The sequence below is a fragment of the Eubalaena glacialis genome, chromosome 15, assembly GCF_028564815.1.
Source record: "Eubalaena glacialis isolate mEubGla1 chromosome 15, mEubGla1.1.hap2.+ XY, whole genome shotgun sequence".
Classification (NCBI taxonomy): Eukaryota; Metazoa; Chordata; class Mammalia; order Artiodactyla; family Balaenidae; genus Eubalaena; species Eubalaena glacialis.
The window spans coordinates 13,674,382-13,962,739 of record NC_083730.1 but is presented as its reverse complement, the minus strand read 5'-3'; the positions used below and the strand labels follow the sequence as shown (position 1 = coordinate 13,962,739).

At 39.9% G+C, this 288,358-nt stretch overlaps 1 protein-coding gene across 1 annotated transcript; it reads left to right on the top strand.

Annotated features, from left to right (window-relative positions):
- Window positions 1-48,530: 48,530 nt before the first annotated feature.
- PHLPP1 (PH domain and leucine rich repeat protein phosphatase 1) lies at window positions 48,531-260,637 on the top strand. Its single transcript, XM_061169910.1, has 17 exons — window positions 48,531-50,287; window positions 155,494-155,690; window positions 162,052-162,177; window positions 180,434-180,600; window positions 202,393-202,539; window positions 203,155-203,385; window positions 208,881-209,083; window positions 211,525-211,585; window positions 214,170-214,265; window positions 218,232-218,387; window positions 228,489-228,689; window positions 231,206-231,368; window positions 241,156-241,286; window positions 245,733-245,837; window positions 253,151-253,345; window positions 255,765-255,993; window positions 258,547-260,637. Exons 1-17 carry the CDS (start codon window positions 48,772-48,774, stop codon window positions 259,693-259,695), a joined length of 5,073 nt encoding a protein of 1,690 aa, XP_061025893.1. The 5' UTR covers window positions 48,531-48,771; the 3' UTR covers window positions 259,696-260,637.
- The last annotated feature ends 27,721 nt before the right edge of the window (window positions 260,638-288,358 follow it).

The window sequence follows — 288,358 nt, the reverse complement described above, 5'->3', positions numbered from 1 at the left end:
ACTGGCTTTGAAGTTGGAGAAAGGGACCATGAGCTAAAGATAAAGACTATATGTGGCCTCTAGATGCTGTAAAAGGCAAGAAAATGGCTTCTCCTCTAAAGACTCCAAAAGTCATGCAACCCCGTTGACACACTTTAGACTTCTGACCTCCAGAACTACAGGATAACAATTTTGTGTTATCTTAAGCCACTAAATTTGTGGTCATTTGTTACAGTAGCAATGGGAAACTAATACTTGCTCCAAATTGGAAACAGCCCAAAATGTCCATCATAGGCAAAACGGATAAATAAATGGTGGTATAGTCCTATGATGGGATTAAATTTCTATGATGGGATTTCTATACAGAAATTAAAATGATAGATTACAGCTTCATACAACAACATAATGAATTCTCACATGAGCTTAAGCAAACATGAGCTTGAGCAAAGAAGCCAGACACAAAGCGTACACACTGAACGATTCCATTTGTATGATGTTTAAAGCTTGTGCCCCCATGGCCTTCTTGGGTGTCCTGCAGATAGATGTTCAGCTGTTAAAGTAGGTTAAATCATATGGAAGCCTCACTGTGTCCTTCAGGAATTTGGCAGTGCTAGCCATGGGAATAAGATAATTTGAACAAGTATTATTAGGAAACTCTTGTTTACATTAGGTTCTTGGCTGCTTTGACAACATCTATATTCAGAGGCAGTCCTCCATAAAATTGAACAATGGGATAATAGGAGGAAAGGCATTCCCTTTGATTACCTTTCAGAGGTGAATAATGGACTAGGAAAGTTAACTGTTCTGCTTTCTTTCTAAATTGCCAAGCAGGAAGCAGGCTGGAGGGTGGGGTTGGCATGTCCCCACATAATAGGGGCCCTCTCAAGAAAGAATTTAAGGGAGTTTTGGCTGTTTTACAACACTTGAGTCCTAAGAATAATTCCTTAGGCTGCGGTAACAGAGGGCTTTGCAAATTAAGGGTCTTGAAGCAGATTCTCCCAAGAGGACAGCTGGGCACTGCTCTTGACTAGGGGTAGGCAGAAGCATGGCTTACCTGGCTGGGCACATTCTACCTGAGTCACCACATCTGAGGGGGACAAGGTGATTAAGGATCTGCATGTTTGGTCCCAAACTATTTTATAGAAAAGCAAGTTTGGAAAAAGAAAGTCACTGGGCAGTCAGTCTCTACTTTCTTGTCTCTTTCGTGCACAAGACTCTAGTAAAACCCGCACACTCAAGTGATACAGGGTTGGGTTCCCACCAAAGTCTCGCCCATTTAATACCACCTTCTGACAGCTGGGATGGCACTTACATACTCACCCCAAGAGGGCCCCCTCTCCTGCTGCCCATCTCTCTCTCCCAGGCCTGACTTATTCTGGATGGTTAAAGCTTCATCTTATGAATGGATAAAGAAGATGTGGCACATATATACAATGGAATATTACTCAGCCATAAAAAGAAACGAAATTGAGTTATTTGTAGTGAGGTGGATGGACCTAGAGACTGTCATACAGAGTGAAGTAAGTCAGAAAGAGAAAAACAAATACCATATGCTAACACATATATATGGAATCTTAAAAAAAAAAAAAGGTTCTGAAGAACCTAGGGGCAGGACAGGAATAAAGACGCAGACGTAGAGAATGGACTTGAGGACACAGGGAGGGGGATGGGTAAGCTGGGATGAAGTGAGAGAGTGGCATGGACATATATACACTACCAAATGTAAAACAGATAGCTGGTGGGAAGCAGCCACATTGCACGGGGAGATCAGCTCGGTGCTTTGTGACCACCTAGAGGGGTGGGATAGGGAGGGTGGGAGGGAGATGCAAGAGGGAGGAGATACGGGGATATATGTATGCATATAGCTGATTCACTTTGTTATACAGCAGAAACTAACGCACCATTGTAAAGCAATTTTACTCCAATAAAGATGTTAAAAAAAAAAACTTCATCTTAGTGCAGTGTTCTCTAAAGAAGAGTCCAGATGTTTTTCCTGGAGGTTCGTTCACTTTCTTCCCTATGTACGTAGTCATCTCGTAGAATGTCACGTTGTTCCACCTGGTTAGAGAAAGACTTCAGATTTACCTCTTTTTTAAGATTTGGTGGTGGTGGTTTCTACAATGCCGATCCTAGGCCAAACTGTGGTGTGATGTGAGCCACAGTTTTCTCTGGAGCTCCCCAGCCTGTCACTGGAGTCTCTCTCCCATATTTTGGGTCTTAAGATCTTTCCCAAACAAAATCCCTCTCAAGACAAACCCTGAAACCGCATCATACCAAATGTAAATGGCTGTCAACAACCCGCAGCTCAACTAGTTACCTCTAACATTTTGAAAGAGGTCAGTTTCTGAAAGCAAAGGAATCATGTGCCTCAGTATTTTAGGGACTAGCAAACAAGTGAGAGTTCATTGCTCAAAGAAGCTCTCCTGGTGCACCAAAAATCACATTAAATAAGCAAATTACAGTTTGTAATGTTCCCTGCTTCCCTATTTTAATATCTCAGAATAGGCAAATTGGGATTTAAAACAGTAACGACCACTGATTCATTCACTGCCTCAGTTCCAGCTTCTAGGCGTGATAAGGCTGCCCTCAGCCCTCAGTGTAGCAACAAGCAATTTATACACCACATCACCTAAACATCAGATCCTTCCTTATGAAGAAAAGTTATATTTATAACTGGAAATGATAATTTTATTCTTATTTAGTCCTCCAAAGGGCTGACCACAGAAAACTGAGCATTGCAAGCATTCGAAGGCTGTTTATTGGATGAATATCAGAATATTACCCACTAGTGGGCTGTCAGTTATTGCCTTGATGTCTGTCTCAACACTGTGTTAACATACGTCAGCTGAAATTTCATACATATTTATCTGAAGGGGGAAAGGATTTTGGGGGGAAAAAGATATCCACTATTTTTTACTAAAATTTTGAATTTTCTGAGGAAGCGCAAAAAAGTCTATTTACTTGGACTGACCTAAATTGCAACACTTTTAATACCAACTTGATATATTTGTGACCAGGCTTCCAAAATCATGTTCAACTTTATTCTTAAATTGACCTCTACATCAGCAATTTTTTCCAAGTTCTTATTTTTAGCCATATTATCTTTCTTTTTCTTGCTGTTTTGGAAATGTTAATGATAATTAATACCAATCAATATCTATTCGTTAAGCCCTAGTGCTTTATTTCTAGTTTTTAAAAGTCTTCGTGTATATTATTGATTTCACCTTCATACATATCTGTGAAATAGCAAGAGGAATGAAGAGCTGAATGTTTATCACGAAGAGGATGGCATAGTTCATAAGCTGCTCTTCCGAGAGACCTAGCTCGGAGGGCGGGTGGAAATGCGGTGAGAAATGTACGGATAGGGAGGAGTAATGTGGGGGAGAGAGCACGATGATGTTCTTTTCTCCACTGGAGACATTTTTAAAATTTGGATTTTTCCTTGTCAGTTGAATACCCATATGCTTTTTGAGCCAAATCTGATTTTAAAGGAAAATATTTAAGATATGGAACCATTACAGCACAAAGATTAGTGCTTTCTTGCATACCAAGCCTCTCTGAATTCTTGCCAATCTTGGAAAATCTGGTGGCTCTGAGTTTCTGTGGACTCTCAACACCCCTCTCTGGTATTTTGGACCTGGGTGAGTTACAATGGAAATATATCCATACATATGCAGAAATGTCAATATTCAAGGAAAAAATAACTATACAGTATTTTGGAAGTTGCCTGGGAACAGATGCCATAGGTTTGCACAAATTGAGCCTGATTTGGGCAGATCATGAGCGGATATGAGGAGCAGGTACTCCTCAGTTCATGTGTGGGGTGTGGCCCTCAGAAAGTCCTATCAGAGAACACTGGCTTGATGGACCATTTCCTGTATTGTTATGGGGCGTCCTGACAATGCATTTTACACATTTACAGCTTAAACTGGTAACATCCCTGAGGACAGCAATTTAGCTGTGGAATCAAGAACCACAGAAATGTTCATTCCCTTTCACAACATAGTCCCATTCACTCCTGAAAATTGATCTCAAGAAATATTTTGTTAATTTTGAAATATTTTTCCTTAAAGATTTTTTTTTTTGCAGTGGATCTATAAGGAAGGATGGGTGTGAAAATTAGGGACATATCATAAATTATTCAGTACTAGTTGAATAGCTTTATCAATTATAGCATATTATCCAGTAGAATTTTATGCTGCACAGTTGTAATTATGTAACACCATAGGAGAATGTTGATAATAAAATATTCATTGGGAACAACAGAATACAAAATTGTCTGTACCCTAAGATTATGTGTGTGTGTGTGTGTGTGTGTGTGTGTGTGTGTGTGTGTGTGTGTGTGTGTATATATATATAAATAAAACACCAGTATCTCAAGAACAGAGCCTGGAAGGGAATGTAGAAAATCAGAACAGATGTTAGAATTGAGGTGGGGGGCTTTTTTCTTTCAAAATCCCTTTTCGTGTTTTTTTTTTTTTTTTTTTGGCTGCACCGTGAGACTTGTGGGATCTTAGTTCCCCGACCAGGGCTTGAACCTGGGGCCACGGCACTGCAAGCACTGAGTGCTAACCACTGGATTGCCAGGGAATCCCCCTCTTTCGTGTTATTTTAATAGAGGTTTTATAATAAGTAAAAATATAAAAAGATAAAATGCAACATTCGAACTACTATGAGGAGAGTCAAAATAAGAAGGCAACAGTTTGTCAGGCTCAGAAGTTTTCGGCTCGAGTCACTTCTGTGACATGATTGACTATAATGCTGTTTAAGTGCCATTTGTCATACTGGGTTCTCCAAAGCAAGCGCGGAGAGGACGTGTTTAATTGTTTAGTGGATGTGCTGGAGGGGGAGGACTTAGCAGCGTCCCATGTGCTTTAATAAAGATAATAAAGATGTGCCTGTCAGCCTTTTTCTCACCAGACACACTGTATGCTAACGACCTTTCCCCTGCCTTGGAGTGGATCATAGTACCATTGTCCCCTTTCTAATCCTTTAGCTGTGAAGGAGTTCACATCATGTCACCCCCAAAATACACCGTTTTGGCATGTTGCTTGTTTTGAGTTAAAGGCATTTGAGAAACAGGTGGAAGGAAGAGCGCTCTGACCCTTCTTTTCATCCTGAAAGCAGGAGATAAAACTCCTGAGTGAAAGGTGCCCCTCTCTGTACCAGAGGAAGACATTCTTCTCACCAGCGATGCGGAATTGGGGCTGAGAATCTGTACAAACACACCTCACTAAACTAACCCTCATCTTCCTAGTTACTGCTCCACAAGTCACTACCCCAGCTCAAGCTCCTTTGTCCTGTCATTTCTCCACAAATTGATTGTTCTTTGTTGAAGATGCTATATATATAAGCTGGAATTCTAAGTTGCCGGTTTCTGTTTTGTTTTAATTTTATTTATTTGTATTTATTTATTTTTGGCTGCATTGGGTCTTCGTTGCTGCGCGTGGGCTTTCTCTAGTGTGGCGAGCGGGGACTTCTGTTCGTTGCGGTGCACGGGCTTCTCATTGCGGTGGCTTCTCTTGCTGCAGAGCACGGGCTCTAGGTGTATGGGCTCAGTAGTTGTGGCTTATGGACTCAGTAGTTGTGGCTCGCAGGCTCTGGAGTGCAGGCTCAGTACTTGCGGTGCACGGGCTTAGTTGCTCTGCGGCATGTGGAATCTTCCCGGACCAGGGCTCGAACCCGTGTCCCCTGCGTTGGCAGGCGGATTCTTAACCACTGCGCCACCAGGGAAGTCCCTAAGTTGCTGTTTTGAGTTACTTTTCCTTTAGGTCTCTCCCGTGTGATGTGTGCTGCACGTGTTAGTAAACTGCTCCTTCTCGTGTTAATCTTTTTGTTAGAGTTCCAGCAGAAAATCTAAGGTGGGTGGAGGTAAAGTTTTGCCTCCCCTACAACTGCAAAAATGAATCCTAGAGGAAATATTTCTTGGGGAACTAGGGGATGATAAATACCACGGGGAGCCAGGAAGCAGGTCCAACACATGACACAACATCAGTATGAATGACTAGGCTGCACTTTAGGTTACAGGGGGCAACGATGTGCTGTAGAGGAGAGGGAAAGAAGAGAGTATGAAGGAGGTGGTTTGGGGAACCTAAACCTTGAAGTTGGGACAGGACTTCAACAAAGGGAGATGCAGAGAACTTCCCAGGAGGAGAAAGCTCAGGCAAGATCCAAACCCTAGGGGAGTTCAGGGCGCGTCCCAGTCATGATTGGTTCTTAGGGACGAGACAACATATAACTGCTTTGGAAAGACGGGAGGGGCATCATCTTGTTCCCCTGTTCATTGTGTTTAGCACAATCTGACATGAAGTGTGTGTACTCAATAATTGATATTGAGAGAATGAATGAATGAAAACATGGACACAGGATGGATTGGAAAGGGTGGGAACAGGGAACCCTGGGAAGAGGGGCAAAGACTTGAACCAGGGCAGCGCGGCCGTGACAGAGACGAATGTCAAGGGTGTGCAGTAGGAGAACTGATAGGAGAGTGGGAAAATAGCTTCAAGGTTGAAAACCTGGGAAACTGGGAAAGTAGAAGAGAAGGGGCAGCTGGAGCTGTGGCTAAAATCACAGAAGCAGCCATGGTTATTTCCATTACAGAAACATAGGAATCCTCTCAATTCATAGCTCATAAAATAAAATTAAAGTGTGAGCACAAAAAAATTTATTACAAGGTACTATTTTTTTAACATCTTTATTGGAGTATAATTGCTTTACAATGGTGTGTTAGTTTCTGCTTTATAACAAAGTGAATCAGCTATACATATACATATATCCCCATATCTCCTCCCTCTTGTGTCTCCCTCCCACCCTCTCTATCCCACCCCTCTAGATGGTCACAAAGCACCGAGCTGATCTCCCTGTGCGATGCAGCTGCTTCCCACTAGCTATCTATTTTACATTTGGTAGTGTATATATGTGCATGCCACTCTCTCACTTCGTCCCAGTTTACCCTTCCCCCTCCCTGTGTCCTCAAGTCCATTCTCTACGTCTGCGTCTTTATTCCTGTCCTGCCCCTAGATTCTTCAGAACTGTTTTTATTTTAAGATTCCATATATATGTGTTAGCATATGGTATTTGTTTTTCTCTTTCTGACTTACTTCACTCTGTATGACAGACTCTAGGTCCATCCACCTCACTACAAATAACTCAATTTCATTTCTTTTTATGGCTGAGTAATATTCTATTGTATATATGAGCCACATCTTCTTTATCCATTCATCTGTCGATGGACACTTAGGTTGCTTCCGTGTCCTGGCTACTGTAAATAGAGCTGCAATGAACATTGTGGTACATGACTCTTTTTGAATTATGGTTTTCTCAGGGTATATGCCCAGTAGTGGGATTGCTGGGTCGTATGGTAGTTCTATTTTTAGTTTTTTTTTTGTTTTTTTTTTGTGCGAGGGCTTTCTCTACTTGCGGCAAGTGGGGGCCACTCTTCATCGAGGTGCATGGGCCTCTCACCATCGCGGCCTCTGTTGTTGGGGAGCACAGGCTCCAGACACGCAGGCTCAGTAATTGTGGCTCACGGGCCCAGTTGCTCCGCGGCATGTGGGATCTTCCCAGACCTGGGCTCGAACCCGTGTCCCCTGCATTGGCAGGCAGATTCTCAACCCCTGCGCCACCAGGGAAGCCCCTATTTTTAGTTTTTTAAGGAACCTCCATACTGTTCTCCATAGTGGCTCTACCAATTTACATTCCCACCAACAGTGCAAGAGGGTTCCCTTTTCTCCACACCCTCTCCAGCATTTATTGTTTGTAGATTTTTTGATGATGGCCATTCTGACTGGTGTGAGGTGATACCTCATTGTAGTTTACAAGGTACTATTATTGCCACATGGGACCAAGAGAAAATGAGAAGATGGGGGGAAAATACCCTCCAAGGTAAATTGCTAAAGTTGCTTAGGAATAGGGGGGAGGAATCATTTTATGGAAATGAAGGGATCTCAGGAGTCCCTGAACATTCATAAGTTATATTGAGACACAATTCATGCTGCCACCTGGTAGAGCTGTGCCTTTGTCCTCTTTGTCTGTTGTCATGGGCTACCAATCCTGGAGAGAAAACTAGCTCTGAAACAACTGATTAAATAAATTTAATTAACTTGGAAAACATAAATGGGGCCTCGTGGGACTTCTTTCTGTTTGGCCAGCCTGATACAGGCTTAAACTTGAGAACCACTGGGTTACAGTCTGGATAACTGTATTAGGGTTTTCCAGAGAAACAGAGCCAATAGGCTAGATATATACGTAAGAGGAGATTTATTACAGGATTGGCTCAGCGGTTATGGAGGCTGCTGTCCCACGACCTGCCATCTGCAAGCAGGAGAACCATGAAAGTCGGCAGTGTAACTCAGTCAGAGTCCAAAGACCTGATAATCAGGGGCTGATGTGAAGTCCTGATCTGAGTCCGAAAGCCCTAGAATCAGGATCGCCGATGTCTGAGGACAGGAGAGGATGGATGTCTCAGCTCAAGCAGAGAGAGAACAGATCTGCTCTTCCTCCACCTATTTGTTCTCTTTGGGCCCTCAGTGGATTAAATGATGCCCGTGCACACTGGGGAGGGCAATCTACTTTACTCAGTTCACCAATTCAAATGCTGATCTCTTCCAAAAAACACCCTAAACAGAAGCATCCAGAAATGTTTTATTAGCTATCTGAGCATCCCTTAGCCCAGTCAAGTTGACACATAAAGTTAACTGTCACAATAACTAAAACTGGTTTTTAGATTGAGCATCACAGATTGATTCCGTTCCCTTCTTTCGTTCATTCAATCACTGTTTCATTTCATCAATGTTTTTGGGGGTACTTGCCAGATATCACTATATCTGCTGGGATGATAAAGTAGTCAAGGTTTCTGCTCTTGGACAGAGTTGCAGATAAAATACAGGATACCCAGTTAAATTTGAATCTCAACAATGCAAACAATTTTTTTAGTATAATGTTGTTCCAAGTATTGCGTGAAACATCCTAAAAGTGATTCTTTGTTTTCTGAAATTTGAGTGTAACTGGGTACACCGTATTTTTATTTGCTAAACCTGGCACTGTTACTCCGTGGCACTTATATTCTTGTGGGGAATACAGACCAAAAAAAGTACACTTACTTAAAAAAGCAATGCTTTTCAGTGGTGATGTATGCAATTGAGAAATAAAAAGGTATAATACAGTGAAGAGTGGCATTGGATAGGCAGGTTAGAGCAACCCTCTCTGAGGACCTGGGAGCCAGTTATGTGTAGCTCTGAGGGGAGAAAACTCCAGACAAAAGGAACAATTTAGTGCAAAGTCCCTAAGGCAAGAAAGATCTTAATATGTTCTAGGAATTGGCCAGAAGTCGGCATGGATGAGCATAGTGAGGAAGAGAGGCAGGAGGTGGGGACGAAGAGGCAAACAGGAGCCCAGGCACTTAGGCCTTAGCAGGCCAGAGCAGAGAGTGACGTTTATTCTCTCACTGGAGCATTTTTAGCATAGAGGAGCCGCAAGACTGGCTTTGTGATTTTAGACGCTATCCTAGCTTCTGCAAGGAGAATGGTTTGCAGAAGGAGCAAGAGTGGGAAGCGGGAGGCGGGTCAGGAAGGGCTTGTTGAGGTCCAGGGAGGAGATGGTACCAGCTGGGACACAGGGTGGTAGTAATGAATATGGGAAGAAGTGGATAAATTCGGGTTAAGTTTTGGAGAGGAGTTGACAGGACTGGCTAATGGATGGCATGTGGTGGGTGGAGGGAAAGAGAAGCAACATGGGTGATGGTGCTTTTTACTGAGATGGAAAAAGACTGGGGTGGATAGGTTTTGGCCAGAGGAAATTGACTTTCTTTTTGGACAGGTTGCATTTAAGAAATCTATTAGATACGCAAGTTAGGAAATCAAGTACATGATTTCAGGGCTAGAGATATAAATCTGGGAACGATCAGCACACACATAGTTTTTAAACCATGGAACGAATTAATATTACCTAGGGGAGCATCTGTAGATAAACGTAAAGGACCAAACAGGGCACTCTGACACTTAGAGGTCAAACCAAGGAGAAGGAGCCATCAAGGGGGCTGAAATAGGGCAAAACCAGACAAGTAGGTACCTTAAAAGCCAAGGAGGAAAGTCCAAGAGCAGGTGGGAGTGGTCAGTTGTGCTTAAAAGTCAAATAGAATAAAGTCAGAAATGTGGTCATTGGATTTACAACATAGAGGTCATTGCAACATTTAGAAGAGCAATTTTGATGGAACAGTGAGGTCAGAATCCTGTTTGCAGTAGGTCACAGAAATGAATGAAGGTGAGTAAGTAGAGGCACCCATTATGAAGAACTCTTTGGAGAAGTTTTACCGTGAAAGGGAGAGAAGTAGGAATGATAGTTGGAGAAGGATTAAGGATCAAAGGGGAAAGATAAGCGATAGAAAATACTAAAACATATTTTATGTTGATGGGACTGATCTGATAGAAGGAGTGAAATTGATGCTACAAGAGAGAGAAGAGAAATTTGCAGGAGTGAAGTTCTTGAGGAAGAAGAGGGGATGAAATTAATAGCAGCAGGGAAGAAGATGCCCTTTGATGTGACCAAGGACAGTTTATCTGTGTAGTAAGAGAGAAGGCACAGAGTATAGATACAGATGCAGGTAGATTTGGAGATTTGGTTAGGGGACAATGAGGAAGTCCCAGGAGGAAGTTTTTTTTAAAATTAATTTATTTAATTTATTTATTTTTGGCTGCGTTGGGTCTTTGTTGCTGCGAGCGGGCTTTCTCTAGTTGTGGCGAGTAGGGGCTACTCTTTGTTGCGGTGTGCGTGCTTCTCATTGCAGTGGCTTCTCTTGTTGCGGAGCACGGGCTCTAGGCGTGTGGGCTTAAGTAGTTGTGGCACGCGGGCTCAGTAGTTGTGGCTCACGGGCTCTAGAGCACAGGTTCAGTGGTTGTGGCGCACGAGCTTAGTTGCTTCGCGGCATGTGGGATCTTCCCAGACCAGGGCTCAAACCCATGTCCCCTGCATTGGCAGGCAGATTCTTAACCACTGCGCCACCAAGGAAGTCCCAGGAGGAAGTATTTTTTATTTAACATCAGCTTCATCACAAAAATTGTGTGTGTGTATAATATTGTAGTTCTGTGTATATATATATTTGCAAATTATGTCAACTACCACTTCAGTTGAATCGAAGACTATCACAGCTTGGTTGGATGCAATTACAAATTATGTGTATGCCATGAATGATTTCAAATATATTTTTGCTCCATTCAGCTTCTTGTTTTAGAAACTGGGGTTTAAAAAAAAAATAACATGAAAACTGCCCTCTGAACAAAATTTTAAGTGTACAGTATTAACTATATGAACATTGTTGTAGAGCAACAAAACTTTGTATTGGATGCCTGAAATTTTTTACCGGTTAAATAACAACTCATTTCCCCCACCCCCAGTCCCTAGTAACCACTATTGTATTCTCTGCTTCTATGAGTTTGACTACTTTAGACACCTCATATAAGTGGAATCACACAGTATTTGTACTTCTGTGACTGGCTTATTTCGCTTAGCATAATATCTTCATGTTATACATATTGCAGGATCTCCGTCCTTTTTTAAGGCTGAATAATATTCCATTGTATGTATAGACCATATTTTGTTTATCCTTTCATCTGTCAATGGACATTTGAGTCGTTTCTACCTCTTGGCTATTGTGAATAATGCTGCAGTGAATATGGGAATGCAAATATCTCTTTGAGATCCTGTTTTCAATTCTTTTGGATAAATACTCAGAAGTGGGATTGCTGGATCATATAGTTGTTCTATTTTTAATCTTTTGAGGAACCTCCATACTGTTTCCACAGTGGCTGCACCAATTTGCATTTTCACCAACAGTGTACAAGTCTTCCAGTTTCTCCACATCCTTGTCAACACTGGTATTTTCTGTTTATTTTATAACGGCCATTCTAACAGGTATGAGTTGATATCTCATTGTGATTTTGATTGGCATTTTCCTGATGATTAGTGATGTTGAGCATCTTTTCATACACTTGTTGGCCATTTGCATGTTTTCTTTAGAGAAATGTCTATTCAGAGGCTTTGCCCATTTTTTAATCGTGTTGTTTGGTTTTTTTGCTATTGAGTTGTAGGAGTTCCTTATATATTTTGGATACTAACATCTTATCAGATATATGATTCACAAATATTTTCTCCCGTTCTGTGGGTTGCCTTTTCACTCTGTGGATTGTTTCCTTTGCTGCACAGAAACTTTTTAGTTTACCATAGTCCCACTTGCCTATTTTTGCTTTGTTGCCTGTGCTTTCGGTGTCATATCCAAGAAGTCATTGCCCAGCCCATTTGGCTTCTTAACAGTATTAAGGGTGAGTGTATTATTTTGCCCATGGTGCAGTGCTCCTCCAAAAATTATATTCACATTTTCCTGCAAAAACAATTCATTTTATTTTTAATGGTGACCTCTGAAACTGAATTTGCAATAGAATTAGCAGTAACATCAGACGTTTCATGTTTAATAGAATGAACTACAAAAACTTTACACTGATTCCATGAATTGTGCGAAACAATGACAGCAACCAAAAAATCTGTTATTGGTCTAAACTTTTCTTTTTGAGACATGGGATGCCATATCAAACCATTATCATTAACCATCTGCAAAGTTTTGTTGCTGCTAATAGAGCCAACGCTAACAGTGATTGCCTCATTTCTCATTTCTGCAAGAAAATTGAAATAAAAGGAAGCAAAATTAACTTAGGAGAATAGTTATTTGATATAAACAAAAAGTCATGCTTCACAGAGTGATGTAGATGACAGCTACACATGTCACATTGTTATTTGGGGGAATAACTACTTAAAATCACTTCTTAAATACTACTTTGACAGAGATGCTGATATTTCTTCAGCAGGTTTGTGTCTTCTGGTTTTTGTGTGGTCAGTGATAGGTCAGCAACGCCCATGGTGGATGGCAAATGTCACCAAACATTCTGACCAAGCCATTTAAAGGGCTCACTCCCCAGGTTACTATTGAGACCAGTGTTTCTTATTCTGGTTCCTATACGTTACCTGCTTGTTCTCTCTGAAAGCTTTTCAGATTTTAAAAAAAACTCTGGTGTCTTAAATTTTACAGTGTTATGGTTCACTGTAAGTGTTTTCCATTCTAGGTGCTCAGTGGAACCTTTAAATTTGGGAAGACATGTTTATTTCTGTAGTCGAGATTGCTAATTGCCTACCTAGTAAGTCTTTCCTTCTTTCTTACTAACAGAATATCTATGCATAGGATGGCAACATGCCTAATTAGAGTTTCCCAGCCACCCTTGTTGGTAGATGCAGTCTTGTGACACAGTTCTGTCCAGTGAGATGTAAGTTGGAATCATAGTTGGCATGAATGATTTTGCCCCTCTTCTTCCTGATAGAAACACGTTTGCAAGGCCCGAGAAGGGAAGAGTGTGGCAGAAGCTAACCAACTTCTCCAGGGCCACCTCATTGTACAGCTCCAGGGAGCACTGCTCACATTGTTATCTGTGGAATGATGGTTCCCTAGAGTCTGCAATGCAGTGACCCTGCAGGGAAGGCCGTGCACCAGTGTACTGTCTCAGGGGGTGGGGAGCACTGGCCTGTCTTCTGTGACTTCCAGGAGTCTTGCTCTTTTCAGTAAGGCTTTGTATTCTTCCCTCTACTAAGCTTCATGTCCCCCGGATCAGAATATCTCTGGTTCAGCCTCCTCAGAGAGCAAATCTGTCATCTGTTGGATGGCGGAGGAGCAATAGCCCTGGCTGTGGTGGCAAGGGGGAGGATCCGGGGGTCTAGCTCTTTCTTATGAGTGAACCCTCTTGTTTTCAGCCGTATCCCAAACCCTGGATTCAGAGATGTCTGATGCTTTCAGATCCTCAGCCTTTTGAGGATTCATCCTGGATTCCATTTATAGTTGGTTGGCTTCTCCAGGCATAGACACTTAGCAGGATGGAGAAAGCTGAAGGCAAATTAGATGCCTTATTATCTTCCAAAATTTTGTTGACTTCTTTATTTTTTTGCATTTCCTCTCCCATTCGCTTCCTCTTCTTTTATTCCTTTATGGCTATCTTAGTGGGTTTGGAGAGGGAGTAGAGATAAAGGTGTGCAGGGTTAACCTGAGGTTGACAGCTGCAGGTGAGAAGGCAAGCCTAGGTGAGTTCTTATCAGCGCCTATGCTGAGAAGCCTCAGGCTTTTAGTCCACACCCTAGCCATGTGGACTGAAAAAACGAATAGCAAGTTATAAAGAAAAACATTAATCTAATTCACAGTTTTATCTGGAGATGCCCAAGCCTAAAGAAACAAAAATCTAAAATAGTTACCAAGTTTCCTCTTGAATGACCAATAAAGCAGCTGCATATAGTTGCAATAATAAGAACAATTCACTCTCCTCAGCGCTGTGGGACTCCCAGCCCGCGGTCTTTCCGGGTCATTGTCTTTCCATTAGGACCCAACTTGCCTCGCACAGATGCTGCTGCTGGCGGTAAAGATGAAGCTGATGAGGATGAAAGCTGACACTTACACAGCGCTTAGTGTGTGCTCAGCGTGCTGAATATTTTAATCCTCACCACCATCCTCTCCTACAGTTACTATTATTATTCCCAACAGGGTAGGAAGGCACAGAGCAGTTAAGTAACTTGCACAAGTTCACGTAGCTAGAATAGTTCAAATAGAATAAAGGGTTAATATTTCAAATAGAATAGAATGATGCAAAGCCAGGATCTGAACCGAGGAGATCCTCCTCTAGAGGCTTTGCTTGTACAAATGCACTATAGATAAAAAAAATACTTGAATTTATGTATCACTTGACAACTTCAAAAGCAATTTCATTTGATTTCATTCGATCCCCGCGGTCGCATTGTACAGTCGAGAAAAGTGAAGCCCATATGACTCCAGATAGTACTAGTAAGGTAACTTAACTCTTTTACTTAGTGACACACTGATGTATGTTGTTTTTAAGATTTCCAGAGCACTGTAGCCCTAAGCTCAGCTCTTGCACTGGTTCATTTTGATGATCGTGAACATTCATTTACACAAAATTCCAAGAAGAGGCACTGTAAAGGCAGTATAACTACCCGAGTGCAAGTTATAGGTTGTTGGTTGAAGCCTCAGAAAGTATTTTCCCATAGAAATAACGTGAGTCACGGTAAGTAGGCGCATAGGCTAACCCACAAAGGCCAGAATGTTACTTCTGTGACCACTGTTACCGCAGCTCTCTAGGGCCTGGGCGGGAGGAGGAGGGCCCTGGTGGTGGCGGCAGCGCCCCGCACGGGAGGGATGAGGCGGGGACGGGCCAGTTATAATCTGAGTGCAAAGTGGGGCCACTGGGCATACTTTACACCTAATGGCCTCACTCAAACCCATGCCACTGATGCACAAGGGAATAAAATTTGCTTTTTTTTTTTGTGTAGCCAAAAAAATTTTTTTATTGACGTATAGTTAATTTACAACATTGTGTTAGTTTCTGGTGTACAGTAAAGTGATTCAGTTATACATATATATGTATATATAGATTCTTTTTCATTATAATTCATTATAAGATATTGAATATAGCTCCCCGTGCTATGCAGTAGGTCCTTATTGTCTATCTATTTTATATATATAAAATTTTCTATTTAATCAAAGATATTTCCAGGAACAACCCACACTCCCCATCTAGGGATACGGGAATCTACATTTCTGTGCTGAAAGAACCAAGGGTGGAGAGAGGTCAAATGACAGGCCAGCTGAGAGCCATTTGTAGAAGGAACACTAGGTCCAAATAAGGCTGATTTCCTGAAAGCATTCTGCTTCCTTCCCTCTAGTTGTTGGGCCCCTAGTTTTACTATTAACCTACAGACCTCGTATAATTAGAGGCTCTGTTGTTCCAGGGTGACATTAGGAGAATCTTATATTCTGAGCTAATGTAATCAGTCATGTTAATGGAAGACTTCTGTGTTTTACAGGCTTTCAAATTAGGGGTCTTTGGGGGATAACGCACTTGCCATCTTGACCCAGGATGAGAGCTGGGCATGATCATGCTTTAATTGATTTTTTTAAATAAATTTATTTATTTATTTTTGCCTGCATTGGGTCTTTGTTGCTGCCCGTGGGCTTTCTCTAGTTGCGGTGAGCGGGGGCTACTCTTCATTGCGGTGCGTGGGCTTCTCATTGCGATGGCTTCTCTTGTTGCGGAGCACGGGCTCTAGGCGCACGGACTCAGTAGTTGTGGCTCGCGGGCTCTAGAGTGCAGGCTCCGTAGTTGTGGCGCACGGGCTTGTTGCTCCGCGGCATGTGGGATCTTCTCGGACCAGGGCTCGAACCCATGTCCCCTGCATTGGCAGGCGGATTCTTAACCACTGTGCCACCAGGGAAGTCCTGCTTTAATTGATTAATTCTAATATTTATAAAGATAATAGTCACTCATTCATTCAGTTATTCATCTCCTCTCATTCTAAAAATTATGTGAGGTGAACAAACATGATGATGATGGTGATGATCTGAGTCCGTGGATTCCTTGAGTCTTCTGCAGTTGTGGAAGAGTAAACACTTCTGTGCAGGGGGCTGGTTTTTCCTATTGTCCGTGCTGGGAGATTGTTTTATTTTACTTTGTATTTTTTTCCTGAGAGAGATTAAATAGGTTTTACAACCCAAGCTAACTCCTGGCCACAGAGCATCCCCACTGTTTATTATCAGAGGGGATCTGATAAGAGATCAGCCATCTTAAATTCTAGAAGCTTTGTAATGACTAGCAGCAGCAGTCAACACAGCCTTCAGGGCCCTGCAGCTGTAATGTTGAGAGACTGTAGTACCTTCTAAAGTCTTAGAATAAGCAAAATCCACTTGAGAGATTTTTCTTATTTTGAGCTCAAGGAAAACCACAGAAAAACAGATGCACTTTGAATCATCTGTTCCTTGCTCAGGAGTCAAACTGAGGGCTCCATGGCCCCTCCCTCCAAGATGAGGATGCTTAGTGATGAGTCACCGTTGTGGTCCAGGCCAACCATCCATCCTCACAACACCACCACTGGTGACAGCTGATTGGCAGCCCAAAGGGAGACAAGTTCTCTTTTTATTTTCACTGAGAAAATTGAGGCCAAATTTTGCCACAAATTGTTTCCCTCTACTTCTTATCCTTCCAGAGTATATAAATGTTTACATCTAAAATCTATCCTGTCTTCTTTTTTGGTTCAAGGACAACTTTTCCATCTATGTTCTGACACTCTTTTCTTTCCCTCGACTTCCATGACATTTCCTGGTTTATGATTCCTGACATTTATCATGCTTTTTTCTCTTTCCATTGTTTTTTAAAAATTTTATTTTATTTATTTATTTATGGCTGTGTTGGGTCTTCGTTTCTATGCGAGGGCTTTCTCTAGTTGTGGCAAGCGGGGGCCACTCTTCATCGCGGCGCGCGGGCCTCTCACTATCGCGGCCTCTCTTGTTGCGGAGCACAGGCTCCAGACGCGCAGGCTCAGTAACTGTGGCTCACGGGCCCAGCTGCTCTGTGGCATGTGGGATCTTCCCAGACCAGGGCTCGAACCCGTGTCTCCTGCATTGGCAGGCAGACTCTCATCCACTGCACCACCAGGGAAGCCCTCTTTCCATTTTATAATCTTGAAGTCTTCCACTCCTTCCTTAAACTCCAGTGTCCCCCAAGGCTAAATCCTCCACCCTCAGCCCTTGTTACACTCTCTCTAGGTGACATCATTGTTTCAACATCTATGCACTGATAACTCCCAAGTCTGTTTCTCTAGCATTTTTGTTTCCCTCCGCAAGAAGAGGACTCAGATACCCTATTGCCTGTGAGATGGATAGATAGGTACACATCTCACATGCGCCAAAAGAGAACCGAAACTATTCCTCCCACATTCTTGATCACAGATGGTGTCACACTTGTCACTAGGTTAGAAACCTGTGTCATTTTAAGTCTTTCCTGCATTTCATCACCAACACCCAGATAATCATTCAGTTCTGCCCAGCCTCCTGGGTATTTGTCAGGTTTGCCCAGTTTCCTCCACCCTCATTGTCCCAATCCAGGCCTTCATCATTCTCTCTTGGACCACTGTGCCAGCATCCTCGCCAGTCTCTCTTGCTCAGTCTATTATTACCTAATTCCTTCCCTCAGCTGCCAAAGAGGTAATCTTTAAATGCAAATGTAATCACATCCTTCCTGCTTTCGGTTCTTCGGTGGCTGCCTGTCTCCTTCAGCTTCTTCATTGATCAGGTCCCTAAACACCTCATCTGTGGGCACCTCCTGCCTTTACGTTACAGCAACCCTAGACTGCAGCCATCCCACTGCCTTTGCCACGCCGTTCCTTGCCTCCGTGCCTTCCCTTCCTCTCCAACTCCATAGCTCCTACTTACATCATCCTTGATGCCTTTTTGGCCCCATCCTCAAGGTCCCTACCCTAAGCTCCTGGAACCACATGCTTGTGGTGGCACCCTTGCCCTGTTCTGTACTGGTCTGTCTCCGTGTCTTTCTCTTTGACTGGTTTGGAAGCTCCTTGTATACTCATCACTTGGCTCCATTCCTGCCATGTTGTTGATCCCCAAAGTTAATGGCATGAATGCATGAATAAATGACATACAGATTCCCCCCCCTTTCTGTGGGAAGGGATTGGGAAAAGAGAAATTAAAAGCGATAATTAGAAACAATTATGAGAAATGTCTCAAATAGAAAACATTACACTGCTAGTTAATCTGATGTTTTTTATCATGGAATTAAAAGTATTTTTAAGTGTAGCATTTGCCCTTTATGGAATCTAAATTGGGAGGGATTATCAGAGGTCATCTGTCCCAACCTCCAGTTCTTAAAGTACAATAATTTTTTTAGATGGTCATTTTTTTAAATGCCTTTAAAAATAGTTTCATATATCTTAAGCCATCATTGGACAGTGAGCTTTCCAATATCTGGACCTGCTAAACTAAAACTGTTGAACCCCTATACTAAAATAAGCTCAAAAGGAAGCACTGGACAAGGTTTGGCGTGGAGATGTGGTGTTGCCTAGTAATTTAGAGGCAGCATTTGCTGTAGGCTTGCCCCTGCTGCCTGACATTGTAGGAACCTTACTTTTAGAGGTACTGATATCTCTGTCACCAGGAGGGCATCAATTTTACTTGCCTTTCTCACTCCGGCTGTTTAATAGATCAGTTAATAATGATTTTAAAATGTTCAAGATTGGTAAATGTCTAACACGTTGGAAGGGCTTTTATTTCAATACATTATAAGGAGATGCAGAGGGTAGAGAGGATTTTATCATAAGCAGGATTTTATCATAAGTCCTGGCAGGAACAGATGGACCACTCCACTGGCGTAATTTGAGGAGAATTTAATTGAGGGACCATTTACAAAAGTGTAGGCAGGGTTTCTGGTTAACAATTCCAAGGTAGGAACAGTGGGCTGGCTTTCTACCCTGTGGCAGGCAGAATTCTACGATGACCTCCAATGAGTCACAACCTGGTCGAATCTCCTGACCTTGAATGTGGATGGACCCCGCGACTTGCTTCTAGCCAACAGAATACAGCGGAAGTGAAGAATGTCGCTCCTGTGGTTGAGTTACAGGGTGTGAGGCGCTGTCTGGCTGATGGAAGAAGAGGTTCTCCTGCTGGCCTGGAGGAAGTGGGCTGCCCTGTTGGGAAAGGGCCACGTAGCAGGGAAGTACCGGTGGCCTCTAAGTGTTAGGAGTGGCCCTTGGCTGACAGGCAGCAAGAAAGCAGGGACCTCCAGTCCCACAACTGCAAGAAACTAATTCTGCCAGTAACCACATGAACTTAGAAGTACCCCCCAAGCTCCAGAGGTTAACTGTCTGGCCCACGCCTAAGTTGTTGCCATGGGAGGCCCCGAGCAGAGGAGCCAGCCGAGCCAGACTCCTGACTCATAGGAACTGTGGTATAGACTGAATGTTCGTGCCCCCTCGTCCCCCAAATTCGTATGTTTAAGGCCTAACCCCCAACGTGATGGTATTAGAAGGTGGGGCCTTTTTGAGGTGAGTGGCTCATGAGGGTGGAGCTCTCATGAATGGATTAGTGCTCTTATAAAGGAGGCCCCACAGAGCTCCCTCGCCCCTTCCACCCTGTGAGGACGCAGTGAGAAGGTGGCCATCTGCATCTGGAAGAGGGCCCTCGGCAGAACCCAACCATGCTGGCACCATGATCTCAGACTTCTCAGCCTCCAGAACTGGGAGCAATAAATGTCTGTTGTTTGGACTTCCTTGGTGGTCCAGCGATTAAGACTCTGCACTTCCAATGCAGGGAGCGAGGGTTCGATCCCTGGTCCGGGAACTAAGATCCCACATGCCCCGTGGTGTGGCCAAAAAAAAAATTTCTGTTTTTAAGCCACCCGGTCTGTGGTACTTTGTTATAGCAGCCCAAATGGGCTAAGACAATGTGAACTAATAAATGCGTGTTGTTTTAAGCCACTACATTTGTGGTAATTTGTTACGCAGCACTAGATAACTATTGCATACCCCTAAGACCCCAGAGGCAAGGGGAAGGAGCAGTCACCCAAACCCCAAGAGAGGGCAGCCTGACCAGAGCTGTGGCCTTTGTAGGCACAGCCAACCAGTGGTGGCCTGAGAAGGAGGGAGCTGGGGGATGGGGCCCTAACCTCACATTTGCCCCCTGTGAGTGCTCCCATTAGCAAACCCAGCCAGAAGGCAGCAGGGTAGGGCCGACAATACAGTCCGATGGATCAGCTTCTTGGGACATAAAGCCCGGTGGAGAAGGGTGGACCAAAGAGTTAGAGGGGCAAATGGAATATATAGCTAGCACCAGGGGATTCTCAGACCAGCTATAAGAAAAAGAAGAGTTTTCCTTCATCTTGTTTCTTATATAAATGGACAGCAAAAAGCAAAACAAAACAGAAACAGCAAAAAAGCAGTGAGAGTTAAGGTTTTTGGTTCCATGGTAGAATTAGTAAATAAAAGTATGCTAAAAACTAAAATCACTTAAATCTTGATTTTAGGTGGGCTAATCAAAGCATTATCTTTACACAACTTGCTTACTATAATTACACTTTAGACCCTAGCATTGTTCAAGGTCTACAAAGAGACAATTCATGTAATAAGGCTAGTTATAAATCAGACAGCTCTGTAATTACTGGGTAAATGAGATGGTCTCTAGAGAACAGTTTCACTGTTATTTTTTTCCTAGTTATTCCTTAGAGGATACAATTTATTCACTGCTCTGATAAGAATGGATTTGTTTAAACACACTGTATCTTACTTTACAGCTGTAGAGTTGAGGACTTATATTAGTTTCCTAGGGCTATCATGACAAAGTACCAACAACTGAATGTCTTAAACAACAAAAATGTATTGTCTCACACTTCTGGACACCACAAGTCCAAGATCAAGGCATCGGCAGGGTTGGTTCCTTTAGAGGGCTGTGAGGGGGTGTCTGTTCCATGCCTCTCTCCTAGTTTCTGGGAGCCTCAGGCATTCCTTGGCTTGTAGGTGATGTTCTCTCTGTGTTCACATTGCTTTCTTCTATGTGTGTCTGTCTCTGTGTCTAAATTTCTGTTTTGTGTAAGGACAGTTATATAGGATTAGTGCCCACTCTGATGACCTCATCTTAACCTAATCATCCACAAAGACCCTATTTCCAAATAAGATCACCTTCACAGGTACTGGAGATTAGGATTTGAGTATCTTTGGAGAGGGGGTACATAATTCAACCCAGAAGTGGATCTAATACCAACCTACAGCTTAAAGCTAAAGTCATGTTCAAGATCATAGATTCGTGTCTTTCTGGTCTGTCCTACTCACTTTATCTGGGGAAATTGGGAAATATCCTTTCATGCAAACTGTTCTGGGAAAAGCTACTACATAAACGTTAAATAACTAAGATAGTAAATGTGATCGGGAGGTGGGTGAGGAGGCCCTATTTATATATTTGCATTCTTTTTTTTTTAGTACTTGCGGGGCCATAGTTAAAAGGGGAAATAACATATGACACTATGTGCTTTTCCTTTTAACAATGTTGGTTGCTGTGGAGGACACTTAACGTTTCTATTCATTGATCTCTGTTCCCTCTTTGTTGTTGTTCTAACGATAAGAACAGGGTATATAGGTTTTTTTCTAAGTGCAGTAAAATGGCACTTAGAAGAGATATCTATAATGAAGCAATTGGTTTAAAAAAAAAAGGGGGGAGACTAAACTGACCATTCTTAGAATGCTTTAAAGACCCCAAACACATCAGTCATTAATCCTTTCCCATCCTTTCTATTAGGCTGTGTGGTCCTGGTTGCTATAGGCTCTGAACAGAATGAGTTCTTTTTAGTCAGGCTTCTCTGCTGAAATAATATTCTGTAATTGCTCAGTCCTCTGTGGCCTGAGAAGAGACTCACCAGCGTCACATTTGGGAAGCTGTCTCACCTCGTCCAGATCTTCATCGTATCAGGCCAGTCAGCCGAGCAGGCAGTCAGTAGGCGCTCAGGTCTTTGCACGGAGCTGCTGTAGTGTGCTCATAGAGATTTTCCGGGGTGGCTTGGGAGTGGGGTAGGGGAAGGGGATTATTATTTTCTGAAAAATGTGTTTCTTTAGATCCAGTGCTTTTAAAAATGATATTTTTATTCAAATTAGCTGTAGCCAAAGGAAAGTACAGGGAAGCATTCATCAACGACAAGGCCTCCTGCTGGCCTCAAGCAAGTCTGTTTCTAAAGCAGGAGGCATAAAAATTGATCCAGCCTCGATGTGCCCAGTTACATTTACTAGGACATTATTAATTTGCTTAATGATGTACTGTCTACAATTCTTACACGCAGTCGCCAAAAAACAAAGATGCTGCAACTTCTAGTCTGCAACTGTGATTTCTGCTTCAGTTCAGGGAACATGGAAGAATAGCAGATCATAGGTGAGGACGTCTAATCAAGGTGCAGCCTCGCAATTCCTATTTAAGCAGCTTTCAACCTCTTTAAATTTATGCTACAATTAAATGTTCTCTGAATAAATTGATGTATCTGAATACATATATGTATGTGTGTGAACTTAATCATCTACTTTTCTATAAAACAAAACATATTGGTAGCTCACATTACCTACTGAAATAGCCTGGTGACATTGGTTTCAAGTAAATTCCTCCCCAAGTTTTTTTCCTAATACTTTCTGCTCTAAGTATATTTGGTTACTGGTGTCTAGTCCTCATCCAACAACAGATAACTATTAACAGCACCAACATAGAATGGGGGGAGGGAGTGCCGGCTCAGATGTGTAATTAGATGCACATCTAGCCTTTCCTGCACTCTGTTTCCAAACCCAAAGTCACGTGGTAAATAAACATGGGAGGTGAGATTCCAGCTAGCCGTCTTGCACTTCATCCATGCACTTGACCCCTGCACTCTAGTGGTCGTCGTGACTCCTTCTCGCCAGCCTTACTCACTCTGGATATTATTATTTTGCCCAATTTTTGCCAAGCTGTGGTGTGAGATGGCAAGAGAGTGGTGCAAAATGAGCTGTAAAAGCATTTTCTCTGTACCCTATCTCCAGGGGAAACACACTGCCTGGTAACTGATGACTAGGAAAGCTCCCAAATGTGACAGGGATGATAAGGGCTCGTGTCGCTTTCCACTGGAAATAGAGTTATAAGTAACCAACAAGCAAAATACTGAGGGATAGAAGTCCTCATCAAAAGGTGAAACTGGGAAGTAATTTCCCAGTTCCAATGCCCTCATGGGAAATGGATCACTTAAAAAAAATTTTTTTTTGCTATATTTCGTGAACATATTTTGTGCTTTGTATATTCCAGATAAAACCTCAAGATCATTACACATTGCAGTTTGGAGAAAGTCAATTTATACTCTTATCTTTGAATTTAAGAAGACAAAGAGAAATAACAGTTATATGAATAATGTGTAGTAAAATACAAAATGAGTGTTTACTCAGGATTAATGGAGCTAATATTTATTCCACGGATCAGCTATACACAAATTAACAAAAGGTATTTAGGTGAAAGGACTTGTGAATTTGTGTGGTTGATACAATGTTGTTGGTTGTGGAAAAGTTAATCTAATAAAAGAGTGCTTTCAGTGAGAGAGAGAGAGAGAGAGAGAGGCATGGCCACTATAATCAATATAAAAAGAACTGAGTTTGGTGTCTGCAAAGCTAGGCGATAATAACAAATTCCCAGAGAATAAACCTCCATACATATTCCAGTCGTTTTCTGGAACACAGACTCTATTATACTTGAAAGGATAGCTATTGCAATATATTACCTCGTAGATTTTAAAAGAGAGAAGTTGGCAATGTAATGAGCATCAGCATGGTGTGGTGAAAAGGTGATGGTTTTTAGAGGCAGACAGCCTAAAATCCCAAATCTGCTACTACTTAGCTAGTTGAACTTGGGCTCAGTGGAATCTTTCTGAGCCTCAGTTTCCTCTTCTGTAAAATGGGAACATTCATTCCTCACTCAGTCATTTAACCAACAGTTATTATGTGCCACCAACATGCCAGCCGCTGTTCTCGTCACAGCAATGAACAACAACAAAGGACTATAGATCCCAGTGGGAGAAGAGAAAGACAACAAATCCACCAGTAAATAAATATATAGTATGTCAGGTGGTGACATATTAGTTTCCTTGAGCTATCAAGTTTGGGTAACAAAGTATCACAAACTGAGCAGCTTAAAACAACAGAAACTTAATCTCTCACAGTTCTGGAAGCTGCAAGTCTGAAATCAATGTGTTGGCAGGTCCAGGAGGTTCTAAGGAAGAATCCTTTCTTGCCTCTTCCCAGTTCTGGTGGTTGCCTGCAATCCTCGGTATTCCTTGATGCACAGCTACATCATTCCCATTTCCCATCACTCACAGTCACATGGCCTTCCTGTGTGTATGTCTGTGTGTCCTCTTTTCTTATAAGGACCCCAGTCATACTGGATTCAGGGTTCCTTCTAATCCAGTATAACCTCATTTTAGCTATTGACATCTGCGAAGACCCTATTGCCAAATAAGGTCACGTTCTGGGTGGCCATGAATCTGGGGGACACTCTTCAACTCAGTACAAATGCTATGACGGGAAATAAAGCAGGGTGAGGGGTCAAGCATGAGGGAGGTGCTATTTATTAGGGAGGGTCCTGCAGCAAGTGAGGGAGGGAACCTTGTCTCTCCTCTGGGGGAAGAGCACCCAGATGGGGGGGCGGGGTGGACAGCACAGCAGCGCAGAGTCCAGAGGCAGAGCCTGTTTGGTGGCTTCGGGCCACAGTCAGGTGTTGCGTGGCTGGGCAGAATGGGGCAGCAGGAGGTGAGAAAGTTAGAGGGAGCCAGAGAGGCCACCAGAGCAGCAGCATGTGTAGCCTGGGAGACTGACAGGATTTTGGAGTGAGCCTTCCTCCCAGGAATTTTGCCAGGGTGAAGTGAGAAACTATTTGTTAAGCACTTAAGAGTACTCGGCTAAAAGCGGCCGGGGAAGTGTCACTTCTTTCCCACCCGGCTTTAAGAAATATCTCTTTCTGGGTTTGGTTTGACTGACTCCTTCAACTGAGAAGTTCTTTCCTACTTATCTAGTCACCTGATAAGGTATCTGACATTTTTTCCATTGCTGAGGGGACTGCATTTCAGGGCTTGTATCAGTTAAACTCCATCAAGTAACCTTTCATAAGGAGAATACCTGCTAAACCCAGGATACCTGCAGAGCAAGTTTATACCTGCAAAACCTGCAGAGCAAGGATAGCTACTTGGGTTGGAAATAAACCTCTTGTCCTATGTTCTGTCCTAACCCCTAGTCATCTCTGAAGACTCTCTACACACACTGGAGAGGAGCATGGCTAGATTCTAGAAAACTTCCTTATGTCTTTTACTTCCGAAGTGGCCTGATGATTGATCTAAGTCAATGGACCTTGAATGTTTACATATCATTTAAAACTGATCTTATCATTGTACTTTTTGTTTGAAAAACATTTTAATGAGTGAAAGGAGTGTACTATGATGTTAGGTATGAATATATTGCCCATAAATGAATCCTCATTCTATCCCTAGGATTGTTTATCAAGCATCATAAACATTTGCAAATTTCTAATTAATCTGTGTCAATTTCATCACTCCCTCATTTGTGTTCAAAGTATGTATTTTGGAGTGATGTTTCGCTGCGTTATGGGAGTTCCTATGATTTGTTTTGGAAAACAGGCATGTACAGTGGTATTAGGAGGCATTCTAATGCTCACTCCAGAAACTCTGACCCTGGGGACTCAGGAAGAACTGCTCTCCTTACCCCTACCCGCCAAGACTATTCATTTGGTTGACACCGCAGGGAGGAAACTGCTACATATACTGGCACAAAAATGTTTGCTAACCAGGCTGTTTGGGGTGTAGTTAATGGACTTGGGTAAGCTTTTTTGAGTTCTAAATTGAAACCATTCTCCTAACCATTTGTCCCTCTGATATGTCTGAGATGGAAATGTCTGGAAGGCAGCAGTAACTGGCACAAGCAGTTGGGAAAACTCAGTAGTAAAGTGTCATGGTAGGCTTCTGTGAAACACAGAACTAGACCTTCTGTTGTGTTGCATCTGTTTGGAGGGTGTGGAAGTGTGTACAGCAATCTCTACTAGAAAGAGGAAATCATTTGTGGAGCGATTAGGGAACATTTGCTACTAGTTACGCTTTTCGCCCCCAAGCCAAGCCCTGACTTCAACTCAGCAAAATGAAATAGTGAACTCTTTCACCACGTTTGCTTTCGTCCTAAGATGAGATTTAACATAACATTTGGTTATTTTGAAGGTAGCCTTTGACGCACCAACAAGGAAAAGCACTTTCATTTGATTAGTTTTCTTGTGCTTCCATCTTGTTTGGGATGTCATAACACCATAGCCTAGGACAGGCAGCCCATCACCGGGGAAGTGCAGCCAGAAGGAAGAGCCAAGCCATGAACTTCAGTTCAAATGCTCGTCTCTGACACAGACAATGCCATCCCTTGTGTGGGAAACAAAACAGGGACAGGGCTTTGTATGGGATTGCTAATGACAATATGCCCTAAGATTCACTTTCTTATTAATGCAGGGTTTATGTGACTGCCCCATGAAAGACAACTGTGTTCTTACTGAAAACAGGGTCACAGTCATTGTGTGGTGTCCTGGAAAAACACAAGATCCTTCCAAAACCCAAAACCCTTTTTTAATTTAAGGCTCATTAAAGGGTGTGAACGTAATCCTTAGATTAGAGTACCCTCTTTAGAACTTTTTCATTGTTAATTCCAATGGTCTGGGCCTCTTTGACCCCCTGAGCACTTGACCTTGATTAAACTGCCCCCCCCTTATTGAAACTCCTGTTTTCCTTGGTTTTCTTGGCTGCTCTTTCAATGGAGTCCCTTCCTCCACTGACAGTCTAAATGGCATTTATAAAATGTTTGTTTTCAAGGCCTCTTCTCTTTTTTTCTCAGAACCTATTTCCTATAGAGCTAATTTTCTTCCAGTCTAAATAATTATAAAATCTCTGTTCCAAACCTTGTCTTGCCTCCTGAGCTCTGATTGCCTGAATATCTTGCTTCTCCTGCAACTGCAACTTGATTTTAAATCCAACTTCCCCTCTTCCCTCCTTCCAGCAAAAAATATGGCCCTTCTGATTTTTAAAACTTAATTTTTGTTTTCATCAATGTTATACCTAATGAATCAAAGAGTTTTACCTTCATAACCTGGCAGTTCCCTGCTCCCCATTTCCTTCGCCCTAAAAGCAAATGCTTTCAATCCTTTTAGCTTTTTTTTTTCTTTTTTTGGCGGGAGGGTATTTCCTCCTTGTCACAAACAGCCTGTCTGTGTTGCTCCTTTTTGCATTTTTCCGTTTTAGGCATCATCTATCTCACCATCACCACACACGCTTGCACTCTCTGTCATGCGTCCTCCCCAAATACTTAAATCACAATTTTGGTTAGACCAACTTTCAACAGTTCTTTTGACTATGTACGTGCATACTGCTGAGTTAGGTAGTATTTTTAAGACTATTTTTCTTGTCTTGTAAAATGTCGCTTTAATCCCACCTTCAACTGGGCTTAGTGTCCCCTGTCCCAGAACTCTCTATTTTACCTGCTTTTTCCAGAGGATAAACTCTGAAGTGCAATCAGTTTCACAGAGGGAAGGCGAGGGTTACAGGAGATCTAACAATATCACTGCTTCCTAAAGGGATTGGCATTTAAAGTCCCACATCTACTCCATTCAAGAAGAGCCTGGGGTCATGTTCCTAGGTCTTTAGGAAGTTCTGCACTGCAAAGGAGGCTTCCTCTCAGCTTTCCCCTCTGCTGCCTCAGAATTCCGCTTCTTCGTTCTGCTAACTCAGTTACCACTCATGCTTCAGGTCTTCAGCTTCCAAAATTTTATTGCCATGCTTCTTCATTCTTTCTGTCTATCTATCTATCTCTCATTTTTTAAAGTCCGCTACCATTTTTTGTGAGATTTCTTGAGAGATCAGAGTTAAATGAGTATTTCAGTCTGCTTTCTTTAGCTAGAATTTGGTCTTGTTATTAATAGAAGTTGTATAGAAGATGACTTTATGAATGCTTTTTCTCAATAGTTTCTTCCTTATATTTGTCCTTTAACACATCTCTTTGGTCTTTTCCTGGTCTTTGCCCAGGTTCAGCACGGTGATAGCCAGTTTCTGCGGTGAAGGTACACATGGACAGTTGGACTGTTAGACAGTTGTCCTGCTAAATCGTGCTGCACACATTCAGTGTAAATGACATGTTTTTCTTGCACATCTGGACTACCTGGCCAGTTTACTGACTTTTGTGCTGTCTTCGAATGACTAGGACCTCATCATTCTTTGAGATGGGCCTTGAACAAACATTGCACTTCTGTGTTAGCAAATTGGAAAGAGAAGACGTAAAGACATATCTTCCTACTAATGGGTAAATGTGCATTGAAGTGCCTTTTATGGTTTTTACTGGATGAGAAGCCACAAGGGGACTGAACTTTATTGTTGGCCACAAGCAGGATGATTTCTGATTTTTTATTGGTGCACTTGGTCACCCAGCATGAAAAACTGAGTCAAGGGGGCTTCTCTGGTAGTGCACTGGATAGGAATCCACTTGCCAATGCAGGGGACATGGGTTCAATCCCTAGTCCAGGAAGATCCCACATGCCGCGGAGCAACTAAGCCTGTGCGCCACAACTACTGAGCCTGCGTGCCACAACTACTGAAGCCTGCATGCCCTAGAGCCCGTGCTTCACAACAAAGAGTAGCCCCTGCTCGCCACAGCTAGAGAAAGCCCAAGCGCAGCAACGAAGACCCAAAGCAGCCAAAAAAAAAAAAAAAAAAAAAAACTGAGTCAAGGGATCATAGACTTTTCTAGATGAGAAAGTGAAATCCAGAGAAAGAAACTACACAGCAAGTTAGCCGTATGCTCTGCTGGGACCCCTTTCCCTTGACATGACTAATTTCCCTTGTCCCCAAGGACCCAGATCAGCATCACCTCTTCTAGGAAGCCTTCCTCCACTGCCAGCCCACCCTTCTAGGTTGATGTAAGGATCTTTACCGATGCTCCCAGAACAACGTGTGCTTACCTCCATTGTTGAGGAGAACATCTTTTTCCTGGACAATATGGGTCAATTCTTTATTCTTTGGCTCCCTTCAGATTATAACAGTCCTTCTCCTAAAACATCCGTCTTTCAGGCAGTTGTATTACTACACAGTTGGCAAGGTTGCAGTACACTGTAATCACTTCGATTGAACTTGGATAGTTTTCAGGTCTCCGGAGCAATATATTTACATCTTAGTATGGGCTATTTCTACAAATGTCTACTTTCAATAATTCTTTCATTTCAGAGACTTTGTCCTCAAATTCTGTGAGTGGGAGCACCTAATCAGAACTGCCTGTATCCTGATGATGTTTGTCATTTATCTACCTCCCAGACTTGCTGGGAGAATTACGTGGTGATGTACATGAAAATGCTTTGTCAACAGGAATGTGCTATAAAGATACAAGGGATTGTTTTTGCGGCACGTCTATTCTTTGTTTATAGTCCAACCTGAAAAAAAGTTTGGATTAGAAAATGACCTTTAATCTGGGAAAAAATAATTTAATAGACCTTTAGATACATATTTAATACAAGCTGTCTTATGTGTATAAAAGTACAACGGTGGGACTTCCCTGGTGGTCCAGTGGTAAAGAATCCGCCTTCCAATGCAGGGGACGCGGGTTCGATCCCTGGTCAGGGAACTAAGATCCCTCACGCTTTGGGGCAACTAAGCCTGCGCACCTCAACTACTAAGCTCCCGCGCCTCAACTAGAGAGCCTGTGTGCCGCAAACTACAGAGCCCACACGCCCTGGAGCCTGCACGCCACAACTAGAGAGAGAAAACCCGCACGCCACAACTAGAGGGAAGCCTGCACACTGCAATGAAAGATCCTGCATGCCTCAACGAAGATCCCACGTGCCGCAACTAAGACCCGAGGCAGCCAAAAATTTAAAAAAATAAAGTACAATGGCTAGAGTTTTATCAGTTTTTCTTTCCTTCCATTTGTGTGTGTGTGTGTGTGTGTGTGTGTGTTTGTGATAGGCTTGAGATTTTTTCATTTGAAAGTGCCTCTCCCACCCCGCTACAATATTAACAAATAAATCAAGCTTGTTTGTGTTCAGTTCTATACAAAAATTATGATCATTTTGCAAGTGTAATTAATTTAAAATAGAACTGAAATAGACTGCAGACACCATAAAATACTATAAATTAATTTTTATTCTAGAAATTCTGTGTAGTTTCCTGAGTCTTTCAGTCATGGATTATGAGTCTCCAACCTTAAAAAAAATTTTAAATACATTAACCAAAGCTTGTTTTTTTTCCTCCCCTTATTTTTTTGGTATCACTAGTCACTATGAATCTTATCAATCAACTTTGGCTATAATAGTATTTATGTACTTATATTTGAGTAGGGAAAATACAGATATGAGCTTTCCCACTCTATTATCCTTCAGCGCCCTTTGCCTGATTTAAATCAACATGCATCAATTTCACAGTTAGGTTTCTATATTGAATACTTTTAAGTACCAGAAGCAAAGTAGGTGATAATTCTAGAAAATCTGTGTTAATATTAGTATCAACCTTCAGAATACAAAAAAGGTATGAGAAAATGTTCATTCTTCGAAATATTCTGGGGGCAAAAAAACCTCTATTGTCAGATTTTGGTTTTCCTATTTTTTAATTTAAAAACTGTATATATTATTATACATTCCAATTCAGTGGAATATTCTGCTCCTTTCTCCCTTCTTTCCTCCTTCCCTCCTGCCTTCGCTGCCTCCATCCTTCTTTGCATTTCCAGATTACGTGATTCTAAAGGAGAGAACAAATTCCAGTTTGAGAAGTTGATTTCTGATGAAGAGTTGAGTGCATCTACTTTTTTTTTTTTTAATAAATTTATTTATTTTATTTTATTATTTATTTTTGGCTGCATTGGGTCTTTGTTGCTGCGCGCGGGCTTTCTCTAGTTGCAGCGAGCAGGGGCCGCTCTTCGTTGCGGTGCACAGGCTTCTCATTGCAGTGGCTTCTCTTGTTGCAGAGCATGGGCTCTAGGCACACGGGCTCAGTAGTTGTGGCTTGCGGGCTCTAGAGCACAGGCTCAGTAGTTGTGGCACACGGGCTTAGTTGCTCCACGGTATGTGGGATCTTCCTGGACCAGGACTCGAACCCATGTCCCCTGCATTGGCAGGCGGATTCCTAACCACTGCGCCACCAGGGAAGCCCTGAGTGCATCTACTTTTTAAAAAGTTTTTTTGGCCGTGCAGCATGTGGGATCTTAGTTCCCCCACCAGGGATCAAACCCGCACCCCCTGCACTGGAAGCACGGAATCTTACCCACTGGACCGCCAGGGAAGTCCCGAGTGCATCTGCTGTTATGGGAGCAATGGTGGTTGGCAGGTGGGCATTTCTTCTTCCAAAGCCATTAGGTCCAAGAGGGGAAGGTCTATGTATGATGTGGCCATCACTGTATTCCTCGTACTTAGCAAAGTGCCTGGTACATACTAGATGCTCAGTCAGACTTTCTTGAATGAGTTAATCTGCATAACTGGACCATCACAATTTGGATCATAATACTGTATTGCCCAGAGTTAATAAGTACAACTCGGATTAAGTCCAGATCTGTACATTCACATGGAGCTCAAATGAGGAGACACAGGTTCTGGTCCATGTGCTTTTGCACAGAGCATTTATCTTACAAGGAAAATGCAGAAATTAAGACTCATGGGCAGAGTTCCAAGTAAATGCCATTCTGTTCCTCTTCCAGATTTTGCTGCCAGTTTTCACGTTGTCTTCATGTATTCACCCAGCTTTCTCCTTCCTGGGGCCCGCCTATCCTGCTAGCACTCCCTTGTCTCCTATCTTGCATGACCAGAGCCCAGAGTTTTATGTAATGAATGTGTTAAATAAATCCAATGTTCCTGTGTCTTAAACAAAGACAAAACCTTTTATTACAAGATTATGCATAAAGTACTATGAACTTAAACACCTTCAAGCCACAATCCAGACTGAGAAATAGAGTATTTATCAGTAGCCCAGAAGTCCCCTCCAGTCAGTGTGCAAGGCCAAGGTGAACTTCTGTTGTGACTTGTCAGATTAGTTTTGTTTATTCTTTTCTAAAAAATTGTGTTAAAATGTATATAACATAGGGACTTCCCTGGTGGCGCAGTGGTTAAGAATCCACCTGCCAGTGCAGGGGACATGGGTTCCATCCCTGGTCCAGGAAGATCCCACATGCCATAGAGCAACTAAGCCTGTGCACCACAACTACTGAGACTGTGCTCTAGAGCCCGCGAGCCACAACTACTGAGCCAGCGTGCTGCAAATACTGAAGCCTGCGTGCCGCAACTACTGAAGCCTGCGTGCCTGGAGCCCGTGCACCGCAACGAAGAGTAGCCGCCACTCGCCACAACTAGAGAAAGTCCGCATACAGCAACGAAGACCCAACGCAGCCAAAAAAAAAAGATAAATAAAATTTTAAAAATTACATAACATAGAATTTACTATCTTACCATTTTTAAGTGTTAAGTACATTCACATTACCATGCAACCAATCTCTAGAACTCTCTTCATCTTGCAAAACTCAAAACTCTGTACGCATTAAATAACAACTCCCCATTCCCCCCTGCCTGCCCCCAGCACTTGGCAACCACCACTCTACTTTGTATACATTTGACTATTCCAGGTACCTCGTATGAGCAGATTCATACCGTTTCTGTCTTCTGCGACTGGCTTATTTCACACTTTTGCCTATTCTTAAACTTGATTCGTATACAGGAGTCATATAATATGTGTTCTTTTGTGTCTTTTTCTGTTCAACATAATGTCTTTAAGATTGATCCCTGTTGTTGCCTGTTTCAGTAATGTGCTCTTTGTTACTTCCATGGTATAGTCATATGCCACAATTTATTACCCATTCTCCTGTTGACGGACGTTTGAGTTGTTTTCCAGTTTTTGGCTATTTATGAATGAAGATGCTATAAAAAAGATGCTATATTTTTGTACTTATATTTTGGTGGACATATTTACTCATTTCTCTTGGGGATCATACCTGGGAGAGGAATTTGGCATATGTTTGGCCATAATAGATATTGTCAAACAGTTTTCCAGAGTGGAATGTGGGAGAGTTCAAATTAATTTTGTGGTGTGGTACCTCATGCCTCGCCTGGGCCTGTCACAAGAGCCACCTCCATGGGGAACACAGCGGGGGGCTGGGACTTGGTCATTTTTCCCTGTTTCGGCTCCACTCTGTCTCCTGTACCCCCCTCCTCCAAAACTGCCCCCACTGGCACGTCCTCATTATGGGCCTGGGGAGTTCCACCTCCTATGCAAGAGAAGTGGTGTATCTGCGGGTTTTGCCAAATGGCTTGTCTGGAAAGAATCTGCGTGTGTCGGGAAGGGGAGCAGTAAGGCTAAAAGGGATCAATGAGGAGAAACAAGGGAAACAATTCTGGTTGTTCTGGGACCCTGGTTGGTGCCACGCTGCGGGGCTGGGGTTGGCCCTGGACGGGAGAGGATGAAGATAACTTACACTGTGGTCCTGTTTCCTCCCAGGCTCCAGAGGAACCAGTTCTGGAAGGTTTGCCCTTTGATTACAGTATTTATTTCATATTTAAACAAACGTATGACAAAAAAGCCCATCAAGAAACAAATATGCAGGACTTCCCTGATGGTCCAGTGGTTAGGACTCCGCCCTTCCACTGCAGGGGGCATGGGTTTGATCCCTGATGGGCGAACTAAGATCCCGCCTGCCGCAAGGTGCGACCAAAAAAAAACAAAATCAAAAAACACCCAAATACCCAACACTCCTGGGGTTTCTAAGAGTGACTGAAACGAAACAGTCTCACTTGACTTATTTGTCCTCAGAAAGTACAATGGTGGGGAAGGGCTGGAGGAGGGGGTGTGTCAGTGGGAAGCCTCTTTTTCCTGGGCTGCGTTTTTGAATCATGTTCAGTAACTTGACACTGTCACCTGGGTCCAGTTCTCTTTTTTTTAAAAATTAGTACTTGTTTTTAACAATACAAAGGAATGATGAGCAATTTTAAAAAAGAAACAATGGCAACAAATGAAAACCGAAAACACCCTCTCTCACCCATATACCCTAGGTCTAGAGGATAGTCCACCAAATTTTAACCCTAATCTTGGTGTCATAAAGCTGGGGTTTCTATCCTTACTTTGCCCCTTTCTAGCCCTGTGACCTTAGAAAAGATACTGAACCTTTCTGAGCTCTTCTTTACAATGAGAACCATATAGAACTCTAAAAGGGGTCGAAGAGATTGAATTAGAAAATATACATGCAAGGCCTGGCAGTGCCCTAACCTTAAACCTAAAAAAACAGAACACCAGGTTAAATTCAAATCTCAGATAAATAACGATTTTTTTCATAGAAGTATGTCCAAATATTGCAATTACTGGGTGTCCTGTATTTTATTTGCTAAATCTGGCCACCCCATCATGGCATGTTATAGGCACTTGGTAAATGTTTCCTCATTTCCACTTCCTCACAAGCTCATCTAAAAAGGACTTCAGATGCTGCCCAATTTAAGTGTTGCTAAACTGTGGTTGAAGGATGGGGAGATAAGGAAAGATGATTGTGGCAAAATCGGCTATAACCATATTTTTATTTCCACAAGTAGAATAGTACAAAAAGCATAAATACTGAGGGCCAGCATGGCGTCCTACCTGATCATTAATTCACTCTTTATAGAGGACTTAAATAATGGTTCTCCAAAACGATGCATTTTTATCTAGATATTTAAATTATGTTTATGGTGAATTTTTTCATGTTTACAGCATAGTTTTGAGTGAGAAAAGCAGGATAGAAAATTGTAATGACATTATGATCTCTACTTCATTAAAATACACAGAAAAAAACTACGAGGAAATATGTGGAAATTACTCTGGGTCATTGGATTTTTTTGCTCATCCTTGCATCTTTATGGTTTTCAATATTGACCAAACTTTCTATAATGAACTCATTACTCTTAGAATAAGTAAAATTTAAAGTTCTCTCTTAAATTACATTAGATTTTTAATTTATTAGTTGTTTTAAATTATAAATAAAATTTTAATGAATTAAGTGGTGGGAAACTTAACATAACTTTAAACTTTTAATTATTGACAAAACGTAGAAATTCAGATTGTAACAAAACCATACAGTTGATCTTTTTTTTTTTAAACATCTTTATTGAAGTATAATTGCTTTACAATGGTGTGTTAGTTTCTGCTTTATAACAAAGTGAATCAGTTATACATATACATATGTTCCCATATCTCTTCCCTCTTGCATCTCCCTCCCTCCCACCCTCCCTATCCCACCCCTCTAGGTGGTCACAAAGCACCGAGCTGATCTCCCTGTGCTATGTGGCTGCTTCCCACTAGCTATCTATTTTACATTTGGTAGTGTATATATGTCCATGACACTCTCTCACCCTGTCACATCTCACCCCTCCCCCTCCCCATATCCTCAAGTCCATTCTCTAGTAGGTCTGTGTCTTTATTCCCGTCTTGCCACTAGGTTCTTCATGACTAGGTTCTTCCTTAGATTCCATATATATGTGTTAGCATACTGTATTTCTTTTTCTCTTTCTGACTTCATACAGTTGATCTTAAAAAAAAAAAACCAAAACTTTGTTCTGAAGTATAACACAAACAGGAAAGTATATAAAACACAAATATAAGACAACCCATTTTTTAAAAACAGAGACCCAGGTACCCACCACCTAGGTCAATACACAGGACACTGTCAGCATCCCAGACGCCCCCTTCCCCTGCCATGTGCCCTATTCCCAGTCACAACCCACTCGCTTCCACCTAGTTGGTTTGTGTTAGTTATTTACTTTTCCTTTCATTTCAATTTTACCACTTAAATTGTATCCCTAAAACGTGTAGATTAGTTTGGCTTGTTTTTGAACTTGATATGAGTGGGATCATATGGTTAGTATTTTGCTTGTCTGGCTTCTTTCACTCAACATGCTTTTACGATTCATTCAGATCAGGAAACTTGCACAAGCCTCTTAGATAGCCTCATCCACCAAAGGGCAGACAGCAGAAGCAAGAAGAAGTACAATCCTGCAGCCTGTGGAACAAAAACCACATTCACAGAAAAAGAGACAAGATGAAAAGGCAGAGTGCTATGTACCAGATGAAGGAACAAGATAAAACCCCAGAAAAACAACTAAATGAAGTGGAGATAGGCATCCTTCCAGAAAAAGAATTCAGAATAATGATAGTGAAGATGATCCAGGGCCTCGGAAAAAGAATGGAGGCAAAGATCGAGAAGATGCAAGAAATGTTTAACAAATGTTTAATGTTAGAAGAATTAAAGAACAAACAAACAGAGATGAACAATGCAATAACTGAAATGAAAAATACACTAGAAGGAATCAACAGCAGAATAACTGAGGCAGAAGAACAGATAAGTGACCTGGAAGACAGAATGGTGGAATTCACTGCTGCGGAACAGAATAAAGAAAAAAGAATGAAAAGAAATGAAGACAGCTTAAGAGACCTCTGGGACAACATTAAACTCAACAACATTCGCATTATAAGGAGAAGAGAGAGAGAAAGGACCTGAGAAAATATTTGAAGAGATTATAGTCGAAAACTTCCCTAACATGGGAAAGGAAATAGCCACCCAAGTCCAAGAAGCACAGAGTCCCATACAGGAGAAACCCAAGGAGAAACACGCCGAGACACATAATAATCAAATTGGCAAAAATTAAAGACAAAGAAAAATTATTGAAAGCAACAAGGGAAAAATGACAAATAACATACAAGGGAACTCCCATAAGGTTAACAGCTGATTTCTCAGCAGAAACGCTACAAGCCAGAAGGGAGTGGCATGATATACTTAAAGTTTTGAAAGGGAAGAATCTACAACCAAGATTACTCTACCCAGCAAGGATCTCATTCAGATTCGATGGAGAAATCAAAAGCTTTACAGACAAGCAAAAGCTAAGAGAATTCAGCATCACCAAACCAGCTTTACAACAAATGCTAAAGGACCTTCTCTAAGTAGGAAACACAAGAGAAGAAAAGGACCTACAAAAACGAACCCAAAACAATTAAGAAAATGGTAATAGGAACATACATATCAATAATTACCTTAAACGTGAATGGATTAAATGCCCCAACCAAAAGACACAGGCTTGCTGAATGGATACAACAAGACCCATATATATGCTGTCTACAAGAGACCCACTTCAGGCCTAGGGACACATACAGACTGAAAGTGAGGGGATGGAAAAAGATATTCCATGCAAATGGAAATCAAAAGAAAGCTGGAGTAGCAATAATCATATCAGATAAAATAGACTTTAAAATAAAGAATGTTACAAGAGACAAGGAAGGACACTACATAATGGTCAAGGGATCAATCCAAGAAGAAGATATAACAATTATAAATATATATGCCCCCAACATAGGAGCACCTCAATACATAAGGCAAATGCTAACAGCTATAAAAGAGGAAATCGACAGTAACACAATAATAGTGGGGGACTTTAACACCTCACTTACACCAATGGACAGATCATCCAAAATGAAAATAAATAAGGAAACAGAAGCTTTAAATGACACAATAGACCAGATAGATTTAATTGATATTTATAGGACATTCCATCCAAAAACAGCAGATTACACTTTCTTCTCAAGTGCGCACGGAACATTCTCCAGGATAGGTCACATCTTAGGTCACAAATCAAGCCTCAGTAAATTTAAGAAAATTGAAACCATATCAAGCATCTTTTCTGACCACAACGCTATGAGATTAGAAATGAATTACAGGGAAAAAAACGTAAAAAACACAAAAACGTGGAGGCTAAACAATGCGTTACTAAATAACCAAGAGATCACTGAAGAAATCAAAGAGGAAATCAAAAAATACCTAGAGACAAATGATAATGAAAACATGACGATCCAAAACCCATGGGTTGCAGCAAAAGCACTTCTAAGAGGGAAGTTTATAGCTATACAAGCCTACCTCAAGAAACAAGAAAAATCTCAAATAAACAATCTAACCTTACACCTAAAGGAACTGGAGAAAGAAGAACAAACAAAACCCGAAGTTAGCAGAAGGAAAGAAATAAAGATCAGAGCAGAAACAAATGAAATAGAAACAAAGAAAACAATAGCAAAGATCAATAAAACTAAAAGCTTGTTCTTTGAGAAGATAAACAAAATTGATAAACCATTAGCCAGACTCATCAAGAAAAAGAGGGAGAGGACTCAAATCATTAAAATTAAAAATGAAAAAGGAGAAGTTACAACAGACACCACAGAAATACAAAGCATCCTAAGAGAGTACTACAAGCAACTCTATGCGAATAAAATGGACAACCTGGAAGAAATGGACAAATTCTTAGAAAGGTATAACCTTCCACGACTGAACCAGGAAGAAATAGAAAATATGAACAGACCAATCACAGGTAATGAAATTGAAACTGTGATTAAAAATCTTCCAACAAACAAAAGTCCAGGACCAGATGGCTTCACAGGTGAATTCTATCAAACATTTAGAGAAGAGCTAACACCCATCCTTCTCAAACTCTTCCAAAAAATTGCAGAGGAAGGAACACTCCCAAACTCATTCTATGGGGCCACCATCACCCTGATACCAAAACCAGACAAAGATACTACAAAAAAAGAAAATTACAGACCAATATCACTGATGAATATAGATGCAAAAATCATCAACAAAATACTAGCAAACAATCCAACAACACATTAAAAGGATCATACACCATGATCAAGTGGGATTTATCCCAGGGATGCAAAGATTCTTCAATATATGCAAATCAGTCAGTGTGATACACCATAACAAATTGAAGAAGAAAAACCATATGATTATCTCAATAGATGCAGAAAAAGCTTTTGGCAAAATTCAACACCCATTTATGATAAAAAAACTCTCCAGAAAGTGGGCATAGAGGGAAACTACCTCAACATAATAAAGGCCATATACGACAAACCCACAGCAAACATCATTCTCAATGGTGAAAAACTGAAAGCATTTCCTCTAAGATCAGGAACAAGACAAGGATGTCAACTCTCACCACTGTTATTCAAAATAGTTTTGGAAGTCCTAGCCATGGCAATCAGAGAAGAAAAAGAAATAAAAGGAATACAAATTGGAAAAGAAGAAGTAAAATTGTCACTGTTTGCAGATGACATGATACTATACATAGAGAATCCTAATGATGCCACCAGAAAACTACTAGAGCTAATCAATGAATATGGTAAAGTTGCAGGATACAAAATTAATGCACAGAAATCTCTTGCATTCCTATATACTAATGATGAAAAATCTGAAAGAGAAATTAAGGAAACACTTCCATTTACCACTGCAACAAAATGAATAAAATACCTAGGAATAAACCTACCTAGGGAGACAAAAGACCTGTATGCAGAAAACTATAAGACACTGATGAAAGAAATTGAAGATGATACCAACAGATGGAGAGATATACCATGTTCTTGGATTGGAAGAATCAATATTGTGAAAATGACTATACTGCCCAAAGCAATCTACAGATTCAATGCAATCCCCATCAAATTACCAATGGCATTTTTTACAGAACTAGAACAAAAAATCTTAAAATTTGTATGGAGACACAGAAGACCCCTAATAGCCAAAGCAGTCTTGAGGGAAAAGAGCAGAGCTGGAGGAATCAGACTCCCTGACTTCAGACTATACTACAAAGCTACAGTAATCAAGACAATATGGTACTGGCACAAAAACAGAAATATAGATCAATGGAACAAGTAAAAAGCCCAGAGATAAACCCACGCCCCTATGGTCAGCTAATCTATGACAAAGGAGGCAAGGATATACAATGGAGAAAAGACAGTCTGTTCAATAAGTGGTGCTGGGAAAACTGGACAGATACATGTAAAAGAATGAAATTAGAACACTCCCTGACACCATACACAAAAGTAAACTCAAAATGGATTAGAGACCTAAATGTAAGACCGGACACTATAAAACTCTTAGAGGAAAACATAGGAAGAACACTCTTTGACATAAATCACAGCAAGATCTTTTTTGATCCACCTCCTAGAGTAATGGAAATAAAAACAAAAATAAACAAATGGGATCTAATGAAACTTCAAAGCTTTTACACAGCAAATGAAACCATAAACAAGATGAAAAGACAACCCTCAGAATGGGAGAAAATATTTGCAAACGAATCAACAGACAAAGGATTAATCTCCAAAATTTACAAGCAGCTCATGCAGCTCAATATCAAAAAAGCAAACAACCCAATCCAAAAATGGGCAGAAGACCTAAATAGACATTTCTCCAAAGAAGACACACAGATGGCCAAGAAGCACATGAAAAGCTGCTCAACATCACTAATTATTAGAGAAATGCAAGTCAAAACTACAGTGAGGTATCACCTCACACCAGTTAGAATGGGCTTCATCAAAAAATCTACAAACAACAAATGCTGGAGAGGGTGTGGAGTAAGGGGAACCCTCTTGCACTGTTGGTGGGAATGTAAATTGATACAGCCACTGTGGAGAACAGTATGGATGTTCCTTAAAAAACTAAAAATAGAATTTCCATATGATCCAGCAATCCCACTACTGGGCATATACCCAGAGAAAACCATAATTCAAAAAGACACATGCAAAAAAAAATAGAAAAAAGACACATGCACCCCAATGTTCATTGCAGCACTATTTACAATAGCCAGGTCATGGAAACAACCTAAATGCCCATCGACAGACGAATGGATAAAGAAGTTGTGGTACATATATACAATGGAATATTACTCAGCCATAAAAAGGAACAAAATTGGGTCATTTGTTGAGACGTGGATGGATCTAGAGACTGTCATACAGAGTAAGTCAGAAAGAGAAAAACAAATATCGCATATTAACACATATATGTGGAACCTAGAAAAATGGTACAGATGAACCAGTTTGCAGGGCAGAAATTGAGACACAGATGTAGAGAACAAACGTATGGACACCAAGGGGGGAAAGCCGCGGTGGGCTGGGGGTGGTGGTGTGATGAATTGGGTGATTGGGATTGACATGTATACACTGATGTGTATAAAATTGATGACTAATAAGAACCTGCTGTATAAAAAAAAAATAAAATTCAAAAATTCAAAAAAAAGGATTCATTCATATCGCCTAGCACTGCAATAATTTTATTCATTGCTGTTGTAGTGTTGGTATTTCAATGTAGGACTGTGCTACCACTTATTTACCTGTTTTTCTGTTGATGGACATTAGGGCTGATCCCAGGCTTTGGCACTGTGAACTGTCGCTGCTATCAGCATCCTCGTCTGTGTCTCCTGGTGCACTGGGCGGATGTTCTAGCTTCTGTGAGCTGAACTTACTTTGTGCTAATGAGATTTCTACCCACCTGTGACCATAAAAGGGAAAACTGATAAAGACCCTGGAGTTTGGAAATCTGAAGCTGTGGATCTCGTTGTCGTGGATTGACTCCTGTTCATGACAAATTTATATTTCAAAGGACTGAAAACCCAGCAGTTTTCTTAAATGTCAGAATAATCCTGCTGTTATTTTAAATGCATTAAAAATTCTTTTAAATGGCAAGAGTCAGCATTAAGAGCCTTTTTATTTCAAATTAATATCATCTAAATGTGAAGGCCTCTGCTTTGTGACTAACAAAAACATTTGCCAATATTCCAATTTAGACAATTTTGCTTTCAGCCAAAAATCAGAAGTTTTTTGAGCTGGGAGAGATTTTTTAGAGACACTAGTTCAACTCCTTCATTTCATAAACCAGTAACTGAAGCCTCCTTGAAGGTCAAATGCCTTCCCAAGGTCATAGTTAGCTAGTTAGTATAGCACCAGGACCATAATGAGGACTTTCTGACTTCCAACCTTATATATTATTAAATTCCCCCAAATATTACATGAAGCCACCTTTCAAACTATGGAATGTGTAGAAGACTGAGAATGTTATTCTGCCATTGTCACCATCATGATATTTGACTATTAATATACCTAAGCATGATCCCCTCTGCCTGATTTTCCTGGCATCCCATTTTTACTAGAGGTATGGTAAGATTATACATATGCTATGGCACTGGTGCAGTGGTCATTTTTTGGGTAATATTTTGATCCATCTGGCAGCAGATGGTTGTAAATTATAAAATTCCTGAAAGTCACAGCTCTGTGTTTACCATAACCATCCATTACTGGATACAGAACAGAGGAGCACTAGAGATGGTACCTCTTTGCAAACTCTACCACTGTGATTCCCAAATGCCAAGTCTGAGATGTGGTACTAGCTTGAGATGGCATTTTTCTTGATCTGTGGTAAGGCGAGAAAAAAAAAACAAAACAGTAAAAAGCTTTTCATAAAATTAACTTTGTTCAATTTAAAGGGAACCTTTTATGCTGAGATTTGTCTTTCCTACTTTTTCTGCATTAAATGTATTTTTATGGTATTTATAGTTTAAAATGTTTTTGAGGGCAGTGCTTACAACTGTTTTATTCACTATCATACACTCAATTCCTAGCATAGTGCTTGACATAAAACAGAGACTCAAAAAATATTTAAGTGAGTGAGTAAAAAGTAAATAACCCTAGTTTGGACATCAATTTTTTCGGGGAGGCAGGACCGGGGGGAGGATTTTACTAATCCCTGAAATCTAGCAGTCTGATAAATTTCAGATTGTCACTCTTGAGTAGCGATACAAGACATCTAGTGTACTGGATGGAGTGTCCCCCCAAAATTGGCATCTACCTGGAACGTCAGAATATGACCTTATTTGGAAATAGGGTCTTTGCAGATGCAATCAAGTTAAGGTGAGATCATAATGGATTAGAGTGGGCCCTGACCCAAAGACTGGTATCCTTATACGAAGAGGGATATTTGGACACAGGGACACAGGGAGAAGGCCTTGTGATCTCAGACACCAGAGGGAAGAGATTGCAGTAATGCAGCTCCAAGGTAAGGAATGCTGGCAACTACCAGAAACTGGACCAGGCAAGAGAGGATCTCTCCACCCAACCCTCAGCCTTCAGAGGGAGCATGGTCCTGCCAACACCTTGATTTTGGACTTCAGCCTCCAGACTTTGAGAAAATAAATTTCTGTTGTTTGAGCCATCCAGTTTATGGTACTTTGTTATGGAAGCCCTAAGAAACAAATATATCTAGGAGTCCAGCCCAGTGGATTTGGTGGGAAATAGAGGGGAAAAGAGCAGGATTTCTAGGGGTTAAGTGTGTCTCCTACAATCTATTTTGGGGCAAAAAAGAGAATTCCCACGCTGATTCTTCAGGGTATAATTAATGACTATAAGTATAGGGGAGTCATCTGGAGGATACTTTTCTATTCTTAGTCATGGAAGATTCAGGGGGAAATGCTTTGGGATGATGTAGGAAGGATATTTGTTAGACATGAATCTTGATGGAAAGAGGTATTAGGCACTTGTTAGAACCCAAAATGGATTTCTAAAAGCTGGGCATAAATCAGTTTTTACAATTAATATATTTTAAATGTATTAATATTATGGGAGCCCAGTATTTAAAACAATTTTATGATGAATTCATATAAGAGAAAGAATAAAGAAATATTTATAGCCTAATATATAATTTATATACCTAGATTTTGTTTTGTTTTAAAATTAATTAATTAATTTTTATTTTTGGCTGCGTTGGGTCTTCTTTGCTGAGTGCGGGCTTTCTCTAGTTGCGGAGAGCAGGGGCTACTCTTTGTTGCAGTGGTGGGCTTCTCATTGTGGTGGCTTCTCTTGTTGCGGAGCACGGGCTCTAGGTGCGCGGGCTTCAGTAGTTGTGGCTCATGGGCTCAATAGCTGTGGCTCACGGGTTCTAGAGCACAGGCTCAGTAGTTGTGGCACACGGGCTTAGTTGCTGCACGGCATGTGGGATTTTCCTGGACCAGGGATCGAACCTGTGTTCCCTGCATTGGCAGGTGGATTCTTAACCACTGCACCACCAGGGAAGTCCCTAGCTAGATTTTCATATATCCCATTTGCCTGAAACAAGAACCATCTATACAAAAGAAGAAAGTAGGCCAATTTTAACTAAAGCTTAAAAAAAAAAAAGACAATGCCTATATGTAAGCTTTCTTAGGGCAAGTATTTTTGTCTATACTATTTACTGAGCGTAAATGGTGCCTGCATATAAAAGCTTAATAAATACTTGTTGAATGAATGTCCCAGGTAATATATATTGTTACTGGAAGTGGTGGGATTACATGGCCTCTGTTTTTTGGTCTAATACTTCATTGTTGTGATGACAAACACATCTCGTTTATTTCTGTGAGGCAGGATGTGAGGAATGAGAAGGAGACAAAGAATTACAGGATAAAAAAGTGTGCACTAAAATCTGAAAAGTTATTAAGCCATATCTATAAAATAGACTACCTAAAATGATAGTGGTAATCTAAGCTCTTGATAGAGTTCAGATGATAAGTTTGTGAGGGAGGGGTGAAGCCTTAGAGAGCTGAGAAGGTCTCCTCCTGTCAGTGAGCAGGGAACATATGAATTCTGTTTGGCCACCTGTGGCCCATTTAGTGCACTAGAGCACTAATTTGCTAAATGGGTCCCTCATAGTAAAAATTAATGAGTAAATAGTGAGCAATTTAGGGATGGTAAACCACTAGTAGCTCAAGGGATATAGAAATGTGAAACTATAATTATATTCCTTGTTCATAATGTACTAACTAAATGTATTACATTGTATATTGCATCTTTCTGAGTTTCTTTCTGGACACAGCTGAGCCCTTAACAATTCAGACTGAAACCAATCCTGCTATCAATTCATGCCTCCATTAAAATTCCAACTGCTTATATTAGAAAAAAAATTCCAAAGATGGTTTCTTTTATCTTGGATCTAAGGATGCAAACAGGATTAACCTAGATGCAAAACACAGCAAGTCAGTTATAAATCACACGGCATAAAATAAACTGTGGCAGTAAATTGAAAATTATGTTCTCTTTTTCTATACTTAGCTGTGAAAATATTTTAACAAGTTGGCATCAGGGTTTGCAACTTTTACATCTGTTGTTTCTTTTCGGGATTATCTTTTAGCATTTGAAGATGTGATTCTTTTAAAAGTGTGGCTAGTGAGAAATGTGGTATCAGATTGTACATTTGGAACATTTTAAAGGATGGGGGGCATTTGTGAGTTATGTGGTTTCAAGATAGTGGCCTATTCCCCACTCTACTTTTAAGTAGGAGAAGCTGCGATTTCATGGGTGTCTAGAAAACATTTGTCCTTAACTGAAATCCTTTTCTTATTCAGAGAAATTGTACAGCGTGGGTTGGCTGGGATGGTCTGGATGATGTTCCATGATACCAGCAAACTCCAAGTACAAGTTTCATTGCCCTTATTATTGTCTATTATTAAAACTCTGAGGTTCCAGTTGATCTGGTGTTCAGGGGACTATTTTTATGAACTCTCATTTCTTTCTCTCTCTCCTCTCACCCCCAAGTTTAGTAACTTTACTGAAGGTGTTTGGAGGTGGAACCAGGGATGGATCACACTGTGGATCCTTGGTTTTCTGCTCTCCCCTAAACTCTGATTTCTATTATTTTGGATACAATGGAATATGACATCTTTTAGATTATAGACACTATGCCTGAAATAGTTTCTCTGTGTAGAAATTATAATCTGCATTCTCCCCCCGCCCACAAAAAAAGGACCCACTGTTTTTTGAGTCTGGAATGTACTTCCTTTTTCTTCATGTTGAGATACTTGAACATAATTCATTATTCCCTTTCTCCTCCCAATTTAGTAATCCCTCATACCAAGTCTGGCAGGTGTGTATGAAGACTCTTCATCCCCTCCCCACTCCAATACTTTGGATACTGAATTCTCTGACCAATGCTTTTTCTTTAATTTTTCCCCCTTGGAGGAGGTTTTTTGGTTACAAATAACTTCAAGGGGTAAATACAGTTCCTAGAGGATGAAAAGGCAAGAGTCGTGGTGATTGTGTAAAACTAAACAACAAGACTCAGAGCTTATTGAGAACAGTGCTATGATTTCTTAGGATGCAAATGGACATGGGGCCAATGGTGACAGAATTTCTGATTAGAACAAACTTCCCTTGAGTTTGTTACATTAGCTAAATAAAAATAACTCTAGAGAGCAGATATATGAGAATTAATTTATATTTCTTAATATAGAAAAAATTAAAGAGGTTTATAGGAAATCAGCTAAGGAACTAAAAAATATAAAGAAATGTAAATAGTCTGTGCTTTAGTGCTGAAATTTAACATAGTCTTTGTTTTTTAACCTTACTAAAGTAAGGCTAAATTAAAATACTGTTCTTTTCATTTCTAGAATAGTTTGTGTTAGGTGCTACTCAAGGTACATAAGGATTAGGCAGCTGAAATTCATCTTCAAGATCATTACCTCTTTCTCTGCCTCTTTACTTTCTTTCAGAGACTTATCCTTCAGCAAGTACTCAGCTTCATTTGTTCCAGAAAATTTCATCCAAAGTGAGGTCTCCATTGTTGGACTCCCTAGACTAGGTCAGTTCTCTTGTTTTATTTTTGTTTCTTCCCATGGCACCTAGTATTTTCCCCTCCTCCACATCCCTCTCACTTGTTGAACCTCTTTCTTGCTAATCTATAAGCTCTGTGAAGACAAGGACAGTGTCTGATTTATTCAATTGCTGTAACAGAGTACCTGGCATAGAATATGTTTGTAATTATTTGTTAAATTAATTGACTTGACTATCTTATGTCTCTTGGGAGAACTTGCATTCTTCCTAATTTTAAAAATGTAACTTTGTGCTGTTGATTGAATTGAAATGGAATAAACATTTGTTTCATGAGACCAAGAGGTCATACTTCAAAAGAAAAATATAAAAAATCATTTTCAGGAATTTCAAGAATCAAGATAAATATATATTTTTTGGTCCTGTAACTTCCTCCATTCCTCTTCAATGAAACTGTGTAGATAACCCAAGTACAACTTTCCCTGCCCTTACTAGTTTCTGTTACATCAGCTACAAGTTCCAGTTTCTCTGTTTCTCTCTCCTTCCTCTTTCCTCAAACCCCCCACCCCCAATTCACCCCCAAGTTTAGTAACTTTATTGAAGTTAAGGCAGGCCCTGGATAGTATGAAGTTGAAAAAGTCTCAAATGTGAAAATCCAGATTTATAAAACAATGTGGGGGAATAGTAATTCAATTAAAAATTTACTAAATTCTTTAAAATAGTACGCTATTCTAATCTAGCCTACAGTATTGTTTCAACTGACAAGAAAGTGCAACTTTTCAGACCACGAATAACATTGTAGCCGTAGAATATAACTTTTTCTGAATGTTGAAAGAAAAAACAAGGGAAGGCGTTAAGAGAGAACATACAGGACCAGCCCATCTCATATCCCACTGTGTCTCCATTCCAGCGTTTCCTCTACTTTCCATCGCTTTCTGTGTCATTAAGTTACTTCAAACCTTAAGATCAACAGGGAAAAATGAGATCTCAGCCCTTTGCCTTTTTCCTTCTTAGATGTAGGAACTGGAGGATCGGGTCGGGGCTGCACGATTTCCACTAAGCTCGTTCAATGGGTGGTGGAGGTGAACACCAAAGGCTGGGGACCTTTGTACCGTTTAGAGTCCCTCAAAGCCCTCTCTTTCAATTAGCCGGGAAAACGAAAGTCTTCTGGGGAGCGGGAGCGGGCGGGCTAAGTACAAGTTTATGAACAAGAACATTCCCGGGCACGGAGTTCAACAGCAGAGGGCAGAATACCCACTGTCCGGGGCACACGGCTGGCTGCAAGGAGGGGCATAGTTTAAGGATCTCTGGGGCTTGTAGTTCACCACGTTTCCTTCGGACATGCTCGTCCGCGCACTGGAACTACAACTCCCAAGGTGCACCGCGCGCATCTGTCGTCTCTGCCTCTCCATCTCTGAGGCTCGCGCCGGAACCTCCCGGGAAACTGCCCCCCCCAGCCCCGCCCTCGTACGCCGTCCCGTTTGTTTACCCTGAAGCCCCGCCTCACCGGCGCCCTCCTGCTCTCCCCTCTTCTGCCTGGAATGCCGTCATGCAGGTGATGCATATTCATGAGGCCCGCCGAGGAGCTCCCGCCCTGCCCGCCTCCCGCCTTCCCGCTGCCGGCGCCTGATTAATATTCAATGAGCCCAGCTTCGCGGCGGGTTCGCCGGGGTGAGGCGGAGGAGGGGGCGGGGCCTGCGCTCCGCGCCCGCGACCCGGGCGGGGAAGGCGTGTGTGTGTGCGGGGGGGCGGTGGCGGCCAAGCGGGCGGGCGCGCGGGATGGAACACCGAGACACCGACGGAATGCTCCGAATTGCCACATAATCCCCTGGAACGGCCGTGCCGAACGCCATTGGCTTCTCGCTTCTCCCTTCTCCCCGCGCCGCCGCCGTCTCCCACCTTCGCCTCCCCGCCTCTCTCTCTGCCCGCTGTCTCCGGAGCTGGGGGGGAAGCGCGAAGCCCCACTGCAATGGAGCCCGCCGCCGCGGCTACGGCACAGCGACTCCCAGAGACCAGCAGGGAGGACCGAGCTCCGGCTCCGGCGGCGGCTGCAGCGGCGGCCGCGGCCGCGGCGGCTCTAGCGGCGGCAGTCGCGGGCGGCCGGAGCCCGGAGCCCGCGCTGACCCCGGCGGCCCCGAGCGGCGGGGCGCGGGAAGAGGCCCCCGGCGAGGCGCAGCTGGGGCCGCTGCCGGGCCGGCCGGGAGGCACGGGTCGCAGGAGGAGGCGCGGCGCCCCGCAGCCCACCGCTGGCGGGGCTGCCCCGGTGCCCGGGGCCGGCGGTGGCGCCAACTCCCTGCTGCTGAGGAGAGGGCGGCTGAAGAGGAATCTGTCCGCGGCCGCCACCGCCGCCGCCTCGTCGTCCTCGTCCTCATCGTCGTCCGCGGCTGCCGCCTCGCACTCCCCCGGCGCCACCGGCCTCTCCGCCTCCTGCTCGGCCTCGGCGTCGCTGTGCACCCGGAGCCTGGACAGGAAGACGCTGCTCCTGAAGCACCGGCAGATGCTGCAGCTGCAGCCGTCGGACCGGGACTGGGTGCGGCACCAGCTCGAGCGGGGCTGCGTGCACGTCTTCGACCGCCACATGGCCTCGACCTACCTGCGCCCGGTGCTCTGCACGCTGGACACCACGGCCGGCGAGGTGGCCGCCCGCCTGCTGCAGGTGGGCTACAAGGGCGGCGGCGTGGTAAAGGTGCTGGGCAAGGGGCACCCCGACGCCGGTCCCCGGCTCCCGCCCGCCGAGCCGCGGGACTCGGGGCCGCCACCCGGGAGGAGCGGACTGGCCGCCGTCGAGGGGCCGCAGCGCGCTCCTCCCGCCGACCTGCCGCTGCCCAGCGCCCCGGACGGGTGGGCGCTCTGCGCCTCCCGCGCCAGCCCCGCGCCCTCAGACTCCAGCCTGGGCGAGCCGGGCGCCCCGCGGCTCCTGGACGGCGCGGCCGCGGGCCCGGCCTCCGACACCGAGAGCTTCAGCCTGAGCCCCAGCGCCGAGAGCGTGTCGGACCGGCTGGACCCCTACAGCAGCGGCGGCGGCTGCTCGTCGTCGTCCGAGGAGCTGGAGGCTGACCCGGCCCCGGCCCGGACCCCGACGGGGGCTCTGGGACAGCCCCGCCTGCCCCGGCTTGGAGCGGGCGCCCGGCCGTCATCCCCGACGGCCTCCCCGCCTCCGCCGCAGCCGAAAGCCCAGAGGGGCGTCGAGGGCCCAGGCGGCGCCGCCCGCGATCGGCCTCGGGAGGAGAAGGCGGCGGCAGCAGCGGCCCTCGGCCGCCCCCCGTCGACCCAGGATGGGAACGGGGCGACCGCGGAGCAGGCGCCTCCACCGCCCACCCTGTACGTGCAGCTCCACGGTGAGACCACCCGGCGCCTGGAGGCGGACGAGAAGCCGTTGCAGATCCAAAATGACTACCTCTTCCACCTGGGCTTTGGGGAGTTGTGGAGGGTGCAGGAGGAAGGCATGGACTCGGAGATCGGCTGCCTCATCCGCTTCTATGCAGGTAAGGAGATCACCTGCACTTTGACGCGTGAGGAATAAGCACTTCCAGGTCCCGAGAAATGTTTGGCCACCCCGAGAGTCAGCGCGGGTCCTCGGGAGTTTCTGTTACTTCTCTACAGCTTTCAAGTACGATCTGTGTGATACTAAATTGAGCAGTTTTAAAATCCGCGAGCTTTTGTCATTCTTGGGGGCTCCGAGGTTGGGAAGCAAGCTGGGAGAGGTGGCAGGGCCACCAGGAAGCACAGGGAGCAGGCACTCCTGAAAGAAGCAGTGGTGTCTTTAACAGTGAAGGTGCTGCCTTCGGACGTCTGTTCACCGGTTTGTTGGGTTTGAGGCAGTTTGGGATTTCAGGTAAACATCACGTGCACGTGATACCTACAGAGGAAAATGACCTTGGGAAACGCGCTGGAGCACCCTCCCTCCGTCTGACTGTCCGCGGCTTGCCGTTCCAGCCCGGGAGCTCGCTCCGCATCAGCTGGCGCTGCTCGTTTGCCCGCTTAGTCCTCGATGGAACCCAGCAGCTGCGGTCCTCTTTAGCGATACTTTCCCTCAGCGCTTTTTGGCTCTATTTCAGTTTCCTCTGTAAGTTTGATTCTTGTGTCAAAAGTGGTTTTGCCTATTTCTTTCTCTCAGTTTCTTACTTCTAGCCTTTATAGCCAGAACTGACCATTGCGATGTGACTTGCAGTAGGGATATATAGGAATCACAATATGACTTGAGGGTGATCTAAAATCTTCCTCTTTTTTTTTTCATTTCTAGATTAAAGGTCTTAAAAGGAGAGTTAAATCTTCCCCAGATTTACTAAAGTACTAAATTATTTCCCCACCTAGGTTGTATGTGGTGGTGGAAAAGTAATCACACTTGTAATTTCATTCATCTGTAGCCATTCTTTCTAACTTAATATGTTTTTGGTCCAACTTGTGTCCCAGTAGCAGTTTAGTCGGTTTGAATGAAGAAATTACCCATTGAGATATGCAGGACTGGTAGCATTCCTGGTGAGATGTTCCTTTACGTTTAATTGAAGTTTTTCTGTAATTCAAGTGGATTTCTGATGGATTTTTGCCTCGTAAAGAAAACCATATCATAATACAATAGCATTTGTAGTATCTGAAGATAATATCCCAACCGGATGACAAGCCTTTAAAAGCTTATGGCCTAGAAAATAGGTGATTTTTTTTTTTTCATGTAGCAGCAACAACTATATTATTTTCTCCTGTGGCTCATGTAATTTGTAAAATACTGTTATTTTACAAAAGCAGTAAATGGTAATCACACTTGGAATGAGAATATTTTCTTAACATGAGAATGATAAATGCCCTTATAACCAACCAGTTACATTGAAGGAAATATATATAAAGCAAGGGATATGTTAAATAAGCAGTATTGAACATATTTCGTATGGAAAGAGCTCTGCATCCCTTCTTTTCCTCATGACTGAATTGTTGATCATGATAAATGTCCATGGGAAGGGTTTTAGGTGTCCTAGTCATGACATTTAAATCTTTGATTCCGCTTGATTGTCTTTTCATGTGTGTCTAAAATGTTCTAAGTGGATGATATATAGGTTTTTTAAAAAAAACTTATCTCAGTATAAAGGTGACAAATTATCTTTCTGGTAAATCGGAAATTTCTGGTGTGCTCATTTTAATCTTTTTTGTTTCGTTCTTTATGAAAAGCAGGAATTGTTGCTTCATTCTGAACTTATTTGCTTTATTTCTATATGCACAATATAAATACATATATACCTCTGTGAATATGCTTGTAAAAGTAACTAATTAAATGAGGAAGCCATACAGAGCATCCAACCTGTTCTTGAATATGAAGCTGGTATGCAGGTGTCCTAGAAGGAAGATGCCTGATTGTTATAAAGATATAACAGTCTTTATAAAGATATTATAAAGATGTTATAAAGATGTCTAATTGCTTATTTTATAGCAAGTTGAGCTTATTTTAAGCCTAAGAACATAGCAAACGTCTGTGTTGATATTCATTTGCCATAGAACAAAATTTACCATATAGTGAGTCCACTTGAACTTTTGCAAGGAAGTTTAGTTACGGATGAACAAAAGGGCCTTGTTATAAGGTGGTCTCACTCATCACGGGAACATTATCAGGACTTCACATGTAGCGCAGGTTTGCACCAAGCTGGAGGAGATTCCTAGAAGTTACCCCTGTGCTGAGGTGGAATGTAGGACACCCAACAGGAAGGTGGCATGTTTTGGTAGTAATTCTTTTCCATAAGAAGAAGAGAATTAACGTTTGTTTTATATGAGATCCTTTGAGGGGGTGTTTTCCACCACATTCGTTTTTATAATGTTACATATAACTTACTCTTAAATTTATTGCTGCGTATCTTTTTGTTTATCTGTGTATGTGGAGTTAAGGATAGACTAGGAAATTGCTTTTGAATATTTTCCTATATTTAAATTGAGCTCGTTATCTGTTGTTTATCTAGTTTATCTGTTTATCAGTTGCTTTTTTTTTGGAGGAGTTCTTGTCCAGTGGAGAACTTTCATTCTCTTGAGGTCACCTTTCAGTTAAATTTTAGTATTTATAACCTGGCCTAAGTTATTCTTAAAAGGCTTTGAAAGCCATTTGTGGTTGCTTTGAATATTTAAATATTTATTCAGGTAAAGTAAAATGGAAGTCTTTAATGAGCTAAAAGGCTTTGGACAAAAGGTACTATCTAATTACAGAGTTGTTGAGAAAAACTTAGTTTGAAAATTGTTGCTCCTCTGAAGCAACCATTCTCCTAGCTAACTTTAAATAAGAAAAAATTTAATTATGGCTCTATCTGAAGTAACTTGTGTGAAGTATTAAGTATATTAGGTACATTAACATTTAATTTTCCTTTAAGATCAGCCATCTTAAATTTTACCTGAGAGTAATTTTAGGTGAAAAAATATTCAAGAATTTAGGTTACTCGACATAGATTACGGACTTAAAAACGTTAATGAGATTATGTTTTGGACTCCCTGGGGGCGTCTGAGTCATTAATCAAGGGCAGTACTAAACTATATTTTTAATATTTTTGACTCTCTTCTCCTGCCTTTTAGCTTTAGTCATCTGGCTGTTTCAGTTTAAATTGTAATAGTGGGAAATGATGTTGACAGAATGGAGAGTACACCCACTGTGGCTCGTGAGTCTTGGACAAGATATTTTTACGTTTGACTTTTTGGGATTGCTCAGGAGAATGGACTCCTTACCCGCTCATATTTCTTCTCTTTTTCTCTTCTGGGATGATCAAACCTTACATGGTTTCCTACATGGAAACCAAGAAGGGGTGGTTCGGCATTAAGCTGTAATATTGACGAGAAGTCTCTTATTACTATAATTACAGCAGTATTGAGTAACGTGGTATGAACATGTGACACCAGTGTGTGCTTAAGCAGTCCTTTTAAGAACAAAGGGTTTAATTTTATTTTTGTTGCTTTTTGTATTTAAATTTTATACTTGTTTTTGATGTAAAGTGAGTGCTGTCTTGTCCTTCATAACTGTGGTTTGATAACGTCTATTAATATGTTGGGTTTATTATCTTCAAAAATCTTAAAGAGCTTTCACATAAATTATCTCATTTGTCCTTTCGGAAACATTATTAGGGAGGAGTCGGTGTCAATCCTCTTTTCAGATAAACTGATGCATAGTTTTGATTCTTGCTTGTGGTTTTTCAGTTCTTGGCAGAGCTGAGAAGAGAGAGCATGCATATTCTGTTTTACAATTCATATTACTTTCCATGAATCGATGTTGAATTTCATTTACACTTGAATTTTTCACTTGGTTAAAAGCATTCCGAAAATATGCTATTTTTGTTGGTAATCAGGTGATATTATCCTCTCGTCCAAAGTGGTATTCCTTGTGAAATGTGGTTGGTTCTATTTTTATCATGCTGCCTTTAACATAAAGAAGCAAGACTGGCAAATAAGTGGACAATACGGAAAGAGTACGAAAGTGTTCTAAATATTCTGGTTGCAAATAGTCGTACATGCATTTAAGTTGGCATGAAATAAAGCTCACCTAATGATTCTTTATTCTCTTACGCACGCCTTATTTGTTAAACTGTAAATCTTCATTGGGTATAGAGCATTAACACTTTATCTGAAAAGTGGATAACTTTTGAGGGTAGCGGTGTGACATTTCAGTTCCTTTAAAACATAGCTTTACTTGTAAAGTATCGAAAATAGCTATCATGAAAGGTTTGCATAAACCTTTCATCTTAAAGTAAACTTATTTGTACTTTAGTGATCAGTAATGCTCTATTGATGTCACCATGCTGTTCATTTTTTATAATTCATATGTTATATAGAGTTAGAGAGTGAGCTACTCTGCCTGATTTTCATAGTTATTCCTTAAATGGTGTGTTTTTTTATGCTCATTGAAATAATTATAGGGAGAGGAGATGAGTGTAAATGAGTTTATGAAGTTTCTGCTTGAAAGTTTTATCTTTTTGTGGCTATAAGATTGTTAAAACAGCCACCTTAAATGACTGGTTATCCCAAGATTCTTATTATTTTTTAAAGAGTAAGGTGTTTTTGTTGTTTTTGATTCTCTTTCTTTATAGAATGCTGAATTTGATTTCTTGGTAACATAACATTCATTGATGTTGTATATGATCCAAGGCTAGTATAATACTTGGCATTTTAGTTTAAACATTTGTTGAATTGAATTTGCGGAATTTTGTTAAGCAGCTGGTGGTGTGTGTCCTGAATCTTCAGCCTTCCTTCCTGTTAGGGTCCCCGGGGTTGTGTTAAACACACATACACACAGAGGCATTTCTCCCATGGCAGGAGGTTTTAGGTGTGCCACACACTGTTAATATCTTCTATTTCACGTGAGTGGAGCTCTATGTGGATTTTGAGAGAGTTCTCTCTCAAAGGTTTCTTAGAGTTAACAGGTGTTTTTTCCCCCCCTTTTCAAAGGCATCTCTTACCTAAACTTTAAGATGAATTTAATGAGACATCTGTCAAATGAGGCGTTTTAGATTTAATGATTTTGTTATGTGCCAGGGTTGAACACGGTTCAATCTATCTGGACAGGAGAAGGGTTTAATTGTACTGTGAAAGTCGAGAAAAGCCACTCAATAGAAAAGCTTTTCCTTTAAAGACGCCTGGCATTTTGAAAAAGAGAAAAAGATGTTATCAAAATGTCCAAAATAGTCTGGGAAAGTGAAAGCTTTTTTTAAAAGTCCCACTTTCTAAAACCCACTCCACCCCTTGATCGCAGGCATCTGGTACAACACTGGTAATGAGGGGTTTTGAATCTACTACCTTCATGTCCCTCTGCTTCTTGGGCAAACTCTTTAATACTTACCTTTGGTTTTCTAAAGATAGTATAATTAAAACAAAACAAAATCGACCATTTGGATTCTTTAGACATGTTAGGTATTTATAACCTAAGTCTCTGTGACGGGTTGTGTTTGGATTTGTTATGAAACTTTAACTCTAGGCTTTGGAAAATTTTGATAAACTGAAACTCAAGGGTCTGGAAAAAATCGACTTTAATGGTACTTTGATTAAAGAACATTAGGATATTTGGTTAACTATGAAATAGCAGCTCTTTCAAGTTGTGTGATAATTGTACTTTAGAATCAAGAAGAATAACAGTTACTGGGTTGCTGAAGTGTAATTACATGTTGATTTCGAGATGGAATGGTTTTGTTATATATATAATATATATGCCCAGTATTCCTTTTAGTATGTTAAGTGAAACAAAGCATAACCATCGCATAATGCCACATTCATGCTGAAATAATTGTTTCCCTGTTGTATTTTTACATTTGAGATTGCTTTAATAGGTTGTAAAATGTATTTAATGATACAGTGTCTTATTAAGGTACTAGTCCAATGACCTTTGAGTTTGGAACCTAGAAGTGCTCTTGGAAATGGAGTGAAATACTCTATTTGTAGGTTGTACATATTTTGTGAGTTTGTAAATGTCAATACTTTAGCAAAAAACAAAAAAAAATCCAGAATTTTTGACATGTATTTTCTCAAATGAAGCTTGCTAGAAGTAACTTAGTCTCATTTCCAGTTATGTGAAAGCATTCAGTTGAAGACTGAATAAAATTTGAAATAATTTGGTGTTGGACCATTTCAATTAATGAATGAAAAAATCTAATTCGAAATTTGAGATACTTTAAATTGGTTGATTTTGTTTTAGTTTTTTCCCCTGCATTCTTTTCAGGCAGGAAGAGTTTTGAATTTGTTGCTGTCTAGTACTACTGACTCGTACATCTGATGATGAAGAGCAGGTGGAGAGTGAATCTTTTCAGATGTCTGCCTTCGTTAATAATGTGTTAGAATGTTTGGCGCCTTCTTTGCAAATACGAGACGTGTTTTTAAATATAGCAAGAGAAAGTATGAACTGTATTTGTTTTCACTGTCTATTTAATAATTATCTGGATTTCACAATCAGTTCACTCCTGACACACGGTCCAAAGAGCGAAATTTTATGCATAGAACCAGTTTTTGACCTTTTTGTCATGTATGAGAAATATATTCCTAAGGAATTCTCTCTTTGTTCCTATCCATGTATTTTGAGAGCTTTTGGCTATACTTTAGCACTTGAAGGGGTGCTCCATCTTACGGTTTTTGAGTTTGGCTGATGTATCCTGGGGTTAGGTGAAAGTAACTTTGTTATGGTTTGTAATTTAAAGAAATGAGTCTGAGAGTTGGGAAAGTTGGTATGACTTTGGGCATTCATTTTAACTTATCCTGGGCTTTGATTTCCTCATCAGTAAAATGATGAGCTTGGAGTAGAGTATGTCTAAAATCTCTTCCAACTCTTAACATTCTGGGGCTTCATTAGAGAGCCTGTTCTTCAAATTAGAAGGACTAAATGTTGTAGTTGTTTTAAGTTCTGTACAACCTATCCATGGGTTTAAAAACAGCCAAATCCCCAGCTTTTTGTCATGGAGAAAGGAACAGGCTTGGACCTAATACACACAAGTCAGCCTAAGGTTGCCAGCCAAAGAAGAATACCTTTTTGGAGTAGATTAGGACTAATGATGGAATAGATAGTGTTTGATTACCCTCTCCCTGCCAGTTCTACTCTTCAAAGTAGAATTCAGCACACTAGAGATGAATTTAAAGAAATACATCCTTTTAAAAGTTGAAGTAAGATTCTGTTCTTAAGTTGACTTGTAAAGTAAGATACTTTTATAATCCAGTTTATAAACTTTACTGTAGTAATAACTCTGTATTTGAGGGATCCAAATATGGGAAACTTAATGGTTCATTAACTTTAATTCATGGTGAGCTGTGTGTGCCTATCTACTTGTGCCTAGAGTCAGTAGGAGAAAAAGCACATAAAAATTTTGTGTTATTTTTGATTAGATCATAGAGTTTAGGATTCTGTAGAGATCCTAATATCTGTATTTTTATAGATGAGGAAAGCAGGCCCTGTAGAGGTTGAGTGTCTGGTCCAAGATCGGTGATAAACTCAGTCTCAGAATTAGGAATAGCACCCAGGATTTTGATTATCTGTCTAGTGTTCTTTTTTTCCCCACACTGAATTTATATACTTACTATCTTTGGATTCTCCTTTATTTAGTATTCAAAATGAAAGTTTAAAAAATTGAGTGTGCTTCACACATTTGGTGCTTTCTCAATTACTTCAAGGTGTTTCTAGTTTCTTTTCATTCTAATCAGTGCTTATGAGAGGTTACATATCACTTTGACAGATTATGGGCGGGCTTCTAATGGAACAGTTGGATATTTTAATTGCAGAGAGGGAAATTAGATTTCATCAGTGATGTTACCCTTTGGGGGTTTTATGATAGAACTTTAAAGTTGACAGATGGTTGACTGAAAAGAGTTACAGTGCTAGAAAATCAGAAAATCAATGGTTATTTGTCCAGTCCTTTAAAGTTGAAATTGTTAGAAGAATGGAAATGTGGCAAACCACTGAATTTTAAAAAAATATTTGGAAGAAAAATTTAAGAATAGATCTTGAAAAAAAAATCCCATTCAGACATGTGTTCATTAAAAAGATTCAGTATTCATAATATTTTTTTTTTCATTTTTTTTCAAGAAAAACTTATCTTCTCACAATTAAATGCACTTAGCTTATTTAGGTACACATACACAGCCCTACTTTTATGTGATATAAATTGAAACAACTTAGTTCAGTAATCTTTGGGCTTTTGCTGTTTGCTGGTTTTGGAAGTCTTTATCATGAAATCTGCTTTGGATATCTTTGAGAGAGGGAGAGAAATGTCCTGCTCCTGTTAGCAAAAAGTTTGTGAATATTTGTAGGGGTGAGAGAGAGATTCCCTTTTATATTAGGTTCCATTTTAATTTAATCATTTACCTTAAGTAAAAGTTTTATATGGAAATTAATCTCTGGAATCAATTAATTCCTCAAAGATGACTGTTCGGTTTTTACTATGAGGAAGGGAACTTGTAAAGTGCAGAAGTACAAATGGGTAAAAATACATTGCATCTGGCATATGGAATATGTACTCTAGCTGCTGAAGCAGAAAAGAAATTCCTCTTGATGGTCTCTGAGACAGGTAGTATGGCTGGGGGTAGCTGATGTGCAGGTTTATGTAATAAATTGAATCTCTCCTTCTGGAAAGAAGTAAGCATCACTGTAGTTGGAGGAGACGCACTGTCTTCCTTACACACATCCCACACATGCGTACATGATACACTCACACATGCACGCACACATGTTCTCCACTGAGTGCTGAGGTAGGATGTAATGGGAGGTGGTAGCAGGTGGGTGGGGTAAACAGTCTTGGGGGGAAAAGTCTCAATTTCAAAAAAATTATAGTTCTTAATTACGTAGATCATTTTTTTTCACATTTTAATTGGTAACTTATTTCTCCCATGAATGGCCTGTTCATATCCCTTGCCCATTTTTTTGTTTGATATTTGCCTTTTTCCTACTGGCTTATAGATTTGTTTTGGGGGGGTATATCTAGGGAAACTAGCTTTGTTTTGTAAGTCACTATTTTCTTCATCCATTTGCACTTTTATGTCAGTCTTTTCCTCTAGGTATTCAGGGTTCTGTGTCATGCTTAGGAAGGCCTCCCCCTCAAGATTTAAAGAAATTTCCCATATTTTCCTGTGGTATATTATAGTTTTATTTGTATGTTAAAAATTTTAATCTATCTGTTGTTTAAGAAAGATAGGAACGGGGCTTCCCTGGTGGCGCAGTGGTTAAGAATCCGCCTGCCAATGCAGGGGACACGGGTTCCAGCCCTGGCCCAGGAAGATCCCACATGCCGCAGAGCAACTAAGCCCTTGCCACAACTACTGAGCCTGAGCTCTAGAGCCCGCGAGCCACAACTACTGAGCCCACGTGCCACAACTACTGAAGCCTGCACGCCTAAAGCCCGTTCTCCACAACAAGAGAAGCCACCACAATGAGAAGCCCGAGCACCACAACGAAGAGTAGACCCTGCTCGCCGCAACTGGAGAAAGCCCGTGTGCAGCAACGAAGACCCAATGCAGAAATAAATAAATAAATAAATAAATTTATTTAAAAAAAAAGAAAGACAGGAAGTAGGAAAGAACAGATTGTCCCCACACTTTTTATTCGATAATTGAATATTTCTTTAGTGACTTAAACTGTCACTTTTCCTCAGTTTATGCCTTTTTAAAAAAACTGATAGGCATTTATATCATCCTTACTATGTGCGAGGCACTGTTTTAAGTGCTTTATAAATATTAACTCATTTAATCCTCATAACAACCCTATGAGGCAGGTAATGTTACCACCCCAGGGTTACAGATAGGGAAACTGAGTTACAGAGCAGTTTAGTACCTTGTGTGGATTTGTCAAGCGAGCAAGGCACAGGCAGAGTGCAAGCCCCAGCATTTGCTGTCAGAGTTAACTAGTGCGTAATAGCTTGCTTTGCCGAATGTGGAAAACTTGTCCTTGATAACCTTCTGGGGCCAGTTTGGGCAGATCAGCATGTGGGAAGCATGGACTTCGAAGTACTTGAGGCTGGAACCTGCATTCTGGCTGTGCCCCTGAGCCCAGAGCTCTACCTCCCTGTTTCCTTCTCCGTGGAAATAGGCAGTACCTGTGAGCCACACAGGGTTGCTGAGAAGATCAAATGAGACGAGGGAAAGTGCTTAGGACAGCAGGACTCGGTGTAAACCAGGCCCTGGTCTTAGGATGCAGAGAGCACTGATGGAGGAACTAGGACCTAGATTTGACTGTGGGCTTCTTCTTTACTTGATGGGAAACCTATAATGAACCCTGTAATCTCTTTAAGCCTCATTTATTAGAGAGATTTAAAAAAATCCATCTCAGAGAACTTTGTGAGGTTCAGATTTGATGATATATGTGGAAGTGCTTTGTAAACTGTGAGATGTTATACAAATGTAGTGTGGTGGTGGTATTTTTAGCAATAGTAAATTGCCACAAATGTTAATTAGAGGTAATTAGGGCTCATTAAGGAAGATGGGATATGCTGCTGCTCAGTGACACTGGCAAACTATACACTTTCACTCATTCATTCAATCCAGGAATTACTATGAGTACCTACTATGTCAAAAGTACTTTTGATTCAAAGATGACTAATTTTAATTTTCTAGGATCCCTTGAAATACTTATAGCTCTGAGGGCATGTTTGTGGAAACAAGCGAGCCAACATTTAGAATACAAAAGTGGAAAATTTTCTAATAGAGGCAGTGGGGTCCACAGATGACTGTAGTAGCAGCAAAGGAGAGGCTCCTGACTCCACTGTGTGAATCCCTGGAAGGCCCTTGAGCCATCTTGAAGGACCAGAGGGAGCAGACTCTTGCCATAATTCTGCAATACTGAATTGTTTGAGGAGCAACCATAAATTACCAGTAGTTCAAAGACCAGTCAGACTGAGTTTAGGATTAGTAATTCCACCTTAATCCTTTAAGATTTACCAACCCTTTCTATCTAGGCCTTTTTATCCATTTGAATCATTGGGGCTTCATTTGGTATCATACTTTGTGAGGATCTAAGTTCTGGGTTAAGCAAATATTAATTTTGCTTTCTTGAAAAGAAAATGCAAATGTGCACATGCTCAAGGTTGCCCTGAAGCCTGGCAGGGGGCCTACAGTACACTTGAAGGATGTTCTCTTATTTCTTTTTGTGAAGCCCGTGAGGGTTTTGCTTTCCTCGGATTTATAATGTTTATGGGAAAGGCCGTGTTCATCTTCTGGAGGCAGATACTTTCTTTTACTTTAATGTCATGTAGACCAACCACATTAATGTAAAATTTGGAAGATGAGGAATTGGTCATAACCTGAGGGTATTCTTAATTTTTAAAAAATAAAATTCCATTTTTTTGGTATAAATTTATTTATTTTATTTATTTTTGGCTGCACTGGGTCTTCGTTGTTGCACGTGGGCTTTCTCTAGTTGCAAGGAGCGGGGGCTACTCTTCATTGCGGTGCGCGGGCTTCTCATTGCGGTGGCTTCTCTTGTTGCGGAGCACGGGCTCTAGGCTCGCAGGCTTCAGTGGTTGTGGCTCGCAGGCTTCAGTGGTTGTGGCTCGCAGGCTCAGTAGTTGTGGCTCGTGTGCTCTAGAGCGCAGGCTCAGTAGTTGCGGCGCACAGGCTTAGTTGCTCCATGGCATGTGGGATCTTCCTGGACCAGGGCTGGAACCCGTGTCCCCTGCATTGGCAGGCGGATTCTTAACCACTACACCACCAGGGAAGCCCCGAGGGTATTATTTTTAACTTTGCCCATCTACTGTCTGGATCTTCATTGGTGAAGGAATTTTTTTTAAAAACCTCTTGTGTGGACTGGGAGGAAACACAACTCTTAAGTGTTCATATAAGCAAAAATAACTATTTTATCCATGGCTGTAAAATCTGTACTACACTACTATGGTAAGTTAAGTCTTTACTAATGGCCTGTTACAAATTTCTTTTGTTTTAGGTGGAAGGTAAATGTCTCTGTGAAATATTGTCTCATGTAGTAATGTGAATGACAACACTGGAAAAGATCTTTATTTTGCTTTTTATGTTAGTTTTAAAAGTATGATAAACACCCTGTTTTTAAAAGAAGTTATGCAGATCCTGTCTGACTAAAATAAGTCATACTTCTAATTCCAATGAAAATACTTCTAATTCAGACTAATCAACATTCAGGTTAATTACCTGCCATTGTGTATTTTCCACTGTCATTTGCACCTTTCTGCCCTCTGTGACAAATTTTTACAGAGACCTCAGTTAACTCATTAGAGCAGTATCAACACCCGACAAGCTGATTTTCATGGGGGATATTAACAGAAATGTTAGCATCAATGTAACCATAAGGAGAATAGTTATTACCCCTTGTGATTATAAAGTAGATGCTAAAAATCCCTTGTAACTAAGTCGTAATAGAGACTTGGTGTTTTTAACCAAAATCTGAGTAGTATTGTCTCATTGATAAATACACAATGACAAAAATTCTATAAACAAGTGTCTTGGAACTGCTAAAGATAATGTCATTGTGAAGATACCACACAAAAGTCCATTTCTGAGAATAGGGATCATCTTGTAGTCAGTACATTTGGAATGCTTGTTTTATATCTTGAATTGGCTTGCAGCTGCTAATAGAGAATTGGGAGCCATCATTGCTTCCTGCTTCTATAGATGTTCATAAGATCTCCCACCCCACCCCCAACCAAACAAAACGGTTGATAGCCTCTTGGTTCTAAGAAACTGATAGATTAACGCAAGTGGTATTAACCTCTAGATAATACTGATGGATAAAGGGAAGTGGTGGTGTTCACTTATCTTGAAGTTACTATCATAAGCACAACTATATATACCCCCTTGCCCGGTATCTTCTTTATCTTTTAGAAACATTTGTAATACTGGAGTAGACTAAACCAGAGTTGTCGGTAGATAGTTACTACTTCAGAACCTGGTGAATGTGATAATTGAAGTATTACCTGCTAGGGAATAGCTTTGCCAAGCTTCACAGGTGAAAAATGGGTGACAACGTCATGGATATCTCAGGGAGAGCATAGAATCAAAGCACTGGAAAGGACCAGGGGCATCTAGTCCAGTTTCTTGCCTAGCGTAGTAATCTGTGCTTATCCAATCCTGATTGATGGTCATCTGGCTTCTGCTTGTTGACTGCTTGCTAGATACATTATTCCAGGACAACACTGAGTAGAGATCTTGCTCCTTGAAATGTGATCTGTGGACCAGCATCGTCAGCGTCTCTTGGGAGTGTGTGAGAAGTGCAGACTCTCAGGCCTCACTTCAGACTTACTGAATAATTGGCATTTTAACAAGATCCCTAGGTGATTCGTTTGCACAGTACAGTTTAAGGAGTGCCAGTGTTGGATGAATCGGGAGTGGGAGAAATTAGAATTGGAGGAGGGGAACCATTAGGAGCTTGCCTGGTTCAGTGAGATACTGAGGGCTAGAACTAGAGGAGTGGAGAGAGAAAAGGAGACAGATGTAGATGTTATCCTGGGACTCAGTAGCTAATATAGAAGCTCAAAGATGACAAGTTTGCACTTTGAGTGATGGGAGAATTGTGGGTCAGTTCATGAAAGTAGGAAGCAAGAGGTTGTGTGTGGGTATCGCTAATTAATTCGGTCAAGCTGGAGGACCAGGCACTCTAGTTAGGAGTTGGTGATGTGAGAATGAATGATGTGTCTCCTGCTCTTTTTACAAATATTTTGCAATTGAGGATGGATTTTGCTGAGGATGAGTTTGAAATGGTAATACACTTTAAGCTGACAGTAATCATTTGTTTAGCTGGTAAATGGACCTGACTCACCACCCAGCTTCCAGATCTCATTGGACCCTTTTGCCTTCTACTGTTTATCAAATAAACAATTACAATAAAACTTGAAATGCCTTAATGAAGGCATTTACAGAGTGCCAAGGGAACCCAGAAGTCTGACAAACCAGTTCTCCCTGGAATGCTCTGGAAAGGCTTCCTGAGAAGGACTCCCTGTGTGAATGGGGGACTAGCACTGCATGGAAAGGGCATGGCAGGAACTAAAGCATGAACGAAAGGGCAGGATGTGCGTAGGAAATGGGGGGGAACTGCAGTGGTGAGGTGTTAGGTGATGAGATTAAAAGTGGTAGGAGATGAGGCTAAAAAGGAGGTTGGGGCCAGTTGATGAAAGGCCTCACATGCTAAGGACTTGATTTGATAAGCAGTGGGAGCTACTGAGCATTTTAAAGTGGGGAGTGACATGATTAGATTTGTATTATGGGGCATTAACTGGCAGACAGCTGGAGGATGGACTGGAGAGAGACTAGAAACTTGGAGACCGCCTTAGTGGGGCATTTAGTAAACATTTAAAGCGCTCTGTTAGGAGCTGCAGATCCAAAGAAAGAATGGCCTTGCCTCAAGGAGTTCAGCCTAGTAGGAGAGAAAGAAATCATTGCAATATAGAGTCCCCTCCTTTGAGGTTTGTACAGTGTGGTTGTTTACCAAGTAGGGAGTTAATCAACTCTGCTGCAGGTGGGGTAGGTGGGAGATGGTTTAGAATATTAGAAAGAGCAGACCCAGCAGTAGGAGTGGATGGGATGGGCTTTTCTGGCAGGGGGACCAAGGGGCTACCTGGGGGCTAGATGGGGGAGATCTAGACTAGGTCAGCGCAGATGAAGAACTGCAGATGTGGGAATTGTTCAGAATGTAGATTCTTGGATCTTATCGAATGATTACATGCTGGGGGAGAAAGAGTACTTCAGGATTTATTATTCATTCCTGAAGTAATTTGAGTATGTCTTCCACATCAGGAAGTGTGTCACTGTAATCCTTGCCAGGGATATAGTGTGAACAAGAGCGACAGGGTTTTGTGTGTTAGGATGACTTGGAGGTTTCTAGTTTGGTTGACTCTAATCCCATCAACCAACATGCAGAATGTAGGAGCAGGAATTGGCTTTAGGGTGAGGGGGAGAGATGGTGAATTAGATTTTGGATGTGTTAAATTTAAGGTGCCTGAAAGACATTCAGGTATGTCTGAAGAACTCAGGGATTATCTATGTTTAGATAGTTGTTAAAGTCTTCGGATCGAATGAAATTGCTAGATTAAATGGGTTGAGTGAGGAGAGGGCTGAGGAAGCAACTCTGAGGACTGCCTGTATTTAAAAAGTGGTGGTAGTAGATTATGTTGAGTGAAAGAATTCAGGTATAAAAGAGAGACACTATATGACATTTATATGAAGGTCAGTTAACAGGCAAAACTAATTTTTGGTGACAGATCATAATAGTTGTTACCTTTCAGGGGGGTTATCGATGGGAAAGGCTTGAGCCATCTGCTGTTGATAATGTTCTTTGCATTTTTCTGGGTTTTGTTTTCCTGGGTATATGCATACACAAAAACTTATTGACTGTACCCTTATGGTTTATGTGCTTTACTAGATGTAAGTTATACCTCAGTAGAAAGAAGGGATGTGGTCCTGAAGGAAGAAACTTGAACATTGTTTTTTGTATCCTGAAGGGAAAGAGAGAGGGGAGAGGTTAAGGGTGATGGACGAATGGATGGGGGAAAGTAAACAAGGGAAAGTCCTGGAAGAAATAAGATGGGAGGAATCAGGAACACCCAGTGGAGTTAACCGTGGGCAGGAAGAGGGCCACCTGTTTCTCTGAGACTGTTAGGAAGGATGAGTAAAGATAAAGATTCATTTAACTGACATTCAGGAAGTTGGGCCTCGGTTTTGTTAGTGAGAAGGTAAGGAGAAGCCAAGTCTCAATATTTACTGTAATATGCTTTTTCTTGAGTGAATCAATCAGCTAATCATAGTTTATACCCTCTTTGGGGAATTTATGGCTGTGATTTCAGTCTACACTGAATTTTCTGTAGGGTGATCCTCTCTTAACTATGGTAACGCATCTGCATCTTACTGCATGGGAAGGGGAGGGGGGATGGTAAACAAGAACTGGAGGAAATGATTGCCAAACTCAGGTTTACAGGTTTGGCTGTGCTTGGCAGTGGGCAGGTTTGTTTTGATGGCACAGTTTGGGTTCCCTCCTCCCAATCTCTAAGTGTGTCTTTGGGGCAGGGGTTGGGGAGTGGGGTTGGGATGTGTAGGTGTGGAGACATGATGGTCAAAAACCTTCAGAAAAGTTGCAACTTTGACAAAGCTGGGATCATACCTTCTATTATGTCCTGTTTCCTTTCTGTTTAAAAATCACTTACGGAGTAATAAAACTCCTGAGATAGTTTTATTTTTTTTCTCATGGCCTACTACTGATACTTGCAGACATAAAACCTGGTTCTAAAGAATGTGCTTTCCATTCCTAGACTGTCAAATTGACTTGTGGCTTGAATCTGTTTATAAAGTGAGCATGAAGACATGATAAATTATAAGTTTAGATAGATATAAATCAGATTGTATAGGGGGCAATTATTCTTAAATAAGAAATACTGTTAAGAAACCATGTTAAACCTATCATTTTTCCTCTTGTTAGTTGTAATAAGTGTTGAATTTCTGTTTTGTGCTTAGTATGGGGCTAGATGCTGAGATTTCAAATTGTGGTTATTGAAACAAATGAAAAACACAGTTAGGTTGTTCTGAAGAATATAATTGCCCCAATATTTACTGAAGTATCTAGATCATCTGGTTATGTTATATTCCAGTTGCAAAGTTGGTTTCTGTAAATTTTTAATAAAGATGTTTTGGGGAATAAGATAAAAGTCTTGAGAAAGAAACATAATTTTTAACTCTTCATGTCAAATGTGGTGAATTGCCAAACAGCAAACTCCCTGAGGTAGGGAGCCCAGCATGTTTAAAGACCTAGAGGAGGGGCTCCTGTGAGTAAGTATAGTGTAGGGAGTGAGAGTGTCACGAGGGAGGGCTGGAGAAATAGTCAGGGTCAGATCGTGGGTGTGTGTGGTCTGGAGGCAAGTTCTGCCAAGTTCAGAGTGCTTTGGTCGTCATAGTTCCTCCCCAACCCCCCTCCCCCTTAAATACAAGACAGGTAGATATGCACTCTTGGTTGTGTCTGGCTGTAAGGGCCTTATAGGCCACAGTTAGTGTTTTGGAATGGATTTTAAGAATAATAGGAACCATTCCATTGAGTTATCAAACATCATTTAGATTTCTCTCTTTCAAGGACAGGTGCCATGACTTATCATTTTATAACTTCCTTTCATCTTATCAGTAAGAAGGATAAAGGCAGGGTAAAAGTAACCCTGTCTTTTTTATATTTGCTAAGCCTTCTATTCTGGACACCTAAACAGCCACTTCTCTGTTCTTCCTGTGTACACTCCCCACATGTGCTTTCTTCATCTTTCTAACTTTCCCTGGCCACCCAGGGCTACACAGTCTCTGCACTGGGAACCCAAGATGCTCCCAAATCACATGGGGCCATGGTCTGATAACAAAGGCATAGCCGTTTTTTTTTTTTTTTTTTAACTCGTCTCACATTAATTTTTACAGAAAGCTTTATTTTACCCTCTTTTTGTTCCACCCGACCCACTCGTTTTCCCTTTCTTAGAAAAGAAAAATTAGTATCTCTCAGTGAGTGAGTATATAAACATTCCCTGTTGTACACTCTAACTTCCCCCAACTCATCCCAGCAGTTAAGCTGTGCTAAACATCAGGCATGTTTGATTGGGGAAATTAAAAAACACCAATTCAGTGTGTTCTCTTGGCTCTTTAGCAACCGACTTTCATTTTAATGAAAATGGGATACAGTGTTACAATTTTTATATCCTGTTAGGGATACATTCAGTGAGATTATACCTGCTTAGGATTTCTTTTTCATACACTTTTTATCCATAAACAAGAGAGGTCCCGGGGTCATTTGTGCACAAAGTCAATTATTTTTCAATTAAGGGCAGGTTAATTAGTTTCTCTATAGTTATTATTGAAGCTATTATTCTGTGTTCTCCCTTTTCCCTCTCTTGGTCATCATCTTTTGAATCATTTTCCTACTTTTTTATGAGATCAAGTGATAGTACGTACACAGGAAAGAGGTAAAAACAGTTCTTTGTTTTAGGATTTTGTTGTCATTATAGAAAGTGTAAAAAAAATTTGAAAAGTAGGCAAAATAGTGTCATGACCTCCTGCCTACTCATTGCTCAGCATCAACAATCAGTCACCTACTCATGGCCATTCTTGTTTTACCTGGAGCCCCTTCTTCTGCCTAGATTACTTTGTAGCAAATACTAGGCATCATACCTTTTCATCTGTTCATTTCACTAAACTTAAGTATCTCTAAAACATAAGCACTCTTTAAAAACAATCATGATACCGTGATTTTGTTTTAAAAAAAATTAACGCTAATTCCCATTTTTCAACGGTGTTCAAATTTCCAGTTGTCTTAAATTTTTGTTTAAATTATGATCCAAATATGGTTGATACCTTTGTGATTTTTTTTTTTTTTTTTTGTCTTTTCAATGTCTTTTCATTTTAGGTTTCCCATCTCTCCCACCCTCCTCACCCCCCTTTCCCTTGCAATTTACTTGTTGAAAAAACCAGGTTATTTGTTCTGTAGTGTTTCACATTGTATGGATTTTTGTGAGTACATTCCTGTGGTGTTAACAGGAGTATGTTGAGGATTTGGATATATACTTTTGGGGTTTTTTTTCCTTTTGAGTTTTGCTTAACATTTATGATCTTGATCAGGTGAGTTAAGTTGGATCATCTTTTGGAGGACTTAGAATAGAGGTCCACAACTAATGCCATGTGTCACGTGTGGCTCACATGTGACCTGTTATGTTTGGTGACATGGTTTGAAATTTTTTCAAATTAATTGCCATCAGTTCAATATTTTAAAGTTTCCCATAAAAATCTAGATTTTTGTTTTTCTTCTTCTTCTTTTTCTAAATCAGAAGATCTAGATCTTTTATATAGATCTTTTAAATCAGAAGTCCTGGGCTTCTGCAGCGATGCCCACAGGTGTAGTGATGAGCGGTGGCAGCTCCCTCCCTGTCCTCTCCCAGGTACCCTGAGCGCTTCACTCATGTAGGTTTCCTGAAAGGGCTGGTAGGGTTTGTGAACCCTGACTTAGAGCAACAGGAATTACTTTTATCTGCATGGTCTCGCTTAAATTTTATTCATGATATTGATAGTTTACTTTTAATCTCTTGCTACATGTTTTACTCTAAGCTGGTGTTTGGGCTATTTTACTGACAATCCATGTTTATTCAGATAAAGGTCGGAGCACCAGCTGATGTTCCCATTGTACTTTGTCTATCAGAAGACTCGTTCAGTGCATCGTATTCTCATGCCCTGTGGAAATCGGTGTTTATAGTTTTAGAACCTAACAGAATGCTTGGCACATAGTAGGTACTCAATAAATTCTTGTCGAATGAGTGAAGGAAGAAAGAACCAGTAAACAAACTACCAGATAAAACAGAAAAAAAAAAGGAAATCATGTAATACATATCCGAGTTTGAGTTTCAGTGGTATTTATACCTCTGCTTCTTTCATTAGTATGTATTATCAGAAAGTGGCTGTAATTATGGTGTGTTATACTACGCAATACAATTTAGAAATAACTTCTATATAGATAATAAGAGGTAAGTTGGGGATAGATTTCCTAACAAGAGATTTCAATTTATTTGTGCTTCGGAGAAGAGACTAGCTGGGCTTTCCTATTTTGCCATAAGAATTTGGAATTTAATTTCTCCTTTGGTTTGTATCCTGTGTTAACAAGGACTTGTAGCAAGTATGCAAAAGGAAAGGAGTTCAGCATGGACAGCGCACACAGACTTGAGGATCCTTTAGGAGGTGTATCTGGCATAATTTGGTAAGGTTTTTAAACCTGGCATTTGAATAATAATTTAAAAAATACTGTGGTGTTTTATGGTTTAATAATCTTATTTAAGTTTTACATCCTTTAAAAATTATATTTGAGGTTTTTGTCTCTTTCTTGGTCTGTGGTAAGCCTGCCTGAACTTTTCCTTGCTTACTGACAGACACCTTTTATAAAAAGTGTGGGTGAGGTCAAGTTCTGTACACTTCGACTCCAGGAGGATACTTAATTTATCAGGAGTAAAAGAACAGGAAAAATTAATACATGTTACCCAGTAGCATGCTCTAGCACAGTCTAAATTCTTAGTACCTGGTGGTAATGTGTGAAAATGTAGTTTGGATGACCCCAAGCCATCAATAAACTGACCTTTCATTAAGAAATCTAGCTCATTTTGCTCATCTTTAATTGTGAACTGAAAGGAACAACTAACACTATTAAAAGTAAGGAGTTTCAGTTTTAAAGAGTCCTTCAGTGGTACTTGTGGGTGGTGAAAAGTGATAAACTCTTATTGAAAGTGTGTGGTATCGTCACATAGTGAGGTTGAGTATTACAGGGAAGTGCTGTAATACTGAAAGAAATTAGGTTTTTTCCTGTTAGATGATTTTAGTAAGAACAAACAACAACAATAAAATCGCCATCCTGTACGTACAGAGGCTTTACGTTTTTCAAAGCACTTTCAATATTGAAATGGTAATCACTGGATCAAATCTCTGAGACTTTCCTGATTAAAAGAAAAATTCTTAATGTTACTGTTGTCCCTTTAACTCCTGTTTTTTTTTTTTTTTTTAATTAGTTACTGTTAGTAAATGTTAGCCAATGTTTCTTTTTTACATAAAGAAGAATCTTTACAATTTGGAGGAAAACTATGGTTGAAATTGAGGATTTGAAACTGAAATCATATACTAATTTCAAATGAATTGAGTCAGAGACAGACTGTGTCAGAGGTGTTAAATCGAGAGAGCTGACCACCGGATTTATTCCCAGGCCTCGGGGGAGACTATGTGCATGTCTAATGGACTGCTCTATGTATCGATAATGGGAGGAACGTAGTTGGAAGAAAAACTAAATTTTTTGTAGTGAGGCCTCAGATGTTAGCACTTTCCTGCTGTTGTTAAATAGTTATGTTTTTTTAAAAATGCAACTTGATTTTCTTCTTCCTTTTCTACATACTGCCTATAACGGCCTTTGAAAATTGTAAGGTGAACATTATTTGAATGATGTGCTTAAATAACAATTAATTTAGTTTAATTTTGCCCAAATAATTTTAGCTTTGCAGTATTTTTTCTTTAAAAAAAAAATTTCTTGTAGCTACTTCAAGCCTGAAGTTGAGAGTAGTATAAAGAACACCTGTGTAACTGTCTCCAGCTTTGTTGAATCTGTTTTGCTTTATTTGCTTCACATGTGATGTTTTAAAGATGTAAACCTGCATACACCTCATGATGTCAGCAACCTGGCACATGCTTTGTGAAATTCATTCCTATATGTCGTACCTTTTAAAAAATTACTTATTATTTAAGAAATTGTTATTTATTATAAGTGGTGGGTTCAGATTTTAAAATATTGTTTGGTGGTACATAGCGATGCAATTTATTTTTGCACATTTTGATCTTAATCTAGCAACCTTGCTGAGATTTTGTTAGTTTTAGTATTTGTATGAATTATTTTGTGTAGTCACCCATATCTCTTGCAAATAGTGGTGGTATTATTTTGGGTCTTGTATGTGTAATTTCTTTTTCTTGTCACACTGGCTAGAACTTCTAATACAGTGCTGAAAGAAAGTGGTGATAGAAAACTTTGAATTTTATTCTTTACTTTAAAGGGAATATGTTTTGCCATTTAATTTGATTTGTTTCTAGTTGATAAACTTTATAAGGGTTAAGAATGGTATGAGAAGTTTGTTTTTAAAATCATGAAAGGAGTATTGATTTTACTGATTACTTTTCTGTAACCAAGGGATCTTATGGTGTTTTTTTTTCCCCCCTTTAATCTGTGGAATGTGATAAATTATATATTTAGATTTTTCTTATGTTAAGTGATCCGTGCATTCTTGAGATTTAAAAAATTACCTTGCTGCATTCAATTAGCTAATATTTTATTTAGTAGTGTTTTATTTATGTTATACAAGTAGAATTGGCTTAAACTTCCTTTCTTTTTTTTTTTTTAAATTAATTAATTAATTAATTAATTTATTTATGGCTGTATTGGGTCTTCGTTTCTGTGCGAGGGCTTTCTCTAGTTGCGGCAAGTGGGGGCCACTCTTCATCGCGGTGCACGGGCCTCTCATTATCGCGGCCTCTCTTGTTGCGGAGCACAGGCTCCAGACGCGCAGGCTCAGTAATTGTGGCTCACGGGCCTAGTTGCTCCGCGGCATGTGGGATCTTCCCAGACCAGGGCTCGAACCCGTGTCCCCTGCATTAGCAGGCAGATTCTCAACCACTGCGCCACCAGGGAAGCCCTAAACTTCCTTTCTTGAACTGTTCTTCCCTGTTTTGGTTTTACTCAGAAGGTGAATGTTCCCACTTTTTATTTTTTTCTGGAACAGTTTGTATAAGACCCGAGTTATCTGCTAGTTCCTTGAAGGTTTGGTAGAATTTGCTCAAACTTTCTGGACCTGGTAGCTTTTATAGTGGTGTTTCACTTTATCTAATGGTTATAGCTATATTGAGGTTTTCTAATTCTTCTGGAGTCAGTTTTGGGAAGATGCATTTTTCTAAAAAACATTTGACATCTGTTTTTCAACATTATTGAAATCTCTATCACATTTTGCAATGTGCCTTCTCTTTATTGTTGGTCTAACCATGGGTTTGTAAATACAATATTATTAGTGTTGTGAAAGAACCAACATTTGGTTTTATTGAAACTTTTGTTGTTCCCCTCCCCCATATCTAATGAATGTATGCTCCTATTTTTAATTCCATCGATCACTTTTTTAGAAGTTCGCTTTCATTTTATTCCTAACTAAAGTCAGATGCTTAGCTTATTAATTTTCAGCCCTTCTTTTCTAAGGCCATATTTTAGTCAGTTCGGGCTGCTATAACAAAGTACCATGTACTGGGTGGGTTATAAATAACAAAAATTTATTTCTCATGGTTCTGGAGACTAGAAGTCTCTGACCAGGGTGCCAGCATGGTTGGGTTCTGGTGAGAACCGTGTTGCAAGATATGGACTAGTGACTTCTTCTTGTATCCTCATACATCTGAAGGGGAGAGGGAACTGTCTGGGTCATTTTCTATAAGCGCTAATCCCATCCAGGAGAGCCCTACCCTCATGACCTAATCATCTCTCAAAGGCCCCACCTCCTAATACCATCACATTGGGGATTAGGTTTCAACATAGGAATTTTGGGAGGACCCATAACTGTCTATAGCAGATCATAAATATCTTTTAATACCGTTTCAGTGGCATCCCACAAATTTTGATATGAAGTGCCTTAGTTTTCATTTGATATGTAGTTAAGTTCTAAATATTTTGTAATTTTATTGTGCTTTTTTCTTTATTTTATGAATTATTTTGAAGGGCATTTCAGTGTTTTCAAATACATTAGAATTTTAAAAATCTAAATTGTATCATTTATTTCTAATTTTTTGGCATAATTGTCAGAGAAAGTGCCTGTATGATACTGATTCTTTGGTATTTGTTGAGGTTGGATTTGTGCCCTGGTATGTTTTTATAATTGTTCCATGTCTGCTTGAAAAGGTATATTCTACTTGTTGGGTGTTGAGCTATAATATATGTTGTTAGATCACGCTTGTTAGTTATATCATTCAAATTTTCTGTAGCCTTACTAGTTTTTGACTGCTCAATCTATCGAGAGTATGTAAAAATCTTTCTCAATGATTGTAAATTCATTAAACTCCCCCTTAATTCTGTTGATATTTGCTTTATGTAGTTTGAGGCAATGTTGATAAATTACAGGTAAATTCAGAATTTTAATCTCATTGACTGCATCTTTTTCTCATTGTTGTATAATGACTATTTTTGTTTTTCTAAAAGTGGCTTTTGTCCTAATGGATATTTTGTTTGATATTAATGTGATTATATTAGCTTTCTTTGGTTAATATTTACTTGGTAGTTTTTTTTTCTTTTATGTTCTTTCTGTATTGCTATTGTTGCCCTTCTAAACAGCATATAGCAGGCTTAAAATTTAATCTGAGAGTCTGAAAATTCAGTCTATTTACATTTCGATCTATTTATTTAGTTTTAATTTTGCACTCCCCCCATCTTTTTAGGTTTTGATTTTCTCTTGACAGGGTTTTCTTTAGTTATCATTTTACTTTTTGTTCATCTGGAAGTTTTATAATTTGCTTTATTATTTTAGTGATTATCTTCAAATATTTAACTTGAATATGTGACCTAAAAAGTTTGTAGTCACCATTTCTTCAGCATCCTCTCCTTAAAAACAAACAACAACAACAAAAGGCTTTAGACTAACTTTTATAATTAACCCTTCTGTCATAGGTGTTATTTTTCCTAGTGTTTTTGTTCTTTCTTTTTATCCCTGAAATTAGATGCTACTACTTCTATTTAGTCAGCACACATTTAGATTTACCCATAGTCTTACTGGTATTCTAAATATATACATACATAAGGGGAATTTGTTTTAAGAATTCAAGTTTTACAGCTTCATATTATCAAACTCCAGACTTCTTGGGGTTACTTCTTATCAAAAAACATTGGTTACAATATGAAAAAGTATATAGGAGAACATATAAGTTCTGGAAACTTAGAGATAACATTTTGGTTAACTATTTAACTTCTTCCTTTCAACTTCTTTCTTTCCTTCCCAGTTTCTCTCTTCCCTTCCCAGTTTCTCTCTTTCCCATTGTATTAGTTTCCTAGTGCTGCCATAATGATACCACAGACTGGGTGGCTTAAACTGCAGAAATGTTTTTTCTCACAGTTGTACAGGTTAGAGGTCCAAGATCAAGCGCAGGTTTGTTTTCTTTTGAGGTCTCTCCTTGGCTTACAGATGGCTGTCTTCTCACTGTGTCCTCACATAAGTCTTTCCTCTGTGCACTTGCAACCCTGGTATCCCTTTGTATATCCAGATTTCCTCTTATAAGGCCACTAGTCAGATTGGATTAGGGCCCATCCTAATGGCCTCATTTTAATTTAATCACCTCTTTAAAGGCCCTGTCTCCAAATAGTAGTCACATTCAGAGGTACAGCAGTTAAGCCTTCAACATATGAATTATGGGGGAACACAGCTCATAATACCTGTAATACTCATCTTCCAACTTCTTTCTTTTGGCAAATGGTTTTTTGATTGCCTCTATGTGCAGATGTGTGTTCATTGGGGATGTAGATGTGAATGAGGCAGAAGCAGTTCACATCCTCACAAGACTTCATCTTAGAGAAGTCTAGTGATAATTTTTCTCCTTCACTCCCTCCGCCCTCCCCCTCCCTACACACACACACACACACACACACACGTACACTATACTTGTTTTGTGTTCACTAATATAACCACTCTGTTTTATATACATTGAGGCATTGAGGAAAAATCCTTTACAGTCTTGAAAACCTGGTCCTTACAATTCTATAGCTTTTCTTAGAGCTCTGCTTAGATTCAACTTGTCTCTAGATTTCTGACTACTGAATTTTTCTCTTTTGAATTTATTGCTCTCTTTTCTTTTTCCCATACTTTCAGCTACTTGTGTGACTTACTGCTGTCATGTAAAGAATATTCTACAGTTCTAATTGTAAGAGGGTGAATTTCATAGGGTTTTACAAACTACTGGGGTCTCTACTTTCTTCTGCAGTTCATTAATACATTTTTTTCTGCATCTCAAAAAAAGCTGTTTCTTCCTCCCTTTTTAAAGTTTTAGATCTCAAGTCACCCCATTTTGGTGGAGGGCCTTGGCAGAAGAATGAAAAGAAAGAGAAAATGAAAGGTTCAAGAGTTGATTGTTCAGTTTAAATACTGTTTCTCAGGTATCCCTGGTTCCTCAGGTACCCAAAGTGAGCTCTACATTTTTTTGTTTTGGGGTTTTTTCGGTCTGTTTGTTTTGTTTTAATGCAGTGTTAACTTCCATTTGACTTTTGAGTACTGCAACTCAGGTGAAGGTGATCCAGAGTGAATCTTGGATTGATTCTTAGAACAACTGCACGTCTGACTGAGGTGTGTGATAAGTTTTCCCCACTCCTTATCATAAGTCTAATAGGCAGAGTTGGTATTATTATTATGGTTTTAGAAGTAAGTGTGAAGCATAAATGTGTTTGTGGGAGGAAGGAGGTAGTCTTTCTCTGTTTGAACACTGTCTCTAAAATAATTTATTTGTATAGGAATCTATGAAGGAGTAAAGCTTGAAGGTACCTCAGAACTTGACCTCTTGGTAAGGGAGAATTTGTACTTCTTAAGAGTGGATTAAATTATTATATCTAGCCAACTTGCTCATGAAATGTTTGTCTAAGAGTAAGAACAACATCAACTCTAGGGATGAAATGGGGAGCATGTAAGGGAGAGTCAGCTAGCCTTGTTAGTGCAGTCCTTGGGAAAGGCTTTCATTTGTATGCTGCCTAATTATACTGTAAAATAAAAGACTGAATCCATTAAATAGCCAGGCCCTTTGTGTAGCTCCTGAATTCCTTTAATTTAGTGGCTGCATAGAAGCTTTATTCAGCGTATTCATAGTCCTGTACTATCTTTCCTGTCTAGATGCCAGGTCCTATTCATGGTGTTCTCACTGCAGGAAGTTCTCACATTCATCTGGGGGTGGCTGAAGGGGGGGAGGGAAAAGATGGGGAGGAGGCAAAGGACTGTGGATCTTTTTCCCTCCATTTCCTGCTTTGCTCCTTAAAAGCAAAACAAAACAAAACCCCAAACAAAAAGCAAACTCAAGAAGATAACTATAAAGGAAATTCTCAAGTGACTCAATGGATTGATAACTCCTGGTATATCACAGAAAAGTTGTGTCTGCCTCTGGTATCTATTTACAAATAGTACCAGAACACCCAGAAAAAGCATTTCAGGTCACATGAGGGTAGGAGGCATTGGAAGAATAGATGACAGTGTGTTCCAAAGGATTTATTTCCTTCAACTGAATGTATTTTAAAGGACTTTTTTTTTTTTTTTCCGGTAAAGAATAGCTCTAAGGTTTGTATTAGCAGTCAAGTTGGGCGCTGACACAGAGAAACAAGAGAGGAGTTCAAGGGAACGTCTGAAAATCTAAATGGGGGAATATAAAGAGGCCAAGGAATGCTTTTTATTGCCTCCTTCCACAGATTTTTAAAAAATAAGTATTATTTTAGATTTGGTTTTGAATATGTGACCTTTGATTAATAGATGCTGAATTGCTGCTTATGTTTCCAATTTTTAAAATAGGTATGTATTTAAGGAAGAGAACTGGACCGATCTGGATCTTGTTTTGTTTTGAGAGGCTGGTGGTGGTGGAAAATAAAGGAATAATGAGTGTAGATGGACTCTTGAGAGTAAATAAACAGTGCACCAGTTTTGAATTGCCGGGATGTTATGTTGGTTCATGGGTAGTTCTGTAAACCAAGGGAAGTTCGATTTCGTTGAGTTTTTTTGCCTAGAAATCTTGATAAATGGAGACGTTATCAGAGGGTGATCCGTGTTAGAGTCTATTCTTGTTACATATTTACTGTCTTCTTCAGGACTTTTAGGTATGTGGTGTCATTTCCAGTTTCTGATCTCCTGTTGTCTCAATAGATCCTTATTGTACCTGACTATGCAATTAAAAAACAAACCAAAATCAAACCACCGCTCATCTCTGTTAAACCTTCAGAGAAAAACAAGGGGTGAACAATTAGATGAAAACTAAAGGAAAGTGAAGAATGTAGTTGCATGTTGTGCCGTGTTTTGTACTGTGTAATAAATTTCTAAAAATTATAAACACAGAAAAAATAACTATTTAAGGGGTATGGTAGGAAGAATTCCTGACAAATGGAGGCCTTGACTGGATGCATAGGAAACCGAGTAATAGAACCAAGACAAATAATTGAATATTCAGTAGTTTTCATTGAGAGAAATAATGCAGAATTTTTGTTGCAGTTTTTTTGTGAGGTGGGAATGATAATGTGGTGCAACATTGTATTCCATTTAAGTATATAGTTAGTTAATGTCTTTTCTACTATGAGAAGCTGATAAAAATGTTTCTAGTTGAATTTGAAATAAATGTTGCACCAGAGATTGTCTGCATATACTAATGAGTAGGTCTTAAAATAATTTACAAAAGAGAAACAGGTCATACTTTCATACGATATGCCCAAGCATTTTTATTTCCATGCCTCGGGAAAGTAATTTCTGAGATAAAACTGTAATGTTTAAATTAGTTTCTTTCTTTTTTTCATTTCCTTTTTCTTTATCATATTTGCTAACAAATGTTATAATTATTGAGAAACTAGATCTCAGCTAATGTGTATATCCTTTATAGCTATTCATGATGTAATGTTTTTCTTTTAGGTTATGTGCTTGTATGAATGACGTGTTAAGTTTTAGATGAGTAGAGGCCAAGGATGCTGCTAAATATCCTGTAAAGCACAGGACAGCCCCCTACAACAAAGAATTATCTGGCTCTAAATGTTAATAATGCTGACGTTCAAAAGCCTTGATCTAGAAAATGCCTAAGTAGAGAAAATGGAGATCTCTGATTTAATCCCATAGAATATACCTGCCTACCAAGAACTTTAAAGGAAGAGGCAGGCTTTTATGGGAAGAACACTGCGATTCCCAAGACTAAAAAACAAACAAACCAATAACTGGAAAAATAATGCCATGTGAGGCACTTAATTAAACTGAAACAACCTGCAGAGTTGGAGCCTGTTTTTATTTGTTTCTCATGCATGTATGTACCTTCTACTGTGTTTCAGGCATTGTTGGGCACTGGAGAGAGGATGCAAACATGTGAAAGACTGGGCCCTTGCTTCACAAAAACCTTCATTGGCAATACCTCGTACAGGTGCTCTAATAGTGGTGTGTACCAGTTGCTGTGGCAGCACAGAGAAGGAAGGAATCACTTAGCATGGGGAGGCAGAGGGGCCATCTTCCTAGAAGACATGAAATTAAATAAGTGAAAGATGTGAAATTAAACTCATAGAGGATGTCTAGAAGATAGTAGGATTTTGCCAGGTGAAGAAAGTTGGGATACCAGCATCATTTTAGGTGGAGGGGGAAACTTGTACATCATTTTAGGTAGAGGGGGAAACTTGTACATTTTAGGCAGAGGGGGAAACTTGGGGAAAGTGGTTAGTGTCGAGTGGCTGGAATGAAGGCTGCGTTGGAGGAGATGGAAGGAGATGGCGATGGAGTCAGCTTGGTAGAAGCACTACGTGAAGGACCCTGTCTGCCGTGTTATGTTGAGTGTGGACTTTATTTTGTAGGCGTGGGGAAACATAGGTGAGTGACAGAGGGTATTCATTTCAGAAAGATGACTTTAGGGCAGAATAAGAGGGACAGAAGCAAGGAGACCAATTAGAATGTAGGTTGTTTAAGTTAATTTGAGAGAGAATGAGGCAATGAGAATGGAAAAGGGGATAAAGGAGATCAAGTTCAGAGTTGCTTAGAAAAAGAACCTACAGGTTTTGGTGAAACTAGGATGAGGACTTAAGAGAAAAAAAATGAGATTGAATTCTAGCTCCAGTGGAAACAAAGAAATAAAAGACGCAGGTTTGAGGGGGCAAGAGGAAAGTGACTGGTATTAGGGAACTCTGTTTTCACTTACTGCTGAGGCCAGAAAGGTCAAGGATCTTATTTAAGTTCATGCAGGTAGGTTTGTGGCAGTGTGGGAATGCTATTCTGGTCTTCTCCCGGAATATGCTGTTGAATGTGGCTTTGTGGGCTGTGCACTGCATGACTGCGGGGTCGCCGATCACGTGGATGAGGATGTAAATCCTGGGATTGGGCTGCTCCACAGTATTTCCTCCTTATGCCTAAAACAGAAGAGGCATGGGTGCTTTCAATAAAATTTCAATAAAATGCACTTTTATTTAATCCTCATAATAACATGTTTAGATGGGTATAATTATTTTGAAGAACCTGAGATGTTAGGAAGTCCATGCTTTCCATTTTGGGTATGTTGAGCTTGTTGACCACAATAGTGTATTTGGAGTTGATCTTTTACTGAAGAGGAGAAAGTACATTATTAGGGACTAGACCACATATTTTATCATTTTAACTGGTCCAGATAGATATTGTTTGAGGATTAAAGAGGAACCATTTAGCAAATTTATCCTTAGATGAGGCAAGGTTTGTTTTATGTAGAAGCTCTCTTAGTTGACCTCTGTCCACGCTCTGTAACATTGTCTCAGCAAGGCTGGGAGGCTGTTTTCTAGTATGTTTGTATAGTTCTCTCCTACCAACTGAGTTGAATACTTTATTGGCTCCTTCTTCAAAATATATCCAGGATTTGACTTATCTCCTCATTTCAAGTTCCATCGTCTCCATCCTGGATTTATTATAATAGCCTCTTAATGTCCTATCTCCCTGCTTCCCAACCAAATGAACCTGGTAGAATTAAAGTCAGATCATGACACTATTCTCAAAACTCTAATGGTTTCTGTCTCAGAGTAAAGGCCAAAGTCCTAACCAATTCCTACAACAGTGCTTCACTTGAGTTGGGCAAATGTTGAGTTCAACATTTGTTGAACAAATGAATGGCTCCCTCTTTAAAGAAACAGAAACTGAATGTTTTAGATAACGCATTATGAGTTTATACTTGGCTCTGCATCAAAAGATTGATAAATGAATACACATTTATGTTTTACGTTAAAATGTAGTTGTTGAAGGTATTTATGTTCACGTTATGCTAAATGTTTTATTGTTTTAAAACATTTTATCACTTAAAACAAAAGACTCTGACTGTTAACTGGGTCTGTATAAGTCATATAAGAAGACTTATGATATATATGGAGAGTTTGATTAGAGGAAAATAATTGAGGCCTTGTTTTAATAATAATTAGTATGATAACTCTCATGTATTGAGCCTATACAATGTCCCATAAGCTGTATAGACACTTTGCGAGTATTGTACATCTGCTTCTGTTCCGTGACAGAAGTCGGAATCCTCTATTCACTGCCACTAACAATTTGATCAGTTTCGTGTCAGGAAATGTGTGTAGATGCATTCAGGTGCCCAGCTAAGTAGCGGGACTTTCGAAGTTCATTAGTACTGACTGCAGCATAAACATGGAAACGGGACACGCCATACCCATGTTACTGACTCTCTGGAAGAACTTCACCTTACTCAGGATATGACATGCATGGTGTGACTGTTGTTTACATACCTTCGAAACAGATTAGTAAGAGTAGTTTCCTCAAGATAATGACTTTAAAAGTTTGGCATTTTTTTTCTTTGCAACTTTGCTTAGAGAAATTGACTGTTCTGTAAAATTTCTTATCGTGGGCCAAAGAAAAAGATACCAGAATGATTTTTTGATGCTCTGGGATTGAGGTTTTTGCTTTTTGTCAAAGTCAGCTCTTTTGGAGTTGACTTGATTTCCTTGAGCTGTCCCCTATTTCTTTCTTTTTTTTTTTTTTTTAATAAATTTATTTATTTATTTTTGGCTGTGTTGGGTCTTCGTTGCTGTGCGCGGGCTTTCTCTAGTTGCGGCGAGCAGGGGCTGCTGTTCGTTGGGGTGTGTGGGCTTCGCACTGCGGTGGCTTCTCTTGTTGCAGAGCACGGGCTCTAGGCGCGCGGCCTTCAGTAGTTGTGGCACACGGGCTTAGTTGCTCCGCGGTGTGTGGGATCTTCCCAGACCAGGGCTGGAACCCGTGTCCCCTGCATTGGCAGGCGGATTCTTAACCACTGCGCCACCTGGGAAGTCCTGTCCCCTATTGCTGATTCCCCATGAGGGCTGTGGTGAAAGCTTGTTACCGTCGTGTAACTAGCCCTTCAGCCTGCTGGTCCGGCCCCTCCTGTCCTAACCGCTGCAATTGTTCTTCGGAATGGCTTTCCCGTCTCACCTCCTCCAGGGAGAGCGTGCCCATTGTGCTCTGCCTCCGATAGGGCCTCTCCCTGTGCCTGAGCGGCTTGCTCAGCTGTTCCTCTTCTGCCGTGGAATTCCTCTCATCCGTGTGCAACAGGCGTTCCCTGTCACCTGTCTTGTCACTCTGGCACACTGTGCTTGGGCCAGGGCCAGGCGGTGGTTGTGTGTAAATGCTGGGGTAGCAATAGGGTGTGTCCGTGCACACAGGAATGCGTGCGGGGTCCTGTCTGTGGGTTTGGCCACTCCTAGAGGTGCAGAGGCTGCTGCCTCCATGCTTTTCTTCTCTGAACTGTTTTTCTACCAGGTATCTGTGTAATAAAATGTGTTTGGCTGTCAAAGGGATGGTCAGAGGGATGAGTTTTGCAGTTATGCTCAGAGAGGGGAGGGTGCTTTGGAGAGTGTGACGGAAGGGACTAAAAGGTGTCTGAGAAGCTTAGCCTACTTTGTGTTGACAGTATCAGAAGTAGGGCCCTCCTGACAGAAACGTCAGAAGGCAGGGCTGCTCAGCTGTTGCATCAAAGGGTGATGGATGTTGTCGTTTCTCCTCTAATATGCTGTAAGTGTAACTTAATGACACACTCAATGTACCAAATTCCATAGGTAAATTAAGAGAGGAAAAATGCAAGTAGAGGTTGTCGTTTTTGTATTGTGTGATAGAAAGCATCAAATTGCTATAGTCTTTCTAGGATCCCTAATGTGTGTCTCTAGGGCTAAAATAGGCTTCTTGAAGTTAACAACTCACAGATTCTTGTGTTTGAGTTAGCCAGCTAGCATTTTGAAATAGCTGATGTAGTCAAATGAGCTAATAATTATTTTTTGTAGGCTATAAAGGCTTAGACATTTTATAGTCCTTTCTTTGTTGTCCTTTGGATAGCTGGTCATTATAATCCTTTCATTCTGTGTAGATATGGAAAAGTTGAAAAGCACTCTACTTTTGTAACTGGCCGGAATGTCCAAAATCTGATCCCGTCATGCTCTGTCAGCCCTTTGGCCCATTCTTTTCTTTTCTTCAGGTTCTTAGCAATACCAGTCTTCTCCATAAATAACTCCTTTCCCTGGAATGAAGAGGGATACGTTTAGATAGAAGGTTGCTTTAATATTGTACTGGTAAGATAGTTTGTAACTATTTTTGTTTTATTGAACTGGGCATTTACTGCTAGGGGTTTCTTAGAAGGTATTATTCTCTCTTCAGGTGCAGTTCTCTCTTAGTTTCCCTTAGCCAACTCAACTCTTTTTGCCATTTCTTCACATCTGGGTAAACAGAAACATGATTTGTGAGATTATTTTATTTTTTCCTTTTTATTTGTGCTAACTGGGAACTCAGGTTAATGTTTCTTTCATTTGTTTTTATTTTTATTTTAAAATAAAATGTATTAGACCAGCTTCTGTTACACTACAAATTCCCAAATGATTTTAGTGGCTTAAAATAACAAAGGTTTAATTCCTGCTTATGTTATTCATTGTGGATTGCCAGTGGGTGGGGGTGAGAGGGGATCTGCGCTTTATTACTCAGGGATCCAGGCTGATGGAACAGACGCTGTCTGGAATGTTGCGAGTTGCCATGCAGAGGGAGAAGAGAGAGTTCCAGAGGACTTCAGCTCACATGGCTTAAGTGACACAGCCCCACCCAACCATACGGAGCCGAAAGAGCAGTCCTGCCGAGTGCCCCGAAGAGGAGACCCACACCATGGCGTGGGTCACTTAGGATGCCTCTGGCTGCAAGTGATGGACAGCCTGAATCAAGCACGCGTAAATCATGCGGGAATTTAGTATTTCACAGCACTGAGAATCTAGAAGTTGGTGGGGTCCAGACAGCAGGTGGTGTGATCAGGAACTCAATGACATCATCAAGGACTTGAGTCCTTTCTGTCTCTCAGCTCCACCAGGTAGGCTTCCCTCTTGGTCAGAAGCTACTTCAGCAGTTCCAGTTAGCACTTCCAGAAATATTAATGTCTATAGAAGAAGAGAGTGCAGGAAGAAACATAATTTTTCTTAGGAGATCTTTCCCAGAAGCTCCCAGTTAGATTTCTCATGTTTCATTGGGAGTATTGTCACATGTCCATTCTAAAGCAGTTAACATGATTGGTTTAGAAATTCCAGTCTACTTGTTGGAGCTAAAACTAGAATGACCTTTCCCCTGAAGCACATGACTGTTGGCAGGAGAGGTGGGTACTTAAACAAAAGTGGGGTTCAGTCAAGAGGGGTGATGTAGAATGAGCCACCAATAGTGTCTGCTACACTCTGTGCAGCATGGGTACTTATGGTTGAGGCTTTCATCTCTAGAGGTGATGAGAGTCATTTTTTAATGGGTCTAAAATGGTACATAGAAGGGAGATTTGAGTGAACAAGGGGTAACCTTAACTTTAAAACCTCTTTTTCAAATAGTTCAGCAGACACAGAATAAGACTGTTTTTACAAAAGTCAACATTGTATGCATAGCACTGCAGTAGGTGCCAGGTAATGCATTATATTAGAAAGGACAAGGCTTCAACTGCATCATCAGTTTATAGAACTCCTACCTGACCAGCCACCTACAGGAAACAAACCAGAAATGGGCCATTGCTTCTAGTAGCTCTGAAACAGTTCAGTTTTTGCTTAGATAAGATAAAACTCCAGTGTGAATTTAATTAGTTTTTATTTCATTTCTTGCTCTTTATAGAGTTACATCAGTAATGTTGTAGTGATTTTTCCTGCTGTGTTTCAAATAAGGCTTGATGTCTCTTTGAGGTTTTGAAAAAGGTGTGTTCCAGTTTCTCCTTATCTCTCTAGTGCAGGCTAGACTGGCGATACTTTCCACCCATTTGTATGGGGTGGCCACATTTTAACTTCTGAAACCCTTGTTTCTATTCTTTTCTCATAGAGTTGAGCTTCACTCTCTATCTAGCCTCTGAGATACCCAGAAAGGGTGCTGATCCCTAAAACAGGCAATGTGCTGGTGGAGGTGTGCTTTATCTCTTTATAGCTTTATATTTGTTGTTTCTGTTTCTGATTCTTTAACAGGACTCCAGGGGCCAGCCCAGCAGTTCCTCTGCTGGAAGAGGATACCTTATTGTCTTGGTGCTTGCTCTGGGCCACCCCATGCTTTTTTCCATCTTTGCCTTTTAGCTTTCAGCCCTCCTCCCTGGCTTAGTCTTTCACCTGCTTACAGACCTGTATGAACAGATCAACCTCTGAGTAGTACTTCCTGCAAATACGTTTTCTTCTTGCCTGTTTGGCTCTAAACCCTTAAGGTATCTGTTTTTATGAGCGAGGCCTTTTTCATTCATGTGTTTAGGATTTGAAAGAAATATGTTCAATTAGTTTTCATCTGTGGAAAGTTCCAGATTATGGATACTTCTAAATAAATCCTCATAGATTATAGAATGGTGAAGACAGCTTGCAGTTTGACCCCCATGAACTGGTTTCCATGAGTGTAAAATGCCTTTCTTCTCCAAGTACTTGAAAAATATTCTGCGATTGTAAGGTCCATTATTATCAGAAAGCTGTTGTTATCTTTTTCCCTATTCTAAGAAAATGTATTACTTGGATGGTAAAATTACTTGATTGTAGTGGTGAACTCTTTTTTTTTTTTTTTTTTTTTTTAACCTTTTAGGGTATGTTTACCAGAGTAAATCATACCCTTGTGATCCAGTAATTAATACATAGCTTTTGTTTTTTGAAAGACAAAATGGAACACCTCATTCAGAACCAGTAAACTGACATTTCCAAGATGAGAAGATGGGTACCAGGAAGCTGAGTAACTTGATGAAGAGTACGCAGCTAGTAAAGGGGCACCTTTCTGTACTCAACCATGCTGTTATGCCGCTAGTCTCTCCTGCATCTTTTCCTTCAGCTTTTTTTCTTTTTCTTTTCTTTTTGTTTTTTTTTTCTTTTGATATAGTTCATATCTTGCTTAGAAAAAGTGAGAGGAAGGTCAGAACTATTCATTTCTTCCACATTTTTATTCTTTTAGGCTGATGACCATTAGCACTTATTTTTTTAAGAAAAAAAAAAACAGATGAAACAAAAGCAAAACCTTTATTCTTCTGCATTTTTGGGTAGTTATAGAAACCCATAATTACCCAACAAAGAAAAACGTCTAATTTCTTTTTGCTGAAGTGAAGCGCCTCTGGTATCTGAACTTTCTAAGTGTTGTTTAGTGAACTGGTCTGAGGCAGAGCTGAAACATCTTGTTAAGTTTGTTACTTTCCTCAGTAAATCCATTGCAGAAAAGAAAATTTCAGTTAATGTCCATACTTGAATTTTGCATGTAGAAAACCTTTACCACTGGAATGAACTATTTCCTTAAGAGTTGAAAAAAAAAAAAAAAAAAAAAAAAGTAAGATCTCTTTTTTCCAACTCTGAAAATTCTTTCCTTCTAAGGATAATGAATGCAAATTAACTTCTTTTCATATGGTGACTTCTGTGATGGGAAGGTTGTAAGGTTAAATCTCTGTGCAGAATGGAGGCTCTTGTTGAATCCACTTCTTTATAAACCAAGAAAAAAGGAAAATTTTGTGTCAGATACCTATGCAATGTTTATTAGAACCGACTGTGATGTTTGTGAGTCAAAACAGGATTTATATGGAAATGTTTATTGGTTGAATTTTTGAATTACTCTGTGGGAAATATTGATGATGGAGAGAACAGTCCTTAAGGTAACTTATAGCTGCTTTTTAAACATCACCTAAATATAATAAGTGTTTTAGTTGATGTGGTGTAGGATCCAGTGCTTGTAGGTTTAAGTGCTTGTAATGATGTGGAGTATATCAGATGGCCATGCCATTTAGTGAGAACATTGCTGTAGAAGAAGCATAGGTAAAAAAATTGTCTTGAGGCCTCAAATAAAGCTTGGAAAAATGTGTTCTTTGCAAGCTTAAAAAATCGCCATTTACCTGTCAAATGAAAACACTTTTTAACTCTTAGACCACGTTATACTTTCTGAGATTCTGTTGTGTTTGCAGCTAAAATGTTTTGAATTTATTCACAAACATGTTTCTTTGAAGATGTAACAGATAAGGAATGCATTGAGAGATGGAAAGAATTAGCTATACTGGATATGTTCTCATTTGTATCTTTCGCTTAAATAATCCTTGTTAAAATCCTTTGAACATATGAAATAGTTCAGTTTTAATTTCAAGATCTTGCTTGAAATGTAACACACTGATATGCTTACTTTTCCTTGGCTATGCTTTGTTGGCTAAGATCAAGAGCTAATAGAAAATGACTAATTGTATACTTGGTTGGTAAACCCACAATGTAGTATACTGGTTTTGGAGATCAGTTTCTTTCACCCTAATGTGTGGACCCCACTGATATTTGTTGGTTACTGGGTCTTTAATGTCTTACCCCATTTATTTGTTTTCTAAACCCCAGACTACTTTCCTTTTCAGGTCTACAGGAAGGATGAGTTGAACTAGTGATCTTCCCATTTTGGTTTTAAAAAATAAACCACTTCCAGTATGTGTGTTCACAGTGAACAGCCATCAAAATACTGAAATAATTGGGAAAAACATAAATTTAATCGTTCAAAATTTTCCCTTACGTATCTACCCTGCTTGATAATTAGATTTTTAGGTTGTCAACATCCAAGCCTCCCCAGTACCTAAATGTAAATTACAAAATAAAATTATTTTTCACATATTGGAAATTTCAGCTTTATCTTCCTGTTTACATTTTTGATGTTGCTTCAGAACTATTATGTATATACATATGTATCTTTTCAGGAACATCAGTGTATTTCTGAAACATGTTAGAAATTTATTGAGAAGGTGGTATGAGCCTGGGATTGCCCACCACTACCCAAATAAATATTAACTGGGTCAGAATTGGTGATATTACAGAGTTTCTATAACTGGTGGCTTAACTGACTCACTTGAGAGTAGGTTGTGCCTGGCATTAAAATTGTTACTATAAAGTTGGTTTGTTCTCCCTCCCTCTCTCTGTGCTCTCTTTCTTTCTTTAACTTTGGGAAATTCAAAACCAAAAAAATTGAGAATGAAACATATTGCTAATAACTAATTTCAGTTTAGATTAAATAGACACGTGACTCCTCCCACTTCATAGACTCCAGCTGCTCTCAGACCTGTGCCTCATGGCCCTTCGGGTTCCACACTCGTCTATTTCTAGTTCTGCCAGAAACAGATAGTAGTGCCGCCAGGTAGTAGTTGCAGTCTACCAGTTTCAGGGGCTGGATGCTAGTGGTCCACGGATTTATATTGTTTGAGCAGGACATGTTTAATTTTTAAAAGTTGGTTGTCAATATTTTTAAAAAATGAGTTTCTTTCCAGTGTCTCTCGAAAAGAAGCAGAAAGTCTGGCAACATCAGGTTTCTGTGTGAAGTGAAGCATAGCTGCCTTCTTAGGATGATACACACCGTCTCCTTTTACCCAGTTCCACTGAGTTCCCTTCATTTTCTGTTACTTGCCTGGCCCCCCATAGGCATTTGCAACTTGCAGTCCTGCTGTAGAAGAATTCTTGCTACAGGTACTTCCCCATCTTTATGGCGTTAGATTTTCTGTCTTTACTGCTGCTGATTCTGTGCTTACTATGGCATGTGAACTGGTGGAAAAATGTATGATTGGGGAGGCAGGTATACTTGGTTTTGAAACCTAGCTTTACCTTTTTCTGAGCTGGGCGTCTTTGGACAAGTCTTCTGTCACACACCAGACTCCTCGTATGTGCACGGCTACAGTTACTGCCTCGTGGAGTGGCTGTGGTGCTGTGTGCCGCTCCTCCTGTTGCCCTCCTCCGCTTTTCTTCCTCCACTTCCACTCTCCTGAAAGCTATGTTTTGTATTATTTTTGTTTGTTATTATTAGTGGCCTGCTTCACAAAACTTAGTGGAATTTGCACAGTGATACCCTTGAAATGGGTGTCCCTCTGGTGTTTTTAACGAGGACATATGTGCAGATTCTTTGGAGATGAATAAATCCTTTTTTTTTTTGGCCTTGCCGCATGGCTTGAGGGGTCTTAGTTCCCTGACCAGGGTTGGAACCTGGGCCCTGGCAGTGAAAGTGCCAAGTCCTAACCCCTGGACCGCCAGGGAATTCCCAGAGATGAATAAATCATAAGTTAAAATTTAAAAGCAGTACACCAGTGGAATTCCCTGGCAGTCCAGTGGTTAAAATTCCATGCTCCCACTGCAGGGGGCCCGGGTTTCATCCTTGGTCAGGGAACTAAGATCCCACAAGCCGCGTGGCACGGCCCAAAAATAAATAAATAAAAATAAATAAATAAATAAATAAATAAAAATAAATAAATAAAATAAAAGCAATACACCATCTCTTTTAATATTCTAGGAAGTATGGTGATTATTAAATAGTACAATTTCCTAAGCAAGGTGCTAAAAAATATGGTTTTTTGAAAATATGAGAGTATCAAAAATATAATGAAAAAAATACAGGCATTCTGCAAATCTGAAATAGAGATACTGAGTTTATGATTCTATAAGCATTTTTTAAAGATTTAGAAAATACTAGGTTCTATTTTCATTTGTAATCAGATGATCTAAGGCCTAATGAAGATTGAATAAGCATTTTTTAAAGATTTAGAAAATACTAGGTTCTATTTTCATTTATCATCAGATGATCTAAGACCTAATAAAGATCGAATAGTTTTTGCGTAGTATGCGATGACTTAAGTGATAGCATTTATTATCTTTAATAACAATTAATATTGCTTAATAAATTATAGGTGCTGTGAGAGTGTTCCTGACTGTCCAGCTAAATAGAAGCCTGTATTTGTTCTAGAAAATTAATTATCTGTGTTTGTAAAGCTGTGGTTCTGATGTACTTTGAATCTGGTCCAGCTTATTCATTGACAGTTGAAGAGATGGGAACTTAAAGAGAGGGGCTTGATTGTTTAGGGTACCGCAAGTACATAATGATCGGCTGAGCCTGACCTGTGACTCACGTCTTCTCCGTTCAGTTTATATTCTTCCTGTAACTCCTCCCTAACTGGAAAAAAACCAAGTGTTTTTCTAGAAATCATTTCCGTTCTCTTGATGTTACATGATTTTCATGTAGATTTATGCTTTGAAATTAAATTTTAGACATTAGAACAGTTCTTTAATTTTATGACTGGGTTTTATGAATGATCCAAGTAGGATGTAAGTTGTTCAAAGGAAATGTCTATATTGCATATCTGTAATTTGTTTTAAGATATTGACTCTTATTCTAACTTTGCCGTAATGGTTTTGGTAGAGGTGTCTGTGGGAAAGGGTTCTTAGTTTTTTTATTCTGGAAATATTAATTGTAAAATTAGGTAGTCTAAAACACGGTTGTTACTTTTTAACACCCTTTAATACCACCTTGCAGCTAAATCCACAAAACTTACCCACCCAACGAGAATTTCCATCCACATATTTTCCCTGTGTGACTAAGTTACCTCTTTTTTGTTCTCTAACAATTGGTTCTGGCTTTGGAGTACGCATGAGCTCCCAGCTACTTAGGGACACGCTGGCCCCTGTAGCCAAACTGCTGCACTGAAGGAGCTGAAGTAGCTTGTCTGCCACCCTCCTCCACTGCTCTTTGGGCATCTTTTCTCTCTGTGACTCTGACTGCTTCTAAAATAATTATAGTGTAAATGGCCTGTAGCCATGTTATCTGACCTCTTTTGGAATTCAGGAGGAAGGAGGGTGCCAGCAAGGAGAGGAGGAAGATGATGAGTGATTTCCATGTAGGTTACAAGTGGGGCTCTGAACAGCTACTGTCCTCAGCCTCTGCCTCTGTCCTTTGGTTGGATACACGTATCTCGCCTGCAGGAAACCATGGGCACGCCTCATTCAGCCTCATGCAGTCTATACTGAACCAGTGCTACCCACCGCACCCAAGGGCTGGGGTAGAAGGAAGATGGAGACTGCTACACAACTGCCGTTTCTGTCCCATCCCCTCTCAGATCTTACTCTTTCTTAGTCCCTTCTCTTTGGTGTCTCTGTTTGCAGAGTCAGCCGTCCATGGCACTGTGACACTGTTTTTGGTAGCCCTGTGCCTGTCTCTCCTGTGTGTCCTTCCCTACCTGCTCCCTGGACTCTTGATAGCATGCTCCTGCCCTCTAAATGTGACTTTTCCCAGTGGCCTAGGATATTTTTCCTATTGGGCAGACCTAGATTCTGTCACTTCAGCCGATAAATCCTTAAAGTTTCAAATAGCCTTCATCTTAAAACAAAACAAACAAAACCCAAAACAAAACCCCTTTCACCTCCAGCTACTGTTCTATCTTCTCTCCCTCTGTTCTTTTACTAGCAAACCTTTTTTAAACTCTTCTTTCTCAACTCTCATTTGTTCTCAACCCCATCCAATCTGGGTTCTGCCTTTACCTTATTATGGAAGTAATCTTCTCAATGGGGATGGTAATACTACTTACCTTATTGGGTTCTTAGGAGGATTAAATGAGTTAATACTTGTGAAACTCTTAGGACAATGTGGCTGGCATACACTCAGTAGATGCCAGCCTTCCTTATTATTAGTTATTTGCCACACCCACTGTTTCTGTCCCTTGTCTCCTTTAATTATTGACAGTATTTGACACAGAAGATCATCTCATCCTTTGAAAATGCTTGTCCCTTCCCTTGGCTGCTAAGACACTTTACTGTCCTTGTTCTTTTCCAGTGTCATATTGACCATTTTCAGCTCCTTCATGAGTTTCTGTTCCATTTGTCCTTTTTTTTTTAATTTTAATTTTTTTTTGAGAGGTTTCATTTGGGAGTTTCTTTTAATAGTTCTTGTTTTCTGAAGAATAACCATTGTAAAATTTCCCCTTTTAAAGAATAGATCACAGTTCTAGGAAATGAATAAATTAACACCTATCTGATTTGGTTGCAATTCGAAACCAGTAATCATTTTAAGAATAATTTAAATGGTGACACGATTCACGTTAGAGCAGCATCTGGTCTGTAAAGGAAAGTACTCTTCTTTACTCATTCTCATGGCCATGGCATCCTCTCACTTCATTATTATTGGTCATTCTCCTCAAAATCAGAAGTGAGGATATTTTCTTCTAAATGTACTGTACTAAAGTTGGTTGCAGGATAGTAAGGATTTCCAAACTGTGCGAGTCTCCTGAAGATACCACTATTGTGCTTGTATATGCAGAAGGAAAGTGTGGAAATTGCCAGAATTACTATCAGTGTCACTGCTACTGCAAGAGGTATAATGCTGTGACTTGGTCCTTTTCCTGGATGCTCCTTCATTGTGTGAATCTCTAAAATCAAATACAAAAAGTACTGAGATGAAATTTTCCTTTTAATCAGCAAAGGTATGTTATTACTTATAGCAGGGCTCAGCAAATAATGGCCCATCAAATCTGGGCACCTGTTTTTACAAATAATGTTTATTAGAACTCAGCCACACTAATATGTTTCTATTGTCTATGGCTGCTTTTGTGCTACGATGGCAGTGTGACAGAAACCATATGGCTCCTACAACCTGAAATATTTACTATTTGGTCTTTTAAAGAAAAGTTTGCTGACCCCTGATTTATAATAATCATTATTAGTGCTCACAAACATATACATTGCTTTTTTTTTTTTTTCAAGCTGAAGAATCCCCATCCAGTTTCAGCACTGTGCTGCAATAAAAATATGAGTAAAATATAGTCCCTGCCTGCAAGGAACTCAGTTTTGTTGGGATCTGATGTGGAGTTAGTCAAGCAATGATAACCTCCCTGGCTTTTTGCGAAGATTTAAAAAGTCAGCACCCTCTCACCTTTTAATTAATTAATTAATTTAACAATATACATTTAAAAAAATTTATTTATTTATTTTTGGCTGCATTGGGTCTTCATTGCTGTGCGTGGGCTTTCTCTAGTTGCGGAGAGCGGGGGCTTCTCTTCATTGCAGTGCGTGGGCTTCTCATTGTGATGGCTTCTCTTGTTGCAGAGCACGGGCTCTAGAGCACGGGCTCAGTAGTTGTGGCACATGGGCTCAGTAGTTGTGGCGCACGGGCTTAGTTGCTCCGCGGCATGTGGGATCTTCCCGGACCAGGGCTCGAACCCGTGTCCCCTGCAATGGCAGGCGGATTCTTAACCACTGTGCCACCAGGGAAGCCCCCCTCTCACCTTTTAGATCTCAAGAATCTTGGGAAATAAATAATAGCTTCTCCATTCAAAAAGTTAGAGGGTTCCTGTTTGAGGATTTTCTACTGTAAGAATGTGTCTTTTCCAAGTAGACTCTATATGAAAATTTGAACTCTGCTATTTTTGATCTAAGCAAAGATCCAGAGAAATATGTAGGGAATGACCCAGCACTTGTCTTTTAAATGTAAATATTTCTCAAGGAATTCTCCATCTAAGTGTCCTGCACTCAAATTGCTGTTTGTGCATTTTTCTTTTTGGTTAATGCTATTACATTCTCTGAGTCATTAAGGATTGTTACCTTGAAATCATCCAAAGCTCCGTCTTCTCCTTCACTTAACTTTCTCCAGACCACCCCAAAATCTAACCTTTTTCCAAATCCTGTTGATTGCACCTCTGTCATTACATGTGTAACCTTGTCATGTTCATTGCCACCATCCTGTTTTGGGTCTCAGGTCTTTCAACTTTTCCCTCTCCACATTGCTACCAGAGTTATCTTTCTTAAAGCTCAGTTGTGATGTCACTCCCTATTGCTGGAAGTGGTGGTCTCTGAAGAGGGGTGCTTGCATTATAGGGAGAATGCAAATAGTTACATTTGGATATGGGAAGTAAATGTTAAAACTTGTGTTTATGCTTATATTAAGCTTTACTAATATTTGATGTGTGCCTTGACATTGGTACCGTCATTGGATCTGTAAGTCATTGGGGCATGTGTCTTGAAATATCCCAAGGGAAGAATGCAGGTGAGTTAACAGCCCTCCATTGTTTGCTGCTTTTCAGCATATTGCAATCTATTACAGATTATGTGCCTGTGTAAGTGGATTTATAGAGTATATCACTTAGTTTTCAATAAGCAAATGCTCTCAGAATGGTTAAGTGACTTACAAAGATTTCTGCAAAATAAGAGGATTGAAGATAGTATTAATAATGCACAATGAACAGGTTTTGGATGGGGGGGAGAGGAAAAGTGTTTCACTCAGAGAGAACAGTGTGGAGGAACTTGGGAACATCATGCTGGATTTAAGGGCGTGGTCCCTTTGGTCCTGCTTGTTGTGTTAGAACCTCTTTTCTTCTGGTTCTGTGATTGCTGGTGTGGGATGGGCATTCATTAGGGTAATACTCCTGGCCTCGCTAGGAGCCTTCACTTACTCTTCCCTAAGGCAGGAGAAGTGACTTATCTTTCTGGTGTTTGGAAAAAGGAACGGGGCCTTTCTAGTTCAGTTTATTTCCTGCAGAGAAGCCTGCATTCTGCCCTGCCCAGTCATGCTCTCAGTTTTCCAGGGCAGGCCTCTGCAGGACGGCCTGTGGCTGTTGAGCTGTACTGTACTGTTTGCTGGAGGGGCGGTGTAGGACAGGAGTGGTAAGTACTGAATCTGTTTCACCTCAACACCAAAGCCTCCGTTCTAAGTCATCACTAATCGCTAACTCTGAAGGTTGTTTTATGAGGGTAAAAGACAGCTGTTTTTGAAAACTAAACTGTCTACAAATGTATAGATTTATGAATTTCTTGGGAGTGGAAAGTAGAAACAAGCTAGGACCGGTTACTTTTATATTTAACTGCCATCCACAGATAAAATCCTAGCTCCTGCAGCCACCCCTGCCACATCCCTGGATTACTGGAAGTGATGGTGGTGTTGCTGGCGGGGGAGGTGAGTGGAAATAGCAAATAAAAAAGATCTCACTTCGAGTAGAACTTAGATATCAGGCTCTTAAATTGTAGTATTATGATATCACAGAATATTGAAATGAGGCAATATCAGATTAAAAAAAATAATTTTCAAACAGGAATGGAGAAAGTTAAAATTAAAATAAATAATTTCAAAGGGAGGCACTAAAGCAGAGTTTGCCTCAGCTTTTCAAAAGTACCGCAGTGTTATTTGGCCCTCTGTCTCACAGTGGGGGATGTGCTTGCATTGGATTATGGGAGCAAAACCACACGGCTCCCACTTGAGAAAGTCCTAGAATTCGAGCGAATACACCTGTTGCTATATAAGACTAGAAAGAAAATCATTTGCAGTTTTCTGTTGGATTTGATTCTTTCCTCTATACGTGAAAGAGACAGCCCATACATGGCAGAACCCAATTCAGTTTTTGAGAGTTTTAAATGAAGTGCTTTAATGGTTTGGAGCACGACTCACCTGTGGCATGGGCATGACATCCTCAGTAATGACTCAGGAGAGTTGCTGCTGCCGCGGAGTTTTAGAACATAGGGGTGACTGAATTCTCTGAAAATATTTGTATTTAATTTCATTTCTGACTAAGTAAGTAGGTAACAGCTGTTTGAATCTGGTGGTAGCATGTGTTTGGTGGTAGCGTGTGAGAAGGTAGAGTGTAGGCTTTTATGTCAGAGAAATTATACCCCCCACCCCAAATCTGGTCTGATAGAGCACAATAGCAAAAAAACTAATCAGCTCAAGAAGTGGTCCTTTAAATCTGGCCCCTTTATCCAAGAAGTGGTTTGGAATAAAAGATGCTAAGATGCAATATTTGTCTGTCACTAATTAACTGCATAGAATGTAGAAAAGAGGGTTGGATGTGAGTGAGGCTCAAGGTGTCTTAGGGCTCCTAGGAGAGGGATGAGCACCACTAGTACTTCTGTATCTGGGAAAAGGGGTGTTGCCAAGAAGCCCTGTTTTGTAAATTTATTTAATGTCTATTTTAGAAAGAAACTACCCAGAGAAGCCTAAGGTTAAAAGTTTGAGAAGCCACAGCTTATATGCAAAATTTCAGCTGCTATGATTAAAGAAAAACAAAAACGAAAAAATATTACAAAGACAATATTCTCTCCCGTTCCTCAAGCCCCAAGTCAGTGAGTAGGCGCCTTGAGAACCAGAGATTGAATACAATGGAGAAGATCCAAAAACGGAACCAGACCTGACCTGTAAGGCAGGAAGTACAGCCTTTTTGAGCCCCTATTGAAAACAACTCAACAATGATATCATTGCTGGGGCCGGAGGAGGCTATATTTTATAACACTCTGGAATATGAGTTTAAAAATTATATTACTCTGTAAACAGGAAAAACAACAACAACAAAAGAGTCTGTCACAACCTCACTCATGCATCTGGAATATAGGCAAAAACAGGAAAATAGGCAGAAAAAATTCTTTGAATATCCCAAATTAATGCCAGTAAGATTTCATTATCTTTAAATATAATTCTGCTGAGCTTGGTTACGTGGTTATATTAGAAATATGCAGTTGGGAAAGAGGCTGCTATAGGCATTGACAGTGCTAGTATCAAGCAAGTATGTGGGTGGGGATGAAAAATTATATGATTACCTAATAATGAAAAAGGAGATAAAAAAATACTATAGAAGCAAATACAAGGTTTTAAAATCTCAGAAGCTGGTTCTATTATGATAAAACAAACAATTTATATCTTAGTAAGCCTTTAAGTACCAGAACTACAATTAAGTTACTTTATAGACATCAAGACAATGGTTTATATGCTGTATTCTCTAGGGGGGTGGTGTTCGTGGGGATGGCAGTCTATTAGTGATGTCTGCTACACTCATTGATCATCACTGCTGAATAGGAGATAAACTTTTGAAAGTTTAATTTATCAGGTATAAAATGATTGCTAATAATAATAACGATAAAGATTGAGGGAAAAAACTCTGTCTAGAAAATCATTAAGAATTGCGCATTCAGCTCTATTTACAATAGCCAGGACATGGAAGCAACCTAAGTGTCCATCAACAGATGAATGGATAAAGAAAATGTGACACATATATACAATGGAATATTACTCAGCCATAAAAAGAAACGAGATTGAGTTATTTGTAGTGAGGTGGATGGACCTAGAGACTGTTTTACAGAGTGAAGTAAGTCAGAAAGAGAAAAACAAATACCATATGCTAACACATATATATGGAATCTAAAAAAAAAAATGGTTCTGAAGAACCTAGGGGCAGGACAGGAATAAAGATGCAGACATAGAGAATGGACTTGAGGACACGGGGAGGGGGAAGGGTAAGCTGGGACGAAGTGAGAGAGTGGCATGGACATATATACACTACCAAATGTAAAATAGATAGCTAGTGGGAAGCAACCACATAGCACAGGGAGATCAGCTCGGTGCTTTGTGACCATCTAGAGGGGTGGGATAGGGAGGATGGGAGGGAGACGCAAGAGGGAGGAGATATGGAGATATGTGTATATGTATAGCCAATTCACTTTGTTATACAGCAGAAACTAACACAGCATTGTAAAGCAATTATACTCCAATAAGGATGTTAAAAAAATAAATAAATAAAAATTTTAAAAAAGAATTGCGCATTCACTTAGCATTCTATATACAGAGTTTCAGAGATGGTTATTTAGTTTAAAGAAACAACATGGTCAGTGTGATTTGAAGTTGTAGATTAGAAATACATTTGAATTTTAATAGGCTGTTGGATGTAAATCTTGACTAAAATTTTCAGTATTGTGGAATCAGAAGTCTGGAGATAGGAAGGGTCTTGAAGATTTCATATAATCCCTGGTTTCCAGGCTGTTTTACAGAGTTTTGAAGCCTATCATAAAAATTATTGACCAGTTGATAAAGATGATTTCTGATTTTGAAATGAGTAATTAGCGTTGATTGCTATGGGGAGGGAAGATAAGCAACCATAATTTTCAACAAACTCTTGTTTATTGTTGCTAGGATTCAAAAGTATATATTCTGTCTTTCCAAAAGACATCTTTTAAACTTTCACAGAGCTGACTCAAAGCTGCTTTATCGTCTATACATCAGGAAAAATAATCCATTACCATTTACTGTCTGGGTTAAATGGCTCCTTAAAAATTTGTCTTTTTAAGCCATTTTACAAGTAATTTACAGAACAATAAAAGGATAGTGAAAAACAGCTTTATTAGGACTTTTAAATAAGAATTTAAGCATAGCAAACCCAAATTCTTACTCCATGTTTTCTAGGTTTTTAAGGTGTGTACATCCAAAGTGGGTAACATTCTCTGAATACAACTAACTGCTGGCCATCTGTTATGCATGAATCTAGAAATATTCATCTTGTAAATAGGGATTCCATATTTCAAATATATCTCTAATGGCTCATCATTACTTCTTGTTCTTCTTGCACTTGCATCATTAAAGGCCATGCTTGAGGAATTTTTTGAAATCGTGGACAACTCATAGTTCTGTTGAAAAAAAGTCGGCCATCATCTTTGCTCCATAATTGCAAAACATTTTTATTCCTAGGTTTGTAAATGCTAATTAGCATGGTCAATCTAATGAATATTTTCATTTACAAATATGTATCACGTATTTCCTTTCAGTACTCCGTCTCTAACCTGTCAACTTGCAGTCTACTACCGAACCATATGAAGTAAATTTTGACATATAAGCATTGTAATAGATGAATAAATACTATAGTCACAGGCCCTTTTAGCAAAATGGTATGGTCCAAGTTCTTGTAAAATACTGCATGATGTAGTCCTTCCTGTTGAATGACTTATTGGATGAGAATACTATACTCTCCTGTTGTACTTAGAAATATATTGTTCATGCATCAGTTCTTGTATTTGAGAAAAATTCATCTACGCTATCTTCATTTGAAGACTCATAGTCTGAGAGTTTGCTTATGATTAATTTATCATCATCATTAGAATCTAGAGTGTTGTCGTCTGTCTCTTTGCATTATCTCCTGATTTGTCTAATTGTGACATGACCTCTTTTATCAGTTTTTTTCTCTATGCCATTATGGGCAAAAAGTGAAAAATTCTGAGTTCTCAGTTGTGTTCAGTGAAAGCTAAAAGCAGATGACAAAGTTAGTGTCTTTAGTCTGAAACTTTCTTGAAAAATGATGCAATGCTTTGGACAATGCAGTAAGAAAACTGAAGGATGATACAGTAGTAATAATTTTCTTTCATTATTATATCATCCTTCTCTAGGTGATTCCACTATTCTTGTTTTCTTAGTAAACACAGGAATAATTTTTTTTAATAATCTTTTACTTTAAAAAAAATTGCTTATTTTACTTTTTGGCTGCATATCGGGTCTTCGTTGCTGCACGCGGGCTTTCTCTAGTTGCAGCGAGTGGTGCGCAGGCTTCTCATTGCAGTGGCTTCTTGTGGAGCACGGGCTCTAGGCACATGGGCTTCAGTAATTGTAGCACTCAGGCTCAGTAGTTGTGGCACACGGGCTTAGTTGCTCCGTGGCACGTGAGATCTTCCCGGACCAGGGCTCGAACCCGTGTCCCCTGCATTGGCAGGCAGATTCTTAACCACTGCGCCATCAGGGAAGTCCAAGTTGGGAATAATTGATTAGTAAAATATAGAATAATCTCAGGGTGATTTGTAAGCATGAAACACCTTGCAAATAGCAAAGTGTTTCAAGACACAGGAAAAATAAGTCACTAAGATTCCATAATGTATCTTAGATTTATAAGATAGTCTATTGGACCCATCTGGTAATTGCAAGATAGAATGAATTTTGTTCTGTTTTTAAAAATAATCAGTTTTTCTGTTTGTTCTTTGGAAGACCCCTAAGAAAGAATAAGTCATGGAATACAAATAGAACTGCTTGAAAAAGAAACTCAGAAACTAAAATTGGGCACAATGGACTCTGTTGGTATAATAAGGGCCAGTTGAGATGGTAAGCAGTATGTGATGTTTTAGAGATGGATGCCAGAAACAGCATGAGCAAGGAAGGTCTGGATGATTTGGTCACACCGGAAATCCTAGGCTGTTAGGGTTTAGAGAATATCCTTTCAGCATTAGCTTCTGTGGTACTGCTGAATTGGATCTACTCTAAGATGGCTCACCCCACCTTTTAATTAAAAAAAAATTCTTTTTTGATATTTCATAGGTTCTAGTTGCAAAACTTTAAGAAATACAATGGGACGTTTGTGTTAGCAGTCCAATTATCTATCGGAGTTAGGTAGAAGGTGGGACATTGTAAAAGGCCTTCAAGACCTGTAATGTACTTTGGGACTTTGTGCATCAGATTACTTTTTTGGCACTTCCTATCGACCTTGATTTAATTTGCCTTTTTTGCCTCTCTGTGGTAAAGTAGTAAATTTGAGACTGGTGTTGGTAAGAACTTTGGGTGCGTGTAATGTTTTCTTGTTGTTAGTTTATTTGTGTGTCCTCCTTATTTGTACTTCTTTGTCTCACCACAAGGTGCCAGATTTGGGGGAAGGACTATTAAATATTTTTCGGCAGGGTGGGGACGGAGGAGGATATTCTGTTTGTTTTGTTCTTAGTCAAAATTTAAAGTATTTTAACTCTGAGGAAGCTCAAAGAAATGAAAGGCTGTTCTCGATGCTGCTGTGAATTTGATAGAAAAATGACACAGACTTCTTGTGACGTAAGTGTTAATTCGTTGGTTCATTCTGCCTATTGTACAAAATCTGATTAGCTGGGCTAGATTCAAGGCCATGTAAGTTGTGGTCCTAGGCAGTCTTTTTTCTCTTCCCACATATTACTCACTGCAGCTGAATGAAACTGGTCTTGCTGTCCTGGGATACTTCCACACTGTTGGGCACGTAGCATGGCATGGGGAGGCGCAAGGGGATTGGAGTCAGATCAGTTTCATTTCGAACCTTACTCTGCTGCTGACTGGATTTTCGACATGAGGAAAGTCTCTTGACTTCTCTGAGCCTCTCATTCTTCATCTACAAATGAATTGCAAAGTTGTGATGTTTCATGCGATGATAAATGTGAAAGCTTTTGACGTAAAGGTCGCTTAGTAAATTGTCTCTTCCCTTACCCTTGATTGAGCTAATATCATGAGGATCCCTACCCCTTCTTTTAAAAGACGCAACACACACACACAGACTTAAAATTGTAGTAAATTTGAAAGTTGTCTTAACTAGTTGAGATGATTATTTAAAGTAGCAATTCCACCTGTGTTCTTGGTCGCCCCTTTAGAAACCTTGCCTTTCTCTTTTGTATCACCAGTCTGCCTACATTGTGAGCTAATTCTCTCAGGCTACAAAAGCATTCATTTTTTTTTTCTATGTACAAGTCAAACAAAATAATATGTAAAATTAAATAAATAGCAAAAGCAAAATTCAAGCAAACAAAAGTACCTCCTCAAAAAAAAAAAAAAAAACCAAAAATGTTCTTGGTTCTCATTCCTATTTACCAGCCTCTTTTTGTCTCCGTTATAAATGGCTTCTTCAAAAAATAACCGTAACACTATTGTCACTTTAAAACTTTTTCCTTTCCTTTGTAAAACTGACTTCAGCACGGCTTTCAGCCCTATTACTATATTGAAACTGCTCTCTCTAAGACTCAGTGGCATAATCCTTGGGACATCATGTTCCATTCTTTTCTTGCTATCTTGTTCTCATTCAGTCTATCTCTGGCTGTTTTTTTGTTTGTTTGTTTATTTGTTTTGTTTTTGTGCATAAAACTCCCAAAGCTGCATTCAGCTCAGATTTGTCTTTGGAAGCCTAGAGTCATATTCATTGGCTTTCTTGGCATTACCACGTGACATCCCAAAAGAACCATAACTTAATGTGATTAAAGCTAAATCCACTTCAGCATGTACCTCTTCTTGTATTCTTGATCTCAGCTAATGGCACTATCATTCACTCAGTTGCCAAATTTAGGTATAATTTATTGAGGTATGACTTATGTATGGTAAACTATACCCATTAAAATATATAATTTGATCAACTGTGACATATATACATCTGTGAAACCACCAACATAGTCAAGATACAAAATATTTCCATCACCCTGAAAAGTTTTCTCATGCCACTTTGCAATCAATTCATCCTTCCTCTACCCTTAGCCCTAGGGAACCCCCGATATTCTGTTAGTCCCTATAGATTAGTTTCCATTTTCTATAATTTTATATAAATGGACTCATATGCTGTATCAGTCAGGGTTCTCCAGAGAAAGAGAACTAAGAGGATAGAGATATAGATAAAAATATTTATTTTAAGGAATCGGCTCACGTGATTGTAGGGGCTGGCAGGTCCAAGATGTTCAGGGCAGACTGGCAGGCTGGGAACCCATGGGAGAGTTGATGTTGCAGGCTTGTGTTTGAAGTCTGCAGGGCAGCCTGTTGGCTGCAAACTCAGACAGGAGTTGATATCATAGTCTTGAGTCTAAAATCTATAGGACCCGCTGGAAATTCAGACAGGATTTCTATGTTGTCCTAAGGCAGAATTCCTTCTTCTCTGAGACATCCCAGTTTTTGTTCTTATGCTTTCGACTCCTTATAATTGGATATCATCATGTGTTGTAAATTTCTTCTTCAGAAAGGGCTTTTTTTTTTTTTTTTTCCCCCTTCTCCTGGCGTTAAGGGCTCTTTCTGTTAAAACTCTTTTGTCTGTGTTCAAGCCTTCATTGTCTTTGACCTTCACATTAAAGTATTCTTCTCATTGACATCCTGGGTATGGTGTCTTCCTTCTTCAATCTGTTTCTATAATGCCATGGATTATTATTCTAAATCTCAGTCTGTTCATGTTATTCCCTGCTGAAGAATCCTCAGTAACTGTCCATTTCCCCCAAATTGCCTGAGTCTAGGTAGTGTCTCCTGATGAATTTCCATGTTATAGATTGGCATGGAGAGAACAAATCAGCCAGTTTGCTATGTAAAGGGATAATCCCCAGCTTAGAGGACTCAAGTATGACTTCTGTTATTATATTTAACATATTCTGTTGTTATTATTTATTTTATCAGCCTGAACTCTTTTTAACATATTGCCTTTGATAGTCTCCTTAGCTCCTAACAGACCATTGTGATATAGGAGGCTTTCATACCTCTTCTTTTGAGGGAATAATCAGAGAACGTTTGGGAATTAAAACACCAGTGGTGGAAATCATTGAACTGAAGACTAGGCAGCCAATAATTTTTGGATGCTATATATATATTTTTAATTTTGTAGCTTTATGTTTAGAGGCCCTAATTTAAAGAGAATAATCTGGAAGAGTAAATATAGTCTTCAGTTTAATTAGGAAGTAACTTTTGTTGAACTAGCAGTGAAAGATGTGTTGAAGAGAATGATGAGAGTATCATTGGTTGATTATTCTGAATTTTTTTTGACATTGTATACTCTGGCTATTCTATCAGGGCCTTGTTGTTTTGGTTTGAGACATAGCTTTCTAAGCAGCAAGATTATATATTTTTAGAAATGTAGAAGCATGTGTTCAAATTGAGTTTGTTCTTTGGAGGATTTTTTTTTAATGGAGGTAGCATTAGAATTGTAACAGGAATCTCCTTAAACTGTTTTGTGACTGCTATTCTAGAAAGTACACAAGCTAAGTATCCAGGAGATAGAATAATTTAGCCTGTGGAGTAACTGTGTGTCAATGTATTGATTTAATGTCTGTAGCTTGGTGATTTGGTGTAGATTTCGAGTCATTTCTTAGCATGTCTGCTCACACTGTGCTATGGAAATATTTTAAATTAAGCCTTCTGACTCCTGTGGTCCCATGAGAGTTGCTGGGGGTGATAAACTCGAAGGTGTATTTAGAATTTGTAATGACTGTGTTGTATTCATAAGTAATCAGATCCTGTTGTGCTCCTATTAAAAACCTTCCAGAGGTTTCCCATTACACTTAGAATGAAATCCAGACACCCTGCTATGCCTACAAGCTCCTGCCTGCCTATCAGCCTTACTCCTCTTCCTCTTCCCCTCATTAGCCTGGCCCCAGCTACTCTGCCCTCTGAGCATCCCAGCTCATTCCCTCCCTCGGCCTTTGTACTTGCAATCACCTCTGCCTGTAATCTTCTTCCTCCAGACATTTCAAATGCCTTTTCAAGGTCTCAGATCAAATGTCACCTCCTCAGAGAGGTCTTTACCAGTGTCTCCTCCTCCCCCGTCACCCTGCTCGATTACACGATTTTTATTGTCTCCACAGTACTCGTCCCTGTCCCTCTTGTTGGTCAGTAATCCGCAGGAGAGCCTGCACCTTGCTGTTTGATCACTTCCCTCACTGCTGTGTCCCTGTGTGTGGAGATACATAGTGGGTGCTTTGTAAGTGTTCAGAGAGATGAATGGAATCCTTGTAATTATCCTCACTGAATCAAAGTGATAAAAACGTGTGGCTAAACAGGTACTAATTCATACGATTGTCTGTTTAAATTACTCAATAATTGATTCATCGTTTCATTACATAGTACAGAATTCAATTATGTTAGAAACAGATACTGTCTCTTGGGGCTGGAGCTGGTATGCAGATACAAGAATCTATCTTTTGTTCAATTTATCAGGTCATGATTTCTGTCAATTCTTTAAGAGAGATAGCTGAATAATATATACTTTTAAAGTTTTATGTTCTAGAGGCTTTTTGGAAATTGCTAAAATGTCATTAGATCTTTTTTTATTAAGTTAAATCATGGCTGAGGCAGGGTGGTAGATTGAGAGCATTCTGGACTGGAGGTCGGAAGGCCCAGACTCTCGTTTTAGTTCTGTCAGTAGCCAACTCTCCACATGAGTCTTTTGGCCCTCTTTTTCCTAATTTATAAAATAATAGGGTTGAGTGAAATGATCTTAAATGTCTGTTCTCTTTTAACAGTGTATAATTATCTAATTTCAAGCATGAACCAGTCATTTTTTCACTTTTGGGAATTTTTATAGGTTGTATGTATATGAGATAGTTGTCCAGATATCATTAAGCTTTTGCAAGAAGGGAAAGTCAAATTTGTTTAGTTTACCAAAACAGTAAAACATCTGAAAGATTCAAAAGCGGTCTGGTTTGTTTCACTTGCATTTTTTTTTTTTTTTGGTAGCACCTGCAGTAAGAAATACTAAATATGATTTACTGGAGGTATTGATTTTAAAATTAGCCGTATTATTTAAGTGGGTAATAAAGATTTGTCTGTAAGATGCTGATTTTGGCTTTATCACTGTTTCAAGGATTCCAATCTTTTTCTTCTTTGGAGATCATCTAAGAATTTTACAATTGACTTGGCCTAATGTGTCTACTTCAGCATGTCAGTTTTACTTAAAATTCATATAATTCTTCATTGACATTAGATACATGTCAGTTTTAAGAAATACTGTAGAATACTGTGTCCCATTCTGTATTCTGTAGTTCACTGGTCCTCAGACTTTAGCAGGGGAGTCAAAATTGCCTCTTGGATTGTTAAAACACAGATTACTGCCCCATCCTGAGTTTCTGATTTAGTAGGTCTGAGATGGGACCTGAGAACTTACATTTCTAAGTTTCCAGATGCTGCTAATGTGAGACCAACACTTTGAGAACTACTGCTGTAGTTTGTCAAGTTCTTTATTTGTACTTGCTGCCAACATCTTGATCCAGAGGAGTGTAGGTCCTTCCATACTGTATAGTGATGCATCTCAATAGTACTGGCCCCCTTTCCCTCTTTACCTTGTGGGCCCTGGTATTATAAGGTATCTCACATCCTTTCCAGTCTCCTGGAAAGCGTGATACATAACAAATGGTTAAATGCAGCTGGAACCCTTAAGGCAACATACTGCTAGTAGCTTAACCTTTTGGATTCTGTGTTTAAATGGGGAAAACGTGCATTTAGAGGTGATAGGCAATTTATTCTTGTCAGTTTGACAACACTGGCTTTAGAATCAGAAATACTTTGGCTCAGAGGTTAGCTCTGCCACTTATTGGCTATTTGAATTTGGGAAAATTATGTAACTTTTCTGAATCTTAGTTTCCTTATTTCTAAAATGGGTTGATAATATCTGCCTTATAGGATTTTTGTGAGGACTTAATTAAATAAGGTACATAAAGTACTTTGTAGGTACTCAGTAATTACAAGAATGGAAAGTCAAATTTGTTTAATTTACCAGAACAATAAAACATCTGAAAGATTCAAAAGTGGTCTGGTTTGTTTCACTTGCAAACCAAATGGTCATAACTTCTATTTTTTTTTAATAAATTTATTTATTTTATTTATTATTTTTGTCTGCGTTGGGTCTTCGTTGCTGCACGCGGGCTTTTCTCTAGTTGGGGTGAGCGGGGGCTGCTCTTCCTTGTGGTGCGCGGGTTTCTCATTGCAGTGGCTTCTCTTGTTGCGGAGCACAGGCTCTAGGCACGCGGGCTCAGTAGTTGCAGCACGTGGGCTCAGTAGTTGTGGCGCATGGGCTTAGTTGCTCCGCGACATGTGAGACCTTTCCGGACCAGGGCTCGAACCCGTGTCCCCTGCATTGGCAGGCGGATTCCTAACCACTGCGCCACCAGGGAAGCCCTGGTCATAACTTCTGGGTAGTTTTCTATCAGAGCACTGTTCATGGCTGCTCTGATGTGGGTTGCTCCCCCAACCTGCTTGCAGGAGGCTGGCCATGGGCAGTAGATGGGTAGCTGTCTACTGTGTTTGCACAGATCCCACTTCTCTTACTTGTTTGGAAGTGCTGTGTCTTGCTCCTGTGTAACCTGGCTCTGTATCCCTGGTCCCTTAGCTCTGGCTTCTGGTGCCCGAATCAGGCTCTTCTTGCTCTGAGCACCTGTTGCGGCCTGTTTCTCTGCCGCTGCTCCTCACTGTGTTCTGAGTGATCTTATGCTCCTCTTTCTGGCTCCACATGAAAACCAGTGTATTTGGAGGTATGTAGCTCCACCCCTTCCTGGGATGGGATGACTTTTTTGATCACAAAAATAACTGTTCTCATATTTAAATATGTCTTTCAAAATGTGTATGATTTTAATTTTACTAGATTCAGAGAACACGTTTTTCTTGTGCATTTGAAGCTCCAGTTTTCATACTGGATGTTCAGTAGACACATAGCCCAATGAAAAGAACTTTGATTTACTGTGTGTCCTCTTAAAAAGTACCTATATTCACTGGATTTTAGTTAGTTGGGGATACATTGGGGAAATTTTCAACTATGATTTCTGTTGATTGGGATGGAGAATCCCCTAAGAAACTGCTTTGGCCACTAACAGATGTTTTGTGAGAAAGTGCCAGTTGCTCCCATCACAGATTATGGTTGGTGGCAGTGTTAGGGGTTCAATGGCTTTTCATTGTTCTACATTGTTTTTGGATATGACCATGAATTCTCTTGTTGTCCTAAGGTCTATTGTGATGATGTATTTTCATCCGTATTTATGATTTCATGCTTTTCAGAAACAGAAGAGGTTTGTCTTCGTTGCATATTTACACAAACACTTTGCTTCCTATTTCCTTTTCAGGGTACCGATGCTCATCTAGTTCACTGGCAGCAGGAGGGCGTCTCAGCAAATATATATGTGTCTGACTAGGCAATTGTCTCCTAAGCATGATTTTTGCTTGCATTTGCAAGTATGTGTAGAGAGAACAGAAGCATCAGATAGACTACCATTTATTTATATTCACAATTACAAACAAAATATGATGGATGTAAGGAACAAGATATAGCAGTTTTACTTGATTGAATTGGGATATTTGGGTATTGGTAGAATGATTCAGGATTGGGACGCAATATTATTGCCTAAAAATATATCACTTTCTATAGTCATATCTATATGATACTAAAAGATATGACTTTATAGTATGAAGGATTGAATAATACATAATGGAGCTCTCCCTGCCATTTATGTATTCTTGCTTAAAACTGTTTTATTATAGTGTAGGCATATCATATACAAATTTAACTTACATGAATTCAGCCATATATGCACTCCATCTTTTGGATAAACTATACATTTGTGTATGTCAAAGAATTTACAAGTAAAGGAGTTTACAAGGATAATTTCAGTAATATGTGATTTTTCTACCATTCTTCTATCCCTAAGTAAGATGCAACCAAGAGTAGGAGAAGTAACAATGATAATAATTTTCAATGCTGAAGATTGTATAGCAGAGAGCAATGTAGTAGTAATTTTTGACAGATTAAGATAAGATGTTTTTAGAGCAAAGCGCTGTTTTTTGACTTCAAGTGTGCTTTTTTGACATCTATTTGTGTTGGAGTAAAATGAATTTATTTGCTTTTATAACGTTTTGAACACTTACCGTGGTTTGGGTTGATTTCAGCTCTCATAAGTAAATAGCTTCAGTGAAAGTTTATGAGAGTCTCTTAAATAATTTAGGAGCCAATAAAACATCATTCTTGCCAGAAGATGGAAATGGTACCTGGAAATGGTACCTGTAAATGGTACCTATGCTAAATAAAACTTGATGAGTTAGAATATTTGTTTTTGGAGTTTAAAAAAATTAAAGGTAAAGTAAGTCACCTGTGTAGTTACTAGATTTTGATACTAGTCTTCACAGGCCTTTAGATAAATGCTGTATTGTAATGGTTATTGCAACAAGAAGCTATTGTGCTGCACTCATGAAATGAATATCTTTTCTGATCCATGAATACTACCATTATCAAGGGGATACTTGAAGCCTTGAAGAAAAGTTTTTATTTTGCCCTTTCTTCTTCATGCACTTTTTTTTTCCCCCTTTAGAGCAGCTACCAGTTTATATTTTTGAATACAGCCTAATAACTTGTATCTTAATCTAATTAAATTGTCTTTCATACAGGGTGAAATGAGTGACTGTAGGCATGACAGCCTCTGTAATGGGGAAAAAGAGGGAATATTTATACTTGTCTTTTAGCAAACTCATACTTCTCAAAATCTTAATATGATTTCTCGAGAAGCAGGATGGCCACAGCGAGGAGGGGCCTCCTGTCTGCCAGCCAGCTAGTCAGAGCCTAAGCAGCTGGGTGCTCTAGTAACTCCAGACCCAGCCTCATGGTCTTCAAGGTTTTTAATCTTTAAAATTTGAGGCAATGGGAAGAATCTTGAAGGCATTCTCATTCTCTGATTACACTGTCCTCATTCTAGACTTGTAGAGAAGCAGACAGTGGAATATCTCTAAAGCAGTTGTTCTTATTTGGGACAATTTTGCCTCCCAGGAGACTTTTTTGGTTTCATACTAGGGGGATTGTTCCTTGTAATTGGACAGCTAAATGCCCTATAATACACAGGGTAGCGCCTCAAGAAAGAATCATCTAGCCCCAAGTGTCAGTAGTTTCATGGTTGAAAAACCTACTGCTAAAGCATCATCTCAAAGAGAGAACAGGAATTTCTAGTATAATTAATATTCTCACCCTGAAGGGTAGTTTTAGGAAAGAAAACAGGAACAGGTTCTAATTTTAGTTCCTGCCTTAGAATGATGGAATAGAAATTGGTGAACTATGGTAAGTCATGACACAGGTTTTGTGGCCTCATCCACAAGTCCTCATCTTTAGAGGGAAGAAAAGTTTATGGTCTAAGTTCCAGTGCAGGCCATCTTGCATTTAAGTGAGTAGTGCAAATTCAGAGACTACTAAAGCCACAAATTGGTCTGAAGAAAAGAGGAAATCATCACCAAAAACCTCTCACTTGGCTTGCAAAATGGGATATAGCCTGCATCAGTATGTGTTACATCGTTGGATCTACATTTTCCTGTCATTTCACTCAGTCTTAATTTGACTTTTTCAGAGTGAATTGTAACAGAGCACAAGTCTACTTTCAGTGACACTTGAATCAACAGAAGATTATAGGTATCTTTTTTTTGAATTTAGTAATTGTGGCTTCTTTTGACGTAGTTGCCATAATCAAGAAATTGAAGCATGGTCTCCTCAGGGCAAAATGAGTCATGAAGTCAGAAAACATATAGATACTTGTGGAAAAAGATTAATATGATATAAGTAAGTGCTAGAGGAGGGGAGAATAATTTGAAAACTCATTATTTATAACGAAGCAAATAAATCATAGTTCCAAAATTATGTTGTTATAAAACACGGAAAACCAGATAATTGGTATGTTTTTCTGTTTGACTCTCAATTTTAAAGGACTCTAATTGATGTATTGTTTATATTGTTCACTAAATACAGTGTTTGGATGATAGGGAGGGAGTGGAGAATGCATGTGATAGCAGCTCCGAGATGTGCAGTGCTTCTCCCCAAAAACAATTATAGTGCAGCGGCTGCCAATGGTGATGTCACAGTCAGCAGATAAAGAGCCATTTAAGACTCTTTATAACCATCATTAGAAGGACAGAGAGAATTTGTGCAAAAGCTGAAGCAGTGTTAAGATTCCTACTGTGTTCCTCTGTTTTGTTGCCTTAAATGATAATGTTTTCAACATTGAATTACTTATATAATTTACAAATGATATTTAACATCATCCAGGGAAAGAGAGAGTACTGTTTATAGGGGGCAAAGCAGTTGCTCTCTTTGTTAGAGCAGAAGCAGAAACTCAAGCAGTACTTTGGGACTGAGGTAGAGAAAATAATGCTGGTTTCTGACTTAGTAATGTGACTAGAGGTGGTGTTGAGCAAGACTGACCTACCTAGGTTGTAAAACTTAATCCAGTTTATAGTTATGTAACATCCCTTTTTGGAGAGGAAAATGACATTAACATAGACTTAAGTGGTCTAAGAGGTGTAAAAAAAGCTTCCTACGGGCAGGAAGCGCCTAACTTAAAACTAATTTTCCGAATGCCAAAAGGCCTTCACCATCAGCTGTATACTGTGCTTTTTTGTCAAGTTTTTGGCATGTCTTTTTCCTGGATTATTACCCTTCTTGCTGGAGCTTCAGTTAGAAAGGAGTATGCTGTCTAGCATTTCTGTTTTAGAGATGAAGAAGCCGTGCCTTCATTTGGCATGGCAGGGGTGGGCAGCTCAGGGGCAAGAGTGGTGACTTTTGAGAACTAGGTAAGTTAGTCCTTGAATTGAATTTTATCTCAGTATTTTCAGTCCATAGCTTAGTACCTGACCCATAAGAAGTACATAATTAGTAACTATAATAATTTATAGGTAGCGACAGGTGAATACTTTATAGGGAGATTACTACCTCCTAAATATATCTTTTATCACCCTCTTTTCTCTTTCCACCCCTGCCTTAGACCATCAATTTGAGAGAGAGACAGACAGACAAAGAGAAAGAAAATACCGATACAGAAGAAAGAAAACTAAAGCACATTGGACTAGGCTTCATAAACTTTATTACACTTAATCGTCATAACCACCTTGTGGTTAAATAGTATTCACATTTTATGGATAAGAAAACTGAGGTTTAGAGGTGTTACTCAATTTATAGTAAATAACAGAGCTGGGATTTGATTCCAAAGCAAGCCTCTCTTTTCTTTTGTGCAGTTTTCTGTATTTTGTGGTACTTTGGAATTCTACTAAGGACAGGGACTGGTACTTATCTCTATATCTCCATAATTTAGCAGGTTTAGTGATAGAGAAATGCCAAAAAAGTGTTTGTTAAAGGTTCCGTTTCAATCTAGAAACTTGAATTTTCTTTGGAAGAATGGATGAAAAAGGGGAAGAGTTAGGGCCAGCCTTAGAGATAAGATGGAGGCAGAGAGAAGTTAGCATTTGTGGTACACACAGTGCGTGCCTGGCAGTGGCGAGCCTCTGCTGAGGGAAACATAAACCAGAAATGTAGCCCCTGAGTTGTGAAAGCAGAGCCACCGCTTATAGATGTGTCAGCTATAAGGGGTCAGCACTGTACCGCCCCTTGGGGTGCCACTCACAATGCAGTATGAGTTGTACAGGGTACGGCTGGGTGCAGTGGCTTGCATGGGAGCATCTAGGTGTGTGCCTTGAGGGGTGTCTCTTTCTAGAAAAAAGAAGTAGAAGTACCTGGAAGTCTTAAAAGTCAGGGTTACTAAACAAAAACAAAACAAAACCAAAAAACCCCAACTCAATGAAAAATGAGCAAAGGACTTGAATTGACATTTCTCCAAAGGAGATGTGTAAATGGCCGATAAATATATGAAAAAATGCTCAACATCACTAATTAATTATTAGGGAGATGCAAATCAAAACAAATGAGATACCACCTCACACTCATTGGTATGACTACTATTAAAAAACAGTGTTGACGAGGATGTGGAGAAATTGGAACCCATGTGCACCGTTGATGAGAATGTAAAATGGTGCAGTTGCTATGGAAAACAATATGACAGTTACTAAAAAAATCAAAAATAAAATTACCATATGATACAGCAGTTCCACTTCTGGGCATATATATACCCAAAAGAACTGAAAGCAGAGTCTGGAAGAGATATTTGTACCCCCATGTTCATAACAGCGTTATTCCCAATAGCCAAAAGCTGGAAGCAACCCAAGTGTCCATTGACAGACGAATGGGTAAACAAAATGTATTTCAGCCTTTAAAAGGAAGGAAATTCTGACATATGCTACAACATAGATGAACCTTGAGGACGTTATGATTAGTGAAATGAGCCAGTTACAAAAGGGCAAATACTGGATGATTCCATTTATATGAGGTCCCTAGAGTTGTCAAATTCATAGAGACAGAAAGTAGAATGGTGGTTGCCAGGGGCTGGGAGGAGGGGAGAATGGGGAGTTAGTGTTTAGCGGATACAGGGTTTTAGTTTGGGATGAGAAAGTTCTGTAGATGAATGGTGGTGATGGTTGCACAACAGTGTGAATGTACTCAATATCACAGAACTGTATACTTAGAAATGGTTAAGATGGTAAATTTTTTGTTGTGTATTTTACCACAATTTTTTTAAAAAGAGTAACTACTCCCACAGGCTTTACTGTCATCTTCTCTTTTTGCCACAGACTTTTCATTTAAATATATAATTCTCTTGACCAATATTAAGGAGAAAACCGTCATCTATAATTTAAGAATGCAATTTACAAAGCAGAGGAATAAAATGTTGACTTTTCCCACATCCACACTTGAAGAATGTCTGAAGCCATTGCCCTGAATAGCAGCTACATTTGGCAGAATTAATTTGGAATAATGGTGCTGATGGTCTGCTCTGACTTTTCCTACTAAATGGCCCCCTCTGAAAGTTGCACAGCTGCCACTTGTGTCAAACAAGTGACGACGTTTTGTTTTTGTGCCTTTGGATAGTTTGTGTTAAGTTTATTTAATAAGATTGGAACTAGTATTTAGTCAGTTAATTGAAAAAGTTGGTCAAAGCAGAGTATGAAATGCTTTAAGGTATTTTTTTATACTTTCCTTATCCTAGACTTTGTGTGGAGGCATGGAGGTATGATTCCTCTAAAGCATTATATTGAAGAAAGGATCTGAGAGGAGCAAAGAATAACAGTTTCTAATGTAGTATGCTTAGACTGACAGGTAGTTCCAAGAACTAAATCAGGAACAGAACAGTTATTTTAGTTCTTGCCTCAGAACCAGGGGACTAGATTTTTATTACTGCCCCCCCATTTACAATTTTTCCACAAACCTATTATTTTGTTAATTGATTCACTTTATTGAGTTTCTCCAAAGCATTCAGTTTAGTTTTTATAGAAATAAATTTTCCTTTTATATTCATATTTCTCCGTTTATATTAAAGTTAATATAATTACAAATACAATTGGTATTATAGGGTTGGTTTGACCCTACCAGTCAGCAGGTACGGGTAGAAATGTGCCCTGATGCTGTGGGGACCTCAGAGTGCCATGGATTTCACAGGTGGGTTTTACTGCAGGGATAGAGATGTGGTTAATCCGGTGGGTTGGTTGAAAGGACGTTGGTTAAGAGAGTGTTTTCTCTGTTCAGAGTCTTTATCAAGTCTCTTGCCTTTGGGAGAATGTTTCTAGCTTTATCAGACCTCAGTGGCACAGTATTCAGTCAGTACCCTCCTATCATAAACATTTCATGTCTATTTTATGTTATTTGGTATTTTCCAATAATTTGTCAATGAAGAAGTTATGCCAATAACGTTTTCTGTCTGTTTAAGGCTATGCTCTCCTGAGCTCAGCTGAGAGACCCTTTTATGTTTATTTTCTTTAAATTCCTTTGAATCAGTTGTTACAGAGAACTCTGGGGGGTATCTCTGGGAGATGGATGTCTTTCACTGCCTGGGTTTTGTGTGGCTTGGCACACTTGTATGAGCTGGATACCGGGGGTGTAGGAAGCCAAGGTAGTAAAGTAGGAACTGGAGCAGTGGGAAGAGGGAGGGATGACCATTGTCAGAGATGGCCAAGACCAGGCAGGGCCTGCAGTGGGCGTGGGCTCCTACTGTAATCACCCGGGATGAGCCTAACATGAAGTCAGCCCCTTCCCTTCTCATTTTATATTGGAATCGTGCCTTCTGGCAAAGGGTAAAAGCTTTTTCGTTTTGTATGCTATTTATAACAGAGCATCATTTTATGTGGTTCAAGTGAGCCTTCAAAAATAGATGGATAAGTGAGAGGTTTTTTTTTTATTAAACCTAGGGGCTATTCTCTTTCAGTCTACTGTGGTGTGTCTCCATAAATTGGAGTTAAAACTTGTTACATCTTGTGTGTTTAAAAACACCAGTCTTGAGTTTAAAATAACCATAGCTTCTGTTTTTAATACTGGATGGATAAACCTAAAACAGATTTATGTGAAAAGATATTCTGGATTTCAAAGAAAAGATGGTTTATTCAGGATGCCTGTTTCTCCTTTTTCTTTTTTTTCCTTTTGCTTAGCAAATTGCTCTCAATTTTTGAAATATGGTTAACTACAATTATCTTTATGTGGACTGTAGGCAAGTAGAAACTTCCAGAATATCTTGGCCATTCCCACCCATTCTTTCCTTACTGTCTTTTCTCTTGCAGGTATTAGTTACTATTATATGTTCATGGAGTGCAAACTAATATTAATTTTGGCCCAAGCTTCAGAAAAATCACATTGAAGAATGATTTTTTGGGGAGTATCCGAAATTTTACATACCATTCTTACATTCTGTTAGCACGCTTAATTGATTGTATGCAGAAACTTGTATCTTATATTCCTTTTTTTCTATTTGTATTCTTATGTCTATTTCTGTGTTGTGCAAAGGGAACCAGTTCTCCCAGGCCTTCCATCTTGGTGTTAGCAAATATGGAGAGAGTAGAAAACCAGCTTTAACCTGCTGTTGAGGTGGCTAGCTTGATTTTCCGTCACTGGAGATGCTGACATTGTGGCGGGGAAGCCCATAAAACTCAATTAGACGAAGCCACATCAAAGCTTGTGTCAAGGCAACAAGCCAGACAGGGAGGGCAGCTCTGACACGGTGTCAGATGAGCACACGTGGAGAAGTGGGAGGGGAAGGTTGACTAAAGATACTTTAGGAGTCTGAACTACACTGTGTAATTTCTTTCCTCGAGCATTAGTGAATATATGTAAGACTTTTTGTCTGTTTTCACAGAAACAAACATTAGCAGTGAACATTTCATATTCACAGGAAGCACTGCTGCCCTGAGAGATTAATTGCTTAAAAAACCGGAGATGGTTTTTTGTGTGTATGTGTAGCTATATATCAATCAAATAATAAACTTAGTTATTTTTGAGTGAAAGCAAAACAGTGCCTTTATTTTTGAAGAAGCTAACATGCAGGTATATCTCAGATTTTGTAAAATCCTGAACTTTTACCAGAATTTTCTAGGCTGTTTTAGGAATGGTTTTGTGTAGAGGTGAAATACTGATCCTGCTCCCTGCCGTGAAGGTTGCACGTGCAGTAGGAAAGCCCAGTGGCCCCCAGTGGAGGCCTCCTCTCTCCACTCTTCATCAGCGTCTCCTCACTCAGCATCAGACCTTCTGCACCTCTGATGTCTAGTCTCCAGCTACCACGGTCCTGCTGTCTGGCTTCTGTTTCTTCATGCTGCAATTCCGTGATGCCCATGGAACGCAGCTTTTATCTGTGGCTGCAGAAATTCTCATTCACGGCGGTAAATAGTTCCAGGCTGCACTTGAGACCAATTATATTTGTGTATAGTCCATATATATATATATATATATATGTATATATACATAAATTATAAGAAAACTAAACATACAAATCTTTAGTGCTTTCATAGCAACAACTTAAGCTTTCATAGCAACAACTTAAATTCTCTGGCTTTTTCTCTAGCACACTCCATATGTCATTTATTGTGGTTGTAGTTCTATGTGTAAATACACTTATTTCCCAGCTGATTTTTAAGTAAAATCTGTGTGAGGCTAGTGATTTGATGATAAAACAGTAGATAGGAATAACAGGAAATGTAGATTGCATACAGAGTCACTGCCTTCACAGTTTTTCAAAGAATTTGGAAAGGCAACACTTTATAAACAAGTTTATAAATACAAGTACGTCTCACCTTTTTGGTTATCAGGCAGTGTTACCGATTGCAAACACAGCCTTGAGCCAGGACGCTAGTAAAATGGCCTCTAAACAGCCCAAATAGACACTACAGAATTTAAGTGCAAGCACTTGGGGTATATCAGAAGTAGCAGTCATAAAGTGGGAGTCAGCCAGCTCCCTGAGGACATTTTTATGAATATCATTTATTATACTCTTACATATCCTTTAATAATGATGACTCAAGGCAATCAAGAAAAAGTATTCACCATTTATTTGATTTTTGACAAGGCAGGACAAGCTATGGTATATTCAAAAGTATTGGAATAAAGCTTATTGCCAAAAGAGTAAATTCTTGAACGTCTATAAAGCTTGGTAATATAGAAAAGCACATGATCCCTAGGTTTAGAAAGCTAAGATATTATCGTTATAACGACTACAAGGATTTAAAATGTTCCAGAGAAAGTCACAAGCTTTAGGTGAGACAGGAAGAGGGTCCCACAGTAACTCCTGGTAGTGGAGTGTAAGCCGGAGTGTGCAGTTGGGAGGAACCAGGGGAAGGAAGGGTAGTTAGGTGGCTGTCGCCATAGTTGAGAGGGAAGTGGGGAGTTAAGGTGAAGAATTTGAACCTGGGTGGTGACATGGGGAAGAGAGAGGAAGGACGGATGCAAGAGATACTCTGAAGGCTGCAGGGTGAATTGATTAAGTGGATATGGATGACAGGAGGGAGGGAGGTTTTAAAGGTGACCCAGGTTTTGCAGCTCTGGAGTCTGGGAGAATGTTGTTTATTACTGCAGAAATGGGACAAGCAGCTGATTTTGCAGTGAGGGAGACTGCTTTGTTTTCAGGTGGTGAGTTAAGGAGCTGGCCAGAGACCTGGCAGGTTTGGACTTGAGGCCTTTGGACTTGGACTTGAGGTCTAAGAGGCTCTTTTCAGCCGTGCCCAAGACAAGCGAAGACAGGCATGCTTTCATTGTTGCCTTGGTAAGTGCTTAGTAATTATTGGTTGGTTTGTACTTCTTTTGAGTTTTCTGGGATGATTGGATTTGCTTGAAAATAAATTTTGTTCAGTTACATAGTTTTTCTTACAAGTAAAAAGTCAGTAATTAGGCCTGCTCACGCACTTGGAGAGTAGGAACAGAAGCTGAGGCAGACAAGCTAGCCTGACTTTGCTGTAAAGCCTCAAGTTTCCTCTTGAAATGTTACGTAAAATCTCCGTTCAACTCCATAATATTTATTTTATATAATGAAAAAATGAAAGTATTAATAATCACCATCAATACAAAATAAAGTTTCCTACCACGTTTCTCTGTGGTTTTGCTTGGTTCTTCTTGGTCCTGCATAGGTATGCTTTATTTGAGCTGCAAAGGGAAATGCAATTTCCTGTCAGCAATATGACGGCTCTTTGGTACATCATTGAATGGTCTTGCTGTATTATTTCCATGATCTTTGGACAAATGTTTTAAATTAGCAGAGCATTATGAAATTCTGCTAGGAAAGCAAGATAGTACAGCTTATATTATTGAAACTTTTTTGTGGCAGGATTTGTAAGAGGGTAATAGGGAACGACTATTAAGTGGCTAGTTAAGACTTTTGTCTTTATTGAAAATGGTGCTTTTTATTGAAATGGATAATTAGTAATTGCAGATACTGTCATTAATGGTTAAGAATCCAAATAGATAAATAAGTGGATACGAGGGAAGTCAGGCCTTAGGTGACTTGGATTAATACCTTTTTAAAAAAAATCACTACCCTGCAAATTAATGAACACACTACTTTTTCCTGTTGTGAGACACTTTCTCTCTTTTTGAATAAAGAAATTATAAAAATCACATTATTTTTAAGTCTGAGTGTAATCAGCTTGGATTCCTATAGCCAAGGAGAAGATTCTTTTATTACAAACTTTAGCACACATCTTTCTATTCAGAGTGATTAAATCAAACTCGTCTTTCCATGCTACAACCTTATTTCAAATGAACGCTACAGAAATAGGAAACTAAACTCAATGGGAGTATGTAGTATTGGCTAAGCTTTACTTCTAGACTTGGAGAGTTTCCCATCTTTCAAAGTGCTGGAGCTTAAAGGCAGTTTAGAAAAGAAGTGTTTTCTCAGGCATAGCTTATTGAATCTCTAATGATTATTTTTCAGTGTTAGGGTAAAACTGTAATTTGCTATCACACTTGTGCTCCATGCACACCGATATGAAACAGTTGACTTTATTGCTGATGTCCTTTTAGTATAAATGATTTTTCATAATTGTTTCAAATGGCATCCTTTTTTTTTTCTTGGGAAAATAAATTCTGATTTTCCTACCCCCTTCTGACTAAAAGACTGCTTTTGCTCTCTTCTCACTTTCTTCTAGCCTACCCCTTGCCCTTTTTTTTTTTTTTTTTTTTTTTTTTGTGGCCGCACCGTGCAGCATGTGGGACCTTAGTTCCCTAACCAGGGATTGAACCTAGGGCCACGGCAGTGAAAGCACCAAGTCGTAACCACTGGACCATCTGGGAACTCTGCGCCCCCCCCCTCGCCTTTTTTAATCAGTGTATTCTGATGATTTTTCTAAATATGGGCTTCCCCAGATCTAATGCAAGGGTGCATTCGTTGATAAACAAGTTTAAAAACATGTCTTCTCTTTTATTATTAAGCTCTGAGTTTGAATTGGTTTTTATGATTCAACAATCCAGTAGGGGTTTTCTTTTTAAATTCCCCCTTTTTTCTTACCTTTCTTTTGAAAATCTGGGTTTTCCCCTAAATTTGATGCTTTATAAGTATCTCACAAAGAAATTCCCTTGCAATTAAGAATAAAATAAAGGGCTTCCCTGGTGGCGCAGTGGTTAAGAATCTGCCTGCCAATACAGAGAACACGGGTTCGAGCCCTGGTCCAGGAAGATCCCACGTGCTGCAGAGCAACTAAGCCCGCGCGCCCCAACTGCTGAGGCCCGCGCGCCTAGAGCCCATGCTCTGCAACAGGAGAGGCCACCGCAATGAGAAGCACACGCACCGCAACGAAGAATAGCCCCCGCTTGCCGCAACTAGAGAAAGCCCACATGCAGCAACGAAGACACAACACAGCCAAAAATAAATAAATAAAATAAATAAATTTATTAAAAAAAAAAAAAAAGAATAAAACATACCCACTGAAATAGAGATGGGAGCATAATTTCATTAGAAAATCTGTGTAAGATTTATCCAGTGAAGGTAGATTACAAGGGGGTACTTGTCATGACCTGCAAGTCACTTAGATATTTGCAAAGAAAACTCAGTTCTGAAAAATGATTTAATAAATTAATTGGACGGATTTTATGTGCTAAGAAACATGACTTTCGTACACTTTGAAGAGACTTTCTAACACTAATCAATACATATGAAGAACTAGATGCATTTAAAAATTTTTCCTCTTTAACATGGATTAGCATCTGCCTGCTGCTTGGCATTGACAGCAAATCACGTTAATTCATTAAGTACTGTGATGCAGAGATGAGTGATACAATGCCTGCCCTGGAGAGCATTCTTGAGCAGATGTCTCCACCAAGTTTTGTAAGATGAGAAGGGTAGCTAACCTGGTGAAGGAGGTAAGGAGGGACATTCCAATTAGGGGGGCATCAGTGAGAAATGAAAGCATGTTGGGGTGTTTGGGGTGCTGCCAGTGGGTCTAGTGTGACTACAGGGATGGAAGGTTAAAATAGAACATGCGGAGAGATGAGCCTGCAAAGGTCGAAGAACTCCCTTTGTGTGCTAGGAGTTTAGGTGAGACAGTATTGTCCAGTGGTTAAGAGCATGGCTCTGGGTTGGATCCTGGCTTTGCCAACTCCTAACCTACTTTGTGACCTGGGACAACTCCTTTGGTCTCTGTTGCCTCCTCAGTAAATTGGAGCTGAAAATTGTACCCACCTCATAGGAAAGTGATGAGAATAAGTGTTCAATAAGTGTTAGTTCCTATTATTGTTGTTGATATAATTATTGTTACTGTCATCTCAAGGTTGTGGAGGAATCATTAAAGAATATTTCACAGGAGAGTAACTAATGACATTATAGCATTTTAGAAAACCATTCCTGGCAAGCAGGGTGGAAGGATGAAGTATATTGACTTAAGATGGATAAGGCACATTATTGCAGTAGTCATCTAGGTAAGACAAATGAGGGCCTGAACTAAATCGGTTGCAGGAGGAATGGAGGGAGGAAAGGATGGATTAGAGAGATTGAGAATGGAGGCACATTATTGCAGTAGTCATCTAGGTAAGACAAATGAGGGCCTGAACTAAATCGGTTGCAGGAGGAATGGAGGGAGGAAAGGATGGATTAGAGAGATTGAGAATGGAGATTTGGCTGGTGATAAATTTGATATGGACGGGAAAAAAACAAAAAACAGTGTGTCCAGCATAACTAGGAGGTTTTAGATTTGAGTAACCAATGGGGAAGCCAGAGAGAAAATATATGAGGAGGAGAAGCTTTAGGAGGTGAGAAGATGGTGAGTTTAATTTGGATTTAGATTTCATATTTGTGGGTCTTCCTAGAAGAGAGGTCCAGCAGCCCGTTGGGTACCAGTATATAGTTCAGGAAAGAGATCTGAGCTGACCTTGAGACGTGGGAGTTAAGAGTGAAGTCACGGAAGTGAGTGGAGGTGAGGAGCCTGAGAAGCCAGAGCTGAAACCACGCACATGTATAGAAGCTGCTATATTTAAAGAACTTGTTGATGGGCGCTTCCATTAGAAGGGATCCCACTAAAAAAGATTAAAAAGAATCTGGAGAAGTAGAAGAAAACTGGAGAATAGGAATGTTAACAGAAGTCTGGATGGGATGGGCGTGGGGCTGGGGCTGGGGAGAGTGGTTCAAGAGTGAGCATGTTCATGGAATAGTGGGGACCAGGACATGGGAGGTAAAGGTTGGCGTTGGATACTTTTCAAAGAAGTGTGGCTCTGAGGGAAGGAGAGATTCCTACATATCAACAGAGTTCCCTGCCCCAGTACCCCGCTAATCTGTGGCTGAGGTTCTTACCATTCTCTCTCCTGTCAAAGCCTCCCAGTGGTTTCAGCTCCACTTGGTATTTTGGGACCCAGCCTGACCAAGATCAAGGGAACATGGCTACTGGGTCCCAGCCATGTCCTTGTTACCTCTTTCTCGTGACTAAACTAAGCTCTTGCCTTGCTTCCGGGGCCCTTTTTCTCCCCCTCAAACTCAACTAACTCCCTCCCTCCCTTCCTTCCTCCTTTCCTTTCTTCCCCTCCTCCGCCTCCCATATTGAACTCCCTTCCCTGGTTTCCAGCCCAGCACTTTAGTTGCTGGGAGACTGAGGTTCCACCTTTTCCTCTCAGTTCACTCTAACTCTTATGAATAAATCCTCAAAGCTGGTTTTTTTTTTCTTTGTTTGTTTGTTTTTACCACTTACTGCTGATTTACCCTCATGTCAGCTTGCCTACCTGTTTGACCCATCTCATTCTAACTGCCAGATTCACCTGGTGATGGATCTTGATCAATCAGTTGTTTTGCCTTGGCCATTCCTAATACTGACTGTTCCTTTGTCCAGTCTCCTATAGCCTGCTTCTCAGCTCTGCCCTAACAACAACCATAGCCAGTATTTGTTGAACGTGGAGCTTTATATACAAACATTATAACATTAGTTTAGTTAACAGTGATTGAATGCTTGCAGTGTTTCAGGCACTGTGCCGAACACTATAGGTATATGATTTAGATGGCAGTTTAATCTGTTTTATAGACAAATAAACTGAGGCTTGGTTTAGTAACTTGTCCAGGTTCACACAGGAAGAGGTGAGCCAGCACGCAAACATAGGCCCGTCTGACCCCTAAGCTTATACTCCTAACTATCATACCATGTTGACAGTTCCCTGCTCTATCTGCTGTGCTGTGGACTAGTTGAATGTTTCTCAAGACTTGGGTCCATTGGCCTATTGTTTGGGTGTTGATTTCCATTGTGTCCAGTCATACTTCAGACCTAAGTTTTACAGGTTTGGTTTCCTGATAGAGATGGGTCTCTGTTGTTGCTGTCTACGTGTACAGTGACTTTTGCCATAACTAACTAATTTGCTTTCCTGAAAGGTAAGTTTTATTTAAGAAATTTAAAATCAACATTTTTATTCTCGGGGTAAGTGGCTCTCTGCAAGATTGTGATAAGCCTTCTTTAAAAACTTAAGTAGAAATGTCATAAGTAGACACATACACACATAATATATATTTCATATATATTTGAAGTGCTTGTTTTGTGTTTTGAGGTGAGGAGGAAGGTTGAAGTTCTTGCCTAGAACTTTTTATAAGTCAGTATACTAGTTTGATTTGGAGATGGGAAAAAATGACTTTTCATTCCACAAGCATATATTTTTGTGGATAGTTTGTTACTGTTTTAATCTACATTTCACAATTTCATGTATTAGTTTTTTTTTTAATACAAATCACTTGGATTTTATTTGTAGATTTATTGTTGATGATGAAGAAGGATGAAGGACTTTAAAGTGGTCCTTGTTGTTTAAATATTCAGAGTGGACTCTGTAGACCTGGGATTTGCAATGCTGGGGAGGATGTTTTTAATGAGTATTATAGTTTTACTTTTATAATCATGTTAAGGATTATTAGGTAAATGGAGTAGAAAACAAAACTCTTCTCTTGAGGCAGCAGAGCAGAGAGTAGAGAAAATGGAAATCATGGACCTTACACTGTGCAACCCCTAACCTCTTCATTATGCATCAGTTCCAGCTGATTTTGGAATCTGCCTTAATAGTGCTTTAGGGCAGGAGTTGGCAGACTTTTTCTGTAGAGAGCTGGATAGGAAGTATTTTAGGCCTTTCAGGTCACATAGGTCTCTGTTGCATATTCTTATTTGTTTTGTTTTTGTTTGTTTACAACCCTTTAACATTTTACTTTAAAAATCTGAGTCATTCTTAGCTCTCAGCCATACAAAAACAAACCACGGGATGGACTTGGCCCCTGGGCAGTAGTTTGCTAACCCTTGCTCTACAGGAACTTTTTCGATTGAGCCCCGTGATCACCTGAAATCAATGTAAGTTCATCTTCCATTCCATCCTCCAGAAAGTGTAAAATCCCTTTGCACTCCCAGTATCCTCTTGCTCCTCTGACTCTCAGACTTTTTAGTATGGCCTCTCTCCCCCTTCCTGTCCAGGTTCACCATGTGATCTAAACCCCTATTGCCCTGTTGCCTGGATTGTTAAAGTAATCGCCTGCTCTGCGGGTGTCTCTGCTTCCAGTCTTCTACTGGTTTAAACTGTCCTGTACACAGCTCTTGAAGTAATGTTCTGGAAATACAGTGATATTGTGTCATTTATTTTACTCAAGGTACATTAATTTCTTGTTGTATGACATTGAAACTCTTCCTTCGTATCTTTCTTTGAAAGGTTACGGAGCTTTCCATACACAGAACATTTTTCTTATTCATTTCCTATGTGAGCCCACAGTTTATAAAGCAGGTTATATCCTGTGATTACTTTCTGGACACACCTAAAATTGTTAGTCATAATGGATTTTATTGAAGTAAATTGTTAAAAGTAAATCCCAAGTTTGTAAGACTTAAGGAGGCCAGTAACAATGGTAAATTCAAAGTGTCAGTCACTGTGCTTTACAGATACATTGGCCTCTTTAGCCTTCACAACAAACTAATGAGGAAGGTACTGTTTTACAAGCAGGGCACTAAGACATAGAGGAAGTGAGGGGCAATGTTAGTTGAATCGATTCAAACCTAGGCTCTCTGGCGCCAGAATCCATGTTTTTGAACCACTGTGCTATATTGCTTCCACAATGAAATAATAGTTAAAAGAAAGACTTTGAACCTGGTAGAGGAAAGGAAGGAACCGTTCAAACATAGCTTTAACCTTCATCCCTTTCCCTGCCAAGGCCCCAGCTCTCTTTGTATTTTGTTGTTTTGCCAGATAGTTTGTGAACTTGGCTGAACTTCATAGATGGAAGTATTTGAACGTTTGAAATAGGGAAGAGTTGAAGGTTATCAGAACAGAAAAAGTACAGGTCTTTTCCCAGAGCACAATCAGGTACATTTAGATAGAGTGTGCCAGAGACTCTTTCCATAGGCAGAGAGAAGAGAAAGCATTTGAACATGATTATTCATTGTGAAAATTTGTTAAAAACATCAACAAAGCACTGTTTTGGTCAGCCATCTGCTGGAAGATAGAAATGAACTTGTTAAGAATTTGCAGTTATTTTTGAAAACTGTTGATTGCTTGTTTTGTTTGTGGATTGCATATTGTCATCTGGATTGTTAATTGCTTGGGAAGAGAAATTCTATTTTCTGTTTCTTTTGCAATCTAAGCCCAAATTGCCGTTTCTTAGAATTCTGTATATAAGCGGGTGTTCTGTGAATGTTGACCAAGTGAGATACAGATATCTGATCTTATTGGACAATAGTTAACTTTGATCTTCACCTATTTGTTTCAGTTAAATCCTCAGATACTTAAGATAAAAAAAGCTGATAAATAAAATTCTTCCTTTCTAACCTGTTTGGTTAAGAATAGATTGTTCTTTTGTAACTAAAACACTTTTATCATAATAAAACATACCTTAAATATTAGCCAGCCATTCATTGTATGACTTTTTATGGAGGCCACAGTGTGTCAGGCATTGAATGACTTCTCTACTGTAGGCACTGTTGTAGGTGCTCAGGATACAGCCAACAAGGATTGGTCGCTTATATTCTGGTGGAGGGAAGAGATTACAAACATAATATAGAAGTAACTTATATAATATATTAAGTAACAGATGCTATGGAAAAGGAGAAAGTAGGGCAGCGTAAGGGGTGCCGGCACACTGGGAGGAGGCAGGCTGCAGTGCTATGAGCAGGGTGGTCAGCGTTACCTCGTTGGGGTTTGAGCAAATACTCGAAGGAAAGGCAGGAATAGGCCAAGCGGCTAATTAACTATAAGTCTTGTTACCTCCTCTTGTTTTATTACCACTCTTCAGCTTGTTGTAGATTGCCCGTGATTAATTTGAGTCCCTGTTTTATTCCACCAGTATAATCTGTGAAGGCTTATTTAGCATACGTTGTGGAACCCTTTGCCACCATAATCAGAGCAAATAAATTAAGGCTTAGAGTTTGTGTTACACAGATGTAATTTATTTGGGCTAACTATAGGTTTTGTGGTTTGATTATTTTTAGCAAGTGCAGTCTTCATCTTTTAGAACTTGCTCAATAGTTATTAATGTTAAGTAACGGTATACAGTGGTGGTCTCAATTTTTTTTTTTTTTTGCCTCTAGATCGATCGCATGTCGTTCATGCAGACTCTCATCTTTAGCGTCTTTCATCATACGCAGCAGCTAAAGTTATTCTTGTGGGGGAGGGGACGTGAGGATGGCTGAAGAATGGGGCATTCCTGCGCGGGAGCATGTAGAAAGAAGGAAGGGTCCCTATTGTAAAAGACCCTTTCAATTTTGATACTTGCCTTGGTTCCAATTATTTGTTTTATTGTTTAGAGTTTGTCTTATCTGCTTAGGATCATAATAATAACTTATTGGCTTTATTTTCTAGAGTGCCTAGAGGGTATTGGGTACTGAGCTGGCTTCTCTAGATACTTGCAGCCTATACCTTAGTAGTGAGTCTTTGTAAACCCTGATAACATTAATCCTTAGAAGCAAGGATCTCTTGTCACTGCTGGTAGGAGATGTGCCAACAGAGATATTCAGCTGAAGTTTATTTTATGGAGTCTTTTTATTGTCTGCTTTCACTTAACCAGAAGTTTCCCTTCTTGATATTTGTGCACATTAAGTTGAGAGTTGAATTAAAGCTAATTTCAAATGTCATTACTGAGAACAATTAGTTTTTAACTGTAGCTTTGCCCAGATGACATATTTTACATGGCAGGTTTGGTTGGCACTGAAGAGCTGCATCAAATAGAAACTGTCTTTATGTAATATACAACTTCACTACCAAAATTTTTCATTTGGACAAGTGAGACAAATGTGTCAAAAAGCAATTGTAAAGTACCCGGATAATTTAGTATTTGGGATGAGCTACTTGGGTAAGTGTGCCAACGTTTATCTTAAAAATGGGGTCTCTAGAGTCAGCTGACTTGTGTAGTCTGTTGTGAAACTGCTGAATGAGCCTAAGGATTGTGTTTTAGTTCTCATTTTCCTAAAACAATTAGTGAAACAAAGTACTACCGTTCGTATCAATGGTGATTTTATTTACTAAGCCTGTGAGCTTAGTAAATTTCAAAAGATTTATGTAAGTTTTTTTTTTAAGTTCTTAGGTTTTTTTTTTTTAATTTAATTTTATTTATTTTTGGCTGCATGTGGGCTTTTCTCTAGTTGTGGCGAGCAGCGGCTCCTCTTCGTTGTGGTGCACGGGCTTCTCATTGCGGTGGCTTCTCTTGTTGCGGAGCACGGGCTCTAGGCGCTCGGGGTGCAGTAGTTGTGGCACGTGGGCTCAGTAGTTGTGGCGCACGGGCTTAGTTGCTCCGCGGCATGTGGGATCTTCCCAGACCAGGGCTCAAACCCGTGTCTCCTGCATTGGCAGGCGGATTCTTAACCACTGTGCCACCAGGGAAGCCCAAGATTTATGTAAGTTTTATACCCAGATTTAAAAAATTGTCGGCACTGTACCTTGTAAAATAAATTATTTTTTGATTATCTTACTGCTCATTTTGCTTATGATAGCCAACTGCTGGGAGGAGTACTTCTCTGTAGGTGTGCTCAAATTTCTTTAGTTATATATACCTGCTGTCTAATAAAAAGCTCACTTTATTGAATGCTTTCTGTGATGCCTGACATTGTTCTGAATGCTTTACATGTGTCTTATTTCACCCTCATAACAATCTGGTTTGATGTAATCTTCATTTTACAGCTAAGGAAATTGAATCCAGAGAGGTTAAGTGTTTTCATTTATTTATTCAGTTGTTTTCAGTTTACACTGTGTGCCAGCATTGTTCTAGGTGCTGTACTGACAAAAATAATAAAATGAAGAAGAAGAAGAACAAAAAATTCTACCATTAGGGAGTCGTTAAGGAACCTGCCCAAAGTCGCAGAGCTCTTAACGACAGAGCTGGGATTTGGACTGAGGCAGTCTCACTCCACAGCCCATGCTCTTCACCGAGCTGGGGGGGACGTCCCACTCTTTTATGCCCATAGTTTCCCTTCTTTCTTACCAAGTCTTAGACATTTACCTCTGTCTCTTCAGCATCTTAACACATTTTCACACCTATTTCCTGCCTTTCCCATATTCCATCTTTTATATTCACCTCTTCTGTCATATTCACTCACATTCGAGCACACTGAGGCAGTCATTCCTAGTCTCCAGTAACACTGTTGTCTTTGTGCTGTTTTGCTTTATGCCTACACCATTTATATTTTTACTTCCTCTGTCTCCTTCCTCCCCTTCCTTTACCTCTTTTCCTTTCACCTTCTTTTTCCCTCATTCCCCTTACTGCCTTCCTTCCTTGCCAGTGTGTATGCTAGCACTTAGAGGCGAAGGAGTGCTGGGGAACCAGCAGATCTAGTCGTTGATGGAAAGAGAGGCTCAGAGAAAAGAAGAGCACACTCGCCAGTGGTCAGTGAGGGAGGGGACGGACGATGTGCCCCGGGAAAGAGGAGAACTCTGGGTCTGCTGGTCTGAGGAGCTGACTCTGAGCAGCAGGAGGGCAGTTGAGCCAACCTAGGAAGCAAGTGGGAGAGACCTAAGTCTCCTTGGAAGAGGGTACAGTGGGGAAGGGGGAAGATTAAATTCCGTGGAAGGAAAGACCAGAGTGGAACCTGAGCAAGTGGGGATTAACTCCCTCCCAAATAGAATATGACTTTACTAATTTGATGATTGAAACTGTTCTAAGTGTTGCAGTTACAGTATTTGTGGCTCTAGAACATCATACAGCTAACTAAGCTAGGTAGGAAGAGGTAGCAAGACATGGACTACAAAATGCAGCTGAATTAAAGTAACTTCATTTCTAATCTTGTAGTGAGGGCTAAAAGCCATAGATAAGATAAGCACTCAAATAGTGGTTGAACTGAAAGTAACTTGGTCTCATTCTATAGCTTTTTTTTTTTTTTAACGCATATGTGCATGTTTTCATCCATCTTTCTACCGTGTGCCAGGCACTGAGAATGTATAAATAAGTGAGACAGTGCCCTCTCTAGGCACTTGGAGCTTAGTTGGGCAAACAAAGGACAACTTTTAAAGTTGTATGAAGGGCAGAAGTAGAAACTTACTAATTATGCCTTTTGGGTGGCGGTGTCCAGCGGTGTAGAATCCAAATGAAAAGTTAGATTGGGACAGGAGGTCAGGGAGGCCATTTCAGGCAGGCAGAACAGCAGAACTGAAGTCAGGGCAAGTGTGGAAGGGATTAAGTGTGGAGGAAGCCCAGTGAGGGCTGGATAGGAGGTGAGTGGCAGAAGACGAATTTGCAGAGTACACTGGAGAATGGGGAATGCCCATTGCCTATGCCTTCATCGCTTAGATTTTTGTTTTTTATTTCGTGCCTTAAAAGTCTTCCTTAAATGAAGTCAGATTTTAAAATAATCTCAAAATGTTTAGTTCTGGAAGAGTATGCTCTCTGGATATATATTAAGGGTTCATACTGGTGTTAAAACTTGGAATACTAGAAACTTTAATTTAAAAATTTGCTCATTGTTAGTTTTCTAAGTCAAATTGCTTTTAAAGAAAACAAGTCTTTTTAAAATATATAACATACATTCAGAAAAATGCACAAGTCTCAATCACCAAGTGAGACCTCTGAGCTTGAGAAGTAGAATATTACCAGCATCCCAAATCCCCTTCTACCCTCCCTACTTACTAAATACCTCCACCCTCCTCCTCTAAAGTACCCACTATCCTGATTTCTCACCCTGTCAATTAGTTCTGCCTGTTTGAACTTTGTATAAATAGAGCTGATCATATGTACTTTTGTGTTTAGCTTCTCCTGCTTAAGGTTGTGAGGTTCGTCCATGCTTTTGCATGTAGTAGTAATTCATTCATTTTCGTTTCTGTTTGGTATTACATTGTGTAATTATACCACAGTTTATTCATTCTACTGTTTATGGACAGTTGTGTTGTTTCCGGTTTTTTTCTAATTACAGTTAATGCTGCTACAAACATTCTTGTGCATCTTTTAGAGAACTTACATATGTATTTTTGTTGCGTAAATCTCTAGGAATAGAATGGATGAGTCCTAGGTTATTCACGTTTTAACTTTAGTAGATCCTGCCAGCAGTTCCAAAGAGGTTGCACCAGTTTATATTTCTACCAGAATAGGGTAAGTGTTCATATTGCTCTACATCCTTGTCAACACATGGTATTATTAGTCTAAATTCGGCCATTCTGGTTGGTGTACAGTGATCTCATTGTGATTTTAATTTGCATTTCCCAATAACTGCGGTTGAGCGCTTTTCATGTGTTCATTGGCTCTGTGGATATGTGTGTGTATGACAGAGAGAGGTTGCCGGGGGAGGGGGAAGTCCAGTTTTCTTTTTTTTAATTAAAAAAATAATTTGTAGAGATTCTTTTTATATATTCCAAATATGAGTTTTTAGGTAGTTATATATGTTGTATATATCTCTTTCCCATACTGTGACTTGCTTTTTTCACTCTCTTAATGTGTCTTTTGATGGCATTCCTAATATATCCTACTATGTCCACCTGTTCCTTATGATGATTCTTTTTGTGTCCTATTTAAGAAATCTTTGCTTATGTTAAAGTCATATAAATATTTTCTTATAATGTCTACTTATGGTGTAAGGTAGAGGTCAAGATTCTTTTTTTTTTTCCTTCATCCATATGGATAGCCAGGATTGATTTTTTTTTTCTAAGTTTCAAATTACAGGGAATAAAATATTTCCAAATGTTTTATCTAATTCAGTCTACAAGTAGTTTTAAATGACTTAAAATGCTCTCTTAATTGAAATAATGGTTGTTCTGTTTCTGGTGTGGTATCCAAAATTGCAAACAAACTGGTTTTTCTGCCTGTTCATCTACTTCTCTTCATCTGTCTATAGAGAACAAAACAAAAACTCCAGCTCAAGAGTTTCGTATAGTTTCTTTCTGCTCAGAAGTCATATCGTTTGTTGGACACATGAAATATCCTCTAACTTTGAGGTCATCATTGGGTGTCTGTGTGTATGCCTATATAGGCAAATGGAGAATTGGTAAATAAAATTTTAGGTAAGCCTGTCAGGAAAACCAGTGATTTCTATTACCTGATTCCTTTCTATTTCATTCTTCTAGGCTGATTTATAGTGATTCCAAAAAGAATTTATTGATAGATTCAGAAAGAAAGGAAACCTTCTATGTTATTCTTCCTAGTATGTATTTTCTGTGCTTTTTCTTTTCTCCTGCTGTCCCCATTTTTAGGCATTTGGCATAAAAATGGTTATAACAGTGGGACTGGTGAACAAGTATATTACACTTTCCTATTATTGGTTAGTTGAGTCTTTTTCTTGTTGTTGTTGTTGTTATTTGCATTAGTCCTAAGATTTTGAGAAAACCTTTTCCTTCCGAAAGGTAGATAATACGTCCAAGGCAAATTTCTTGTAGGGAAATGAAAAGATGGTAAATAAGAATTTTGTAGTGCATTGTGTATGTTGTGTGTACACAACTTTGGACTATCTAAATATTGTTTGCAATGTTGAAATGTTATCTTTGAGGATCAGTTTAACATCTGTCTTGAAATCCATAATTTCCTATTTATCTGAACAGAACTTTGCCCTCGGATCTAAGTATGAGATTATAATTCTTTAAGTCTAAAGCTCTTAAGTATAGTTTTATTTTCCTTATAAATTTGTTTGGCATTATATGAGCTGAAGTGTTGTCTAAAGGAGATAAGGTAGAGTCAGAAGCTGTTTGAGGAAACTCCAAGAAATAAAAATCTTGAGGTGAATACTCAGTTCATCAGGAATTCGTTTAAATTAGTATGTTATTTACCCAAACGTTGTCAGCTTTTAGTTTAAAATCCTTTTTATGAATAAAGTTGCTCTTACTCCCTTTCATAATAAAATCTTCTGGTTTAGTGTAAGATGAATATATTATTTTTTTTTCAAGTTAATCATTAGGGATTATTGTAGCGTGCAGCTACCAAACTTTCATCTTTATCATATGAAAAGGAAACTCTCACATCTCTATAACATAGTTACTGGTAAAATGGAGGATATAGTGGTGGTGAAGGAGAGTTCTTATAAAATCTATCTTAGTTTGTCTACGAAGTTCTGTTTTCCATTAATTGTATTTACTCTAAAACTCAAGGACATAAAATTAAGGGTCTAGGCTAAAATTTTAAGTAAATTTTAATTGTATATATTGAGCATTTATTCTAAGGCTTATGGTTTTGGGGGAGAAGCATAAACAAGAAGATATCAGTGTTGTACTCACACAGTTTATAAACTAAAATAGAACTAAGACGTTTGTGTATGTGGTTTATTCTGAGGTGAGCATTTGGAAATAATTGGTTCAGTGGTATATTCCAGAATTCTCCTTTTACTGTGTGAGAGGAAGGGAATGGGTGAGTCCAGTCTGGTGGAGAGAGAGTCCAGTGGTGTAGGATGACACGCGAGGACGGCTGCAGCACGCACTCACTTCAGAAGTGAGCAACATGTAGTCCTCATGTCAGGACTGGAGAAGTGTCCTCTCCAGCTGAACCTGCAAGCTGAGTGGCTCGAGTAAAACTGAAGATGCAGGTAAGTAGAGGCTGATAAACAAGGACTGAGTGAATGAAAAACATTCCTTCTTCCAATCTTGGTATAAAAAAGCCAAAGCTAGTCATATAACTAAAAAGTTAATAATGCTGCCATAAAGGAGTTTGTCACCGTTAACAACGATAAATATGGAAAATGAAAGATTCTTTTTATTTAGTATAAGAAATGGGTGGACTTTGTCATATTCATAGTCTCTTAGAAAGTTCTATGCTTGATTTTCTTTGATCCCAGTAGTATATAATTTTGTATCCATAACTAGGAATTAGTTTTTCTTTGCTCCTAAAAATGCAAAGGTTTTAAATTGAATATTTTATTTTTGTGTGAAGGACAAGTTTTGTAATAGACTTGATTGGTTGTAAATTTACACTTCTTTCTGAATAGTCTATTAGCTAAATTGTTCTTCAGCTTATTTTACCTTTATATCTTAGGTAATTGAGGCAGTTTCTTTAATATCTTGTTTATTATTAGAAAATACCATATGTAAATTGAATTTTTCTCATCACTAGAAGTGGTTTCATATTTTCTTATCTCCAGTTAGTTCAGTTAATTTGTTTAGACTTTTATTGAATGCCTTCTGTGTGTTTTGTCATTGGTCTAAGTCATCTGAGAATAGAAAGGTGAATGGCATGATTCTTGCTCCTGAACTAACAGAAGACGGAAAGGTTAATAATTTTAACGTTATATGAATCATTCCTTAAGTATGAAATGTATGTAAAGTGTTATGGGAAGACAGATGAGGGAGAAATTAATTCAATAGGCAAGAGAGGCACAGATATAGGGTATTTAAGCAGGGCCTTGAAAGATGGGTAAGAATTGGTTTTCTGATTTAAATACAGACTTTAAGAGAAAATGTGTTATATTAGAATTATATAGGCTGAATTCCATTACAACAAACATAACAAATCTCAATAATTCCTCTCCTCTCAAATTTCCAAATTTCTGTCAGCTGTCTTCTTAGATTAAAAAATATTCTTTTAAACAAGAAAGTTCAAATAATTCTCAGTAAGGTTTCCATAAGAGATGTGAGCAGACTTGAGACAGTTCTAAAAATATGTAGTTATAGTAGTGATCCATACTTCTGGTGTAATTTTAAGAAATCTGTGCTTTTTCTGAAAATAAGTTAATTCATTTTCAGAGTTTTGTGTGCGTGTATGTGTGTTCTCTTGCTAGTCTATTGACTCAGGGCTTTTTTGTCCTAGCTGTCAGATTTTAGCTAAGCTGATGAAACATAATGTGTAGATTCATTCTACTACATGATGTAATTTAAAATTTTTACTCATTGGTAATTAGTGAATTAATTGTGTTAGAGTTAAGTACCGATAGCCAAGAATAAATACCATTTAAAACTGCTTATAATTGTTAATATGGAAGGCTCCCAAGTCCAAATGTGAAACCCCAAAATTAATATAGAAGTTTTTAGGTGGTTAGCCTCAGAAGTTAGTGATTTAGAATAGAGGGGTGAACAGAAATAACCAGCGATAACATTTGGGGGTGAGAGTGGGTACAACTAGTTCAGATGCCAGGGCGAGTATGGTAGGACAGTGAGTCAGAGAGTTGGTAAAGGGCCAGATCAGTAGAACCTGCTAGGCTATTACAGACTTTGGCTTTTACTCTGAGTTAGGAAGTCATTGAAGGCTTTTGAGCAGAACAGTGAACACAATCTGATCTGTCTTTAAAAGAATGATTCTGGGTGCTGTGTTGAGAACAGACTAGTGCTATGTTATAGGTTTGAAGGAAGGATGGAATTGCCTTTTCCAAAGATGGGTTAATCTTAGAGGAGTAGGAGGAGACATTCAAGTAGACAGCTGGACAAAGGAAACTGGAGTTCAAGGGAGGACTGGGCTGGAGATGCAAATATGAGAAGTTGAAAGTCTGATGTAATGAATCCATACTGTGGATTCCATTTATGCATGTAATCATGTAATTATCGCACTAATTATATGCAAACAGATACTTGTTAATCTCTTACGCTAAGCATTATACTTGTCTAAAATAATTGCTTTCGTTTGGAATCAGTATCTAATGTGATTCCCTAGCACACTGTACTTTTTCTATCATGGTTTCTATCAATTTATACTGCAATTGCCTGGTTATCTGACTAGACTGTAAGGTTTTTAAGGATTGGAACCTGTCTTCTTGCCAGGTGTAGAGATGCTCATGTAGACCATATGGAACTCAATTTAATATGTGAGGACTGGAATACTGAGAGTTACTACATTTGAATTTTTTCCTTTTTTTAAAATTTTTATTTTATATTGGAGTATAGTTGATTAAATTTGAATTTTTAAGGATATATATCTTATATGAAATCTAGAAACCACCATTTTTCCATTTACACAAAACTTTGTTGCTGCAAACAAAAAAACCTGGATTTTTTTTTTTTTTCCTTTCTTTTCTCTCTGAAGGGATTACCTTTGGGGAGACAAGGCCTATGTGGTATCGCAATGAAAATTAAGTCATAACCATGTAACTTTTTAAAGGACTTCAAATCATTAATTTGAGAGAAGCTCAGAATGGCTGTACTGTGACTATCTTATTCTATCCAAAGTTGAGTATTTCTGAAGACATACATAGGGTAAGCATTGGAAAGAGTGTGAAAATGAAAACACCATGTTTTCCCTTTTAGCATTAACTTTGACTCCTCACCATTATCCTTAATTATAATGCCACAGTTGGGTGAGTAGAAGGGAACATCCTTCTGATCTTTAAAAACTTGCTTGATTTTAGCAGATTTCACACAGGAATGATTAATACATTACAAAGACATCTGATGTGGTTCCTCTGCCCTCTTGCAGAAGAAAATAGTGCCAGTAAAAGGTATAACACCACCGAAGGAACTATTGCCATTATTTACAAAAGTAAGGAAGACTAGGGAGCCTCCCTAAACACAGATGATTAAAAGAATATCTGAGGAATGGTTAATATGTAAATCTTAGGAAGCTACAACTTTGTACCAAGAAGGACCCTTAATAATCTGTGTTTTCCCCTCAGAGCCCTTTCTTTAAAGGAAATATTATTTAGATGACTTCCTTTTAAATAGAAAACTGCTTTATTAGGAGTTGGATTGAGAGAAAGATGGGACTTAAGACCACTGAGGACACAGTTTGGTAACCAGTGATCTAATCTGATTTTCCCATTTTCTATCCGCATTTGAGAGAATAAAGGCCTAGAGAAGTAAAGTGACTTATCTAAAGACATAGAGCCAGTTAGTGGCAAAGCCAGCTCTAGAATTCAGGTTTCCTAACTTTCAATCCAATCTTAACCTTCTTAGTTCTCATTTTGACTTAAATATTTATATTTTATTTAAAGTAATAGTAATGTATTTATTATTAGCCTTTATTTAAAACTGTGAGAAATCTGTTCTATAAAGTTAAAGACATTCTTTTTTTCCTTTCTAAATCCATGAGAGAAACGAAAAATCAATACCCAAGGTATGAACAAAAACACACAATTTTGTTTTGGGTTTAATTTTACTTGTGTACTTGACTGTGGACTCAGAGGCTATATGTTGTTTGTAGGTGAAAGACTGGACAGAACCAGCACAGATGTAGTAGCAGTTGTTCAGTCAACAGCACAAAGCCCTGGGATGCGCTGGTGCGGTGGAGTGTCTAGGTTACCCAGCCTGTTCTCGTGCTAATGTGATTAAGCTAAGGATTTTGACATAGGATGATTATCCTGGATTGTCCAAGAGGACCCTGATTCTAATCCACAAGTGTCCTGATAAAGGAGAGTGAAGGGAGATTTGACACACACAGAGAAGATGTGAAGACAGAGGTGGAGAGTGGAGTTATGTGACTACAAGCCAAGGAATACTGACAGCCTCCGGAACCTAGAAGCAAGGAACAAATTCTCCCCAAAACCTCTGGAGGGAGCGCAGCTTTGCCAACACCTGTTTCCTGGGGCTGTAGTAACAAACTACCACAAACTGGAGAAATTTGTTCTTTCATAGTTTTGGGGGCTATACGTGCTCCCCCTCAAGGCTCTGAGGGAGGATTCATTTTTCCTAGCTTCTGGTGGTTTCTGGCAATCCTTGGTGTTCCTTGGCTTTGCAACTGCGTCACTCCAGTCTCTACCTCTGTTGTCACATGGCCATTTTCCTTCTATGTGACTGTGTCCAAATGTCCCTCTTCTTATAAGGACACTAGTCACTGGATTAGGGCCCACTCTAATCCAATACGACCTTATCTTAACTTGATTGCATCTGCAAAGACCCTATTTCCATATAAGGTTGCATTCACAGGTACCAGGGGTTAGGACTTGAACATATCTTTTTGGGAAATGCAGTTCAACTCACAGCAGAGGATGTGGATGGCTGCCACAGTGACTGAGAGAGTGGAAGCAAGGGAACTAATTGGGAGTTGGTTGTTCTGTCGGCAAAAGATGACAGCTGTTAGATTCAGCTATATTTAGGGGACAGAGGTGATAAGATTTGCTGAGGATAATGAGGGAGAGAGGGAAATTGAGGATGACTTTTCTACTTTTATGTGTATACAGTTGCTGATACAAGGTAGTGAGAATGTTAGATTTGTAGTGATGACCTTGAATACATTTAAGTGAATAAAAATTTTATTGGCATTTCTCAGCACATCGTACAACTAATTGAATCTTGGGTACCATTTTTTGGTGATTTTTTTTACCCTGGATGTTGGTTAAATGAGTGTGTATGCTAAATAAGTATCTTCTGTTTAGTGTTTTACAACTAATGTACACATCACTTGTACCTGTGTTGGCATTTTAGTTCACCCTCCAGTTGGTTTTTTTAATCGATGGATGCCAGCTTTATTTGGAGTCGTGAGTAGGCAGCAAAAATATATAAAATTGTTGAAAAAATATGTAAGATTGTGATAGTCTTCAGGGTTAATCTTCATGGGTTTTAAGTCCTCTTGTAGTGTCTTGAAGACAGTTAAATAAACAATGAGGTTTGTTTAACTCAGAGGGAAGTGAAGTGCTAACACTGTCAGTCTACTAATGTACTGATTGTTGGACTTTAGCCAAGCCCATTGCCCTACTACAGACAAAAGCCATGGAATGCTTCACGTCTCTTCAGTAGTTTGAATTTCCACATATAATGCTTAGAGACATGATACTTTTGTTTGCTGGGGCATTTTTACCTTTAAAATTTAAAAGTCAAAATGCTGTATTGTGCCTAGCATTCTTTTTGGAGCTCTGCTAACAAGAATTGCTTGATCTTAGGTGATACTTCATGATTAAATGAGTTTTATACGTAAACTGAATATATTGAAAATAACTCTGATCATACTGAAAAAGGTAGTACTATAAATTTAAAACACTATAAAATCAGAGAAAATTAGATTTGTTTAGATCAGATATCAAAAGTGTAGTAGGTGTCCTTCCAAAATTCATGTCCACCCAGAACCTCAGAATGTGACCTTAGGGTTGTTGCAGATTTAGTTAGTTAAGATGAGGTCAAACTGGATTAAAGTGGGCCCTAAATCCAATGACTGGTTGTGCTTAAAAGAAGAGGATACACAGAGAAGGTGATGTGAAGATGGGGGTTAAGATTGGAATTACGTTGCACAAGCCAGGGAATGTCAAGGATTGCCTACAACCACCAGAAGCGAGGAGAGAGGCATAGGGCACCTGATCCCTCAAAGCCTCCAGAAGGGACCAACCCCACTAACACCTTGATTTCAGACTTTCAGACTCCAGAACTGTGAGAAAATAAATTTCTGTTGTTTTAAGCCATCCAATTTGTGGTAGTTTGTTATGGTAGCCCTAGGCAACTAACAGTTTATGATTCTACGACTAATTTTCATTGAAATGAAAGATGGATCATTTGCTGTTTTCAGAGCCACTCCCTGCTTTTTAAGCTGCTGCTCAGTCACTCTTCTTGATAATTGGCTGCCATTGTGGTGACTGTAAGAAGTGCGCTAGCATCACGTTCACATGCCCCTCCCTGTGACAGGCCGCGTGACTGATCACAGCTGTTTTCCCTTGTATCTCAGAAGAAGGATGGAAGCTTGGCCACCTACTTGTGCATATTGCGGTACCCAGTTCTAGAGGTTTGCTCATGGGATATGACAGCAGTTTATTTCAGTTCCAGTTAGGGTGAAATTTTGATTTGAATATAACTGTGTTAGGGAAATTCTAGCTACTGCACGAACCAACATACTGATCTTATGCTTTAACATAATACATGTTTCTTTTGTTCTCATGGTCAAGTCCATTGCTGATGTTTCTAGTCAAGCAGCTCCAAGCCAAGTGACTCAGAGACCTGGGCTCCTCCCATCTTGTGGTTCACCATCCCCTTGAGCCTCCTCAGAGAGTTCTTCTTGCACCATCTTCATCCAGCTGGTCAGTGGGTGGGGAGCAGGTGAAGGAGCACGGGCGGGGGGTATAGGCCACGTTTTGTTTGGCCAGAACCAGTTGCATGGCTCTACCTGAATTCCAAGAGAGGCTGAGAAATGCAGTTATCATTGTGCGTCCAGGAAGATGAAATGGGATTGTTGAACATACAGCCAGTCTTTTCCAAAATAGCATATGTAATATATGCTAGTATATGCAAAATAGCATTTTGGTTCATTCATATTTTAAAAATTATCTTAATATATTTTGTAGCCATGAAGCTTTTCTTTTGTTTTATTATTTTGGATGTGCGATATAGATTTTTCCAGCAAATGTTCTAAGTCTTTCGTCTCAAACTCCCCTGGGTGTTTTGAGTAATGACATTTATTTATTTATTTATTAATTAATTATTGGCTGCATCAGGTCTTAGTTGTGGTGCACAGGCTCTTCGTTGTGGCGCACAGGCTTCTCTCTAGTTGTGGCACGTGGGCTCTGTAGTTGCGGCACGCGGGCTCTCTAGTTGTGGCGCACAGGCTCAGTAGTTGTGACATGTAGGCTTAGTTGCCCTGTGGCATGTGGGATCTTAGTTCCCTGACTAGGGGTCTAACCGCGTCCCCTGCATTGGAAGGCAGATTCTTAACCGCTGGACCACCAGGGAAGTCCCAGTAATGACATTTTATAATTTATTGCCCTACTAAAATTAAAACTTCTCTTTGATAATTTAGGATTGAAAAGTATGACCTGGAATTGCAATATAATTGTAAATAAATCCATTGCAATAATATATTGCTTCTATAAATCACGGTGAAAAGGAAAAGCTGACTTTTACATTTCTGGTATAAGGTTCCATAGTACCTGGAAATTCATGTTTCTCAAAAGTTTTTGTTTTTCTGGGCTTCCCTCGTGGCGCAGTGGTTAAAGATCCGCCTGCCAATGCAGGAGACACGGGTTCGAGCCTTGGTCCAGGAAGATCCCACAGGCCGCGGAGCAACGAAGCACGTGTGCCACAACTACTGAGCCTGCGCTCTAGAGCCACGAGCCACAACTACTGAGCCTGCGTGCCACAACTACTGAAGCCCGTGAGCCTAGAGCCCGTGCTCCGCAACAAGAGAAGCCACCGCAATGAGGAGCCCGTGCACCACAACAAAGAGTAGCCCCCGCTCGCCGCAACTAGAGAAAGCCCACGCACAGCAACAAAGACACAACACAGCCAAAAATAAATAAATAAAATAAATTTATTAAAAAAAAAAAAGTTTTTGTTTTTCTGGCCGCTTTATTTATAGTCTGGAGCATGAGTTAGCAAATACTTCTTTTCTATTGTCAGCAAGTTTTGGAGGCAGATTTTGTTCTCTAATTTCCAGGGATACTAAAAATGATAAATGGACATTATCCCTGTTGTAAACACAAACCTTCATTTATCCTCATTTCTGATTCTTCCTGGTGTGATCCCTGTTACTCATCCTTTTGTCAGACCTATTTTGTTTGAATGTTTATATGTGTATTGGTTTATTATCATACTCATAATATACTTTATGATGAAAATGACAGGCTATTTTTTTCAAAACTGCATGTATACTGTAACTAATTCAGCTGAATGACTTTCGTTTGCCTATTGATAACGCCCCCTTTCCTTAAAAAAAAGAAAACTTTATGTTTCTAGAGAAGAAGCTTGAAATATTTGGCTGATAATTCCAGGCAAATGTTTTCCTCTGTAATATAAACTAAAGATTCTTAGAGACTAGGAAGTTGGTTTTGAGCCACCTATTTTCTCTCCTGTCCTTTGTTTTTCCCAAACACATAGCTATTGATTGTATACTTTTTGTAATTTGCTGTGTATGTTGAGAACTGGCTGTTTTCTCTGGCCTAAACATAGGAGTGTTTTCGTCTATGCAGCAGGTGCCTTTAGGGCACTTAGGCTATTGCAGATATTGTGCTGGGCTTTGGACCTGCACTTTGGAAAGAGCTGCGCCTAGTAGTAGACTGTGTGTTTGGCCTACTCTGGAATCTACAGGCCAAGGGATGTGGTAGTTGGAGGAACTCTGAAGCCCAGGAAGACTGAAGTTCTGGGGTTCTTGATCCCTTTGAAAATCAAAAGACTTACTTGTGAATAAATTCATTGGTTACCAAGGAATTAAATCCGTATCTTAGATCTGAAAGACTTAATAAATGGCTTTTACGATAGCAAGGGCTGTAAAATTCATGCTAGTCAATTACAGCTATTTCCTTTTCATTGTAGTGTCTGGAAATGCTTTTTTTTCATTGCTAGGTGTTCTGCTGCTCTTGAGAGTCACCATCAGTTAATGACTTAAGGCAGAGTAACCTCTCCCTCTGACTTTTCCCAGCTAGTGAAAAGCTGTTCTTTTGCAGGGTTGGGAGTAGAGGGGAAAAACAGTATGGAGTCCTAGATGAAATTAGGATGCTATTTGTGCACAAATACGAAAGTTTTCACCAGAAAATTATAGATTTTTTTGGTTTACTTTTTAGTCTATTTTCTTTTAATCATTAATTGAGAAGTAGTGACTTCACATGTCTTATTCAAACACAACTACTGGTATTAACAATGTGAAACCTACTTTCATGGTGGGTGGTGGATATAGGTTCATTTTTATTAATTAAATGGCTTAGTGTGCTATTTTTTTCTTTCACGTGTTCTTAGGATGTCTGGAAAGCTTACTCATTTCTTTGGGAAAAGTATTCAGTAGTAGAAACATGCTTATTTTGATTTATAGCTGATTTATAGTTGCTGGCTAGGGAGAACTGGTAATATTGAAGAGGGATTAGGAGTTGTAAAAAAAAGTCATGCACTTTGATTTAGCAATTCGTAGAATGAAAATTCAGAAACAATTATCAATAATGAAGAAATGAGAAAACAAGGGATAGTCCTATGGAGTATCTTGCAAGTCTTTTAAATAGAAAGGCTGAGAACTTGGGAAAGTGTATGATACAATAGGAGGCTAAATAAAGCAGGATATAAAATGCTGGGCATGTTATGATTATATGTATGTAAATGATTTGCAAATTTTAAAAAAAAATTCAGCAAAATGTTTATAATACTGTGAAGAAAGTAGGATTATGTTTATTTTCTTGTTTTTAACTCCCCTTTCTTTTAAACTTTTGATGATAGAGTTGTACTTAAAATAATAATTGAAAAAATTTAAGTGGAAACATAGTGGATTTTGTGTGTGATTCTGAGAAAGTTTAGAATAAAGATCTTGAAGTTTCCTATAAGTAAATCATAGGAATGGGCTAAATGTGGGAGGTTTTATAATTTTTTTTTAGAGATTTCTAATAAGTTGAGGAATTGTCATCTATTTGGAATGGGTGAGTTTTAGACATTTCTGAGGTTATGTTTGTACAAAATAGTTTAAGGGCAGTGTTAGAACTTCTGAATCTAGACTCAACATCTTTGGTGTAATCAACCTTGTAGGGGAAAGGGTAGGTAGTCAAATGAATGTTATCTAATGTAGTAGACAGTAGTGGAAAATAAGGTTTTTAGGAAATTGTTTTGCTCTTGAAATCTTTGTTTTTGTTTTTAAAAGTCAAATTACACGTTATCAGTATGTATAATAAAGTAGAAAGTAAACTCTAACCCCATCTCTCAGAGAGAACCACTGTGGAAAAGAATTTTGAATCACACTGCATCTTACGTGATTGTGTAGATATTGTTCTTTGTTACCTTGTCAAGTCACCTTGGCTGAAGTCTGTTCTTCTCGGCAAAGCAAACTGAAATATAGTTTTGTTGTTTTGTTTTTTACTATGTCTTAGGAGAGAGGAATAGTGGTGTGGATTATCCAAAAATTATTCATGCTTGATTTTAGAATTTTTATTTTAGTGTTTGCATGTGTGTGTGTGCCTGGCTAGAACGTTCCAGCACTCCTAATAAAAGCATCTCACAGTGAAGACTTGATTCAGCTGGAGCTGTGGAGCTGTCTAGCTTCATCATCCTGATTTCCACACGCACAGCAGCGTGCATCACCTCTGACACAAGTCCCAATTTGTATCTACAGGAGGTAGTGAGTGTGTTGTTTATTCTTTTGGGAGCAGTTAGAGTAAATAGGGGTATAATGACCCTTAGGCATTCTCAGATTTAAGATTTAGTCATTCCTGAGGCCTCTAAAACCTCATGACATATAGTAATTTGCAGTTTTTCTGGGGCACAAATTTGAATCGCGCCTACCCTGAGGCCTGCTGCCCAGCCTCGTCATTCAGTGAAGTTCAGCTGTTTCTCCTCACAAATGGTGTTTTATGCTTTAATGCTTGTGCCTTATGCCATTATTCTTTGTGGAGAACTACCACAGAAATAAAGGCAGCTGGGAAAGCAGGTGATGAAAATTCTGAAGTCTACCGAAGTGATGGTTTTTAGCCAGAAAATAGAAGGTGTAGGTAATTTAAGAATGTCGAATGTGGTAGAAGCTTAACAAACATATGGACCTGAACAAGTCTACCATTCATTATAATGGAAATGGCAACAAAAAGTTAGTGAAACTGTTTCAGTGATTGTTCTAGCCAAGGAAAAAAAATGCTCATCAAATGAGAAAGAAAACTCAAGAGAATGTTGAAAAGGCTCTTAAGGTATGGTCTGGTCATGCACAGGAAAGATGAGACTGCCATTTCTGGGAAGTAACAGATGGTGAAGACATTGAACTGACAGGTGCAGGTTGATTTGATAAAGTTTTTCAAATGTGTATTTTTGCCAAATATGAAGTTAATGAGGGGAGGCCACACCAGCTAGGCATATAGTGCTCCTGGAACTGAGCTGAAGCAGCTCATAAAGCAGGGAAAGGTTGTAGTCTCTGTGAATGCAAAATTGTAATGAAACCCACATTTGAAGAAAATACCTTCTCTAAATACATGTCCCATGAAGAGACATGAGCATCAGATATTCAGATAACTAAGGGATAATTTTGATGATGGAGTGGAGGGAACTTTAAAGATGCCCAGGCAAAGAATCTAGTTCCCTGCGAGGACAGGAGGTGCGGGAAGGAAGGAGGGAGGCGGGGAGTGTAAAAGGCAGCACCTGCTCTCTAGTTCCTTCCCAGCTGCCTCTCTCGTCTTCTCCCCAAATTGATTCACCTGCTTCTTTGGTCAGTGTTAACCAAACGCTGATGATCCACCAGGTCAAAAAGGCATTGTTAACCTGATACTGTAACTCAGTGGGTCTCAAATTGTGGTCCTCAGACCTGCAACATCAGCGAAATCTCGGGCCTCCACCCAGAATTACTGAGTCAGAAACTCTGGGTGGTGGAGCCTTGCAGTCTGTTTATAGCAAGGCCTTCCTGGTGGTTTTGGTGCATGCTACAGTCTGAGGCCCTCCGTTGTAGCTTGTCTTCATGCAGCATTTCCTTTCAGCATTTTAATTTAATTTAATGTCGTTTAAGTTATCGTTTAATTTAATATTGTTACACACAATGTATAGTCATAGTAATTATTTGATTTTTCAGATTTTTAAAATTTATGGATAATTTTACTGTAGTTTGTATTAGAGTTTGCTTTGGTGGATTTTTTAAAAGTTACTTTGGCCCTGTGTTTACATAATCTGTAAGAGTGTGAAGGGGTAGCGCACGTTTTCCAGGCACTGTTTTCATGAATATTATAGGGGGAATTATAAGCTCTGGTGGTATTCAAGAACTTAGAGATTAGAGAAAGGTTCAGGGCATGACATTTCTCAGGGATAAGGGTCTACACTAATTTGGGAGATATAAATAAACCTAATCAGATTGAATAACTGTCAGTAAGAAGCAAGATTTACTGGGCAGTTGACTTTGTATATTTTGATCTGATGCATAAATTAACCATCTCCAAATATATTTAGCAGATGGTTGTCATTTCCATCAGCTAAAAGCAACTAGTCTTAAATCTGTTTCAGAGCTCCTGCCAGCACACCTTGCTGAGCTTGCTTCGACTTTCAGCTCTGAGACAAAATTCCCAGCTGCCAGTTCATGCTCAGGTCTCTGGACCTTGTTATGGAGTCATCTAAATCCTTCTGCCAGCTCTTGAAATGAGCCTGGGCAAGTAATTTAATTCAGTCTTTCTGACACTTCAGGTAGTCAAGAAGGATTTAAGGATTTATATGCAGTAAGAAACATGCTTTGTAGTTTTATCAGTCTAAGCTCTAAAGGTAGAGAAGGTGAGGTGAGAGTTGAGTGTTCTCACTTATTCCCGACCATTTTCAGCTCCAGGGACCTGGTAAATTCTTCCACTATCTCTTATGTACTGATCAAACTTTCTTACTTTTTGGTGCCGTATTATCATGAATACTTTCATTCTGTAAAGTGTTTGAAATTGTGATTGCTTGATGTGCTGTTCTTATGATTGTTTTTGACTATTTTGGATTACACTAGGCCCTCACTAGGTTATACAAAGTCCTGTAAATATTTTTGTAGATTATTTTAGGGAAATGTAGGTTATTAATGTTGCACTATGTTCAGGTAAATAGAACTAAGTGAAACCAACACAGTAAAGTTGTATTAGTTATTGCCTCAAAACTCAGTGGCTTAAAACAGCACACATTTATTGTCTCATAATTTCTCTGAGTCAGGAATTCTGGAGTGACTTAGCTGGGTAGTTCTGGCTAGAGATTATCATGAAGTTTGCAGCCAAGATGTCCTAGGGGCACAGTTCTCTTGACAGGGACTGGAGGATCTTTCCAGTATGACTTGCTCACCTGGCTTCTGAAGAGGCCTCAGTTCCCTTTTGGCTGTTGGCAGGAAGTTTCAGTTCCTCACCTGTTGGCCTTTTCATAGGGTCCCTAGGGTGTCCTCATGGCAGCTGGCTTCCTCAGAGGGAGTGATCCTAGAGGGGGTAAGGTGGAAGCTATTTGCCTTTTATGACCTGGTTTCAGAAGTTACAGCAGCCATTGAGTCTGCTACATTCTATTTGTTAGAAGCTAGTCGCTAAGTACAGTCCACAAGCAAAGGGAATGGGATTGGGCTCCACCTTTGAAGGGAAGAATTTTAAAAAATTTGTGGACATATTTTCAAACTACCACAGATAGACACTAGGATATATTTGGCAAAAACATGTAATTGGCAGCAACCAAATTTGTACTTATTTCTGTGTTGTTCAGTGGTCTTCTAGTTAAAGCAGGTGTTTCTGCTACGATATATGTTTCCGAAACTTCTCATGTTCTCCAAAGTTGAAAATTAAAAATAAAAGTGTTTATGGGAAAATAGAGTTGGAGAGTGGCAGGACTCTAAGTCCAAGCATCTTTATAACCAAAATACTAACAAAAATAATAATGGATACCTCAGGAGATAACCTGGACAGCCTAGGCAGGTAACTTATTGTGTCTGGAAGTTACAGACACAATATTAGGGAATATTAAAAATGCACAATAACATAAGAGTAGAAATGTTGGCTTGTGGACATTGAGACTGCATTTACCATGGGCTTTTTCCTTTGTTTTTGAAAGTTATATAATTTCCACTCCCAATATTCTGGCTCCCCTTGCCTAGAGTGAATCCTTATGGACCAATACTGTGCATATTATACTGACTTCATTCCCCTATTTATGATCATAAATGAATTAATTAGTATTAATGAAACATATTGTAGCAGAATGGACTGTAGTTAGTTTTCTTTAAATAAATACTTCTCTTCTAATCATGTTTATTCATTTATTTAATAAAATTCCCTTATGATAGATAAAACATGAGTAGACTTAATTTCAAAAGCTCCTGGTCAAAATTCTAAGTTAGTAAGATCCAAAGAAGTGATGTTTTATTATATTCTTCACTCCCCCTCAAAGCTGAAATTCTCTCATCTTGAGGAATAACATTTAAGTTCAGGCTTTTTTTTTTTTTAACATCTTTATTGGAGTATAATTGCTTTACAATGTTGTATTAGTTTCTGCTGTATAACAAAGTGAATCAGCTATATGTATACATATATCCCCATATCCCCTCCCTCTCGCGTGTCCCTCCCACCAAGTTTAGGCTTTAAACTACAGAAGAGAAGAGAAGGAGAAGAGAGAAGAAAAAGAAAAGAAACGAGCAAAAACCAAACTCTTATTTTTAAAAATGGAGGGGTTTGTCTGATCATCACAACGATCTCTGTTCTTTGATCCAGACTGCTGTTTATATATAGGGCTTGTTAAAATACAGATTACTGGGCTTCATCCTCAGAGATGCCAATTCTGTACTTCTAGGGTAGGGCCTGAGAATTTGCATTTCTAATAAGTTTCCAGGTGATTCTGGTACTACTGGTCTTGGGACCATACTTTTAGAACCACTCTGTCTGAAGCAACTGTTACAACAATCTGTCCTACTCCCACTTGAGTCAACAAAGGAGGTTATTTTAAAATTCTCAGGATTTTTCTATCAGAGTAGCTCTATCCAGTTATCTTAGTTATATCCGTTAAGGTTGAAGTTCTAATATTTGTGACAGTGTAGAGAGATTAATGAACTATGCATTATTCTTTTTACATTTGTTTTTGAAAGGTAGTATAGTGACACCCAGCGTAACCAGAAGTGAATCATTCAGAAGACTGAACTATTTAGATTAATACTTATAAATATGCAAGTCAAGAAGGACCTCTGAGTGGAGGAAAAGACTTACCACAAAGTTTAGTCCTTTACTTTGAAAGAGGGTAGAGAGCTAACTTTAGGCCTATTGTTTTAGGATTGAATGTAAAGTAAGGCAGTAAATTAGAAGTTGCTTATATACTCATTACTGTCAATAATTGGAAAAGAAGAGCCAAAGAACTATGATAATACTGAAGTTTGGAGCTATTTTTGGACAAGAGCAGATAGCTCTCCTAGTCCACTGGTCCCACAGGGTTTCTCTGAATTTCTGAATATAGTAATATATTGAGAACCCACACTTTAAAGAAAATCTTTAATTATGTTAAACGTACTTCTGTAATCTATAAAAGTGAACGGTATGTATGAGAAAGAATTAAATTTAAATATTTGGCACTTGGTTCCAGCCAAGATGGAGTAACAGAGACTGCATTTACTCTTTAACCTAAAAGAAGAAACAACTAAAAATCAGATGAAATATATGAAACAGCTTTCAGACATTGGGCATCAGGCAGCACAAGACACAAAACCCCACAACAGATGTGCTCCTTGAGAGAAAGGAAACAGATTAAAACAACCCTACAAATGTACCATCTTACTGATGGTGGGAAAGAGTTCCAGGATTAAGTTGTAGGGAGGAGGCACCCAGGCAGAGCCTGGTATTCACAGTGAGTTCAGGAGACAGAGCTGGGAGTCCATTGAAGCTAAGCAGTTTGAGTGTACAGAGTAGAGTGCTGGAGAGAAAAGAGCTGCTCAGAGAGTCCTGGAGATGTGCAAGGAGTCATCATTGAGCCTTCAGCTGAGTGCTGATCAGTCATTTATGTGAAGAAGAAACTATGTGAGGCTGGGGTTTAAAAACACTGAAAAGGAGCAGAGGGAAGAAACCTTGAAGTTCACACAGGGCCAGGCAGAGTTCATGCTCCTACCAGCCAGACTGGAGAACCTTATAACTTAGAGGATGTCAGTTACAGCATTGCTTGCTAATATTGCTAGTATAAATCTAGACTTAAGGCTGCTCTGGTCTTATATGACAAATCCCAGAAAGCAAGCCTGGTAAGAACCAAACTGTTTTCAACTAACTTAATTGTGTCCCAGAACAAAACTCCATAATATTCATATAAATACAAAAATATCCAGCACGCAACAAGACAAAACTCCTAATGACTAGCATCCGAACAAAAATTACCAGGTGTGCAAAGAAGCAGAAAAATAAGACCCATAAGAGAAAATGATAAAATAAAACTGACACAGAAGTGATACAGATGATAGAATTAGTTGACAGGGACACTTAAGCAGCTATTATAATTGTTTCATGTATTCATGAAGGTAAAAAAAGGCATATTAAGGAGTGACATGGAAGATATATACATATGTGTGTATATGTATGTGTATATAAGTGTGTACCCACATATAGCCAAATTGAACTTCTAGAGATGAAAAGTACGCTGGATGGAATTACCAGTAGATTAAACACTGGAGAGAAACGATTAGTGAACCTGAAACCACAACATACCAGAATTTGTGGAATGCAGCTAAAGCAGTAGTTAGAAGGAAGTTTATAGCACTTAAATGCCTATATTAAGAAAAAAGAAAAGCCTCAAGTCAGTGACCTCAGTTTCCACATTAAGAAAATTAATCCTAAAATTAGCAAGAGAAACAATGATAAGAACAGAAATAAATGAACCCATAAACAGAAAAACAGTAGAGAATGAAACCGAAACCTGGTTCTTTGAGTTGTTTAATAAAATTGGAGGGAGGGGGAAGGGTAAGCTGGGACGAAGTGAGAGAGTGGCATGGACATATATACACTACCAAATGTAAAATAGATAGCTAGTAGGAAGCAGCCGCATAGCACAAGGAGATCAGCTCGGAGCTTTGTGACCACCTAGAGGGGTGGAATAGGGAGGGTGGGAGGGAGACGCAAGAGGGAGGAGATATGGTGATATATGTATATGTATAGCTGATTCACTTTGTTATAAAGCAGAAACTAACACACCATTGTGAAGCAGTTATACTTTAATAAAGATGTTAAAAAAGAAAAGATGAATGACTCATAAAAATCAAATCTTGTACTCTTTGCTAACTATTGTTGGGAGGAAATATGGGGCAGTAAAAAGACAATGAATAATCTGATCCTCTAGTTTTGTATATTGGTCTTGTATAAACCAACTTGTGACATAGGACAAAATAATTTAAACACTTTCTTTAATATTCTTATCTTTAAAATAAAGACAAAAACTCCTCCCTCAGTTTTTTATGAGAAAAAAGATATAGTAAATCCAAACAAAGTTATAAAATGTAAAATGTTATTATAATAAACATTTTTATGTGAAAAAAAAATAAAGTTGGTAATCTTCTAATCAGACTGATCAAGAAAAGATAGAAGTTCGTCTCCTAGAGTAATGGAAGTGAAAACAAAAATAAACAAATGGGACCTAATTAATCATAAAAGCTTTTGCACAGTGAAGGAAACCATAAACAAAACCAAAAGGCAACCTACAGAATGGGAGAAAATATTTGCAAACGATGCGGACTGAAAGGGATTAATTTCCAAAATATACACACAGCTCATAGAACTCAATATCAAAAAAACCAAACAACCCAATTAAAAAATGGCCAGAAGATCTAAATAGACATTTCTCCAAAGAAGGCATACAGATGGCCAACAGGCATATGAAAAAATGCTCAACATTGATAATTGTTAGAGAAATGCAAATCAAGAGTACAATGAGGTATCACCTCACTCTGGTCAAAAAGTCTACAAATAAATTCTGGAGAGAGTGTGGAGAAAAAGGAACCCTCCTACACTATTGGTGGGAATGTAAATTGGTAGAACCACTATGGAGAATAGTATGGAGGTCTTTAAAAAACTAAAAATAGAGTTAACCATATGATCCTGCAATCCCACTCCTGGGCATATATCCAGAGAAAACCATAATTCGAAAGATATATGCACCCCAGTGTTCATTGCGGCACTGTTTGCAGTAGCCGAGACATGGAAGCAACCTAAATGTCCATCAACAGATGAATGGCTAAAGAAGATGTGGTGTATATATACAATGGAATATTACTCAGCCATAAAAAAGAATGAAATAATGCCATTTGCAGCAACATGGATGGACCTAGAGATTATCATACTAAGTGAAGTAAGCCAGACAAAGACAAATATCATATGATATCGCTTATATGTGGAATTAAAAAAAAAAGATACAAATGAACTCATTTACAAAACAGAAGAAAAAAAAAAAAGAAAAGGTATGTTACCAATATCAGGAATGAAAGAGGTGACATCACTATAGTTTTTTATTGATATTAAAAGGATAAGAAGGAAATATTGTGAACAACTGTATGTCAACTATATGAAAACTTAAATGAAATGGACAAACTTTTAAAAAGTCAAACCACGAAGGCTTACTCAAGAATAACTAGATAATGGAATAGCATAGCCCTAACTCTAGTAAAGAAATTGAAATTATAGTTAAACACTCTCCCCCCGTCACACACAAAACAAAACAAAAAATAAACAAACAAAAACCAGAAAAAGCAAGACTCCAGATCCAGAAGTCTTCACTGGGGAATTCGACCAGATGTTTAAGGATGAAATGATACCAATTTCATCCAAATTATTCCAGAAAAGTAGAGGAAAGAATTCTTCAGCTCAATCTATGAAGCCAGCATTACCCTCACCCCTGACACCAAATCCAGAATGTTTTTAACCATTTTAAAAATTTTATTTATTTTTGGCTGTGTTGGGTCTTTATTGCTGCACGTGAGCTTTCTCTGGTTGCGGTGAGCGGGGGCTACTCTTTGTTGTGGTGTGCAGGCTTTTCATTGTGGTGGCTTCTCTTGTTGCAGAGCACAGGCTCTAGGTGCATGGGCTTCTGTAGTTGCAGCACGCGGGCTCAGCAGTTGTGGCTCACGGGCTCTAGAGTGCAGGCTCAGTAGTTGTGGTGCACAGGCTTAGTTGCTCTGTGGCATGTGGGATCTTCCAGGACCAGGGATTGAACCCATGTTTCCTGCATTGGCAGGCAGATTCTTAACCACTGCACCACCAGGGAAGTCCCCCAGAATGTTTATATATATATATAAAAATATATATTCTTTTTCAGATTCTTTTCCATTATTGGTTGGAACTATTGAATATAGTTCCCTGTGCCAATTTGTTGTTCTTACTGATGAAAAACTGAATGCTACTTCCCTAAGATTAGGAAAACGGAAAGGATGTCTGCTTTCACTAGTTCTGTTCATTATTGTATGGAAGGTTCTAGCTTGTGCAGCAAGGCAAGAAAAAGAAATAAAAGACACCCTGATTGCAGTGGAAGAAGTAAAGCTGTCATTCTTCACAGGAGAGGACTCATTTTACCTGATTTCAAGACTAATTATAAAGGTTCAGTAATCAGGATACTGTGATATTGGTTGAAGATAGACAAATAGATGAGTGGAATGGGAAGAACCAAGAAATTGACCCACCCAACTATGGTCAATAGAATTTTGATACAGGTGCCAAAGCACTTCAGCGGGAATGGATAATCTTTTTTTTTTTTAAATAAATTTATTTATTTATTTATTTATGTTTTTTATTTTTGGGTGTGTTGGATCTTCGTTGCTGCCCACGGGCTTTCTCTAGTTGCGACGAGTGGGGGCTGCTCTTCGTTGGGGTGTGCGGGCTACTCAGTGCAGTGGCTTCTCGTTGCAGAGCGCGGGCTCTAGGCCACATGGGCTTCAGTAATTGCAGTACACGGGCTCCGTAGTTGTGGCTCACGGGCTCCAGAACTCAGGCTCAGTAGTTGTGGCTCACGGGCTTAGTTGCTCTGCGGCATGTGGGATCTTCCCGGACCAGGGCTCGAACCCATGTCCCCTGCATTGGCAGGTAGATTCTTCACAACTGCGCCACCAGGGAAGTCCCAATGGATAATCTTTTTAACAAAATGTTCTGGAATAACTTAGATAGCCACTTGTCAAAAAACAAAAACAAAAAACCTCCTGAACCTCTACTTATTTCTTGCTGTGTACAAAAATTAACTTGAAATTAATCATAGGCCTGAATGTAAGAATTAAACCTATGGGGCTTCCCTGGTGGCGCAGTGGTTGAGAGTCTGCCTGCCGATGCAGGGGACACGGGTTCGAGCCCTGGTCCGGGAAGATCTCACATGCCGCGGAGCAACTGGGCCCGTGAGCTACAACTGCTGAGCCTGCGCGTCTGGAGCCTGTGCTCCGCAACGAGAGGCCGCGACAGTGAGAGGCCCGCGCACCGCGATGAAGAGTGGCCCCCACTTGCCGCAACTGGAGAAAGCCCTCGCACAGAGACGAAGACCCAACACAGCCAAAAATAAATAAATAAATAAATAAGTTTGGGGAAAAAAAAGAATTAAACCTATGAAACTTACAGCAGAAAACATAGGAGAAAATTATAGTGACCTTGAGTTTGTCAGAGAGTTCTTAAATACAACACAAAAAACACTAATTGTAAAAGATAAATCAAATATTTGGACTTCATTAAAATCGAAACTTTTGCTTTCCCAAAGTACTGTCAAGAAAATGAAAAAGCAAGCCAGACTGGGAGAAAATATTTGCAAGTTACACATTTGACAAAGGACTTGTATTCAGAATATGTGAGGAATGCAATTCAATTAAAATTAGATACAAGATTTGAATTAGTCACCTCAGCAAAGAAGGTATGTGAATTGCAGATAAGCTCTTGAGAAGATGATCAGCATCATTAGGAGAATACAAATTTAATCTATAATGAGGTATCATTACATGTGTACTAGAACAGCTAAAAGTGTTGACAGGGAGGTAGAGCAACCGGAACTCTCCTGCATTAGAGATGAACAAGTAAAATAGTACAGCCCAGCCATTCCAGTCCCACGTGTTTACCCAAGGTAAATAAAAGGATATATCCACACAAGAACGTTTATCCCAATGTTTTCAGTCAAGATAAGCAAAAAACGTGGAAACAGTCCAAATGTCTATCAGCAGATGAATGGTTAAACAAAATGTGATATATTCATGCAGTGGAATACTTCTCAGCAATAAAAAGGAATGAACTCTTGGCACACTCAACAACACAGACAAAAAGTGACAAAAGAGCAGATGAGCAGTCGCCTGAGCGTGGGGGCCCTAGGTGGGGGGGGGGTGGGAGGGAGAGGGAGGGATCTCAGTGGGCACGAGGAACTGTTAGCGATGATCAGTGTGCTCATTTTCCTGCTCATTTATAGGTGTATATATGTCAAGTCTTATCAAATTGCCATGTGCCAAGTGAGTAAGAGAGGGAAAGCATGTTTTAAATCATTCTCTGTTGTGTTCAGGTTTCTCTCTCAGCTTGAAATACTTGCTTTTGCTATCCATCTTTCGTCCCAGGTTGTATAAGAAATGCCTTAAACCTGTAGGATATTTCTAAAGGAAAAGTTACAACAATGGATCCAACTTTAATTTAGTGGGCATTGGTTCCTTGTGAGATGTCAATATTTCTTAGAGCATAGACAATTTGAATTCCTCTGAATTGAGAAGTTTCGAAATTGGCAGCGACAGCTAAAATAATTCCTTACGTCATAGAATAAGGAAGTCTGACACAAAGGGGTGTGTGTGCACGGGGGTGACTGCCCAGCTATATGTTACTTATTCATCTCCATATTCCCCAGAGCCCAGCTGGTACACAGCCTAGTCCTGAGGGTGTGCCTGAGCTGGGAACACCTAGGGAGGGAGCTGACAACAAGGATATTTAAATTCACCCAGAGCAAGATAAGAGGGATTTGATTCAGACTGGGATGTTTAGGGCAGGGACAGACTAATCTTACCATTAGGTTCCAGGACTGCTCAGGGCCCTTGGGAATTTTTCTAAAGAGGGAATAAAAAGCCAGTGTCTGTTGATGTCTCCATACTTTTCTCGTATGTATCCCTTCTAGCCTTAGTCCTCCATCTGGCAATTTGCTCTGGGGCTTTCTCTAGGATTTTTGTGGAGTTGGAGAATTGAAGGACTGTTCCTTATATACCTCTGTTGTCTTTTTCTTCAGTCTCTAATTAAATCACAGATCTCTATAAATGTGACAGGTTAACAAGTGTCCTTGAAGCCACTCTCTGATGTGGCTGAATAAAATGCCTGCTTCTTTGCATTCATTAGTGTGTGTGTGTATGTAAGTATTTAGATCAGATCCCTTGTTAGAGAATGTTAGTGTATTACAGTCATGGAAATTGGATTTTGTAAATCGTGTTGTCCATTATTTTTAGCCTTGCACGTACCTTTCAGTTTTCTGAATCTCCTGTCCCACTTCTCTACAGGAAGAGAGACTATAATGTAGAGAGGAGCTCTTAGACTGGGATCCTGGGCATCTCTCTCTGTGGGTGTAAATGAACTTGTGCAGAATGGGACAAGTGAATGACTGTGGTCTGATCTATCACTGGCAGCCTTTGGCAAGCCATATCTATTTTAAAGTCTCCTGGGCTTCCTATCCCTTTGTGGGAGTGTTAGCATTTGGTAGACAAACAACTCAGTGGAGCTCTCCACTGAGGATGCTAGCTGTGTAGTTGTTTGCTGGGCCCAGGTTCAAAAAGGTGGACCACTTTTAGACTTCATTCTAGCCTAGCCCCGGCAAATTTATGCAGTGTACAGTATTTATTTCATAAAACATTTTGATATACTGGGAGAAAGAGGAAGTGAAATTCAAACCTGCTGGTTTTGTTATTTGCAAACATCTCTGCCCAAAGGTGTGTACTGGGAGGGTTCAAACAGTTTTTGGATCTTCTTGAGATCTATTTTTGGTGCTGCTGTTCTTCCTGTTTCCTTCTCCAGTAGCTATTAGACATTTACCAAAACTACTTGGCATTTATGTTAGTTTTTAACATTCATAAGAATATAATTTTTCTTGAATCTGTTTCTTCTACTAGGCAACTAGGCAAACTTTCAAATAAATATAACACTTCTGACTTGGGAACTATTCGGGGACATGTGCCCCTCTTTAATTTATTTGTGAGCATGGGCTTCAGTACTCTTTGATAAATATTCAGTGTCTATAACTGGGAAATATTTTTCTTCTTGTTTATACAGCTCCATCACTTATTAATCACAGTAGTTCTCCCATTCAATTGATGGGGCTTGTCTGAATGTCATTCTTCCAAATTCACTTCCATCTGGGAAATGAAGACTCTTCAGAGCTTTCTCAGCTCTCTTTGTCTCTGAGTCTTAGTGCATCTTTCTCTGTCTCTTTGTTCCCTCCGTGACTCACAAGCACTACAGCACACAGTCCTTCCTGGATTGACATTAAGTTTATCTTTGAGGACTTAGCTTATGTTTATAGAGTAGTATTTTCTTACTAGAAAAGTCATTCTTTTTTTTTTTTAATAAATTTATTTATTTTATTTATTTATTTTTGGCTGTGTTGGGTCTTCGTTGCTGTGCATGGGCTTTCTCTAGTTGTGATGAGCGGGGGCCTCTCTTCATTGCGGTGCGTGGGCTTCTCATTGGGGTGGCTTCTCTTGTTGAGGAGCACGGGCTCTAGGCGTGCGGGCTTCAGTAGTTGTGGCTTGTGGGCTCTAGAGTGCAGGCTCAGTAGTTGTGGCACACGGGCTTAGTTGCTCCATGGCATGTGGGATCTTCCCGGACCAGGGCTCGAACCTGTGTCCCCTGTATTGGCAGGCGGATTCTTAACCACTGTGCCACCAGGGAAGCCCAAGTCATTCATTTTTAATTGTCTCCTTAATAGTAAATGTACATTAAATATCTGTAGGAGGAAGAATATGAGTGGCTAATTCCATTAAAACTGATTAGTTTCATTAAATGCTAGATCTTGAATGTTATCTTTCTATATCAGTCTATAATATTTTCTTCTTAGTGTACTTAAATTAACTCTCGTGTTCATGAAAATCTTGAAGCCATTTCTGTTTTAAATGTAAAATTAAGTTGTGAAGGATATAGCAGAAAAAACTTAGGCTATAACAGAGGAGTTAAAATAGCTTTTTTCCTAGGGTTTTAAGGAAAAAACTCTTCTTCACCTATATTAAAAGGTACATGTGGAGCAGATGTGGTAGTTCTTATCATGATTGCATTACTGCAGGTTTCAGATTCTCTCAATTATAAATTAGATTGTTTCCCTATAATTATTCTCTGTTGTCCAAGTAATTTATCTGGTAAATTTATCTGATGAGTAGCAAAAAAGCCCATTTCTTTAAGACTAAAATGTTTGCTTGTGTTTGTTGCAGGAAAACCTCACAGCACTGGTAGCTCGGAACGGATTCAGCTCTCAGGAATGTATAATGTCCGTAAAGGCAAAATGCAGTTGCCAGTGAACCGATGGACCAGACGCCAAGTTATCCTGTGTGGGACCTGCCTAATAGTATCATCTGTGAAAGACAGCTTGACCGGAAAGATGCATGTTCTGCCACTAATTGGTGGAAAAGTAAGTTTAGAACAAACCAAATACTAACAGATTTCCCAGTGTCATTAAGAAGCTTACTTTGAGTCATTTCTGTAGTAAGGAGTAGATGGGGTTTTTTTTTTTTTTTTTAAAGAATTTCAATTAAAAAAAAATCTATGTATTTATTTATTTTGGCTGTGCTGGGTCTTAATTGCAGCACGCAGGATCTTCATTGCGGCACGTGGGATCTTTTAGTTGCAGCATGGGGGCTGTTAGTTGTGGCGTGCATGCTGTATCTAATTCCCTGACCAGGGATCGAACCCAGGCCCCCTGCATTGGGAGTGTGGAGTCTTACCCACTGGACCACCAGGGAAGTCCCAGGGGTAGATAGTTTTTGACTCATCATTCCTGTTGTGCCTCCACCAGTGGACATTTTTGGTTGGTGGAGTTTTGGAAAATAACAGTGCCATTGGCTCACGTGAAGCCCTGGTTATGTTCACTTCTTAGTACATGCACCTTAACTATGTGACTGAAAATAGAGCAACTAGAATTTCACTGTTATATTTCAGACTGTAGGTGATAAATTATTATTTATGAGAAGATATCTTTTGATATTGTGAGCGTGTATTTTATAGTATAGTACAGTGATCCCCAAGTCCATGACCTTAGGATCATTCAGGCGTGCTTATCAAAGGTTAGACTCTCTAGCAGGAATCTGTGATCCCGCTTTGCCTTACCTCTCTGTTTATTTGTGTTTAGTGACCAGTGGGGTTAGTACTTTTAGTTTATCAATATAGCTAGTCATGATTTTTGAACCTGAAATGCTACTCATTTCAGAGAAAACCTGTGATACAGCTGATAGATATTTCCAACATACTGGCTGCTTTTCTTTGGGCATGTTAACTATTTTATTCCTATCATTTATAAAATATCAACAGAAAGAACAGGATTGCTTAGGAAGATATTACATTCTTTTCTTTGCCAGATTTATTTATAAACTCCAAGCACTGGTAGGGGTATCATTACCATAATTATATGTCAGTATTTCCTGATTTTTAAATGATATGATAATCTGTTAATAAAGGGAAAGGTAAATTTGGATGAAGAATGGGTTTTTGGAAATCGGGGGCATATTAAAAATTTTTTTCTTGATCGTTACTTGATTGTTTAAAAAAAATAGATTTGGCTAGTCTGTGAGGTGTGTTCAGGTCTATTTCATTCACCCATTTTGAAACCATGGCTTCTTAACTTCTGTCTGAGCATTGAAGAATTAGTGATAGTTTATTACTGAAGATCTTGTCCTTTGGATGGATCTGAAAAATTAGTCATCATTATTACTTCCATAACTCATCATTAAAAATGCATATTTAATGTTTGATGCCCCGATAGGTCAACAATCTGTTTCTTTCCTTATGGTGTTAGTCATTTGCATGGGCAAATTTAATATAACTATTTATTAAATATCCTCTGTGGGGAAGCAACTTTGCTTGGCGTCCCAGAAATACCAAGATGGGTAAGTCACCATCTCTGCCTTTGAATAGCTTATAATTACTATCTGGAAATGAAGGATGAACACAACAATATCTGCTCTACGAGAGGTGCAAAAAAATAGTGTGGAAGATAAGTGGAAGAGATTACATTTTGTGGGGGGAATCGGGATTTTGTGATGAAGGAGGTAGCAATTATGATAGAGCTTGAAGGGTGAAAAATCTCTTGACATATAAAGGAGATGGTCAGAAAGATTATTGTGCTCAGAGAAGCAGAGGCAGGGAAGCAGTGGAATGTTCAGGTAAGGTGAGAGAAGATCCAGTTATAATTAGCATTTTTATTCAGAGCTAGAGACTTGTTCTGTTTCCCAGGCCTATTACTGGATGCACTTCTACCATTGAGTGAATAGAAAGTTAACAGCTTCTTTTTCTCACAGACAAAGCTTGTAAAACCTGTTTTGTGCCACACCTTTAAAAATAATTGAGTATGTTGAAAAATTATATTAACCAAGTTAGGAAAAAATAATTCACTCTTTGCAATGTAAGTTTTCATTAATGTTTGTCTTTCCTTTTCTCATTCTGGTCTGTTGTTAAAGGAAAATCTGAGAGTAAATGGAAGGGGTTTTTTGGTTTTTGTTTTCTAATTTATATAAAAGAGCTAGAAATGAGGTGTGATAATCAATTTTGCTATAATTGCTGTGATAATTTTGACACACTACTTGAGCATGATCATTAGTTTACGTTTTCAAATGTAGAATTCAAATATGAAGTTAAATAAAGCTCTATTAAAGTTTAATTGTTGAAAAACATTTGTTTAATAAGTTTTTATTCATGTACAATTATTATATTTAATTTCTTCTTTAAAATTGAACATAAATTTTTAGATAACTTATTTACATTAATACTTTATGTAATATTTGTTAAGCTATGAGGCATAATAAGCTGAGTAACTGTTAACTTACTACTCAGTTTAGGAAGTACAGCAGCATCAATACCAGTGTCTCTACCTGAGTTCTCTTTGCATCTGTCCCATTGCCTCCTCCTACCCCAGAGGAATCCACTGTCCTAGAATATGTATTCATCGTTTGCTTACTTTTTTGAAATAAATTTTATCATATAACTATGTTTTGCTTGTTTTGATCTTAATAAAAAATGGTATCATCCTGTTTGTAGTTTTCTGTGATGGAATTTTTTCACTCAATATTATGTTTCATAATAAGATTCCATATTACTTGCTATATATGGTTTTCATTTCTGTATAATGTTCCACTCTGTAAATGTTCCAAATTTCTAAAATTTCTTAAGTAATTTTCTCGTTGATGGACATTTGGGTTGCTTCTAGTTTTCTGTTATAAATAGTGCTCTTGAGCTAGTCTTATTTTGATATGCCTCCTGGTTTACAAGTAGTTTTTCTAGAGCAGCAGTTCTCAACTCTTGTCGCTGTGCCTGAAGGGGACATTTGGTAATATGTGCAAGTGTTTTGATTGTCAAATGATTGGGTAGTCAGTTGATGTAAGCTAAGTTATGCTGTGGTAACAGAACTCCCAAATCTCAGTGACTTATCATAACAGTTATTTGTCACTCACACTATTTGTCCAGTGTGGGTGGGTGGAGATTTCTTTTTTCAAGTAATTATGTACGAACCCAGTCTGTTGGGGGTTCTTCTCTCTTATAATATTTGTAACACGTGGCTTCCTTTGCTGCTTAGGCAGGAGAAGAGGTAACTGGAGGGTCATTAGCTGGCTCTTGTATATCTGGTTGTAGAAGTGACACATGCCACTTCTGCTCATGGCTCATTGGCCAGAACTAGTCACATGACTCCATCTTAATTACATAGGTTCTGGGAAAAGTAGATAGTGTGTTTGGTTAATACTAGTATCTTTTGCTGCAAGGGGACACTATTGGCATCTACAGGGCAGGGGCTCAGAGAGTAAAATATCATGCAAAAATATTAGACAGTCCTGCATAATGTACACAAGGAACTATTCAATCCAAAATTCCTATAATGACCTCCTTGAGAAATATTGCTCTTAAGAGTGCAGTCACTGGGCGATAGGACATATATGCACATTTACTTTTACAAGATGATATCCAATTGTTTTCCAAGGTTGTTGCACCATATCATGCTCATATCAGTGTACATTTCTCTACATCTTTGCCAAACTTTATTGAGGTATAATTGATATACAACGTACTGCACATTTTGATAACAATTTGATAACTGTATTATACTTCCATGAGCACAATTTGACAGATAGTCCCCTTGTGCTCCTTTGTACCCTTCTGTCCCTACTTTTCTGCTCACTCCTACCCACTCCCAAAAAACACTGCCTGATTTCTGTCGATATGGATTAGTTTAAATAGCATTTTTATAAAATTATATTTTCTCTTTGGTGTATAGAAATGTGGTTGATTTTTTTAGTGTTAATCTTATATCCAGCCACCTTGCTAAATTTTCTTATTTATTCTAATGTCTCTAGATTCTTTGGAGTTTGCTATGTAGCTAATCATCTCATATTCAAATAATGGCAATTTTCTTTCTTCCTCAATACATTTCTTTGTCTTATTGCAATGGCCAGGACTCTAGTACAGTATTGAACAGAAAAAGTAAGGTAAGAGAGTGATATCTCATTATTAACATTGAAGTTTGCCTTACATAAATATCCTTTGTTGGCTTAAGTGAGTTCTTTGTGTTCTTAGTTTGCTTAGAGTTTTTATCATGAATGATGAATGGGTAGAGAACATCATCAAATGCTTTTTCTGCAACTGTGGTGGTAATCATACGGTTTTCTTCTTTAATCTGTTAATGTGATTAATGACTTTATAGTTCCAATAACGTTAAACCATCTTTCCTTTCCTGAGGTAAATCCAACTTTTGTTCTTGATATATGTTTTTCTGTATTGCTGGATTCTGATGCAACATTTTGTTCAAGATAAGTGTTCATGACTAAGGTTGGCCTGTAATTTTCCTTTCTCTTACTGTTCTGATCTGTTTTTGGTTATACTGGCCTCATAGAATAGGCTGGGATCTTTTTCTTCTTTTCTTGTTTGGTGGATGAGTTTGCACAAGTTTGCAATGATCTATTTCTTGGAACTTTGATAAAACTCACCTACGAAACCATATGAGCCTGATATTTTCTTGGTAATTAAAAAAATATTCATTTTCTTAAATGGTAATAAGACTATTTAGGCCTGTTTTTTTTCCCTTGATTTAGTGTTGGTAAAATAAATTTTTCTAAAAATTTGCCACAAAATTATTTATAATAACCTCTTTTTAATCCCTGCTTAATCTGCTGTGTCTCCCTTTTCATTATTAATATTTGTCTTCAGTTGATATCATTGATCAATATCAATTGATATTCAATTTTGTTAGCCTTTTCAAAGAATTGCTGTTTTGCTTTGTTAATGTTCTCTATTGTATATTTGGTTTTCATTTCTTTCTTTTTTTTAATTTCTTTTTTCTTTTTTAATTTTTTGACTGCGTTGGGTCTTCGTTGCTGCGCATGGGCTTTCTCTAGTTGTGGCAAGTGGGGGCTACTCTTCGTTGCGGTGCGCGGGCTTCTCATTGCGGTGGCTTCTCTTGTTGCGGAGCACGGGCTCTAGGGTGCGTGGGCTTCAGTAGTTGTGGCACGCAGGCTCAGTAGTTGTGGCACGTGGGCTCAGTAGTTGTGGCTAGCCGGCTCTAGAGTGCAGGCTCATTGGTCGTGGTGCACGGGCTTAGTTGCTCCGTGCCATGTGGGATCTTCCCAGACCAGGGCTCGAACCCGTGTCCCCTGCATTGGCAGGCAGATTCTTAACCACTGCGCCACCAGGGAAGTCCCGGTTTTCATTTCGTTAACTTCTGCTTTTTATTATCACCTTCATTCTGCTTGGAGTTCACTTCGTTTTTGTTTTTGCTATTTTTTCCCTTAGTTCTTGAGATACATGCCAATTAAATTAATTTTCTGCCTTCTTTTCTAATATGAGTATTTAAAATTATAAATTTCCCTCTGTGTACCTGCTTTTGTTACATTCCATAAATTTCAGTACATAGTATTTTTAATGGTTTAGTGCTAAGAATTTCTATGTTTTGATTACAAATTCTTTTTTTTACCTGTGAGTTGTTTAGAAGTGTATTAACTTTCTAAATGTAGATTTTTAATTGATTTATTATTGATTTTTAACTTGATTTTATTTTGGTCCCAGAATGTAGTCTGTGTGATCTTTCTGAAGTTTTTTACACTTTCACTGTGACTTGGTTTGTGGTCAGTTTTGTAAATGAAATATAGGAAACATTCATTCTGTAAGTAAAACGTAAGAGTTTGTGTAATATCATGTTACTTTATCGTTTGGACTTTTTCTCCTTATGAAGAATTTACTAGGAGTGGAAATTTGATTTGACAATATCGCTGCATTATTGGGACTTGAAATTTCTTATGGTAGGGTTTTATTTCAGGTTAATCTCAATTTCACAATAAGCTAAAAGAAAAAAGCTTATTTAACATGCTTGAAGACCTCTTTTAATAAAAGGTTGTAATTCAGAGTAATACAAAAGTCCCCTAAGTAAAAATTCACCTGCAGTAAAAATTCTTAAGTAAAATCTTCAGTAAAAGCCCTCTTTAACAGGAAGTAAGAACCTCAGCACCCTATTGTGAGGGTATAGAAGGATAAAAAAGGGAGTCTGTTACAATTTTAAACAGGAAGAAGACAATTTCACTATTGTGGGGAAATCTCTTGAAGGTAATATTCCCCTTTTTGGTTTCCTTGTAATTCAGATTGGTTGGTCAGACTTAGGAGCTTACATGCTTTAAGTAGTAAGAGGCACACATAAAGAGATAGATGCAAAGCTGTGCAGGCTCACTGGTCTAAGGGACAGTTAATGAGCTCGGTAAATATCCTGCTTTCTGACATGTTTTTGTCACTCTTTGTTTTTATAGGTAGAAGAAGTGAAAAAACACCAGCACTGTTTAGCATTTAGCTCCTCGGGACCCCAAAGCCAGACTTACTACATTTGTTTTGATACGTTCACAGAGTATTTAAGGTGGCTTCGACAAGTCTCCAAGGTAAGCATTTAACCAAGAATTTTGTTCAGCTTCTGGCTGGCTAAAGAGTTGCTTCTGCTTTACAAAATATAGTTATACACTCTTTTTTTTTTTTTTTTTTCAGATACTGCCAGTAATTAGCAATTTTCAGGCTTTTTAAAAGCTCATTTTGGTGAAAAGTAACTTTTTAAAAATTGTGTTTTATTTGCCCATTTTGTTTATACTTAAAAAAGAATTCAGTGGGTAGACTGTCATTATTATCTTAATGTTGTAGTGAAGGAACATGAGGTTGAGAATATTTAAGGGACTGGCCCAGGGTAGGACAACTACAAAACCACAAAATACCCAGAGAATTGTTACAAATTTCCCCTTTTCCTCTGACCATTTTTTCTTATAAGCAGTCTAATCTTGTACCATCTCCCTTTCACCTTTTCAATTTCTGCCTTTTGAATGGTTTGATTTCTTTTTTCGTCTTAATTATTTTTACCATTTTATAGTCCTCTGTTTAAATAAGATTACCATGACCCATGAAACAAAATACCTCTGTGTATGTGTATGTGTATGTGTGTGTGTGTGTACTGGAACCCACAATAAACTGATAAATAAGATAAAGAAATGCTGGTATTTCAGGTGCTGTGTGTGAGAACGTTTTTATATCACATTTGTAGAATTATGTACAGTGGGTTAGATGGCAGTACTTTGTGCCTTGGTTTTGGGTGTGTTTATGAAATGATGAAACCTCCCTAGGGTGCAGAAACATTACGGTGGAATTTGCTTTCATATTTTTGAATTTATAATCCAATTTGTTATTCAAGTTCAGTGTGATTCAGACTGCTGCATGATGTAATTATTTGTCAAGTGAATGAATAAGGAATAACTTTGTAGAGCAGTTAAGAGAAAATTAGAGAATAATGTCTAGAAAGTCTTTTTGACATACTGGGCTCATTTGAATTATCAGGGGGAGAAAACTGTGTTCTCTGATGATACAATATACTTAGGAACATTAGTTTCTCCTTTTAGGAAGAAGCAATGGACAGAGTTTAGGTTGATAGGACTTTGAATATTCTCCCAACCTAGTAGGCAAATGGAGGTTCTAAACGTACAGGACAGCACCCCTACTAGAGAAAAAGGGAAAGATGACACTTCTCCTTCAGACTTGCATGTAGAATTAATGTGGTATTAGAGGCAACTAGTATATCTGTCTAGTTGTTTTAAAATTACTCTTGTTGTTGCAAATGTGAGGAGACAAATATTATATAATATCGTGCTTTTAACATTAAGTGGTTGTATGGGTTCAAAGCAATAAGTCAATGGCCCATACTCTATTCAGAATAAAATGCCAAACTATGGTCAAACTGCAGTTTAAATTTCTGTCTATATGGAGATGTTGATTTTTTAAGTAAACTTTTTTTTTCGGAGTAATCTTCTATTTACAGAAAAGTTGCAAGGACAGTATAGAGAGTTTCTGTATACTCCTCACTTGGTTTCCCAGACATCTAATATTACCATGATACATTTGTCAAAACTAAGAAACCAACATTAGTACGTTACTCTGAAATTATTTGGATTTCACTAGTTTTTCCATTAATGTTATTTTTCTATTCCAAGATCTAATCCAGGGCACCACAGTGCACTTGGTTGTCATTTCTCCTTTGTCTGCCCTGATCTCTGACAGTTTTTCAGTCTTTCTTTGTTTTTCATGACCTTGACAGTTTTGGGGACGTAGTGGTCAGGTATTTTATAGAATGTCCTATGTGGAGATGTTTTGACCTTTTATACCAAATGCAGTGTAATAGCTGCTTTACATTCTTTTTCGAACAAGTCAGAGGTATAAATTCTTAAACAAACATGGATAAGGATGTAAATAAAAGTTTATGTAAATTATCAAGCTTACCAATGACAGATTGCTTTGACTGAAACAATAATAACAGAAAGATGAGTAGGTATTGAATTTAATAGTCTTGTATATTAAACATCCACACAATTGATAAATCACTGTTCTAAAGCCAGCAAGCATTTATTAAGCACCTTCTGTATGTCAGGTATGTATTTTATGCACTAGGATACAGCAAAGAACAAGTCCAGTTTCCCTCTCTGGGTAGGGCTTATACTGGAGAGACAAATGATAAATAAGTAAACAGAGAAGAAAGAAAATATCAGTTAATCATCATGCTATAATACAAAGTGATATGACAGAGAATGATGGGAGAGGAATAACTCTGAGGAGGGGACATTTAAACTGATACTTCAGTGAACGAAATATCTGATTATTTGACGATCTGGTGGGGGTAGCTTTGCAGGTAGTGGGAGAAGGGAGTGAGAGAGCCCTAAGACTGGAAGGAGAGATGGTGAAGGTCAGAGAAGACAAGGGTCTTCTGTTATAGAAGAGGATGAAAAGTCTGGATTTTGTCATTGGCATAATGGCAAGCCGTTAAAGAGTTTTCTTCCAGAAGGTTCCATGATCTCACATCACATTGGCTGTTGTGTAGAGAATGGATTGTGGAGGGCAAGAATAGAAGCAGGGGGGCCTGACCGTCAAGAGGCTCTTGTGGTGTATTCTAGGCAAGAGGTGAAGGTGGAAATGGAGAGAAGTGAACAGATGTGTTTTGGGGATCAAGTGACAGGTTTACTGATAAATTACATAAAGAGCATGAGGAAAAGGGAAACATAAAGAATGGCTTCTAGGTTCTTTGAATTGCTGTGTAGATTGTAGCCTCAGTCAGAAACCATAGCACGAATTAGACTCCATATTTGCCCCTTTAAAACTCTAGCAAAATACAGTTCTTCACTTCAAAGAGCTTCTGTTCCTAGGGAGACAGCAGAGAGGTGGAGTGCAAGAGGAAGATTATTAAATATCTCTTAAATAAGGTGTGAAAAGTGTTGATTTCTAACTTGTGGCAGGTGATTGTAAGTGTCAAGTGTTAGCTTGGTTAGTACTCTTCCCTGTTGCTGTTTGGTTAATGTGCCATTTCTATGGTCTAATAGGGTGGTGTCTCTGTAATGAGGCTCTCACTCCGATTATCCAAACCTTGAACTGGTTCAGACATCAGACCTCTCAGTAGGAGGGGGTGGGGGGGAGAATTGTGACACAGGAGCACATGATGGTGGCAGGATGAGGAACAGGAATGTTGGTGTGAGTTTCCCTTTTCCCTCATTATTGTATGGCTGTTAGGAACCATCTGGTAGGTACGTGCTGAAATGTAATGTAGCTACACACATGTACATACACAAGACTGCAGCTTACATTTCACACTTCCAGGAGGGAGGGGGGACTTTGAGTTAATTACCTTAGATTACTAGTATTAACAAGTACTCAACTGGTAGTTAACTGATGTTAACTAGGACAAACTTGAATCAGAACCTTAACCTCCCCTCACTTCAGAACGGCTCTGAATGTCTGGGGAGGCCAAATGGTGTAGGAGTAAAGAGTTTGAGTCTCAGCTAAGGAGACCTGGGTTCTAACATTTACTGGTCGTGTGACTATAATCTAAGTTTCTAAATATTAAGCCTTTTCATTTGATAAAGGAAATAATAATAGCACTTACCTCTTAGTGCTTATATGAAATATGCATGTCATGGACTTACACTGGCACATAGTAAGTGCGTGTGTGTATGTATGACTGACTAAATAAATACATAAATAATTTTATGACCGTCATTCCTGCCATCATCACTGACTGGCTGGACAATATATTTTTTAAAAAATATTATCTGTTTTTATGTTTATTTTAAGCATAAGACACACATATGCTTAGTTTATCTGAACAAGGAACCTTCTGCTGCTCTTAACCAGGACAGCAGCCTTTTAGGGTAAAGTAATTAAGCATGGCAGACATTGGGGAGAAAGAAGATTTCTTCCTGAAAAGTCAGGGGTAGGGGATAGAGGGCAAATATTTTAATAAATGCAGATTTTAGATACAGTGTCTTCCTTTTCTTCAACCCTTAAAACCAGATACACATTTCAAAAATTTTTAGAAGTTGTTATACTTAGTGAATTAAAGGGGAAATGAGTTGTAAGGGTCTGATTAAAGAGGTTAGGTATTATAGGAGGAATAAGTGCGAGAACTCCCTATTTGGGTATGAAACCCATATAAAATATGGCCACACTCTTTAAACTTTGTATGTTGAGGAAAATCCTATGATAGTGTCTTTTCCTTTAACCTCACATCCTGGGAGGGTAGGTTGGGGCTGCTGGAAAGAGGATTAGAACTCAGTCCCTTTGGGATAATGTGTGTATGGGAAGCGTGGAGTGGCACCGGCTGACGGTCACAAGCCACTTCTGCTTCTAGCTTCCCCTTTCCATTGTCTGTTGTTCCTTATATGTAGGTCTTAGGAAGGTATACAGTTTAGTCACACTCAGGGTTACTATGGAAACAGTTTCTTTTTCTTTTCTTCTTATTGAGGAACAAAACATTCACAGAATGGATTGTCCATATCCTGATGTTTAAATGAGGATTCATTTTAATAATTGTCTGAAAGAAAGACAAACCAACAACAGAAAGAAATATCTGAGTTTCTGATTCTTAATGACCATCCTCACCCCAGGGTGGGAAGACAAAAAGAAGCAAATTCCAATGATTTTTGAATTAAAATGAATTAGGTAATTAATTTAAAATAAAAATTCTTTATTTTCAGTTTATGCTTCTGGATCTTAGCTACAAGAAAAATGTTATTCTTTGTTCTAATTTTTTTAGTTGACTTTGTGAACATATATAAAAGGTTATTAATTAGCCGTGTTCTACCAAGACAGGCTCTTATATACTTATTATTTTTTAAACTTAATCTTAGCCCTTAGTTTTGCTTGCCAAAATAACACCCGAGGCTGTCCCTTTAGAGTTTTTAATTTGGGGCGGGTGTTAGTGGTAGTTACTGTGGAAGAAATGGCTCCTTTGGGAGGATTACAATGGTGATTTTAAAGTCATCCCTGAAATATTAATGCACGGCACGCTTTAAAAATTCAGCAAACATCCTGTTGTATGCTGTGTAGAATGGACTCTGCTAGCTCAACATGGGTACCTGTCCAGCGTGTCTTCAAAGTGGTTGGTGGGGCAGTGATGCGAGGGCGAGGGTAGTAGTTGAGGGAAGAACAGGAATTGCAGAAGTGCTCCAGTCAGGTGTACGAGTGACTTTACAGAAATGCTGCCCCGGCTGTCCCTCTTTGTGGCCCACTTTTTGGAGTACATTGGTTTTAGACATGTTGATTGATCCTGTGGATTCTCTTCAAAGTTAGTCTTCATGTGAATCTATAGCCTAAGTCGTACTTATTTTTAATTTAAAGTCTTAGTCACTTCTGGGACACTGTATTTCCCACATTAAAGTCTGTTTCTTGATTTCAAGGAAGCTTAAAAGGGGATTTAGATCACTGATTTGGTGTTGTGCATGAATGTGGGGTTATTTGTTTGTTTTTGTTGTTTTTTTCCCAAGTGAAAAGCATTTATTTATTATTAGTTAATTAATTAAAGTATGCATGAATGTGTTTTTAACTTTTCATTATGGAAAATGTCAAATATTTAGAAGTAGAGATAATACGCACATACCTATTACTCAGCTTTCCCAATTCTTAGCTTGTGGCCAGTTGTGTTATATGTATATGTTGTATGGCCCAGTGGTATAAGTTGACGCCTCTTAAGGCCACTTAGTTTGTCCACATATCTCTTTCCTTGTTGATCAGTGGTTAACAGGCTGGCAGTTGCCAGTGATGGTGGCTATCACAGTGCTTATCTCTCTGGCTATCTTTCTTTTAGTATTAATCATAGTATTTTAATTCTGGGCCATCTTTTTTTTTTTTTTTAAATGAAAAAAAGTCACCACGTTAAAGTTTTGGTTGCCGTGATATTTTGGTTCACCCTTAATACGCATAGTGTAGGCAAGTCAGGGCAACATCTCATGCTGAATTAAAGATCACGTGAAATGATGAGTAAACATCACCCTTTAAATAAGAATAAGATATATGGTGAATCACAGTTGAACTTTTGCTTTCATGTGCTTAAAAAGAGTGTTTTATTGTCCAGATTTTACTCAAAGAATACTTCAGTAATCATAGAGTCAAATCAATCTGGTGGAATAGGATTGTTTCCAGCATATAAATTTGTGTCATTTGATGTAGTTGCAAGGAACCCTTTAAGATCACTTAGTCATCTTTTGCACATATTTACACATATTTTGTCTCTTAATTTGAAGTGTAATTTAGGGAGTATTCTGCTTTTTGTCAGCATGGTTGGTCACTTGTCTTTTAGGGATTTTGCTGTTGCTGGTTACATTGGGGTTATAAGGGTAAGAAGCTGTGCTCTCAATCCTGTTCTGCTAAGGAGTCCAGGGCTTAAAGGGGCTTTTTTTGGAAGCCCTCCCTTCACATTTTATACCCATTCTTTAGATAAAGAATCAAGGGCCGTTTGACCATGACAATCTAGCAAGTCTATGGCAGAATCTGAAGTAGAATTGAGGGTCTGAGTGACATGGATTTTAGTTTACAAAATGTCACCCCAATCCCTAGAAAATTGGTCTTGTACCAATTCTGTAGTGAAGATATGAGAAAAGTTTGGAAATTCAGTGTATGAAATATTTAGGTACAGGAAGCTTCAAGGAGGTAATGAGCAAGCTGAGTTTGAAGGATGAATAGGAGCTCACAACAAAGAGAAGGGGAAAGAGCATTTCAAGGAGAGATAAAATATCTACAAAGGTACAACTGTGTAAAATGTAAATGTGTAGTCATATCACAGATGTCTGAGCAATGTGAAAAAGGAAAAAATGGAAGCTAAAATTAGAAAATACTGTCCAGGACTTCCCTGGTGGTGCAGTGGTTAAGAATCCACCTGCCAGTGCAGGGGACAGGGGTTCGAGCCCTGGTCCGGGAAGATCACATGCCGTGGAGCAACTAAGCCTGTGCGCCATAACTACTGAGCCTGTGCTCTAGAGCTTGCGAGCCACAACTACTGAGCCCATGCACCGCAACTACTGAAGCCTGTGTGCCTAGAGCCCGTGCTCTGCAACAAGAGAAGCCACCACAATGAGAAGCCTGTGCGCTGCAACGAAGAGTAGGTCCCACTCGCCGCAACTAGAGAAAGCCCGTGCACAGCAATGAAGACCCAACACAGCCATAAAAAAAAAAAATCTTAAAAAAGAAAAAAGGACTGCCCATCTGGATAGTATCCTGCTCATTCCATTTTACTTTCTTGGGAAAATTTGACTATTTTACCAAACATCATAATTAACTTTCCAGTATAGTAACACAAAAATTCATATTGTGGAATCTTTCCTTATTATAGATATAAATAGTTTATGAAATTAGGGAATTTAGAAATTCTGCTTTGAATTTAAACTAAAGATAAAGTATTTTGGATTACATTAAATTTTGTTTTTCTAATACATAATACTGTGATTTAGTGAAAATATTAAAATGGTCTCTTTGCAATTATAATTATGCTTCATCTTATTTCCACATTGCTAATCCCTTCTTTTTTTTTCTACAGTAACTATTGGTTCTGAAATCCTAGTGAATATATTCCTAAAGAAGGGGTTTCTCCTTCATTCTAAGTCACTTCCATTTAAAATTATTTAAATTTATTTTCTTCAGAGTTTTTCAATCCACTTTTATACAAATGAAAAAGATACCTAGTTTGCTTACTGTATCCTGACAGAGGCAGCATGCTTTGTGAAACAGTGCTGACTTGTGTACTTTACATGTTAAACTCATCCCATGTGTCTCCATCTTCCCTTCTTCTGTCTTCCCACCCTCCCTCCCCTGTTCTGTCAACGGCTCTGTTGTTGCTGGGGGTGCAGAAGGTAGTGAAGGGGGAATGAGAGAATATTTATTCCACCGTTTCTCTGTGCTAGGCATTCTTCTAGGCTCCACTTCTAGCGTCAGGACTTCAGCAAATGGAAGAAATGTGTTCCTCATGTGTATTTTATCTGTATGTTGTTATCTTTAGTAAAATACATTTTAGGTTTTAAGGGAGGAACATACAGCTGTGTTTTTTTGTTTGTTTTTTGTTTTGTTTTAATAAACTTATTTATTTATTGACTTTTGGGTGCACTGGGTCTTCGTTGCTATGCACGGGCTATCTTTAGTTGTGGCAATCCGGGACTACTCTTCGTTGCGGTGCGTGGGCTTCTCGTTGCGGTGGCTTCTCTTGTTGCGGAGCACGGGCTCTAGGCACGCGGGCCTCAGTAGTTGTGGCGCATGGGCTCAGAAGTTGTGGCTCGGGGGCTGTAGAGTGCAGGCTCAGTAGTTGTGGCACACGGGCTCAGTTGCTCCACGGCATATGGGATCCTCCCGGACCAGGGCTCGAACCTGTGTTCCCTGCATTGGCAGGTGGACTCCTAACCACTGTGCCACCAGGGAAGTCCCTACAGCTGTGTTTTAAAGTTACGGCATGTTATTTTAAGATTGGGAAGGGCCCTTGTAAAGTAGTCGCCAAAAAGGTAATATTACTTGTAGTTTTCTGGAACAGTTGCCTTAACAATTACTTGGCATTTTCTTTAAAAGTGTTCGTTAACCTTAAAGTCTAGTCATCATCAAGTGGCTCTTAGTTGAGAGAATTAGAATTTAAGATTTGAGAAGGACCTTGTGGACTCCCAGACTTATCTCCCTCCTGGAAAAGGTCTACAGCCTTTCAGATACCTATAGTGTCTGACAAGACAGCTCTTCCTTCGAAGTGAGCTGAAGTCTTTATCCTTATACCTTTGACTCACTGACCCTAGTTTTGCTGTCTGGTTTAACAAAAGATAATCGTACTCACTCTCCTATTTGATAACCTCTAACTATTGAAGTTTCTATGATTTCTGTGCCCTCTTAGCAATCTACTTTTAGGAGAAACATCTCTGGTAATTCCAACAATTTCGTCATCACTTGGTTTCCAGATCCCTTCTCTAGCTTTTTCCTTTGGGTGCTCTGCAGTTTCTTGATATACCTGCAGGTACTATCTGATGAGCACAGAGTATGTGACCATTGTTTTCCTTGCTTTAGACATTATGTCCAAAGTGAGTTAGTTATTCATTCATGAGGTCAACACCAAAATAAAAAGACTCTTTGTTTTTCCCCCAAATTGTTAATAGATATATTTTGTTAATAATAAAATCATTTAGCTGACTGAATTGATGCAGTAGTGACAACAAATAGTGATAACTAACATTTTGGTAACTTTTTTCTGTGTGCCAAGCGCTATTCTAGATGCTTTATAGTATCCCTGTGAGGTCGGTGCCCGTAACATTGTGTGAGGTCGGGCTTTACAACAAAAGGAAATAACCTTTGAGGAGATATTATCATCTCCATTTTGCAGATGAGGGAACTGAGATGTAAAGTATCCAGCACTGCTTTATGCAGGGAGTTCCTCTTCCTTGCTTTTTCTTTAATTGTACTTCCAATGTTTTACAGTGGCCTGAAGGGGCAAAACAAACCAAGATTCAAATAATAACTGAGATTTACTGAAAATGTCAAAGAGAAGTACTTCAAATACACAGTTGTCAGTAGAATCCAGGCAGCTCAGTAGTAGAATAAAAGGTGATTTACCAGGCAGTCTATTGACTGGGGTGTGCTGCTAAGGACACTTGAGCATAGCCACGGATCACTGATCTTCTTAAATAATGACTAAGACGTATTTAGGAAATCTGAGATGACTTCTGAGTCACCCAAAGCAAATTAAATTGGTTTCAGTGTTGAGGGGACTACTGTTGTCTAACTTCAAAAAGTGGTCAAGTATTGCTATATCAGGAACTTAGCATATATGATTAACCAGATCTCTACATCTGGTCGTCTTATATTTTGAAGTTAAATCATTTTAATCTGAGTGTTTAGACCAATGTAAAAATACATAGTATCTTAAGAGTTTAGTTTCCGTGATATATTTACTTACCTTGGAAGACCTCAATATTTGTAACCCAGAGTATTGGATTATCTACAACTGCTCTGAGCAGTTAAATTCTTCTACTCACTGGTCTGATTTATTTTATAAAGTAAGGAATACTGGAATAATTGAAAAAATATCAGTGAACTCTCTATGTTAAACATACCAGACCTTGTATGTTAGACTGGTACTTAACCAATGAGGTGTATGTGTCATTTGTATTTTAAATGGAAAACAAGTAGCCTGTTTCTAAGAGAGAATCATTTAAGTGTGTATTTATGTTACTTCTTTTAATAGAAAGTTAGAATGTAAGTTTTTTGTGGTTAGCAATCTTTTCCCTTCTCCTTTGTCGAGGAGATGCTCCCTTTGGGTGAATGCTGCTGTGATGGAGCTCAGAGACACTCTCAGGTGGTCATATTCTAAAGAGCTCGTTTACACATATTTTGCCAATAAGGAAATGAGGAAGGAACTCTGAGTTCAGATTTGATCTCCACCCAAGCCAAGCTCTATTTTTCTGTTCTTACTGAGAAACACAATGGGCTTTGTGTGTGTGGAAGGAAGATGACTGTTAGAGGGACACGGTTAGTGATTCTGGAGGCTGCGGGTACCATCTTCTCCGAGCCTCTCACACTCAGAGAGGGTGAGGTGCCAGGTGTGCGTTTCTAGTTTAGGCTGTACCACGAGCTCATGGGACACATCCTGCAGCTCTGCCTGCTCCTGATGGTGCAGTGCCAGTCTCTGCACTGGTGCCTGGGAATACCTGCCCATCTTGGCACGTGAGGGGACCGTCAGTGCTGGAACGGCCTGGGGAGCTCTGGGGTTTGTGTCCTCTGCTCTGTGTGTTCCTGCATGTGCATTTTGGAATTATACTTGTTAGATGTCTGTGCCTTCAAGGGACCCATTTTTTGAAGACGAAATGTGCATCTCTCCAATATCAAGTCCAGTGTCTGTTTCATAAAGACAAATGGTAGATACATGTTGAAAGGTGCACTCATCCCCTCTACTCACCTGCAAAGAGAAGTCGAGACGCCTAGGAGGAACTCTTAGTCTAAATTTCTCAATATTGTTTTTCTTTATTGTTATAGCCTGGTGCTTTTACAGTGAGCCATGTGTTTTATTTATTTGTTTGCTTATCTGTCAATCAGTCATCTATCTAACGCTTCTCTTTTCTTTCTCTCTCTGTCTCTCTTCCCCTCCTCCCTTCCTTCCTTCTTTCCTTTTCCAGCCTGCAGCACTCTCCATACTCTTTTATTCTTTGGTCCCTTAACGATGTTTTAAATGGTACCTTATAGTTTTAGTAAGCCTAATCTTAAAATCATAGACCCCTCCCTTCCCTGAATAATTTGCCCTCAGAGAGTTCCATCTCTCATTTTTGTCTGTCAATGATAGCCTCTCCACATCTTCTTGTTTGTCTTCATTGATTTGATTACATCTGGTGGTTTGGAATGGTGTGTAAATTTGTGTATTTTATTTCTTGGGTTTAAAATTTTTTCATATCATTTACTCATTTAAGGCAAAGAAACGATAAAATACTAGAATTCCAGGTAGAATTTACTAAGTCCCAAATTGGCAGTTTGATATGCCCCTATTAGGACATTATTAATGTATATATTGTAATTAATTTTATAGGAAGGTTTTCTGCATCTGCTGTTAAACAGATTTTATAAAATGATAATTAGTACAGGATCAAGAAATGAGATGTCATTGTGAAAATGTCTGGAGTCAAGTTAAGGCATTTCCTATATTTGTAGAATTTTTTTAAAGAAATGATTGCATGTTTTGGAGCAGTGACAGCTTAAAGTTTATTAAAATTGGAAATTTTTTGTTTGATATTATTATAAAACTTTATTGATGAGGATGAAATTGAAAATAAGTCATTAGAGTGCTTAGCTAAGAAAGATGAATAAACTCTATTCTAAATTTATATTCTCCTACTTCATGTCTTCCCAAAGCATTTTTGGGGGGTGAGAATTAAAACTAAGTCAGTTGAGGTTAAGAATTTTTTACAGAAGTTTGGTAAACTCCCCAGAGACTATCCCTGTAACCAGGGCATAGTTTCCCAAACCACTAAAGGCTGGGCCAGAGCAATTAATGACTCATAATGCCAGTTTACAGCAGTATTTTACTTTGCACAAGCGGAATTATTTGTGCTATTTCAGCTGCTTTGACCAAGCCTTTCAGAATCATTTTGTTCAATTTTGAGCATGCTTTGCACATAATAAGGATAAATACCACTTCACTAAAGTATAGTGGGGACAAAAAAATCACGTGAATGTTATTCTGAACTTTCCGTTGCTTATAAAAGAAGATTGTCCACTAAGTGAACATCAGGAATAATGTGAGTAATGCAGAGTGCAGTCCTGTTACAAGGGAAGATGATAATTTTGAAAGCACGGAGGGGATAGGTTAGGACTAGGATAGATATATTGGTTTAGAAATGCAACCCAGCTAGACTCAGAGCAGAGATACTTGATACAAGTGTGCTAACGGTTGGTAAAGAAACGACTCAGGAAAGTGTCAAGCTAAGTAGGATGTTAGAACTGTGTAGAAGCCCAGTAGGTAATCTGGAAAGTTTGTTGTTCACATTATCATTTTTATGGTTAATCTGCAATGGTCTTTGGGGGAAATATTTTGAGGGCCCAATGAGCTTTTGGTTCATATGTGTTCACAAGTCATTTGGAAAGGAAGACAACGTGAGCCAGTGGTTGGGATTCATGTTCATTGTAATGTATCTCCGAAAGTACAGAGGTTTATGGAGGAAAAAATCCCATTTGATTTACTAACTCTAAATTATTAGCCTTAAAATTTTTTGTTGTTGTTAGTATAAACTAGCACTGATTTCCCAAGCCATGGTTACTTGAACTGATCTTCTAAAACTTGAATCCATTCATGTGCGGTTCATTGATGGTCTGTGAGGGATGACATCAAATCGTCTTTGCTCTGGGCTGAGGGTTATGTTAGGATTTGATCGTGGCAGTTAGAGGAGCCTCCCTTTGGGTAGGACTTGAACTGTGTTGGGGCCCTGACTCCATGGCATATGCTGTCATTCAAACTCTGCTGCTGCTTTCACTGTGTGACCTTGGGCACACCCTTTAACCTTCATCTTTGAAATGGAGATAAGTCCTTACTATGCTGAGTTATTGTGAAGATTAAACTTAACATTACATCTAAAGAAGAGTGCCCCCTAAATGTTAGCTGCTATTTTGTATTACTATTAGGAAAAAAAAAAAAAAAAAAAAAGCTAGAATAATAAAAGGCTACTTGCTCTGAGGTGTATACAGGTGACTTTCTCTTTTTTTTAATTTCTTATCTTGAGGAGGATCTTAGTTTTAACAGGTGCTATCTAGGTGGGTCACAGCCTCTTTGGGTAGCCCTTTTGGTAGTTTTTTCATTTGGGAGTCCAGCAAAACCTCTTTGTGGTGGTGTCCTTAGGTGCCCAGGCTGATCTGGGGGAAAGCGTTTAAATCTCGCCTTTGTTGCAGGGCGTGGCACTGGGCAGAGGTGCAGCTAGCGGTAGTAGCTCTTGTGGTCGCCTTGGCCGCTCACTGCCCCACTGCCATCACGGCGTGTCTAACTTCTGTCCCCGCTGTCCCTGTTCCCCGCGCTGCTGTGACTCCCACAGACCACGCTTGCTTGCTGTAGCTTTGCTACTGTGCTTTCCTCCCCCTTGTTTCCAGCGGGAACAGCTTGTGGTCCAGAATGAGGAAAGAAATCAAATACGACTTGACATTTAGTCATTATCTTGTAGCTGTCCAAAGAGAGTATTCAGTATGATGCTTCAGCTGAAATGGAATGTGTCCTCTACAGAGTATTCCCCACATGGAGGAATACACCAGATGGGTCAGATGCAAACTGGTGAGAAAGGAAGGGTTGTAAAGTAGTCCCCTGTCATTCTTCCAGCAAATACTTCCTGAGGGTCGTACTAAGTGCTGAGCACAGGGCACACTGTGAACAAAATAGGCCCAAATCCCTTCTTTATGAGCTTACAGTCAGAGACAGAGACTCTTCTGGAACCTTTCCACGATGGCCCATTTTGCTCACGTGAAAAACCAGAATCTTTTTTTTTTTTCTAATTTATTTTATTTATTTTTGGCTGCGTTGGGTCTTTGTTGCTGAGCGCGCGCTTTCTCTAGTTGCGGCGAGCGGGGGCTGCTCTGTGTTGCAGTGTGTGGGCTTCTCATTGCGGTGGCTTCTCTTGTTGTGGAGCACGGGCTCTAGGCACGCAGGCTTCAGTAGTTGTGGCACACGGGCTCAGTAGTTGTGGCTTGCGGGCTCTGGAGCGCAGGCTCAGTAGTTGTGGCGTATGGGCTTATTGGTTGCTCTGCGGCATGTGGGATCTTCCCGGACCAGGGCTGGAACCCGTGTCCCCTGCATTGGCAGGCGGATTCTTAACCACTGCGCCACCAGGGAAGCCCAAAAAGCCAGAGTCTTTACAATAACCTAAGAGGCGGTGCAAGATCTGCTCCCCGCCCGCAACCCCCTTACCTTTCTGACCTCATCACAGGTCACTCTCCCCTGTCTTAACTGGTCTTCATGCTGTTCTTAGAACAGACCAGACACACTCCTTTTTTAGGGCCTTTACACTGGCTACTTCCTCTGCCTGGAGTGTTCTTCTAGATAAATCCTTTCAGCTAACTTCCTCATGTCCTTCAGGTCTAAATGCCACCTTTTAGGTGAGGCCTGTCCTGACCAACCTATATAAATTACAACCTACAACCTTCCCAACAATCCTGACCCCTTTTTCCTTGCTCTATTTTTTCCATAGTAGTTACCAATTTTTAACATATAATATACTTATTTGTGAGATAAGTTTAATGAGGGCAGGGATCTTCTTATTGTTTACTGAAGCGTACTAAGTGCTTACCTAGATCAGTAATAGGCATATAGTTGGTATTCAATAAACATGTTGAATGAAAGAAAATGAAAAGTACTATGGAAAAGAATTAAGAAGGGTGTACTAGTTTCCTATGGCTGTTGTTAAAAATTACCAAAACCTTGATGACTTAAGACAACAGAAATTTATTCTCTCACAGTTCTGGAGGCCAGAAGTTCAAAATCAAGGTGTCGGCAGGACTGTGCTCCTTTTGAAGGCTCTCGGGAAGAATCTATTCCTTGCCTCTTCCAACTTCTGGTGGCTCTAAGCATTTTTTAGCTTGTGGCCCACATCAGTCTCTTCCTCTGTGGTCACATTGCCTTCTCTTCTCTCTCAAAATTCCCTCTGCCTGTCTGATGAAGATGCATGTAATTATATTTAGGGCCCTTCCAGATAATCCAGGATAAGTACCTCCTCTCAAGATCCTTAATCACATCTTTCGTCATGTAAGATAATATTCACTCTTTTGCCATGTAAACTAATATTCACAGATTCTGGGGATTAGTATGTGAACATACCTTTTGGGGGGCCGCCATTCAGCCCACTACAAAGGGTTAGGGGGATCCTTGAGTTACAGGGGGAAGAATCGTCTCTGATGCACCACATGGTAGAACACTAGGATGCGAGGAAAGCCAGGAGACTGCTGTCATCCATTTCCCCCCTTTTTACTGAAATTTTCATTGAGATTACATTATTTTTTTCCAATTAAACACACACACGCAGAAGAGCACAAAGGATAATATTACAATTTCCACGTACCGGTCTTGGCCTCCCCAGTTGTTAATATAGTGACATAGTTCCTCCATATCTTCCATTCTTTTCTTTTTCTTCCATTCTTATTATAAGTAAATCGCATCACAGCTAAATTCCAAATCCCCTACGCTCCCATTCCTGTTTCCATTTCCCTCCCTGCTCATCTAGAGGCCGTCACTGTCATTGATTTGGCATATGCCCAATGCATAGTGTGTAGCTTTACTGCACATATAACTATTCATACATAATATATGGAGTTGTTGTGTGTGTTTATCTTAAAAATGTTTTTCATACATGGCATTATAGTGTATGTAACATTCTGCAGCTTGCTTTTTTTTTTTTTTTAATCAATCCAGGTTGATACATACAAATCTAGTTCAGTCATTTTAACTGCAGCTCTAAGTGGCAGGTCCTCTCTCTCTCCTGGCTTTAGAATATATATCCCAGAGAAGGCCTTTGATGAGCCCAGCCTGGGTCACATGCCAGGACCTGTTGGATCAATCCGTGGGTTCTGCACTGGGGGGCTCTGATTGCTCAAGCTGGGAATACATGCCTGCTGCTGTAGCCATAGGGTCAGCCTACGCTGCCGCTCTCGTCAGAATCACATGCATTTGAAGGATTGTTATAGAAAGGAGTGGAAAAGGATTTGGGGCTGACAGACACACAGATTGCCACTTGAGTTTCAACCTTGAGCTTGGACATCAGGTCCTCTGGGAAGCCTTCCCTGACTCCTTAGATTGTGCTCTGTGCCCTTGCACGTAACGATTATTGAAACCATTGTCAAGTAGTATATTAATTCACCTCTCCTTGAGGTACACTCCTTTAGGGCAGACTGTGTCTGTCTTGTTTTACTCCTGTACCTCAGGAAATGGAAGGTCTGACACACCATTCCCTCCTCACCACATATTTTTGCCTGAATGATTCCACCGAGTATAACTTTCAACCTCACTTCCCGTGAATGGGTTCCTGCCAGGGAATCTTGTGTGGCTGTGACATTGTTTGCACCTACCTTTCTGCCCATTAAATTCTGGCTTTTTTTCACATCATTTGGTTTGTGTGGGTGACTTGGCCTGTTTTGGATTTTCTTTTTCTTATTTAATAGTGAGAATTCAAGGAAAGATGAAATTGCTAAAATGCAAACTCAGACGTCCTTTGTAAAATCTTTTGAGTTGAGCCCTGCCAGGCCTTTTTTCATCCCACTGTCCCCTCAGCTTTCATGTGTGCACAGCAATTTCTTTCTAACCTCAGACATGCCATCAGCAGAATGTGTTTTATGCAAAGTTACTTCTGAGTACCTTTTTTAGCATCAGGAGAATGTGGGTTCCAATGGGTATAAGATGTATTTGGAAGTAGTTGTAGCAATCATAAATGGTCATAGCAGTCACCAATTATTGAGTGCTTTTTCTGACCAGGCATGTAGATGGAGGTGTCATCTTTATGCCTGTCATACAGGTGAGAAAATGGGAGCTTGGAGACTCAGTGATGCACTCAAGTTCTCTCAGCTCCTGAGTGGTAGAGCCGGGATGCGAATCCACACACTGACACCAGAGCCACACTCCTAAGGACCATGTTCTGCTGCCTTTTATAATCATGAAAGAGTAAAGCTAGGGTTTGAAATGTAAAATAGATAGCTAGTGGGAAGCAGCCGCATGGCACAGGGAGATCAGCTCGGTGCTTTGTGACCACCTAGAGGGGTGGGATAGGGAGGGTGGGAGGCAGGGAGGGACAAGAGGGAGGAGATATGGGAATATGTGTATATGTATAGCTGATTCACTTTGTTATACAGCAGAAACTAACACACCATTGTAAAGCAATTATACCCCAAAAAAGATGTTTAAAAAAAAAAAAAAGCTGGTCAGCTGGGGTTTGGTAATAGAAAAGGACATCGAACAGATCACAAATAAGGAATGGAGTTTTTGCCATAAAGCTTTGGTAAAGATAAAGAGCACGAGGAGGAATCAACCCAGATCTTAGAACAATAACCCCACAGCCTCTGTGAGGGAGGAAGGAGCCAAGGTGTGTGTACGTGGGCCTGAAGCCACGTGCCATGGCATAAACTGGCGCCACAGTCCCTGGAATGTGGGAGAGAGAATACACGCTGCCCAACACTTTTACCGCTTCCAGCATGCCCTGTAGCTCTGGGACTCTGGCTATCATAGGAGCCATTTAACCGGGAAAACTTTGAATATGTGGATAAACATTTAGACATAAAACAAATTTCACTGAGAATACCTATGTGAAGCAAAATGGAAACTGTGGGAGAGGCAACGCAAGAAGTTCAGAGCAGGCAAGCAGTGGAATGTGATTATGTGCTACCACTATTATTAAAGATACGTACAAGGCCACTGATCCTGCGTTTCTTTGTGCTGTTTTAAATCAGTATATACAAGGACTTTCGTAGGTTCTGTGTAGATCTTAGTGTCTATCTCCCAACCCTGTATTTACTCTAAAGTCTTGTATTATTTAGCTCTGAATTCTCTTACCATGAATGTTTTCAGGAACATAAGCCCTACAGTTGGAGGAGATTACTGATATCACTAAACTTGATAGGATAATCTGTGCTCTTTGTAACCTGTCTCCTATACTAGGTTACTGTAAGTACCTTCCACGGAGGGACACTGTTTCCTGCCTTTGTAATACTTTGCTCAGTTCTATCTAAGTAAATACTCTTGGTTTATATTTGAATAGTGGTGCTAATTGCATAGCGGGTCTGTGTTCCCAAATGGGGTTATCTTGTTTCTGTCCGTGGAAAACAGTTATAGGATAAAGGATGGTATGAAAATTGAGTTGTGTTTTTATCCCTTTCTAGGTTGCATCACAGCGTATTAGCTCAGTGGACCTCTCATGTTGTAGCCTGGAGCATCTGCCTGCCAACCTCTTCTACAGCCAAGACCTCACTCATCTCAATTTAAAACAAAACTTCCTAAGGCAGAGTCCCAGTCTACCAACTGCAAGGGGGCTCAATGAACTGCAAAGGTGAGCATGCAGAAATGGGTGGATAATTAGGAAGGGGAGGGGGTGTCAGCTTCTGGTTGTTTCTTGAATATTCCGACTAAAAAGCTACAGTTAGTAACCGTTCTCTTTCAGAGGGCAGGGTAATAGGACTTTAGTAGTGAAGACATTTTCAGTTCTCATTATGAAATTTTTTTCAAGGTCTCTGCCTTTGAAATGAATGATTTATGATAGTCATTAACTGGATAGATTTGTATAAGAAGAACACTTCTCTTTAAATCACTTGTATTTCTTAACCTGTCTACAGATGGGTCTGTGGAAAGTTGATATTGCTGTGTTACTTCTGAGCTATAGGGGTTTGGTCAGATTAATTACTTCTTTCAAAATTTACAAAAGGTCAGTTTTTTCCATGAAAAGATATTTCCTTAGAAATTTAAGAACAAAAGTTTAAATCCATTAATACCACATCATCTGGGTGATTACTGTATAGGTTTCAAGAGTCACATGTTAAATGAAAAGGGTCTGCTCCTCTAGTTAGAGGGAAGGGACTTTATTTGCATTTATCTGAAACAGATTTAAGAATTTACCATGTTCATTTCATTTTCTCTTTTGGAGCAATGATCAGTCTTGATTCTGTGGTAAATGAAACCTCTGATATATATTTGTTGCAAATATGTGAGACTATAACTACAGAAGGATATAACTTTTAAATAAATAATGGATAGTTCATTTGTTCTTAAATGATTGATAATGATCAGAGATTAAACTATGGAAATTAACCATTACGATTATGTGTTTATGGTTTTCTAACATCCAGAAAGAATAATACAATAAGTATTTATATAAAGTTTGTGCAGACATGTAGAATAAAGGAAGAGTATTTTAATTTTCTTTTCAGATGATTGTGAATATTCTTCTTTGATACTATACCAAAACTTGACAAGTGGTAATTTCTTAAATGTTGGTTTCAGTGTGGAATGTAAAATCCTATCAGTGGACTTCTAAAATTCTTTTACATTAGGACCCATTGATCTTTCTCGTACTTTGAATGGATCTTTGCCCATACATCCTTTTGTTGCATTAAGTATTGGTCATTTGGAAAATACTGGTTTGTTGGATAATAATGAGATTCCAGATGTTAATGTATTTCATTATGCAGTTTCAAGAAATGACAGTTGTTAATATCACCACTGATCCCATCAGAAAAATCTTTAAGTATTGGGAAGTTGTCAGGCTCAGTGTGGAAACACGTTTTCCAAAATTTTAAATTTCAGTTGAAAGCTTGAAGGCTACCCTTGGCAACAAATACTGTCAGTTGTTTTTCCTGAAGTGACCTTCTTACTTCATTGTAGAGAAAACGCCTGCCAAATACCCAAGACTGAATACTGAGTTTGTCAGTTGTTCTTTCAAGTAAAAGTGGTATTCCATGAACATTGTGACTAGTTTGGCTCACAATTCAAATAATCGTACAAGGGTTTTCCTTGGGATAACCATCATACTTTATATACAGCAGAAGTGCTTTATGTGTACTTCCCATTTTATCACCCAGAAAATAAAAAAGATATGTATTCAGCGGTTGAGATGTAATACAGATAACTTTCTTGCATCATCAAGGACATTTTTAAGTAAAATTGGCATTGTGCAATTTTTTTTGAATTTTTGAATTTTATTTTATTTATTTTTTTATACAGCAGGTTCTTATTAGTCATCCATTTTGTACGCATCAGTGTATACATGTCAATCCCAATCTCCCAATTCATCACACCAACGCCCCCAGACCCCCACGGCTTTCCCCCCTTGGTGTCCATACGTTTGTTCTCTACATCTGTGTCTCTATTTCTGCCCTGCAAACCGGTTCATCTGTACCATTTTTCTAGGTCCCGCATATATGCGTTAATATACGGTACTTGTTTTTCTCTTTTTGGCTTACTTCACTCTTTAGGACAATCTCTAGATCCATCCATGTCTCTACAAATGACCCAGTTTTGTTCCTTTTTATGGCTGAGTAATACTCCATTGTATATATGTACCACATCTTCTTTATCCATTCGTCTGTCAATGGGCATTTAGGTTGCTTCCATGACCTGGCTATTGTAAATAGTGCTGCAGTGAACATAGGGGTGCATGTGTCTTTTTGAATTATGGTTTTCTCAGGGTATATGCCCAGTAGTGGGATTGCTGGGTTGTATGGTAGTTCTATGTTTAGTTTTTTAAGGACCCTCCATACTGTTCTCCATAGCGGCTGTATCAATTTACATTCCCACTAACAGTGCAAGAGGGTTCCGCTTTTCTCCACATCCTCTCCAGCATTTGTTGTTTGTAAGTTTTCTGATGAAGCCCATTCTAACTGGTGTGAGGTGATACCTCATTGTAGTTGTGATTTGCATTTCTCCAGTAATTGGTGATGTTGAGCAGCTTTTCATGTGCTTCTTGGCCATCTGTATGTCTTCTTTGGAGAAATGTCTATTTAGGTCTTCTGCCCATTTTTGGATTGGGTTGTTTGTTTTTGTGATATTGAGCTGCATGAGCTGTTTATATATTTTGGAGATTAATCCTTTGTCCGTTGATTCGTTTGCATATATTTTCTCCAATTCTGAGGGTTGTCTTTTCATCTTGCTTGTAGTTTCCTTTGCTTTGCCAAAACTTTTAAGTTTCATTAGGTCCCATTTGTTTATTTTGTTTTTATTTCCATTACTCTAGGAGGTGGATCAAAAAAGATCTTGCTGTGATTTATGTCAAGGAGTGTTCTTCCTATGTTTTCCTCTAAGAGTTTTATAGTGTCCAGTCTTACATTTAGGTCTCTAATCCGTTTTGAGTTTATTTTTGTGCATGGTGTTAGGGAGTGTTCTAATTTCATTCTTTTACATGTATCTGTCCAGTTTTCCCAGCACCACTTATTGAAGAGACTTTCTTTTCTTCATTGTATATCCTTGCCTCCTTTGTCATAGATTAGTTGACCATAGGTGTATGGGTTTATCTCTGGGCTTTCTGTCCTGTTCCACTCACCTATATTTCTGTTTTTGTGTCAGTACCGTATTGTCTTGATTACTGTAGCTTCGTAGTGTAGTCTGAACTCAGGGAGTCTGATTCCTCCAGCTCTGTTTTTTTCCCTCAAGACTGCTTTAGCTATTCGGGGTCTTTTATGTCCCCATACAAATTTTAAGATTTTTTTGTTCTAGTTCTGTGGAAAATGCCATTGGTAATTTGATAGGGATTGCATTGAATCTGTAGATTGCTTTGGGTAGTATAGTCATTTTCACAATATTGATTCTTCCAATCCAAGAACATGGTATATCTCTCCATCTGTTGGTATCATCTTTAATTTCTTTCATCAGTGTCTCATAGTTTTCTGCATACAGGTCTTTTGTCTCCCTAGGTAGGTTTATTCCTAGGTATTTTATTCTTTTTGTTGCAATGGTAAATGGGAGTGTTTCCTTAATTTCTCTTTCAGATTTTTTCTGTACAGATTTTTCATCATTAGTGTATAGGAATGCAAGAGATTTCTGTGCATTAATTTTGTATCCTGAAACTTTACCAAATTCATTGATTAGCTCTAGTAGTTTTCTGGTGGCATCTTTAGGATTCTCTATGTATAGTATCATGTCATCTGCAAACAGTGACAGTTTTACTTCTTCTTTCCAATTTGTATTCCTTTTATTTCTTTTTCTTCTCTGATTGCCGTGGCTAGGACTTCCAAAACTATGTTGAATAACAGTGGTGAGAGTGGACATCCTTGTCTTGTTCAGCATTATGCATTTTTAAAAAGAATATTTTTGCCATGATTGCCTGGCAGAGAAGAATACTGTGACAATGGGGACAGTTTGATGCTGCACTGAATTAGCTCCATAGGCAGTAAGAACTCCAGAAGGATATTGTGCTCGAGCACTTCCTTATTGTTCCCTGGAGCTGATGGTTACAGTGAAAGGGAACCACAGGAACTTCTTGAACTTAGGTTTTTATATGCCCTATGCACTCATAATACTATTTTTACTGACACTACTGTAATAAAGTTACAATGATTTTTTGCTAAAGGGTTATATCATGATTTAATCTGTTTTTGAGGCTTGAAATTATTTTGAAGTATTCTTGTGTATTTCACAGCATTGTAGGCTTCTGCACTTCATTACAGAGCATCAAGAACTTTATATCATGCTATTAAACCCTGCTGTCTTAGAACAGAAAGGGGCATTAGAATTTATCCAAACCAGCGCTCTCATTTTAGAGATGAGGTAGAGGGAGATGTTAAATGCCAAAATCAGGTTAACGGTTACCTTCTGGGAGGCATTTGGGGATGCGATTAGGGAATGGTTTGAAGAGGATTTCAACTATATCCAAAATGTTTACTTCTTTACAAAAAATTAGAGACAGACAAAATGTTAATATTTGAAAAAGCTGAATAGTGGATACTTGTATGATCATTATTATTTTCTGTATTTTTCTATTTGTGTATTTCATAATAATCCAAAAATTAAAGCCTAAACAAAAAGGAAATCAAAATGCTTCTCATAACATAGGGGAATATGATAGTCCCAAAGGGTCAGCATATATGGACTAAATAAATAAATACCCAGATGGAGGGATATTTGGGGCATTGCCTTGCCTGTTGGTGCTTTCAGAATCTCCTGATTGGTCCCTCATATCTGTTGATTCTAAATCTGTAAATAGCTTTTCAACACGTCCACCTTTCTCATCTGCTTCCTCTGCTGCTTCTCCTCTGTCTCTTAGCACATACCCTCTCCACCCAGCTGTGAGGGGAAGCACTTCTCAGCTCTCACAGGGGCTATTGCAGGAGCTTTGGAGAAATGGTTGTCTTACTGTCATTTTCCCACTGCAATTCATCCGCTTTAGTTTTCTTGCCTACTATTTTGTGCATTTTTTGGTTTTGTTTTGTTTTGTATTTTTAAAAATTTAAACTTTGGTCCCATCAAAGTAATATCCTATATAGAGTTTTAAAAAATCTTAATAGGCAATAAGACATAAGAAATAGGAACTCCAGCCCATCCTTATACCCAAGTCCTGTTCCCTAGGCAACTACTTTTGATTCTCAGGACTCTTGTTGCTGTTTTCTTCCATCTTCTGAAATAGTATGTATGTACTGCTATTTTTGAATTTTTTGTTATTGGACATTATGAGTTGGCATATTACAATGGAAGATGAGGATTTAACTCTTAGATTGTCTCACAGCGCCTCAGCCCCATGCCACATGCCCAGACCGCTGCTTCCCCCATCCTCCCAATGTACAGATATCCGTTTCTGGTTAAGTAGTTGTTGAGGGCTCACATTATTTTGAGCATGGAACTGTGATTCTCCTAAGCCACTTAAATGCAACGACTACATTTCCTTTCCTGTGCTGGCTGGATAGTAGTCTCTCTTTTTCACTGGTGTACTTTTCTTTTTCTCTAGTGTTGTTAAGGTGGCAGAACTCTAACCCTCTTCTCTACACCTTTGTCTTGGAGACTTCTTCCCTCCTGGAGCCAGCGTAGGTACCTCCTCCATAGGCCTGCTACCGAGCTGTTGTTCCGGGGTTACCTTTTGTCATTTTCCTGGTAATTCCCTTTTCGTCTCTCCTGTGTTTTCTATATGTCTTCCTGTGTCTAGCGATTATTTCTTGGTTTACTCCCTCTTTTTAATGGAATATCTTCTAGGATCTTCCTGAGAAAGGGGCCATGGGAGACAAATTTACTAGGCACTTTGTATATCTAAAAATATATTTCTCACACACTTGATTGATAATTTGGCTGGTCTCTGGATAGGAAAACATGTTTCCTCAGAATTTTGAAGCCAGTGCACTATTGTTTTCTAGCTTCTACAGTTGCTATTAAAAAGTGTTATACTCTTGGTTCCTGTCTTTGTAGACCTTCTTTCTTCTTCTTCTTCTTCTTCTTTTTTTTTTTAATAACCACCAGAGAGGTTTTAGGATTTTCTTTTTTAGCAGTCTTTATTCATTTCAGCAGCTATGATGAACACTCGATCTGAAAAAAATTACGTCCTTCAGTTCTGGAAAACTTTCTCATTGTGTTTTTTGATAACCTCTTCCCCCCCTTGGTTTTCTCTTTTCTTCCTCTGAATTCCTATTAGTTAGGCAGGACCTCCTCATTTGTCCTCTAATGCTGTAATTTTCCTCTTTGTCTTAACGCCCTACTTCTTGACAGGTTTTCTCTACTTTATCTTAACCTTCTGAATTTCTGCTGTCTGATATTTTTTAAGAGCTCTTTCTTGTTCGTTGGTTTAATTTGTGTGCATTTTAATAGCATTCTGTTCCCCACCCACGCCATGGGTGTATTCCTTCTCTTTCTGAGGACATTAAATTAATTAATTAATTAATTTCCTTCTTGCACTGTCTTGATTTCTTTTTTTTCCTGTTTGTGTGTGTCTGACTTTTATGTTAGGAACTTGACCTCACTGTTTGGAGATCCTTTGCTCTCTGTTCCTATTTAATGGTGAGCCACTGATAAGTGAATTCGGTGCTGTGGTCTGTGGACAGCGCTTCTCCTCCGTACAGCTTCATTGCAGGGCTTTCGGGGGTGAGCCTTGTGGTTTCCTTGGGGAACTTCCAAAGACAGTATCTGTGGATCTTCTCCCTAGGACGTGTCAGTTTTACTTGAGAGGAATCCTTTGGTCTTCTGCCTGGGCAGTACATGCCAAGATTCAGGGAGTGGAGTAGGGAAGAGAGCTGCAATCTCAGGGTTTAGCATGTGGATTTTTATTTGATCCCCTGTTTTCAGAACAATGTTTTCTACTATTCCTGATATCTTTGAGCCAGGACTCTGGGATTCAGTTTCTTCCAGGGAATAAACTGTCTCCTGGAATTGGGGAGAGGATCTGGGGTCTCATGTAATTCCTTATATTCCTTATATAACCTTTTGGAAGTCTTTTTGTAGAAGTATAATGAGTGTACAGTTCGATGGGTTTCCACAAAATGAACACATGTGACCAGTGCTCATACTGAGAAATAGAAAATTACTAGCACCCAGAAGCCCTCCCTGTGCCCCTCCTGTTAGTACCCTAAAGATAATCACGGTGTGCACTTCTAACAACATAAAGAGTCTTGCCTGGTTTTGTTCATAATATAAACGAGTCATATAGTATGTACTTGTGTCCCGCATCTTTCATTTACATTTTTTTTTACAAAGCAAAACAAAGCATATCAAGTTACATATTATCAGCTTGCACTGTATAGTGTGTAGTATAAAGCCATGACTTTGATTTGTTTAAGGTGGGAGACTTTTCACTTTTGCACTGCCGCGAAGGTTTGTTAGGTTTCTGTTGCTTTTTTTTTTTTAACCTCTTTATTGGAGTATAATTGCTTTACCATGTTGTGTGAGTTTCTGCTGTATAACAAAGTGAATCAGCTATACGCATACACATATCCCCATGTCCCCTCCCTCTTGGGTCTCCCTCCCGCCCTCCCTATCCCACCCCTCTAGGCGGTCACAAAGCACTGAGCTGAAGTCCCGAGCGGTGCGTGGGGGAGGTGGGTTGAGGGGACTTGGATGTGGAGGCTGAGCAGCTGGTGAAGGTGATGTTGTGTTTGCCCTTCGGGAAAAACTAGGCTTTAAACCAATTTCTTTTTCTCCACATACTAAGGTGAGATTTTTGTCTCCCATCCCCATTAGTCATGAAAGATTTTATTGCCAAGTTTTCAAAGTAGTAAGTTTGTAAGTATATGTGTACACACACACGGATGTTCGATGCTAGGAATTGAAATTATATATATTTAAAACTCAATTATACTTCAAAAAGCACTAATGTAGCTTATTTAGGGTCATACAGTTGGTATGGTATTTTTGAGATATGCTATTTATTTAATTTATTATTTTTAGTTGTATGTTTAAGGAATTTGTGTTGATCTCTAGTGTATGTTTCACAGGGAGTATGTTAGAGAGGTACCAAAGGGTGATTTATTTTTATGTTTTTACCAGAGTCTCAAGGGATGAATTTTTAGGTTGCAGTGTCAGGGCGAATATCCAGAGAGAAACTTTACATACAGAGCATTTATAACGCATAGGAGTTCTAAGACTTTTTCTCTTAACCACATATCCCCCTAATATTTTTCTTTCTATTGCAAATTCTCACCTTAAACAAATGAGCAATTTCCATAGAACATTTAAAATGGTATTTGCAGCAGCATTCTAATTCTGGAAAGATGGCATGCTGATGTACACACACAGGCCAGCAGTTTCAGAGGGAAAACATTGTTCTTGGAACTACCAGTGTTTGTTTTTCCTTTATTGGCACTGGAACTCTTCAGTTAGTTTTCAAAAATAGAGGCAAGGCAAAATCAGAGTAATTTTTGGTAGTTTTAGTGGTTTCTTTCTGGATTTTGTATGTTACTAATAATTACGATGCATTATTTACCTCTATTTTATTAATACGTAGTATTTCACTTATATTAACTGTATTCCATTTAGATGACCCAGATGGTATTAGTACTAAATTGTTATTATTTGCAATGGAGAATTGTTTTAATAAAATATAGTAAGTTTCTTTGTAAAGTCAATGAAGAGGACAACCTTTTGCTGGCTTAAATTCAAGGAATATAATTTTCCTTCCCATGTCTTAATTTTATTGTTTTTAATATGGTATCAAAGCAGCGTGAACTTATTTGTACTAAATTATGTTGGTGTTCAAACATTTCAAATGTACTTTTACATTTAAAAGAGCTAAATCTATCATTTATTAAAATCTCACGTGTTGTAATATCGTATTGACAGATCTAAAGTTTGTGAGGGATGACCGCTCACAGAGTTCTTTTATGGAGATATCCAGTGCAGTGTTTACAAAGAGCAATGTCAAGAGCAAACTCAGAAGCCAAGTTTGATAGTAATAATTTGTATGTGTATGTTTCTGGTAGCTTTGTCCACCCACGGTACTTGGAAGGTTATCTGATTAGATGTGAAATTTCTTTCAGCTGAAAAGACTAAGAGAGATGGGAGGGATGAGAATTTTTCAAATGGGAGTGAAGGAATGAAGTTGAGTTGGGTGTGCAAGTATGTGGGTGTAAAAGAATGAAAGTTATTGAAGACATGAGCATTGAGAAACTCGTAATTATGCCTGGCATTTATCAAGTACCTTTCTTCTTAGAAAGCTCAATTTTCTACATTTTTAGTCTCCGTGAAATGGAAAACAAATGACCTTATTTCCTACTCTGTTCTTTTGGGGATCTTGGCATTCCAGAGCTACAGAGTTATTCGTTTTAATTACTTATCCTTACCAAAAGTTCGCATTTCCAGGTTTTTATAAAAAGAGAGATTTTAATTTTTGTTTTTATCAGTGATTTTATCAGTGACTCACTTTTAATGGAAACAGTGATGATTCATTAACATAGTGGGATCAGGAGTGGCATGCTAAAATATTTTTTCAGCTTATTTGCCAGGCATAGACTGCAGTACTTAGAACAGTTTCAGCTTCTTTAAAGATGCTCTGTCATATAAAAAATATTACAAGCAAACAAGAGCTACTCACTGCTGAAGGAAGGGCATAGCCGATGCATTAAAGACAAAACACTTAGCACAGTCGCTGCTCAGGGCTTGGGAAGGAATTTTCACTACTGGGTTTGGTGAGGCTTGCCAAATGTCTAAGGAATTTCAGAGACTGTATGGAATGCCCTTCTTCCAGTTAACTTTTCCCAACACTGAAGTTCCTTTCTTATACAGCTTTGCTTTTCAGATGGAGTTTTGATCCTCTTGGGAAGCTTTCCATCTCACACAATTCCCATTTTCTTTCCCTGAGCATTTGATCAAAGGAAAGCGTTTGCTTGGTGCTTGGGACACTGAGATTGTGTAGCCTTTGGTGCTCTCCTTGGCGACGGCTCTCGGCCTCATTTCTGGCAATAATAGCCTATTTTCTTCTGCCCTCATACAGCGCATTTAGAAGAGAGAGCTCAGAAGAAACAAAAGATTTATTTATCAGCCAGACTATATTAAATTCAGTTTGCCCTGTTGCCTTCTTGGGATCCTTTAAGATGTTCTTTAACTTTTTTTTCCCCACTTAAATAAAAAGTGGGGCGAGATCTTCAGAAGCTTGGCTTGAATCCAGTGAGGCTATTGTATTCTGGCCAATTCTGTTCTTCTGTTTGTTTTAGTTGAGCTCCTGGCTGTACTCTCTAAGTTTTAACTGTAAGAGTTTAATGTTAAACATAGTATTTGCAGAAATTTGCTATTCTGGGTGGTAACCAACTTTTCACTTTGCCTAGCTCTTAGGGGAAAAGGATAAGCATGCAGTGAGCGGGCCAACAGATGATTATTTTATGGTTGTTGATGGTTAAATAGCATAGTAACTTGGGACTTGGGAACATGATTAACATCATTACTGATAACTTCTGAAATAATGTTTTGGTTGCTAGTGTGAGAATGCTGATGGAAACCAGTAATGTTCCTCTTTCTCCCTCTCTCCTCTGCCTCATGTCAGACAGACACAGCTAACAGTACAGCTAACACTGGAGCTCCTTCTCACAACACACACGTGTAACTTTTGAAAATTAAAGACCCATGAGGGTTTCTGTTTGTCCTAAGAGTGCCTGTAATTTTGATGTCACTCACCATGCACTCTGTAGTAATAGAGCTTTGGATGGAAGAGTCAGATTCCTGTTGTCATTTCCCATGGCTGGGTTAGGATGGTGATGCTAGAGCTGGCAAGGTATTTGACAGAGGCCTCTCGAAAGTAGGGCACACCCATCCCTCCCCGGTGGTGTCTTTGGGACTCATAATTAACAAGAAACCTTAGGGAAAGTCTGACTTTCCAAATAGTTGTACTTTCCTCCAATTTAAAGATTTCTGTCAGAAGGCTCACTTTCACCCCACATAGAGAGATCCTGTGTGTGTGTGTGTGTGTGTGTGTGTGTGTGTGTGTGTGTGTAGGGGAAGCACAAGAAGGGAAAGGGAGCTGTTACTTGCTTTATGTAATACACAAATCCATGTGTTCTAGACTCCCCTGTTCAAAAATTTCCATAGGTAAATAGCAGTGTCTTCATCTGGAATTCGAGGTGCTCTGTGAATACTCTAAGCATCCTTTACGACCACAGGAGTTCTTTCTGCTTAACAATATAGTTTGCTTAACGTTTTCCAAGAACACCGTGGAGTTTTTGCCCCCCAAATTAGTGTTTCTCAAAACGTGATTTATGAAATACCTACATCAGAATCACCTGGGGTATTTACTAGAAACAGAGATACCTGGTGTTCATCCCAGACCTGCTGAATCAGAACCTCTGGTGATGGGGCCCAGGAATCTGCATTCTAACAATGCTTACTGAAGTTTGAGAAACAGTCACACCAGCCTATTCTTTTTGAATGCTGTCTTTTCAGTTCCCCATCTGCCTATTGAACTCTTGTTCATGTCCCTTAGGTAAAAGTGAGTTTTCTCTTCTGCAAGCATTTATGGTATTTTTTTTCCAGTATGTTTCATCTTCTGCTTTTTATTATAGCAGCTTTGCTCCCAAACTGTTTCAAGTTCCTGGAGGGTGAAAACCATGCCTGATTCACATGTGTATGCTTCACACACTTTATGCCTAATAAGAACTCAGAAAATGTTTAGTGAATGAATGGTTCAGTCCTAGGATCGGACTTTTATTATACCTAGTAAACTTTGGGTATTGGATTTTTGATTTTTTCTATTTAACTATCAGATATGCCTGGTCTGTTTGTGATGTGAGCTTAAGCTTTCCATGTCTGAGCATGTTTTCGTGACATGATTCTTTCCGGCTTTAGCTTATGTTCACCTTCTCCTTTGGTAATCTAATATCCTTGATAGAGACATTACCTGGTTTTCATTTTTACATATCCTTATATGACTCAACTGGGATTTTATCTAAGTATACTGTGTGGGTCTTCTCTGCTTTGAGAAGTGGAAATAGCGATCCATTTTCTACCTGTTACAGAAATGTTCTTTTTATATTTTGTTATTTGTCCTACTAGTGTGGAGGTTAATATTAAACATCTCTTGAATAGTATCTCAATTAAATTGGCTGACTATGGGCAGATCCGTTGGTGAGAAAATGAAAAAATGTAGTCATGGATAAAGTGAGAAACTATTTCATAAGAGATGTTTAACTGTAACATAACATATTTCTTCTTTGTTTTTTTGATCGTTATGTTGCCAATTTATAGAAGAATCAGAAAATGACAGATTTATGCCACTGAGGACTTACTGTTTTCATGAATTTAGTTAGTGCACAGTTCCTGTAGATCTAGTGACTCCTCTTTCTACATGGTTACCGTCTTGTGATTTGGAGTGGTTTTCTGTATAATGGAATTACTTGATTCATGGGAGCCTGCCCCTGCATGTCCCCCCCACCCCTCCCTTGCTGTGGGCAGGAGCTCTGTCTTGTTGGCTGTTGTATCCATAGGGTTACCTGTGTCTAGGATCTGGCACAAAGTAAGTAACCCATAAGTGCCTCTTGTTAGAACTGTTTTAAAAGGGAGGATTAAAGTAAACATTTCTCTCTTTAGGGCATGCTTTAATTTGCCCTTCCAGCAACATGTCCATTTTAATTATTGCCAGCACTGAGTGGTCTCTATTTCCTTGATTATTATTTTGGAAAAATTATGTTTATGAATTGTAGCTTTGGTATACTTTTTCTGCTTTTTCACATTTGCAGCAGTTCTTAGGAAAATGCTGCTCAAATTCTTTTGTGGCTGTAAATTTTAAATTTTATCCAAGTAAAATATGCATGTGTTTATTTTTGTTTTCTAGTCCTATGAGAAGGTGATATGCTTGTTTTGGTTATACTGACAGTCATTAGTGGTGCTTAGGACGAAGATGGGTGGTTTCTGTTTATTTTGCTCAAGTATTGAGAAGCTGGCTGTGTGCTGCATTAGCATTTGGGTGTGCTGAACCTCCCAGAAGACCCTGGCAGGTGCTAGCTGGGAACAAGGCCAGTGGGCTACTTGAGCCTTGGAACAGAGTGGCATACATAAGTTCACGTGGATTCATTTCAGAAGTGGTAAAGGGACAACAGGAAAAAAGTGCTGCACCAAGAAATGGAGAAGTCACCGATGAGAGTTCAGTTTCAGCGCAGTACAGTTCGGGGAGAGCAGTGTGAGAGCTAAAAGAAGATGAATCATGCTTTCTGAAGGGTAGGTGTTCGCAGCAGTTCTGAAGCAGGCCCAAAGGTTCAGATGTGTCTCATGCCACCACAGCTGCAGACAAGTCCAAGAAGAACATGGGGTAAAAGGTATCCTTTCTTTTCTCCTGCATCCAGGAGAGAGAGCCTCTTAACTGTTTTGCAGATTATTTGGCTTTCTTACATAACAGTTAGAGCATGTTCAGGTTGCCCTATATCATTCCTGGATTGGGGCAAAAATATTAAAACATGGTGTAGGACTAAGTTCATAAGCCAGTAAAGTTCCATACTAAAGGAATTGGAATTTGAGGAGTACATGGAAGATGAATCATGAAGTTGCTGACTGATGTCTTTCATTCATTGACTTAACTAATGTTTCTTGAGAGAAAGTGCATTCAGTACACATTTTTAAAATGTACTTTAATACCCTTCCCAAGATTTGTCCTTCTAAAGATAAAAGAGAAAAGCTACTCTATCAAACTAATAATTTTATTAAAGCATTTTGCTGACTCAAAACCACAAAGTGGGCTCTTAGGAAGGACAAAAATACAGGCACTTGATTTTATAAATTCTCTTGGAAAAAAAGAAAAGAGAAAGAAAAAGTAAATGCAGCTTGTTTTTACCCAAGCCTTTTTCTTCGTCTGTTTTACTGGAATGGCACTAAGCTTCTCTTTTTGTTCTCTCTTCCCCTATTCTATGAAATTTATTTAAATTGAATGGAAATTGAAATGGATGGTTTATTTAATAAATGATATTGGCATAATTAGCTACCAGAAAAAAAATTGTTAGACTTCCACCTAACATAAAATAAATGTCAGGTGAAATAAAGGTCTAAATGTGAAAAATAAAATATATAAATATTAGAAGGAAATATAGGAGAACATTTGTGCCACTTTGGGTTAGGGTAAGAGGACCTTCTCAAGCAAGGTGAAAAACATAGACTCCATACAGGAAAAAATGGCCACATTTGAGCAAATAAAAATTAAAATTAGTGTGTGGCTAAAGTTAGCATTAGCAAAGCGGGAAAAATGAAACCATAGGCTGGGGTGTCCTGTGACACACATGCATCATACGACACCAAGAGGCACATAGTTTTCAGGGAGCTCCTACAAATTGATAAGTAGAAGGTGAACAACCCAGGAGAAAAATGGGCAAAGAACATGACTGTGTATTTCAAAGAAGATGAACTTCACAACAAGATAAACTTCATTGAGAAATAACAATTGAAATGACCTGATACAACTTTTTGCCCATCAGATTAGCAATAATGCAAAGGATGCTAACATTAAATGGTAGTAAAGGTAGCGTGGAAAGAAACCCTCTCCTGCGTGGCCGATTGGGAGTATGAATTTCTACAACTTTTTGGTAATTTTGCCATATGGATTAAAAAATATATATGGGGGTGGGAGATACAAACTATTGGGTGTAAGATAGGGTCAAGGATGTATTGTACAACACAGGGAATATAGCCAATCTTCTGTAATAACTGTAAATGGAAAGTAACCTTTAAACGTTGTATAAAATATAAGAAAGGTTAAAAAAATTTTTAATTGTACAAACTCTTAGACCCACAGTTATACTTTTAGAAATACAGGTTCACAATCCCTTATCCAAAACTCTTGAGGCCATTTGTGTTTCAGATTTCAGAGATTTTCACGTTATTAAAGATAATACGATGCCTATACTGTATATTGTATAACACCTCCCTCAAGGTTTGGGACAGCACTCCATAAGCAAACACGTTTATATTTCTAAAGGGAACAGATGAATATTCACATCAGTTTAGATCATTTTTGGCACCACATGAATCAAAGAAAAATTTCTGAATTTTTAGAGCTTGTTGGGTTTCAAAAATGTGGATGGCATTGGGCACCCATAAATACTGCAAAATAAAATCATTGATGCACAAACAAATAGGCTGAATTATTTCTATCAGCAAAAGACTGGAAGCACTCCGTGTCGATCAGCAGAGGGATGGAATAAATGGTGGCACATTTGTACTCTGTGTATTATGCAGCTGTCAAAAGAGTGAGTTAGATTTTAACGTACTGACGCAGAAAGATGATTTGTTTGTATTAGATGAGAAAACAAGTTGTAGAAGAGAAGTGTGTGGTACAATCCCACTCAAAAAAGAGGGAGGGAGGTTATCACCCACTTACGCATGTATGTGTTTTACAAGGAAGAAAAGCTTTGGAAGGATATATACCAGACTCTAGACACTGGTTATCTCAGGAGGACGAGATTTGGAAGGAAGTAGGAGACTGTTAACATTTTGTTTACATGCTTCTAGAGTTTGACTTGTTAAAAAGAGCATGTATTAATTTGGTCACCAAATAAAAACAATTTTTCTCTTAAAAACAAATACAGTTTGTATTACAGAGCACTGAGAGTTGGCACCTCTCCACTAAGGTGCAGCTCTCCAGACCATGAGGGAGCCTGCTTTTCATAATTAATAATTAATGGAAGGCAGAGGGCTAAGCCTGGAGCTAGGCTTACAGCTCCAGTCCTCAAGCAGGGCCTTCATTACTTAGTACCGAAGCCTAATAATCTCCAACGTGTATTAGCCTGTCCCCCCGCGGGAGAAAAACAAGTTAAACTTGGACTGTTACTATGATACGGAAATCCGGTCACCCAGGGAGTCTTTTTTTAATTGACCCACTTGTGGGGAATAATAACTCCAGAAAGTAACATTGATTTTTCTTTGACTCGTTGAGTAAGACAAATGTGGTTTCCGCTTCCTGAGTGTAGTGTATGACACTCATTTTAAACACATTTAGAATATGTTTAAAAATAGAACTACTTCTACCATACTGTCATTTTATTTTACAGTCAAGTTTTCCTAGTACTGTACCCTTAGTTCCTGGAAGGAAAATTACTAAAGATTTAGATGGATCTAAAGCTAATTAGTATTATGTCTCCAAATAGTTATCATGCTATTTACTTGGTTTTATTTCCTAAATATATACGGGCTATGTAGCCCTTACCTTTAACTCAGATGCAGAAAGAAACTTGTACATAAATTTTTGAGTGTGGATAGATTGAATGGATAAATGCTGAGAAAGGAGAAAAGATTAAGCACATCAGTGATCATAATAAAACAAGCCCAGGACAGGGCAGTATATGCAAATTGACAGCGTTTGTGTGTTTGTTTTTCTCAACTGTGATATCTTATGTGGATGGCATTGGGCACCCATAAATACTGCCCAATAAAATCATTGGGAGCAGGTGCTCCTTAGAAAATAAAGAGAAGCCATTTGCTAAATGTGATACTGTGCCATGTAACTTCATTTTGAGAACTAAGATTACTCTGTTAGACTGGATGAATGTTAACTTGATTTCTTTTCCCTACTCCGAGCTCTATATAAAACAAATGAACATGAGTTAATATCTCTTTCCTTAAAGCATTTTGCTTGCTCTGGAAAGTGAAGTCAGTCTTTTCAGGTTGTTGGGTAGTTTGGGAGCATGGGCTGTGCCTGAATTTGCTTGAAGGTAAATGTACATAGTGTTCAAAATATTCATTATCCTCCAGGGCCGATAATCCCACCCTCTATAGAGGGAAATAAGGGTGAAAAAAGAGTGCTTTCCACACACTACTCTGAGGCCGTTCTTTGACCTGTGACTTAGAATTGTTAGTAAGTGATATCTATTTACATTTAACTCTTTAATAAGATGTAATAAAAGAAGGGCGGGAGAGACGAGAAGTAGTACTGATGTTGAAAGGCAGTAGATTCAAGTTGTATGTGATAGTCACACCATTTCTCTGAGCCTAGTTTCTTTGTCTATGAGCTTGGGAAGTGAAAGGCCCCGTCTGTTCTCACTTTTGATAGCCCTGAGAAATAAGGAAGGTATATCTACTTTAAGTAGCTTTCTTTAGCCTTGGCACTGTGTGTGTGTGTGTGTGTGTGTGTGTGTGTGTGTGTGTGTGTGTATGTATAACAGATGTTTTTAAAAAACAAACCACAGTTTCTTGTCCTTTTAGTTTCTACAGTATCAAAAAGAATCCTTTCTTGTTATTGATAAACTCATAACTGTAATTATTACAATCGTCATTAAAATAATTTTTATTAGTCTTAAATTTTGTGATGCTCTGATCATCCTCTACTTCCTATATTGAACAGCTATGAGGGGATAGCTGCAGCCTGAGTGAATATAATGTAACTTCATTTCAAGGATTTAATTTTAAGGTTTAAGAACTGTAATATTAGTTTCAAACATAAAATTATTTAAAATATTTCACCAAATATGCATTTTTTCCAAAGCCAGCCAAGTTTTATTTTAGAATCTGGGCCTGTGCACATTGGATAACTTATCTGTCTCACCTGTTAGCATGACAGAGCTAAAAGTCTTTAATTTTGTAGGAGAGATTTTTGGTCTTTTCTTCGTAACAGTGTGCTGTCACCTTGCTCTCTCCTCTGCATTCTTTTAAAATGAAGGTAAAGGGAGGAAAGGTCACCTACTCCCCACTTTGATCTCTTATCTCTCTCTTAACTTAAACATTGCCTTCAGGTATCTGTTTCACCCATTTGAAGGCCAGAGGGAAGTGGATTCTAGGTGGACTTTTATTTTTCTAAGAAGGGGTTTTTGAATTGGCAGATGCCTATGATCTGACTGCTTTCTACATAAATAAAGAAAAAGTGGACCTCTAAGAAGGCTAAGGGTTAGAGTTTCCAAAACAGATGAGTTTTACTGTGTTCTGATCAAGAACTTGAGTTCTCAGAAACAATCTGTGCTTTGTTTGCTAAACAAGTCTGCTGAACATCGTGTTCTTTTCTGGGAAGAATTTGGGGGATGGGCTGTGCAGGGCAGGCTACGAAGGAGGTGGAGAGGGAGCGAGAGAAACTTAGGACACTTATAAATCATAATCAGCCCTTAAAATGTATAGGTCTAGGGCAAGAGTATAAATGGAGGCCCCAGCCCACATATCTAAATATTTAATTTATAATTAAGCTAACAAAGTGTTAAATAAAATACATTCTTGCCTCCTACCTTCACAAATATACTTTTATGATGACCTCTAGATTCAAATTTATTGAATTCTATCTATATAATCCTCAGACCCCTTGGGATTCTGCACTGGATATGGCTGCATGGGGGGAACTGGCTCAGTGGCCCGAATCTCATCTTTTCCCATCTCCAACTCTATCCCTCATCCTGCAGGACACACAGCCCATGTGTCCAAGCTCTGTCCACTCCTAGGGCCTATGGGTGCACATACTCATGGGCGGATGGGCCCAAGGAAGAGGCCCACACAAGCACTGAAAACAGATAAGGTGTCATTTGGGTAAGGAATTCCAGGATCCTGCTTATTGTTAGTATGGAGAGAATGCTTCTCTAATGGAAATATAATGCGAGCCACATAAGTAATCTTAAATTTTCTGGTAGCCACGTTGAGGAAAAGGAAGAAGAAACAGGTGAAATTAATGTTAATAATATAGCTTATTTAATTCAATGTATCAAAATTATCAGTTCTAAAAAATTATTAATAGAGTTTACATTCTTTTTTGTACTAAGTCTTTGAAATCCAGTATGTATTTTATAATTAGAGAACATGTCAGTTTTGACTAGCTCCATTTCACATGCTCGGGAGCCACCTGGTTCTCGTGGTATTTGTACCAAACAGTACAGCTCTAGGCCAAGGGAGCCCAAACTCCTTGTTCTATAGGGGCACTTGGCCTGTACTTAACTATTTTTTTCCTCTTCCATTCAAGTTTGTCACCTGCCTTTTACTCATTCAACTCACTGCTGCTTGCCTTTCTTCTCAGGAATGGTATGGTCCTAATAAATTTGTTTGCGTACATGAATATACCTTTTATCCCCCTGTTATTGACAAATACTTTTCCAAAAGCCAATGCTTCCACTTTCCATCTTGAGTAATTACTGGAATTGTAATCCTTCTGTTCCCCACTTTCTGAAGTCTTTGTGCTATATTGTTTTGGATAATGTCTAGGGTCTTTTTCCTTCCTAGAGGAACTTTTTTTTAAAAAGTTCAGTTTAATTGCATGCATATTTTAAAACTGTGGCCGGTTCTACCAAATGAGGATACAAATCTAGAAGGTAGGGTTCTGTTTTTGTTTGGACTAGAATAGCAGTTTTATCTATTTCAGGATAGAGTTTCCAGGATTAGAAGAAAAAAAAGCATCTAGTTAAATTTGAATTTCAGAAAAAAAAAGAATATATATTTTTTAGCATAAGTATGTCTCATGCAACATTTGAGACATACTTATACTAAAAAATTATTTGTTGTTTATCTGAAATACAAATTTAACTGGATGTCCTGTATTTTATCTGGCAACCCTATTTCAAGACTGTTTTACTGTCTCAAAAATTGGGGACCCTAAGCAGCTTTTATTTCTGTGGATTAAACTATTGATATTTACTGTGTTAGAAATTTAAACTGAGAAATATTTTCATATATAGTAATTCATTTAGAAAAATAATAAACCCCATTCTTGTTAACATATGTATTTTTTATGAAAAATAACTACCTTCTATAACAAGAAAAAATAGGGAGAAGAATGTTATTATTTTATATTGTTGCAACTCATAACGCGTGGCTTAAGTAGAAGATAGTTGGATTCTCAAGTCTCTTTCTGTTTCTAATCAGGTGTGCTATCACAAAGACATGGACCATCTGGAACTCTCCACTGGACACTTGGGAGAAAATGAGAGTGGCAAAAGTCAAATGACATCTTAGTATTGTTATGAAAATAGTTTTGACCTTGAGAATCTCCTGAAAGGATCTCAAGGACCTCTTCCACGGTCCCCCAACCATGCTTTGAGAACCCCTGGGCTAGGAATAATAGACCCTCTAATTCTAGCTTGTGTGTTAGATAGATCATAGATAATCAGAACAGAGGATAAACATTCTTTGTTTTAAGTAGGACTAATGAATCAAATCATAAAACACAAAACAAATTTTAAAATGATTATTCACGTTTAGCAGTAATTCTTAAGTTTTGTTTTGTTTTTTACTTTAAAATTACTCTGTCGGCCGCTCTCACCTTCTGAGATGGCTCACACTCTGTCTGTGGAGCGTGCTTCTGTCTAAATAAACCCACTTCTTACCCATCACTTTGTCTCTCACTGAATTCTTTCTGCGATGAGACATCAAGAACCTGGGCTTCATTAGGTCCTGAAACCAGATACTGAAACCCCCACCAGGTGGGAGAAGTTAACTGTATGCTGCCACAACAGGCAGACCACAGACTGGCTGGAACCAGAAGGTTGATGATGCTGACTCCCGCTTACCTCACCACCAACCAATCAGAAGAAGGTCCATGAGCTGATCGCACCCTCCTCTTTGAACCATTACTATAAAACTCCTCACTACCCCCTGCAGGTCAGGACAGTCAGTTTTGAAAGCATTAGCCCTCTGTGGCCCCCTTTGCCTGGCAAAGCAATAAAACTATTCTTTTCAATTTCACCCCCACCAAAAATAAATAAATAAAATAAAATAAAATTACTCTGTCAAGAAAATAGCTATCAATCTGTCAAATAGGTACATTGTCAGCTTTCTATTTAGAATAAAATTTATATAGCCATTTAGAACAAAGCTTTACATTTTTTATTATAAAATTCAATAAAGATGTCACATGACAGTTTCTTTAAAATGCTGATTGGATTGAACTGGGTTTATTTTTAAGATGTGTCTGTTCTAGGCATAGTACACGTTGCCTAGTATTTAGGCTTGGCCAGTTTATAAAATAATTAGCATAATGCAATAACTCATCTGATTCTCATCTCAAATAGAAAACGTGTAGAGGTTGGCAATGGGCCAAATGCGAGAGTACACAGAGAAGTGCCCTCAAACTTAGAGGTGACTTCTTGAATTGCTTTAATTGCTTGGACAACTGAGAAAATGAAAGAGCCATTAACAAAAATAGAGCAGGAGGAAGTGCAGGTCTGGGATAAAGATGGTATGTTCAGTTTTGGACTGGAAATGTTGTAGGGTGGGTCAACAGAGAGGAGATGGTGTGTGATAGGGTTAGAGAGAGTTGTCCACAGAGTAGTAAAACGATTTCCAAGGAAGACAGTGTAAAGAGAGAAGAAACAAAGAGCACATCTGTGAGGAGTACCTAACTGTGGGGTAGGCAAGAGGAGATGGGGAAGAAAAAAGAAGAAAAGGAGGAAAGGTTGGAGAGAGCTAGGAAGAGGCTAGGTGAGGAAAGTGTCCTTAGAGTGAGATGAGAAGAGCTCTTCGTGGAAGGGTGTGTGGTTAGCAGGAGCAAGTATAGGATCGAGATTGAGGATTGGTCATTGGTTCTTCAATTTGGAACTGCAAAACTGGTACCCTTAGAGAGAGTATAGTTTTGATTAATTGTGGAGTTTTTGTTATTTCAGGTTTGGATTGGAGAGAAGGGAAGCAGAAAAGTTTTTGACTTGTCTGGGGTAACAGAAATCCTAAAGAGCTACATCGGTGTTCTTTTCCTTCCTCTCTGTTGTCATTCACACGGGTGTTAATTAAGCTAGCCAAGGTGAAGCTAAAAAACTCACTCCAGCAAACTCACCGCCTCAAATATTCAACCTTATTTTAGAGTGACGTTTGTTCTTAAATATCATCGTTATATTTTAGGTAAAACGCTGGCCTTAGAGTCTGAAGATGTGCACTCCAGCTCTGCGGCTCGCTTACCCTCTGAGGGCTCCTTTTTCTGCTCAGCTGAATTAGAGTTGGACTAGATTATCTCTAAGGCTATGCCAAAATCATGTGATGTTATGCCTCTATGACATTCGTCTTTTCTTTCCTTTTATTATAATAGGTTCAGCAAGTTGAAGAGTCTTAACCTTTCCAATAATCATTTAGGGGACTTCCCATTAGCAGTCTGCAATATTCCAACCCTGGCCGAGCTGAATGTGTCCTGCGATGCCCTCCGAGCAGTCCCAGCAGCCGTCGGAGTTATGCACAAGTATGTACTTCAAACCCTGCTGCAAAGTATCTCTCAGAAACCCCCAGAAAGCTGCATCAGGGTGGCAGCACATGAGATTAGTTAACTTGTTATGTTGGTCATATGTTGGTCTCTTGGTCCCAAATCAAGAGATCATGCTCTTGTGTAGAGTTCATTTGTTAGCTTCTTTCAGAATCTTGTAAAAAATTAAAATATTCTTGTTTAGAACAAAGACCCCTGCAGGTGAATGTGTCTAAATATGGGAGGAGGGGTTACTTTCTCATTTCCTGAGTTACGTTGAATTCTAAGACCTAGAAGTTAATTTTTTAGAATAACAATGAAAGATGGGTATTTGGGCTGATTCACACTGCAGTCAGCTCGTGTTGTTCTTATTTATGCCTATCCAAGTTGGGAAAATTGGTCATAATTTTCGTTTTCAGTAAAAGATTAAGATGTTTATCTCTGATCATTTCTCTCTGGTGTACTATTGCCTCAGGCCCTGCCCTTAGCATTTTGCAAAGGATAGTATATTTTCTTTTTCTGGTATTATGATCTATACTTATGGAACTCGTATGTTAATAATAAAGATGTAAAATTTATACATTCTCTTTCTAATTCTTATGTTTTCTTTAATAGCTTACAGACATTTTTGTTGGATGGAAACTTTCTCCAGACCCTTCCTGCTGAGTTGGAGAACATGCATCAGCTTAGTTATCTTGGTCTTTCTTTCAATGAATTCACTGACATTCCAGAGGTATTGGAGAAATTGACTGCTGTGGATAAGCTTTGTATGTCTGGAAACTGTATGGAGACTCTTAGGCTACAGGCTTTAAGAAAAATGCCTCACATTAAACATGTGGATCTAAGGTAACCATTTTAAAGAAATATATCCCATTTGAGTGGTTGGCTTATATTTGGGGGGTAGGTTATAGCCCTTTTGGTGGCATTCTTCTGTCGAGGCAAGCAGGCTGGTTAGTTGCAATAAGGGCCCGCTTTGCTATTTTTGCCCAGAGGGAAGTATAATGATTAGTAGTAGGGTCTGCTCATGCCTGAAACTTGTTAAAAAATTTTTTCTCACTGATGAGTGACCACATATCTTGAAGGTCTTAGTTGGTTTTGCAAGTTTGAGCCCAGTTTTAATTAGCGTGAATCAGTAGGCACATCGAGTCAGAGAGAGCTATTTATGGTGAATGAAAACCGTATCAAGAGCCAAGTGGATATTTTTCTCTCTTATTCCTACTTTTCTGTGGCTTGAGGCAGTTGACACCATTGAGCATCTCTCCTTAATTTTTTTTCCCTTCCTTGGCTTCCTTAATATAATATATTCATTAAATTAAATTTATTACGTATTTAATTTACTTATTTTAATTTCCTCTCTCTCTCTATCCAGATGGGTCTGCCCGTAGTTTACAGTTCTTTACAAAAATGTAAAACTCATAATCTCTTGGTAGGCCCAAGTTTGGCCAGAACCTCCACTCTCACCCCTTGCAAGAACAAGGGAACCTGCATTTTGAATCCTGATCGCACTAAACTCCAGCTGAAAACACTAACACAATCCTTGCTACATCACAGATGCCCAGTAATCATCCCTTTGTATGTAAACTTCAGTTTTACTTTCTAATGCACAAAGAACCAATACACAAGGAGGAAGCCGTTCTAAATTTCTCTTTTTTTAAGGAAAAACAAGAGCCTGTCACTGGGCTTGAGTTCCTGCAAAGCAACCTATTAGGTTTAGGCCTTAATATTAACTTGCCCAATTTGATACTTTTTCAACCAAACTAACTTTCCCATTAGCCAGGGAGTGATGACCACATTAAATCTTGGGTGAAATATTTAATGTCTCTGTGCAGCTGTGTTCTCATCTATGGATTACAGTTAATAACAGAATCTAATTCATAGAGTTTTGGAAGGAATGGAGTAAATGCCTCAGTCTCCCAGCAAATGTTACATATTGTTATTATTTCCTGCTGAGATCTCGTACTCATGAACCCTGCTCAGCTGTCAGTCTTGGCATCTTTTCACCTCTTTGTTTGATGGTTCTTTCCTTGTTTTACTACCCACTTTCCTCTCTGGTGATAACCCCAGACCCTCACTCAGGCCTGTTCATCAGTATAAAGTAGCATCACCTTTTGCTCCTCTCGCATCTCCATTCTTAACCGTTCGGCCCCGGGGAACCCATTCATTCCAGTCCCACAAAGAGTTGATTTGCTTTACCTTTCCTCAGACTAAAGGAATCAAGCCTGTCGCACCTGGGGAAGTGTTAGCAATTTGCAGACCTAGAATTCTTAGTTCAGGGAGTTCAAATGGTAATAATTTATCTGACTTTGAGAACTTCTTGGAATGTGACAGGATAGGGAATTGAACACTTTGTCTTGTTAACTTTCTTTCTAAATTGTTAACGTTATTTGCCTCTTAGTCACTTGGGTTTAGAAAACCTTCATATTCAAGAATTTGAGCCCTCTTTAAATTCAGCCACCCAGAGGTATAACGATGGTCGTTTTGACCTCAGGTAGCAAGCACGAGGGGATTTATAAGTTACCTGGTATGGATAAGAAAGCATCATTTTTCTTGATCTGAATTAGCTTACAAACGAGATCAATCTAATATGTTTGGAAGTAACTTCTTATTAAGAGCTTTGTAAATTCTTCAGATTTCTAGTTCTAATTGGGTCTTTTTTAGATGAGATTAGTTACAGGATATTTAAATACCAGAATAGACTTCTGTGCATGTAAATGTTGAATGACCATGAGTAGGTAACTGCTTCCCTTCAGACCACTGAGCTGGGGGGGCAGAAATCTGGTCAGATTTGCTTATAATTCTGCCTTAATATTTTAAACTGAAGCTAGTGGAATGATTTAAGGGGAGTTTCACTTAGTTTCTGTAAGCAGAGGGCTAATTTTATTGATTGAATTTTTATTCCTTCAGATGGAAATATTACATCAGATTAAAAGTAGTCATTTTTCTTTTTATCTTATTCTTTTTCTCATATTCACATTTTTGAGTCTGATATTATTCTATGGCATCATTAATAATTTCTCCTCCTCTTCTCTGTCCAAAATGTGGATATTACGTCTTTCTCCTCGATCACCTCTCTTTCTCTTTTGTGCCTTGGTGCTTGGTTGCCTGTACTCACAGGACTTCATCATTTACCTTTCGTCTCCATGGTAAATATTCCTCAATTTTTCTCTAGCTCTTATTTCTCTTCTTGGGATTAATTCCACTTCAGCTGCCAGCAGGATAATTTCACCTTGCTTTCTCCTATTGACACACTCACCCAAATTACATGTGAAACAGAGTTTAATTTCTTTCTATTCAACCAGTTCTTTCCCCTGGATTCCTAATTTTGCTGATAGCAACACTGCTTCATTGGTTATCCAGACACAAAATTTTTGACTCTATTTTCTGGTCTGCCACCAGATCCCATCAGTTCTTGGACACTAGTTTGACTCCTTGTCCCTTCCTTTGCCTTCTCACTGCTGCTATTGTCTCCTAGCTGAGCTATCTGCTGCCATTGTACAGCCTCTCAAGCAAGCACAGCCTTGCTCAGAGCCTTCAGTTCTCTAGTTCAAGATATTCAATCTCTCGCATCTGGTTTCAACCCACTAGCCTGTGAATCCCTTGAGGATGAGGCTCTAGCTCAGAGCTGCTCAAAGTGTGGTCCTCCAGCCTGTGCTAGCAAACCTACTATTTGCTGCTTTTCTGCAATGAGATATGTATAGAAATTGAGACTTAATATCTTAGAAACACACAGTGACTTGACATTGCCACAATATCCAGGTAGACTCATATAAGCAGACTTTCTCATTGTACAGGGAGTAGACTAGTTTCGGTGTTGGCGCACTTGCAGTGATGAACTGCTTGTGCGGTGCGCTGTGTCCTGGTATGTGCATATGACTACACATCAGTCTGTGATGGATTAGAAGTTCAGAAAATAGGTTCTTCACCCGAGATAACTTGAGAAGCACTGCTCTTATTTATGTATCCTTGAGTTCCCAGTGTTAGCGCTTAGTAGGCACAGTACTTGATAAATATTAATTGACTAACTCACCTTTGTAGCCATATTCTCACTCCTGTCACATAGCCTGCACTCCTGAGGGACCCCTACACCAATGCATGAAACTCACCTTGTGCTCTTCTCTTCAGTCCAAAGGCCATTCAGCAACTCCTCATGGACTCCTTTCTTCTCCCATTTACATCTGTTGAATTCTGCCTGCCCTTGGGATTCAGATGAGATGGCTCCTCTTGCATAGCATCTTTTTTGACCATTCTCTGTATTTTACGCCATTTATGACATTTATCACATACTTGTATCTTTAGACTTCGTATTTTAAAGCATATCTGGTTTTCCTCACTAAATTACTAAATCTGTTGACAAGCACCTTACTTTATTCATCTCGTATTGATACAGAGCCATAGGTTATTGTCATCATCATCATCACCATGGCTTTTCCTTGTTCGCAAAGCACCAGCACATACATTCATTTGATTTTCTCAACTGCCTTGTAGGACAAGGAAGGTGTCATCCCCATTTTACAGGTTAGAATTAGACTTAACCGAGACTTTGGTGACTTGCTCAAGGTCACATATGCAAGTGTTGAGCAGCAAACTGGAACTAGAACATTTTCATACTGCCGATCAACACATAGTAAATGCTCTGAGTATTGATGAAATAAATAAAATGCCTGTGTTAACTGAGGAGATTACTGGAAGAAAATTTTTACCACATTTTGCCTCTTTAAAAGGTCACCCTAAGTAGTTGTATTATTGTGTGAGCCTGAAAACTTTTGATATTTGCATCCTGATAAGACTTGGCAATTTAAAGTGAATAGTGGGACTAACCTCCCTGTCGTTATAGATTTTCTTTTGTCTCCTCATTAAACCAGCCCTTTAATTACGTTAGTGTTAATACAGTGGCGGGGGGGGCGAGGAGATGATAGTGCCACGTGAAGATAATTTAAAGTGTAGATTAGGGAGATCATGGGACATTTTTTCAATTCCTGCAATCTCTTATATCCAAAATTAGATTTGGGGTTTTTTTTCTTTTTATTCTATGTACATATTCTAGTAATCTAGTGAGCATTTGGAGATAGGCAAATTGCTGGGTTGAGGCCAGTTTTTAAATCTTACAACCTGGAATAGAAAAGAAAAGGAGCAAAAAAAAAAAAATCATCTTGGGGACATTTGAAGAGGCAATATGCTGTTCTTGCAGGTTGACAAGTCCTAGCTCTTTGCTGTCTTGTCACTCATCCTTGTGTTTCAGTGTCTTTATGATATTGCTATTAAAATTTTAGTTACCCTCATTTTATTTTATTTTCTCAAAGGGCAGAAAATCACTGCAGAGAAGACTTGGCTTTTTTCTAAGCTCCTGCCTTTGTATTAATGCTCTTCTAACCAAGTGCATGATCTCAGCACTCTGTTGGCTTTGTAACGAGAAGCAGGACGTTCTGTTGTTTGTTTGTTTGTTTGTAAAGGAGTTGGGCGTAGCCTAGCAAACTAGGAATTGAGATTTTCGTCTGTTTTTCTCCACTTTGAAGCCAGATGTGTTTTTGTTATATTGATTCCTAGTCCCCGTTACTACTTACGTATCTTCTTGGCAACTCATTCATGACAACTTTAGTCTATTAGCTAACTAGTTCTTATGACTGAGGCTCTGCCAGTTTTTCCCTGTGCCCTGAACTTGTTGATCCCCATTATTGTCCTTTGTTTTATGATTTCTCAGTGAATCCTACGTGTCAAATTTCAGTATTTTCTGCACTTTGCTCTTTCAAGTAGTATTTTAAAATTGGAGATAGTTTTGGTAATTAATCTTTGGTCCAGAACCAACTGAAAATTCAGATATATTTGCACACCTGTCTCTGGTGTATATTTGGCTCCCATTCATTATTTTTTTTCCAAGTTCACCGATTAATCCTGTCCTTTATGGCTGCTCATCTACCTGCTCACTCATCCTCTCTCTTTCCTTAAATATCCATGTAGTTGTAATGTGCTTAATGGGTTATTCTGGGTTTTGCTTCTCGTGTTCTTTCAACCAGATTCTTTGGAAATAAACATTCAAATGATTTTTTTCTCCGTTGAAATGAACTAAGGTAAAATCAATATGCATATTTCTCTTCCAGCCTTAATGGTCTAAATTGTGTTTCAGATTATATTGTCAAGGTTAAGACCTCATGGAATTGTAGCTAGAAATAGCCAGAGAATCTGGCTAGTTAAGGAAAGCCAGATACTGAGATTAAAGAAATCATGGAGGACTGTGACAGAGTGAGACTTGAGTCCTTCTTGTTAGTCACCATATGAGGGTGTGACTGTTTATTTATAACATTGCAGTTAATTATAGTCTCTATTTATGTCCTTTTCCTCTCAAGACTGAACCTAATTAGGAAGCTAATAGCAGATGAAGTGGACTTTCTCCCTCACGTCACTCAGCTTGATCTGCGCGACAATAAGCTTGGTGATCTAGATGCTATGGTTTTCAACAACATTGAAGTTTTACACTGTGAAAGGAATCAACTGGTGACATTAAACATCTGTGGCTATTTCCTAAAAGCACTGTATACCTCTTCTAATGGTATGTAACAAAGACCACATCAGATTTTCTCTTTTGTTTTTTTTTTTAATTAATTAATTTAATTTATTTATTTTTGGCTGCGTTGGGTCTTCGTTGCCGCATGCAGGCTTTCTCTAGTTGCGGCGTGCGGGCTTCTCATTGCAGTGGCTTCTCTTGTTGCGGAGCACAGGCTCTAGGCACACGGGCTTAGTTGCTACACGGCATGTGGGATCTTCCCGGACCAGGGCTTGAACCCGTGTCCCCTGCATTGGCAGGCGGATTCTTAACCACTGCGCCACCAGGGAAGTCCCCAGAGTTTCTCTTTTGGTTCCAAGAATTTACTCAGTGCCATCTTCTCTGCCTCGTTTTGATTTTTCTTTCCTCATTTAGGAAAATAAGTTTTTCCAATTTTGCTAAGATAAAAATCATAAAAGAAGAATCCTGGTTTGGTATTTAAAGGAATCAGAAAGGAAGATTTTATAGTTCCTAATTTGTTTTTCTCATATCGTGATATTTAGATAGGTTACTCCCACTTGTGATTTGGCTCTTCTCCTTGAATGGCAGACAGGGGGGAAGGTGGGGGGTGAACTGTTGATTGGGCTACCTTGTTACGATAGTAAATCTGGGGGGCTTCCCTGGTGGCGCAGTGGTTGAGAATCTGCCTGCCAATGCAGGGGACACGGGTTCGAGCCCTGGTCTGGGAAGATCCCACATGCCGCGGAGCAACTAAGCCCGTGAGCCACAACTACTGAGCCTGCGCGTCTGGAGCCTGTGCTCCGCAACAAGAGAGGCCGCGACAGTGAAAGGCCCGTGCACCGCGATGAAGAGTGGCCCCCGCTTGCCACAACTAGAGAAAGCCCTCGCACAGAAATGAAGACCCAACACAGCCAAAAATAAATAAATTAATAAATTAATAAATTAAAAAAAAAAAAAAGATAGTAAATCTGGAGAATGAAAGTGAAAGGGAGGTCTGTTACGGACTCCATTCAGGGTCTCAGATTTCCCGCTCCACCAACAAAGGAGCTCACCTTAAGAGAAACCCAAATTATATACCCACAGGGACACCACAAAGCAAGAGTCTTACTCATTTAATAAGGTCTCCTCCTTAGAATTTGGAAATCATGGCAGTTCTAAAACAGAAAAGGTCGTATGGGCATATGTTTGCTGAAGTGAAGATTTCCATTCCCTCTCATCAGACAACTGAATGGAAACAAGTATTTACTACTATGTGCTGAACAAATATTTATCAAGCACTTGTTTTACGCATAGTGTAGTGCAAGAGTGCTAAAGGATAGGGATTTTTCTTTTTCTCTTTTCTTTTTTTTAATGAGATTACTGTCTTCTCACTGGAGAAACAAACCAAACCTCAGATAGCTACAGGTCACCAAAGGGTTATAGGATATGGGTAGCCGGGAGGTATGAAGTGGGTGTTGAAAAGGAAAGAATCTGAATGTGGTTTGTTCGGCAGATGGAAGAACACAGGGAATTCTAAACTCATAGGTACCTGCTGGAAAGTGGTGAGAAGTACTTATGGGATGCATGGCTTGGAGTGAAGCTTGGTGAAGCTTTGAAGCTAGTACAGTAAGCTGTAGAGAACCAGTGGAGATTCTTAGTGGAGGAGGCATGTGATGGAAATGATGCTATAAGACTGTTAACATGAAAGCAGTGTGCAGAGTGCACTTATGGGAGAAGAGTGGAATGATGCACTCTTCCACTAATCCAGGTTATTGCAGTGGTTTTTGTGTGAGCTAGTAGTAATCTGCAGTCAGGACTACAGATGCTGATTTAAGACATCTGCTCATAGGTGGTACCTGAAACCATGGAAGTAAGGTAACTAGAAAAGAGAAGAGACCCAGTACCAAAAGTAGACGGCCAAAACCCACACAGTTAGCTGGGGCCAGAGTAGGAAACCAGAGAGAAGCTGAACCTCTGAAATACTTACTTGGTAAGGGTTTAGAGAAGCAGAAGGACATCTTGAAACTACTCTATCTGAGAAACAAAACCCTAGGTGTCATTTCATACAGTTTTGAGGAAGGGCTTCCAGATTTGAGTAGAGGACGTCATTTGTGACCCTCAGGAGTGCTGTTCCAGTAGAGTGAAAAAGGCACAAGCCAGGGTGCATTTGATTTTATGGAAGGAACCCTGAATGTTTAAAACAAAAATGGTATTCATACAGTTAATCTTCCAGATAAAATTTAGCATGCATAACAAGAGGAGTGCCACAGTAAGTGGATAAGAAAGAGGTAGGAAAGTAGAATGAGTGATTTATTTCAGTCTCTGAATAAGATCTTGTGATTAAATTAGAAGTTCTTTGTACTTTCCTATAGTTTCAAAGTTAAACAAATGGATGTATTTCCTAACCTAAACAAACCATGGAGAATAAAGCACAGGAATGATATTCTACATATAAAAAGAGTCTCTGTGTCGCTTGAATGGTAATGTTTTTGTTTTCTGCTTCCTAGAACTTGTCCAACTTGACGTTTACCCAGTTCCGAATTATCTGTCCTACATGGATGTTTCAAGGTAAGAAGGCAAGTCCTAGAGCACTCTGGGGTCTGCTTGAAAATTATTTAGATGATTCTGTCTCAACTTTAGCATAAGAACTTTTTATGTATCTTGAAGGTATTCACTAGTGTTGAATACTTATCCTCTGAAAAATGCATGCAACTATCTGTCAGTTAAAATATGTACTTCATTTGTATACTATAGTTTACACCAGAAGAATCAAGATGTTGATGTGGACACCGGTTTGAACGCCAGGTTTACGCTTGAAAGATTAGTCAGTTGAGGGTTGTATGGCTGGAAGGTCCAGTACTTCTTTAATTATATTAACCGTATCTTCATGTCTTTCCCTGAAATGTTGTTAATTTCGTTAAAAATATATGTTGTGCTATATAGCTCTTTGATTTTTTGCCTCCGTTTTGTATATACATCTCCTTACTAAGAACTCTTAAAAAGTGGTGGCTGAGACTACCAAAGTAAGATTTCCATACAGCCTGCTCACTTTTCTCAGCTCATTTGTGAACACCTTTTATACAAATTCACTACTACAGTGTGTCATGTGTACTCTGGTTCCCACAAATATTGTAGTAGACTTTTTCCTGAAGGCCCAAAGCATGTATTTGCACAAATTAGACTTTCATAATCTCAACACACTAAATTGAAACTCACTTTTAACTTAATTCCAAAGGTAATAACCAAGACTTTTCTGAATGACCACAGTACATGGGAGCATGTGGCCCTGTCAACGTGACAACTGTTAACTCATTTCAGCGTGTAAAATCTGATACAACTGATATGTGATTTGTCAGGTGCAGAATTTGCCTTTAGTCATGAAAGTACACAAACCTAGATATTTTAATAATATTCTCAATCATAATTATGTCAGAATATGTCAGAGTTTAGCTGATGTGAGAATGATTACAATTAGTTTTATTAGAAATTTATAATTATAAAATCCTTTATGAGTAGTGCTTCATACATTTCCTGCTAAATTCATGTCAGACAGTTTCGTTTAATGAATTTTAAGTCAGACACTACCTAAGTTTTTTTTTTTTCTGTCAGCCTTGAATATTACTATCTTCAGCATTTAAATAAGAGTACAGGAGTGGGGTTTGCATACATGGGTGCATATAAATGTCTTGAACAGATTTATTCCAGAGAATTGGCCATAGAGTGAATCTATTTTTCTTTTATTTATAGTATATAATTGGCAAATGGTTCCCATTGAAACCCCTAAGTGAGACTGAATGGGAAACTCTTATGTCATGCTAGTCCCTGAATTCTGCACTTAAATGCTATTCATCTTTTTTTTAACTTCCATGTCCAGAATCTTCACTGTAACATGCTCTGCCTAATCCACCTCCCAAACTGTAGGACATTCTCTTAGAAAAACCTCTGCTTCCCCTCACATAGCTCTGGGTATTTCACCCTCTCTTGTGTATTTATGTTCTCTAAAGAAACTGAGCTGTTACTCATTATAGTGTTTACTAGGTTCTTAGAGTTCCTCAAGTTCAAAGTGCTAGGTTATTTTATCACTTAAGAGGAATTTTATTGCTGTATGGTGAGGTTGCTTATACTGAAGGGTACTTTCACTCACCTATCGTATTGCGATGTTTTAGGGATTAACTACTGTACAATAAAGTAATTAAGTGTGTCAATCTGTAGAGCTTCAAAGCCAGAACCGTGTGTACCTATATAAACACTAAACAGAAAATAATGCCTTCTTTTCTATATTTTAATTGAAAAGTTGATAGAATAGCAAAAACTTTTACTCTTAATATAATCCTTGTTCCAAGCATCATACTTTTCACAGACTTGTTCATCTGTTTTTAAAGAATTGTAGTCATAACATACATACCATGTTAGATTTTTTGTGCCTAGTCATTTCACATATTTTAAAAAGAAGGTAAAAAGCTAACCATCTGTGACTAAGGAGACATTCAAATATAGTAGGTTTATCTAAGACGTGGTCAATTCATTTAACAATTTAAGTTACCATTGGTTTAGTTTACTTGTTTCTGGTAATTATAATTACTATCTAATGCCTAAGTAAATGTTTTCAAGTAATTAATTCTGAACTTAAGGGTCAGTGTGTCTTTTCATTGCTGCCATTTCTTTCCATTTGTCTATGGCACTGCTCTCATGGTACCTTCTGGAGTTAGGAAAATTTTTCATGTTCAGGGTAAAAATGCAAATTGGAAAATAAAACTATTTTATACCATTTGACTATTTACCTTAACTGGAAGTGTGTGTATATGTGTTTGTTTGTTTGTTTTCCAATATAAGACATCTTCTCCCTAAGCTTACATGGGTTTATAGACATTTTGGGATAGTAATTCTGGGAACCAGACTTTTTTTTAGACTTTAGAGATGATGCAGATGATGTGACTGTGTTCTTTGCTACTCTTTCTTTATTTCTTATTCCTTCCTTATCACAGTTCATCTTGCTTCAGATTAAAGTGAATACACATGTCCTTTTGATTGATACTCACTGTAATTGGGTATTTCACTTGAAGTTTTATTTGTGCTATATAATTATTTTGACTTTTGAACCATATTTTAAGCCAAATTCCAATCAAAAAGAATTGTATATTCTTATATTTAGGAACCGTTTAGAAAACGTGCCTGAGTGGGTATGTGAAAGCCGAAAGCTAGAAGTTTTGGATATTGGCCATAATCAAATATGTGAACTTCCTGCACGGTGAGTATTACACATTAAGTTAGAGAATCTCAAATTCGATGAGCAATGGAAAAAATTGCTGATTCAGTGTTTAATTTGTTATTATGAACCACTGAAAGAGTTTGTTCTAAAACCTTATTTAGGGACTTCCCTGGCTGTCCAGTGGTTAAGAGTCTGCACTCCCAACGCAGGGGGCACAAGTTCAATCCTGGTTGGGGAACTAAGATCCCACATGCCACACCGCGCGGCCAGAAAAATAATTTAAAAACCTTATTTAGTATCTTTTACCTCTCATGGTATCTTCGAGGCACAATCTTCCATCATGCAGTGATGGGTAGACCAAGGCTTTGGCTCCGAGCCAGACTTTGCAAAGCCACGTGGCGGTTGATGCTTGGTGGAAATTTTCAAATAAGCCAAAAGAAATGTTCAGAGACTCAGCAAACAGTATGATTTGTTCACCTCTGAAATCTTAATTCTTTCAGAATCTTTGCCTTCTGTCCATTGTATTACATGTCTACCTTACCCACAAATAATTTTTGGTTTTATTTGAACGTAACCCTGAAAAAACAAAAAGATTATTAGATCATTAAACCAGAAAAAGCAAACTAGATTCTGTTTTTCTTGTGTGAAATTTGGAGTAGAAGGTCGAAGAACTTCTCTTTCCTTCTCTTCTCTCTCTTAACGTGTTATTATTTTTATTTCATAATATTCACTTTAATGGCAAGATTGTAAAGCAGCCACATGATGATATCTGGTATCCATAGATCTAGACAAATATCTTCAGGTTGGCTAATTGTGGCATAAAATATTATTGGACTGTTAGTGACTAGCCATGCAATTAATAACCGGAAGAGTAGTCTATCCCACTGCTGTCCTGAAGAACTTTCTGTGATGATTGAAATGGTATGTATCTGTGCTCTTCACTACAGTGTCCACTAGCCACATGTGACTGTTGAGCACTTGAAATGTGGACAGTGTGACAGAGGAACTGAATTTTAAATTTTATTTAATTTTAATTAATTTAAATTTAAATAGCCACTTGTGCCTAGTGGCTGCCACAACTCAGGTCTAGGTATTTCCACTATTCTCAGCCAGTCACTGAACAGAGTAAGTCGTTTATTTTTAACCATATATAGTGAAAAATATCAATGAAAAATTGTAGAAATATATCACTATTTTGGAGTAAACTTAGATACACGATCTTTAAAGGTTTATGATCGTATTCCTCTGTTCTCTTGTAAAGGACAAGGATCATGAAATACACCTGCTTAGTAAGCCCAGTAAATGTGTCAGAGTTCAGCTGTCCACTATGACAGCCAGTAGCCATTAGCTGAGGGGCTATTGAGCACTTAAAACGTGACTAGTCCTAACTGAGAAGTGCTGAAGTATAAAATATACACTGGATGCAAAATATCTCAATAATATTGTATATTAATTACATGTTAAAATAGTATTTTGGATATATTGGGTCAAATAAAAAGTGTACTGTAAAAACTAATTTACTTGTTTCTTTTCACTTTTTTAAATGTGACTACTAAAAAGTTTTAAATTACGTATGTGGCTTGCATGGTATTTCTGTTGGATAACATTGTGTTAGAGTCTAGCTCTTGTGGAAGAAGTCCGAGTTACATTTTCAATCCCTGGAAAGCTCAGTTGATTTTTCTTTGTTTCTCAGCCATATGTTATACCTGTAAATTCAATCCATTTGAAAATGCTTCTTGCTTTAGAGTTTTATGTTGAGTGAGCATTTTGGTGGCCCAGTATAGCCCGTCACCATTATCAAAAGGACTTTGGTGATGTGCCGCTTGGACAGATGTGTGTGTGTGTGTGTGTGTGTGTGTGTGAAGGAGGGGGAGAGAGAGAGAGACCCTTTTAGAAGACAAACAGCAAAAATGAAAACAGGCTAGTACTAATGAGGAAAAATAATTTGTTAAAAAAAAATCTTGTACTGTTATCTTTCTGTCTGTTTTTCTCTTCCCTACTTTGACCTCCCCAATTTAACACATATAGCATGTTGGAGTCTAAGGCCTCTGTGTCACTGTATGCTACAACAAAGATATTATGTAAATAAACCAACAATTAAATAAATACAAGATAACTGATATCTTACCCAGTTTTCCCCAGAGTTAATTAATCTTTGATTTGCTCTGCATTAGTACAGGCTTTTTTGGGATCTAAACAAATGCTTATTCAAAGCAAATCCAAATGCTGTCTTGTCAAAAAATTTAAACAGTGTTTGTTTTTGTGTATGTCTGTGTTTTTAACACATGGGACAAAAACAATACATGTTTTCTCATTTATGGTGTTGTTTAGTTGCAAACTTTGTATCGGCCCTATCTTTGATCTAATATCCAGGCCAAGACAGTGATTGGTTAGAAGTTGGTTTAACATTCAAGCTTTGTTTGTCTAGGTGATGTGTGTGAAGGGTCTGAGAAAACAGAAATTCATGTTTAGCAGTGGAGCTGTACTGAAAGGAAAAGAAGCTATTTTAATTATTTTAATTCATAGTATCCAAAAGAATTGAACAAATCCAGTTACTCGCATTTATACTCATCCTATAGTTATCAAATCTCCTTTCTTATCTGGAAAAATGAAGATAAAGATTTTGTAACCTGTCTTTCAGTTATCTGTCTATGTAAGGGTGAAGTGTGTGTGTGTGTGTGTGTGTGAGAGAGAGAGAGAGAGAGAGAGAAATAATCCCATTCTACTCTCTAAGAATTCTAAATTGTACACCAGGCCCAGCAAGACAGTAAAATTGGTGAACCAAATCCCGAATTATTAGGTTGAAGTGAGCGTTACAGAGACTGGCCCCTGTGATAGCTGTGACTGAATGACAGTCCTGGACAGATTGTCTTGTCACATTAATATCTAAACCTGCAAAGTCAGGTATATCTTTAACGGGGGCCCATGGTGTCACAATGTTGAGACAGGTTGCTAGCATCTTTGTGAGCAAAGAATCTAGTTTTGATACTTAAAGTGAATAAAGTTACAGCTGTAACATAGAGTGATTTAAGAACTTTGGATGTCAGAGAGGTCAGAATGGTGGGAAACAGGAGGTGGGTGAGGAAGCCTCATTCTTTGACAGCAGTGTAAATGAGTTCTCATTCCAGTGTGATCCGGATGCAAATTATAACATTTTCCCACAGTCCCCAGATTTCTATGTTTAACCCAGGACCTGCTTTATTCTCTACGACTGTTGAGGTCTTAAGTGATCATAAAGCAGATTTACATAAGATTAACATATATTCATCATTTGTTGCAGTTTTGATAACCCATAAAAGAAAAACACAGTGAAGCTTCTCAATAGCTTGTTTGATGCTCAAAAGAAAATACTGCATTGAGTGAGTTATATTCTCTTTAGGAGGGAGTCTCTACTTTGGTCTAGGATTAAACCAAAGAGAAAATAGAAATATACAAATTTAGGGAAGTGAGGAAAGGGAGAAATAATTATTGTGAAATGCAACTGAGGAAAATGTAGCGTTTTTTCAGTTGTCATTGGTAAAAGTTTAACTGGCCAAAGAATCCTTACTGAATGTTGACCTCGTAAGTAAAAATTGCTCAACTGTATTTATTCAGATACTATTGTGGGTAAAACCCCCAGCGTTCCAGGGCGATACCAGATGTAATCCCTGCCTGGGGAAGCCTACAGCCTTTCACAGTTTGCCTTGTGAGTCTAACAAGACTAGGCTGCTGCCTTTGGTGTCTTCTATGAAACTCGTTTTCTTTTTCACTAAGTAGAGCTGCTTTGTTAAATATTCCTTTTCATAGTTTTTCCCACCCTCTTTTTTTTTTAAGTATGGAAAGTATTGAAATATGAACAGCTCCAACTTTGAGCTTATGTTAAAATGAATTTGCACTTGCTCTGAATGAATTTAGGTTTCTTAGAGAGATAATTTTAAGTCTTTTCCTACTCCTAATCATTTTGAAATCTGCATCCCAAATGAGCTCTCAGTAAGTTTCCTTCTGTCTTTGTCCCTGTTTGCACAGCTTATTTTGTAATAGTAGTCTCCGGAAACTACTGGCGGGACACAACCAGCTGACAAGGCTTCCCGAAAGGCTAGAAAGAACCTCCGTGGAGGTCTTGGATGTACAGCACAACCAGCTCCTGGAGCTGCCACCCAGCCTTCTGATGAAGGCCGACAGGTAAAGCTGCTTGTTGATTTTGGTTGTTCATCGACTTGTAAGATGCCCCCTAATTAGCATTCTTATCTTAGGTGATCTCAGACCATTTAAAGTGGACTTTGTGACTATCTATGTGTCCTAGATTGATGAAGAAAATGGTATTGCCAGTCACTTCTGTCACCATTTTGTAGGAAATAGAGGCAGGAATATCCTAGAGAGTCTTTCTTAATTTCTCTGCTTCTTTAATTTTGATTCCTTGAGTGGGTTGAGTTGTGCATAAGCGTGAGCTGTGGAGGTGTCGGTATAAAACAAGGGTGGGAAGTTTGCTGCCTGGTCAAAACTTGTGCAGCCCGCTGTAGGCTTAGTGTACTTACCTTAGGATTCTCTGTTCTTGCTTTCACATATTTATGACTTTGGGTGACAGAGATAGATTTTCCTAGAGTTTTACTTTTTTTTTTTTTTTTTTACCAATTGTCTTATCTTTACCACAGGTTTACCCTTGCATTTAAACTATTTTCTTTTTGAACAAAGAGAATTTTTCTAAATAACTTGTTCACTAAGTATTTAAAGAAACTGTTCCCATCAACAGTGTAGGAGGGTTCCTTTCTAAGATGTTCAATAAATATTTGTTTAATGAAAGGTAAAAAATTTAAGGAATTTTAAATACTACCCTTGATCTTGGATTTGCATTTTTTTCTTTCTCTCCTTTTCCTTTTTCAAAAAAATCTTTTTATCAAGATGTAACTTACAGTCAAAAAGTGTACAACTCTTGAGCATACTGCTCAGTGGACTTCTACATACATATGTACCCCATAACCATCACCCAGATCAAGAGAGAGAACATGTCCAGCATTCCTTTGCTTTTCCTTTTCTTCTGTTTCCCTCATTTAAAAAAATTTATTCTCTGTACTGAATGTAAGTTACAATGAATTCCTACTGGTATAATTATTGAGAAATAATGGAATTGTGGGGAAATGGGATTGTTACATTGTAATTGACTGGTGCTATGTCATTCCCCTGACAAAAAGAACAATATTTCAAGATAATTTAAAGAATTGTTCTTGCTTTTGCATTCATATCAAAGGACAATGCACAGCCTATGGGTCGCTCTAGACGTGTTTCTTATTGTTATGAATACTATAGGATTTGGTTTCTTCCCCTGCGGAGAATTCTATGTCATGTTGTAGCCTTGTGTTTTCTTTCATAAGGCTAACTAGGGAAAATTTGGGTGCAGTTTTATAATGAGAATCCACTTGTTCTCCTGGGGGATCTACACTGAATCGGTAGAAACCAAAAGGTAGATAGATTCGGGTTTTAGGAGTCTTTGAATGAGATAAAACCATTTCTGAATCTGAGTCTTATAAGGTCATGGCTAGTAGAGTAGGTAAATAGTGCTGGAACTCTCCAATAGATAATAATCATTCTTTATTCATTTCTGAGAATTTTATTTTAAAGGGGCACTTGAATATGTTTTTCATTCTCTAGAGGTGTCCCTAAGCAGTCACTGAGTGTCCCTGGTGCCAGCCAGATCTGACAATGTGTGCCTGAGGTCGCTCACAGTGTGGTCCAGGAGACTGTGTGTTCATGTTCAGATGAGCGGTAGCGAGGGGCAACTTTAACTTAGATTGTTCCACAGGCAATTCCGCTGACTCCCAGGGTCGAGAACCGCTGCGTGGACTGTTGACTTTGTGGCCCTGCACAGGTTTTCCCATGTTGTCTATTCTGTACAGTCCCAGATGGAATCTGTATGTTGGAAAAGGGGTGATTGTATGAACTAGAATATTTCTAGTCATGCAGTATGGAAAATTTAGGACCTGAATTGAGCCACTGAAAGGGAACATTGCTATCAAGGAGAGCAGAATAAGCTGAGCCTACAGTGTAAGCTAAAGGCATTTAGGCAGAAATACCCTAGTCTGAATAAATGGGCCTATCCACAGCCAGCTGCATTTTGGAAAATAGGGGCTGGTGCGGGGGAAGTAGGCAGCCTCTGTAGGTCTTGGGAGGAGGGCAGGCCGTGCCAGATGCCCTTCCAGCACAGGCAAGTGCTGGAGTAAGGGGCTGAGTGAATTAGAAAGAGCAGGCATCCTGCTTTTATTTTATGAGGGAAAAGCAAATGACCAAAAGAGGCAGAAGTAAGAAACTTTTCCAAGAAGGCATATTCCAGTGCCTTTGTTTTCCAAGCAATGCAATAGCCCCATCTCCAGCCTTGTATAGCAACTGACCTTATTGTCATGACTCTAAGTCAGAAAGGTTAAGAGGTTTGGTTCTCTCGGGCAGACAGGGTTATAAAGAGGGTGGGGTAAAGTCGATGAGATCTTTTTTGAACAACATTCTTGTATTATTTCACTCGTTGGAAGACAAGAAAAATAGAACTTTTTAAAATTGAAATGTAGCTGACTTTTACAATATTATATTAATTTAAGGTACACAACATAGTGATTTGATATTTTTATAGATTATACATCATACAAAGTTATGATAAAAATATTGACTATATTCCCTACGCTTTACCAAACTATTTACTGCTTCTTAAAGGGATAATACTTTTTCTATTTATCCCCTTTCCAAAACCTAAATAACTGAGGTTTTCTCTATCTAATTAAAAAAATTTTTTTAATTGAGGCATAATTTACATTCAGGAAAATGTAGAGCTACTGTATATTTGGTTTGATTAGTTTGAGGGGAAAGAATAAACTACTACTGACTATTGTGGGAGCAGGTCAACCTAGAAAACATGAAGCTTAAAATATTAAAAGAGGGTTTTTTAGGAAAGAATCTTCACAAGCTCTTAGCAGGTGGTTTCAGTTGTGATTTGTTTTCATTTACATGGTTCAGGATGGCCAATGTCTTACTGACCTTGTAAGTTTAAGTCACTGTGCTGGGTACTGCAGGGGATTGAAAAATGACTAACATCGGTATTACCCTCAAGGAGCTTACAACCTAATGCTGAGCTTAAAATAACTGCACAATAAACTGTAATAAAAGGTGGGGTTGAGAAGGTAAAGGAGAAGGAAAATGATAGGATTGGTTTTAATTTAGGCTCCTGGTATGAAGAACAGCACTTTGTTGTATAATACAGAGCTTTGTGTTTGGCAGATAGCTCTAGGCAGTAATGAAACTGCTTCAATTCTCCTTCCATTCAGTTTGCTCCATAATACAAATCTTAAAAAATATATAGATGCTCACTTTTTCTTTTTTCTTTTTTTTTTTTTTGTGGTAATAAATTATTGTTACCAGTTCTGTGTTTGGTGATATAACTGAGAAAAAGGCCTGAATACAAGTCTTCATAAGTTAAAAATGGTTTCGTTTGTTCTCTAAGTAGAACTTGTGCTTGGAAGCTTCATGAGAACTGTCAGAAAAACATGTGTTATTGGACACAGCAAAAGGCTGAACTTAAACTCTCTTTCTAAGGAGATTTCTTTAGCTCTGAATCTTTCTGCTAAAACACAGTGTCATGGTTTTGATTACATAATATTGTCTCTGAGATATTACAGCTTTAGAATGGTGTATTTTAATCTGCTTTACCTGGTAGCAGGTAACCAGATAAGAGAGGGGAATCTACTTTAAATTAGATGACTTTTAGTGGTATTTTTATCTTCCTCTGAAAACTTCAGACCGATTTTATTAAAATTCTTATGACCTGAATCAACAATTTAAGTTTATGAGTTTATCCTCCATATTCTTCTTTGAGTTTTGTTTCTTTTGACTGGCAGCTCAAAAACTATAGGCAGATGTAAAATATGTTAGACCATATTTGCTGAGAAGTTGACTGTGATTTTGTATCTTGTGGTCAGGGCAGGATTTGGTTCTGTGAGGGGAACTGGCAAGTATTCTAATCTGGATCTTACCGGCCTAGATCTCTCATCTTATCCCTTTTTGCTTAGAGTTGAGAATTTTCTTGATGGAAACCCCCAAAAGAGTTTCAGATAATCAGTTTTCATCAACAGATGGGCAAGAGTGGGAGTAGATATTCCCCATGGGTCACCAAGTTGGATGGATGAGGTACTGCCATCCTTCTGTCCTTTCTGAAATCTCGGCAATGGCTGGTTCCCTGTCCATTTCACATATGCACGCTCATGTCATGGCCAGAGAGCTGCTCCTGATGAGGTCAGTCACAATGGGCCCTTTAAAGGAGAGTTATAGATTCCTATTGTGGGTGGGGATTAGGGTCTGTTTTTATCCCTGGTTGGAACAGAACAAGGTATTTTCAGGGGATGGGAATGGGGAGAGTGTATGTACAAATGAAGTACATGGTAATTATTAAAATATCCCCAGAGTATTAGTCACATTACAGACCATAAGTTTTAGTGACTCAGACAGAATATGTGTAAATATCAAGGGGACTAAAAGGGAATAGAAAATTTGGGAGAGCGTGATCGATTAACCATGACAACTGGTGCCTTTTGGCAAAGATAGATATTTCTGGCATTTTGAAGAGCTAAGTTGCCTACACTATTTTTCCTAAGGGAAGAGAGCTATCTTGGGAAGTTCTGATGTTTTGAGAGCCGTAGTGAAATAAAATAGTGTTTCTCAGAGTGTTCAGAATCCCCTAGATTACTTACTAAACATGCAGATTTCTGGCCCTTATCTCAGTTCTACTGACTCAACTTGGCCAATCATCAGAATTCTTAATTCTATAGATTTTTGAAGACTTATGCTGACCTACTTAATAAGAATATCTGGGAGTTGAAGTTGAGAATCACATACCTTCTGGAACAAAGGCACAACATCACTTCTATGTGTTTTTGCCAGAAATGCATCACATTATTCTAAATTCTAATGATGATAAAACATCAAACAAATCTAAATTAAGACTGATTAGAGGAGACAAATGAGGCATGATAAGGAAATGGAATGTGCCATCCTAAATTGGATTCTGGACCAGATACAGAACATCAGTGGTATAATTGATGAAATTAGGATATCTCTAGATTAATTTATAGTGTTACATCAATGTTAACTAATTCTTAATTAATTATACTTAATTTTTAAAATTAATTCTTTTCGAGTTCTTGTTCAATAGTTCATACATCTGTATAACCTTTGTTCCTTTGCTCTGTAGGCTTATGATCTTTACTGCCCAAGCCAGGCAGATTTTCAGATCTTTCAAAATAATAATGGGTGAGTTCTGTTAGGCTATACGTACGCGCTTTCTCTTCACATGCAATCCTCACTATTAGGTGATGTTGCTAGACAATGAATAATAGGCGTCCTTTTTTCAAACTGATAAGTGAGGTGTAGTAATTTAGTGGGTTTCTACCAGCACTTAAAAAAATGGCATAGAAAATATCAGTGTAAGATAGAGTAAGGTTAAGTATTGTTTCAAGAAACTTTTGTTTCATTTACACATGTATATGTCGCATCTGTACTGGGTGGTCATGTAAAATGTATTTTGTACTCTTGGTTGCCATTAATGAAAAGTTTGAAAGCCCCTGCTTTAAGAGCTATCAGTCTTCTGAAGATATCAATAGATGAAATTGTCAAAAGCGTTGTGTTGTATGGACAAATGATAAGGAATTTAGAGCATTTTGTTTGGCACCTCTGGAAGATTTTGGGGGCCAGAAATCAGGGAGTTATATAAAAGTCAAAGAATTTTGCTGCGCTTAGGGTCTTAACCTTTTGCATTTTCAGTAGACTTACAAGTCCCAGTACTGATCTGCAGAAAAATCATTTGAATGCAGAATGCCTGGTATGCCTGCAAATAGGTAGACCTGTTGTGGTACCAAATCCTGTGCTTTGTTTCAGGACAGAATTTGGCTGTAAAATTTAAGGGTGTGCTGGGAATTACTGAAAAACAAAAACAAAACAAAAAAACCTAGATGAGCTAGAACAGACGAACAGAATGTGCCAGGGAAGAAGAGAGTAATTGCTCAAGAAGCAAGAAGTGGATTTGTCTCACTGCTGTCATGGGCAACTTTCCAAATGCTTCAGGGCAGGAGTCGTATGTGAGTCTTTTCTCTACAACTTTTGCACTTTCTGCTAAGAAAAGTTTTTGAGTACTGTGCTATTTATTAAGTTATTTTAGGAATGGAGTTTGAAGCGCTGTGCACATGTGGTCTTCACACTACCCAACAGGTGCCCTGCTTGACCTCCAGCTTTTTTGGAGAAGGCCTATGAAAATGTCCTCAGGAAAGTTTTATTATTACTGTTTTTATCAGTTGAATTGTGTTAGGAAATAGTGGACTCTTTAAGATTGGTGAGATCTGGGTTTATTTCTGGCTCTGACACTAATTACTGTTTAACAACAGCCAGGTAATTTGACTTTTCTCAGCTTCAGTTTGTCTTCTGTGAAATACAAGGGGGGCATCTCTGGGATGTTGGGAGAGTCAAGTGAAACAGGAAATAGGAAAGAGCTGTGGTCTCTAGAGAGCGCTTTACAAATGAGAAAAAGTGCTATGTTACTGCTTTTCTCTAATGATTATAAGAGGATTGCATAGTGAAGACGGTTCTATGGATGAAACTCTCATGGCACATTAAACAAGTCTTTTATAGAGTTATTACAAAAATCTATAAGGGAGAAGCTTGAGGAAGTTCTCTCATATCATATTGAGTTGAGACCAAACTCAGTGCTTTAGGAATTTAGTTTTGGGGAGGCTTTGAAAGCAGGGGGTGGGGTTATACACCATATTTATTGAGCAAAACCGTTACCCATACTGGAGAAATTTTACAAAATTAAAGTAGTTGCTCATTCTGATGGAAATACAACACCCAGACGATTAAACCAACTTAATTTGCCTCCTGCTGAAACGTGCGGTTGTGGGACAGGTATTTTATTTTTAAAAGGATGGGTATTGAATTTAATTTCCCGGAGACTATTATAATCAAAAATGTTTTTAGCCCAATTGTTTGCTCTTTGACTGTTAACTAACACGATAATTCAATCAGGCTTTATTCAGTTCAAACTAAATCCTTTGGAACCAGCCCGTGTAGTTTCAACTTAGTTTCATGTCCTGGATGGGAGGGTGCGGGATTCCCCCCTTCCCCCCAGTTTCCCATAAAGAGTATAAACTTCAATACCGGCAAATTTCAACAAGATGAGAGGACAAGTCTTTTTGGAAATCCCTCTCTTCCCTTCATCAGATGTTGTAAGGAGTTTTTTTTTTAATTTTTTTTTAATTTTTATTTTATTTTATTTTATTTTATTTTTATTTATGGCTGTGTTGGGTCTTCGTTTCTGTGCGAGGGCTTTCTCTAGTTGCGGCAAGTGGGGGCCACTCTTCATTGCGGTGCACGGGCCTCTCACTATCGCGGCCTCTCTTATTGCGGAGCACAGGCTCCAGACGCGCAGGCTCAGTAATTGTGGCTCACGGGCCCAGCTGCTCCGCGGCATGTGGGATCCTCCCAGACCAGGGCTCGAACCCGTGTCCCCTGCATTGGCAGGCAGATTCTCAACCACTGAGCCACCGGGGAAGCCCTGTAAGGAGTTTTTAAAGTCCCTTTTGCAGTTTTCTAGATGAGCATTCACTAGTCAGTCTTTTTTCCTTTCAAAACAACTTTCCCTCTTTTTCTGGCCTAAAAATATGAAAATATTCATGAGTTAATTTCTTTCTTTTCTTTTCATATATCTATAACTACATATTTCCTAGAGAATTGTATTTTAATGAGATTGTCAGAGTTTCCCAGCCAACCCCATTCCAAGATGTTTTAGGGCAATACATTTTAATTTTTTCTAATTCTACACGGAAGAAATCTTAACAGGGTATTTAAGTCAGGTGATACAAATGAGACTCGTAAAAGTACTTTAAAGAACTATGGTGCTGGAAGGGGTTTCCTTCCTATGTCAAAACCATTTCAGAATCTGCATGAAGGACCTTTATTTTCTTCTCTGTAGCACACACGACTATAATTTCCCATGACTATTTATGGTCTGTGCAGCCTTTTTCTTTTCTTTTCTTTTTTTTTTGTACAGTCTTTTTCTAACTTCCTTTTTTTTTTTAATGTCAACGGAATACGTGTTTCTTTAATGGAAAATGTTCTATTTTGGGGAAGCTGCTTTTCCTTAGATAAGTAGTGGAGTTGGACTGTGTGTGTGTAAGTGTGTGGAGGTCACAAGATTGGAGAGTATTAGCTTAGTGGACTGAGGGCTTGGGATGACAGTTTTGGTGATGACTCCCGAATACAAAGCTTTCTTTTTATCCAAGATTAAAAATAACTGTACCTGGTATTCCAGAGCCTTCCTTTTTAAGGAAGATTTTATTCTTTTTTTACTAACATATGGTAAAATAGTCCTGAATTGAATGCTGAACATTTCAAACCTGGGTGGTTTTGAAACGAGAAACGCAGTTCATTAACAGGGTAGTTCTAGGTAAGGGGTGGGGGACAAGTCAGCTTTGACCTTGGTTACTATGGCAGGTGAGTCCTGTGGGCTGGACGCTCTCCATGCTCGGGTCCCTGCAGCTTCACTATGGAGCACACGTGGTGGAGACCCACTGTGAAGCAGCAGGGTTGTCTGCCCGTGAGCCATGCACAGTTCCTGCTCTGTCCTTCTCTTCCCTTTCCAGTGATTTGGAACTGATCACAGCAAGGATTCTGTTTCAGTTCTCCAGCTTTGCATTTTGCATTTGTCTGTGTTTCACAATAACTATGGAAGGAATTACAGTTTTTGACAGTTTTAGTTATCTCAGGTGTAAAAACATTCTTCATAGTTTAGCTATTGTTCACGCTATCATTTGGATAACTGGTAGCATATACATCTTGTTTTAATGTAAGTTTTATTGAAGTATAATATAGATACAGAAAAGGGACCATATCGTAAGTGTAGCACTTGATAAATTTTCTCAAAGTGAACACACTCATGTGACCAGCACTCAGATCAAGAACCAGAATGTTATCATATTGGAAAAATTAGAAGCTGTCTCCTAGACACTGCTTCCCTTCCCTGACTTCTAATACCATAGATAAGTTTTGCCTGATTTTGAACTCTATAATTATGGAATCATGCAGTGTATCCTCTGGTGTCTGGCTTCTTTTACTCAATATTATATTTGTGAGATTCATCCTATTGATACATGTAGTTGTTCTTCATTTTCACTGCTACATAGTATTACATTATTTTACTACAGAGTAAATTATCCCTTGCAGTTGTGAATATATGTCAGTAAAATATGGTTTGGGCATCATACTGAAAAGGACTTAGTCACTATGTGATTTAGTTGTATTGTGATCTAATGTCTATTTTATTACTATAAGAGCTCTTTTATTTTAAAATAGGCAATTGTTTTTCCCTTTCTTAAGACAGAATATTAATTTTATCTTATCACTATCCCTTCGACTCCCCACCAGCTATAAAATTAATCATTTTCTCTCACCTTTGTGCTTCCATAAAAATTGATTTCTCTTTGTAGTTAACACAGATAGCTACTGTGTTCATTATAGACAGTGGAGTCACATATCTTTATGCCTGCCAAAGCCAAGACCTATCTTTTTTTTTTTTAACTTTTTATTTTATATTGAAGTATAGCCAATTAACAATGTTGTGATAGTTTCAGGTGCACAGCAAAGCGACTCAGCCATTCATGTAGATGTATCTGTTCTCCCCCAGACTCCCCTCCCATCCAGGCTGCCACATAACACTGAGCAGAGTTCCCTGTGCTATACAGTAGGTCCTTGTTGGTTATCCTTTTTAAATATAGTAGTGTGTACATTGTCAATCCCAAACTCCCTAACTATCCCTTCCCTTCACCCTTCCTCCCGGTAACCATAAGTTCATTCTCTAAGTCTGTGAGTCCGTTTCTATTTTGTAAATACGTTCATTTGTATCATTTCTTTTTAGATTCCGCATATAAGTGATATCATACGATATTTCTCTTTCTCTGTCTGACTTACTTCACTCAGTATGACAATCTCTAGGTCCATCTGTGTTCCTGGAAATGGCATTATTTCATTCTTTTTTATGGCTGGGTAATATTCCATTGTATATATATGTACCACATCTTCTTTATCCATTCCTCTGTCGATGGACATTTAAGTTGCTTCCATGCCAAGACCTATCTTTAAATTCATGTTTCTAAACCCAGTTTCTAATATGCCAGGTATCAATCAGAAAACTTCTAGGTTTGTTGAGGATTCTGGACTAGACCTGTGGCTTATCAGTGGGATTCTGTTGCATTTTTGTCATTGTAGCCTGAGATTCCTGAATGCATCTGCAAACAAACTGGAAACCCTTCCTCCAGCCACACTTTCTGAAGAGACAAACAGCGTCTTACAAGAGTTGTATTTGACGAATAACAACCTCACAGATAAATGTGTGCCCTTGTTAACAGGACACCCCCATCTGAAGATTCTTCACATGGCCTATAACCGACTTCAAAGTTTTCCAGCAAGGTAAAAGAAGATTACAGAGTGACATCCTTCATTGCATTTCTGAAAATGGATTCATAGATGGAAAGGCAAAAACTAACGTGTTTATTTCCCAGATAATGTAAAGCTTGTTCCTCCTGATTCTTATTCACAGTGTCTTTTATATAAGCCATTGTCAGCATTCCCCTAAAGAGAAATGTGTTCATTTTTCTAATATGAATGTATCCAAGGACCCAATTGCTGGAATGTTCTTATGATTTTGAAATAAGGCATGTCATCTAGCAGGTATATTTTTTCTTTTGCTTCCTTTTAACCAGTCAAATTAAAAAAAAAAATTAATCTAGTATGGTGTGTGAGAATTAGAACGTAAACTAGGAACCTGAAGGTTCTCAATTAGCTAATAGCTTTTGTATTTATGCTTATGGTATAAAAAGCAGTGGTGGCCTGTGCATTCATAGAAACTGACATTACAAATAATTTATGGCTCTTAGAAAATTCTACTTTTAAGTCTATTTTAATTTTAACTTCTAATTTTGGGGAGCAGTGGCATTGTATCTTGCTTTGAGTGAAGCTTTAACAAGTTAGGTCTTAGAACTCATGCCCACACATCAAAGAAGCAAACACTAACCCCTCTGTTATTCTGCTGCTGACTGCGACTTAGCACTGGGCCAAAGCAAAATATGGGGACAGCCTTCCTCTGCTAGCATCAAGGATACCAGTCTGTTGAAACCCTTACTAAAGGAGGGAGGCCCAAATATGCATTGACTTCAAGTATTACTCTATTTTTGTAGTATACATTTATTTCTTTACTTTTTCCCCTCATTTGATGTTACTGATTAAGCTTTTCTTTCTTTCTTTTTTTTTTTCTTTTAATGTACTTTTCTTTTACTATGGAATGAGATGGTATTTTGGGAAGAAAACATAGTAGTCACATAACAATAATATCTCTGAAAGGGCTCATGGCCCTCATTTGATGGTGAATGACTAAGCCCAGCAGGAGAAATGATCATCAGCTCAAATTCTGAGGGTATCCCCCAGTGACCCATGCCAGTAGTAATCACCCTAACTACAGAGAATTTTTTTTGACCACCTTCTTTCTATGTTGAGGGATAGAAACTTCTTTAACATATTTTCTTTCTTGGACCTGATGTCTATACTTTCAATCTTTTTTCGTGCCTGTTACTCATTGATTTCTCCACATTTCTTTTCACAATATGATGACAACATATTCAAATAATAATCTTACAAATTCAGGCTATCATAGATGGATTACTTCACAGTCTGTGCATACAGTGTTGTTTGTAGCATATCCTAATACCGTGTTGAATGTTCATGATATTAAAAGATCTGATTTCATAAGATAAAAACTTAGTTCTTGTATCTTCGGCGTATATTTATTTTCAAGTAAGCAAATAAGGTAACCTTTATTTTTGAGAGAAAACAGAAAAGCAATAAAGTGTTGCTTGCTAAATTTTTTAAAAGGTTTATTGTGACAAACGAAACCACAGCAAGGAGAGGAGATACCAGTAACTCTAAACTAAATGATTCAGATTGTAAGTTTGAGTTGCACTCACTGGGAATTCTGTACTTGTTAGATTCCACCTTCACAAGTGGTGGAAAAAGGGCCAGAGGAGTGATAGATGCATTATAGGTTTGTAGAGGCAGAGGGTTTTTTCCCTCCAGATTTACAGAAAATATAAGAAACCCTAATTCTGGAGTTTTTCTTTATTTGGTTACTGTAGTTATTGATTAATGTAATTAAGTAGTAATTCTACATTATAGGTTAAGATTGAACAATAAAAGACATTCTTAAACAAAAGTGTTAAATTATGTTAGGACTTGTTATTAAGGTAAGATCAGAAAGATTCTTTGTTTAGCAGGAGTTGAGAGAAATTTCTTTTGGGTACAGATTGAATTTGGGCATTGCCAGAAGGTCGAGAGATGATCCAGATGACCTTTCAGCATCCTGCTCCTCATGACCACCTTGTTATCACAAGTGATGTCCAAGGAATTTGGGGAGTGGGGTTTCAGGAGAAAGCATATCTTCATATAAACCATACCCTTTTCTACTCTATATATTCCCTTGAGGTTTCAGTGCCAATACAAAGAAATCATACTCTCACACTAAGCTCTTTCAAAGCACATAGATTCGATTAATGCTAACTTTTGACCCATTTGAGTAGGATTTTCACTGGAGTTCAGACTAAGCTACATAGTAAAGTGATTGTTGTCAGGATAACTTAATTCACACACAGAGTTTTCATAGGAAAAGGACGTCCATTTTTCTTCTTGTTGCCAATTCAGAGAGCTGAAGTTAAGAGTTTCTGTTTTGTAGTAAGAGAGGAGGTATCAAAATACTTCGATACTCAAAAACAGTGGTGAAAAACTTGTCTGTTAAAATGACTAGTGCAAGTGAATCTTTAAAGAATCTTCAGAGTCATAGTAAATTACCTTTTGGTTCTCATTATCTATTATTTTCTTTCTAAATTTCCTTATAATTATTTTGTGACCTGCCCACCCTTGGATTTTCTCTTTTTTAGTAAAATGGCAAAGCTGGAGGAACTTGAAGAAATAGACATCAGTGGGAATAAACTGAAGGCCGTCCCGACAACTATCATGAATTGCAGGCGCATGCACACGGCGATTGCTCACTCCAACTGCATCGAAGTCTTTCCTGAAGTTATGCAGCTCCCAGAAATCAAGGTACGTGGGTCGATTCCATAAACTCCAAGCTTCAGGTCCACAAAGAGACTTGTCTTCTCTAATTCATCAGTTCAGGATGTTCGCACCCTTGTTGGATTTCCTCAGAATGAAGACTTCTCTGTTGTCCTTCCTCCATCCTTCCTCACCACTGGGCTACACCTCTGAGTCGGTAGAGGGGAAAAAAAAAACTAATCAAAAAACACTGGACTGGGAGTAGGGAAAATTGTATTCTGGGCTCTGTCCCTAACTAGCCACATAGCCACCTCTTTCCCATCTGTCTAACAATGCTTGTCCTACTTATTTCCAGGGTGGTTATGAGACTCAGAGACTGCATCAGGTTTGATAGCAGTTTGAAATAGTTAACAGTACCGCTGCACACCCCTCCCCCCAACTCCCCTAATTAAATAGCATCCACCACCCCAGCACCCAATTAGTAATAATTCCCTATATAGATGTAGTCTCATTACTGTTACCATTACCAAACATTCACTTCAATTTAATGAAACCTGACAGAACAGATAGTATTCCCATTTGGTAGGTGAGGAAACTGAGGTGCTGAAAAGGAAGTGGTTTCTATAAACTGAAGGCAGCAAATTGGTGGCAGAGACATTCTGCAGTTCCTGGCTCCTGACTCAGGGCAGTCTCATCGGGCGAAACCAGTTCACTAGAATGAAAGCCATCTAACAACTTTTTATTCTTTTTTTTTTTTTTTGGAGCAAAGAGTAAGAAGTTCTTTCATTTTGCATTTTAGCATTTCTGATTATTAGTTTTGTGCTTAATAAAAAATAATTCTGGTTATAGACTAGGAGCATATTCTAATCTCCTAAAAAGGAACAAAAGTCATCCTATTTGAAGACACTTTGAATAGCATGAATAAGTTTTCACCACAGGAGTTTTTGTACATTTACATGGTTGAGGTGTGTACAAGCCATTTGATAAGTGTGTGCGTGTGTGTGTGTGTGCTTAAGCCATGAGATATTTTACTGTGAGCGCACTGTCACCTCATACCTGACCGTGGCGTTTTAGAACACTTACTGTTAACTAGCAGAAATATTTCATTTTTACTTTATATACCTTTTACAGTAGGTAAGAGGTGGGGCTCTGAAGGAAGACAGATCTAGAGGTGGATCCCAACTAAAAGCTGCTTAATTGCTCTGTTTCCTCATATGTAAAATGAGGGAAAGAACAGTGCTTCCTTTACAGTATTGCTGTGAGGATGAAATGAAATAATACATGTAAAGCATTTGAAATAGAAGTGGCACCTGGTAAGAACTCTGTAAATGTTAACTATAATTAGTTACAAGGCCTCGATAGGGTTCAACTCTGATGTCGATTATATGGAGCAATTGTTTTGGCTGATGATCAACAAAATCCAGGAAATCTGTCACTTAAGCAAATGCTTCTTTGCTTCCATCCCAGGAACAATGTTGACAGCTAAGCTTTCCAGGGGCTGCTCCACTGCCCATTACTCGATGGGGGTTGTGGTGCCTGTCACGGGGCCTCATCAAACAGGTCTCTGTGCACCGAGGTCTCGAGATTAACCTCCTGTTTGCTGGTCTTACTTTCTGCACCTGTCTTTTAATGTTATATAACTCTTAATTGTAGATTCTTTTTTTTTTTTTTAAGTATCTGGTTTAAAATACAGATACAGATAGACGTTTAAACTTTTCAAGTTTCGACTAAATTTTGCAAAATACGAATGTTGCTCTATGAAAGCAGATCTTCTCTTAGACCCTTGCTTGGATTCCTGGATTCTAAAATTGGTGCCCTTGTGTTTCCATTTAATTCCTTCCCCTGTTGTCTTCTCCTGTACCCTGCTTTACAGCTCCTTTTAAAATTTTACTTTTGGTATTACTTTTTTTTTTTTTTCCTACAGTTTTTCTTCTTTTGTTCTTTGATTTTTAACCCCAGATATTGTATCTTAGCATTTTCCTTATGTTAAAAATGTCCAGTGTTTCTGACCCAGCTCTTCCATTACCAAGAGATATTTTGTTGCTGGGGTTTTATTTGGGGGGTGGTGGTGGTGAGCAGTATCAAGTCTCCTTTATGTACAAAGTACAAACTTTGCAGCCCTGGACAGATAGTGTTATTGAAAAAGTAGTAGTTATATTGTTTGAGAACTCTGAACTGATATTTTAGTGTTATTTCACATGAGAATATTTTCAGTTGCTATATAAGTATTTATGCAGATTTAAACCATCCAGGGACTTCCCTGGCGGTCCAGTGGTTGAGACTTCGTGCTTGCAATGCGGGGGGCGCGGGTTCGATCCCTGGTTGGGGAACTAAGATTCCACATGACGTGCAGTGTGGCCAAAAATAAATAAATAAATAAACCATCCAAAAGAAAATTCCTGGTAAAAATATTTGCTGTAAACAGATGATAAAATACCTATGAGAGTCTTCACTGCAAACTGAGCCCTAAAGCGTGTTTCTAATGGAAAAGAAATCATTTTTTTCCTAAGTTGAAATACTCCAGCCGCTATTAAAATATTATCATTGAGGTAATAATCCTAGATTGTATTCTTATTGCTTCTTGAAAATAAAGTACAATAATTGTAAAGTACTTCATAGAAGGTATGAAGATCATTGCAATTATAAACATTAACAGATAATTTAAAGAGGGATAAGATCCTGGTATATTTAGCGAGTTCTCTGTGAGCCGTCTCATCTGTTAAGACATTAAAGAAAAGTGCTTGTTCACTGCTTTGTTACCAAAGCTTTAGAACCAATTATCATTTAAAGGGTAAACAAGTTTTCTTACTAAAATATATATGCTAAAATGTAGCTTTTTATTTTACTTTATTATTTTTTTTAAATGTAGTCTTTTAAACTTGTAAAATCAGGCCATTATTCATGTACCCCTAAAGCAGAGACTATATGCATCCCCTATTCTTGGATAAAATTTAAGTCTGGCCTTTTCTCATTTTGGTGCATTTGGTGAGATCTGTTAAAGTGATCATCAGGCATCAAATTCTGTACTTGGGCAGGAAGGTCATATAAATGCGTAGGAAAAAAAGTATATTTTTTAGAGTTTTTCGATGAGCTTAAGTGCACCCAAAGTCCTAGTAGTTTTGTTCCTTAGTATTGATATTATTGTCTTCGCCTTTGATTAGCACCTTCAAATTAGTCTTCCAAACCCCGCCACCAGTCCTGTGTTCCTGGAGCAGGTCATGTTCTGTTCTGATTCTAAAATAGACAGACCTCCCTCTGGGTACGGATCAGCTCTCAGTCAGCTAGAGAGGAAAACTTAATCCTAGAGTCACCACATAAGCCAGACTTGGCTTGGCTGGTCCCAGGCCGAGGTCCTCACGTAGGCTGCTAGAGCTGATGAACCTAAAAAGCAAGGTGGCTGCGGGTGTGGCACTCGGTTTCTCTTCCTCAGGGGCCCTTCGCCGAACCACATCGCAGTCACATTGATAATACAGGAGTTTTGCAACAACACCAAAGCTTTTAGTTGAGTTACTTCCAATTAGGGACATAGTCCTACCTTTTTTGAAGTGTAGTTTAAGCAGATGAAATAAATGTGTGACACATACAATGAATGAAATTTGAAATTTAAACACCATATATCAGCAACTTTTGTCAAATTTTCCATTTCCCTGTGGTGTCCTGATTCTGATTACTGGGTAAACAGCATCTTTTAAAATGTTTTAAATTCTCTTCAGAAGGTTATTTTCATGTTTGTGCTATGCAGTAATAAACCACTTGGATAATTTGAGTGACTTCATCTTTAGGACTATTATTTCACTTCATGGAGTATGAAGTATTTTTAATATGCCACACTCTTGAGAACAATGGCTACAGGAAGTTGAATTTCCCTTGGAATCAAGCCATGTTGTTGTTTCTAAAGTGAGACGAGAGCGAGAGAACCAGCTCAGTCATAGAACACAAAGAACATGGGGAAATGGCTAGGTCAGAATGGATGAAAGAAAAGGCATTAATTCTTTGGAAAGTAGGATAATGGAAATAAAGACAGATCAGGGACCAGTTAGATGTCAGTTTGGTAGAGTAGTTGACCTACTAGACTTAAAAGGTCATCTAGGAACTGCAGTATCCAAAAACCAGGAAGCAGGAGCAATTGTCATTATGGTCCTGGAATCTGGGTAATGGTTATTTAGGAATTCTTCTAACATTTGGGGAATCTGGCATCCATTCCTGTTTGGGACAAGAGCTAAGGAAAAAGGAATGAAGCAGTGTCTACCAGGACATGGCCATTTAAGCCACTTTTCTCCCTGCCTCACTAGCAACTCACCAGCAGGAAGCTAGGACTGCATAGTCTCTGTCTTTCAAAGTTGGGATAATATATTAACTCAGACTAACTTGTTTGTGTTTTTAACTCTAGTTTTAAAAATTATTTCAGCAGCCCTTTTAAACACAAAGCCATGCCTTTTACAATGAAATACTGCATGCATCTTATGAAGTGGGTTATGTGTACATACAGATAAACAACTGGTCCTCTGTGAGCTCATGCATATTGAAAGTATCCCTTTAGAGATGCTCCTGGAGAAAGGAGCACTTGTGACCATGAGTCCTCAAAGAAGTTGGCTGTGAAGTGGTCACTATCCTGCTCTTCAAAGTCTTCTGTCGGTAAGGAAAAAGAGAAGTGAGCTCATATGCCCCCAAATCTGGAATACAGCCTGGAATCATCTATAAATTTCTTTGAAGTCTCCTTTTTGATCTAAAATTACATGCTAATTTTGTGTTCTACTTTTTACCATTTCTTTTAGTTTTAATGTCAAAGTAAAGGCTCTTCCTCTCCATAATCTTTGAGTAACACTGAAGCCCCCAGAAGCATGGGCCAGGTGTCCTGTAACTTTGTGATACACCACTGAGTCTCCCCAAGGGCACACATAACCAATTTTATGAGGTAATGATGTAAAGGAATTGCTTAGTTTTTATAGGATGCATTTTCTTAAAGTCAGATTTTATAAATAATTTATTTTGGTGTTTAAGGGAATTCGCTATTTGGAGGAATGGAATACTATTTGATGGATCGAGGATTTTTTTAAAACAAAGTTTTACCCCGATTGTCATTTTTGTCAAGTAGTTGCCAATAAGGTTTCCTAAATCTAAAATCCAGTTGAGAAAAATCACAGCTACTGTATATAAATTTAAAAGGAAGAGTCTGTACAAATTAAAGTTCTTCTTTTGCAGCTTCCTGAAAGGTGGGGAGGTTTAAACAATATACATTCCTGAATAATTATAGACAAATACACTATGACATAGAAAAACCGAACTTCAACCTTGGCTTTAGGGTCTGTGTTTAAAGTAAAAGGTTCAGACTGGCTCTCTTAGTTAATAGGTTTACCTAGAAGTGTGAACATCCTACAGTGATGATGACTTAGCCTTTTGCAACATCAAGAATATGTAGTTTAAGTGTTAAAAGAGGATTTGACTTAAAGTTATATAATGAGAAATACTACACATGTGTGTACATGTATTTTACTCTAAAGCTAAAATGTTCGGGTTCCTATAGAACTCTGAGAGAGGGAGGTGGTATAGACGACTTCAGCGTGAGACACAATTTGTAGTTCACCGTTTGGCCCCTACCTGCCTCTCCAGCCTCATCTCCTGCTCTCGGGCCCGACCACCTCCAACCACACCAACCACTCTTGCTTCGTGTCCTGGTATACCGTGCATCACTCTGTCTCCTGCCTGGTGCACGTGCTGTCAGCGCTTGCTAGATGCCCTCCTGTTCCCATCTGCCTCTTTATCTTTAATTTTGATTCTTCACAAAAATCCTCTCCTGGAAAGCCCTCTCTGTGGTCTCAGTAGCTGCCCCTTCACTGTCACAGCCACGCACACTTGTACACATCGTTGATCATAGCAGCTGGAGGTAGGTACCCTTTAGCCTGGGAGTTCCTCGGGGTGGGGACTGTGTCTGCCATCTCTCGAGGTCCCTGATGTCTGGCTTATTGTCTGCCATTTAGTAGATGCTAAATAAATGTTATTTTGATTGAATACTTGGATGTATTTGCTTCTTTTGACTTCAAAATGGAAATTAGTGAACCTGTTTGGAGGGGGAACATGTTATACATCAGTTGCTTTCACCTTGTGAGGACTAGGGAGTGCAGAAGGTGAGTGGGAGCCCCGCCATTTGGAGCTGTCAGAGCTGTTGAGCAGCACGGGTGAGGTGGGGGACTAGCTGTGGTCTGAAGAAGGAAGAAGCAAGGGGGTTGCAGAACCTCAGAGCTCACTAGCTCTGTTAAGTTGCTGATTCAGGGCAGCACAGGCAATTATTTGCCAGATAATGAATAATACACTGCTGTGAAAATTGATATGTTTATTTCTTTAGTAATGTTTTGTGAGGAATCATCATAATTAAGATATTGCAACTTTTGTGATAATTACACTTGAACTATACATCACATTGTATTCCCTTTTCTTTAAGATACACTGATTATTTTCCTATACTCATATCTAATTGTATTAGCAGTCATTTCCTCTAAATCATGAGTTCCTTCTCAACTATGAGTTATCTCACTTTTTCTGAGGGTTGGATAATTCTGTTTTGAGTATTCTTACCAGAGTTTTGTATTATAGCAGAGTGATTTTTGTTACCTATGTCCTAGAATGGGCCTGAAAGAGGGGATGATAACGTTTTAGATTCAATATTCTATTTCACAATGTATTTCCAAGAAAATTTTAGTGCACTAAATATAAATACATACATTAAACAACATAGAATATGTGGATACTATTTTTTTCCTCAGGTCTCACTTCCAAATATTCTATTTTCTTGGTGGTTGCTGTTACAATTATTCAGTCAACAAGTGTTTGTTGAGGACTATTAAAAGAATAGGAAATAGTACTTGTAAGTAAAGCACTCACTATCTGCGTTAACACCAGTAGATTGGCACCAAGTACCAGTGTCCTGTAATTTTTAGGAATAAACCTCCTTCAATGTGCAGAACTATATAAAGGTGTTTCTTTGCTTATCTGCCCTTAAAGAAAAGAGTTTCCTTCTCATGCAGAAACAATAGCATTTAAAAACGTATCAATTGCTTTGCAGTGCCACTTATTCTAGACTGAATTTAACCTAAACAGGTGTATCTCAGTTCCCATCCTAAGAAATTTAATTACTGAAGAACCTTCTTATAAGATCGATTCATTTATTCATTCAACAAATAATTGTTTACCAAGTGCCAGGCAATCGATTGTTTATTTGTTCCTCTTTTCGGTGAAGGCATCTATCGAGCCTCTGTTCTTTGCAGTGCACTGCACTTCCGATATAGGAGGAGAAGAAGCAGTCCCTTCTCTCTAGGAGCTCGTGGTCTAGTGAAAGAAATAAATAAGCAGATACTTATAACAGGGGACATCTAATTGAAACAGGCGCTGTAGTGGAATTGAGTGACATTGTAGTGGCGTTGAGTCTTAAAAGAATAAGGCAGATTACCAGGTAGAAGGCAAGGATAGCTTGAAGAGTTCCATTCACAGAGAATAGCATGTGCAAAGGCACAGACAAATGAGAACATGACACATGCAAGAGTTAACTTTGACACAGCTGAATATAGAGTGTGAGGAAGCAGGTGGTGAAAGGTGGGGTGAAGGCCTTAGTTGACATGCTGAGCACTTTGGTGGCAGATTGAAGGGTAATAGGGAGCAACAGAAAGACTGAAGCTGGAGTGTGATGTGATAGAACAAACCACATCAGAGAATCACCCTGACAGCATTGTGGGGAATGCATCAGAGGGAAGTGAGACTGAAAGCAAAGTTCGGACGCCATCATAATCCTCCAGGGGAAACGTGATGTGGGTCAGAACAGGACTGCGGGAACTGACTGCCATGAATTAAAGACTTGGTGACGAAATGGGCCTGGGCGGGGGTAGTGCATAAGCACCATCTCTTAAGATCTGCGTTACCATCGCCAACATTATCTTTATAAATGAATACCCTATTGAACTCATAATTTGATAATTTAAAGAATGAGCAATTTTACGTCTACAGAACTGTGAAAGTTTAAATCTTTAGAGGTAACGTTAGAAAACATTGCTCACCAATTTCAAAAAATTCAGTAATGTTCTAAAATGTCTTTACTCTTTCCCCATAATGCATGCTCTGACCTCTGAATTCGTTTGTGTCAACCACTTACGTTCTGTGTTGCCCACACCTGTCAGTCCTTAAGCTCATGTTTCATCACCACCAGGAGACCGTATTGACACCATGTGTTGTTTTATCGGTACTGATGTATACTGACCATACTGCCAGAATAGCTCATTATGAACCAGTATTATCAGTGTTTCATTAAAGTCCGGTTGGCTATTCATGCAACCATTATTTATATTTGGAAAAACAAAAAAAGGAGATGACCATGTCCCTGTTATTAACATTTAGGTTAAGTGAATTCTTGTACTTCTGTTGAAAGTATTAAGACTATAAAAGGTGTTGGGAGTGAAGATATAGAATAAGTGAAATGTAATGGAATTGTACCTACATTTATGGGTTTTAAAAGTTTTTTTATATTAATAATAAGGCTAAAAGAAACAAAAATAGAATTCTAACACTGGTTGTGTTCAGGTGTTAAATTTAACGGTAAGTTTTCTAATCTCTGTCCAACTTTTTATAATATGGTTATAATGCTCTCACAATGAAAAAAAAATTACAGTATATCATTGCTACTGTTTCAGAGCAAGGGTATGAAACAGTTTGTGTGGAAACATTGTATTGTTTGAATTCAACTGAGGATATATTTCTCCAAAAATAGAGGTTTTCATTTTACCCAGTCTCTACCCCTCCCCAATCCATAACAGATTTAAGTTCTTTAAAAAATTTTCCAGATAAAGATGAATTTGTCCACTTTAAGACTGAAATTCTTGGATACAATTTGCCTTTCAGTCCACCTTAAGATTTTTAATATGCTCTTTAGGCATTTAAAAAAATTATAATAAGGTACCAGCTCAAGCCAGATAATTGAATGCTTTCTCCCCATTCTGCCAAATTGTTGGTTACACATTCTCTTATCAGAAAAATTGCCAACTGTTCTCTCTTGTGCATGTGATCCTTCTTCTACCCTGGTCCCCGCTCCCATAACAGAAATGCAGCACCTCCTTTTGGGACTTAGCTCATTTAAGCCTTACATTTTGCAAGAAAGGTGGTGTTATTCCCATTCACAGATAACACATAAGTTTTGTTCTAATCGGTATGCTGAACTTTTTTGTGGCAGTTTTCCAAGTGAGATTAGGCAGGGCTGTTGGAGAGCCCAGGTACTGGATGCCTGGAGTGCAGGATCTATATTTGACTCCTGCCTTTTTCCCGTGCATGTAGTAGGCAGGCCCACCTGCTGGTCTTTTCGCCACTTTCTTATTTAGCTTCTTTTGAATTATCTTCCCATTTTGAATATTCGTTCTCTGCCTTCTCCTCATTTTGCGTGTTTTTTGGTTTGTTTTAAAAACCAAAGACAGGCCCCTTAAAGTTCCATCTTGATGTTGTAACTGTAACCCTCATGGCCACAGCAAGTGCGGAGATATTGTGAACAATGTGAGTGAGACACTATCTTTAGGCTTTTTCAGTTAATGCTTAATTTTTAAATGTAGAGATGAACTTAAAAGGATGAAGCTGGGGAGTATAAGAACATGGAATTTGTGTTATTCAAAGAAAGTAAAATTTTAATTACATTTAGCAAAGTCTGTTTTAAATGTTTATGGCAGAATAGCAGACAAACGTTTCTGCATTTGGCCATCATAGTACAATGAACGGTCACACTGATATTCCTGCAATGAGTAGGGGCATAGAACTATCTGAACAGCTTCTCCAGGCCATCTCCTCGTGTTTCCACTTGTTCCTTCAGTGCGTGGACCTGAGCTGTAATGAGCTAAGCGAAGTCACTTTACCAGAAAACCTGCCTCCAAAACTGCAAGAACTAGACCTGACTGGAAACCCCCGACTTGCCCTCGATCACAAAACCCTGGAGCTGCTGAAGTAAGTATTTTGTGAAGCGCTGCAGCCCCATCGCTATTCACTGAAAATGACATTTATCACTTAGTCAAAACATTAAATGGAATATAAAGCATCTGTTGACTTATTAGGTCTATCTACACACATTTGAAGTGAAGTGATTTGTGAGTCTGTAGTTCACCAAAATGGACGAATGGCCAAAAAAATTTTCAAATAATTGGATACTCGTGTCCTTTCAGAAAGTTTTTGAGAAAGTGTCCAGACAAAAAGAGATGAGAATAATGAAACCAAAGAGGAAAAGGGGATTTAAAGACACAGGAGAGAGCAGTGAACAATCAAGAAGTAAATGTACATCTCGGTTACGAATAATATGGTGTGATGCTTAATGCAAATGTTACAAAGGGATTTTGCAAGAGATTCATAATGTGGAGTAAATGAACAATTTGGAACTAAAATTCAGGTTATTTAAACAAAACTGGGAGAGTGGGGTAGTTAGATCCTGCTAAGTTGTCTTCCTGTTTTGGGAAGAGAGTTCATTGGTACTGTCTCATGTTTTCTGTTGATGGAGAATAACAGGTTGGAGTTCAGTATGTAAAACATTAAAGTTAACCTTGTTAGAAAAGATGTCTTTATAACAATGTTCATCACAGAACTCTAAATATCAACAGTGAAACTAGAAAGATATTCATCTTGGTAGTTAAGATATTAAAATCATGTGTAACTATAAAAAAAAATTAAATTATGCTTCACATAATAAATATTATACAGCTACTAAAAACAATGATGTGGAGTTATATTACTAACTTGAAAGATCTCTGCATATGACGTTAGGTGAAAAGAAAGTTTACAAGGAAATTTGTATAGTGTAATCCCGCTTTTTGTAACATAAATTTGTGTGCATTTGGGTATGTGTGCATGTGTGTGCACATGCACAACTAGAAAATTCCTAAAAGGATATAAAACAAAATGTTAAAATGATGCTGTTCTCTGGATAATATAATTATGGATGGTCTTTACTTTCTTCTTTAAATTTTTCTCAATTTTCAGAATTTTTTGCAGTGTATCTTAAAGTAACAGTCCTAGACATCAACACACATTAGACATTGTGTATGCCATCTGTGCTTAAACCCTGTTGTAATATCTGTTGCTGAAAGTCATCTTCCAATATCTTAGAAAAAACTGAAAAGGAGAATAATTTTGAAAAGAAGAGTAATTGGTGGTCCATTATTATTATCCTAGGCTTTAGTACATATCAAAATTTGAAAATCACCTAAGGTGATTCCTGGTTGGAATTGGCTTAATTAGTGCCTATTCGTTGATATTTTAAGTACTTAATGAGAAAATTGATTTAGTTGAAGAATATTGCCTAAGTACAGTGTCCTTGGGAAGCCACGGGGACCCAGGCTCTCTCCGCTGTGTATCAGTATGTAAAGCCTTGGCCCAAATCCCTCAGTGTGTCCAGACCTTAGTTTTCTCATCTCTTAGGGAGGATGGCCTACACACTCTCTAAGGGACTTCCAGAACTAAGAATACATGGATTAGCAAAACATATTTCATCTTTATAATGGGTAACTTTTTGAGTTTTTACAAATATGACATAATTTTATGATAAAAATAATTATATAAAAATCTGTTAATAAATGGAAGTAGCTGTTTAGAGAAAAATAAAAGTTGAATTTTTATTGCACACCAATATAAATTCCAGCTAAATTAAAGAGTTAAATACATAAAATGAAATAATTTTTAAAAGTAAGAAGAAATCATATGGATATATTTACAAACCAGAAAAGGACTTTTTAGGCCAGAAAAGGGGGTGGGGGAAATCACAAAAGAAGTCAATATGTATAGAGTGGTTTTGATATTTATGTTATGTATATTTTTATATAAAAATACTTTTTTACATAAAAGTTTTAGATATCTATTCCAAAAGCTATCAAAGGTAAATCTAAAAGGCAAATGATAAACTGAGAAGAAACGTTGGCAAAAAATAAGAAAAATAAAAGCATTAATATTCTTAATAGAAAATGTTCTTATGAGTCAGTAGTGATATGTACTCACTCAAGCAGAAAATAAGTGAAGGACATTAACATTTAATAAACAAAGTATGGATAGTTACATGAAAAGATCATATTCAGCCTTATTAGTGTATCAGGGAAATATTAAGTAAAATATTTAAATGATAACATTTTTCTCCCTCAAATTGGTGTTGATGGAGGGTTGTAAATCGATATAGCTTTTTAAAAAAGCTTTTGGCCCTGTGTATCAAGCTTTTAAAAGTATTCATATACTTAGACCAAGGTTTTCTGTGGTAAAAATTTATTCTAAAAATTAATCAGAGATATGGTATTTATTTTAGGTACAGAGATAGTCATCAAGATATTTCTAATTAAATTTAGGATGAATATAAAATGACATGGAGAAATGTTCATGATGTAATTAGAAAAAAGATGCAAAACCATATATATAATAGAATGACCCCATTATTATTATAGGCATAAGACAGTATCTGTTAAAATTCTCTACCAAAGGACATATGTTACTGGAGTGGCCAGAGCTACTACAGTGAAGCACATGTGTGCTCTCAGATTAAAAAAAAAAATTAGTAACGGACAGTGAAATCATAACACTCTTAGGTAAAAACGTTACCCTCTGTTTAATATCTAGAAGGTTGTGGCTTCTTAATAACTTGGGAGAGTTTCCACATCTAATGTATTACTTGCTCTTTTAGAGGGTTGGCCTATTTGTTCTACATGAGGCAGGGTTAGGCCATATGGCGACTCTTCCGTGTGACTGAGCTCCGGCTCCCAGATTCCCTCAGACTAATTTCAAGATGTACGAGAGTCAACATCCAGGTCACTTCAGACAGCTGCTCAGTCACACTGTGTCCAGCTTGGCGGAAATGAGAGATTGCTGCTTCACTAGAAAGGATTATGGGGGAGTTTAAGGATTATTTTTTTCTTTAATAATCAGGCTAGGAAATGGAATTATTTCTTTGAAGGCTCCCTGTTCTGTAAAGAGTATAAATATCTTTAGAAAGGAGTCTTCCGTTTTTCTCCAGAACTCAGAAAGGTAGGAAAAATGTAGGGAGAACCTTAAGGTATGCCTTAAAAAACCCATTGCATTGCTTACCATTGTACGTGGATAAAATTTGGTACCAGGTCATGTGGAAAGCAAACAACAGCAGACTATCTTTTTAAATACACCTTTTATTGATGGGTTTGAAAGGAGGATGTATCGCCCTGCTGTAAAATGAGGTATTTGATTTTGAGGTTTTCTGTTGACACTACCTATGATTTTTATGTTTTTCAGCTTTTTTAGGATAAAGGAAAAGGTGAATGTTTTCTGGTAATTAAGAGTAGAAATTTTTCTGTAATGAAATATTTTTAAATTAAAAAGAAATTGCCACCAAATATTTCTAGAATCAAAGTGAATATTATTAGACATTGATTTACTTCTGAGTTGAATGGTTCTTAGGGAAAGGTATTCAGTATTTATTATATTTTGGAGTTAATGAATGCCAACAGATAATTTAAATTCTTGGGCCCAGGACAAAATTGTTTAGGTGTTAAGAGATATACATAATTCTGTTTCTCTTGTTTAAGTAACGGGGGAAAAAACTAGTGGCAATTTACAAATAGGAATTTATCTCACCATGTGGTAGGCGGCCTTTTAAAAACCTGCTTCACATCTGTATGACTTCCTGTTTGTGAGCACTGAACGCTTTCTAGTAGGCTGGTTTTTAATGAACTGCATTTGAAGGTTTACTCTTTTAATATTTCTGTTTTGGGTCCTTTTGGACCAGTTATAGCATATGAGAGCTGAGGTGAGATAAGAATTTGTCTCCCAGTTTATTTATATGTAGTTAATGTGTAATTTATTGAATGCCCCTCATTTACTTCATAATTTTATGATATTGGTCTCAGCATGGTTGTGTAGGTGAGGAAAGAATTGGAAGCTTCAGGGGATAGCAAGTCCCCAGTAATATCTGTGAAGTATTTGAAGGGGTGATGTGGGCAGATACTGGATTTGAGGATGAGTGTTGCAGAATTCTCTCACATGATCCAAACACAGTACAGTCGTGGCTTGGGTTTCATTCTTTTCAAATCTGGGCTTCATGTTGTGAGAATACACCTAACTTAATAGTTAAAGTTTCTTTTCTCATGCCAAGGTTGAGAGCTGTCCCTTTCATCCCCAGGAGAGAGTAGCCATCTAGGGGTGGTGTGTGTGTGTGTGAAAGTGCCTAATAACCGATATTTGATGCTGATAAAACTAATTTTCATGCTCTGTATATATGCCCCTTTGTTTTCATTATCATGAGTAGCTAGTTCCTGTTGCTGATAAATATTTCAGACACATTAAACACAAATGGTAAGTACAGAGTGCTTAGGTGTTTTTCATTTCTCAGGTAAAGGTAGCAATTTGCACATGTTCTGTTTTAATGATTCCTGGCCCCTCCGTTTCTCTGGTTAGTAATATCCGCTGTTTCAAGATTGATCAGCCTTCGGGAGGCGATGCATCTGGAGCCCCAGCTGTATGGAGCCATGGCTACACCGAAGCTTCAGGGGTGAAAAACAAGTAAGTGGGGTGAAACTTTGGAGTGAGAACCGTCGCCTGCCCGCCCGCCTCCCTGCTTTAGTGGGGTAGAAGCCCAGTGCTAGCACACACTTTCCCCGTGTCACATTTATTTCAGCATGTTTCCCCAGAGTGAGGCCACCTCATGACTTAGGCTGGAACATTAGGCTAAGCCCTGCTTGGCATCACATACTCTCTCTTTGTGAGGATGTTGCTAGGATACGGTGTAACTGACACATTATATCTATGTGAGACTCCAGTGTTTGGAGAAGGCATAAGTATTGAAATGCATCCCTGCTCCTTTGAAAAGCCCCTTTATCTTTCTCTGAAGCCTGTTTACCAAGCAAAACAGGGATAGTATTAAAGGAATAGAAGTAGCCTTGATTGTCCATATTCGAGATCCCTTATGTTATTGACAGTCACTGTTTCTGTGGAGCTGTTTTTTACAGTCTAAATTACCGTGTCAGGAGTTTGATGTCCATTCCCTGTAATGTCAGCTGCTTGTCTTGCCATCAGGTCTTGTCCATCTTAATTTCTTTTTCTTCCCTATTTTCACCAACCTGTCTCAGATGCAGATGTTGATTTCTTGAGAATTGTAATCCAGCTCTTCAGGCTTGGTTGCTTTTTATGAAGGGGTGCTGATAATCAGTACTAGAAAAGCAAAGGATCCTATAAATTAGAATAGTCATAATTTAATTAGCTAAGGTATAAGAACATAAAATTTTTTTTTTTTTTTTAGAACATAAAATATTGAGAGCAGGGGAAGAACAGGAAGTGGAGGATGATCCCATAATAGCTAACAGCATTCAACCCTGGGTGCACATTAGAATCAGTCAGGTGAGGAACTTTAAAGAACATTTTCCAGCATAGGCCCGTTAAATCAGAATGCTTTAAAATCTCCCCCAGGTGATTCTAATGTGCATCCAGGATTGAGAACCACTGACTAGCTTGAATACCCTTCATGGAAAATAAAAGGTGGAATTGTGGTTGCCATGCTGACTGCTTTTCCTTGGGTCAGAAAACAGAATGAACTCACATTGTGCGTCTGACGCATTGATCCTGTCCTCTTTCCCTGAGAGTGTGCTTTGGCATATTAGAGAAGACGTAGCCCCCATTTCAACATCTCTGTTCCATTTGCCCCCCCCCCAAAACAGGCAGAATAACCAGTTGTGTCTGGGCTCTGACTGCTTATTTCTGTGTACTTTGTACTGTATATCATTATTTTTGGGGTAGAGAGAGGAAGAAACTATACATTCTTTGGAACACTCAAAGTTTCTTCCTAGAGATCTTTCTTTTTTTAGATTAAAAGATCTTCTGTCTTACTTATAAACACCAGTATGTGAAACTGCTCTCTAATTCCAGAACACTGATGTGAAATCCAAGATTGGTTTTTAAACCTCTCTGGATATTAAAATGTATTATCTACTCATGTATATTAATGAAGCAGTGACCAGTTAGGTATTTTTTCCTACATAATTCCCCCTTCCACAATTCCTTTTTAAAAAAATTTTTGCTATATTGAAGTGTAAGATAAACGGTAAGCATACAACTCTATGAATCGTCCTTAAGTGAACCAGCACCTAGATCGAAAAATAGACCATTACCAGCACCTCAGAAATCCCATGCCATCCCTGGCCCTCACTTAATTTTCCTTTGCTTTTTTACCCTTTGGTTTTGCCAGCAGAAGTTTCTCAAGAGTTTTCTTTTTGAATTGTGGATAAAGTAGATATATAAGCAAGAAGCTTGCTGCTTTGAAGGAAGGAGAGAACTGCAGTTGTCCCTGCCCCCAAATCTCAATAGACATCTATTCTCTTCTCTCCCTCCCACTTTCCCCTATGGGTACTGGTGCTGTGTTGCCTCCCTATCAGGTCATTTCAGATCCTTTGGGAAAATCCAAGCAGGGAGCTGCAATCCTATAATTTAGGTTCTTCCTCAGACTAAAAAACAAACAGGAAGCTTCAGCGGAAAAGAAAAATCACCACTGTACTTTTAAAACACGTTATTTTTTTCATACCCCCTGCCCCATTCTTTCTAGCAAGGGGAGCCTACAGAGGAAGACAGAATTATAAGATGATTTAATATTATATAATTAAATTTTACTTTGCCACTAATTGTCATATAACTAGGGATGACTTTTTTTTTCTTTAATAAATGGAGGCAAGAATTTCAAAGTACTGAGGTAAGAGCCAGATTTCCTGGCTTTGAATCTGGGCTCTATACTTTTTTGCTATGTGACCTTGAGCAGTTCCTCAGTCTCTCTTTAGCTTACTTTCCTCATCAAAAATACTACTTGTCCTTATAGGGTTATTGTAAGGATCCACTGATTACATGCGTGAAGAACTTAGAATAACATGTGCCATATAGTAAACTCTATTTAAATGTTAGTTATTATTATCATTAATGATAATGATTATTACTATTGTTATTTATCCCCAAACTCCTTAAGATCAGGAATTATATTTTTAGGTTCATACTGCTGTTACCTAGCCATGATACATATTAGGTGCTTAATAACTTTTTTCTTTTCATTAATTTATATACAGTAAGAAGGTATAATTTATATTCAACAAAATTCACCCTGTTTAGTGTACAGCTCTGCAAGTTTTGATGAAAGAGTATCATTGTGTAATCACCATTGTAATCAAATTATAGAACAGTTCCTCAAAATTCCTCCATGCCCCTCTGTTGCAAATTCTTCTCCCCACTCCCAGCCCCTGGCAACTCCTGATCTGTTTTTTGTTCCATTAGTTTTGCCTTTTCTAGAATGTCATATAAATGGAATTATACAGCATATAGCCTTCTCAGTCTAGCTTCTTTCACTTAGCATCATGCATTTTAGATTCATTTGTGATGTTGCATGTGTTAGCAATTTGTTCCTTGTTACTGCAGAGTATTATTCCATTGCGTGAATATATTACCGTTTGTTTATCCATACACAACTTGAAGGATAAATTATTTAGATTGTTTCTATTTTTTAGCAAATACAAATACAAATCCCATAAACATATAAACCTGCATACAGGTTTTTGGGTGAACAAATGTTGTCATTTCTCTTGGGTGAATACCTATGAGAAGGATTGCTGAGTCGTTATTATAAGTATATATTTAATTTTATAATAAACTGCCAAACTGTTTCCCAAAGTGGCTGTACCATTTTGCACTCCCAGCAGCAATGAATGAGAGTTCTCGTTGCTCCACATTCTCACCAGTACTTGTGAGATCAGGTGGTGGCAGTGGTGGTAGTGGTTTTGATCATTCTAATAGTGATATTTCATTGTGGTTTTAATGTTTATTTCCCTAGTGACTAATGATTGTTGATCATCTTTTCACATGCTTATCATCCATACCTGTATCTTCTTTGGTGAGAATGTAATCTTTCACAATTAAATATGATGTTAAAAGTGTTTTTGTAGACTTCCTTTATCAAGTTAAGACAATTCCCTTCTATTCCTAGTTTGCTAAGAGTTTTTATAATGTGTATCAGATTTTGTCATAGGCTTTTTCTGCATCAATTGAGATGATCATATTTTTTCTTTCTTAGTCTGTTGATGTAGTGAATTACATTGATTTTAAAACGTCGAATCAGCCTTGCATTTTCAGGAAAAATTCCCCATGGTCATGATGTATTACCCTTTTTTATATGCTGCTGGATTCTGTTTTCTGGTAATTTGTTGAGCATGTCTGTATTCACAGATTAGCCTGTAGTTTTCCTTTCTTGTGGTGTCTATGTCTGGTTTTGGTATCAGGGTGATGCCGGCCTCATAGAATGAGTTGAGGAGTATTTCCTCTTCTTCAGTTTTCTGGAAGAGTTTGGAATTTATATAATTTCTTCCTTAAATGTTTGGTAGCATTTACTAATAAATCCCATCTGGGCCTGGAATTTTCTTTGGTTTAGAACTAAACATACAATTTCTTTAATATAGGATTATCTCTTTCTTCTTGAATGAACTTTGGTAATTTATGTCTTTCAGAGAATTTATGCATTTTCATCTAGTTTTCAAATTTACTGGCGTAAACTTGATCATAATATTCCATTATTCTCCTTTTAATGTGTATAGGATCTGTAGTGATGAGGTCTCTCCCCTCTCTCATTCCTAATATATTTGTCATTTGTCTGTTTATCCTGATCAAATTGGTTTGAGGTTTATCAGTTTTATTAATATTCTCAAAGAACCAGCTTTTGGTTTCATTGATTTTTCTGTTGTTTTCTGTTTTCTATTTCATTGACTTCTGCTTTTATTTTTACTATTTCCTTTCTGCTTGCTTTGGGTTTGTTTTGCTCTTAATTTTCTAGCTTCTTAAGGTAGAAGTTTAGGTCATTGATTTGGGCTTAAGGTATTAATATTCTATGCATTTAGAGCTATAAATTTCCTTCTAAGCAATTTTTCCAATATGGTTAGAGGACATACTCTGAATCAGTTGAATCCTTTAAACTTACTGAGACATTTTCTGGACCAGAATATGGTTTATCTTGATAAATACTTTGGAAAAAATCTTGGGTAGGGTATCATTTAGATCAAGTTGGTTGATAATGTTGTTCAAGTCTTAAATATCCTTACTGATTTTCTGTCTGCTTTTCCATCAGTGACTGAGAGACTATAACTATAGTTTTATCTGTTTCTCCTTGTAGTTCTCTCAGTTTTTGCTTCATGTATTTCCAAGCTCTGTTATTAGGTGCATAAACATTTAGAATGTTATAGCATTGTGATGAACTGACCCCTTTAACGTTATGAAATGACTCTTTGTTTCTATAATATTCTTTGTGCTGAGATATATTTTGTCTGATATTAATGTAGCTATTCCAGCTTTCTTTTGATTAGTGTTTAGCATAGTTGACCCTTGAACAACGCGGGGGTCAAAAAACACAGTCAAAAATCCACACGTAACTTTACATTCAGCCCTTTGTATCCGAGGTTCCACATTCGCAGATTTAACCAACCACAGATTGTGTAGTACTGTAGTAGTATTTAGAGGAAAAAAATCAGCATGTAAGTGGACCTGCACAGCTTAAACCCATATTGTTCAAGGGTCCACTGTATATCATTTTTTATCCTTTTGCTTTTAAGCTATTTGTCTCTTTATTTATTTTTTAATAAATCTAGATTTTTTTTTTTTAGTAAGTGTATTTCATTTATTTATTTGTTTGTTTATTTATTTATTTAGGCTGTGTTGTGTCTTCGTTGCTGCATGGGTTTTCTCTAGTTGCAGCGAGCGGGGGCTACTCTTTGTTGTGGTGCGTGGGTTTCTCATTGCGGTGGCTTCTCTTGTTGCAGAGCTCGGGCTCTAGAGCGCAGGCTCAGTAGTTGTGGCGCACGGGCTTAGTTGCTCCACGGCATGTGGGATCTTCCCAGACCAGGGATCGAACCCATGTCCCCTGCATTGGCAGGCAGATTCTTAACCACTGTGCCACCAGGGAAGCCCCTGTCTCTTTATATTTAAAGTGTATTTCTTACAGGTAGTATTTAGTTAAATCTTGCTTTTTTATATAATCTGACTTTCTGTCTTTTTGGGTGGTGTTTAGACCATTTTTATATTTAATGAAGTTATTGATATGGTTAGGTTTAAATCTGCCAATTTACTCGTATTTGTTTTCTGCTTGTCTCATCTGTTCTTGATTCTCTCTTTCTCTTTCTCTTCATTCTTTCGGATTGAATATTTCTTATTCCATTTTATCTCCTTTATTCTTATTAGTTCTACTTGTGTGTGTGTGGTTTGTTTAGGGTTTATAGCATAACCTTTACCTTATTAATTAATAAGGTTTACCTTCAAGTAATATATCATTTCACATATATTATAAGAACCTTACATTGTGTACTTCCATTTCCCCTCTCCTAGTCTTTGTGCTCTTGTTGTCATATGTTTTACTTCTACTTTTGTTGTAAACCCCAGAATACATTGTTAAAATTTTTACTTTAAACAGTTATTCTAAAGTAGTGTTTCTCCACTTCAGTATTATTGACATTTTGAGCCAGATAATTCTTTGTTGTTGTGGGGCAGGGGAAGGAGGGGGGTGCCCTGTGCATTGTAGGATATTTAGCAGCACCCCTGGCCTCTACCCACTAAATGCCAATATTACCACCACTCCCAATCGTTACAAGCCAAAATGTCTCCTGGGGGCAAAATGTCCCCCATTGAGAACCACTGTTCTAAAGTGATTTTTAAAATAAGAAAAAGAAAATGTTTATATTTACTCACCTATTTGTCATTTCCAATACACTTCATTCTTTTATGTAGATCCAGATTTCCATCTGGTAGTATCATTTTCTTCTGTTTCATGTAGTTCCTTTTACATTTCTTGTAGTGGTTGTCTTTTATTTGTGCGTCTGAAAATGTCTTTTCTGCACCTTTACTTTTGAAAGTTGTTTTCACTGGTTTAGAAATCCAGGTTGACAGTTTCTTCCCATCAGTACTTTAAAGATGTTGCTCCGCTGTCTCCTGCACTGTTTCTGATGAGAACTCTGCTGTCATTCGTCCTTTGTTCCTCTGTAGAATATGTTGTTCTCTACTCCCCAAACCCCGCCTTTATCCCTGGTTTTCAGCAATTTGATTTTGATGTGCCTCAGTTAAGTTTTTTTACTTGCTTTTACTTACTGTTTGTTGAGCTTCTTGTATCTGTAGGTTATAGTTTTCGTCAGATTTGAAATATTTCCATCCATTGATTCTTCAAAACTTTTTTCTGTCTGTCTCTCTTCTCTTTTGAAGACTCCAATCCCCTGTGCGATGGGCTGCTTGAAGTCATCTCACCACTTACTGATGCCCTGGCTTTCAATTTTTCTCCTAGTCTTTTATTCATTTTGGACAATTTATGGGACACAGTTACATTACTTGGAAACAGTCTGATTAAGTGGAGAGACTCTGTAGACCTCTGTAGAGCGCCCTGTGCGGCTCTCCTCCCACCAGTATATACTCTTCCTGTACTTTTCCTAGTGTTTTAGTTGTTACTCCATTTTTGCTCCATGTGGAGGTTCTCCTTGATAAATGTTTTGTGAATGAATGTGAACATATGCATTCATAATCTGGTATTATTTCCCATGCCTCCTACTGTCTTTCTTTCACTACCATTTAAAAATAAAATCATCAGAAGAGAAGAGTGGGGGAAAGCCATGAAGCATAAATATGTGCTTATCATTTTTCTTCACTCACAGAAATTAGTTGATATAAATTAGCTGGGGTTAGTTTACCTATTCTTAATCTATGTGGAGTCAAGAAGAAAGAGACAAGACTGGATTAAGCAAATCTGAAAAATAACACAGTTGGGTTGGGCATGGAGAAGGAAAGATGAGTCAACTTAGCACAAAAGCATTCTTGCTTTGCAGGTTGTGTGTTGCAGCCCTGTCGGTGAATAACTTCCGTGACAACCGGGAGGCCCTGTATGGTGTATTTGATGGAGACCGGAACGTGGAGGTGCCCTACCTTCTCCAGTGTACCATGAGTGACATTTTGGCGGAAGAGCTGCAGAAAACAAAAAACGAAGAAGAATACATGGTCAATACGTTCATTGTTATGCAAAGGTAAAACTTAGAGCACCTGCCCTGTGTTTTCTTGCTCTTCTTTGAGTGTTTGCCATATGGTTAGAAAAACAGGTGTCCAGTAATCTCAAAGCCTGTTGTTGAGTATGCGTTATTCAAGATGCATTCAGGCGATTTGGTTTTGCCCAAGTATCCGGGCTGGACTGTGTTCCGTTTGAGACACACTGATGTTCAGACAACTTTGTTGGAGGCCGAGTCAGTGACAGGAATTCAGTTTCTCCCAGAACTGGTCTCATAGGCCTGTCGTGATTCCAGATTTTCACCAGATCGTTTACGACACACTCCCCTCACCCCAAATATGTGAGCGCCAGACACTCTTTAGACCTTCTGGCGTGTGGACTGCTCTTTGAAATGGACTGTTTCCATCTCGGTTTGTTCCCCCTTATGAAACACTGTCACTGATTCAAGAAGTGCCAACCTTTGAGAACTTGAGATGGTCAAATTTTAGGCCAGGAGTTAAATCATTCTTCATATATTGTTTTTCCCGCTTTATTAAATGTTCAGACAGTGTTACTAGTAGAATCCTAGGCCATTCCCTAGAGCTTTTGGTCACCGTGGAAGTTGTGGAATGTTGTTTCTAACTCTGAGGGCTGCATGTTATGAGCATTCCCACATTCGAAGAATTGCTCGCTCTTTTGTCACTTTAAAGGCTTTGTAGGTTGTAAAGGAACTGCCTATTAATATTGCACTGCAAACACTTGCTCTTGTGGGACCAGGAAGTGGAGAGTGCTCTAAAGGTCATGGGAACAATGACTATCTTTTCTCTTTCTCTCCCTTTTCCCTGCCTTGATAATATGCCAGAGGAAGTATCTTTGCAACAGGAGTAGAAAAAGTGTCTGCTAAGGAATGCTGGTCCAGAGAAGCCTTGAAAGTTCCCCTAAGTCATGAATACTCTTGAAGAGCTCAGTAGAGGCAAGCCCAGTGGGGTTCTTTGCTGCTCGACTCACTTGTCTTTCAGATTCTCCAGTGGGCATGTGCAGTTAATAATTGATGCTGATAACAGCTAATATTTAGTGAGCCCTTAATATATACCAGTCATTGTTCTAAATACCTTAATGCCATAAGGTAGAAGACAGGGACATCTATCTACTTTTCTGTTTTGACCACCATCTTGTTTTAGGAAAAAAGCAAACACATTTCATATATACAGACACACATAACACACACACACACCCTTCACACACTCCTAAGCGGTCTACTTTTTATAAACCCTCAAACACTGGATGAGAATTAAGAACTTAAGAACCTCAAACTCTGATTACTAGCTGTACTTCTCACAAATACCATCCTAATTCTGGCTTTGCTGGGAGGAATCATTGTGCTTTTGACAGGAAGAAAGCAGTGCTGCCTTGGCAGGGCCTAAAGTCCAGTCTGGTCGTAGATGTGCAGAAGTTGGAGTTTAGAGACCCAGATTGTCAGCTCATCTCTAGGTCATTCACTTGCCTCTTACTTTCCCTGTTGGTTAACAGGATGTGGGGTGTGTGGTGATCTTTTCAGTCCTCAGGAGAACTGTATGTTCTCTGTGCCTGACATCCTAATTTATATGAATAGGCAGCCCTGGTTTCCATCGCTAGTGGTGCCCCTTGCCTAACCTAGACAGGGTCTGCCCTTGTAAACAGGGGCGTCTGTCCATCTTAACCTTCTGTACCACCCAGGATCTGTCTGGGAGGCACAGCCATCTGTGGGGCTTCTGAGAAGAGTTCTTACCTCCTTTTGATTGTTAGAACTTGCAGGTGTCTTGTGTATTCAATACGTGTATGGACTGATGGTGAATAAAAGCACTTTGGAGCTTCATTACTAGAATGTCCTTTCTGTGAATATTCTAGAATAGACATCACTCATCTAGAAAGTCTGCACTGTATAAGACAAGAACATGAATGGTCCAGTACTTGAAAGCATGTCCCAGCAAACATCCTAATAAAGAGAGAGGGTGGTCAGGTAATTCTGAAGTGTCAGTGGGTGTAGTGTGTTTACACCTGCTCCTGTTAAGTGGTCACTCCGGCTGTCCTCTCTCGGGAGCAGAGGGGATTTAGAGAGGGGGATGAAGAGAGAAGCGGTCATTCCTGCTGTCTTTGGGGCACGCCGATACGGGAGTGGCAGGCTGGATGCAGCAGGATAAGGGCTCCTTTATTCCACAGCAGCTCCTTGGGTCTTTCGTGGTGAAGTGACACCTGCCCCAGTTGTGAGCAGACACCTCTCTGTGTGTGTGCGTGTGTGTGTGTCTGTGTGTGTCAGATTCCACAGGCTCTTTTCCTGAGTTGAGCAGTGCCTGCTTTGGTGCAAGAGGCCTGGTGGAGCCCCAAGTTCTGTTTTTCCTCCTAGCCCCGTCCAGTGGTACAGTCTGGCAAAACAACATGTGATGGGTGTGTGTGGGTTCTTACCCCGTCTCTTCGTTTTCCAGGAAGCTTGGAACTGCTGGGCAGAAACTTGGAGGTGCTGCTGTCCTTTGTCATATCAAGCATGACCCTGTGGACCCAGGAGGACCTTTCACCTTGACCTCTGCTAATGTGGGCAAGTGCCAAACGGTTCTCTGTCGGAATGGGAAGCCGCTGCCTCTGTCCAGATCATATGTTATGAGCTGTGAGGAAGAACTGAAGAGAATCAAACAGCACAAGGCCATTATCACGGAGGTGAGGAAGAGGGATTTTCCTCAGGATGGGGGAGGACAGGGCCAGGGTCGTGGCAGAATCAGCCAGGGAGCATTTCCCGCCAAAGAACATTCTTTAAACATTGAAGTTAAAATTCCAAATCCGTAGTATCATAGAGCAAACTCTGTGTGTGATATGTCTGAAGACATTATAATATACAGAGTAATAAAATAGTTACCGACGGCCTCTCCGCATCGAGGGCTGTGCCGTGATACCATCTCATCCTCACAGCCGCTCTTCGGAGGCACTTCGGCGGGGGCTGAAACCTCCAGCCCTGAAGTCACGCCGCTGGTCCTCCTGTCCTAGATCTGCTGCTTGCGGGCTACAACCTTTAAACCTGAAGCCTCAGACTCCTCCTCCGTAAAGTGGGCATGGCAGTGTATCTGTCCTGTCTTACGAGGCTCGTGTGCGTATCAGTGTAAATGTAACTAGTAGTTACTTTGGTTCATGCCTCCTGCTCCACTTGAGTAAGGCAGTGAGTGGTTCTCAACCAGGGGCCATTTCCCCCCGACAGGACACTTGCTAACGTCCGAGGACACTGTTGTTGTCACAACAGAAATGCTTGGGGCATGTAGCAGGGAGAAGCTAGGGATGCCGCTAAGCATGCTGCAGTGCGCAGGACAGCCCCACAGCAAAGAATGATTTGGCCCAAAATGTCAAGAGCGCCGCTGTTGAGAAACACTGGTGTCAGTCTTCGTTACAGAAGATTCCCTGTAGCGCAGCTTCCAGAATGGGCTGGAGGAACTGTGCCCCACTCACTAGCTCATCCTACAGTGTGGGTCACCTGCTGCGCGCCGGAAACGCGATGTGGGCTACAGGCGGGATCCCCGGAGACACACGTCTGCCCCCAGGAGGCGTCCAGTCATGTGGATGAAAGCCCTGGAAGCATGTGCAGCTCGGGTAGACAGTGGTGAGCGTTTGCAGCTCGGTAGAGAAGGACTTTGACTCCCGGCAGGCTGTGACAAGGGCCGTGGGAAAGATGCAGATGGGATCCACCACGCGGGGCTGGCAGGGAAGGCCGCGCGCAGACTGTAGTTCCCTGCTTGCTCTGAGAGCAGAGAGGATTCAAATGGACGCTAGACAGTCTCAGATGGGATTGAATGAAACTATTAAACGTATTGAATTAAATGTTCAACATTACACGATGCAAAGATTAACCATTTCTGCTACATAAATGCGTCACAGTTGGTGCTTCAGAGGTTTCTCCTGCTTTCTCTGCCTCCCTCTTCCTTGCTTTGTCTGTATCGCTGCGTTGGTTTTTTAAATTTCCCTGCCATGAGGTATGCCCCCCAAATACACACACAGACACACACACACACACACACAGACAAAATCATTGATTCTGATGTGGTGAGATCTTAAAGGGTTGGGCAGAACAGCGAGGGTAATTTTTGCCAAATTCCACATTTTGGGGAAGAACAAATATATTAGGAGAATTAAGAGAGTTGAAAATTGTGCTTGAAGCCCCGCTTTAGTAATTTTACTTCGAATTGTGCTGCCTGCTTGTATGCGTGGCGGGATTGTCTGCCGAGCTGGGGGGCGCACTTCCCAAATGAAGGAATGTGGTAGGGTTGGGAAGGGAACGGGTATTCTCTGGAAGAAACACTTGCTTCGAGGGAGATGGTTAGACCATCACTATTCCCTCATCCCAGACACACATAAAAGTTGTCCTAATGGAGCCTCCTCTGGAAAAGGTGTTAAAAATAGGGGCATGTAGAGGCACGTCCTAGACCTGAGAACCTCAAACTTGAAGAATAAAGAACAGAGCAGGTACACCCTGGGGTTATCTCCCCTCCTCTCCTCCAGCTTCAGAGTAAAGGCTTTTTATTGGCAAGTGGTCTGAAACTTTGGTTCGTGGTTTAAGTGGCGTGAACTCGGCTGGACTGAAGCAGGAGACTTTGTCGTCTCCATTTGCTGCCAGGAAAGCGAGTTCAGGCAAGCGGTAGGAGCTGGCACTTCTCCTTAAGCATCTACCTCTCCAAGCGCGATCAGTCGTACCCAGCTAGTCACCCCAAGATTTCCCCACCAATTGTTTTTAACCTTCTTACGTTTAAAACAGTGCCTCTTCCCTCACTTCTGGGCCTTCAGACATTCCCGCCACTGATGGTTGATGTGCTTTGGGGAGTGACCTAAGATTCCGGGCATTATCTGGAACGCACCTGCCTCGGGGGCTGCTTGGCACTGGCTCATTCAGCAAGGCTCTTCCTCTCAGGACCCCCGTGGGTTCCAGGAGGCGCTAATCAGCCATGTTGCTGTGTCAGATGATGGTCTGCTTTGGAGATAGACGGGTCCCAATAAAGGGAGTAACTGAGATACTTTCCATTTGTCCCTTCTGCTGCTTACCTGCCCCGGGCTTCTGCCCCAGGGTTCTGATGACAGGTGGGCATGAACCACTCCCAGGAGGGTGGGCAGCCCCTCCGCCTGTGGACCGCGTGTCACGCTCCGGTGGTCCCCCAGGCAGGAGGCCCCAGGGAAGCCGCACGTCGCCCCGCGTGCTCCATGGTAACGTCTGTTTGGAAACCCCTCTTCTTCCAGGATGGCAAAGTGAACGGAGTGACCGAGTCCACACGCATCCTGGGCTACACGTTCCTGCACCCCAGCGTGGTGCCCCGCCCCCACGTGCAGTCGGTGGCCCTGACCCCGCAGGACGAGTTCTTCATCCTGGGCAGCAAGGGCCTGTGGGACAGCCTGTCCGTCGAGGAGGCCGTGGGGGCCGTGCGCAACGTCCCCGACGCCCTGGCCGCCGCCAAGAAGCTGTGCACGCTGGCGCAGAGCTACGGCTGCCGTGACAGCGTCAGCGCCGTGGTGGTGCAGCTCAGCGTCCCCGAGGACAGCTTCTGCTGCTGCGAGCTCGGCGCCGGCGGGCCCGTGCCGCCGCCCAGCCCCGGCACCTTCCCGCCCTCCGTCAGCATGGTCATCAAGGAGCGGCCCGCCGACGGGCTGGGCGTGCCGTCGTCCAGCAGCGGCCTGGCCTCGGAGATGAGCAGCGAGCTCTCCACGTCCGAGATGAGCAGCGAGGTGGGGTCCACGGCCTCGGACGAGCCCCCGCCGGGCGCCCTGAGCGAGAGCAGCCCCGCCTGCCCCAGCGAGCCGCGCTGCTCGCTGCACCCCGCCTGCCCGTCCAGCTCCTTCCAGCGCCAGCTGTCCAGCGCCACCTTCTCCAGCGCCTTCTCCGACAACGGCCTCGACAGCGATGACGAAGAGCCCATCGAGGGCGTCTTCACCAACGGCAGCCGGGTGGAGGTGGAGGTGGACATCCACTGCGGCCGCGCCAAGGAGAAGGAGAGGCAGCAGCCCCTGCTGCAGCTGCCGGCCGAGGCCAGCGACGAGGGCATCGTCATCAGCGCCAACGAGGACGAGCCGGCCCTGCCCCGGAGGGCGGACTGTGCCGCCGTGGGGACCATGGGGCGCCGGCGGGCTAACGGCTCCGTGGCGCCCCAGGAACGGAGCCACAACGTGATAGAGGTGGCCACGGACGCGCCTCTCCGCAAGCCGGGGGGCTATTTTGCAGCCCCAGCTCAGCCGGATCCTGATGATCAGTTCATCATTCCCCCGGAGCTGGAGGAGGAGGTCAAAGAGATCATGAAACACCAGCAGCCGCCGCCCTCACAGCTCCACATGCAGCCGCCGCCGCGGCAGTGGCCGGCGGACCAGCTGCCGGACTCCTGTGACACACCGCTATGACCCACCGCGCGCTGCTTCAAAATGAACTAACCAACAAAGGCTGAGTTGCCAGAGCCTCTCAGGCTCCCATTAAACCAGGGGTTTACTCCACGCCCTTCTCCCAGACGCTCTCCCAGCCTGTCTTTGCAGCCAGTCTGTAGGGTCCCCTTCTGTTGGTCATTTTTTTTAATAATTACCACTTTTCTTCTCGTGATGCTGTACCAATATGATTTAAATTTGTTAACTTCTTCCCCTAACATATCAGATGTGTAAAGACAAAGAACAAAAGGTTTAATATATTACAGAGAAACAGTTAATGTAATACTTTTTAAAGTGGCTTTGTGTTTTGTTTGTCTGGAAGGCAGGGCAGGTTGCCAGTGCTAAATGATTTAATAATACTGTAATTCTGTATTTCTTTGCGGGAGGGGGGGGAAGGCTTTTTTTTTTTTTGTCTTGAAAATGATAGACATTTGTAGAATATGGAGACTAACTCCTAGGAGTTGCTTTACTCTGTCAGGTGACCTAAGTCACTGGGATTCACTAATTTTCTCTGAGAGAACAGCTGATTGAAAAATTTCTATTGTAAATAGCTCAGTGTTGTATAGTGATGCTTCACATGTTTTGTAGTTTTGGCATAAGGGACTAAACAACTGACTTCCCTCCCCTCCCCCTCTGACACACCTTCCCGCCCACACCCCCTCATCCCCCCACCTTTTTAATTCATTGAATGATGAGCCTGAGCATTGCTAAGAGCATTGCTGTTCAAGTAAGGTGGACCTCAGGCCACTGGAAACGAACCTGCACCCGAGGGGCCTCGGACCCTTCTTCTTCCTCTCCTGTTCCCACCCAGCCTCTTTTGCAGACACTTTTTAATTGTGTTCCTTACTGCTGCCACAATCAGCATGATTGTATAGAATTCAGTTAGATCATTTACATACCAAGAGTTATATTAAAGCAGAATGCACAAATGAACATGTCATTTTTGTTATAATAAATATAAAATTTACAAGTATTGGACCCATCTGCTTTTGTCTCAAGAGCCAGATGTGTCTTGCAGATGATCACACCCAGCTTGGGTTTGGAATGAATGCATGTAACTTTGGGGTCATCAGATATTTCCGACTTTGATTTTTTTTGAAGGGAAAATACCCAACAGGTTAACCTACATTGAATGGATGTAGTGAAATCAACCCTGTGGTTAACAATACGCATAGCTGGTCTTACAGCCTTTCTATTTCTTTTTGTTATTGTGTAGGGTAGATGGTAAAAGGGGAATAGATGAGGTTGCATAGAGGAGATCCCTGGAAAACTCCCACAAAGCCAAGTTGATTCCCAGTTCTCTCAAGGCCCCTTCAATCACCTGAACATGTTAATAGATCTTTTTATAAAAATTGGAGTATAGTTGATTAACAGTGTACACCGGAGCTGGTTGCCTCGCTCTCTACCCCTAGCAGAAATAATGTCAGTGCAGTGGGGTCCACTAGGAAATCCCGTATTCCTAGCTGACTTACTGGTCCCATTTACAGACTCTAGTGCCCCACCCCTCCCCGCCGACCCTGCATCTTGTGAACCATGTTTTGGAGATGCTGCAGGTCTTCTCTCTTGTCTCATGTGGACCAGCTTCCCAGGTAGAATGGTTTTCCTTCTTCAGATCTGCCCTCCAGTGGTACCTGGCTGGTTCAGTGACAGGACATGGCAACTAGTCTTTCTTGTAGACTCGGTAATGGGCTGTCCGTCCCCTCGCTGGGTGGCCAGATCAGAGGACGTCCATTGTCTTGGTGACGTCCGTTCTTCATTCCGTGTCAGGCTACTTGTACACCATGTACTTTGAAAACCACTAAGGCTGTGGAAGACGATTGAGTTCCTCTCAGCCCCATAAGGGACCCAGTGACCAAGGGACGAGACTGACCAAGGGACAAGACTGCCCAAGCCCGGGCAGAGCTCTCTGCTCTAGAGCCGGAGCAAAACCATCTCAGGATCCCTGCGCCCAGCCCCACCCACCAGCACCTTGCCGCCCAGTCGTCCCTCTGCTCCAGGCGGATCGGAGCAGACTTGAGAGGCTCTGGGTTTTCACCCCAGTGCCTTAGTCACTACAGAAGATCTGGGCTGGCTCTCTGACCTCCTGGGTGCTTAAATCCCCTGAGAACAGGGCTCACCTGTTGCCTTGCGCGGGGCCTGCCCAGACGGTCAGTGTGGCTCCGATTCCACGGCAGCTCCCTTCCAGAGGAGCCAACACTTCCGCCCTGAGCATGGCCAACAGAGGCAGCAATAATTTGAGGAGTCCACGATGGGTCTCACAGCAACTGCTTGTGCCCGGGGCAGCCGCTGGGACCAGCAAGTCCCAGGTGGGGACTCACCTCACGTCCTAATGTGTGTGGCTGACTGGGAGAAGGGGCACAGGCTTGGCACTGCTGTTCTCCTAAGGCCGCCATTTCAGTGAGTGCTTGCTTCTCAGTTTCTTAGACCATTAAGTCACATTGAGCACATGCCGCATATAAGGTACTATGGAGATAAAGGACAAACCTTTGCCCTTTGGGAGCTTGGGGTAAATAGGCATGTTGGTGAAAAGTAAGAGATGAGCACATATGAAGCGGCTAAAGACGCGGAGACCTACTACTAGGCCTCCTTGCTCTTGCCTAGGAGCCTCCCAGTTATTGCCTGAGGAGGAGTTTCTTTTCACTTCTGCTCAGCAAGGTAGCATCTAATAATGTACGCAGAACTGCTTATAAAACTGTGAAGTGCTTAATTGAAGATTCCTCAAAGCCACGGGATCTCCAGGGTGAGTATGAGGGGGAAGGGCATCCCCCAGCCCCACCCCACACTCTGTGCTTCCTGCTGGGAAGGCCAGCGAATTGGGAAAGGGTTGGCGGGTGGGTGGGTAAGAGGTTGGAAGCTCTGACGGGGCTCGCAGCCTTGCTAATAGACTCAGAGCTCCCTACCGAGGACCCTGGAAGTTGCTTGGTGTTGGATCAGCCACAGGCTGCCACGTGTGTGCCCACGGAATAGTGGCTTTCCAGAGGGCACCAGGGCCAGGCTCCGGAGCCCCGACTCCCAATCTGACCTGGTTTCTCTAGATTGCTTTTGTCACAGCACCACCTGCTGGTGAGATTAGATTTTGAGTGGAAATGGGCATGACTCTTCGTCTTTCTCCTGCCCCTCTTCCAAAAGAAAGTTTCAGTTACTTTCATTCCTAGACACCTGACAGAAAGCAATCTCCAGCACTGTTAGGTAGTCGGAGAAACCTTGGTAAACGTATTAGGGAAACTGATGTGCAGACATATCAAGATGTGTAGCCGGAATCATAGCATCAACCTGGGAGAGAGGAAGTCAGTCTCCAACATCCATCTAATTCTCCATTCCCCACAGGGAAAAATAAATAAAACCCCCTAACACGCCTTGGATCTGATAGGGCAACACCAGCTCATTGCCAGCACTGCCCAACGGGGAGAAAGAACCATTCCCACGCGAACACTCATCAGAAGGCACTTTGAATTCACTCTGACACGTCAGGAAATAGAATTTTTGTACAGTGTGGGGTTGTGGTATCTGCCCTCCCTTCCTCCCAAGTGATCAAACCACGTAATTTGTAGATAGTAAAGCCTTATATAAGTGGAAGTATTGTCATTGTTGTAAGTAAAGAACTAAGGGTGGTCAGATAGAAAATAATTGGGAACACAGCAAAAGTAGTTTTTTACATCAAAAACTCCCAGAGAGGGAAAAAAACAAAAACTCCTAGGAAACATCTGTTGGAACTGTTACAGGAGGGAGGGATGATGTCATGGTAGAAAAAATAGACTTTTCTCATTTCTTGCCATTGAATTTCATTTTCTTTCAGTTCATCCCCCAAAATGCATTTTGTGCAAATGGATCTGTGCAAACTTTATTTCCCTATTGTTGTTCACCTGTTGTGAACTGATTCCTATTGCTGCGTCTTTGAAAGATGGCTCTCAAGGTTGTCCCCTCACCCCACCCTTACCAAAATCGCAACCAAGTTCAGACTTAGCTTGGCAGATCCACTGCCCTGATCGGTAACAAAGCAGGAACTACACCTAGCAGACGAAGCTTTGGGCGAGTGAGAGGAAGCAAGCTCCACAGCCACCTCACACCCACCCGATTCACCATGTCCGTTCGCGCCACGTGTTTAGGAAGCACCAGCCAGAGCTGCCACTGTGCTCAGCTCTGGGTCCCCTGCCCAGGACCACAAATGCAGCGGAGCTTGGGTGCCACGGTGGCTGTGCTGACCTCCTGAGGTCTTGGTCTCAGCCAGTTGAGGGCAGACTACAGACCCTACATGTTGCCCCCTGCCTTCTAGAAGACTAAGGTTGAACCTTGACAGGAGGAAAGGGGCCAAGGGGTCCCCGAGGCTGCCTTCCACTTTTCAGGCTGTGTGGTAAAGTAGAAAGCCACGCTGTCCCCTGCCCTGAATTTAAAGACCCATAAACAAGTGCTGCTTTTGTTGGGCTCCAGTTCATTAGTCCTTTCATTTTCTTCTAAATCAGAAACACAATGTTCTATCCTGTTCAAAGGCGGAAGGGCAGAACACGTGGAGAATTTTCTCCCGTCTGCTTATGACTAGAACTTCTCCCATTGTCATTCCTCTCTTTTTCTAAAGCCGTGGAAGTAAAACTGGCTTCAGACTGAAATTTCAAGTACTTTCTAGTCATTACTATTTCTTAGGTCTTATTCCAATAAACTGAACTTCCCCCTAATTCCTAATCTTATCTATTGGAAGAAAGTTGAAATGACAACTAAGATCATTTTCCCAAATGGTGCAACTCCAGTTGTTGCCTTTTCCTGAACTCATTTACAGGTCATTTGCCTTTCTGAGTCTTTAAGAAAACTGCTTTGCAGTTAACATTTGGAGGCTCTTTTTTTTTTTTTTTTTTAAATGTGGACCATTTTTAAAGTCTTTATTGAATTTGTTACAATATTGCTTCTGTTTTATGGTTTGGTTTTTTGGCCCCGAGGCATGTGGGATCTTAGCTTCCCAACCAGGGATCGAACCCACACCCCCTGCATTGGAAGGCAAAGTCTTAACCACTGGGCCGCCAGGGAAGTCCCATTTGGAGGTTCTTAAGTCAGTTTTCCACTTAACAGAAATTGCCCTGTAAGCCAGGAATAAATCATGCATGCAAAATAAAGTCTTTTGTTTGTTTGATGGTCTACAATGCATTTTAAGAACTACTCAAATACTCCTTTTCCTAGAGCATTTCAGTAAGTTAAAGATAGTTCATTGAAATGTGGCCCACCCCTGCTTATCCTAAGCACAATCACCCCCACTGTTTCCTCAGGAGCTGAAACCACCATCTCTCACAGGTAAACCCACAGGACTTTTTTCCTGGAAACTTCATTGGGCATGTATTTCAATGCTGTCTGCATATATAATTTGCATATACCCTTCATGTAAACATTTTTGGGTCCTCCAGCTTTCAAATTTAAAATCTCATCATGATATTCCTTAGATTACAATGTGTTGGGTTTTGTCTTCACTCCTTTTCTGTTACCAACACATGTTCTAAGGGATGAGACGCTGCGTGTTGGGGAAAGAAAGGGCCACGGGCAGGAAAGCCCGAGCCCACCTGTGTGACCACAGCGGCGCCTCTCCTGTCCATTTCCATCCACTCTGAGCATCGTGGGGCAGGAATGATCTCGAGAGTTCACCCAGTGCCCTCTTCTAGGCAGAATCCAAACTGTTGCTCTGCTGAGTGGAATTTTGTTTTTTCCAAAGATAGAGGCTCTCTGACCTTCATAAACTGTTGACCACCTACAGGCAGAAGTTGCGTCCCCACTCTGTGCAGAAGTGCTGGGGTGGGCGGAGCACAGTGAGAGGCCCACAAGGATGAAAAATAAAGCACATTTTAAAAGATGACGCTACTGGGCTTCCCTGGTGGCGCAGTGGTTAAGAATCCGCCTCCCAATGCAGGGGACACGGGTTCGAGCCCTGGTCCGGTAAGATCCCACATGCCGCGGAGCAACTAAGCCCGTGCGCCACAACTACTGAGTCTGCACTCTAGAGCCCGCGAGCCACAACTACTGAGCCCGCGTGCCACATCTACTGAAGCCCACGCACCTAGAGCCTGTGCTCCGCAACAAGAGAAGCCACCACAATGAAAAGCCCGCGCACCGCAACGAAGAGTAGCCCCCGCTCGCCGCAACTAGAGAAAGCCCGTGCGCAGCAACGAAGACCCAACGCAGCCAAAAATAAATAAATAAATTTTAAAAAAAGATGACGCTACTACTGCAGAGACCCACATAACCAAGAATGCATGGAGACGGGGTGGGTCTCCAGGTCTGAGATCGCAAAGGGCCAACCCCAAGCTCGGAATTCTCTTTAAATCCCAGCCCCGCAGGGTGGTCACTGAGATCCAGCGCTGTGAGGAGTCCTTCCCGTCCACCAGCGGCCTTCAAACGTTCCTGCCGTGATTTCCTGAGGGATGATACTGACTTCCCACCTCCAGTGAACAAAGAAGGGGGAAGGGCCCACCTGCCACCAGCTGCTCCTCATTAACACCCAGCTCGGATTCCTTCCTGCAATGGAGAGCCAGTAATAACCTTGACCGCTTCTACCCTAGGAGCCTTGCCACAAACAGAGCCTCTTCCAAGTGTGCTGAGCGCAGAGGGTGCAAGGACAGAGCAGATGGCCCCTGGGCCTGCTTTTACAGAGCTCTGAAGACTCAAACTCTTGGGACGGAAAAGAACAGAAAGACCAATGCTCCTTTGCTCTGCCCATCAAACACCATCAGAACCATTTCCTAGCTGTTTTTCTCCAATAGGCAGGGTTTTATTTTGAGCAACTTTGAATTCTACACACCTGTGGAAGACGGACACAGCAGTCGTCTCTAGCACACTGACCTCAGAGCTCCCTCTGCTTCACGTTTAATTCCTTTTCTGCAACCCATCCCCTGGTACCATACCTGAGATACACACGCCCATTTGTTTAAAAAAAAAAAATGTTTGCAGCCTTTTCCCCTCCACTCCAGCACACTGAGGATGGGCCTCACTCACTTGTGGAGGCACAAGGCTCTCCACATCCAGGGTTGAAGATGGGTCCCTTGGCCTCCACTGGAAATCGCTGACTTGTTACTTTAGTGGGGCTTCTGCTACAAGCCGCCTCAAGATGTCCAAGCGCCTGTCCTTGAGATGAGTCCAGCCCTCCCCCTTTTCGCTTCCAGCTGGGCCAGAAATAAAACCACTGGTTCATGCAGATGGGCGCCCTGCCTACTGTTTGCAACTTCCAGCCGCCTCCATCCCTTCGGTCCTGGCCTCCGCCCCTCGCCTCTCCTCCCCATTCACGCCCTCCCAGCCATTCAGCTGCCCTGGTCTGGCTGCTGCTCACCGCGGTCACCGTGGCGGGAGGGAGGATGGGGCTGGACGTTGCAGCGGCTGCCACAGCCGATCACTGCCTTGTTCAACCTCTCCGCTTTGGCCCCCATCCCTCTTGCTTGGCCTTTGAGCCGGCTATAACTGCTGCTTCTCCGCCACATTTTGCAGGCTCTTCTGCCAGATCCTAAGAGTTGGGTTCCGCGCTCCTCCCTTCACCTCTCACTCTCACTCAAGGCTCGTCCAGGGGGCGCTCATCGTCCCCCCCCCCCCACCGCCCATGTCCACACCGCCTCCTGGACACCTCCCTCGCAGGACTCAGGCGCCACAAACCCAACGTACCTCAAACCTGCACCTCCTGCAAGCCCGACGCTGGCCGAACCTGTCATCGGTCACCAAGTCCTGTCAGTTCTACTTCCTAAACCCTCCTGGTGGAGGAGATGGACAATGAATAAGCACATCTTTTAAAATGAACATGATTATTTCAGATGTAAAAAAAAAATGTGAAGAAAACAGAAGAGGAGAATGGAATCAAGAATGATATTTGACCTAAAACCTGATGAAAGGAAGACAATTAGGATCTGGAGGCAGAGAATTTCAAGCAGAGGAAGCTGCAAGGTCAAAGCCCCGGGGTGGGGACCGCGAGTGTTGGGATATTAGGGGAGGGGCCCTTATCAGCTTCCCTCCTCCTTGGCCCGGCTCTGAACCAAAGGCGAAATAAGACAGCAATAAGCAGAAGGGGCAGAAAGGTCACCTTTACTGCTTAACGCTGACAATGGAGAATGTGGGCTGTGTCACTCACTGGGTGAGGGGGCTTCCGACTACGGAACCCCCTCAGCAGTCAGCCGCTCCCCAGCCCCGCTAGGCGGAGGCGGAAGCCCTCAGGGCTCTGGGGCAGAGAGCGCCCCCTGGGGGCGGGGAGGAAGCTGAGAACGCGGCTCCCGAGGGGGCGGAGCGCGGGCTGCGCATGCTCAGTGTGTCCTCTCAGACTCCCGCGAGGGAGCGCTGGCACCGCCCTGCAAGGCGGGTCCCGGGGCTGCAAGCCTGGCGTCCTCAGGCTGGTGGCGTGGTTAGAGCTCGGGGACCCAGGGCCGGAGGGTGTGAGATGAGGCCGCAGACCTTGGCCAAGGCCAGGGGGCTGAGAGAGAAGATCTCGTCTTCCGGGAGGTTGGCGCAAGGCAGGTGCTTACTAAACAGTTTCTCAAGGGTCTTCACGCTCAGGTGCCGTCCGCTCGGCCTGAGCCCTCCAGCCCCCGACGCGCAGCTGTGCGGCTCGCGCCGCGGCCTCTGGGCCCCATCCCTGCATTTCCCGTGCGTTGCAATCACCGTAAATGTCCACCCTGTAATGGACGAAAATCCCAATTCGCCTGATTTCAAACATTTGGAAACTGCCTCCTGTAAGTCCTCTCACACTGGTCACGCTTGGGGTCCGGGTTTTTGATTGGGAATTTGTGGCCCCAGCGCTGTGTCCCTGAGTCGGGACTGGCCTGGGTGGCTTTTGAGCAGCACAGGGACTCGGCCTTTACTGGACAGGGAGTCACTCTTCCCCAGGCCCCCGAGGCTGAGGTGTGTGACTGGACAGGGAGTCACTCTTCCCCAGGCCCCCGAGGCTGAGGTGTGTGGGCGGCGGCGGGAGGAGGAGAATCACCGGAAGTTCAGGATTATCACCCGCTCTCCCCAAGAGACTCCCAGGAGATCCGCTCAGCCTCCGGGTGTGGGAGCCGCCGACTCCTGCCTGGCCCCGGCGACCTGAGAGCAGGAGGGAAGAGCTTTTTAAGCCAGGGCCGAAATCCGGCCTTCCTCTGGGTGGCTTTGGACGTGTGGATTCATTTATTTTCTCCTCTGCTTCTATTTTGCAGCGCTTTTACCCAGGGTTGTGAGAAAGAAATTCAGGGGTGCCCGCCGTGGTGATCTCTCTGACGGAGTGAGAACCAGAACTAACTACGAGTTTCTGATACTCAGCAAAATGTTACTTTCCTCCCTGGATTGATGAACGTGACTCGTGTTAATTCAGCTATTGGCAGGAGCTGCAAGGTCGCGCGGGGCACTACGGTTTCGCTGTTCTGCGGAGAGTCCCTTCCCTTCGGTGCGGAGAGACCCCTCCCCTGTTTGAGTCCTGCTGTTGGCCCTTCAAGCGGCAGCGCGTTGGCACAGGTATGAGGTGGAACCCTTTTCAGCTGTTTGGGCGGACTAGACATCGGCTGCATCCCCACATTTCCTCTGGTTGAACTTAATAGAGTTCCTTGGCGCTGTGAGAGATGCCTGGTGAGCTGCTCCCACCCACCACGCCAGGGTCACCTGCCCAGGGTGTGTCTGTGAATTTCCTGGGAACGGATGACTTTGGCCGTGGTTAGGCATTCCCTTGTATCTCTCTATTTTAAATTGCTGATTTGGCCCAGGACAGGCCATTTCACATCCTCCGTGATCAATAAGTATTAAGTAAATTATCCAAAACCAAGTGGAAACCGCAGTCTGGACAATGAGCTGATTTATGCCTTTAATGAATCTCAGCCATTGTCACCGCGGTGAGCAGCCTTGGGAGCTCGCTGCTCTCATGTCATTCTTCACATGACATGAGCCGAAGACAGTTTGGAACAGGCACCGTTCGGGGGTTTTCTCAGGGAGCAGGACTCTTCCCAGCAGATGAAATGCTTGTGGCCTGGTTGCATAAGATTGCGCTAGGACCGCTGCTGGGCCCCAGGGGAAGGTGTGTGGACAAAGCTGGCGCCAGAGGGACACCAGCGCCATCAGCGCAAAGCCTTGTGAGGAGGTGCGTTTCTGGCCAGTGCCAGCCGGGGAGGGAGCGTGGAGGACAGTGTGGTCTCCCCAGGGGCGTGTGTTCAGCCCTGGGATGCGCCAGAGGAACCACTGGGTGTGGGAAGAAAATATCAGAACTTCCCTTTTTGTTTGTTTGCATTTCTGAAAGTTGTGAGAGTTAAATTCATACACGGCTTTAAAGAAGTGTTGGACACTTGCTTTACTTTAGTGGTTGGCGTAATCTTGACAATAGCCCTGGGAGGTGAAGACTATTATAATCCTCATTTACACAGGAAGCTGAGGCTCAGAGGGTTCCAAGGATCAGCCCCAGGTCAGGTCACCGCCAGGAGGTGTCAGAGCACCCTGGCTGGCTCCCAACTGTCTCTTATCACCATTTTTTAACCATTTCGTGGATGAGACCATCTTCACCATGTGGTACATGTATGTGATGTATTAATACACACGCGCACGCACAAGCACACACACACATACTGCAGGCTGCAGCTTTGTTTTTCTCTGAGAAGTAAAAGTTTGAAACCCCTGGGACCGAGCCCTCTTTGAGAATAAGAGCCAGGTGCCTGCTGGCTCTGACCCAACAGTGGGAATTCAGGCAAGTCCCTTGGGCTCTGGGGACCTCAGTTTGTAACAGGAAGGCTGTGGACGCAGCAGCCTTGGGTCCTTTCCAGCTCCGTCACTCACTGCTCCCAGGACAGCACTATGGCAGGAGATTAATCCCCCCCTGATTAATCCTTAATCAAACAAAAGTTTGAGTTTAGAGCAAGTAGCAGTTTTCCATTGCATTTAACTGCCTGTCTCACTGGGAGTGCTTCAGGGATCGTCAGCACTTTGGATAGTTTGGGACCTTTTCATGCTAGATGGATCTGATCTTGCAAAATTTAGCTGAAAAAGAAAAGGAAGAGGGCTTTGGGTTTTTTTGGTTGTTGTTGGGTTTTTTTGGGGGGAGGGATGTGTCTGTGGATCTATCACTAGACAGAATTGTGTTCTCGCTGCCTTAGTGAAGAGGGACTGCCCAGGAGAGCAAGGGGGCAGGCTGGTCTGTACTTGGGGAGGATCCAGGATGTCACAAACCAGATGACAGCATGGGAGAGGTCTCATGACTGAAAAAGGAAAGATCTGTCGAGTACGATGCAATTTATGGATAGGGAGCTACTTTTTATAGGAGGAGGAAATATAACTCTGAGGTAAGACTTGAGCACAAACCATATTCGGGAAATTTCTGGCATGTTGCATTACCTTCCTGTGGAGGGTACTGGAGAGGGAAAGGGGGGATTACAGCCAGACCTTCGGAAGGTTAGGGGACAGATTTGCAACAAACATCAATATTTGGGACCCCCATTTAGGTTGTCACTCTTTTACACTTGGTTGATTGTTTAAATCACTAGATAGATTTTTAAAATGATGATAATAGAAACGTATTCATCTTTAAGGATTTGGGTCCACCTTTCTTTACACATTCTTTTCTCATTCTAAGATTTTAAATGGGCATCTTGTAAGCTCCTTGAAGGGGAGACCTTGCCTTACTAATATCTGTATCTCAGGACTTGCCCTGCACCTAGCACATAATATTCTTTCAACACATTTTTATGCATAAAAGAATGCACCAACTTTGCAAACACCTTGTGGGCTTTTTAATTGGTACCCTTCCTTTTCAGCACTAGAAATGACTAACCGTCTTTACAAAGGTGCCAGAAATGGAACAAAGGCTTCTCTCACCCCAGAAGCCACAGACACATTTTAAAATATAACCAATAATGTCTTTTTCTGACTAGAAGATAATGCACACAAAAAGCTGGAAAAGTTAGGAAGCTTAATGAGGAAAAAAGCTGAGCCATTATCCCATTAACACATTGCCATTGTTTTATTTCTTTCCAGTCTTTTGTCTATGTACCACTTTTTTTTTTTTTCTGAGCAGAGAAAGGTTTATTGCAGGGCCAGCCAAGGAAAATGGGTGGCTCGTGCTCAAAAAACCCGAACTCCCTGATGGTTTTTAGGGAAAAGTTTTTATAGGCAAAATTTGGGGTGAGGGCTGCAGGGTGTGTGACTTTCTTCTGATTGGATGGTGGTGAGGTAACAAGGCAGTGTTCCGGGAATCTTGTAAGTGCTACTTTTTAATACACATTGTGGTTATGTTATATTCAATATCCTTTTTTTTTCCAATTATGTGGTGATCATCTTCCCTTGTTAATAAAAATTCTTAGTAAACATTTTAAAAAGCTGGTAATATTCTGTCAGGTGAATGTATCACAATTTGATTAACTACATCAATAATGGTGGTCATTTGGATGGTTTCTAGCTTTTTGCTGTTTTAAATAACACTGCAGTGAACATCTTTGCTATTATCCTGCTTAAAATTTATGAACAGTTGGAGCAAGAGGTAGGGAGCTAAGCTGTTACTCTCTGCAGTGTAGGAAGATGTGCCTTGGTTTCCAGATGTAGAGTAAATGCAGCCCCATAACGATGGTGAAGGTCAGTGTGTGGGGCAGTGTTGTCTGAGGGAGGACAGTGATGAGGTCAGAGCACCTGCTACAATTTATTTATTATTATTATGTTTTATTTTTGGCCATGCTGTGTGGCTTGCAGGATCTTAGTTCCCTGACCAGTGATCGAACCCGGGGCCTCGGCAGTGAAAGTGCCAAGTCCTAACCACTGGACCACCAGGGAATTCCCCATAGAACCTGCTACAAAAGGGGAAAGTGATATATTTTTTTTCTTCCTAGAAAAAGAAAGGAAATTCAGTAAAGAGAAAATTCTGATACAGCTTTGGGCTGATTTTTAAATAAACATCTCAGCTTCAAGAAGAAAAATCAAGATTTCTACTTTTCCTCTCTGCAAAGTGTTCCTTTAGTGACTGGTGGTTTATAGCAGATTTCAGTGGCCTGGGTTGTAAATGCCTAGAGACTGAAACTTGTAGCTGTGATTTCACGATAGGATTTCAAATGTCAAGACTACTTCCAAATATGGGGCACTTTGCAAACCTAGGACATTTGGTATTCACCGTGAACCCAGTGTGGCTTGGTTTGTTCTTTAAGGACTTGAAAGTCTAGTGGAGGAAAAAAGTCATTGAAAAAATAATAGGAGCAGGAGTTCTGGAGCAGACAGCCTTGAGTTCAAATCCTGACTGTGCCTCTGACTAGCTGGGTGACCTTGGCAATTTCACCTCCCAGTGCTTTAGTTACTTGGTCTGCAAACTGGGGTTCATAGTACATAGTCATAGCACTCAGTGAGAGGATATGACATTAACATAGGCCTGGCTTGTGGGAAGGACTGGATTTCAAGTGTCTCAATGCACAGAAAAGAGCAGCCACTCGGGTCAGGAACAGAGATGGCTTCACAGAGGGGCACTTTCTTCAGTGGTCCTTGCGGATGCTTGGGAGGTGGCTCACGGAGAAGTGGGATAACAGCAACCCCACCAGGGGAACGATTGAACCAGGAAAGTGAAGTTGGGGTGCCGGAAAGAAGTTCAAGTTCTCTGAGCCCTGATTCTTAACTACTTTTGCTGGATCATTCTATATTTGTCAACATCTTCTTAGTTCACATTGTCCTGCCTCTTTTAAAAAAATTATTCTTCCAAGAATCATATATTATTAGAGCTTAACCAACTTTTTCTATGCAAACTGCAAGAGGGAAAAATGTTCCTTTGTTTTCCCCCCTTTGATATTGAAGTTAGTATTACTGTTTAAGTAGTCTACTATAAACCGGCACACAATTGATGGACTTTAGTGTATCTTATCTACTTTAAATACCATCTATATGGTGATAGCCCACTGTCTGCCGTATCTCTGCATGTGGATGTTTAATAAGTGTCACAAACTCATCCCATCCAAAAACAGAGCTTCTGGTTTTTTACCACAAACGAATCCTCTCTTAGTCTTTCTCGTTACAAAAATGTCACAAGTAACCATCCAGTTGCTCCAGCGAACATCTCAGGAATCATGCTTGATTCCTCTTTCCCCCACCGCTGCACACAAGCCAGTTCACCGACAGCTGTCTGTTTCATCTTGAGAGCATATCCCAATCCATCCATGTCTCTGCATCTCCCCTGCTCTCTGTTTGGGCTTCTGTATGAGGGTCTGTTGTGGTACCACTCCTGTCAGTTTTCCACCAGAACCATCAGTGCAAAATAGAGAAGACCATGCCGGGTTCCAGAGGAGCAGTCTTCAGTGGCCTCCATCATTCTAGAGTGACCCCAACTTCTCATGAGGGCTGCACAGCCCAATACGGCCCCATCACCTCCCTGCCCACCTTTGCCACTCTCACCCCCGAGTTTACCCTCTAACCTCAGCACCAGTGACGTTTTGGTCCAGATAATTCTTCATCATGGGCGGCTGCCCTGTGCACTGTAGGATGTTTAGAGTCATCTCCAGCCCTACCCACTAGCTGCCAGGAGCACCGCCTCCCCCCACAGTGTGGCAACACAATTGTCCAGTATCCCCTGGTGGGCAAAATTGCCTCTGTTGAGAGTCACCAGTCACTTCACACTGGCTTCCTTCCTGCTGAACAAGATGAGCATCTTCCCACTTAGATCCATTATATCCTCTTCCTTAGATGGTCTCATGTCTGCCTCCTTCTCTGTTCTGATCTTGGCTCAGATATCACCCCCTCAGAAGGCTCTTCTTGACCACCCACACTAAGGTGGTCCCTTCGAAGTCACCCTGTACTGCATGGCTGCATTTTAATTATTTCATATCCTTTGTCAATACTGAAACGAGTTTGTGTGTTTCTTTGTTCAGCATCCCTTCATTATGTTGTAAGCTTCATGAGAGTAGAAACTTGCCTGTCTTCATGAAGTATCCCAAATACGACCAACAGTACCAGGCCCACAGGCGGCAGGTAACAATAACAAATGTCCAGCGGATACATAACTGACTTCCTCCTCCTTCACTGAGACTTTTTGGAAGGTTGAGGTGGGATTACAAAATGCTTGGGGACTTCCCCGGTGGCGTAGTGGTTAAGAATCCGCCTGCCAATGCAGGGGGCACGGGTTCGAGCCCTGGTCCGGGAAGATCCCACAAGCCGCGGAGCAACTAAGCCTGTGCGCCACAACTACTGAGCCTGCGCTCTAGAGCCCACAAGCCACAACCACTGAGCCCATGAGCCACAACTACTGAGCCCACGAGCCACAATTGCTGAAGCCCGTGCACCTAGAGCCCGTGCTCCACAGCAAAAAAAGCCACTGCAATGAGAAGCCCGCGCACCGCAACGAAGAGTAGCCCCTGCTCGCCGCAACTAGAGAAAGCCCATGCACAGCAACGAAGACCCAACACAGCCAAAAAAAAAACAAAAAAAATGCTTGGGATAATTCCAGGACATGATTGCTGGAGAAAGTCTAGGGAGATTTTGTTTGACAACATCTTCTAGCCTCAGCTTTCTTAGTCTGGTGAGCTAAGTGCCGGGGGTCCCAGGTGAGTGACCCAATGGAGCCAGTCTTCTTACTGAGGAGGTTCTGACCGAAAGGTCACTTCTGGGACAACCCAAGCAGGAGCCTGGCGGGTGGAGAATATTAAGGTCATGGAGAGGTTGTTGACATAAAGGGAACATTGACTTCCAGGAAAGGGAAGGGGCCCTGATGGGAGCCAAGGTGTGGGAGGGCGGAGGTCATGTCCTAGGCGGCTGGGGGCACCTCTCCCTCCCCCGGCAGTGTGGCGTCCACCCCATCCTCCTGACCACTGCGTGGTCACAGACACCCCTCTCTTCGTCTCACAGGATACATTTCCGGGGCTTCCAGCCAACCTCTTGACTCTCTTCTCTTTGCCAAGTACAAGGGCCAGTTCTGTCTCCTTCTGACCTCTCTGAAGCTGCTGATTCAGTGAATCACTTTCTATCTTCATTGTCTTTCCCATTCTTGGCAGGCTTCCTTACAGAAAAAAACCCTTTGCAAGATGAATATTGACCACAAAGGATATGTTTTTCCACTTTTTTTTTTTTTTACATCTCATTTTTCAATCTCAGTTGATTCAACTTGTTGCAACTACAATACATTACAATTAAATACTGGAGGCAGAAGCTGGGGACAAAAGGCAATATTGATAGAATGTATGTTAACTACTGACGTTTTCAAGATAAAAATGAATCACTTTATTATTTCCTATAGACATACAATTGCTCAAAACAGCGCACTGCCAGGTGGCAAAAGCATTGATTAGCATATAACACGTGCCCACAGGATTGAGCGAAGCGTCCAGCGCTCTTTGTGGGTTTTGTTCCCTTGCTGGAGAAACTCAAGCAAGAGTCTGTAGTTCTCTCTCTGACAGCAGTGTGTGCAGGGCTGGGATATCCGGTATCTGGACTCCTGAGAATTTGTCATGTTTGCAGCCCTGCAGTGAGCTCATGCTGAGGAATGCTTTGCCTCCAGCTGCTGTCCCACCTGGGTAGAGCTCGGTGACGGTGCTCGAGAAATAAATCAGAAAAGGAACTGGAGAGTTACTGTTTGAGGGCAAATTCAGACTATTCTACCAAAGGCTTATTTTTATTTATTTTTTTAAATTATTTATTTATTTATTTATTTATTTATGGCTGTGTTGGGTCTTCGTTTCTGTGCGAGGGCTTTCTCTAGTTGCGGCAAGTGGGGGCCACTCTTCATCGCGGTGCACGGGCCTCTCACTATCGCGGCCTCTCTTGTTGCGGAGCACAGGCTCCAGATGTGCAGGCTCACTAATTGTGGCTCACGGGCCTAGTTGCTCCGCGGCATGTGGGATCTTCCCAGACCAGGGCTCGAACCCATGTCCCCTGCATTGGCAGGGAGATTCTCAACCACTGCGCCACCAGGGAAGACCCCCAAAGGCTTATTAACAGTCGCACACACACCACACACACACACACACACACACACACACACACACACACACACACACACACACACACACACACACAGAGTGGATGCTGCCCTGGCTACAATGCAGCTCTAACTAAGAGTTTTGAAATCTTGGTAGCACATACTGGATTCTAAAACCTGCTGGGAGACTTTTGTCTCAAGAGGCTAAAGCCGGTGTGTCATTTTTGAGGATGACTCCAATACTAAATCCCCTTCCAATCCACAAATGTAAAGAATGGTTTTGTTCTAGGAAAATCATGAAGTAAGTTGAATGCACATGTTCAGAGGAAAGAGTCTTCTGTCTGAGATGATAAAGCTATACCCACACCCCAACCTCAGTAACACGTCCCCCTGTGTAATCCTCCGTGTTCATATACTCATCTGATGATATTGTCAGCATGCAGATCTCTTTTTATCAAGCAACTGGATATATAGAATAAATCCCCTTTGTTGTCTAAACCAGTCAGAGTGGGTTTTGGTTGTTACATGTGCAAGCATCCTAACCTGTAGAAACTCACTCGGAGGAGAAACTGAAAAACCAGGCCTGAGTTTACCTCTTGTCTTCATTTCCTAGACCTGCCCTGATAAAGTATCACAAACCGGGTGACTTAAAACAACAGAAACTCATTCTTTCATGGATCTGGAGTCTAGAAATCTGAAATGAGGTGTCGGCAGGGCCGCACTCCCTCTGAAATGTGCAGGGGAGGCTCCATCCTTGCTTCCCGCCTCTTTCTGGTGGCTCCTGGCAGTCCCTGGTGCTCCTTGGTTTACAGCTGTGTCATTCTAATATCTACCTTTGTCATCACATGGCCTTCTCCCTCTGTGTCTGTGTCCAAATATCCCTCTTCGTAGAAGGGCACCAGCCGTATTAGGTTGAGTCCACAGCATGATCTCATCGTAACTAATTATATCTGCACCGACTCTCCTTCTAAGTGAGATCACGTTCTGAAGTACTGAAGGTTATTACTTGGACATAGGAATTTGTGGGAGACACAACTGAACCTGCAACAGGGCCTTTCCAATACCTTGATTGCTCTCAGAAACAACAGCAGGGAACTCTGCGGGGAGCCAAGGGGTCCAGCATGGGAGTGCCCTCATCGTGCACTTGGATTGGTGATTCCCGAATCGATCAGGTCAGGGCTCACCTGGATGAGTCTGCACCATGAGCTGACTGTCGCTCCTAGAACTTGTACTGGTTCAAGCAGGTATCACCAGCAGTGGCACGTTGGAGCTGTGGAGCCCAGGGATGGACTGAGCTGGACTGGCACACGATGCTGGGGGTCCGGGGCTGTCGGCAGGAGGCTGGTAACAAGCATCCTAACGGCAGCTCTCACCCCCGGGACAGCTGCTGCACACACTCCCGCCTGGGCTGGGTCCGGAGTAGCCGGTGGGCAACAGGAATGGGGCCAAGGCCCCACTCTGGAGGTGCTCTGTGTTCTTCTCACCATCACGGCCCCAGCCAGCGTTCCTGCAGACATCGGGGGTGACGAGAACCCTGGGCCGGGCATGTCCACGTTGCCAAAGAGCAAGGGGCCAAGTGTGCATCTGTGTTTTGGCCGGAGACCCCATCCAGAGGGGGAGGAGCGTATGGGGTTGGCTTTGTCTGGAGCCTGCCCAGCGCTGCTTCTGATGCTCCAGAAACCAGACCACAGGTTGGGTCCGGAGATGGGGCTGGCCTGGCATCTGGAGTTGGATTCAGTGCACTGGAGGCTGGATCTTGTGCCGGGAGGGTCAGAGGTCAGGCAGAATTGGGAGCCTGAGAATAGCCACTCCAGGAAATGAAGGGCAGTCCTGACGCGTCCTAAACAAGTATTGGAACCGCACATCTGGCGCTGCGTTATCAGGGCTGTTGGTGTATTTTCCCCCGCAGTGGTTCTCAACCCTGGCTCCACATGAGAATACTTGGGGTGTATTAAAAAATACTGATGCCAGCGTCGCACCCTGAGAAATTCTGATTTAATTGGCCTGGGGGTGGGACCTCCATGAGTATTTTTTAAAGCACCCTAGGTGACTCTATTTTGCTTCCAGAGTGGAAAATCATAGTTGTTGAAGGACAAGCAGAGAAAATGGAGAGTTCTTTTTCCAGCTCCGGGTGAGGCAAGGACTCAAGTACCCCATTTAACACAACTGGAAACCAGAGCACTAATTATCACAGAAAAACAAGTTCTGACAGATTCCTTCACCTCTGGAGCCTCTTTTGGAGTGGGGAGGATGCATCCTGGCAGGGCCGCCAGGTCGCAGAGCCAGCTGGCCCAGAGGGCAAGGCCTCTTCCCTGGTAAACGGCAGCTTCCTCTCAGAATTCGGGTGTCTGCAAGGGAGGGTGGTGACACTGACGAGACTGTGGCCAGAAAATAGCACTGGCCCCAGAGTGGCACCAACTGATGTCTGCGGCAGGAGGACAGATGAGCCCCCTGGCAGGGCCCAGAAGGCACCACTGGCAAAACACCACAGGAGCGCCCTCAGGTAGCCCCCAGGGATAATGTAGGGGATGAGGACGGGGGTGGGGTGAGAGCTGCCCCTGTGGGTGGGTCACCCCCATGGAGAGAGCACCCCCGTCTCTGACTTCTGCTCAGAAGGAGGGCACTTGAGGCGTCCAGCCAGTGCTTCTAAATTTTGGGCCTGGCGCTTCCGTACAGGGCAAACTAATTAACCTTCCAGCCTCGGCGGCAGGGCGGGGGCAGAAAACACCAAGGCACCTTGCAGGCTTTCCAGAGGTTAATTATTTCCCATTTCAGCACCTCCGGGAAAGCACTGAGGTCCCTCATCATGGTCTCTTCCCCACCCTGTTTCCTCTCTCTGCACCCTTCCTTCAGGCTTGATCTCATGTTCACTTGAATTAAATTTCAGCCATCTAAAATGGCATAGCTGGCTGGAACTTAGAGTCTGACATTAGGAAAGCACCAGCGTTTTTATTCACGCTGGTTTCTTTCACCAAGTTAAAAGTCCAAGGCATCCTGTAGCAGAGGTGCCGATATTTGTACAGTGCCCTGCAGTTTACAGAGCACTTACATATGTATCATCTTGCCAAATCGTTACATTCTGAAGACAGATGTAAATAGATCTGGACCTTGTACCATCTCTGCATTATTGGGTACAGGGGCTTCTCATCTCTAGACCACCTTACAATGAGAGATTTTTGGTGCTCAAGGAACTAACTCATTTTGCTGGAATTCAGATCAGAGCCGCCATATCGTGAACCTAGACTCTAAGGAATAGTGTTGGATCAAGACGCACTTGTCTTCCAGGGCCCATCCGAGCAGACACGGCCCTGGGTGGTCATTTTCTTACGTCCAGGAGCAGCCCCGCTCCCTTTATGCCCTCCCTTCTCCAGCCTGTGCATCTAACCCCTGGAGACATGTGGTAAGAACGCACCCTTCCATCAGGGCTTACTGGGCGCTCAGATAATTCCCAGTAGGTCCTGAAGAGCCCTTGTAGTTGACCAGTGCCTGAGCTGCCTCAGTTGGCCCCCCCACCCCTCCTTCCCCGGTCCGGCCCCCTCTGGCGTCCGTCTGTCCGGGATTTTCCTCTCCTCCTGGGGAGGAGTGTGGTGCCAGTTCCTGGTGAACCAGACTTTGTAATAAAATCCTGCAGAAACGTATCTGCTCCGAGCATTAACCATTTGTATTGGCGTCCTGTCCTCCTGTTGTAGAGCCTCAGGACGCAGCCCGTGGTCTGTGCAGCCAGGGCCCTCGGGGTGAGGCTGTGCTGGGAACACGGGAGGCTTCTCCACGTGGAGTTTTCTGAGCGGAGCCCACGGTACGTGCCCTGGTGACTTACGCCTCTCTTCATGCACACATGACAGGGCTTTGCACAATGGGACTGCCCCGTCCAGATTCCCCACCCAGTAGCCTGCTGACCCAGCGTTGTCTTTTCCCATGCGTGTCTATATGCACACCCTCCATAGGCCTATGTATTCACCCAGACACGTAATCCACATATGCAAACCCCAGGGGTAGCTAATATTGTCCAGTGGGTTCAGAGCATGTCAGTCTGATCACTCCATGATGGAGTCATCCACCAGCCTTCCACCGAATGGTCTAAACATGGACTGATGACACAGCCTAGAGCCGTCATTCCATTAGATGTCACAGATGGTGATTTTCTAGCTCTGTCATTCCTTCTGAAATGATTGGCTGGAATTCTTCTAGGAAAATAAACTTTCCCTCATGAACTTTTTTGGCTTTCCTGAATACAGTCTGTATAGGAAAGCCAGAATAAATGACACCCTCATACTCTCCAATGGTGACCAATTTTTTTCAGTATAATTATGAATTCATGGATTTTATATATTTCATGGGTTTCAGTCCATTGCATTCATTATTCTTTTAAATGCTCAAATTGCTCCCACTTGGATCAGCGGGAGCCCTTTCAGGTTTCGGCTCCCGTGGCCAGTTTCCAATTATTTTGTTGTTCTTTCGTGTCTTTAAGGCATATTCCACCAGGTATACACAGTCAAAGTACTGCATTGAAAAGCCACGGAGTCATTCTTTCTGTGTGAGGTTCTGCCAGCTGTTTTAATGTACATTAGGTTTGTTATACATTTTTTCAATGTCTGTATGCTTGACAATTCCATAATGTAAAGTTAAAAAACACATGACCTCTAGAATCCCATAGAAATGAAAGGTCCGACGTGTAAGGATGTTTGTCACAGCAGTGTGCAGTGACCTGGAACCAGGAATATGGGGATGCGTGTTAATAATTTTGTGTTTATTTATGTAAACACTCACATGACCCCAAAGTGAAAACTATGAAACAAGGTACATCTCAAGAAGTCTAGCTTCTGTTCTTGTTTCACTCACCCAATCCCGCCTTCCCCCAGACAAGCTTTTTGTATTCATTTTCTTTTTCCTTCCATTGTTTCTTTTTGAAGAGATAAGCCTCAAAGATGGTATACTACAGACACTGTTCTGCACCTTGATTTTTTTTTTTCACCTAGCAATATATAGGTGAAAAAAATATATCTCTCCATATCCATACTTAGAGATCTTCCTTGTGACTTTTTACAGTGCCACGCATAGTGCTTCATGAAGGTGTACACCTCGTTTTATTCAGTCTGTGGATGGATATTTGGGTTGTTTCCAAGGTTTTGCTATCACGCATAATGCCACCATGCCTTGCACAAACACTGTTTTGCTTTTCTTTCCAATGTCTCTTTGGGATAGATTTCTAGAAGTGGGATTACTGAGTCAAAGGAAAATGCACGTGGGATTTCAGTAGGCATTGCAAATTCCCTTTCCTAGACGCCTCGTGCTGGTTTGCATTTTTAACAGCAGTGTATGCAAATGCCTCTTCCCCACTGCCTCTGGTCAGAGTGCTTGTCATATTTATGAATATTTACCAATCTGATAGGTGAGAAATAGTATCACAGGATAGTTTTAATTTGCATCTCTTTTACTTGAATGGAGTCTAGGATCTCTTCATGTGTTTAAAGGACATTTGCATTTATTTTTTGTGAATTAGCTGTTGTATCTTTTGCCATATTTTTCATTCATATTGTTAGTCCCTTTCTTTTCAATTTTTGACTCTTTATACATTCGTGATATTTGTCCTTTGTGATAAAAGTTGCAAATATTTTTTGTCTTTGACTTTGCTTATTTTTTTTTTAATTAATAGACTTTATTTTCAAGAGCAGTTTTAGGTTTACAGAAAAATTGTGCAGAAAGTAGAGTCTCATATACCCTCTCTCCCGACACACAGTTTCTCCCATTATTACCATCTTAGGTTAGGGTTACAACTGATAAGCCAATATATTTGCTACAATTGATAAGCCAATATTGATACACTATTATTTTTTTATTAATTTTTATTGAGTATAGTTGCTTTACAATGTTGTGTTAGATTCTGCTTACAGCTAAGTGAATCAGTTATACATATACATATATCCCCTCTTTTTTAGATTTCCTTCCCATTTAGGTTTTTTGTGTGTTTGGGTAATACAGTTTATTGAAAGGCAAACTCGCTTTCTCCGGAGTTCACTTACATGGAGGTAGCTATCTAAGAATGTCTCTTCCCTGTGACAAACCAAGGCAATCAAACCATACCCAAAAGCAGAAACCCAGCAGAATAAGCCTATCGGCTTTGTCGGATGACACTCAGAAGCAGGAAAAAAAATTATAAAGCCATACGATGATTGTCTCCTCAGCACTGCATTTGGCCACATACTTGTTTTTTGATAAAATATTTTTTTTTCTTTTTAAACTAGCTAAAGAAAATATTCTCGAGTAGGGTTAGTTCTTAAAGCAACAAACAGAAAAAAATGTGAAGGAAAGTTTAGTAGTTTATTTTTATTGCTGAATAATAGTCCCTTGTATGGATGTGCCATGGTTCATTTATCCATTCACCTCTGAAAGACATCTTGGTTGTAGCCACATTCTGGCACTTATGACTAAAGCTGCTATAATCACATGCAGGTTTTTGTGTGGCCATAAGTTTTCAGCTCATTTGGGTAAATACCAAGGTGCACTATTGCTGGATTATATGGTAAGAGTATGTTTGGCTTTGTAAGAAACTGCCAAACCATTTTCCAAAATGGCTGTACCGTTTGCATTCCCACCAGCAATAAATGGGAGTTCCTTTTGTTCCATGTTCTCTCCAGCATTTAGCGTTGTCAGTGTTTTGGATTTTAGTTGTTCTAATAGGTGTGTAGTGAGATCTCCTTGCTTTAATTTGCAAATTTGCCCAATTGCATATGATGTTAATGCATCTTTTCATATGTTTATTTGCCATCTGTATGTCATTTTGGTGAGGTGTCTCTTCAGATCTTTGGCCACTTTTTTGTTGAATTGTTTGGGTTTTTTATTGTTGAGGTTTAAGTATTTTGTTTGTATATTTTGGATACAAGTCCTTTATCAGATATGTATTTCACAAATATTTTCTCCCATTCTGTGACTTGTCTTCTCATTCTCTTGGCTGTGTCTTTTGCAGAGCAGAAGTTTTTAATTTTAATAAAGTCTACCTTATCAATTTTTTTCTTTCATGAATCATGTTTTTAGTGTTGAATCTAAAAACTCATCACTAAACCCAAGGTCACCTAGATTTTCTATGTTATTTTATAGAAATTTTATAGTTTTGCCTTTTACATTTAGATCTGTGATCCATTTTGAATTAAGTTTTATGGACGGTCTAAGGTCATTGTCTAGATTCTTTTTTTTTTTTTGCATGTGGATATCCAGTTGTTCTGGCACCATTTGTTGAACAGACTAGATGTTCTCCACTGAATTGCTTTGATTATTTGCCTGTATTTGTGTTGGTCTATTTCTGTGGTCTGTATTCTGTTCCATTGATCTAGTTGTCTGTTCTTTCACCAGTACCCCACTGTATTGATTACTGTAGCTTCAAAGTAAGTCTTGAAGTCAGGTAGTGTCAGTCCTCTGGCTTTATCCTTCAGTGTTGTGTCAGCTATTTGGGGTCTTCTGCCTTTCCATACTTTAGAATCAGTTTGTTGACATCCACAAGATAATTTGCTGAGATTTTGATTTGGATTACATTGAATCTATAGATAAGGGTGGGAAAAAATGGCATCTTAACAATATTGAGTCTTCCTTTCCATGAACATGGAATATCTCTCCATTTATTTAGATTTTTCATTTCTTTCATCAGTGTCTTGTGGTTTTTCTCTTATAGGTTTTACATATATTTTGTTAGATTTATACATAAGCATTTCATTTTGGGGTGCTAATGTAAATGATGTTGTGTTTTTAATTTCAAATTCCAGTTGTTCCTTGCTGGTATATAGGAGAGCAATTGACTCCTGTATACTAACTTTGTATCCTGCAACCTTGCTGTAATTGCTATTAGTTCCACTTTTATTGTCACTTTTTTGAGATAATCATCTCACCCTCAAAAACAGTATTCCCTTTCTTGTCTTACTGCTTGATTTTTCTTCCATATGACCTTTATAATCAACTTGGCTAGCTCTAGAAAACAAAAGAGTGCACCCATGCACACGCATGTGCGCGCACACACCCACCCACCCAATATCACACTGAATTTATACATAAGTTAGAGAGATTCACATTTCTATGGCACTGAGTCATATCCCAAAATATACATGTGTTTCCATCAAGTCTACTTTTGTGACTTTTAGGAGAATGTTATAGTTTTCTCATATACGTTTTACACATTTCATGTTAGGTTTATGTCTAGCTATTTTATTTAAAAATATTTTGATATTATAAATCCCTTCCATTATATCTTATAATTGGTCACTGTTTAAATATATGAAATATTGTTTTCTATAAGCTAATTTTATGTTATTTTTGCTGAATTTTCTTATTGTTTGTAGTAGTTTTTTCACTAATTATTTTTTGTTTCCCAGGTTTTAGCTTTTTTTCTTTGTTTGTTTTGTTTTTAACATCTTTATTGGAGTATAATTGCTCTACAATGGTGTTTTAGTTTCTGCTTTATAACAAAGTGAATCAGCCATACATATACATATATCCCATATATCTCCTCCCTCTTGCGTCTCCCTCCCACCCTCCCTATTCCACCCCTCTAGGTGGTCACAAAGTATGGAGCTGATCTCCCTGTGCTATGTGGCTGCTTCCCACTAGCTATCTATTTTACATTTTGTAGTGTATATATGTCCATGCCACTCTCTCACTTCGTCCCAGCTTACCCTTCCCCCTCCCCGTGTCCTCAAGTCCATTCTCTACATCTGCATCTTTATTCCTGTCCTGCCCCTAAGTTCTTCAGAACCATTGTTTTTTTTTTGTTTGTTTTTTTGGTTTTTTTTTAGATTCCATATATATGTGTTAGCATACGGTATTTGTTTTTCTCTTTCTGACTTACTTCACTCTGTATGACAGACTCTAGGCCCATCCACCTCACTACAAATAACTCAATTTCATTTCTTTTTATGACAGAGTAATATTCCATTGTATGTATGTGCCACATCTTCTTTATCCATTCATCTGTCAATGGGCACTTAGGTTACTTCCATGTCCTGGCTATTGTAAATAGAGCTGCAATGAACAATGTGGTACATGACTCTTCTTGAATTACGGTTTTCTCAGGGTATATGCCCAGTAGTGGGATTGCTGGGTCATACGGTAGTTCTATTTTTAGTATTTTAAGGAACCTCCATACTGTTCTCCATAGTGGCTCAATTTACATTCCCACCAACAGTGCAAGAGGGTTCCCTTTTCTCCACACCCTCTCCAGCATTTCTTGTTTGTAGATTTTTTATGATGGCCATTCTGACTGGTGTGAGGTGATACCTCATTTTAGTTTTGATTTGCATTTCTCTAAAGATTAGTGATGTTGAGCATCCATTCATGTGTTTGTTGGTGATCTGTATGTCTTCTCTGGAGAAATGTCTATTTAGGTATTCTGCCCATTTTTGGATTAGGTTGTTTGTTTTTTTTGATATTGAGTTGCATGAGCTGTTTGTAAATTTCAGAGATTAATCCTTTGTCAGTTGCTTCATTTGCAAATATTTTCTCCCATTCTGAGGGTTGTTTTTTCGTCTTGTTTATGGTTTCCTTTGCTGTGCAAAAGCTTTTAAGTTTCATTAGGTCCCATTTGTTTGTTTTTGTTTTTATTTCCGTTTCTCTAGGAGGTGAGTCAAAAAGGATCTTGCTGTGATTTATGTCATAGAGTGTTCTGCCTATGTTTTCCTCTAAGAGTTTGATAGCGTCTGGCCTTACATTTAGGTCTTTAATCCATTTTGAGTTTATTTTTGTGTATGGTGTTAGGGTGTGTTCTAATTTCATTCTTTTACATGTAGCTGTCCAGTTTTCCCAGCACCACTTATTGAAGAGGCTGTCTTTTCTCCATTGTATATTCTTGCCTCCTTTATCAAAAATAAGGTGACCATATGTGTGTGGGTTTATCTCTGGGCTTTCTATCCTGTTCCATTGATCTATATTTCTGTTTTTGTGCCAGTACCATACTGTCTTGATTACTGTAGCTTTGTAGTATAGTCTGAAGTGTGGGAGCCTGATTACTCCAGCTCCGTTTTTCTTTCTCAAGATTGCTTTGGCTGTTTGGGGTCTTTTGTATTTCCCTACAAACTGTGAAATTTTTTATTCTAGTCTGTGAAAAATGCCATTGGTAGTTTGATAGGGAATGCGTTGAATCTGTAGATTGCTTTGGGTAGTATAGTCATTTTCACAATGTTGGTTCTTCCAATCCAAGAACATGGTATATACCTCTCCATCTGTTTGTATCATCTTTAATTTCTTTCATCAGTGTCTTATAGTTTTCTGCATTCAGGTCTTTTGTCTCCGTAAGTAGGTTTATTCCTAGGTATTTTATTCTTTATGTTGCAATGGTACATAGGAGTGTTTCCCTAATTTCTCTTTCAGATTTTTTATCATTAGTGTATAGGAATGCAAGAGATTTCTGTGCATTAATTTTGTATCCTGCTTCTTTACCAAATTCACTGATTAGCTCTAGTAGTTTTCTGGTAGCATCTTTAGGATTCTCTCTGTATAGTATCATGTCATTTGCAAACAGTGACAGCGTTACTTCTTTTCCGATTTGGATTCCTTTTATTTCTTTTTCTTCTCTGATTGCTGTTGCTAAAACTTCCAAAACTATGTTGAATAATAGTGGTAAGAGTGGACAGCCTTGTCCTGTACCTGATCTTAGTGGAAATGGTTTCAGTTTTTCACCACTGAGAACGATGTTGGCTGTGGGTTTGTCATATATGGCCTTTATTATGTTGAGCTAAGTTCCCTCTATGCCTACTTTCTGGAGGGTTTTTATCATAAATGGGTGCTGAATTTTGTTGAAAGCTTTTTCTGCATCTATTGAGATGATCATATGGTTTTTCTCTTTCAGTTTGTTAATATGGTGTATCCCATTGATTGATTTGCATATACCGAAGAATCCTTGCATTCCTGGGGTAAACCCCACTTGATCATGGTGTATGATCCTTTTAATGTGCTGTTGGATTCTGTTTGCTAGTATTTTGTTGAGGATTTTTGCACCTATGCTCGTCAGTGATATTGGCCTGTAGTTTTCTTTCTTTGTGATATCTTTGTCTGGTTTTGGTATCAGGGTGATGGTGGCCTTGTAGAATGAGTTTGGGAGTGTTCCTCCCTCTGCTATATTTTGGAAGAGTTTGAGAAGGATAAGTGTTAGCTCTTCTCTAAATATTTGATAGAATTCGCCTGTGAAGCCATCTGGTCCTAGGCTTTTGTTTGTTAGAAGATTTTTAATCACAGTCTCAATTTCAGTGCTTGTGATTGGTCTGTTTATGTTTTCTGTTTCTTCCTGGTTCAGTCTCAGAAGTTTGTGCTTTTCTAAGAATTTGTCCATTTCTTCCAGGTTGTCCATTTTATTGGCATATAATTGCTTGTAGTAATCTCTCATGATCCTTTGTATTTCTGCAGTGTCAGTTGTTACTTCTCCTTTTTCATCTCTAATTCTGTTGATTTGAGTCTTCTCCCTTTTTTTCTTGATGAGTCTGGCTAATGGTTTATCAATTTTGTTTATCTTCTCAAAGAACCAGCTTTTAGTTTTGTTGATCTTTGCTATGGTTTCCTTCATTTCTTTTTCATTTATTTCTGATCTGATGTTTATGATTTCTTTCCTCCTGCTAACTTTGGGGTTTTTTTTATTCTTCTTTCTCTAATTGCTTTAAGTGTAAGGTTAGGTTGTTTATTTGAGATGATTCTTGTTTCTTGAGGTAGGATTGTATTGCTATAAACTTCCCTCTGAGAACTGCTTTTGCTGCATCCCATAGGTTTTGGGTCATCGTGTTTTCATTGTCATTGTTTCTAGGTATTTTTTGATTTCCTCTTTGATTTCTTCAGTGATCTCTTGGT

What these genes read in the sequence shown, in the direction of transcription:
- PHLPP1 (XM_061169910.1), top strand. Translation starts at nt 48,772, where the DNA reads ATGGAGCCCGCCGCCGCGGCTACGGCACAGCGACTCCCAGAGACCAGC. An exon ending in CTTCTGATGAAGGCCGACAG is followed by an intron (nt 218,388 to 228,488) that starts GTAAAGCTGCTT and finishes TTGTCATTGTAG; the next exon opens with CCTGAGATTCCTGAATGCAT. An exon ending in CTTCAAAGTTTTCCAGCAAG is followed by an intron (nt 228,690 to 231,205) that starts GTAAAAGAAGAT and finishes TCTCTTTTTTAG; the next exon opens with TAAAATGGCAAAGCTGGAGG.